General features: G+C 41.0%; 5 protein-coding genes, 4 long non-coding RNA genes and 2 pseudogenes across 16 annotated transcripts; 6 read left to right on the top strand and 5 right to left on the bottom strand.

The window, feature by feature from the left end:
* The first annotated feature begins 41052 nt into the window (after positions 1-41052).
* On the top strand, positions 41053-123555 carry UBE2E1 (ubiquitin conjugating enzyme E2 E1). 3 transcript variants are annotated; one of them, XM_043595520.1, is made up of 6 exons: positions 41053-41518; positions 42654-42838; positions 46939-46989; positions 120087-120219; positions 121272-121419; positions 122770-123555. In XM_043595520.1, exons 2-6 carry the CDS (start codon positions 42687-42689, stop codon positions 122865-122867), a joined length of 582 nt encoding a protein of 193 aa, XP_043451455.1. In that variant the 5' UTR covers positions 41053-41518; positions 42654-42686; the 3' UTR covers positions 122868-123555. The 3 variants fall into 3 exon arrangements, with proteins under 3 accessions (XP_043451455.1, XP_043451456.1, XP_043451457.1); XM_043595521.1 differs by lacking the exon at positions 46939-46989 and having other exon boundaries at positions 41349-41518; XM_043595522.1 differs by lacking the exons at positions 41053-41518; positions 42654-42838 and adding an exon at positions 46512-46743.
* Positions 59069-65780, bottom strand: LOC122492236 (annotated as a pseudogene).
* LOC122492054 lies at positions 112642-119006 on the top strand. Its single transcript, XR_006299524.1, has 3 exons — positions 112642-114387; positions 118581-118586; positions 118996-119006. It is a non-coding gene; the product is annotated as an uncharacterized LOC122492054 (long non-coding RNA).
* NKIRAS1 (NFKB inhibitor interacting Ras like 1) lies at positions 116635-164004 on the bottom strand. Of its 5 annotated transcripts, XM_043595524.1 has the most exons (5): positions 163806-163906; positions 156886-156985; positions 156647-156757; positions 133457-133698; positions 125175-125870 (listed from the first exon to the last, which is right to left on the bottom strand). In XM_043595524.1, exons 3-5 carry the CDS (start codon positions 156738-156740, stop codon positions 125628-125630), a joined length of 579 nt encoding a protein of 192 aa, XP_043451459.1. In that variant the 5' UTR covers positions 156741-156757; positions 156886-156985; positions 163806-163906; the 3' UTR covers positions 125175-125627. The 5 variants fall into 5 exon arrangements, with proteins under 5 accessions (XP_043451462.1, XP_043451459.1, XP_043451460.1 ...); XM_043595527.1 differs by lacking the exons at positions 125175-125870; positions 156886-156985 and adding an exon at positions 116635-119141 and having other exon boundaries at positions 163806-163919; XM_043595525.1 differs by lacking the exon at positions 156886-156985 and having other exon boundaries at positions 163898-164004.
* On the bottom strand, positions 120271-122770 carry LOC122492052. Its single transcript, XR_006299523.1, has 2 exons — positions 122321-122770; positions 120271-120795 (listed from the first exon to the last, which is right to left on the bottom strand). It is a non-coding gene; the product is annotated as an uncharacterized LOC122492052 (long non-coding RNA).
* An 80-nt stretch (positions 164005-164084) lies between the features above and the next one.
* Positions 164085-167060, top strand: RPL15 (ribosomal protein L15). Of its 2 annotated transcripts, none has more exons than XM_043595517.1 (4): positions 164085-164193; positions 164868-165056; positions 165533-165669; positions 166454-167060. In XM_043595517.1, the coding sequence occupies exons 2-4, from the start codon at positions 164885-164887 to the stop codon at positions 166757-166759; spliced, it is 615 nt and encodes a 204-aa protein (XP_043451452.1). In that variant the 5' UTR covers positions 164085-164193; positions 164868-164884; the 3' UTR covers positions 166760-167060. The 2 variants fall into 2 exon arrangements, with proteins under 2 accessions (XP_043451452.1, XP_043451453.1); XM_043595518.1 differs by having other exon boundaries at positions 164185-164707.
* Positions 167061-200306: 33246 nt separating this feature from the next.
* On the top strand, positions 200307-229683 carry NR1D2 (nuclear receptor subfamily 1 group D member 2). Its single transcript, XM_043595528.1, has 8 exons — positions 200307-200413; positions 208268-208534; positions 209637-209725; positions 211586-211730; positions 213514-214133; positions 217299-217484; positions 219924-220134; positions 226284-229683. The coding sequence occupies exons 1-8, from the start codon at positions 200398-200400 to the stop codon at positions 226478-226480; spliced, it is 1731 nt and encodes a 576-aa protein (XP_043451463.1). The 5' UTR covers positions 200307-200397; the 3' UTR covers positions 226481-229683.
* A 1321-nt stretch (positions 229684-231004) lies between these two features.
* On the bottom strand, positions 231005-233518 carry LOC122492056. Its single transcript, XR_006299525.1, has 3 exons — positions 233124-233518; positions 232442-232600; positions 231005-231233 (listed from the first exon to the last, which is right to left on the bottom strand). It is a non-coding gene; the product is annotated as an uncharacterized LOC122492056 (long non-coding RNA).
* A 642-nt stretch (positions 233519-234160) lies between these two features.
* Positions 234161-240340, top strand: LOC122492057. The gene is made up of 2 exons (XR_006299526.1): positions 234161-234772; positions 239948-240340. It is a non-coding gene; the product is annotated as an uncharacterized LOC122492057 (long non-coding RNA).
* A 17208-nt stretch (positions 240341-257548) lies between these two features.
* On the top strand, positions 257549-257932 carry LOC122492058 (annotated as a pseudogene).
* A 4330-nt stretch (positions 257933-262262) lies between these two features.
* Positions 262263-262652, bottom strand: LOC122492059 (protein transport protein Sec61 subunit gamma-like). Its single transcript, XM_043595530.1, has one exon. The coding sequence runs from the start codon at positions 262627-262629 to the stop codon at positions 262423-262425; it is 207 nt and encodes a 68-aa protein (XP_043451465.1). The 5' UTR covers positions 262630-262652; the 3' UTR covers positions 262263-262422.
* Between the last annotated feature and the right edge of the window lie 25706 nt (positions 262653-288358).

Consider the following 288358-nt stretch of genomic DNA (forward strand, 5'->3'; position numbering starts at 1 on the left):
GCAAAAATCCCCCCAGACACCCGAGTGTCTTCCCAGTCTAGACTTCTGGTGGGAGGGCAGGCCACTGGGGAGGGTCCTCTTGTCCTACACGTGAGGAAGCTGAGACCCAAAAAAGCGTCAGGACTAGAGTAAGTCTGCCCAGATGGTAAAGGACAGAGCTGGTCATCAAACCATGTCTGGACTCTTCCGCTCCCGCACACCCTCCACGAGGAAACATCACACAAACCATGTGAATAAACATTAACCTGTAAAACAGCTAATGCATATGCGCTTGTGCGGAAGCCTTAGCTTAAGCATATCAGGCAAGAAAACTTGGGACGATGGGTCTCTTAAGATGATTTGGGGTGGGTGTCCGGGACATCTGCCGGTTTCGCCCACCACCAGTGCCACTTACTTACAGTTGTTCAGGTGTCACACTGCATAAGAGCATCCTGCCAAGGGGGAGAGCGGGCTAATATCCAACTTTAGCTCTACTCGCTCAACCGTGTGTCTTGAGTGTGGGGCTACTTTTGCCCCACAGAGGCTGGAAGGTAGGTGCCATCCACTCCCCAAGCAGTGGGCACACAAGGCTGCATCAGCCAGGAGGGGATGCCTGTGTCCAACTCACAAAGGTCCCATATGGGCGAACTACCACTTTCTGCATCCATTGCCCCTTTTTCTGAAGCTAAAACGCAATTTTCTTTTGTGGAGCCAATCCTGACCTGAGTCCTGTGTTTTGTGGAGCTGGCCCCACTCGCGTCTTCAGGTGGACCAGTGACTCAAGCCATAATCAGTTTAAGGATGAGCACCTTACTCAGTGAGAATTCACTTCGAAATTATTACTGCAACTATTAGTTATGAAGGCAACACTTTCCCTGGGGTTGTCAATCTTGGGAGAGGGAGAAGGAGAGGACAAGAGGATGACATTGTTTGAAGCTTTGGAATCTGCCGTGTGACCTGATTCACCCCCACCCCCCCCCACCCCCAGCACCTACTTACTTACAGGAACCAGTTCTCCTTTTTGCTTGGGCTGGGTTGTGTTGAGTTCTGTCCCTTGTGACCGAAAGAATCCTGACCACCACAGGGAGAAAGTCAGAGCTTCATCGTTTACATGAAAGCAACTTTACCAGACTGGTCAACAGAACTTGCTGTATCTGAGCCAGTTCTAATCGTTGGTCCCCACCCCACCCAGGGCTTGTTAGAAAGACTGGGGGGGGGGGGGGGGATATTAACACACACCTGTAATACCTACCCCTTCTCTTCTCCTGGTTCTGGAAGAGCTGAAGCACTTATCCCTCAGGTCACTAATAGTACTGTCAAGCAAAGACCTGCATTTTAAATTCCATTTAAGCTCTTTCTGCAGAGCTGGGTAACCAAATGAGACAGCCATGGAAAATATATGACTTTCATTATTATGACATGGAAAGCAGAGCTGTCTAATTGCTTTTGTCCACTGGTGTATAAAGATTGAGACCAGATGTGTTTAAAAAAAAAAAAAAGGAAAAGAAAGAAAGAAGAAAAGGCTTATGTTGGCCGTTGCTTTGAACAAAGCAGTCTGATTTCCTCTCTCCCTCTCTAAGGGGAGGAGGACATAAAAGTGTTTTAACTGCTTGTAAGTTTTCATAGCCTCGTTGATTTTGCTTTTCACAGAAGATAAAATTGTGAAATTGGCCTTGAAAACTTTATTTTCGCTTTCCTCAATTCAAAGGGACAATCGTGGTGCTAAAGAACGGAGCTGCGGGTCGGACCCGCGAGCTCCTTTCTCTCCCCGCAGCTGCCGCAGCCCCGGCGCAGGGGGTCGGGGGAGGAGTGGGTCCTGATCCAGATGAGACCCCACCCCCGCCCTCAGCTGGCTCAGTAGGGGAATAAAGTCTCCACATGGAAATCCACGGGAAGGGATGAGATGGTGATCATCTTTAAATAGAACCACCCAGGGCCCAGCTTCTGTGTTTCATTTTCCACAAGAGCCCCTAAATCTGCTTCAACATTTTTTTTTAACCTACCCGGTTATTTTTAGCACACCCAGCCAACAGCGCCCAGCAGGCCCATGGAGGTCTTAATGACGTCCCAGAGTTGGGCGGGTGGAGTTAGAATCTCCTTCCGCAAAGGTGTATTTGAAGCATGCAAAAAAAAAAAAAAAAAAAAAAAAAAAAAGGAAGAAAGAAAGAGAAAAAAAAAAAAATAGTGCAGACCCAAAGAAGATAGTGATACAGAAGCCAGGCTGCGTGGTCCTGAGCCTTCTGGATGGAGCCGGGGTTGCCCACTGGAAATACACTTCATTTAAAGATTATCTCGTTATTTTCAAAATTAATTTTTTTCCTTGAAAAGCAAGAGTGGATATGGTGAACTGGGAAAAGAGAAGGTTCCCGGAGCGGCCGTTTCTGGAAGGCCCGGGTGCCGTGAATCATGGTGTTGAGCCAAACCTGGGAAATGGGAATGGGCGGAAGGCAGGCTCTTCTGTAAAAACTCAAAGCGGCTCCTTCAGCCCCAGCTCCTGGTAGCCAGCTCATCACTTTCTCATCTCCTGGGGAAAAGGAGGTTGGTGGTTCACTGCTCCCCTAGCGCGGGGATTCTCCTTCCCCTTCCTGGCTCTGAAGCTGTGTAATTGCATTTCCCGTTATTTACAGGGATCCCATAACTCCCTGGGGTTCTTTCCCACTCCCTGCTGGAGCCCCCCACAGTTAATCCTCAGTTGGGGAAGATAAATAACATTAATGAATGTCCTTCATATGTTGTATAGGCAACAAGCCCTCAGTGATAATACCCGAAGAGAGAAAAAAAAAATGATTGAATGAATATGAGATATTTTTGCTGGAGTGGGCAACATTCCCCAGCACTTATTATATTCACACATCCATCTCTCCTTCCTTACATTTATTCTCATTCCAAATCAGAGCTGCTCTCTTTTCTAATATGGTGTCCTTGGCTTTAAATTAATTCCAACCTGATTTCCAAAGGGAGTGACTAATGTGTGGCATTAATGAAAACAGCCATTACGGAGAAATTGCAGTAAAGAAGGCTGTGGACTCATTCTGGTGCTGTACTTAGAAGCCAGGTGACCTTGGGCGAGTAATTTAGCTGCTATCAGCCTTGATTTCCTCCTCCATGGCAGGCTGGCAGAGCTAAGGACTCCTTGCCTCGTTGTTACAAAGATTAATGAGAAATGCAAGTGGTGCCCAATGAATGGGACTGCTATTATGATTATATCATCACCAGAGCCTCCCTTATAACACAACCCCAGGATTCATGCTGTACGTCTCCCCAGAAATGTGGCTGCCTTATAAAAAGGAGCAGGACACTTCGATAAATGGAGCAGAATCTCAGGTACAGCATGGAACCTGAGATTCCACCACATTCTTCTCCAAGGGCTCGCCCAAGAGATGTCTGCTCAGATATCCTCCTTCTAAGACAAGCTTCTCTTCTCCTCTGGATCCACTGGAGAGGACCGAAGGAGTAGACGTGGGAGGCTGTGTTCTGACTCATGTGGCTGTGCTGTGCCCCTTCCCCACCGCCTCAAGATCTCCAGTGACTGTACCGGAGAAAGACACCTAACCTGAGATCAGCCTACGCCCAGACTGGCCAACAACCTTTCATTACTTGGAAATTTGATTGGGAAACCTGGAAGGACCTAGGCCATGGTAATGGGATCGTGAGGGCGTGAAGTTGGGAGAAGGGAGACCATGAAAAGCAGGGGCACCTTGAACAAGGAACACGGAGCTGACCTGTCCTCTGGTTCCCTTTCCTGTCCACATGTCTCCTTACCACAAAGGACTTTTCTCCCAGGACAGAAGAAATGAGAGACACTCTATGCCTTGTGTAGTGGGCCGAACTGTGGCTCCGGAAGAAGACATGTACACATCTTGACCCCTGGAACCTGTGAATAGGACCTCATTTGGAAAAGGGTCTTTGCAGATGTAGTTAAGGATCTTAAGATGATATCATCTTAGATTATCTGGGAGGGGGGGGGCTACATCCAATGACAAGCATCCTTCTAAGAGACAGAAGAGGAGAAGACACAGAGAGACATGGGGAGGAAGGCATAGGAGGAGGAGGATGGTGGCAGAGATTGCAATTATGTGGCCTTGCGTCAAGGAATGCCCGGAGCCACCAGAAGCTGGAAGAGTCAAGGAAGGATGTTCCCCTAGAGCCTCTGCGGGGAGCACAGGCCCGCCCCCACTTCAGTTGTGGACTTGGGGCTTCTAGAGCTGCGAGTCAATTAATTCCTGTTGTTTTAAGTCACCAGGTTTGTGGCAATTTGTAACAGAAGCTACAGGAAATGAATACATCTTGCAAACCAAAACTGCCTGACGACAGACATATCAAAATTACGGGCAAGTTTCTCTTTGAGGGATGACGCCTACTCTAAACAAGTCAGTACCACAGGCTAATAGCTGCTTAGTTCTCATCTTTAAATTTTTTTTTTTTTTTTTACTTCTGCCCCTACAATAAAATAATAACAGAAATAGCTACCACCAAGTGAGCGCGTACTATGTGCCGGGAAATTTATTGTGCTTTATACTTGAACCCTCACAGTCTTTTCTTTAATCCTCACAGAACATCCTTTCCTTTAAGACTGCCCTAAAATCGTTCCCATTTTGCAGTGAAGGAAACTCAAGTTCAGCAAAGGGAGATAGCCGGGACAGGGAGCCAGACCAAGCCCTCCAGCCCAGAACAGCAGGAATGTTCTCTGCTTCCACGTCCCCAGTGGCAGAGGCAGAAGAGAAGGGTGGAAGGAAGCCGGGTGGGAGAGGTCTCGGCAGGCTCAGGCTGAATTAGGTATATACATGAAGGGTCCAGGCCGCGTGGCATCATGGCAGGCCGAAAGAAACTGGCCTGAATTCCAGTCCTAAAACTAGTTCCTAGCTGAGGGACACTGGGCCGCTATTTACCCTCTCAGAGCCTCAGTTTCCTTTCCCCAGCCATAGAGATTAGTATGGTCCTTTCTAGCATTAGGATTAAAGTAGAAGAACATTGCGTTCAGCAGGCGGCAGAGTCTCAGGAAAGCTTTAGCTTCGCTTTAGAGAAAGTGTCAGGCCCTGAGGCTGATAGTCCTTCCTGAAGCCCCCAGGCGTTTTGGAATTCCTTGAGCTAATACTCAGTCCTCCTAAAAGATGCTTACAATCTCTGTCTCTCTCCAGCGGATCCAGTTCCCCCTTTGTCTGTAAAACTATGCCTTTAAAGTATTGCATTCGACAGTTATCTGACCAGGAGACTCACCTGGAGGCTTGTTAAAAATTCACATTCCAGGGTCTCACCCTAGACTCACTGAATTAATCTTTACTGTGGGGGGCAGGGGAAAGTGGATTCTTTAATAACCAGCCACAGATGGTTGTTCAAATTAGAAAAGTTTAGGGGCACCTGGGTGGCTCAGTCGGTTAAGCATCCAACTTCAGCTCAGGTCATGATCCCACGGTTCGTGAGTTCAAGCCCCATGTCGGGCTCTGTGCTGACAGTTCAGAGCCTGGAACCTGCTTCGGATTCTGTGTCTCCCTCTCTCTCTGCCCCTCCCCCACTCATGCTCCATCTGTCTCTCTTAAAAATGAATAAACTTTAAAAACATTTTTAAAAAATTAGAAAAGTTTAGGAGAGTGCATTAAAGCAGCTCTTCTTACACTTTAATGGTCATGCCAGGCACGCCAAGGTGGCTCAGTGGATTAAGCATCCAACTCTTGGTTTCAGCTCGGGTCATCATCTCACTGCTGCGTCGGGCTCCGCGCAGACAGCGTGGGGCCCGCTTGGGATTCTCTTTCCCTCTCTCTGCCCCTCCCCTGTGCATGCATGCACACACATCCTCTGTATGTATCTCTGGCTCAAAATAAACACACACACACACACACACACACACACACACACACTTTAATGGGCATGCCATATACCTGGGGATCTTGTTGAAATACAAGACTCTGGTCCAGCCAGTGCTTGGGCTGGACAGTCTGCATTTCTCACAGTCTCCCAGGGGGGCCCTGAGTGGCCGGTTGGGGAGCCAGCTCTGAGCAGTGGAAGTAACCAACAAGGCTGATGTGAACTGAATTTAGAGGCCTTCGTTATGATCCTCAAGGTCTGTCTGTGCTTTACAGTCTTTGGTAGACTTTTGCCACATTTGTGTTCTTTCACCATCAGAACAATCATATGAGATGGGTCATATCCTCTTTTTACTTATGAGGGTCCCAGTAGCATGGTAGTCAGGCACATTTCTGTAAGGGTTTCCCATGGATGACCATTTACAAAAGCCAGGTTCCAAGAGCATGCTCACACATGCATTCAAAGCCATTGTGCCCACATAGAGCTGCTAATGACGCCCCAAAGGAGGAGAGAGAGTCTGGGCACACTGTGGTTTTCTCCACCTGCCTATGGCTGGGTTTCTGGCCATGGAAGTGCTTTGGATGCACTTTTAAACTGTGTCATCCCTTAAAGAAATTTCCACACTGGCATCTCCCCTCAAGTGGCCCCTATCACCTGAACCAGTCCATAGGCACATCTGCCTGGTTGGATGAATCTGTCACCACTCCCCCACTTTTGTGATTTTATGTTTCCTTTCCCTTCTGCCTGGCTACACACACACACACACACACACACACACTCTTTTTTTTTTAAGCTTTTTCCTTTGAAATAGTTTCAAACTGTGAGAAGAGTTCTAAGAACAATATAAACAGTAAAATGATGCAGACACTTTGAAAAACAATTTGGCAGTTTCTTAAAAAGTTAGACGTGAATTTACCATATGACCTAGCAATTCCACTCCTAGGTACGTGCCCAGAAGAACTGAAGAATTCACAAGAGCCAAAAGGGGGAAACAACCCAAACATCCATCAATGGGTACGTGGATAAGCAAAGTGTGGTACATACATCTACTGGAATGTTATTCAGACATAAAATGGAACGAAGTTCTGATACATGCGACAATGTGGATGAACTTCAAAAACACTATGCTTAGTAAAAGAAGCCAAACATAAAAGACCACATGGTAGGGGTGCCTGGGTGGCTCCCTGGTTGAGCATCTGACTTCAGCTCAGATCCTGATCTCATGGTTCATGGATTTGAGCCCCTCATCAGGTTCTGTGCTCACAGCTCAGAGCCTGGAGACTGCTTGAGATTCTGTGTTTCCCTCTCTCTCTCTGCCCCCCTCCCACTCACGCTCTGTCTCTCTCAAAAATAAATAAATATTAAAAAAAAATTTTTTTTCATTTTTTTTAAGGGGTGCCTGGGAGCTCAGTCAGTTAAGTGTCTGACTTTAGCTCTGGTCATGATCTCACAATTTGTGAGTTTGAGCCCCGTGTCGGGCTGTCTTCTGTCAGCACAGAGCCCCTCTTGGATCTTCTGTCTCCATCTCTCTCTCTGCCCCTCCCCCATGCGCTCTCTCTCTCTCAAAACAAAACAAAACAAAAAAATGTTTTTAAGTCACGTGACATATGATTCCATTTACATGAAATATTCACAATAGGTAAATCTGTAGATACAGAAAGAAAATTGGTACTTGCCAGGGACTCAGGGGAGAATGGAAATGAGATGTAATGCTTAATGGGTATGAGGTTTTCTTTTGAGATGATGAAAATGTTTTGGAGCTAGATGGAGGTAGGAGTCGCACAACATTGTGAATGTATTACACGTCACTGCATTGTACACTTTTAAATGGTTAATTTTATGTTACGTGAATTTTACCTCAATTCTTAAAAATTGCACTAAGGCTTATGGAAATCTATATTTAAATACATCTATATACTTCTTTTTCTGAACCATTTATGCCAACCAAATATCTCAGCATGTGTCCCCTCAGAACAAAGACATCTTACATAACTCTGGTAAAATTATCAAATTGAGGAAATTTAACGTTAATGCAATACTATTATCTAAGCTACAGTCCACATTCAATTTTTGCCAATTTGCCAACAATGTCATTTACAGCAATTTTCCTCTCAATTGAAGATCTAGGATTGTGCAATGCATTTAGTTGTTAAGTCTCTTTATTCTCCTTTAATCTGGAACCATCTTTCAGCCTTTACATTTCTTTTCCTTTTTCTTTTCTTTTTTCTTTTTTCTTTTCTTCTTGGTCTTTCCTGACATTGCCATTTTCGAAGAGTATAGGCCTGCTGTTTTTTAGACTGTCTCTCAGTTTGGATCTGTCTGATGTTTCCTCGTGATTCAGGTTATGCATTTCTGGCAGGAATAGCCCACGAGTGATGCTGTCCTTCCAGATGCATCATATCAATTTGTCCCATTACTGATGATGTCCACATTAATCACCTGGTTCAGGCATCGTCTGCCAGGTTTCTCCACTGTTAAACTACCATTTTTCTCTTTGTATTTAATAATAGCATATGGTGTTTTTAAGGTCTAGCAAAACTAATTCATAAAATCATTTTTTGGTGCCCGATGCTATTTTTGTCACCCATTCATTCAATCTCTACTTAGCCCAGGGAGGATGGAGATATGTATATATTTTAATACATTAATATATATATATTATATATATATAATTTATGGTATCATATATATATATATACATATATATAATTTATGGTATTTTTTCCCAAAGAGCTCATTGCTTTTTTGGGGTGACAGGTTTCAATGTCCCCAAATTCTGGAATGCTGATTCTGTCCATTATATTAGCTATTTCTTTCATCAGTTTTGTAAGCTAAATGCAAGAGAGAGCGATATGAGAATCAAGGATAAAATATGATCATTTTGACTATGGAAACCAAGCAGTTGTTAAACTCTTACAAACAGTGGAGCTAATGAATCTAGAATATTCAACTGTAGAGAACTAAGAACTAAAATGATATACAGGCTAATGCACAGGGTTTTGTTAGAAAATCTGTTTCAATATTTTGTGCTTTTAAAATGATAATTGTGTGGCACCTGGGTGGCTCAGTCGGTTAAGCGTCCAACTCTTGGTTTCGGCTCAGGCCATGATCTCACAGTCTATGAGTTCGAGCCCCGAGTCCAGCTCTGCACTGACAATGGCAGAGCCTGCTTCGGATTCTCTCTCCCTCTATCTCTGCCCCTCCCTCACGTGTGTGTGCGTGTTCTCTTTCTCTCAAACAAACTTAAAAGAGAGAGGGATAAAATAATAATTGCTTTTTCTTTAGTTGAATATTTTTAAATGGACTGATTCTTTGGATTGTCGGAATAAAACTTGAATTAAAGGGAACTGAGAGAGGGTGCCTGGGTGGCTCAGTTGGTTAAGCGTCTGATTTCGGCTCATATCATGATCTCGAGGTTCATGGGTTCCAACCCCGAATTGGGCTCTGTGCTGACAGCTCAGAGCCTGGAGCCTGCTTCGAATTCTGTGTGTCTCCTTCTCTCTCTGCCCATCCCCTGCTCACACTCTGTCTCTCTCTCTCTCTCAATCAATCAATGTTTTAAAAACTTTTTTTTTTTTTTAAAGAAACTGGGAGAGTAATGACAAGTAAGTACCCATCCTGGAGGCATAGTTAAACTGTGCTATGTGGCTGTGAACTTACTTGTTTCCACTCATTCGCTTTCCCTTATGTGATTAATCTTTATTGTCCCCAGTGTGAATTGCCAAAAAGAGGGGGGAAAAAAGACACCCAGACAAAAATATATTTCTTGTGTAGCGTCCAAGTATTTATCACACTGTCACTTTATTAATTTTGAGTGCTAGAAAAATGATAAAATATACAGTTAAAGAATAACATGTTTATGGCTCAGATATTTGAAAGGATCATTTCCGTTCCATTATTTATTTGATTTTCATAATTTCGGATTGATTTCACTATTAAAATTACCTATTTTACTATCAGAAAAAAATTTTTAATTACCCAACAGAATGTAGGCTCAGTTTCTCACAGGTTCACAACAGCTTGGAATAAGTGCACTGACCCAATCATGTTTTCAGTGCCCTTTTCTAGAAAAGACAGGCCACCATGTACCTGACAAAAACACATGAGTAGGCAGCCTGAGAAGCGTGGTCAAGGGGTGTTTTAGGTCATTGCTTTGCAAATTAAAAAAGAAATAAAGCGTATTTGCTCTCAACCTGCCTTCTCTTAGGTCTGGTTACATTTCTAGATCTGCCTGCTGTGATGTAGTTTTAAAAACAGTTATTATTTTATACTATTTAAGTCATACATGTTCACCCTAAAGAAGGTAGAATATAGCACAGTAAAAGCAAAATCCGATGCAGAAATAATTATATATAAATAATTGTGTGTATGAAATTTTAAGGCATGTTGAGTTCCCTTTTATATGGTGAAATTTATATATATGTAAATTATAAATATATATGTATATATATGTGTGTATATATGTGTGTATATATGTATATATGTGTGTATACATATGTGTGTATACATATATACATGTATATACACACACATATATACATATAAACACACACACATATATACATACACACATATACATACATATACATATATACATATACATACATATACATATATACATATATGTATATATATATATATATAAAATACATACACACAGTTGATATTTAAGCCAAGGTTTTGTAACTGTGCTGTGAAGAAACTAGTGATACCGGGGCACCTGCGTGGCTCAGTCAGTTGAGTCTTCAACTTCGCCTCTGGTCATGATCTCGTGGTTCATGAGTTCAAGCCCATATATGGCTAACTGCTGTCAGCGAAGAGTCCACTTCTGATCCTCTATCCCCCACTCTCTGCCCCTCCCCTGCTTGCTCTCTCTCAAAATTAAGAAACATTTAAAAGAAAGAAAGAAAGAAAGAAAGAAAGACAATAGTGATACACAGAGCAAAGTAAAGCCCACCTCTACCCTGCTTCTCCCCTTTCCCTGGCCAAACCCCTGTGTGGGTTCTCTAAGGCCAAACCAATGACACGGTCTGTTGTTGGGAAGCAAGGAAACTTTTCCACCCTTTGATTTCCCAGTACGTGGGCTGTTCCCACTGGCCTGTTAGCAGCACCTCCCCCATCTCGAACCCTGGGCAGGCAGAAGGCTGTCAGGCAGAAGCCACCGCTTGCTGGTCACTACCTGGATTTTTGACTTGCTGCATCTCAATTCAACAAGGCGACAGCGATATCTTTAAACTTGGGGACAAATAAAAACAAGGTGCAAGGTTCTTCCCTTTAGACCTGCGTATTTGTGCTGAGGTACAAAGCCTCGGGGACTCCCAAGGAAATAAAAGAAATGATAGAACTGTAAACAGAATCCTAGGGTGAAAACTGCTAAGCTGAGTGGCCCCAATAAAAACGGCCAACATTTCACAAGTGCTGCTACAGGATGCTCGCTCTACTAGCGACCCAACATTTTATGTCATCCATCCTTTCAAGATAAAAGCTATGATTACACTCACTTTTCAAAATAAAACACGGTGCTCAGAGGGTGCAGCAAATGCTGCCGTTGCGCCGCCCATATCCCCTGAACATTTTGGTGCACCCCAGACTGGCTCCCAAAGGCCAGTATCTTCGTATCTTTGTGAGCCTTCGGGTGCGAAAATCTACTTTGCCCGTCGACATGACGGGCCAGAGACACCTGAGAGTCAACTGCCCCTTGGGAGGCTCTTAACATGTGCCTGACATGTGTGGGTTATAAATCACGCAGCTCCCTCCACCTCTTGGCCAGGATGATTTTGAGCTGTGTGCACTATACCGCTTTCTGGACTTTCCCTGCAGGTTGGAGCTTCAGTTGCCTACTGTGGTAGCTGGATTAATAATGCACCTTTAGGGGCACCTGGGTGGCTCAGTCAGCGGAGCACTGACTTCGGCTCAGGTCATGAGTGCACAGCTCGTGGGTTCGAGCCCTGCATTGGGCTCTCTGCTGTCAGTGCAGAGCCCGCTTTGGATCCTAAGTCTCCCTCTCTCTCTGTACCTCCCCTGCTCGTGCTCTCTGAAACATAAATAAACATTAAAAACGTAATATTAATGCACCTTTATTGGCTGCTGCCACAGACTAAATAGTGGTGCCCCTTCCCCCCAAATTTATATGTTGAAACCTCATGCCCAATGTGATGATATTTTGAGGTGGGGCCTTTGGAGGCATTAGGTCATGAGGATGAAGCCCTCATGAATGGGATCAGTGTCCGTATAAAAGAGGACATAGATACAAACGTCCAGGGATAAGACAAATCAGTCCTAGGCATGTAGTGTGTGGCACGGTTAACAATATAGTCAACAATACTGTGTTGTATATTCACGGTTAACAATATAGTCAACAATACTGTGTTGTATATTTAAGAGTTGCTAACAGAGTAGACTTAAAAGTTCTCACCACAAGAAAAAAAAATTTGTTACTGTGTATGGTGATGGATGTTAACTAAAATGATTGTGGTAATCATTTTTGCAATACTTATCAAATCTTATCAGGGACGCCTACATGGCTCAGTTGGTTAAGTGTCCAGCTCTTGATTTTGGCTCAGGTCCTGATTCCAGGGTCATGGGATAGAGCCCCTTGCTTGGCTCTGCACTGACCGTGGAGCCTCCTTAAGATTCTCTCTCTCCCCTCTACCCCTCTCTCCCACTCGCATTCTTCCTCTCTTAAAAAAAAAAAAATCATGCTCTACAACTAAAAGTAACAGAACGTTATATACCATTTATGTCTCAGTTTAAAAAAAAAAAAAAGCTCCAAAGAACTTCTTCACCCCTTCTGCCATGTGAGTCCACAGTGAGAAGACAGCCAGCCATCTATGAGCCAAAAGCAGGCTCTCACCAGACACTGAATCTTCAAGCACCTTGATCTGAGACTTTTCAGCCTCCAGAAACTGTGAAAAATAAGTTTCTGTTGTGTATAAGCCACCGAAAAAAATGGTATCCTGTGATAGCAGCCTGAATGGACCAAGAAAGCTGCCTGCCCTCCCCTTTCTCAGGCCTGTCCCTGTACCTCTCCAAAGCCCTAACTGCCCTGACTCTTCCCCTGAGGGTAGGCTTCTGTGGGGGCAGAAAGAAAAGAAAGTTTGAGCAACTTGCCGGAGGCTACGTGGCGTAGTAACAGAGCCAAGATTGGAAATGCAAGTCTCACCAGAGCCAACTCTCGTCACTTTTAGATGAACCGCCCGCGGACGGAGCTTGGGGATGCCCACGGGGATCGTCAGCTTTGGGCCAGTGGGGATCAAAGAGGTGCAGGGAGGAGGTAGCTTTCTCAGGCACCGTTACAAAGGCCCCACGGCTCAGCCCACGGATTTGCTACCATGTCCCGGCCACCCCAGCAAAGAAGGCACTCCTTATCGGCCCCAGGTCCTGCTGGTCAGACCTCACATGGGTTTAACCTCATTCTACTGTACCGGAATGCCCGGAGTCAGGCAGTCAGAGGGCGTTTGGTGACCTGAGGCGCACGCCTAGGCAGCGCACTGGCTGCTTGAGACAGGCGCAATGGCTCGTCTTTGTTCGTGAACAGCGTTCTGTTGCCTTAGGCCGGCAGAAGCCGGGGCTTTGCCCTCCGCGCGGCAGATGGGCAGAAAGTTTGGGCAGTCTGCACGCCTGGCACAAAGCCCCAAAGGACACACAAATGTCTTTGTGGTGGATGCCAGGGCTGAACCGTGCCACAGAGAGCCGTGTGATGTCCTTTTAGAAAGGACAAGGCATCTTTCCTTTCAAAGGAAAACCCATGTTTCGGAACCACTAGGGAGTAAGTAGCCAGACAACATGAAACCATTATCCTTTGTCCCTCTGGGACTGAGTGTGAGGTTGCATATTTCCCAAGGAAAGCATGTGATTCCTCTCTGCAGAGCATGATTCATTCCAGAAAAGTCCACTTTGTTCTCCCGGTGACAGACAATTAGAATCAGTATCTTGAACATACAAACCGAGGAACATCCTCTATGCTCACACAACAAAAAGAATTCAATTTTGTAAGGCTGCAAAGTAGGAGGAATGATGGCGTTCAGGATTTTCTGAACATTACAACCTCAGATTCTGGGAAGAACAATTTTATGTAAACATCTCTGTTTTATGTTAATATCTACCGTAGCCCTCATCCGGAACCCACGGACCATTACCTGGACTCTTGTGGCAGCCAGGAGGCTGATGCGAACAGACATTGGCTTCATCTCTTTTTCACGGGGGCTCATCTGGATTTGCGGGAAGGACCCAGGTCTGCATGGGGCATCAGCCCCCTCAGAGCCCACGTGCTGCCTGGGAGGTCCTGACCCCGACCCTCTTCAGGATAACCTCTAGGGGAAAGGTACCCAGGCCTTCCTCCTGCAAAGAGGCCTTGTCTCCTTTACTTTGTCCTCAGGGCCCAGCACCTGGACACTTTCCTTTCCTTCCAGCACCCTAGTCTCCACTCCCTGCCTCTCAAGCCTGGAACTGTCTTCTCAGCTCCCCTTTCCTTATCGCTCTTATATTTTAATTAATTAATTAATTTAGTAAACTCTACCCCCAAAGTGGGGCTCAGATTCATGACCCCAAGGTCAAGAGTCACATGCTCTACTGACTGAGCCCGCCAGATGCCCCTCCTTATTGCTCATGTATTGTATTGTATTCTAATTCTATTCTATTCTATTCTATTCTATTCTATTCTATTCTATTCTATTCTAATTCTATTCTATTCTATTCTATTCTAATTCTATTCTATTCTATTCTATTCTATTCTATTCTATTCTATTCTATTCATGTATTTATTTAGTGAACTCTACCCCCAACATGGGGCTCAAACTCACCACCACAAGATTTAGAGTTGCATGCTCCACCTACTGAGTCAGCCAGGTGACCCTCCCTATTGTTCTTGTAGACAAGCCCACGCACCCTTTTCACAGATCGCTTTTACCACTCATAGCAGGGAGACTGTCTAGAAGAAAGCATATCAACAAATATGGGAAAGAAGTCTTTTTTGACAATCACAACTTTGCTGAATGGCTATTGTGTGGATTAAATGAGGTCCTATAGAAAAAGTATCCATGGGGCGCCTGGGTGGCTCAGTCGGTTAGGCGTCCGACTTCGGCTCAGGTCATGATCTCGCGGTCCGTGGGTTCGGGCCCCGCGTCGGGCTCTGTGCTGACAGCTCAGAGCCTAGAGCCTGTTTCAGGTTCTGTGTCTCCCTCTTTCTCTGACCCTCCCATGTTCATGCTCTCTCTCTGTCTCAAAAATAAATAAATGTTAAAAAAAAAATTTTTTTTTAAATAAAAAAAAAAGAAAAAGTATCCAGCCCAAGGAAGAGAAAGAAATAGTAGACTTACAAACATGGGACATGCTAAGCTGAGCTGTCTCAGTAATAACAGCAACCCCTTAATGTTCTCACACTAAGGGTCTAACTCAGACCTGTCCAGTGGAAATGCAATGCAAACCGTATGTGTAATAATAAAATTTCTAGCAGTCGTAATTTTAAAAAAGTAAAAGGGGCGCCTGGGTGGTTCGGTCGGTACGACTGCGGCTCAAGTCATGATCTCGCAGTTTGTGAGTTTGAGCCCCGCATCAGGCTCTGTGCTATCAGCTTGGAGCCTGGAACCTGCTTCAGATCCTGTGTCTCCCTCTCTCTCTCTCTGCCCCTCCCCAGCTTGCTCTCTCTGCCTCTCAAAAAATAAAAATAAAATAAAAATAAATTTTAAAAAAAGGAAAAGGGAAGAGGTGAGCTTCATCTTAATAACATTTTTAAACCACATTATCATTTCAGCATGTAATCAATGTAAAAAGCTAATGAGATGGTTTGCAATCTTTTTTTTTTTTTTGTAAAGGAACTCTGTGAGGGAAGTCTGGGTGGTTCAGTCATTTAAGCGACTCTTGATTTCAGCTCAGGTCATGATCCCAGGGGGCTGTGGGATCGAATTCCGGCATTGGTTAGCAATGAATAGAGGTTTCATTATTTTTTTTTCAATGTTTTTATTTATTTTTGGGACAGAGAGAGACAGAGCATGAACGGGGGAGGGGCAGAGAGAGAGGGAGACACAGAATCGGAAACAGGCTCCAGGCTCTGAGCCATCAGCCCAGAGCCTGACGCTCGAACTCCCAGACCGCGAGATCGTGACCTGGCTGAAGTCGGAGGCTTAACCGACTGCGCCCCCCAGGCGCCCCTAGAGGTTTCATTATTAAACAGAATCCAATTTGAATCCTGGCTTTTCCACTTCCAACTTCCAGGACCTCTGGCAGCCTGCTTAAAGTCTCCCAGCCTCAATTTCCCCATAACTAGAATAAAAGATAAAATCATACCTACTATTAGAGTGGCTGGAAGGATTAGAGATCAGGTATGTGGAGGCCTACCAAGTGGCTAGCACATGAAAAAAGCTTAATAAATACTGGTTATTCTGGTACAAAGGACTAGGCAGATGTCTCTGCTCAGGAGAAGTGATCACTGCTTCCTTGGGTCTGTGAGCCGAAAATGGGCACTTCCTCCTCTTACCAGTCTTTCCCCTGCACCTTGCACCCTCATGCATCCGGTTGGCTGTCACAGACCCAGACTGCCCAGCCCACCACATTCCTCCCTCTGGAGCCAGGAATCTCTCTCCCCTCCCTGTCTTTTTCCCTGTGAGTTTTGCTTTCTCCTGGGTGATCCTTAAGCTGATGGAATCTCCATAGGTCTGTGCTAGCTATCTATTCCTGCACAAAAATGACCGTGAAACACAGGGGCTTATCACAACATTTCTTTTGCTCACAAATCTACAACTTGGGCATAAATTAAACCGCCAGATTTGAGAGGCGTTTTGTGTGCCTACTGGGTGCCAGGCGCTACGCAGATTCTGAGGACACAGAAATGAATGTGATTGAGTCCCTGCCTCTCAGGGAGCCAAGAATCTGGTAGAGTCGTAGAGAGGCGCCTGCCTACTCTTCCTCTATCAGCCATTCTACTCCTCAGGGAGATCATGCCTCGGGAGTTCCGTGTGGAGTGTAATTTTTAATCCAGGTAGCATGAGCATCTTCACTTTTAGGGGCTTTCAAACCCCTTCACCTTTAGGGGCTTTCCCTTTCCCTTCCTAAGGCAGGGAAGACTATAATGTAGATAAGGGTTTGGGTGGGACATCTGTTTTGGAAATGGCCAAAAGGAATTCCCACTACGTAATTTCATTTCAATTCTGAAGGTGGATTTTTTTTTTTTAACTTAGAAAAACTTCACTGTGGTTATTTTTCTCTAAAATTGTACTTAAAAAAAAAAGTTTACTTATTTATTTTGAGAGAGAGCATGAGCAGGGGAGGGGCTGAGAGAGAGGGAGGGAGAGAGAATCCCAAGCAGGCTCTGGGCTGTCATCACAGAGCCCCACGTGGGGCTCCATCTCATGAACTGTGAGATTATGACCTGAGCTGAAACCAAGAGTCAGAAGCTTAATGGACTGAGCCACCCAGGCGCCCCTGTAATTGTACTTTTAAATATTCTGTATTCCACTTTAAGGAAAAACAGTTAAATTTGCAAAGTCCAACATCCTTTAGGGGCTTTTGGTTCATGATTGATGACTAAACATGTGTTTATATCTCACCCCTACCTAAATCCCACTTAAGTGGCGGAAGACATGTAACAGTCGTATGAACCTTGTGCAGTGTTGGGAGCTGGATGGGGTGCCACCAAGAGATGAGAGCAGAGAGGAATCTTGAGATGAGATGAATCGCAAAATCCTACAAAACTGAAGGACTCAACCCTATATAACCCAAACAAAGTGTCTTCCCCAAAAGTGAAATTTCCCAAAAGAATCATGGACAATCCCCAAGGAAAGAAGGCAGCAAGAGCCAGGGCAAGGACTGAGCAGTGGGTGATCAACTTGATCCTTTATTAAAAGGCAGAAAAACTAGGCTTTGCTTGTCAGAGGCTGACTCTGGTTTTCCCCTCAGGAAAGCCTGTCGGAACCTGGGTGTAAAAAGCAAGGTTCCCTGCGGGAAACTACCTGAGAAGGTACAGGACCCACTGCTTCTTGGGTAATGCCCCAGGTAAGCTCTGTTTCCACGAGGAACAGGGAACTCCATGTCCAGGAGACATTGGAAAGAAAAGGCCACCTGGCTGCATGTGCTACCTCCTGCCCCTCTCACGATGACTGGAGCGAGAACTCACCTTGTCGGAACGTGCACTGGCTGGCAGGGATACGGGGAGCGTCCTGTCCAATCTAGGCCACCATCTACAAATATAAACAAAATGCCAAACATTGCCAGATGCTTGAGGAAAATGACAAGCATGAGAGAAAAGAATCTAAATTGATACAAGAAGCAGAAGAAAGCCTTAATTATGTATTGTGAGTCTCCTCAGAGAGTCAAAGTTCGCAGACCAATAACAGACAAGGAGAAAATATTTGAAAGTCATGTAATGAAAGGCTTATTTTCCGTGATATGCAATAAGATTCTATAAACCGATAAATGAAAAAACAAACATCCCGATACAAAAATAGACAAAGGATAATAATGGGCCGTTCATTGAAAAATTACAAGTAGTCTCTAAATGGAAATGCTCAGTTTCATTGTTAACTAAGGAAAGACAAATTAAATGAGATATATTTTTGTTTACCAAAGTGGCAAATTTAGAAGGTTGGTCACATACGTTTTTGGTGGAGATGTGCAAAAGCAGGAACTCACATGATGTGGGCGGCAAAGCTCTCTTTGGAAGGCAATTTGGCAATACCTATGAAAACTTTAAATGCGCCTGGCCTCTGACCTAGCAATTCTACCTTAAGTAATCCAACCTGCAGAAATATTTGCATGTATGCACAGAGGTACACGTAGAAGAAAGTTTCTGGTCTCAGTCTTTTCAGGAGTAAAAAACAAAAGAATAGAAACCCGAATGTCCTACAAGACAGGCGCGTTTAAGCGGACACAATGGTAGACACAATGCTGTCATATTCTTTTTTGAGTGGCTAGTCTATATGTTCTGACACAGAAAGATTTCTAAACTGTATGTATGTAGTAGAAAACAAAAACGTCACAACTAAATATATCTAGTGTGGCCACATTTCTTTCATTCATTCAGCAAATGTGTTTAGCAATGTCTATGTGATGGGCCCTGGAATAGACGCTGGGGATTCCACATAGAAGGTAAGCTTCTAGTGGGCATGCTAGACAATAAATACATACATACATACGTAACAAGACAATTCAGATTGTGATGAGCCCCATGAAAGAATAAAGTGGGGGATGAAAGAGTGGTTGGGGAAGAGGTTTCTCAGAAGAGGTGACATTTTTAAAAAATGTTTATTTATTTATTTTGAGACAGAGGATAAGAGAGATGGAGTAAACGGGAGCAGAGAGAGAGAGAGAGAGAGAGAGAGAGAGTCCTGAAGGTGTACTTGAAGAAATAATAGCTGAGAACTTCCCTGAACTGGGGAAGGAAAAAGGCATTGAAATCCAAGAGGCGCAGAGAACTCCCTTCAGACGTAACTTGAATCCATCTTCTGCACGACATATCATAGTGAAACTGGCAAAATACAAGGATAAAGAGAAAATTCTGAAAGCAGCGAGGGATAAACGTGCTCTAACATATAAAGGGAGACCTATAAGACTTGTGACCAATCTCTCTTCTGAAACTTGGCAGGCCAGAAAGGAATGGCAGGAGATCTTCAATGTGATGGAGAGAGAGAGAGACAGAGAGAGAGAGAAAGAGAGAGAGAGAATCCAAGCAGGTTCTGTGCTGTCAGGGCAGAGCCTGAGGTGGGGCTCTATCTCACGAACTGTGAGATCATGACCGGAGTTGAAATCAAGAGTCGGACGCTTAACCCACTGAGTCACCCGGGCGCCCTGAAGAGGTGACATTAAGAGACACTGAAGGATGCAAATGACCCAGCTCAGTTAGAGGACCTCCTCTTGGGCAGAGGGGAAAATAAGTGTAAAGACCTGGCAGAGGGGAAGGGCTTAGTATATTCAAGCAGGAGACAGAAGTTGCAGAGGGAAAGGAATCATGGTGTGAAAGAGAGGAGGTTGGAGAGGATGTGAGACACTGGTCCAAGAGCAGAGGGTTTGGAATCAGCCTTCGGAGCAGTGATGGTGCTGTCAGCTGAAAGCCGCAAGCAGGGGAGTGGATGGCGGGGAGGGGTGACAAGTCGCTGATGAGCTGGGGTACTGAAAGACCCCTGAGGCGCGTGCTTCCAGTAGCAAGAAAGAGAACAGGAGTCAAATGGAGAGGAAGACAGTAAGTGGGGAGATTAAATCCTCAATGAATAAAGTGCAGCAAGAAGGCAGCTAGTTGATGGCTGCATGGAGCGATGCCAAGGGGTAGAGAGAGCTGTCAAGACCTTCCAAAGTCATTTAGGTCTTTGAGAGAGAAGGAAGGTAGAATAGTTTGGCAAGAGCTCTGGCAGGCAAAGTGGACCTCCAGTCCCCTTCCCGCCCTCATGGACATGTTTTGGGATGCCTAGAGAATGGTCTGGAATGATATCCACCGACCTAGAAATGTGGCTGCTTTGGGGGTGGAACTTTCTCTTTTGACTCATGCGCTTCTGTTTAGTTGGTTGGTTGGTTTTTAATAATGAGTGTCTATGCACACAAAAATTCATTTGTGGGTGTTTTCGGGGTGCCTGGGTGCCTCAGTGGGTTAAGCATCCGTCTCCTGACTTCGGCTCAGGTCACGATATCACAGTTCATGAGTTCGAGCCCTGCTTAGGATTCTGTCTCCCAATTGCTCTGCCCCTCTCCTCCTTGCTCTCTATCTCCCTCTCAAAATAAATAAAAGTAAACCTTCAAAAATGCATTTGTGAGGTTTTTAAGTAGTGAAAATGAAGGGTGGGATTAATGGTGGGGGGGAGGGGGAGCCAACATAAACATTATACAATCCCCAGCACAGCTATTAACAGAATAATTTTCACAGACAATGTGTCTTGGGGTATACAGGTTGGCATTACAGGGCTCCCCCAGATCCCATAAAATCAGCCACTAGACTTCTCTGATGGAGGAGTTATGCTCACCTTCCTATCACTGTTCTAATACCAGAAATGAGCAATAAGAAACCATAATGGGTCCAGAGGGGCCATTATAATTGATTGGATAGTCCAAGATATTCTCAAATTTTAAAAGGAGGTGTCATTATGAATTTATCATCCTAAAACTTATCTTGACAAGAGTAAAAAGAATGATCTCTTAAAGCTGATCATCAAAAACAGGAGAGTTTGTGAAATGTTGGGTTCTTCCCAGTCAGTCTCTATTTAAATTTCTTTGGGGGGCACCTGGGTGGCTCAGCTGGTTAAGTGTCCAACTTCGGCTCAGGTCATGGTCTTGCGGTTTGTGAGTTCAAGCCCCGTGTCGGGCTCTGTGCTTCCGATTCTGTGTCTCCCCCTCTCTCTCCCCCTCCCCTGTTCACGCTCTGTCTCTTAACAATAAACAAACATTAAAAAAATTTTTTTTTAAAGTGCAATTTCTTTGGGTGTTTGCTCCTCCTCAATCCCCTATCTGCCCTCCTTTCTGGTGAGATTTCTTTCTTGCTTCCCAGAACATTCTAAGAAATGTCTGAAGGCACAGTCTTTGAGGAGATGCTGTGTCATGGCAGCATTTGTGGGTTTTAAATGGGGATGGTTCTTGCCTGCAGGTGGTTTACAGTCTAGCAATGTCCCTCAGGAGGAGGCTAACTCACCTGCTTCCAGAGTGGCTTTACAAGGCCACTCTCAGCTTCTCCCCAAATGTAATGAATTAGGATCTTTGGGGGTGGGGCCTGGAAATCTGCAGACTTTTAACAAGATTCTCCAGGTGATTTTTTTTTTTTTAAGTAGGTTTTATGTCCAGTGTGGAACCCAACACAAGGCTTAAACTCATGACCCTGAGATCAAGACCTGAGCTGAAATCAAAAGTCAGGGGCCAACCGACTGAGCCATCCAGGCACCCCCCCCCCCACCAAGGTGTTTCTTTTCTGCTTAGTGAAGGTTGACAAATATTGATGTAGGGGCTTGACCGAAGTAATGAAGTGTCATTCCAGAGGCATAACCATCAACACACTTGCAGGTCATGAAATACCTTCCCTCCTTCTTCTTGGTCATGTAGCCTGACACACGCCATTCATGAAATTGAGTTATGCAGTTAATAAGTATAAAGATGTAAAAGAAACTGTCAAGCCAAACTTGTTGCATTGTCATCGAAGTTACACTTTTTTTTTAAGTAAGCTAAACTGAAACACGGCATATCTATTATGTTGAGTTTTACACGAAATAATGGATTTTCAATTCTTCTTTGAAGTCGAGAAGAGTCATCTCTCAAATCTTTGAATGTTCTGAACTCTGGCATTTAATCTTTATACCCTGTAACCTGTCTCGAAGTCCAGTTGAAACCTGAAAAAACAATGCCAGATGTTCTCCGGTATACTCACTTACGATATTTGTCCCTCCTTAAAATAAGCCAAGAAACTTGAGGCACACGAGGCAGAATCAGATCTCAGCAATTACACAGCCTTGTTTGTGGAGCAAATGAAAAAAATCATTACATGTTTTATTGCACCTCAGAATCTATTTACAACTGCCTAGTCATTCTGAGTTTAGATTTTTCTTTGAAATGAAAGGCCCTGTAATAAAAAATAATAGAGAGGGATACTATATTGGAAAACTAGTAATGGAACTGTAAAAAAGAAAAATAAATTATACCATTGCTGTTCTTTAAGATTCACTCAATAGTCACTAAAAAACAAAATTTAGGATCCAGCCAACGTTCTAGACACTCAACAACAAGTAGTGAATGAAACCAAACAGGCATGTTTGTTCTTGTGGAGTTTTTATTCTGGTTGGGAAGGAGACAAATAAATAAATATAGAGAGCATCTTGTGGTGAGAGATGCTGTGAAGACGATTAAGGCAGGGCTAGAAGGTACAAAGTGGGAGAGGGTTTTGGGTTTTTTTTTTTCACAGGGAGAGGGTATAACTAATTTAGATGCAGTCAAGGGAGGCCAAGGTGACGTTTAAGCAGAAACCTGAAGAGAGAGAATAAGACAAGCAGCTAGACAGGGAGCAGGGCGGGGAGGCTGGAGGTGTGAGCATGTGGATATGTTCTGGCAGAGAGAACAGCAAGAGCAAAGGCCCTGAGGCAGAAGTGTGCTGGGTACATTTAAGGAACAGCGAGGAGGCCAGTGTGGCCAGAGTAGAGGAAGCGAGGGGAAAAGTAACACGGGATGAAATCAGAAAGGTGACTGGGAATGTCAGCTCATATAGGACCTTGTAGATTTATTTTGATTTAGATTTTGATCAGAGCTGGAAAGCCATTGGAGGGTTTGAAGCAGAGAAGTGACCTGATCTGATTTATGATTTGTAGATGCAGAATGCTAAGAGGTCACAGGTGGAAGCAGAGAGGCTAATTAGGAGGCCACAGCAGGAATCCAGGTGAGAGGTGAGGACAGTTGACTGGGAAGGTAGCTGTGAAGGCGGTGAGACGTGCTTCCTCTTGGTTGTCAACAGAAGAGCTGACTGGGAAAAGATTTCTCTGTAAACACATGACCTGGAGCAAGCCCATGTTTACTGAGCCCCCTTCTGGTCAGGTGTGCCCTCTGCCCTGTCCGATTTAGCTCTTCACTAGTCCTTCCAAAAGAAGTCTCTGGGTAGTGAGAATCCTGCTCATTCCCAACCATTCTTGCCAAGGGAAACAATGTCACCTCCAAAGACCTTTCACTGGGAAGATTCCATTGACTCTTCTATTCTCTATTCCTTGGGCTTGTAAAGGCAAAATCTCCTTGAGAAAAGAGCCTTGATGAAGACATGATATTTGAATATATGAAAGGACAGAGAACTCAGCTCAGACAGCTGATTTACCTAGAATATTATTGACTGTGGCAAACTGTAGGAAAACTCTTTCCTAAAATCCCAGCGTCAGCATATTTGCAAAGGCTGTTAAATGAAACAGGTAGTCCTCCCAGGGATGCTTGTTTTAGCAAATACATCCCCTGGGGCACCTGGGTGGCTCAGTCTGTTCAGTGTTTGACTCTTGATTCTGGCTCAGGTCATGATCCCACGGTTCGTGAGTTTGAGCCCTGCTCTGTGCTCTGTGCTGGCAAAGCAGAGCCTGCTTGAGATTCTCTCTCTTCCTCTCTCTGCCCCTTCCCCCCTCTCTGAATGAATGAATGAATGAATGAATAAATAAATAAATGCAAAAAAAAAAATACACCCTCTGAAGACTGCTGTAAAGAAATAATCTCATGGTAGAACCTGAAGCATAGAGAGGACATGTTTGGGGCCAAGGTGGGAGTGAAAGGAGATATTCGATTTATATCATTAGGCAGCCGTCCACCTTCTCCGCTGATTCATTTATTCATTCGTTAACTCATTAATTGATCCATTCATTCATCCATCAGGTTTACTGGATACCTACTATGTGCCAGGCATAGTTCTGAGCACCGGGGTACAGAGACTTAAAAAAAAAAAAGCAAAACAAAACCAGATAATTCCAACTGTGAAGGAGTTTGCACAGCTGGGATGTCACCTGTTATTCTGTGTCCCAGCATGGATGTGCATCCTCTGCAGGGCCCCAAAGCCACTGAACCCTGGCGGTCTCCTTCATCTGTCTTCACCCCCCCAACAAGGCTTTCTCTCCAACACATGGGTCTACCACTGAAATCAGCTTCAGTGCACAGGGCATAGTGCACAGTGCACAGTGTGAAGCTTCAGCTTCACAGGGCAGTTTTAATCTTAATTCTTAAGTTCCAGTGGAAGGAATCAAAACTAGATGGAAAGAACTTTCTGATCCAGAGACTGAGCCCTGGAAAGCAGCTTGTGTATTCACTGGTTTAAAGTATTTTAAACAGGCCCACCATGTAAATATGAAGAGAAAAAATTCAGCATGCAAATACATACAGATAGAATGATCCCTATTTGGTAAAAAAAAAAAAAAAGTATATTTATACATACACACACATGTGAAGAGAAAATACGGAAAGGAAACACAACTGAATGTTTCTTGGGTTACCTCAGGATAGTGGATTCACGGGAGAATTTTTGTGTTTCTTTTACCTTTTCTTCATTTCCCAAATTTCCCACACTGAGTATTATTATTCAAAAGGAACTTTTTGTAAATTAGTTTTTAATTATTGCTACCGCTGATGGAGTGTCGTTTACTCAAACTTCAAAAAGCCTCTAGAGACCTTTGTAAAGCGGCTGGTAAAGTTCCTTGAATGCTCAGCGATGATCTTCAGCCCATCTTCATTTTACTGATGAGCAACTGAGCCTCAGGAAGGTAAACATCAGGTCCCAGGAGGCTCAGAATGAGAACGCACGCTCGGGGCAGCAGTATCAGTGGTAAATCCTGAGCAGGACTAGAATGCACGCACCCATCACCCTTGCTAAGGTGCAGATTAGCACACGTGCCTGGTGCTGCTGGTCCACAGGCCACACAGGAGGAGGCAGGGTCTGGAGTCCGAGGCCTGTGTTAGGTTCCTGGCTCTATGACTGATTAGCTGGGAGGTGCCTTACCTCTCAGGGTCTCCGTTTCCTCATCTGTCAGTGAGTCGCGAACGCTAGCGTCTACTTTGACAGGTGGTTATGAAAGTAAAATGAAAAGACGTTATCTGTGGAGCATTTAGCACGGTGCCTGGTCCACACGAGTGCTGAGTAAATGTTAGACATTTTTCACAAACCCAGTCCTCGTTCCCCGAGTTACACCATCCTTACTTAGTCTTCAATATCCGCCAGCCTTACTGGAATCTATCAATGCCTCTCTTATTCCAACTGCCCCAAGCACAGTCTCAACTCACCCACACATAGATGTAAATATTGTCTAAGGGGCCTCTGTTTGCAAGAAGGCCCAAGAAAATACTAGGTCTTTCTTTGCTACAGAAATTTACTTTGCACTTTTTTTTTTTAAAAGGTAAGGGATCTTTGGTTGAAATGTTTGCTTGGGGGCTGAGTATTAAAATTTATGTTCCTGAACCCACCAAAACAATTTTCTGTGAAAATTTCAGTTTTAAAAATTAGTGCAAAGAACCTTGAAGGAAGAAAAGGGGGGGGGTCGGTTTGTTTGTTTCACAGATACTTCAAACGGTTTCCTCTTAACACAGATGGAAGGAGAGGGTGGTGACAGGGAGCAAAGAGCAAAGGGGGAGGAGAGAGTAGGGGGAAGTAAAGAAGACCCACGGAAGAAGCCCTGTTCATTGACGCACTTTCTGCCTCATTACGTTAATTCTCTGAGATCCCCCAGCGTCAGAGGAGCAGAGCTTCCTAGGCGAATGCTGATTGTCTCACTTGCTCAGGTAAAGATCAACAAAGAGGAAGAGACTAATTAGGGTGGATCAGAGACAAGTCACCTGAATTTTGTTTTCCTCTTCTTTGCCCCCATAAAGGATGGATGAGGAGGGAAAGGTGGGACACTGCCTCGTGATGGTTACTGGAACGTGCCCACCTGGCCACGTGCTCAAGCCCAGCTCTTTTGTAAGTGATGACTGTCTCCAGGGTGACTGAATGGCTTAATTCTATTATCTGGCTGTTGGTTGTCAGTCTAGACAGAGTCTTGGCCAAAGCGTGGCAATGGCTGCGATGGAGATAAAGAAGAGCAAGGAGATTCCCAAGGTTTCCGGGGGCTTCCAGGGGCCTTTTCTTGGATTCCCTGAGGGTGGGATGTGGCTGCTGGCCTTCCTTGCTCCATAGGTCCACCCATGGGAGCCTGGCTTCAGGAAAGTCCTTCTCTGGCTATAGTTTGTTTTGTTCTGGTGGGGGGGCACCAGGGACCCCTGAATTCTTTCCACAACACCACCCTTCTCGTACAGCACATTTAGGTCCCCCCACCGACTAGATGAACACAATAAATAGCAGGGGCCCATAAATGCCCCATGATGACAGCACCAGAAAGCACTGTACAGTTCACAGAGCCCCACCCCACGTGACCTTGTTTGATCCTTAGGACAACCCGTGAGGTATGACTTAAGAGCATCATTTTATAATTGAGAAAACAAGGATCAAAGATTAGGTGACTGGACCCAATCCCACAGAATGTGAAGTGTTGACTAATAGTGAGGCAACCAAGTACGAAATGGGAAGTAAATAATATATATCTAACACAGAATACATAAATGTTCCCCAGCTGAACGGTGAAGTTTGGTGAGATTTACCTTCTGGTCAAGCTGAGGCTATTTTGGGCAAACAGCTTACTATTTATGCACCTCTGTGTACTTTTCCATCTGTGACTGGTTTGACAGCTGTTTGTTCATTCACTCATTCATTCATTTATTCATTCGACAAATATTTATTGATTGGCTGCTGGGTGAAACCCCAGAGGATGGGAAAGAAGACGCACTGACCACCAGAGCTTTGAAGGGGAGGCAGGAAGGGGAGGGATGCCAGAGCGGCTGTGAGAGTCTTTGAGAAGAATGTCCACAGGCTGTTCAGGAGGGTGGGGAGGAGAGCCTTCCCCCCACCCTCCCCCCACCGGGGAGTGGTGAGAATCTTCTGCTGCTGCTGGTGAGGACATGTGACTCTGGGTCCCCACTTCGAAAGCTGCGTTTTGCGATCCCGTTTCTCTTGTTGGATTGTTCGAGGTTCAGCGCAAAGCATTCTACTCGGTTACGAGTTTGCAGGTTCTTAGGGCTTGAAATTCAGCTGAGGAAAATTGCAGTCATTATTTCTTGTCATCTAGGGATAGCGGGGGAGGTTGGGCTCTGGAGTCAGTCCTGAGTTTAAATTCTGGCTCGGCCACCTAACATCTGTGTAACTGCTCACAGTTACTTACCTCTTTGTAAGACTACATTTTCTCATCTGTAAGTAGGTGATAATGCAGCTACCTTAAAGAGCTGTTGCAGATATTAAATGGAATCATGCAAGTAAAGCGCTTAAGACATAGTAAGCAATCCATACGTTCCCCACCCGCCCCAAAAAAGATCATCTTTAGGAACTTTGGAGTGGAAATAGGTTATGTGAGGTTTTTGAGAGATCACCTTTTTCTTTTTAAATTTTTAAAAATATTTATTTATTTCTGAGACAGAGAGAGAGCATGAGTAGGGGAGGGGCAGAGAGAGAGGGAGACACAGAATTCGAAGCAGTCTCCAGGCTCTGAGCTGTCAGCACAAAGCCCGACTCGGGGCTCGAACTCACAGACCGCAAGATCATGACCTGAGCCGAGGTCAGACGCTCAACTGACTGAGGCGCCCCGAAATCATCTTTTTCTTTTTAGTACCATCCAGGTATGTTAAAAGACAATTATACCTTTTTGATTTTTTGTTATAGTTACCTTACCATTGTTTGCTATAATTTTGGTGTCCCTCCCCCACATTGGGTTCATGTATATATTTTTAAATCTATTTCAAAGATCTTACTGGCTTTTATGTAAATATAATAAATATTTGCAGGGTGAGAATTATCGCAGCTACCAAATTAAACATTTTGTATCTCTGGGGTGCCTGACTGGCTCAGTCAGAGGAGTGTGTGACTCTTGATCTTGGCGTTGTGGGTTTGAGCCCCATGTTGGGTGTAGAGATTACTAAAAATAAATAAACTTTAAAAAAAATAAACATTTTGTTATATCTGATATTTGAAGCAGAATGGAAAGGCAGGGGAAAAACCTCCTAGTGACTTGAGTGGCAAAGATGTTTTGAGGAGTACACGCAGTTTACACAGCTATCTTTATTGTGTGCAGACATAAAACATGATGGGTCTCGTGTTGAGCGTTCTGGAGGTTAGAAGGCTGTTTGCCAAATGTGATTTCACACCTTGGAGAGGACAGATGCTCATCTGAAAGGTTTCACTCAGAGGACTCATTGATGGCCATGCCTCTTAAAGGTAGCCTTAATCATAGCCTTTAAAAAAGAAATCATATGGTCATTATGTTTGGGTATGTTTGGGTATATTTGGGACCAACTAACTCTCTTGATTCAAAAACGCTGAGAAAACCAAAACATTTCTTTTCTTTTCCTTTTTTTCTTTTCTTTTTTTTTTTTTTTTTTTACAGAAACAGCAGAACAGATCCTTCCGGAAGCTACATGGTCTGTTAATATTGTTTTAGGACCAAGTAAGTGAAGCTATTTGGAAATCAATATTTAAACATTCTTATGAAGTGAGCCATATGTCAAGTAAAATGGGACAAAAGGAGTAGAATCGTAAAAAAGAAAATACAGAATATCTGCTTATGGTGTTACTTCATATGTCTATTTCCCTCTAGGCAAAGTTTTTTATTATTGTTGATGTGATTCCTTTTATTCTGTTGTCAGTACCACCAGAGCAGGTAAGTAATAAATGATTCTGATTGTTGTTTTATATCCATATTGTACATCTTCCCCTGTAAATGCCTATTCATTTCGTGGATATGAAAGTGACAGAATAACATCAGTGAAAGTCTGAAAAAAGAAAAAGAAAAAAACAAAACCAGAAAACATCCTCTCAGTCTCCTAACACAACGACTGGTATTTCTGTGTTGATACTTCTGTGTAGTACTCACGGTGATTTCCTGCCCAGGCTCTGCGGTCAGGGGGGTGGAGCTTGCATCCCTCCTCTCCTCGTAACAGTGGTTTGACCTGTGCCAAATCGCTTCACTCTCTGTGCTCAGTCTCCTCACCTGCACAGTAGAAATGCTAATAATAATGCCTACCTCTTGTGGTTAGCATGAGGATTAACCGGAACAGTAAATGGAAAACTCTTGCATGGGGCTTGGCGTAGTGATTGCTCAATAAATGGTAGTTATTCGTGCTGTTACCATTATTTTCTCCTGTGGTCCTTACCATAACCCTGTGAAGTTAGAGAGTCAGTATTGGTGTTATCTCTCATAAAAGAACTGAGGATCTGAGAGGGTAAATGACATTCACAGTTCTGGTCCAGTGGTGTTTTTTAAGACAAATGTGAAATGGTACATGTTTCTGCTTCTCAAGAGATTCCTTTTAAGGGACGAGTTCACTGCCTCCTGATGTGATGCAACGGGAGGTACAGTGTCACCTGTGACTTCCTTGACTATCTTGCCAAAAAGGTTTAACTGGAATGAATCACACCTTTCTATGACACCTCAAATTTACCAGGCATAGAAAGGGTAGAGGGGTTATATTAAATGGTATTATGAAGAAAAACAGTCAAGCAAATGCATAATGTGGAACATTCTACAATACAAACTGGCATGTCTTTTCAATGACTCAATGAAAATGCCACAAGGAAAAAAAAGGGAAAAGAGGTGAAACAGTTGGGGGATTGTTCTAAATTAAAAAGAGACAGAACAGGGGTGCCTGGGTGGCTCAGTCAGTTAAGCCTCTGACTTCAGCTCAGGTCGTAATCTCACGGTCCATGAGTTCGAGCCCCGCATGGGACTCTCTGCTCTCAGCACAGAGCCTGGTTCAGATCCTCTGTACTCCTCCTCTTTCTCTGCCCCTCCCCTGCTTGCATGTTTTCTCTCTCTTTCTCAAAAATAAATAAACATTAAAAAAATGAAATGAAATCTATAAAAATAAAATAAAATAAATAAATAAGAGACAGAAGAAACAAAAGCAATTTAATGGTCTTTAATAGAATACTGATTTGAACCTAAAAGGAAATTAGAGGATTGAATATGTATGGAATATTTAGACAATAGCGGGGAACTATTGCTAGTTTTGTCAGGTGTGATAGTGGCATATGGTTATTTTTTGAAGAAGCATGTTGAAGGATTTAGGGGCAAATTGTCTTGCTGTCTGTCATTGTAAATGATATAGCAAAAAAAAAAGATAAAGTAAATATGACAAATATTATCAATTCTTGAATGTGAGTGGTATGGTGGGTATATGGGGATCTTTGCACTATTCTTTCTCTTTTTATGAATGTTTGAAATTTTTCCTAATAAAAAGTAAACAAATAAAACAAAAGGAGACTTTTTAGAAAGCAGAAGCTGTAGGGGCGCCTGAGAGGCTCAGTCAGTTGAGCTTCCACCTCTTGATTTGGGCTCAGGTCATGATCTCACGGTTTGTGGGTTCCAGCCCCATGGTGGGTTCCATGCTGACAGCATGGAGTCTGCTTGGGATTCTCTCCCTCTGTCTCTCTGCCTCTTCTCAGCCCCTCTCCCACACACACTCTCTCTCTCTTTCTCAAAATAAATAACTAAACGTAAAAAAAAAAAAAAAGCAGAAGTATTAAAGTATTAAAGTTGTTCTGGAGTGCCTGGCTGGCTCAGTGGACAGAGCATGTAACTCTTGGTTTGTGGTGGTGACTTCAAGCCCCACATCAGGGGTGGAGTTAAACAAACAATCAAAGTTGTTTCAGAGACAGCACAGTACCACATCCAAATGTCCTCTCAGGGACAGTAACATATGGCACAGCTTTGCCTTCACATCTTACACAACTGGGAATTTCATGTATGTTTCGTAAGGAAACATCCAAAAATCCTCTATTAAAAACAAAACAAAACAAAACAAAACAAAACAAAAACACCTTACACTCGTAAGGAAATCCTTGCTAGCCATTCCTATAGAGGGCCAAACCTGAATTATCTAGTTTGGGCCCTATAAAACATTTAGATGTGCAATAAATAAACAATGGGATGCCTTCAATAATAGTGTGTTTATAATATACACACTGGAGCTGTATGCAGATTTTCTTTTTAAGAAGAGGACGGTTGGTGATTTGGGGAAAGATCAATCCATACACAGGGACAGAGCTAAGAAAAACCTATAGAATTGGAATTCCGTATTCTGGGCTCTGGGCTTTCTAAGTCACTCATTTACAAATGAGACAGTGTGAGGAGAGTAAATGTATTCACCTCCAAGTTCATAAAATCTGTATTTTATTTTCAAACCAAGTTCAAAGGAATATCACAAGTTTTCATTTCATTCTCTAGCAGTTTCCAAAAATAACATCTTAAATATATACCTCTTAGACCAACCCACTAACCCAAGGATTTATTTTAAGCTAAGACACAACTGGAACAGAATAAACTCTAAATATTGGAATGTAAAACTCCTAATCTCCCCACCTATATTGCTCAAGGACACAGTGGTGCCAAGGAGTGACCCAGAGCTGTGCATAAGTGGCAATATTCGAGGGTTTCTGACTATAAATCTTTATGTAATTATATGAAAAAATTGTTTTCATAGACAAGTTGTGGCTCTCAATCCCTGAATATAATAAAAATTTAGATCTCTAAGAAAAGGACAAATATCCCCTCAAATCGTGCAGTTCTAAATCTTGCCCCTAGAATGGACCTAAAAACCTGAGCCGATGTTGCAGAAAATGACTTATTCAAACAAGAAGTGATTGCGATAGTTTTATTGCTTCTGGGAGTCCAGTGTGCAAATATTATAGGGGAAAATAATCATGTTAAGGAGCCTAAACATTTTCACCAACATTTTCCACACTTGCCCACACTGTGATTGACAGATTTCCCAGAGAGGTTCTTCGTGTTTTAAACTTCTTTGGAAATCCCAACCTGTCCACAGCCCGTTTTCTTTTAGATCTCTTCATTTAACACTTTTAAGAGGTTGGACTAACCATCCATCTAAAGAGAAAGGGAATTCCGTGTAATAGACACAAATCCTCTGAAACGACCCTTCACCTGACAGTTTTCCAAACAATTTAAGTGAAAGTGTCACAAACTTGGGCCATTCTGACTCACTCATTTCGAGAGGAACATTTCTGGGCAAAACCCAGATGTTTTCTGACTTACTTGTTTGTTCATGCTCTTTCGGAGGCTCTTGCCACGGTAACGATCAATCAACAGGTGGTTACTCAGCTCCAAGAGCTTGGCATTGGGCTGGAGCTGGAATAGGGCAAGGGTCCTCCCCTCCCTTTGCTTACGGTTTCTTAACTGAAAGAAAACAATACAAAATAGCATATAACTGAGGTTTATCTGCATCTACTCTTCTAGTTTATTTATTTATTTTTTCTTCTAGTTTATTAACTCTGGAACAGCCAAAGAAAGTCTGCGGTCGCTGAATTGAGCCTCGAAAAATACATTAGATTCAACTGATGATAGCTACCATTTATTGGGCACTTGGGCCATGCCAGGCACCTGGACTAAGCATTTTACAGACATTTCTCACTTAACCTTCAAAAGATCCTATGAAGTGAGCTTTATTATTTCAGTTTTACATATGCAACAACAAAGGTTCAGCAGATTGAGGAACTTTCCAGAGGTCATGCTAGTAAGTGGCAGTGCAGGTATAGAAACAGGTCTTTTCAATCTCTTAACTGCCCTGAACCATGCTCGTCCCTTAGATGGGGAAGTAGGGAAGAATGAAGCAGTGGGAAAATGGGGCAAGGATGTTCTCCAACTTTCAGCCCAGGTTGGGAGACAACCTGTGGGAACCCAGTGCTGATGGGTGTAACCTCAGCCACAAAGCCAAAGTGGTCATGCCCCACCATTTTCCCGTTTTTCCTCTTCACCAAGATCTAAAAAGACTTCTCAAGGTGAGTAAAGTCAGGGATAAAGAAGGGGATATAGGAATCTCCACTTCTATTCTTACAATCACACTGGGCAAATATCTGTCACCATTGCACTGTAAGATTCAGGATTGCTTTCAATTCAGTGAGTAATTTAGGAAGCAAGAGGGGTGTGTGTGTGTATGTATGTGTGTGTGTGTGTGTTTGAGTAGTAAATCTGGGTCCAGTCTAATATACAATGTGGAATGGATATCAAAGATTCTGACACAGCCCAGAGCCACAGAAAGCAGTGCTGTGTAGACACAACATGAGCATGCTTGCCTTCATAGGCGTTACCTCTGGCTTCTGTTGGCCTCTGTCAGTTGCTCCATGTTTGAGGGGTAGACATGTAGATTCTATAAGTTTCCACAGTCCACTTGGATTCTTCCAAGGAAAAGGGCTTCATTCTGCTGCTAATTAGTTGCCTGATTTCCAAAAACTCATCTTGCATCTCTGGTGTTCAGTTGCCTCATCTGTCAATAGAACAGGGCACATCTCATGATCTCAGAGCTCTTCCAATTTGGAACTCTGTAACTCTGATGTCAACACTGTATTCCTTTCCACCCTTGGGGCCTGGGAGTCACTTTAGGCCTCACCCTCGGGTCACTTCCCCTGGGAACAGCCACACAGACTCCACATGTCCCAATAGACCGCTGGGTAGTGTAATCATACATATGTGAATGATGGAACATCACAGGAAGTGGGAAAAGGGAAAATAGTACTATTAGAGACAAGGATGGTTTTCTTTCCATACCTCAGTTAATTTTTTATTGTGTGTCTACTAAGTGCTAAGCATTGTACTACATAGTTCTAAGCAGACATAGTTTCTGCTATCACGGGACTTACATTCACAGAGTTTTAAACAGTGATTAATTAAAGTAAGTTCAGAGAATTAGGAATTTGGAGCTGCTTCCTTACGCCTGTACTCTTCAATAGCTTCCTCCCGGTTTCCCTGACTCCTTTCTCTCCTTTCTGGCTTTTCTATCAAACTAATCTTCTTAAAATACCCCTTAGGCTAAAATGTCCCTAATGTCTTTCCCTGGTACCTTTTTATCCTGTAATGAAATCCAGGCTTCTAAGCTCCCCATGAAGCCCCTCTGCAAAGTCAAGGTACCCACTTTTCATTCTTCTGTCATCCAATCAACTTTCCTGAGTCCTTCAACCAAACTAGCTTATTTGTGGGCTCCCCAATCACTTCTTGGGGTTTTCTGCTTCCCCATATATTTTTGTTCTTTTAAAGATTTAGTGGGTAGGCGTGCCTGGGTGGCTCAGTCAGTTAAGCGTCCAGCTTCAGCTCAGGTCATGAGTTCGCTGCTCATGAGTTCGAGCCCCGTGTCAGGCTCTGTGCTGACAGCTCAGAGCCTGGAGCCTGCTTCTGATTCTGTGTCTCCCTCTCTCTCTCTGCCCCTCTCCCGCTCACACTCTGTCTCTTTCTCTCAAAAATAAATAAATATTTAAAAAATTTTTTAAAGATTTAGTGGTTAGATTTAAAATGTACTTGGGGCGCCTGGGTGGCTCAGTTGGTTAAGCATCCGACTTCAGCTCAGGTCACGATCTCACGGTCCGTGAGTTCGAGCCCCGTGTCAAGCTCTGGGCTGATGGCTCAGAGCCTGGAGCCTGCTTCTGATTCTGTGTCTCCCTCTCTCTCTGACTCTCCCCCGTTCATGCTCTGTCTCTCTCTGTCTCAAAAATAAATAAACGTTAAAAAAATTTTTTTTTAAATGTACTAAAATAATGCACACTTATTTTAAGAAATAAAACAATACAGATATGAAATGCATTAGTGATTTCTTCATCCCCCTCCATTTCATTCCCTCTGACAGAAGCACATTATTGTTTCTCTAAATTTAAAGAAAATCATACAAGTAATAAAGAAAACATCCATACACCCTTTACCCAGATTCACTAATTTGTAACATTTTGGCACATTGGTTCTGTTCCCTCCCTCCCTCTCTCTCTCCACCTCCACCCCAACACACATTGTTAATTTTTTTCTGAGTTATTTAAATAGTTTACACACATCATGCCTCTTTACCCCTTAATGTCCCAGTGTGTGTTTCCTAAAAACAAAAATATCCTCAGTATAATTATCAGTTTCAGGAAATTTAACGTTGATACAACACTTTTATCTAAATTCCATACTCTATTTTTTTCAATGGATTCAGTTCTGTCTTTCACAAATTTTTTTGCCCCATCCTGTACAGGATCTGGTCCAGGATCACATATTACATTTAGCTCTCATGCTTCTTTAGTCTCCTTTAATCTGGAATCTGTTTTTCTTTGTCCTTCATGCCAGTGACATTTCTGAAGAATGAAGTCCAGTTTCATTATTTTATAAGTTTTTAATAATAAAATATTTTCTACTCTATGATTTATATATATATTTTAATAATAAAGTATTTGGAGTCTGGTGTTTTCTCTCTCATTTTATTTTTATTATTTTTTTAAAGTTTATTTATTTTTGAGACAGAGAGAGAGCATGGGTGCAACAGAGGGAGGGGGAGGGGCAGAGAGAGGGGGACAGCGGATCCATGGAGGGCTGGGACTCATGAACCCTAAGATCATGACATGAGCCAAAGTCTGACCTGGCTTAACCAACGGAACCACCCAGGGGCCCCTCTCTCTAACTTTTTAAATGTCATTTCCATCCCTGTGAATGCCTCTTTATCCACCCAAGTCCTACTTGTCCTTCAAGGCTTAGTTATAATCCCTTTTCCCCTGGCCCTTGCTGGAGGCCAGAGAGTACCTCTTAGACTTCTTTACATCTGCCAAGACACCCAGCACTGTGCTTAGTACACACAGGGCAATTAATAAATATTTGTTGATTAATTGATTTGTGGCTGAGACATGAGTACTGTCCTCTGCAAAGACAGACTTTTCATGTAGGCTTAGCAAGTCAAGATTGGTATCTTTGCTGCCTCTTGCTTCTGGGGTTTTGCAATTATTGAGGTAAGTTTTGGATTCAAAACTGGATGCTTGGCTATAGATTTGGCTACACCATGGAACTGCGGGGGGGAAATGATGTTTAAAAAGTTTCTCAATAGATAATTAACAGCATGAAATAAAAGTAATTTTCCCTACTATTTCATTCCTCCCAAATTTTAGTAAACTGAAAAAGGTTAAGTTAAAAAATGTTTTTGTTATTTATTTTTGAGAGAGTGCGCGCGCGTGCGCGCACGCGCATGGGGGAGGGGCAGAGAGAGAGGGAGACACGGAATCCAAAGCAGGCTCCAGGCTCTGAGCTGTCAGCATAGAGCCTGATGAGGGACTCAAACCCACGAACTGTGAGATCATGACCTGAGCCGAAGTTGGATGCTTAACTGACTGAGCCATGCCCCATGAAAAAGTGGTAAGTTTTAAAAAAGGTTTCATAGATCAATGAACCAAAACTGGTTGAATTGCAATCCAGTATATTTCAATATAGTCTGTCCTTATGGTATCAATGTATAGGAGGTTGAAGAAGGCTGGTTTATTTAGAGAATAGGCTGTACAGAGGAGATTATAAATTATAAATTGAGAGAATGCTTTCCTACTAAGCGCTATCTATTTGTCAACATCATACAAACCTTTTTGCCCTTGCCTGAGAAAGCACTAGACTCTTATCAAGTCTTGGTAAGTTTTGAAAATCACATGGTTGTTCAATGCCTCCATGTAGTAGAAAAAAATAATTTAGCTCTTTCCAGCTTCCTGTGATAGCAACCTTTAAGACCAGTAAAGTCTAACAATGCTTAGGGTCCTTCAAAGGGATCAGTGTTTTTTTAAAAAAAAGGCCTGCAGAAAAATGGCCCAAATTGAACATAAAAGCCCCAGATCTCATTAGGCTTCATGGAATTGACCCTTCTTTTCGAACCTTCCTTATCTTTCTGTATAAGAAATGGCATTTTTCAGGCAAAGGAGCATCATAAAAGAAAACAAGTGGCCTGAAATCTGCAGTGAGTCCATCTTTTCAGAAAGTCTTTATAGAAATTCTTTTTAAATTCCAAACATAAGATTTTTTTTTCTTTTGACAGAAAAAGGAAATCCTTTCTATCCAGCCACAAGGTAAGTTGAAAACCCCTTATTAACAAGCGTTAATTTGTTTGACGATTCTTTAGATATGAAATTGGCCAAAGAGAATGGTCAGCTTTATGAAAGACTTGAAGTTCAATTTAAGCAACAAGCCAAAAATAGGAGTGCTCAAAAGTTAGACAGGGTCTCTTTCTTTTGAATCAATGATATCATTTCACCTACTAGGGATCAGTCAGCACCTTGATCTTCAAGTGCTTCTACTTAAAAGTACTTAATACTCTAAAGATGGCTTGAAGAAGAGAGTTGGATTATTCTGAGAATCAGGAATAGGCATTAGTAAAAACTGAAGCCTACTTTCTCAAAGCTCGGGGATATCACGGTGTTGCACCACTTGGGCTTCGGTAACTGGATGCATCTTTTAAATGTAAATTGAGCATTCCTATCAAAGCATCCAATGTATATGTATGCATTTGCTTGTGTTAGCATAGCCAACCACAGAGCTGGGGGGGGGGGGGGAAGGGAGGGCAGAGGGATATTTTCCAGGTGTACCTTTTGATTTCTTTAGAATAATATAGCATAAGAATGCATTACCTGTTTAAGATGCATCCATAAATAAGAAATAAACAAACAAGAAGGATTTTTCTCAGAATGGGGAGATGGGAACTTTGGTGGTGGTCATTATTTGGCTTAAGTAAATGTTCTAAAAGCAGTGATTCTTTAACTTGTTCCCATTTTTTCGCTTTCCCAATTGTCTTGATTGTTAATATGGTCTTGAAAATATTATCTGACTTTTCTTAAGATTTTATTTTTAAGTAATCTCTACTCCCAACGTGGGGCTTAAACCTACAACCCTGAGATCAGGAGTCACATACTCCACCGACTGAGCCAGCCAGGAGCCCATAGAGTTCTTTTATATTTAATACATACATTGTATATTAATATATATATTAATATATAATGTATACATTATATTTAATACATATGTTAATATATACCTTAATGTTTGTTTAAAATTTTTTTAATGTTTATTTATTTTTGAAAGAGAGAATGAGAGACAGGGCACAAGTAGGGGAGGGGCAGAGAGAGAGAGGGAGACACAGAATCCAAAGCAGGCTCCAGGCTCTGAGCTTTCAGCACAGAGCCCAACAGGAGGCTCGAACTCCCGAACCGGTGAGGTCATGACCTGAGACGAAGTTGGATGCTTAACCAACTGAGCCACCCAGGTGCCCCAATACACATTTTTTAACTGAGGCTTCCCCCTCTACCGCCGCCCACCACCCCCCCCCCGCCCCCAAATTGCCAAAAGTGACAAAATCATCTGCAGTCAGCATGAGCCGTAAACCACAATTTTGCCACCAACTTGCTGCATGACCTTGAACAAGACCTACAGGCTTTGTCTTAATTTCTTCACCTAGAACATGAGGAATTTGAACTTGATTATATCTTAGGCCCCTTCTAGTAAACAAAATTCTATTATTCCTTGACTCTTTCTTTCTCTTAGGAGGTTTTTTATATTTGTCATCAATTCTAAGTCCTAAAGACTCAATGTCCTAACAAATTCCTGAGAATTAGTATCAGGGTGGGATTATTAATAATTTACTTTGCATAACAGCTAACAAACCATCCTTATTTTAAATACACATTGTTTTTTCTAACAACTCTGCCAGTGGGTACAGCACAGGTAGTCTTTCTCTTTATAGATGATGTAACTGAGGCTCACAGAGGTCAATTTAACTCCTTAGGCCTTGTAGTTAATATGTAAAACTGGAAGGTTGCAAATGAACTTTTAGTTTTTTTATGATTCAGACAACTGTATATTTAAAATGAACTGATGTAATGATTAGTCTTTGAGAGCAGTGAATTCTTTTCTAAACATTTTGGGGTTTTTAATTCCCCCTCAGTAGGTCATTCTCAAACCATAAAGCACTAGCCAGGGTTAGAGATAAGGACTAGTAACACAAAAGAGGGCTAGTATCCCTCTAGACTGGTGGTTGGGAAAACACTTATAGAGAAGGAGCCCTTCAATTACATGATTTATTTCCCCAGGGTCCAACCCAAGCATCAACAGTGAAACACCAACTATCGTTTTCAGGTTTTTTGTTTTTTTTCTTTAAATATTATTATATTTAGTATCCAAGTATATGATATATGCAAACAAAAAATAAAGAAAAAAATCACCCACTGTCCTAGCCATATCAATGAATCAAACATTTTATTTTCCTGTCTTCTCTGCCAGCTCTCTTCTTTAAAAAAATTTTTTTTAATGTTTATTTTTGAGAAAGAGACACAGCACACGCGGGGAAGGAGCAAGAGAGAGAGGGAGACACAGAATCGGAAGCAGGCTCCAGGCTCTGAGCTGTCAGCACAGAGCCGGATGAGGGGCTCGAACTCACAAACCCTGAGATCATGACCTGAGCCAAAGCCGGACGCTCAACTGACTGAGCCACCCAGGTGCCCCTCTCTTCTTTATACATATATGATTTTTTACTGGTTGTACTCATAGTGTGTACATGGATTTTAAAGTATCGGAAACTCAATTGTAAGAGGAAGTCTCAATTTTAATAACTGTTTTTAGATGATTTCCTCCATCCCAACTCGGTTGGGATGAAAATTTCACATTTGCTTATTGTTTTCCTCTGAATTTATGTATTTTTCATCAGAAGTACAAAATATATACAACCTGGTTTTAGAAAGATTTTTTTGGTTGCTGCTTTCAAATAACATAGAACAGGGAATGTCATTTCAAAAACTGTATCTATTCTACCAGGACTCCTGAAACCAAACACATGTGTGGGGATCTTTCAAAATTTCTATGTATTTGAGTGACTGAAGGATAGCTCTGTCTGAAGATAGGAGGCTGGAGGCTGAAATGATGACTTACAAATTTTTCCCACATTTTGGACTTCTTGATTCTATGACCATTCCTGGTAGATACAGGTTTCCTGGTAAGGGTTAAGAAGCATGCACATATTGCTTTATGAATCATGATAAAGTTGGAGTTTTAAAGTTGAGGACTAGAAAGGCTTTAGGTGGGTGGTAAGAAGGCTTGTTTTCCAGGTTAGTGGATATGCCATAAGCTTTATCACCTTGCTGTGTTTCCCTGTGGTAACTGAAGTCACTGTTGCCATGATAAAGGACAGCAATTTGAATGAGATCATTTACAATGGCTCCTGGAAATCTGACATGGTGGTCTCCTTAATGTACCAGACCTTATATACGTGGCATTGCATATCCATCTTCAGTTTCCTTCAACTGAAATGACAGTGAGAAACGAATCATAATGTGAGGGGTTAATCTTTTTTTTGGAGGGGTGGCTTAATCTTAAAAAAATTAATCTTGGTAAAAATACTAAACAGGAATAGTTAAGAATTACTGAGTGCTTATTCTAAAGATACAAAGATTAGCTGAATAGCATTTGTATTGTTGAAGCAGGTACTGGAGTCCCAGAACTTTTGATTTAAAATTTCCAAAAAATCAAACTTTCTATTTAAAGTAAGCTGACACCAAAAATTCTAAATCCAGTTTAATTCAGTAGTAAAGGGTTTATTCCCAGTGATTTCTCACATTTGTAAGCCTGTTACACGTTGGTTTTCCCTGTCATGAATCCTTTCCATCACTTTTATAAAACACCACCACTTTTTATAAAAAGTGACCAGAAGAATATAAAATTGTAAAATTGCACGTGCCTGAGCAGAAAACTCCTACTTTTGAGATTTTTTTCACAGGCGTGCCTAAACCGACCTGTGCTCTCAGCAGGTAAATTGCCAGAGGGAGAAGCCAGTGTCAGCTCAAAGGAAAACCCTGTTGTGGGATTTCTTTTTTCCCCTTAAACCGATCACTTTTTAGGGGGCGTTTCCACTGCATTCTCTAGTCCAAAGTCCTTCCCACCAAATTACTACTTTCCCCACCAATTTGTCACCCCCCCCCCTTTCCCAAAGCCCTTATTGGAAAGAACTTCCTCTCGTGGCCACCCTATTCCATACAGTTCCCAGCGCCCCTCATCTCGGAACGGCTTCCCCTCTCCAACCCAGGATCCAGGTCCCCAAGCCACTTGAGAGAAAATTCCCACCTCTCGCCCCCTTCCTTGGCGTCCCGAGGCGGCGGCGGTGTGGGGGAGTGGGTGGGGAGGGGCAGGGTTTCCCGGGGTCCCCTGTGTCCTCCTCGCGCCCCCCCGGAGGTGTGCAGGGGGAGGGGAGCGCGGGTGGGTGGGACCGGGCCGGGTGGGGGAGGGGTAAGGGCGAGGAGGAGGAGGAGGAGAAGGAGGAGGAGGAGGAGTGTGTGCGAGCGTGTGTGGCTGGGGGAAGCCATTGCCTGTTTAATAGTTGCTGTTGCTGCACTTCCGCTTCTCTCCCAGCGAGAGAGAGACACGAGTGGCCAGGCCCAGCCGCAGCCGCAGCAGCAGCCGCCGCGGCGGCACGGAGGAGCCAGACACAAAGAGAGGTACGGGGATCCCCCCCGCCTCCCGCCGCCCCCCGGCCGCGTCGCCGGGCCTCGGGGACACCCCTCGCCGCCTCCCCGGACCCGCTCCGCCCGGACCGCCGGGCACGGGGCCGAGGGGGGGCGGAGAGGGGCCGAGGAGCCCCAGGGGTCCGGGGCCCGCCCGCGGGGGATGGGTAGGGACCCCGGGCCGCGTGGGGTGCGGGGGCCGCCCGCGTCGGGGGTGGGGGGGGGCATTGTGGCTCGAACTGTCAGCGCTGCCCTGGGAGCCCCCCACTGGCCGCTGAGGGGGCCGGGAGCGGGGGAGGGGGAGGCGGGGGAGCCCCGTTTTCCCCAGGGGCGGGGGCCCGCGGGGATTAACCCCTCCGGGGCGGAAGGGCTCATTGTTATTCCTCCGCTGTGGAGGCCGAGCCCCCCCCCCCTCGCACCCTCGCCCCACCCCCACCAGGGGTGGCAGTCGGGCGTGTGCTCGGGACCCCCGCCCCAGCCCCTCAGCCCGAGCCGGGCGGCCGAGACACCGGCCTTCGGGGAGAGGCGTCGGGGCGCGGCGCCGGGGGGCCTCGGGCCTCGTCGTCCCTGCCCCCCCGCCGGCCTCTCCCTTCCCCCACCGGGCACCCGCTCCCCGCCTCCGTCCCCCCGTTTCGGCTTCCTCTCTTACTCTTCTCCGCCCCTCCTCTCTTCCCGATCTCGCCGAACTCCACTCCCGGCCCCCGCTGTCTCGCTTTGGCCACCCGCCCTCCGCGACCCCCGAAAAGCCGACAGAAACAGCCCCGAGGCCGGCACACCGCCGGGACCTTCCCTCCTTGCCCCGCCGAGGCTCTCCGCGCCCCCGCCCTGCCCTCCTCCGGCTGCTCGGCATCTCCCCTCCCAGCCCCGAGGGGAGCCCCGGGGGGCGCGGGAGGGGCCGCTCGCCTTGCTCCGGACCGTTTTCCCACCGCGTCCCCCACTTGGGGCCAAAAATAAACAAGCCGCGTCCGATTTGCAAAAGCCTTAATGGGCCTGTAGACTTTGAGAAACGAGTGGAGGGCGGTGGGCAGCCGGGTGCACCCCTGGCCGAAGCCCTCCTGACAGCACCCGATTTCCTTATTTATACTGACTGCATGGTTTGTGTGTTTGTTTTGTTTCCCTCCCCTTGCAGGGGCTGTTTGCGGGGTGGGGTGGGGGGTTCGCTATGTCGGATGACGATTCGAGGGCCAGCACCAGCTCCTCCTCATCTTCGTCCTCTAACCAGCAAACCGAGAAAGAAACAAACACCCCCAAGAAGAAGGAGAGTAAAGTCAGCATGAGCAAAAACTCCAAACTCCTCTCTACCAGCGCCAAGAGGTACCGTACTCCACCCCCATCCCCCTAGGCTTCCCATTTTCCGAACTGCCTCTTGCTGCAATTGGTCTGTCTCCCAATGAGGGGTCGCTTGAATGCTCCTCATGGTTTGTGTGTTCTTAAAAATGAAAAAAGGGTCTTGGAAGTTTTAATTATTTTACTCTATTGCTTCTGTTTTTTTTGTTTTTTTTTTTCTTTTAATCGTTGTCCACGTGCAGCTGTTGTGGCTTGCCTCTCCCATTTCTGGCTGAAGTTTGTAAGAATCCTTGTTACTTTTATTAGTGACCCCCAAATCTGATTTCAGATTACTTGTCCTGTTAATCACTAGCTTGTGACCCTTGTCAAGGCTGTCATCCTACTTAATTACTAATACCTGCCCGGACGATTCTATCAAAATGAATTCTATTACCATCTTGTCTCCTCACCTGTTGCACGTATGATCTTTTTTTGAGTAGAGCTTTCTTCACAAACTGCATAAGGAATAAATAATTCCTATTAATGGAGTAAAAAATTTAATAGGTGGAGACAGATGTTTTCAGATGGAATTTAAAGAGGTTCTTCTGATTGGGAGAGTTGAGGCGATAAATAATATAAAATGGGTATTCTAGGTTATTTGGGGGATTTTTTTTTTCTCTTCTAAAACTTCCAATTTGCGAGATTTTAGGGAGACTCATTTTTTTCCATGCTATTTCCTCTCTTATGCTGTAAAAATCTTTGGTTCTTTTTCCAAGCTGAAGCCAACCAGTGACTCTTCTTTACTCTTTTCCTCTTATGTCTCTAGAAGAAGCTACTTTTTTTTACCTCGAGCATCCTTCAATAATATTCTCTGATCCCCTGACCCTTAAAATAATCTATAGCATATTCCTGGGAACCCGTGTGCCCTTTCATAAATCCTGCTGCTCTCAGGTGGACAGTCATTAAACTTTAAAGTGGCAAACCAGAAAGATAGTAAGGAATACAAATGGTGGGTTAAATAGGGGTATCCTTCTTAAAGGAATGTAAAATAAAATGGAATATGAGTCTTTAGATCTCTCCACTGAGTAGTGAGCCTGTGGAACTCAGAGTTTGAAAGTTTGTTCTTTCTCCCAGAAATCTGAAAAGTTGGTGAAGTGCTTTGGTGACCTAATCATGGGGGGGAGGGTGAAAGAGTGATTTTAGCTTAAATAGTGTAGAGGTCTAGGGTTAAATGGCAAAATTGCCTTAGCAAGATTGTTCTTACTTTCAGAGTGGTGGTTTGAGTACAGGTCAGCTTCCCAGGAGTCCTAACTGGCCCTCACTGATGAGCCCGTGCTGGTTCTCCCAGAACCTGTCATCTACCCTGCCCACTTTAGATGGGGCTTTCCTTAATCTCCCCAACTTCCTACCCCTTTCCACCCCCATCTGCAGTAGCTGTGCTCCCTCATCCATGCTGGAGCAGCTTTTGACCTGACCTAAGGCAGGATATTTGCTTTAGGTCATTAGTATTTTTTGTGCACCAGGATATCCCCGGCACACATGAATATATTTGGGGGTAAAAGCACAGGTGTCAAATAAAAAATAGCCTCCTTTGTGTCAGCAAATTACTGAGGTGTATTTTTCATTAGACACAACTTGTCCATTTATTCTGAGTAAGTTAAGTTTTTTGGAATTGCCTGGGAAAGAGATAGTAGGTGTTAAAAAAAAAAAAAAAGGTGAAAAGCTACAAAGGGTTATTTTACCTGTAAAGTTAACATCAATTTTGGCTCCCTGGACGTCTTGCTGAGGGAGTGTTAAAGCAGAGCTAAGATTAATAGTAGAGGCAAAAAATGGAGAGGAACAGTGTATTCAGGAAAAAATAAGGGGGAAATTAATGTTAGTAGGACCCTATAGAAGCTGCTCTGTGAAATACATTGACTTGGAAGGTGAGTGTTGCCCGTGGACTTGGAAGGGGCACTATAGCAGGAGAGAGAATAAAAAAGAAGCCTGAATTGGCAGACGTAAAGTTACTTAACTACATATTTGATGGAAAGTGGTTTCGTTTCTAGTCCACAGGTAGAGGAAATGCCCCCACTGAGAGTGGTCTGGACAAGAATTATTCTGTGGAACATATATATGAGTTACTTCACAAATCTTGTGCCAGTAATTCTGGAAATGGTGCAGATGTTTGTTGCGGGGGTGAATTGGTAAAGCTGTTGGTATTATGCTTTTTAGGTATTAAAGAATTAACTATTCAGTAAATATTTTATGGTAGAGTTGGTATTGACAAGGAGAAGTGAGGTCAGTAGGTATTTTTATACAAGTTGTGCTCAGGTGGAGGTTATTTTTGCCTATATACCTAGGTCTTAACATACAGTCATTTCAATAGACACAGATAAAGAATCAGGAAACTGGAATTTCAGAGTTTTAGTCTAACATACAACGAGTCAAACAGTAGGGGTGTTTGGGAAGGTCTCAGAACTGAAATGCTTATTGGTAGCAAAAGAACTTAGCAGGACGCAGATAAGTAGATGTCCCTAAAGACAGTGAGCAAACAGCTTCCTAAAACTGACCAGATTTGTAGGGGACAGGAAATGTCCTCCAATAGGAAGGTTTAAAGAACTTCCCCAATCACCACCCTTAATTTCTCTTTACTCACACTTGGAAAAAACACTACCTTCTAAAACCTATTCTCCATTGCATCTAGCCAGCTCAGAAAACCTTTGGAAAGAGAAAAGTTATTCATTGTGATTTCTGATCGCCTTTAGAATGTGTGTTTAGTTTTTTATTACTGTGCTGCCTCCGTGTGATTCTTAAGTTGTAACATAGCTCTTTAGGGTTTTATGTGATAGGAGCAAGAAAGGTTATAAAAATAGAAGGCACCATTTAGGAGATGGAAGACACTTAAAGGCCTCAAACTTTGTCGTATTAATTGATGCTCTAAGCACCTAGGTAAGCAGAAGACAAAGGCCAGGGCTTGGTGTGAACTGCCTGGTGGCGTCGGCCTAAGAGTGGGGGATGGGGCTCTTTGTGAAGTCGTGGGTTGGTGAGGAGCTAGAAGGGGGGGGGGGGGCGGGGGCGGAGGGGTCCCGGGTTCCGTGTCCGTGGTGGGATGGAGAAGGTAGGGGACAGACCTAAGGAAAATTAGAGGATGTCCGGGAAAAAGCAGGTCCGGAAAGGGGGAGCCGAGAGTGCGAGCGGTGTGCGGGACAGAGGCCGGGTGCACCTGTGCGGGCCGGCTGCTGGTGTCTGGCCTAGCTGGAAGGGTCGGCGGGGGTGTTAGCGCCCTAGGCTGCGCGCGCGGCGTCGGGGCTGGAGATCCCGGGACGCGGTGGAGGCGAGCCAGGGAGTCGCGGAGAGCCCCGGCGCGGGCTCTCCCCACCCCTGGCCCGCAACTTCACCCGCTGGGCTGGGGTGCGCCGCCCGAGTCGTCGGGCGCGCGGGGACTAGGGGCGGGAAGCCCGGCGGGCGGCGGCCCGGGGCGGCCCAGAGGAGAGGGCGGCCTTGTGGCGCACGGCCTGCGCCGCGCCGGCACCCCCGCGACGCGGGGCAGGTCAGTCAGGGCCCGAGGGGCCTCGCGGGGAGCGGCCATGTTGGCTTCGTCACTGAGAACGCGGGGCGGCCTGGCGGGGGCGCCCTGCCAGGGCGGGCCGGAGGGCGCTCGAGGTGCCCGGGTGACCCGGGCAGAGACCGGGGAGGGGGGGTGGGGGGAGACGGGCGGGCGGGGGCGAGCCCTTCCCACCCGCGCGGCGGCTGCGTCTGTCGGTCCAGGGGAGAAGACGTGCAGCGCAGAAGTGAATGTGTCCCGGCACATTCTAATGCAACTTAGAAAACGAGTCGGCGAGTGAGAAGCTTTACAATTATTTCCTAAATGGAAAACCCCGAGAAAAATAACTGCTTTAGTGTGCGAGGCAAGACTGGAACCGAAACATGTTAGATGATCACAAGAGACCCCGGACCGCCAGCTCACTGCGGTGGGAAAAAAGTTTTTTCTAAACTACGGACCTGAAGCTTTTGATGTGTACTTTCCTCCTCCCTCAGTAGAACCCAGTTATCATGGCAGGCAGTTAGAACACAACCCAGTTATCTGCCAGACCTGTGCATTACCGGTGGGAGGCTACCAACGCCTTCATGTTTCTTGTGTTTCTCTCTCACTTCCCTGACTCCAGGATTCAGAAGGAACTGGCAGACATCACTTTAGACCCTCCACCTAACTGCAGGTGAGCTTCCTTTCACATTTTTTCTTTTTAAAATTCCTTCTAATCTTTATCTTGGGAGTTTTCTTTTTGTTATTAAAAATTTCTGCTTTTATTTTTTGGTTAATGCTTATTTTGGTGCTACCATCAAGTAACCGCTGAAATTGATTAACCTGAGAGTAATGTTTTGATGAGTCTCTGACAGTTTCAGTGCTATGCTGAAGAGAAGTAATGGATTTATCTGGCGTGAACGCTTTTACGTATATAAAACAGAACTGTAAAATGAATTTAAAGATGTACATTTGCCTAATGGTGGATTTTGGATATGTCATTAAGGATGATGTAAAACCTTTTTAGATACTCAGGTACATTTTGTTTTAGAAAATTGCTTTGCTGTCGCAATCTGTTATTCAAGCTCTCTATTAAGCTAATATAGCATAGAGTTAAATCTCACAGTGAATCCTCAAACTTATTTCATTGTATATACAAATTTTGTGTTGGACTTTGGCAGGCCAGGAAATAATTTGCGGCTTTGATTAAAAAGGTTTTTTTAAAAATTTGATAGATTTAACTCTTTGGTAGGGGTGTTTTTTCTCAAAATTGCTTCAGACTGTATACATATGTGTGTTTCAGTTTCAAAACAATTTGATATCAGCTTTTCAGCGCCTTGTTAGTCACTTCATGTTATTTAGAATAGCCGTTGTGATACTGTTGAGGTAAGGTGGAAGACTTGAATTTTATTAAATCAACAGTGACTTGAGGAAGGACTTACTATATGTTGTAGTAGAGTCATGTATGTAAGGGGGATTAATTCAATTCTGTTACTCCCGTAGTTTAAAAAATTAAGTATAACAATCTAATTCTCAGCTCTCAGGATTAGTACTGGAATAGGATGTGACATTTCAGTAGTGTTCTCAACTTAAAGGTAGAAGTAGAAGTTACCAACAAGAAAATATTCAGTGGCCACAGAGATTAAAAGAAGTATGTGGAGATATTCAAGTTGAAAAACTAAATGGAATATTTTGCTTATTAATGCTGAACTTTCTAATGTATGGTTAATGGAAACTTTAATATTGGCATTTTGGTTGTTTATGTTCTTAATGTTGGTCAGGTGTGGGATATTTGGTAAAATTTTGTCCTGTTAGTAAAGAAAGTCATGACTCTTAAACTGTTTGTAACTGAACTACTTAATTATTCTTAACACTTTCTCTCACGGCTTTTAAGAATCTTTTCACACTGTTGAGAAAGTGGAGAAATGGGTAAGGGTTAGGGCTGTGACATCTTTTTATCTTAGTGGAACCATTGTTCAGATTGAAACCTAAAGTTCCCTTTGGTTGGTTGTGTTGAATCCTTGGGCATTCCGCATGGTAGATGTGTGCTGTTGTGGTTACTGCTCCTGTTTGGTATCATGTCTCTTCCAAGTGTGTGTGTTTCTTGTGAGTTCAGACGACTTTAGCTGATGAAATTACAAGGTTTTTAAAGCATGATTTCAAAACTAATAACATTTATCAGAACATAATGGATTTCTGGGGCGCCTGGGTGGCTTAGTCGGTTAAGCTGAGACCCAGGTCGTGATCTCACGGTTCGTGGGTTCGAGAGTCGTGTCGGGCTCTGTGCTGACAGCTTGGAGCCTGGAGACTGCTTCGGATTCTGTGTGTCCCTCTCTTTCTGTTCCTCCCCTGCTAGTGGCCTGTCTCTCTCTCAAAAATAAAGATTAAAATTGTTTAAAAACAAACAAACATAATGGCTTTGTAAGCAATTTGAGGGTTTTCGTGGGATTAATAACTTTTAAAACATAAGATAGATATACTTTAATTTCACGCCATTTTAGCTGAGTTCCTGTGTGATTTGTGCTGCTGAACATGTAGAACTTTTATCCTTAGAAATCCATCCGAATTACCCCTTTAGGGTGAAACCTGTGAGTGTTGCGGGTACTCTGGTGAAGCACCAAACAGGATGACTGTTTTATGAAAAAAAATTTGCTGAATTTCATAGAAAACAACTTTAATTTGTGAGAGAATGTATATTATGTTGACTTTTAAGAATAAAGGTGGCTTTATTTCCTGAAAAACTTTTTTAGAGTGGCTGCTTCTGTTATATGAATTACAGTATTTCCTTTGTCTTGGCTTACTAGAGTTAGTGACTAAATGTTACACAGTAGTCTCAATATTCAGCTACTTGAAATGAATTTGGTTTTGTTTTTGTGTTGGTACCTTATGGGATTGAAGTATTTAATATTTTAATGTACATTATTTGAGATGGAAAATGATAATTTAGTTTGGGGATACTTTTTGAAGTTAAAAATATGTGAATTAAATGACCTTGAATGCATGTGTTTATTTTTAATAAATTTTTCCAATAATTACTCTCAGCGTGAGAGCTCAATAGCTTGGTTCTTCTGAAATTGTGGTTTCATCAACTATAAATTATATTTTGAGTGAGTTAAACAATTGACTTTCAATTAATGTGTGAGTGAGGGGCAGAGAAGACAGAGGGGCGGAGGATCCGAAGCAGGCTTTGTGCTGACAGCAGAGCCTGATGCGGGGCTGGAACTCACAAACTGTGAGATCGTGATCTGAGCCGAAATCAAGAGTCAGATCTTAACCAGATGCTTAACTGACCGAGCCACCCAGGTGCTCCTCAATTGATGTATCTTGTATATTAATCCTTTATAGGACTCCCTTTCTTCAGTCAGTATTCAGCCTGTGGTTTTAAATTTAAACCATATTTATTAAAATATAGCAGTGGCGGAAAGTAATCTCTGCAATAATCAACTGTGTATTGAGATCAGTGGAAGAATTGCTTCCCTTGAAGGTGCACTGCTTGCATTCCAGTAATTTTTAGCACTTTACTTGGCAAACTTCAAAGTTACTGAACTTAAACTTGTGTGAAATGCAATTGCTAAATATGTTGTAATGTGTGAGCACATAAAGTTAAATCCTCAATGTTGTATATTGTGTTGAGTAGATTTTTTTTTTTTAGAACACTGCAGATTATATTCAGTGTCCAGGTGAGAAGTATTTTAACTGAATATTTTAAAATTTCTCTATGTTGGTGTATAAATCAAATTCTTTCGTAGTTCTGAACTATTTGGTTATTTTTATATATACAGATGAAGTAATGGTCTCCGAACTCATGTATTGTGCATTTGGTTGGATTTTTTTTCCCTGCAGTTTGTCTGTTTGTTTAGGAAAAAAATACTGTCTTAAGTACTGTAATGATTTCTTAAAGCATGCCCTATTTTGGATTGTAAAATTATGCCTTTTATTTTTTTGAGTTTTAAATGAAATTATGCCTTTCAGATAGCTGGTGAACTCTGGGCCACTAGAGTCAGTTTTGCACCTGCTGTTCCTAGCCTAGGGCTCAAGCTTTGCTGAATTGACTAGTTACAGCTATATAATCTGTAGACATTAATGTCTGTAAACAGTATGGTTACATATAATAAATGAAATTTTGTCCAAGTCCTTTAAACTTCAGATTTTATTTTAAGAAAATACTGGTGTTTTGAGTAAACTATTCATACAGCGACTTGAAACTTAAAAATTCAGATTGTTTTAGAGCCATTATGTTAAGATAAAATGTCTTCAAGAAGTCATTAAGCATTTCAAGCATGGTGAAGAATTAAAAAATAGGTTTTTGTTTTATATAACTTTATTGCATTTTGATGATTATTTTTGTGTTTCTTAAATATGTAAGCCCAACTAAGTAGATACTTTTTATTTTTGAGAGAACTATGTAATCAGATACAGTTGATTTTATTTTATTTTTAAATTTTTTTTAATGTTTATTTTTGAGAGAGGGAGGGAGGGAGGGAGAGGGGCAGAGAGAGAGAGAGAGAGAGAGAGAGAGGGAGACACAGAACCTGAAGCAGGCTCCAGGCTCTGGGCTGTCAGTACAGGGCGGGGCCCATCGAGGGGCTCTCGAACTCTGGAAAGGTGAGATCATGACCTGAGCCGAAGTCTGATGCTTAACTGGCTGAGCCACTTAGGGGCCCCCAGATACAGTTGATTTTGAAGTTTTACAGCTAAACCTTACCTTTTAAAAGATAATTTTAAAGCTAAAGTGAAGAGCATGTAAAAAATACAATGCAGTTGTTGGAAGAGGTTAACATTTTTTTAACCTTTTTTCTCATTTACTAAAACGGCCGACCATCTGACTTGCCTAACTCCTAGTATTGTAAAGTTCAAATGAGATTAGAGTTTTCTGTATGTATTGTTAGAGTTGCCCATTTAGCTCCTTTTAATAGCTCATATTTTTCTCTTTACTAACATTGCCTTTTATTGCTTGCATTTTAAGTACAGATTTAAGCCATTATACAACAACATAAGAGTGAATGTTTTTGAAAAGTTGAGATGTAGAAGTTGTGTAGTAAAACGTGAAAAATTCCCCTCATGATCTGTTCTGATGCTACCCCTTTGCACAGAGATGCTCCGTACTCCAAGCTAGCTTGCACTTTGTGTGTATCCCTCTGGATAGTTTCAGAGAATTTACTGAATATTGTGGTATTTCTCTGGTTTTACAAAATCTGGATTTGGTGGTAATAATGAGATGTCAGTTTAGAAATCCCAGGCTGCTAACCTTGGAATGAAGAGATCTTTTCCTTGCAATAGTCAAGGCCTCTACATCTTGTCCAAGTTCAGCATGCTTTAAATGGTTGTTTGGGTGTAAGAAATGGTTTCAGCAGAAGTCATCCTTTACAAAATCCTGTATCTCACCTGAAAAAACTCTTTTTATGTATCTTTCATTCATTTGGTGTTACTAAATGCATTAAAGCTAAATGTGACCAGCATCTGAACAAGTTTTCATTTGGAGAGTTACCCGTTAAGTGTGCTTGCCTTTAAGTGCATAAAGGCAGTATTGAAAAATAGTGAGAACCAGGAGACTGGAGTGTCAGGACAATCAAAATAGCCTCTGAACCAGGGTCAGGTTCCTGGAAATTAAAATCATTAGCTGGGGCCTTGAGAAGGTAGGAAGGAAGGAAGTCTATCCAGAAGTGAATTGCTTACTAAGGGAGTAGGAACTTTTGTGGCTGTTGTGTTTACCAAAAGACCCTGTGTCTGGATTGTAAAACTATACTGCTGTTGTTCCTCAGAAAGCTAACCAGAATTATCATATGACCCAGCAGTTACACTCCTAGGTATATACCTGATTGAAACAGGATTGAAAACAGGGAGTCACGCAGATTCTTGTCAGTCAGTGTTTATAGCTGTTCATAATAGCCTCAAAGGGGAAACAACCCAAGTATCCATCAATAGATGAATACATAAACAGAATGGGGCATTTACAATGGAATATTATTCAGCCATAAAAGAGAATGAAGTTCTGCTATGTGCTACAGTATGAATGAACCTTGAAAATGTTACACTAAATAAAATAAGCCAGACACAAAAGGACAAATACTGTGATTGCAGTTACATAAAATACCTAGAATAGATAACTTCATAGAGACAGAAGATGAGAGGTTTCCAGGGCTGGTGTGGGGGAAGGGGAAAATGAGGAATTATTTCTTAATTGGCATAGAATTTCTTTTTGGGGTGATGAAAATTTTGGAAATAGTGGTGATGATTGTACCACATTGTGAATATAATTAATGGCCTCGAGTCTTACCCTTAAAAATGGTTAAAATGGCATAGTTTTTTAAAGTGTTTATTTTTGAGAGGGAGAGAGAGAGAGAGAGCAAGCAGAAGAGCGGCAGAGAGAGGGAGATAGAGGGTCTGAAGCAGGTTCTGGGCTGATGGCAGAGAGCCCAGTGTGGACTCAAACTCACAAACTGAGATCATTACCTGGGCTCAAGTTGGATGCTTAACCAACTGAGCCAGCCAGGCACCCCTAAGATGGCAAATTTTACACATTTTACCACAAAAGCGTTAGGAAAACCCCTGTACCAGTGTTAAAATGTATCTTGAGTGTTAAAAATGCTTATAGCTTACAAGGCACATTTCACTTCTTAGGGATTCTTGTGAAAGATACTAGTATTAAATACTTGTCACTTACCTTGAGTCTCTGTTACACATGAAAGCTGCCTTCAAGGAGTTCCTTGTCTAGTAACGGTGGTAAGAAATGCATGTACAGATTTTGGATAGTACTTGGAAACATGAATATTATTTGGGAAGTAGTAAATGCACAGTATGTGTTATGAAGGTTCAGAGCAGCGAGAGATTGCTTTGACCTGGGTGTGAGAAATAGTGTCTGCAGCACTTCGAGATCTGGGAAGGCTTCATGGAGGAAATGAGAAGTGGGGTAGAAGAGTAAGAGGCATCTGTAGCAGAGGAAAGGCCAAGAGGGCGCCGTTGGGCAATAGTGAAACCTACGACTAGAGAGGAAAGAGTGGGAGAATAAGCAGCAGTAAGAGATAAAGTTTATGTTCCTCAGTGTCAGGCTGAGGCTTTGAATATCATTATACAGTTACTGGAGAATCTTTGAAACTCTTGAGCTGGAAGTATAATCCAGTTAGAGCTGAGTGTCTGGAAAGACACAAAGCAAGGATTGAGTGGAGTTGGTGGGAACCGAAAGACTTGGGAGAGCTGCAGTAGTCCATGAGGGAGACCAGGTTAGCAGGGAGGCAGGCAGCAGCATCGAAGTGGAGAGGAAAGAGAGATGCAAAGCAGTAGGATCTGGAGAACTCCGTCACTGATTTTAGAGATGCAGGACTTGAAAGGAGTCAGAGCTTCTCTGGGTATTGGGGGAAATTGTGGTGCCATTAACAGAAATCAGTAAGGCTGAAGATGAACTAGTTTGAGAAAACAGAGGGATTAGATAGATCCTCCTTCCAAGGTTTAAATATTTGTCTCATTGACCGAATACAATGCTCAGTGTATTGCTGCCACTTAGTAGGCTCGGTAAATATTTGCAATTTGATCATATATTTATTATTAATTGGTCTTTGAACTCTCACATCTTCCTGGTCTAAGATTAGATTAGATTAGACAAATGGATTATAAACTTCTTAAAAGGCAGGAAGCATGATTTTTCTCTTTGATTCTGATCTTATGTGTTTTTTCCCCCAACCTTTTTAGTTTACAGAATTTCAAAGCTTATAGAAAAGCTGAAAGAGGGGCGCCTGGGTGGCGCAGTCGGTTAAGCGTCCGACTTCAGCCAGGTCACGATATCGCGGTCCGTGAGTTCGAGCCCCGCGTCGGGCTCTGGGCTGATGGCTCAGAGCCTGGAGCCTGTTTCCGATTCTGTGTCTCCCTCTCTCTCTGCCCCTCCCCCGTTCATGCTCTGTCTCTCTCTCTCCCAAAAATAAAATAAACGTTGAAAAAAAAAATTTTTAAAAAAAAAAAAATAAAAAAATAAAAAAAAAAAAGCTGAAAGAATAATATAGGAACACCCATCTAAGTCATCAGCTGTTAAAATTTCACCACATTTGCTTTGTCTCTCTTTTAAAAATGTCTAAATATTTATTTTGCAGAACCTTCTGGAAGTGTGCTGCAGGCATCATGACACATCCATGTGTTTAGGGTACATGCATTGAACCTGAGGTGGGCTGGCAGGGATGCTGAGGCTGGAACTGGCTTTGGGGGAGTACACGTTAGATTTGAAAATTTGGATGATGGTTGAAGTATGCCTGATGGCCAAGGGGAAGAGAATTGAGAATTGTGCCGTGTGGGATGTCTACAAAGGAAGGATGAGAGGAAATAACAAGGACCTGGAGAAAAAAGAAACAATGTAGGAAGTGAGCTGCAAGCTCTAGGGGAGGTCAAGGAAATTTTTTCATTAGCCTTTAAAGTGTAGAGTTAAGGGGCGCCTGGGTGGCGCAGTCGGTTAAGCGTCCGACTTCAGCCAGGTCACGATCTTGCGGTCCGTGAGTTCGAGCCCCGCGTCAGGCTCTGGGCTGATGGCTCAGAGTCTGGAGCCTGTTTCCGATTCTGTGTCTCCCTCTCTCTCTGACCCTCCCCCGTTCATGCTCTGTCTCTGTCCCAAAAATAAATAAACATTGAAAAAAAAAATTAAAAAAAATAAAGTGTAGAGTTAAGAGTGTGCTCTCTAGGCTGAGAAGAAGTAGAAAAAAAAAATGAAAATGGCAAGGAGGGAGATACTGTAATGTTTTTAAAACATGATTGTAGAGAAGGTGATAGAATATAGAACTGAGATCATAAGTGGAAAACATATATTTAGAAAGGTCGGAAGCCTGGAACTTTATGATAGAGTGACAGTTTCTAGAGGATTGGAAGCATTTTTTCGTCCTTGAATAACACTCCAGCTACTTGCATAGAACAGAAAGAAGTAACGTCTGTCCCCAGTGTTCTTTGGTTCTTTCTGGATAGACTTTAAGTTCCTTGAGAGCAGGAATTCTGTCTTTGTCATCCCTACCTTGTCCAAGAAAGAGTAGATAAACAGTACATATTTGTTAAATTAAAACACCGACACAAAAACCTAATTTGAGTCTGAAGGCTTAATGGAATGTCTTCATTACCCTCTTCAGAAAATAATGGAAAGAGCTGTGGAAATTGCTGTCACATTTTACAGCTGTCTGTTGCTGGCAGTCTTTCTGAGTTGGCACTCGAGCAGTTTTGGCAATTTTCACCTTCTCGGAATCACGGAGGAGCTCTGGACCACAGTGTTCTACAAAAGACAGGATCAGTGCTGTGGACTAGATTGAGAAGACGTATAAAGAAAATACCAGTACCTTCGATTACCATGTTTTGACTTGATAAGATTAGTGTTTGCCAACAAGTGAGCGTGGGTTTAGGGGTGCTAAGTAAATTGGACTTCCTAGTGATGTTCCCCCAAATCCTTCCTAAAGCTATTCCAGATAGTTACGTTAGAGATGCTGGCACCCGCCTGAGACATCTGACACATTCCCCATCATCAGTGGAGTGAAACAGGGTTTCATAATAAGCCCATTCTTATTCAGCCTCTCTTAATGCAGCCATGCTGTAAAGTGAAACAAAAGACCTAGTAACTAGTGTCAGAATATGGCTCTAATCCTCTGGGAAACTTCCTATTCTATGGGCTGAGAAGCTCATCAAAGCTCTTTGCTTGAAAATTGTAATCCAGGAATTGCTGTATGCTCGTGTTTTTTTTTCTTGTAACATACATGCAAGTGATTATGGATTACTTTGTAGAGTCTGTGCTGCGCTGCACTGCATAGATGATAAACCTGTGGAAGGCAAGGTGGTGTCAGCCCAGTCAGCAAAGGCTTAGGAAGCCAATAGTTTTCGTATGCAGAACGTAATTGAAAGTTGTCACTGGGTTTTGTTACTTGGGGTAGCATACTATTCACTAATATGTCAATTAACAAAGTAGTCAGAAACAATTCTGTCTGCTTTCTTCTTTTTTTTCCTGTCTGCTTTCTAAAGAACCTGAATAGGACAGAGGGAAATGCCAGGCCACAATAAAGGGACTGTATTATGAAGTTCTTAAATAGCACTCAACATTGCATTTGCTACAGGTGTCACATCTGACTTATCTCTAGTACTGACTTGTGTCAGCATTAAATTTTATTTTTTATTATTTTTTTATTAAAAGTTTTTAACATGTTTTAGAGAGAGAGTACGCGCGCAAGCAAGCAAGGGTGACGCAGAGAGAGAAGGAGACACAGAATCGGAAGCAGGCTCTAGTCTCTGAGCCGTCAGCCCAGAGCCCGATGTGGAGCTCGAACTCCAGAACAGTGAGATCATGACCTGAGCCGAAGTCAGGTGCTCAACTGACTGGGCCACCCAGGTGCCCTTTTTATTTTTTAAGTTTATTTATTTTTGAGAGAGAAAGCATGGGTGGGGGAGGGGCAGAGAGAGAAAATCCCAAGCAGGCTCCTTACTGTCAGCATGGAGCCCAATGCAAGGCTCGAATCCACGAACCATAGAGATCATGACCTGAGCCGAAGCTGGACGCTTAACCAAATGAGCCACCCAGGCGCCCCTAAGTTTTAAATAGTAATAATTGATGGCGGCTCAGTAGGGTTTACCAGTATTGAAATGATGATCATTATGTGTAATACCAGGACACTGGGTATTTGTATCTATTTTAATTGATGGAAAATTGATGTGGGATAGATCTTAATAAGTTCTGTAAGAAAAGACATAGAAGCACATTTTCAGATAGGAACAGAGCAGTTTAGAATGATTTTACTTAGAAGTTTTAGATAGGATACAGGTCAAAAGGTCAGGATTGGGGTGCCAGGGTGGCTTAGTTGGTAGAGTGTCTGACTCTGGATTTTGGCTCAGGTCGTGATCCCAGGGTTGTGGGATCGAACCCTACATTGAGTTCCTCACTGAGTGTGGAGCCTGCTTAAGTTTCTTTATCTCTCCCTCTGTCCCTCTCCCCTGCTTACGTTCTCTCTCCCTCAAATAAAAAAAAGTCAAGATTATAATCAGGAAGCAGTGTTGTACAAGAGTGACAACAGCCTGAGTAAATCAAGTCATATTCATTTAAGATATTAGAGTCCTCTGTGCTATGTAGGTGACTAAAACACACCTGGCCTCTGATTTGTGGAATTTGAGTTTCATTTTATTTTATTTACTTATTTTTATTTTTATTTATTTATTTTTCTTGTATACGTCAAAAAAATTTTTTTTTAATTTACATCCAAGTTAGCATATACCGCAACCATGATTTCTGGAGTAGATTCCTTAATGCCCCTTACCCATTTAGCCCATCCCCCCCCCCCCACAACCCCTCCAGTAATCCTCTGTTTGTTCTCCATATTTATGAGTTTCTTATGTTTTGTCCCCCTCCCTGTTTTTATATTATTTTTGCTTCCCGTCCCTTGTGTTCATCTGTCCTGTGTCTTCAAGTCCTCATATGAGTGAAGTCGTATGATATTTGTCGTTCTCTGACTAATTTCACTTAGCATAATGCCCTCTAGTTTCATCCACATAGTTGCAAATGGCAACATTTCATTCTTTTTGATTGCCAAGTAATATCCATTGTGTGTGTGGAATATGTGTGTGTGTGGAAGATGTGAAGACCACATTTTTATCCATTCATCCATCGATGGACATTTGGGCTCTTTCCATACTTTGGCTATGGTTGATAGTGCTGCTATAAACATTGGGGTGCATGTGCCCCTTCAAAACAGCACACCTGTATCCCTTGGATAAATACCTAGTAGTGCAGTTGCTGAGTCGTAGGGTAGTTCTATTTTTAATTTTTTGAGGAACCTCCATACTGTTGTTACAGAGTGGCTGCACCAGTTTGCGTTCCCACCAGCAGTGCGAAAGAGATCCTCTTTCTCCGCATCCTTGCCAACATCTGAGGATGTTGCCTGAGTTGTTAATGTTAGCCATTCTGACAGGTGTGAGGTGGTATCTCATTGTGGTTTTGATTTGTATTTCCTGGATGATGAGTGATATTGAATATTTTTTCATGTGTCGGTTGGCCATCTGGATGTCTTCTTTGGAGAAGTGTCTATTCATGTCTTTTGCTCATTTCTTCACTGTATTTGTTTTTTGGGTATTGAGTTTGATAACTTCTTTATAGATTTTGGATACTAACCCTTTATCTGATATGTCGTTTGCAAATATCTTCTCCCATTCTGTCGGTTGCCTTTTAGTTTTGCTGATCGTTTCCTTCACTGTGCAGAAGCTTCTTATTTTGATGAGGTCCCAATAGTTCATGTTCGCTTTTGTTTCCCTTGCCTCTGGAGACGTGTTGAGTAAGAAGTTGCTGCGGCCAAGATCAAAGAGGTTTTTGCCTGCTTTCTCCTCGAGCATTTTGATGGCTTCCTGTCTTACATTTAGGTCCTTCATCCATTTTGAATTTATTTTTGTGTATGGTGTAAGAAAGTGGTCCAGGTTCATTCTTCTGCATGTCGCTGTCCAGTTTTCCTAGCACCACTTGCTGAAGAGACTGTATTCCATTGGATATTCTTTCCTGCTTTGTCAAAGATTAGTTGGGGATACATTTGTGGGTCCATTTCTGGGTTCTCTATTCTGTTCCATTGATCTGAGTGTTTTTGTGCCAGTACCATATTGTCTTGATGATTACAGCTTGAAGTCCGGTATTACTGTTTTTATTTAGTGGTTTTTTTGAGGGGGGGAGGGTGGAGAGAATGAGTGGGGGAGGGGCAGAGAGAGAGGGAGACCCAGAGTGTGAAGCAGGCTCCAGGCTCTGAGCTGTCCGCACAGAGCCTGATGTGCGGCTCAAACCCATGAACTGTGAGATCGTGACCTGAGCTGAAATCGGAGGCTCAACTGACTGAGACACCCAGGCACCCCTACTTACTTATTTTTAAAATCACTTTCTGTAATATGTCAATACGTATGTAAATACATGAGACTCGAAAGCAAGAAAGCACTCAGTCCCCGAGTTGGTAGTTTAGGGGAAATTCATGACAACGAGCCTTTCCAGTCTCCCAGGAAAAGAAGGGGTTGAGAGGACACAATATCACTAGGCCTCTGGTGAACTCAGTGCTGGGGCCACACATGGCCTAGTTCTCCACCAAGTTTGGAAAGTACTAATTGTCCTGGTCCTGCTCCTACTCCTACACGTGGCCTCCAGCTTCCAGAATGGCCTCTTCCTTTAGTTCTGTGGCATTTTCACTCGGGAGAAGACCGCTTACCCTGTTGTGGTGTCAGAGTTCTGGAGGACTTGTCATCTAATAGGATGATGAAGGGAGATCTCGTTAGTACCTTGCCATTTGCTTTCCATCTGTGGTACTTAGAACCTCAAGATCGGGGCACCTGGGTGGCTCAGTTGGTTGAGTATCCATCTCTTGATTTTGGCTTAGGTCATGATCTCGCAGTTCATGAGATATAATCCTTTTTTGGGCTTCCTACTGACCTGTGAAGCCTCCTTGGTATTCTTTCTCCCGCTCTCTGCCCTTCCCTGACTTGTGCTCGCGCATGCGCATGCATGTGTGAGTGCGCACGCTCTCTCTCTCTCTCTCTCTAAGTAAATAAACATTAGAAAGAAAAAAAAAAAAAAAACTAATGGTCGAGGAGTCTCAGGGTCTCTCAAGGGCTCGTCTGAGCCCTGGCTGGCCATGGGGATTTCTGAGGGCTGTCCTGCTTCCTCCTTGGAGCACACCTCCTCTCCCTCTGGCTCTAGGATGGCATCTGGTTCTCAAGGGAAAACTGGGTACCCAGAGGCATGTCCAATTCAGAAGATGAAATTGCCTCTAAGGGCAGAACAGGCTCTGGGGGAAGATTTGATTTGGGGGCTTCAGTCTCAAATAGTTCACTCAGCTGTTTCACCACTGGGCTTGGGGTCTCTCTGCTGCTGGTCTTCAAGGTGTCTGCAAGGCTGAGGATAGGAGAGCAGGGATCTGATCAGAACCTTCCAACTGCTCCCCTGTTGGTAGGTTTGGCTGTGGAGAACTCTCTGCCTGGATGGGAGTGTGTAGGATGCTGACACTAGGTAAATGGGAATCTGCCTCCAGGGCCAGAAGCTTGTGCAGTGGAGGTCGTGCTGGAGTGACTGGGGTGCTCTTTGCAGAGCCCCGCCTGGGGCAAGGAGGGGATGCTGGGCCCCTACCCCTCTTTTGGGTGCCCAGCAGCTGGAGCCTCATCTGAAACAGCCCATGCTGTTTCAAACTTCCCTGAAACTTGAATTTTAGTAGGCAGTACAGACAGTAACCGGTAGAAGGATAGATAACTACAAGTTGAGTCAGCTTGTAAGAGAAATTAACAGTGCATTGATGGAGAATAATTGGGGTAGGGAGGTTACTTGGAGAAGGTTTTAAAAACACATGTAGGCAAAGACCTGAAAAATGAGAAGGAAGGAGGAGTCCTTGTGAAAAGTACAGGAAGAACATCCCAGACTGAAACACAAACACGGAGGCCCTGAGATGGGGAGAACCATGTGATGCAGGATCATGTAGACCAAGATAGAGAGTTTGGATTTTCATTCTAAGAGTGGGAAGCCATTCAAGGTTGTGAAGCAAGAAAGTGACATTATTTCAGTAGTGATTTTCCTACCCTACTTGCTGTGTGGAAGATCACTGGGGAGGAAGGCATAAGAGGAAGAAAGGAGACCAGAAAGGAGGGTATTGGTGTATTCTAGGCAACTGGTGATGGCAGTTCGTATTAAGATGGTGGCAGTGAAGATGGGATTAGATCACCTGGACCTGTTGATGGATGGATTGCATGGGGAGATGAGAGAAAGGACCAAGAATGGCTCCAAGTTTCTGTGGTCTTCGATGATGGCCTCATTTTACTGAGAGGAACAAGACTGGAATAGGATCTTTATGTGTTTGGGGATGAGGACAGCATAGAAAATGAGTCTTTGGGGCGCCTAGGTGGCTCGGTCAGTTAAATGTCTGACTCTTGATCTCCACTCAGGTCATGATCTCACAGTTTGTGGGCTCGAGCCCCACGTTGGGCTCTGATCTGACAACACAGAGCCTGCTTGGGATTCTGTCTCTCCCTCTCCGCCCCTTCCCCACTCAACTTCTCTCTGTCTCTTTCTCTCAAAATAAGTAAATAAACCTAAAAAAAAAATGTGTTCTAACATTTCTGGGGGGGGGGGGAAGAAAAAATGAATCCTTCTTTGTGGGTATGTTAGGTTTCAGGTAGATACTAATGAGGCATCCAAATGAAGGTGTCAAATAGAAGTTAGATATAAGAGGGGCGCCTGGATGGCTCAGTTGGTTGAGCGACTGACTTCGGTTCAGGTCATGATCTGCGGTCTGTGAGTTCGAGCCCCACATCGGGCTCTCTGCTGGCAGCTCAGAGCCTGGAACCTGCTTAGGATTCTGTGTCTCCCTCTCTCTCTGCCCCTCCCCTGCTCATGCTCTGTCTCTCTCTCTGTGTCTCTCTCTCTCTGTCAAAAATAAATAAACGTTAAAAATTTTTTTTAAAGTTAGATATAAGTAATTGGAACTTAGAGGAATATTTTGAACTCAAGATAGACACATAAGCTTGAGCTACATGTACATTTGGGAGACGTTCAATATATAGAAGCTCTTATCTGGGGAATGCCTCAAGCTCACCTAGAGAAGAAAGGTGTAGTGGGAAGAGGGCCCGGGATGCAGACTTAAACCTGTAGCATTTAGAGGTTGTATGGCCTGAAGGAGAAGCGAGCAAAGGGGACTGAGAGCAGGAAAATCGAGAGCGTAGTGAGTGGAAAGCATTTTGAGGTAGAGTGGTCATCAGCTCTGAAATAACACTGTGAGGTCAGGAAAGATGAGCAAGTAACCTGGATTTCACAATTTCAAATTTTTGGTGACCTTTACAAGACAGATCTAATGTAAGAGATGTGACACAAAAGAGGGGATGATTTTCAAGAAGGAAAAGATGTTTGTGTTTTTCTTTCCAGTTAGAAGATTTCATGGTGTTTATTCAGGGGAGGTACATTAGTATTATCAGATTTTTATACTTTAGGGCAGAACATCATGTAATTATTTTCCTTGGGAGAGTGCTTCTCATTTTTGGTGTATTCTCAAAGGATTTTTGAGGTTTGGGGCGGGGAAGGTTCCTCTCCCCACCCCACTAGAAAAAAGTTAACTTCCTATTTTAGTAGATTCAAGTTCTTTGTGATCTTTATGGCTTCCATTGTAGTATGGATATCATATGTAAGTAGTGCTGGGTCCGTATATCACATGTTGATGAATACCTTTGGCAGGGCTTATTTTGAAAATACTAGGGAGTGGATTAATTGGAAAATCAGTAAATTGCTGCTGCCATCCTTAAATTTTTTTTACACGCTTTGATTTGTGTCGACCTTTTGTATACTTGTGGATGCATGAGAATGAGTGGGTACATGTGTATACTTTTAACAGTGTAAATTGTTCATCATACTCAATTTTTTCATCCTTTTAAGATTGGCTGTTTTGTTCAAGCTTTACATTGAACTTACCTGGAATTCTTAAAGCATCATTGTATAAGCATCCTCATTCCAATCATTTACCAACCTCATTTTATTTATTATTTTGTTTTATATTATCCAGGTAGTCTTGGTCCTGTGTAACATGATAATTAAAGTTGTCCCTTTTTCTGAGAGTGGTCTTCTAAGACACATACTTGTAAAGTACACATAGGAAGCCAGGGAACAGTAGGACCACTAGAGTCATTGTTAAATGTGGGTGGTAATAGTTTCATGTAAGAAAATGTCATGATGGAAATGTTTATCTTAGGACTTCTCATTAGAACAGTATGTGTACAAAGTAGCTTGTGTGTAAAAATTCAGATGCCAGATTCCCATTCAAATTTGGGTGTGAGGGGTTTGGGGGAAGTGATAACGGTAGACATTCTAAGTGGTCTAGTTGTGGTGTCCTTTTACTCATGTCATCACAAAAATTACCAGTCAAGTACTTTACTACACTTTTAGTCTTAAAAACATAGTATATCTCATTGACGTTAGCTTTGTTTAAAAGTGGGTTCTTAGCGTTATGATTGATACTTTTCACATTTTCTAACCATTAGAGGTTCTCTTCTAGTGTGCTTGTACAGTAAATGAGTATTTGGAGGAGAAATTATTTGTGGTGTGTCTTATTCAGATAACTTTGACAAATTCTAAATTAAAATCGATGACCTAGAGAAATGGTTTTTATTTGTATAACATGAAGCTTCAGGCTCAAATCCTGGTACTGGAGGTCGCTGGGCAAGATGAAGGCAGCCTGATTGTGCTGCTTGGTGAGGTCAGTGACTCGGACTGTCTTACAGAGGGATACAGAGTTCTGGGAGCATTGAGGGTAGACTTCAGAAGTTTTCGGGATTGGAAGACATTCTTACAGTTCAGATTGTTAGTTGGGATCACGCAAGCGTTAGTAGGCACTGCCAGAGGGAATCGGATGATAACGTGTGGAGCCACAAGTGTTTGGCTACATAGGGAGTTTGTTCCGCCAAAAACGTAAGTTTCTCCTTCCTCCTCTATGGGAATACATCTCAGCTTTTCAAGGTAACTTATTGGAATTGGCTTTATAAAATTTTATTTCTTAGTAGACTTTGCTGGAGCACATTTATCCTAAAGAAAGAGATGTTGAATTGGTATACATCAAAGACTGTAAAAGAAAACATTTGTTTTATAACAAGCACCCAGGAGGATATTCTTCTAAACATGAAAGATAACTTTCCTCTAACCTAAGTAAATATTTCAAACCAAATGTATGTTAAGTGATTATAGTAATGTGTGAGCAGAGACTAGCAGTAAAGATAGCAATATCGTACATTACTTAATAGTACGTGATACTTCTTTGGCTTTGGTCCTTTTTCTGAGCGATCGTTTCTATGAGAGTCCTCAGGATGCATGGATTCATTTTTCAGCTAGACTGGTAGCCTTCCCAGAAAATGTTTCTTCTCTGTAGTTCAGTATCCTGAGATGTTTTCACATCTGAAGTGTTTATTACATAGTAAACACTGTCAAGTGAGATGGACCAGTCCTAAAATAAACCATATGCTGAGGACACAATTCTTGTTAGAACTGAAATTTGAAATTGGTTTCTGTTTTCTCTGGCAATACTGCTAGATTCTATGTAGATACAGGGGGTTTTACTACTACTTTTACTGCAGCAATTTTACATTTATGTATATTGGGAGGAAATTCTATATTGTACTACCTGCAAGTTAAAACACTATGACTGTCGGGGGGGGGGGGGAAGCTATTAAGATCTTGGAGTCCAAATTAATGTTTGTGATGGAAATTTTATAGCTAAATGGATTGGCTGCTCCCTTCTCTCTACTCTTCTCTTGTGTCCTAATTATTACGTGGTGTGTATTGATAAACAAATTTTTATCCATTCTCCATTCTGTTGCTAGATTACTGCTATGTTCTTCTTTTTCCAGAGCCGTTCTTGAAACCTTTCTACATGGGTGTTTGTTACAGTTCAACTCTCACTGCTTTCCAAAGACTTAGACTCCCCAGCCTTTTCAGTAAGCCCCTCCAAAACCGTTGTCTTCAGTTCTGAAGCTTCTCTGATCTCTGGCAAGCCTCTATCTACTGTAGTGTGTGGTTTGAGGATGATAACATATACACATTGTCTTTGACCTGGAGATTCATAAAAAGAAATCCTATCTTGAGGCGCTTGGGTGGCTTAGTCGGTTGGATGTCTGACGTCAGCTCAGGTCGTGATCTCACGGTCCGTGAGTTTGAGACCCCCGTCGGGCTCTGTGCTGACAGCTCAGAGCCTGGAGCCTGTTTCAGATTCTGTGTCTCCCTCTCTCTCTGCCCCCCCCCACCCCCCACGCTCTGTCTCTGTCTCTCTCAAAAATAAATAAACATTAAAAATTAAAAAACAAAAAAGATGCTATCTTGTTTAAGGGAGTAAGTCAAATCTCAGGATACCTAATGACATTACTGCAGGCTTAATTTGCATTTTCCTTTCTGGATAAAATCTTTGTCAGTTCACTCTTGCGTTTTTGGCTTTCTTACACCCAGGTGTGCCCCCTTCCCTTACTGCCCTTTCTAGAAAAAAAGGATTAACCACTTGGATGAAGTCTTCTCAGAAATTTCTTCTGGACATACTCACTTGAGTCAAAAAAAAAAAAAAACAGTTTATAGACACTTGACTTTTTGAGGGAGAGATACAATTGGGTACATCCAGACTGTATCTATGAATTGTTACTGGCCTAACTTTGAAGGTATGATTCATTCCGTAACAGGTATTTATATGGAGTCTAGTAGGGCACTAATTATGTTCCTCGAATGAGTTTTTAAAATATATAACCTACTGAACACACATTATTTGCATCATGAGAATTGTCTGTACTTATTAATAACAACAGATTTTTGTTTGTTCCAGCTAAGTCTTCGTACTAGTTTTGCAAGTGTATTGAGGCCTGGCAGCGTTATCTGTGACTCAGCCGGGGTGGGCGGGGCAGTCTCCTACCTGCTCCATCTGTGTTCTCTGCCTGTTTAACTGTGAGCCAGGCTGAGTAGTACGCATCATTGAGCGGACTGCCAATACGTAGGTCTCTGCCTGACCTGGCCTGTTCCATCGTAAAGCCCTTTGACTTAAGATATAGCTGTAACCAGCTGCTCCTCACCGTATTCAGTTCATTCTAACATTTACTGAGCATTTCCGGTTGTGCCAGGTCCTGAAGATAGAGCAGTAAAAAAGACAATGTCCCTTTCCTAATGGGCCTTACATTCATATGGAGGGAGGGACGATTTAAAAATGTACGAAAGTAATTTCAGTACTAAGGAATTAAAACAGGGTAATGGCATAGTGAGTGACTAAGCTGACTGGGTCACTGTTTTAGGGAGATGGCCATGAGTGATGACCAGGACGTAGGCATGAGAAAAACATTTTAGGCAGAAAGACAGAAAATAGGTGCTGCATGGGGGAAGGCCAGCGTGGCTGGATGTTGTGCATAAGGATGAAAGTGGTAGGAGATGAGGTAGGCAAGAGTCAGATGATATTAATTTCAGTAGAAAGCCATTGGAGAGTTTTAAGTAAAGGAATGATATACCACCACACTTAGCCTGTACTTGAATATTTCACATAAAACTTCCAACTTGTAAAAAGCTTTTGGAGATATACTTTGTAAATATCTTTTTTTCTTTTTAACGTTTATTTATTTTTGAGACAGAGAGAGACAGAGCATGAATGGGGGAGGGTCAGAGAGAGGGAGACACAGAATCTGAAACAGGCTCCGAGCTCTGAGCTGTCAGCACAGAGCCCGACGCGGGGCTTGAACTCAAGGACCACGAGATCATCCCCTGAGCTGAAGTCGGCCGCTTAACCGACTGAGCCACCCAGGCGCCCCCGTAAATGTCTTTTTTTAATGGACAGATTTACTGACATTTTCTTACGTAGAGTTTCTTTTACGTCTGGATATAATTGATATGTCTTCATACACATTATGTCTAGATATCTGTATCTGTTATATCTAGAAATTGTATAAAATTTAGAGACCTGCTACCCCAAATTTGTGTCTAAACCAGTGAAGGGAAGTAGAACAGTACTTAGCGCGTCCTGACGTAATGGATGGGTGAAAGTATGAATGCTCTGTAATGCACACATAGCGTTCAGAGCCAACAAAAGCAGCTTGTCAGTCGTCTTTGTAATCTCTCCACCTGGCTTCCTCATTGTCCGTTTGATGTGCAGATAGCCTCAGTAGGCCAGTGTGGAAGCATCAAGAGTTAGGCCTTGTATCTCTTTAAAAGCAGGAACAGCAAATGAGAGCTTGAGGAAGCAATGAAGAACCCTCAGTAGTCTGGGAGGCAGCTTGCCAGATTTCTTCTAGTCCCCACATGGTTATCTGTGATACTGAAAAGCTTTATCTGTGCATTGGGAAGTCCCAAATCTTTGTGATATGACCATATAGAGAGAATGCTTTCCAGTTTCTTTGATTTGGTAAATGCTTTTATGGAATAATAATTTTGTCATAATTTTTAGTTACAGTAGCCGAGATATTTGGAGTAAAGGGGACATGTAGGCCAGACACAGGTTAAGGCTATAAAACAGATTGATAGTGATATAAACATTTTTAGATGTGTATTTGAAATTTCAGTTAGAAAAAAACAAAACAAAAAACAAATTCTGTTACTGCAACTCTTTTGATTAGTTTTTATGCTATAAAATGACTTATAAAATGAAATGTAATTCCAGGGTATCTTAATAAACAATTACAGGGGGTTTGGGGTTACAATGATAAGAAATTCAATCATTTCATGATGAAGGTAATTTTTCTTACTGAAAGACCCGTTTTTTTGTGATTATTTTTTCCCCTGAGCTAATAATAAACAGCTAAGAGAGAGGCCCCTAGGAAAATTGTTTTTCACTTATCCATTATAGAAAAAAATTACACATGTCATTCTCAGAATTCTTGAGGGGACGAAATTTCAGTGCAAACATGATGTAGGAGTTTACTTAAAGGGAAACAGCACCAATAATACAAAATAATCAAAATGCAAAAAAACTTTAATTTGAATTAGACTTTGAAATGAATTTTGGTAATTATATTGTAAAATGATATGAATATGTTCAGTACTCTGGGTATTCACTTTATAAAAAATACTGAATAATGGAAAGCCTGATTTGTGATATTTTGGACAACTCTTTAGACTTACAGTACAAATCTTAGCTTCTTTTTGCTTCATATTCTATGTTGTAGAGATTCTAAAAATAGAATAAAACTTTAATAAAAATGATAGCAGCTAACCTTATGTGAATATGATTGTTCTCATTTTACAGATAAGGAACAGAGAAGCTTAAAATGGTTAATTAAGTAGCTTGCCTAAGGGCACTCTGCTCTTGAGTGGTGAAGCTGGTACTTAGATCCTGGCCTTCAAAGCCTTTATGCCTAACCATGATACTCTACTGCCTCTTATAGTAGCTCTGAATTGTAGGCCCTACATCGGGTTGTTTATTGCTTGTTAAATTTTATTCAGCAGAAATGTATGTAAATTTTAAAAAGTAAGGGGCACCTAGGTGGCTCAGTCGGTTGAACAGGCAACTTTTGATTTTGGCTCAGGTCCGTAATCCCAGGATTGTGGGATTGAGCCCTGTCAGGCTCCTCACTGAGCATGGAGCCTGTTTAAGATATTCATTCATTCTTTCTCCCCCTCTTTCCCTCCCTCCCTCCCTCTCTCTTCCTCTCCCTTTCCCTCCCTCTGCTCCTCTCCCCAGCTCGAGAGCACGCTCTCTACAAAAAAACAAAACAAAACAAACAAAAAAACTCTTTAAAAAGGTAGGCTTGGGGCGCCTGGGTGGCGCAGTCGGTTAAGCGTCCGACTTCAGCCAGGTCACGATCTCGCGGTCCGTGAGTTCGAGCCCCGCGTCAGGCTCTGGGCTGATGGCTCAGAGCCTGGAGCCTGTTTCCGATTCTGTGTCTCCCTCTCTCTCTGCCCCTCCCCCGTTCATGCTCTGTCTCTCTCTGTCCCAAGAATAAATAAATAAACGTTGAAAAAAAAAATTTTTTTTTAAAAAAAGGTAGGCTTATTTCACAACGTAGCTACTGAGTTGCTGATGCTGTTTCATCAGGCTGACCATTTACTTCTACATGTTCTCCGGCGTAGGTTTGATCATCATGGTATTCCTCTTTAAAAAATTTCAGGCCTCCAGTTGCCTTTAGAATGAAGTGTCTGGGGGCGCCTGGGTGGCGCAGTCGGTTAAGCGTCCGACTTCAGCCAGGTCACGATCTCGCGGTCCGGGAGTTCGAGCCCCGCGTCGGGCTCTGGGCTGATGGCTCAGAGCCTGGAGCCTGTTTCCGATTCTGTGTTTCCCTCTCTCTCTGCCCCTCCCCCGTTCATGCTTTGTCTCTCTCTGTCCCAAAAATAAATAAACGTTGAGAAAAATTTTAGAATGAAGTGTCTGAAATTTCCTTTTATGAGGTAGAAACTTCTTAACAACCTGATTCTAGTCTACTGTATTCCTATCTTATTGTTTAACCTCCCATTATTTACTGTATTCCATCTACTCCTTGGAATATTCCGTCTCCCAGTTTCTATCCTTATTATTCTTCAAGACTCAGATGATGGGGCGCCTGGGTGGCGCAGTCGGTTAAGCGTCCGACTTCAGCCAGGTCACGATCTCGCGGTCCGTGAGTTCGAGCCCCGCGTCAGGCTCTGGGCTGATGGCTCAGAGCCTGGAGCCTGTTTCCGATTCTGTGTCTCCCTCTCTCTCTGCCCCTCCCCCGTTCATGCTCTGTCTCTCTCTGTCCCAAAAATAAATAAATGTTGAAAAAAAAAAAATTTTAAAAAAGACTCAGATGAAACTGATTCACTCCAAACTGTCTCTCATCTGTGTCTCATGACATGTACTTCTTTATAACATTTACCTATTCATTTATAGTCATTTGTGTCTGTCACTGCAACAGATTAAGTTCTTTAAAATGTGATTGTTCTATTTCTTGCACCCAACATCAGGAGATAACCTAAAAAATTTGAAGGATTACTGAAACAAATTACAGTATTTGATTAGTACAGTAGTTGTGTAAATGTTATCAGGGCAGTTCTTTACATGTTAACGTCAGTCACTGAGAAGGTATAGTCAAGTTGAAGTGACTAAACCATAGAGTCAATTTTAATTTCTTGTTGGTAAAAAAAACCCAAAACCATTTCTGTTCTTGTATGTTAAATATAATATTTATCCTTAAGATTTTAAATATAGGTTTAATTTTTAAGAAAATACAGTATGTATACCTAGTGATTTAAAATTTAGATCAGCTTTACAAAATGAGAAAATGGGATCTTTATTTAGATATTTGCTTATGTTAGTTGAAACATTTGCTAGTAAAGGCAATGGAATTGCTGTGTTACAGATAGACATAAGTTACTTTTGCAATAAAATGTTAGAGTAATAGCTACCATCAGGAAAAAAGACTTGAAAATTTTTGACCGAACTTATAAGTTGAACATTTATGTATCTGCGTGCATAGTACTGAATTAGAATGTGTGGAGGTAGAAAAGTGTCATAGATGCTCTCAACATAGAATGACAAAGAGTGAACAAGACACTGTACATTAAAGCTTATTAGTGACTAAGATATAAATTTACGATTTTTATTATTTTCTTTCATCTAAACTTTATGTCATGTGATTGCTATGACTTCCAGTCCTGTCCCTGTCCCAGCACTCATGTGAAGAGAGAAAAGCCCACTTATAACTGGGGTTTACAAGTGGTTGGAGGGAGGGGAAGAGAGGTTAGTGAATTTGCCTGGGGGTGTGTTGGGCGGGAGAATAAAAACCGTCCAGCAATTATGGCAAGCCCAAGAAAGGGGTTGGGAGTAGCAGCCCCTGCCTCTGTTCCTTGAGGTGAAATGTGGGAAAGAAGTAAAACGGGGGAGGGTTTATACAGATTGAGGGAGCAAAAGGGAAAGGTTAGAGGCCTTTGGAAGATCTGAACTGAGCTAATGAGAGAAGGCAAAGGAAAAAGAACTCTTCAGAGGAAAAGGGTCTAGAGAGAGCTTACATATTTCTTGAGGTTAGAAATGGGGTTGTGTGTGTGTTTCTCCCCCCAGGCTTAATTTGGTACCTTGTACAGATAAGAAGTATCTGAAAGAGAAACAGAAAAGGAAAGGAGATACCTCTCCTCCAGAGAGTTTGAGACCGTTAGCATGGATTGGTTGGCTCTGCTGGTCCTGGGTTCCTAAGACAGCAGCCCCCCCAGAGTTTGCCATTGTTTCAAAATGTCTGTAGAGAGGCCCTGGCGTTTGTTAGAATATTAACATGCTACATGTTCTCCTTCTTTCTCATTTCCTTTTTATTACTTAGCTTGCTACACACCTGGAATTTTGGCTCCAGAATAATTTAAAAGATAATTTTGCCAAGAAAATATCTTTGGAAAAAAATCATGCCTGTAAATTCTTTTAAAACTACTCCCTGGACCTTTGGAGGACCCTCTGTTTCTTCTTTTTAAATTTTTTTTTAATTATTATTTTTTTTAATGTTTATTTTTGAGAGAGAGGGAGACACCAAGTCTGAAGCAGGCTTCAGGCTCTGAGCTATCAGCACAGAGCCTGATGAGGGGCTCAAACTTGCGAACCAGGAGATCATGACCTGAGCCAAAGTCAGATGCTCAACTGACTGAGCCACCCAGGTACCCTTCTTTTTTTTTTTAGTGTTTATTTATTTTGAGAGGGAGTGCGTGCGCATGTGAGGAGGGGCGGGGGGGGGGGGGTTGGAGAGAGAGAATGAGAATGAATCCCAAGCAGGCTCCATCCATGCTGTCAGATCAGGGCCTGACTTGGGGCTTGGTCTCACAAACCGTGAGATTGTGATCTGAGCCAAAATCAAGAGTTGGACACTCAACTGACTGAGCCACGCAGGCACCCCTCTTTTTTTTTTTTTTAATTGAGGTGTAATTGGTATATTCTATTAGTCAGGTGTACAACATAGTGATTCAGCGTTCATGTAGTTGACCCTTGAAAAACACAGGTCTGAACTGTTGTGGGTCCACTCAAGTGTGTGTGTGTGTGTGTGTGTGTGTGTGTGTGTGTGTGTGTGTGTGTGTTTACTGTACTGGTAAATGTATTTTCTTGTTCTTATGATACTCTTTTATGTTTACTTTTGAGAGAGACAGCATGAGTGGGGGACAGGCAGAGAGAGGGAGACAGAGACCGAAGCAGGCTCGAGGCTCTGAGCCGTCAGCACAGTCTAACACAAGGCTTGAACCCATGAACAGTGAGATGATGACCTGAGCCGAAGTCAGACACTTAACTGACTGAGTCACCCAGGCGCCCCTTCCTTATGAGATTCTTAATAACATGTTCTTTTCTCTAGATTACTTTATTTGTGAGACTACAGTATATACTACATGGAAATGTACAAAATAGGTGTTAAGCAACTGTTGAGGTTATCAGTAAGGCTTCCAGTTAACAGTAGGCTATTAGTAGTTAAGTTTTGGGAAAGTGAAAATTTATATGTGGATTTTCAGTTGTGTGTGGGAGTGGGGAGGTAGATATCCCTCACCCTGATGTTTAAGGGTCAACTCTGTTAAATGATCACCACCGTAGGTAGTTACCATCTGCCCACCATGACAGAATTCATTACAGAATTTTTTTTTCAGGTACCTCTTTGAGGGCTACGTTCAAAACTTGCTCACCTACTATTTGTTAGTTTATCTGTTTGGTAGCCATAAAAATACCTACATTGACTACCCTACTGGGAAGTCAGCAGAACCAAAAAAACTCTTTGCTCCAAGGAGACGTCATCTCTACTTTATTCACGGTTTCTATTACACCTAGTACCGCTGGGCTCGACAGACAGCACCTCAAGCATATGTTGACAGTGCTTTTATGCTGTTCTACAATCTACAAAGATATGAGATATAACGAAATCACCTTACATCTGATCCTTTAATTGCTCTTGCATCTTTCTTTACCCTTTCCTATTCTCAATTGTCCTAAATTCATCTCAGTTGCTATTTCATGGAAAGATGTTAAGTTAGTGTGTTTAAGAATTGCCTGAGAACTTTCAGAAAGCATAAATTACAATGAAACATCCACCTGTAAGGGAATTAATAAATTACTGAATCTTCATACACTCATTTTAGTTGTGTGTGTGTGTTAGTATACTTTGCATATACTTTGAATGATACAATGACTATATTTTAAGAAATGTTTATTTTTACAATATCTTTATGTGTGTGTGTGTGTGTGTGTGTGTTTATATATATTATTGTCTCTTGGTGTCACTGTCTTTAACCCCTTTAAGAACAGAACCCATAGAGATGGACACATATCCCAGTCCTCTGTGCAGTGGATGTTGTTACATGACTAAGTTTGAGTTAAAAAGATGTGAAGAGAAATGATGCATGTAACTTCCAGGTCATGTCCTTCAAAAGGAAGCTCTGTATACTGAAATTTCCTTTCCCACTGCTGAGAATTTGTGACAGTGTGAACAGAGGTAGAGGCCATATGATGAAAATTGAGGACCACCTTGGCAGAGCATCTCTGGATGTCCTCCCTGTTCTGAGCCACGTGCCTTCCTGGAGATAAACATAGATCTTTATCAAGCAGCTGAATTTATAGGGTTTTTGTTTTAGAACATCTTAGCCCATTACCTCAGAATACAACATGATATCTATAATTTCTTATGGAACAGAAAATCATTAAATTAGCACCTACAAGAAATGCCATTCCTTGAATAATAAAAACAGCAATCAATATTCCTCTCTACCCCATGCCTGGTCCCAAGGTAGGTGGTGGAGATGCTGTTGAAGTGAGAAAAATTGCTCTCTTGAAGCTCCAGACATTTTTTTTTTAATAATGAGATATAATTGATGTAACATTAGTTTCAGCTGTATAGCATAATGATTCAATATTTGTATTACATTGTGGAATGATCACATAAATCTAGTAGCATCCATCACCACTTGGTTATAAATATTTTTGTGTGTGATTGGAACTTCTAAGATCTGCTTTTTTTAGCAACTTTTGTTTACATAACGTGGTATTGTTAACTGAGTCACCTTGCTATTACATTACCAGGGCTGACTTATTTTATAACTGAAGTTTGTACCTTTTAACTTCCCACCCCCTGCCTCTGGCAACCACTAGTGAGTTCAATTTTGTTTTTTTTAATTCCACATGTAAGTAAGATCAAATGGTACTTGTTTTTCTCTTAGTTCTCTCAGTATATAATGCCCTTAAGGTCCACTAATTGTTGTTGCCTATGGCAAGATTTCATTCTTTATTATAGTTGAATAATATTTCTTTTTTTTTTTTTTAACATTTATTTAATTTGAGAGAGAGCTTGCCAGACAGGGACAGAGAGAGAATTCAAAGCAGGCTCTGTGCTGTTAGCACAGAGCTCAGCACGGGGCTTGATCCCACGAACGGTGAGACCTGAGCTGAAATCAAAAGTGGGATGCTTAACCGACTGAGCCATCTAGGCCCCCCGGATAATACTTCATTGTACACACACACACACACACACACACACACCGTTTTCTTTATCCGTTCGTCCTGTGATGGACACCGTGTTTCTGTGTCTCGGCTGTTACAAATAGCACTGCAGTGAACACGTGGTACAGATACCTTTTTTGAGGTAGTGTTTCCGTTTTCTTTGCATAATTCTTCCATGTGTTGGCTATTGTAAACAATGCTATGGTGAACATACGTCTTTTCAGAGTGGTGTTTTCATTTTCTTTGGATAAATACGCAGAAGTGGAATTCCTGGATCATATGATACTTTAATTTTAATATTTTAAGAAACCTCCATACTGTTTTCCACGGTGGCTGCACCAGTTTGCATTCCCACCCACAGTGTACAAGGTAGAAGCCTCTATTTCTTAAATGCTTGATCTTAAGTGCTGGATCTCTGGGCCACGCTTGGTCCTCATTCAGTAATAAGCCTTTCAGGATGATGTTCAAATCTCTTCTAAATCCTTTATATGAAGTCTTCTAATATCTCCTTGATAGGACCATTGATAGGTATAGAGAGTCTTGGTCATTATCATATAAATAGGTTTAGGATTGGGTGCCTGGGTGGTTCAGTGGGTTAAGTGTCCGACTTTGGCTCAGGTCATGATCTCGTGGTTTGTGAGTTCAAGTGCCACGTCGGGCTCTGTGCTGACAGCTCAGAGCCTGGATCCCGCTTCGGATTCTCTGTCTCCCTCTCTGCCTGTTCCTCCCCCACTCGCACTCTGTCTCACTGTCTCTCTCCAAAAAGTAAGAAAAAAAATGTTTTTAATAAGTTTAGGATTCGCAAATGTCGGCCTTCTTTGTCCAATCCCCATTATACATAAAAATCAAAATCACAAATAATGGAGAATTGTAATGTTTATAACAGCAGTTTTTCTTGACAAGCTGAAATCTGTTGAATCTAAAAACATGCAAAAATCTTTCGGTTTAGAAAAGCAGAACAGAGTAAGGAGCACTGTGAGTGAATTTTGGAGTGGGGCAGCTTTGGGGTTTTGGACATACGGAAGCTCTTCCTGAGAGACCAGCACAGTGCTTGGAGCAATGGGTTAGCTGCTGCTTTTTCTCGTGCCCTTGCCTGTGACCTCTTCTCCATTCACCGAGATATGGAACCTCTCGCTGCCTGCGAGTGATGGTTGCTCTCTCTCCCTGTGTCCTGCAGTAGGGAATGGGTGGAGCCAGATGACTGCTCACAGTTGGAGCACCTAAGTCCCAGCGTTAGATCCCCCGCGGAGGTGTTGGTCATGGAATCACAAAAGCAGTAATAGCGAACTCCCAACTTCTGGGCTGTTCCTGTGGGTCAGGCTTTGTTATAAGGGCTTTAAATGTAGAAACTGATGTAAAATTTAAACCATTCCTATTAGTGGGTAGTACTCTCACCATTTTACGGTGATGAAATCCGGTCATAGGTGAGATATATAGCTAGTAAATGGAAGAATTCAGAGAGGATCCCAGCCAGTCTTGCTCTTCTAGGGCCTGTGGCTCTCAACCCCCTGCTTTGGGGAGAGTTAGGGAGTTTATAGTCTGATAGCACTTTTGTTATTAAGTAAGACGATGTTGCAAGTAACAGAACTGTAATTCTAACTCATTTAAATAAGAAGAGGAGATCATTATAAGGGTATCCAAGGATGTGACTGATCACTCAGAACTGAAATGTTCTGGGTACCAGAAACAGCAGAAGCCAGGGATTTCTCTTTCCTGTTTCTGTCTGCAAGTATGTATTATTCTTCTCACAATGCAGACTGCTGCTAGCTGTGCCCTACAGCCTGACTGGAGGAAAAGGCAGTTATCGGAGAGGGACAACCAACTTTTTTTTTTTTTTTTGCCAGTTCTAAAATTTCTGGGTATGGGGCCAGTTAGTAAGTTAGTACACCTTGATAGATTTCTAGACCAACCCCAGCTAGTTTGGTAACTAAAGTAAAAAGGTCCAAATGATAGTTACTTTAACAAAATAGATACTGGTTTCTGATAGAAGAAACCTATTCACTTAGCTTTTAATTACTGGCCGTTTGATTTTCTTCAGTACTTTAAGCTGTGTGAGAGTATACACCATGCCAGCCACCTAGCACAGTGCTTGGAAAATGGCAGCTGCTCAAATGTTTACCGAATAAATGAAGGAATAAATGAATAATTTTCCTCAAGAAGGAATACTTAGAAAAGTAGAATTCAGTTTTCTGGTCATTGTCCAAGAAATAGCATAGATACAAATAGTCTGTTGGAATAAAACCTACATTTTTTAGCAAGGAGAAGGGACTGTATTTTTCCTGTGGTGTGGAAACCTATAAGGGAAAATATAAAATATTAAAGTTAACTTTAACCATATAGTACGACATCTCCTTTTGTTGTTTTGCTTTTTTTTCCTCCCCTTTTTCCTCAATGTCTTATGTTTGTCTTTCAGAACTTCCTTTATGTATAACTCCTTTATCAGCAGAGTATAAAATGTAGGTTTTTTTTTTTAAGTTTTTTTTTTTTTTTTAAGTTTATTTATTTTGAGAGAGAGTGAGAGAGAAGAGAGCAAGCGGGGTAGGGGCATTGAACTCATGAACCATGAGATCATGACCTGAGCCAAAGTTGGATGGACACTCAGCTGACTGAGCCACCCAGGTGCCCCTATTTTGTATTTTTAAAATATAAGTTCTGTGCTTCTTGTTCCTAACCTAGAAAAATGAGTGGTATATGGTGTGTGCCTTCCTTGAATGTGAACCATTCAATAGTCATATATAAGAAAGTGAGAATTTAATAGACTATCCCACTGGGGAAGATTTGTTTCCTAGACACCTTTGGAAGCAGCTACATTAATGAATTTAATTTGGTTTATTATTTTAGATAATAAATTGTTTTCCCCCATTTTTAGAATATTAATATAGAGTTAGGTTGGAAGATACAAATAAACAGTGATTCAGAAAGCCACATGAGGTCTGAAAGCCATCCTGAAGCAGTACTTAACAAAGGATTAAATTTAATGCATTAGAGAGTATGTTGGAAAGCAATGACAACATTAGCAAAGCAGGAGGGAGAGTAATTTATTGTATTTTCAGCAGATTTTCTTGTCTGTATAAAGAAAATTATAGGCATGACAAGAAGAAAGAAGTTGTTTAAGATGCCAGAAGTTTTATATCCAAAAACAACTTTTGATAGATGACTTAACAAATTAACTCTTGGTCCACATGCAGACATTTTTTGAAATGTCCTAGGGTAAGGCCTTTACAACTTCTTCATGAGCCCCACAACCTTCATTATTACATAGTTGTGCAGTTATCTTTGCTATAATAAAAGTTTGATTTTGAGTATCACAAATGTGAATTCAGATCTTAACTCTCATTCTGACTCCTACTGCTACTGTGGCTGCTCCTGCTGCAACCTTGGGCAGATCCCTTCACCACTCCCTGTATTTCCTCATCTGATTAGGGATAATAACCCTCATCAGATTCTTCCAGCAGTCCAGTATTTGTCACCATTTAGGGCAATTTTTCTGAAACACAATTAAATTATTGTTTCTCACCCCCATTTCTTCCTGTCTATGTCCAGATCCTCTGCAGCAGGTCCCATCTTCCCATAGCTCTTCTTTTTTATTTTATTTTATTTTTTAATTTTTTAATTTTTTAATTTTTATTTTTTTAAAATATGAAATTTATTGTCAAATTGGTTTCCACACAACACCCAGTGCTCATTCCAACAGGTGCCCTCCTCAATGCCCATCACCCACCCTCCCCATAGCTCTTCTTTGTTTACCACAGTGTCCTGTTCCCTTTGAGATTAGAAATTGGATCTTTGTTTTCCTACAGGTTTACTCTGTAAATGTTTTTTAGATTAAAATATATAATGGAGCTTCCACTTAGGGGACGATTTCTTTAAATATGATAAACTCAGTTTGGAGCAGGTAATAATGTTTAGATACAGTTATTGGTTTTACATTTCTTTATAAAGTCATCTTTGCTGCCCAGTCTCTTAAAGTCTTTAAAAAAGTAATGTACGGTCCCTTTTCTCTTCTCTTAAGTTAATGGAATTTCTTTTTAAAATTAAAAGGACTTTATATTGAATTTTAAGACTTGGGGTATTCCCTGTAATGTATACAAATCAGAGTGAGGAATCATTGCACCAACTGATCATAATTAAAATTCAGAAAAAGAACAGAAGACTGGACTAGTTGTACAGTATTTTAGCCTTTTTAAGGTTTTGCATATTGAGTTATTTAGTTGAAATAATCACTTACAGCAGTCTTGCAATACGTGTTTTATGTTTAGTGCAGTGGTTCTAGACCTTGATTGCTGTTTCAATTATATGTAGTTTAAAAAAAAATAACAGATGCCAGAGCCCACCCCATTGAATCATCTGCAGGGGAATCTCAGTCATCTGCATTAAAATAAAATGCAGAGGCCAGGGAAGTAATGCGTGTTTTGCATATTGTATACTTCTGGTCAATTGCTGTTTTTTATGACATCATCATAAATTATTAAAGAAGACAAAACAGTCATTCAATTTTAGAAACTTTAATTTTCCAGATTTTTAGAAGGAAAATCTCAGGGTCAAAATAAGTATAGTTTTGAAGAACTTTGGTGAATTGCGACTGCATTAAATTTCAGTGTGTTCTGTGCATAATCTTCAGAAATCCTCAAAATAAAAGATTCATTTCAACATGTAATGGCTTTATACTTAAAGGCATTAGGAAGAAAGGGAGGGAAGGGCTCAGCATCTGTTTCTTCTGAGTTTTAAGCTATTTCTAATACCTCTTTTCAGCTGCTGCTTTTATGATTTAGTTGTGTAGGAAATACCAGATAGATATCTCAGAAAAAACTTTTGAGCTTTTACTACAGATGGTGAGGTTACTTTTTACGTTACATGGGCCTTCTGGAATAAGAGCTATTTAGGATATAGGTGAAATAGGTGGAAACAGTCAAGAACTAAAGCATTTCAAAGTCTTGTGAATTCACAAGTGTTTCAAGCACAATTTTTATACCTAAAGTAAATAGGAATATCCAAAATGAATATTCAGGTAATAAAATTAGCAATTCATTCATGGAATTTAGGCAACAGCTGATTTAGAGTACTACATAAAAAATAGGTTCTCGTTTCACTTATTGCTTACAAGTTTTCAACTATAATGCATTCACTTGTTTAACATCAGATATCTTTCACATGTCAGGAACTGTACTGGGGGATATGTGTAAACAAGACAGACTAGGGGCGCCTGGATGGCTCAGTCGGTTAAGCATCCGACTTCGGCTCAGGTCATGATCTCACGGTTCATGGGTCCAGCCCCCATGTCGAGCCTGGAGCCTGTTGTGGATTCTGTCTCCCTTTCTGCCTCACCCCCACCTGCGTGCACGTGTTCTCCCTCCCCCCCCCCCGCTCAAAAATGAATAAATGTTAAAAACAAAACAAACTCCAAAAACAAGGCAGACTATGTCCAGTCCTTATTGGAGCTCTTAGTCTGGGAGAGCAAGAGATTTTAAACAAATAAAGGGACTCTACATGTTACTCTGAAAACTACAAAGTGCTTCTGTTCTGGTCAAAGGCAGTTCTCTGGTTCTTTCTCCAAAAGAGCAATATTGGCTTTTCTTGGAAATTTTAGAGCTGAAAGGGAACTTAGATTTACTTCACTTCTTCATTTTATAGATGAGAACACTCAGATCTAGGGAGGTGATGTGACTTTCGTAAAATGGCACAGCTGAAGACTGGTATGGTTGGGGATAGAACACCAGTCTTCTGATTACTGCCCATGCAAGAGTAAGTGACATGTGACAAGATCATGCACAGAATCTATTCATTGATCTGCTTTATGTTGTCTTTGCGCTAGATTGCTGAGATTACTCAAAATGAAGAAGATAAAGTTTTATAATTAAGTAGTTCACATTCTAGAGTAAAAGGCAGTTTTGGAAAGAAAAACATCTGTGAGGGAGTTACTTGTTTGTTACTTGTTTAGTGTATGGATTAAGATGACAGGTCCTGGGGACGCCTAGGGTGACTCAGTCAGTTGAGCATCTGACTTCAGGTCATGATCTCCTGGTTAGTGAGTTTGAGCCCCACGTTGGGCTCGTTGCTGTCAGTGCAGAGCCTGCTTCACATCCTCTGTCGGTCCCCTTCCCCATCTCATGCTCTCTCTCTTTCTCAACAATAAATAAACATAAAAAAAAGTGATAACACGTCCTGGAATCAGATGGAGTTAAGAGGCATAGCTCTCTCCTTAATAGATAAGTAAATTTGAGAGGACCACAAATCTTTACCTCAGTTTTCTTATCTGTAAAACGGGGTTAAGAATGCTTACCTTGGGGTGCCTGAGTGGTTCAGTTGGTTAAGCCTCCAGCTCTTGATTTCAGCTCAGGTCATGATCTCACAGTTTGTGGGTTTGAACCCCATGTTCGAACTCTTACAGTGCAGAGTTTGCTTGGGATTCTCTCCCTCCCCATCCACCCCTCTATTTATGTGCATGCTCTCTCTGTCTCAAGTACATAAGCTTAAAAAAAAAGTGTCATTATAAAATATGTGTGTGTGTGTGTGTATACATATATAAATAAAATAACTTGGAGGAACAATGCCCTCATCGTTGTAAGTACTCCATACCTAATAACTGTTATTACTGTAAAAAGCATTCTTCAAAAAAAATTACACTATTATTTTCTCCTTCTGTTTTACATATGAGGAGGTTGAAGCATGAAGAAGTAAATTAATTTGTCCATGATCACACAGCTAGAAAGTTTGGGAGCCAGGATTTAAAAGCAGGTGCTCTGTTTAGATTTAGGGGGCTGAGCCAGAGAGTGTATTTCAAACCTACTACCAGTTCTAGGAAAGCTCTCAAAATTCTAAGCATCCCAAGATATTGGTGTCAGACAGATAGTAAAATGTTAATTATAAAATATTTGTTGGTATATTGCTTTCTTCTCAAGAAAGGAGGGACTAAATTTTGGAATGTTGCCCACTACATCCAAGGCCAGCTTACTCTGTATTTTTGTTTTTAGCATTGGCTGACCCTACCTTGAAATTTAAAGCTTAAATATGATTTGAGTGAAAATTGTTTGATAAGCACCATTTTTATCAACCTTAATCTTTTGAAGAACTTTGAGCATAGAGGGAATTAAGCAATATGTGATGTATACTGTCTTTTTTTCTTTTTTTTAACATTTATTTATCATTGAGAGACAGAGAGACACAGAGCATGAGCAGGGGAGGGGCAGAGAGACAGGGAGACGGGGAGACACAGAATCTGAAGCAGGCTCCAGGCTCCGAGCTGTCAGCACAGAGCCTGATGTGGGGCTCGAACTCACAAACCATGAGATCATGACCTGAGCCAAAGTCAGTCGCCTAACCAACTGAGCCACCCAGGTGCCCCTTTTTTTTCTTTTTTTATGAAAGAGAGAGAGAGAGAGAGTGTGAGCAAGCAGGGGAGGGGCAGAGGGAAAGAGAGAGAGGATCTTATGCAAGCTCCAACGTGGGACTTGATCCCAGGACCAGACTGTGAGATCAGTGCCTGAGCTGACATCAGGAGTTGGATGCTTAACCAGCTGAGCCACCCAGGCACTCCACTATATACTTTAAAGAGAAGATAGACTCTGGCAATTTTGAGAATTGAAAATCTTTATGATTTTGTTGGAAATTTCCCCTTCTGGGGCACCTTGGTGGCTCAGTCAGTTAAATGTCTGACTTCAGCTCAGGTCACGATCTCACAGTTCATGAGTTCAAGCCCTGAGTTGGGCTGTCTACTGACAGCTCAGAGCCTGGAGCTTGCTTTGAATTCTGTCTGTCTGTCTCTCTCTCTCTCTCTCTCTCTCTCTCTCTCTCTCTCTCGGCCCCTCCCCTGCTCATTCATTCTCTCCCTCTCCCCTTCCCTCTCCCTCTCCCAAAAATAAATAAAACATTTAAAAAAATTTTTTAAGTTGCCCTTTCCTTGTTATTTATTCTATAAGTTGATAGCTTTTGTTTTGTTTTTATTTTTTTTTAAGTTTATTTATTTTGAGAGAGAGAGAGAGACAGCACGAGCAGGGAAGGGGCAGAGAGAGAGGGGGAGAATCCCAAGCAGGCTCACGGGGCTCAAGCTCACGAACTGTGAGATCATGACCGGAGCTGAAACCAGGACTTGGACGATTAACCGAATGAGTCACCCAGGTGCCCCTCAAGTTGATAGTTTTAAGTTCCTGTAGGAGAAGCTTTTCATACTGATTAGTGATTTGTTAAGTGATAGCTGGTACGTGCCTTTTTAAATATTTAATATGGGTTTTGTTGTTGTTTTTTTAAGCAGCGTGTAGTTGGGACTTGCTCTTTTCCAATCTGGCAGTCTGTCTTTAAACTGGAATGTTTCAGTCATTTACATTTAATGTTACTGTTGATGTGATTAGATTTAAATTTTCTGTCTCTACTATTTGTTTCTGTCTGTTCCATCTGTTCTTTATACCGTTTCCTTTTTTCACACTTTTTTTTGGGTTCAGGTTTGTTTGTATAGTCCTTTTTGTTTTATTGGATTAGTAACTATAACTTTTGTTTTTTTAGTAGTTGGTATAGAGTTTATAGAATACATCTTTGGCCTATCGTACCTTCAAGTGATATTATGCCCCTTCCTTATAGTACAGGATCCTTCAACATTTCTTTCTCTCAGCCAAGGTGCTTTTGTTGTCATAAATTTTATTTCTGTGTTTTAAACACTACAGTATTTTGTTACTGTTTTTGTTTTAAACACTTATTCTTTTTTTTTTTTTTTAAGTTTTATTTATTTAAGAGAGCGAGTGAGCACAAGTGGGGCAGGGGCAGAGGGAGAGAGAGAGAACCCCAAGTTGGCCCCTCGCAGAGCCCAGTGCAGGGCTCAACCTTGCCAACCAGCAGATCATGACCTGAACCTAAATCAAGACTCTGATGCTTAACTGACTGAGCCACCCACCCCTTAAACATTTATCTTTTAAAGAGATTTAAGAAATAAATAAAAATTTATGTTTCTTTAAATTTAATACTACTTCTGGTGTTCTTTATTCTTTTATGTAATTCCATATATGTGTACACCTCAGTTTGTTCCACTTGAGAGACTGCCTTGGATATTTCTTATAATCAGGTTTGGTGATGAATTCTTTCAGTTTTGTATGCCTGAAAATTTTTTTTTATTTTACTTTTGGTTTTGAAACATTTTTGCTGGGTATAAAATTCTAGGATGACAATTTTTTTCTTTCAGTACTTAAAGATGTTGCTTAACTGTCCTCTGGCTTAGATTATTTGCTGGGAGAAGACGTGTGTGTGTGTGTGTGTGTGTGTGTGTGTGTGAGAGAGAGAGAGAGAGAGAGAGAGAGAGAGACAGAGAGAGACAGAGACAGAGAGAGGGGGAGGGAGGGAGGAAGACAGAGGGGGCAAGTGAGTGAAGGGCAGAGAGGGAGGGAGAAGGAGGGCTCGTGTTTTACTTGTGCTCACCTGTTGTGGCACTTGAACTCACAAACTGTGTGTGTGAGAAAGAGAGAGAAGCGGGGCTTATGTTTTACTCATGTTCACCTGATGTGGGATTTGAACTCTAAAACTGTGAGATCATGACCTGAACCAAAGTCGCACACTTAACCATCTGGGCCACCCAGGCGCCTCCTTCATGTATTTTTTCTGTCCTTCTCCCTTTGTATGTTTAGGCTGTTTGAAGTTGTTCCACAGCTCACTGATGCTCAGTTCCAACATTTTTTTTTTTTGTCTATTTTGAGTAATTTCTGTTCTGTATTTCATGTATATTCATCTTTTTTTTTGCAGTGTGTAACATACTGTTAGTCCCATCCGATGTATTTTTCACCTCAGATGTTGTATCTTTCATCTAAAGGTTTGATTTGGGTGTTTTTATAATACCCGTGACTATACCTAACACATTCAGGCGTTTGTCTATTATTTTGAACTTAACTAATAGTTACAACAGCAGTTTACTGTCTTATTGTTTCTGGATCTTTTTATGGTGATCGGTTTTTCTCCTCACATTTTTAAATTCCTTTCTATATCTGGGAATTTTTTATTGAATACCATACCTTGTGAATCTTGGTGTGACTAATGTTTGAATTTTTATTTTACGGGTTTTTTTTTTTTAGAGGAATTTAGCTGATTTTTTAAAAAAAGTATTCTGAAAGAGCGAGCAGTGGAGGGGCAGAGAGAGAGAGAGGGAGAGAGAGAATCCCAAGCAGGCTCTGTGCTGTCAGCATGGAGCCTGACACAAGGCCCGAACCCATGAACTGTGAAACCCGTGACCTGAGCCAAAACCAAGAGTTGGAAGCTTAAGCAACTGAGCTGCCCAGGTGCCCCTGTATTTTTACATATATTCTTGAGCTTTGCAGTTAAGTTCAGATGGATTTAAGTTACTTGGAAATAGTCTGATTCTTTTGAGACCTGCTTTTAAGCTTTGTTAAGAGTGATCAGAACAGTAATGAAAGCTAACTTTTCATGTCTCCTGAGGCAGTACCAATCTGAGTATTTTACCCCATGCCCTGGGAATAGTGAAATTTTTCTTCTCTAACAAGTAAGAACACAAACTATTCTTAACCCTGAGGTAGCCCTGGAACTTGTTCTCTCTATTCCTGCTGGGTATTCTTTCCCTGGCATTGGATAGTGTTGTGTCTTCTCATGCATGTACTGATCAGTACTTAGCCAGATACTTTAGTGGGGGGACCCTTTAAGATCTCTGGAGTCCTCTTGTGTCGCCATTTTAATTTTATTTATTTATTTGTTTGTTTGTTTATTTATTTATTTATTTTAAAAATTTATTTATTTTTTTAAGCAGACTTCATGCCCAGTGCAGAGCCCACCAGTGGGCTTGATCTCACGGCCCTGAGCTCAAGACCTGAGCGTGAGTGGGAGCAGCTGCACAACTGACTGTGCCACCCAGGCACCCTTATGCAACTCTTGCTTTTCCAGTACTTGTGAGCTCTAGGCACTGTGGTTGCCCTTCCCTGTACTGCAGGGGCAATTGTAGGTCTCCCTGTGTTTGGTTTTCTTTCTCAGTAATCACTGGCCTGAGTTGAGCTTCTTCATGGCCACTGTCTACAAACTATTGTTTTATGTATTTTGGGTTTTTAAACTTTTTTTTTAACGTTTATTTATCCTTGACAGAGAGAGAGAGACAGAGCATGAGGGGGGGAGGGGCAGAGAGAGAGGGAGACACAGAATCCGAAGCAGGTTCCGGGCTCTGAGCTGCCAGCACAGAGCCCGATGTGGGGCTCGAACTCACAGGCCGCGAGATCATGACCTGAGCCAAAGTCGGACGCTCAACCGACTGAGCCACCCAGGCGCCCCTACGTTTTGAGTTTTTATGGTTTCTTTTTATTTTGTTGTTTTAAGGTAGTAAGGTAAATTTGTTCCCTGTTACTCCATCTTGGCCAGAAGCTGAAATAACTAAAAAGACCCATGACATTTTTTTGTAAATAAAAATCAGTCATTAGAAAACAGTATTTTTGTGTTATTCTAGCTTTTATACATTTATAATGATAGGGGCGCCTGGGTGGCGCAGTCGGTTAAGCGTCCGACTTCAGCCAGGTCACGATCTCGCGGTCTGTGAGTTCGAGCCCCGCGTCAGGCTCTGGGCTGATGGCTCAGAGCCTGGAGCCTGCTTCCGATTCTGTGTCTCCCTCTCTCTCTGCCCCTCCCCCGTTCATGCTCTCTCTCTCTCTCTCTCTGTCACAAAAATAAATAAAAGTTGAAAAAAAAAATTTATAATGATAATATTTACTTTTAGAAATGTTGGCAAACTGAAAAGATTGAAAGGACATAAGGAGTTACTGGATTCTTGCTATAATGAGTGTGGGCAGGAATTAAACTCAAATGTTTATGTTTCACATTTTATGTGCTATAAATGAGTAAGATTTTATTTAAAATTCATGTTGACATTTGGTGACTGATAACTATTTGTGGCCATATCAACTGCACTTTGTAGTTAGAATTTTTAATTGTTTTAGTCTTGATTTTTTTTAATCCCTCTACTCATACTGGTTTAGGATTAGGTGTGTGTTGAGTACATATTCTAATATGATAGAGGTCAAGCCACATTAAAAGAATATATTGTGTTTGTTGATTATAGTAGGGTTTAAATGGCTACATTGCTACAGATTACGTTTCTACTTCAAATTTCTGTTGGATTTGCAAATCTATTTTAAATCTAATAATTTTTTCATTTCTAAAAATTGCTTTTTCTAAACCAATGCCGTTCAGTTCTGGGATTCTGGAGCCACCATTTGTAGTCACCATTAACCAAAAAAGCCATATGACTGAGACTTTTGAACACAGTGTTGCCCTGTACCATTCTGACACAAATTTGAAATCTTACGGGTTGGTGAGTGAAAATACCACGTGCAGCTGCAAGTCCCAGTTTTCTGTCATTGTCCTGGATCTTTTTGGTTTGTGAAAATGTGTTTGGGTGATAGTGGTTTGGAGTTCTGGTAGGAGAGGAATGAGGTGGGTGGTGAGGGGGTGCTGTTGGAAAGTAAAAACACAATGTAACTTTTAGTTTGACTTAGTTAAATGGGTGGTAAATCTCACATTTCATAGGCTTTATGTTAGGATCAGGTAAGAAGGTACATTTGAACTGTTTCATGGGCCACTGAGGTTTTTTTGGTCTTGCGGTGCTTTTTTAGAATAGATCTTTCCATTTCAATTATCTTATATCTCCTTTAAATATTCCCAAATTCTTTTATAATAATTTGAGACGGGCAAATGATGTTTTAGGCCACCTTTTGTTACATAAACTGAATTCAGAGCTTGAGGAAATAAATGTGAGTCTATTCTTATATATAGTTCTCTATCAAAATCTAATAGCAGATTTGTGATATGAAATCTCCTTACCATGAGTTACAATTGTATTTTTAGATTTTTAAAATTCTGACCTTTTAGGTTATACATAAGATGTTACACTTTTTGAGAGAATGGAAATTCCTCATTTTAGAGCACTAAATGGGATAGACGTTTTATAACTTCGATTCTTCTGGAATAGATACTCACATGCTCATATTTCCTTATTTGATATCTAACTTTGACCTCTGAGGAGAGCAGTGCCTTATTTTATTTAAGTGAGAACCATATAAAAGTATAGTTATGGTATAAGTTTACCATCTACTATTATTGTATTGTTTATATACTGTTCATACAAAAGTACGTATATATAGGGGCACCTGGGTGGCTCAGTTGGTTAAACATCTAACTTTGGCTCAGGTCATGATCTCACGGTTCATGAGTTCGAGCCCTGTGTTGGGGCTGTGCTGACAGCTCAGAGCCTGGAGACTGCTTCAAATTCTGTGACTCCCTCTCTGTCCCTCCCCTGCTCACGTACTCTCTCTCTCTCTCTCAAAAATAAACATTAAAAAAAAATTTTAAATAGCATATATAATACCATTTACTAGCGTAATATACCACAGTATATACACTATATATTCTATATAAATGAATATTTAGAAATATCTTATAGTAGTATATAGTATGATCTAAAGCCGTTTTTCTGGCAAGAACATAGTTTGAAGACAACTTCCTTCAGATTTCTAAGATTAAAAAATTTTTTTTAACGTTTTATTTATTTTTGAGACAGGGAGAGACAGAGCATGAACAGGCAGGGGAGGGTCAGAGAGAGGGCGACACAGAATCTGAAACAGGCTCCAGGCTCTGAGCCGTCAGCACAGAGCCCAACGTGGGGCTTGAACTCACGGACCGCGAGATCATGACCTGAGCCGAAGTCGGCCACTTAACCGACTGAGCCACCCAGGCGCCCCCAGATTTCTAAGATTAAAATTGACTTTGGGAAGCCATCTATCGCGTCAGACTAGGTTTTGTTTGGGGGTAAAGAGAGGGACAGGGGAGGTTACCATAATACCTTGATTTGGTCTGTGTAATTATGAGGTTGATACCTGTCTTGTTAACTACAGGATATGCAATTTTGCTAAATATTTATTTATGGACATTCTGAACTGTGCACAGCATTGTGCTGTTAATAAAAAATGAGAGGGCCACTGAATTGCACAACTCTCTGGAGCACCATTCACATAATGACCCTATAAATTTTCTCAGGTTTTTTTTTTTTTTTTTAAGTTTATTTATTTTGAGAGAAAGAAAGTGAGCCGGGGAGGGACAGAGAGAGGGGGAGAGAGAATCCCAAGCAGGCTCTACACTCTCAGCACGGAGCCTGATGCGGATCCCGAACTCACGAACCTGAGAACATGACCTGAGCTGAAGTTGGACGCTTAACCGACTGAGCCACCAGGCACCCCAACGCATAGTCTCCTTTCAATAAATGAGAGCTATAATGATTTACTGCCTATCTTCTCCGCTCTTCCCTTCCACAGTCATTTTTACCTCTGCTTCCTGTTAGGTTATTTGGTCTTAAATCAGCATCTTTCCACTTTCCTTAGAGCATTCATGTCATTAGCACCTCGTACATCTTCCATGCCACAGTCACCTTTAATAAATATGTGGCATTTACAACGGTGGACAATCTGGATGACTCTCCTATCTATCTCCAACCATCCTCCGCTGCTCTCTGGAGTCAGTGTTGTCAACCAAACACTGGAACTTAACAACAAAACATGTCTAAAGCCTAGTTCCCTCACCCAAATGCTTTTCTTGTGTTTATCTCTTTAATGGTTATCATAATGCCATCTTTATCATGCTTTCTGGTTGTACCAATTCAAGATGTCTTCTTGATATTTCTTTCACTGTTTATAATTTTTTTATGCTTAGGGCTCTTTTAATGTTAGATGTAAAACTGGAGTATATAAAAATAATCAGTGGTAGAGCTGTGTGTGTGTGTGTGTGTGTGTGTGTGTGTGTGTGTGTGTGTGGCACTGAAAGGAGGGGGGGGTCTCTCCAAGGCTACAGTGGCTAGTTTGGAGTTTGTTAGTGGTACCTCTACCAAAAAATAAAAATTGAGACTTTGTGTAAACCAGCTTCCTTTTTCTCCTTTTTCCTACTTATTCCATTTTATCCTCATTTTCCATTCCAATTAACCCCCAAAGCACTCATTCTAATGTGTTTCTATACGTTATTTATATGTGTTCTTTCCAGTGTGTTTAGTGTATTTGTATTTTTAACTTCTAGAAGTGATGTTATCTCATTTTGTTTCCCACTTTTTTACTCAACACTGTGTTTTAAGCTCTCCCTGTTGCTCTGCAAAAGTCTAATTCATTGCTGTGAACTGCTACACAATATTCCATGAGGTATACATCCATTCTGTCTGCAGAAGTCTGGGCTGCTTCCAGCTCTCCATCACCACTGGCAAAGCAACAGGGAGTATTCTAGCATATATTCTTTTATGGACCTCTAAGAATTTAGCCGGATTTTAGGGAGTCATAGAGTGCACCTAAGTTTAATTTTATTTAAGTGGTGCCACATACTTCTCCAGAATGGTTGTATTCTTCTCTGTGCCTACTAGTTGCAGGGCATGAGGGTTCTTGTATCCCTCTATCTCCTTAGCACGGTCTCATGTTCAACTTTTTATCATTCTGTAGGTATAAGGTGGTATCTTATAATTTGATTTGTATTTCTTGGATTATACCACTTGTTATGGTAGTCTCTTACACTTGTTAGATTCTTATGTATCCTATTCTGTATATTGCCTAATCAGATCATTTGCCTACTGTTTCTACCAAAGTTCTATTTGGATATGTTACATACTTGTTTTAGATTTTGCATATATCTTCTCCCTCTCTGACCACTATCTGCTAAGCTTATAGTGTATAGGTAGATGGTATTAATTCTTTGTTATAAATTTAATTCAATTCCAATCTAAATTCCAGTTGGGTTTTATTTTTTGAGGCAACTCTATAAACCATTTCCAAATCTAGGTCTGGAGAATGTGTTCGGGAACGGCTAGGTCAGTCTTAAAAAAAGAAGAGTAAGTTAAGAGGGACTGATTGTTGCATTACCAGATGAGAAGTTGTGCCCCAGTAGTACACTTTTTATTGCCCTGGCCTTGTAGTGAGATAGACAAATGAGGTAGATTTCAAGTGCTCAGAGATACACACATGTTAATTTGGATTTTAATATATTACCATGGTACCAGTAAAACAGTGGGGGAAAGGATACATTGTTTAATAGATGGTGTAGGGAAACTGACTCACTAATGTGGAGGTATTCCTACCCTATGTGGAGGATTCCTACTCTAATGACCATATATGAAGAAAGTTCTAGATAGATTAAAGGTCTCCATGTGAAAGGTAAACTACAAAGTTAAAAAAGAAAACGGTGTCTTTTTGGTAGGGGGGGTTTGATGGTAAAAAAGAAAATGTGACCCATAGGCTAGGAAGGACTTTTTAAGCGTATCTTCAAAAACACAAATCTTAAGGTAAAATGAAATTAATTTATCACATGAAATTAAAGTGTTCTGCGGTGCCTGGGTGGCTCAGTTGGTTAAGTGTCTGACTTAGGCTCAGGTCATGATCTCGCGGTCTGTGAGTTCGAGCCCCGCGTCGGGCTCTGTGCTGACCGCTCAGAGCCTTGAGCCTGCTTCAGATTCTGTGTCTCCCTCTCTCTCTGCCCCTCCCCCACTTACCCTCTGTCTCTCTCTCTCAAAAATAAACATTAAAACAAAAAAAAAAGAAAATACTATTTTCTTTCAACTTTACCAGTTACTGAAGAAATGTAAAATTTGCCATCCTTAGCTTGTTGCCTGAACAAAAGCAGTGGGCCTGATTTGCCCCATGTGAGTCATAGTTTACCAGCCCTGCTCCAGAATGTCCCTTAGTTAAGTGAAGTTTGAAAATCAGTGCTCCAGATTATCTGATATAATTGTCTCTGTGTAATTTTGGGAAATTTCTTGATTTATAATAAAAAACTTCCAGTACTTACAAGAGAAAGTAGTTCTCGATGATCAAGAAGGAATGATTAAATAAATGTCTTACGGTCTAATGTAACATTTGACTTTTTAATTGCTTAAATATGTTCAAGAATGGATAATGAAAAGGGAAGCTGGAGTATTTAAGTTATATTTACTATATCCTGAAAAATACCACTGAAGATGGAATTGTTAGAGTTGAAAGAAAGAAGTGGCCTTTTTTTTTTTTTCTATTTAAGGTAACAGTAGTGCAGTGTCTGCTTGTTGCTGCTGCTGTTGTTTTGTTTTTTTCTTTTACATTGATTTATCAGGATGAACAAATTAACTACCAATTTGAAATACTCTGAGGGCAGGGGCCAGGTGTGCTGTGTGAGGTCAAAATGTTAGTCATGTTTTATACCCTTCTTGGTACTTCCAAAGGAGGAATTTGCTATAAAAGATTGTCATACTTTTTTTCCCTAAGTTGATGGAATGGTTCTCCTGATTGATGTTCCAAGAAGCCTAAAGTTCTTTTCCCTTTGGTCCATTAGTAGAGGGACCATATAATTATCATTGGTAATTATGCCAGGACCGTAGGCATAAAGCAGGATTTTGAGGAGACCAGGATGTGTAGTCACTTCGTTCACCAAGCACATACAATACTAATTAACATAAAGGTTGGTGAGTCTTTTAATTTCCTACATGAAAAGAAGACATCCAGTAAATTAGTGTCATGTTTCAGTAGAACATGATGTCAAAATAAGCACTTTCAAAGAAAGTAAGGGTGGTGATAAATATTAGTAGGATGATTACAACTGAAATGAAGTTTGTTTTTACCTTAATATTTTATTTATTTAAAAAAAATTTTTTTTAATGTTTTATTTTTGAGACAGAGAGAGACAGAGCATGAATGGGGGAGGGGCAGAGAGAGAGGGAGACACAGAATCGGAAGCAGGCTCCAGGCTCTGAGCCATCAGCCCAGAGCCCGACGCGGGGCTCGAACTCACGAACCGTGAGATCGTGACCTGAGCTGAAGTCGGACGCTCAACCAACTGAGCCACCCAGGCGCCCCTACCTTAATATTTTAAAAATGTATTTCATACATCTGTATGTGTTTGGGTATGTGTACATGTAATTTTTTAAAGTTTTATTTTGGGGGCACCCAGGTGGCTCAGTCAGTTGAGCATCCTCTTGATTTTGTCTCAGGTCATGAGCCCTGTGTTGGGCTCCTTGCTGAGTGAGTGTGGAACCTGCTTAAGATTCTCCCCTCTTCCCCTCTCCCCTGCTCACACACTCTCTCTCTCTCTCTCTCTAAAATAAAAACTAAAGGGGCTCCTGGGTGGCTCAGTCAGTTAAGCATCTGACTTGGGCTTGGGTCATGGTGTTCTTATTGGTGAGTTTGAGCCCCACATCAGGCTCAGTGCTGACAGCTCAGAGCCTGGACCTTACTTCGGATTCTATGTCTCCTTCTCTCTCTTCCCATTTCCTGCTTGTGCGCCCTCTCTCTCTCTCTCGCTCTCTCTCTCGCTCTCAAAAATAAAAATAAACGCTAAAAAAATAAAAATTAAAAAAAATAAATTTTTAGAACTAGTGATGGCACATGATAGACAATTCAAACAGTAGAAAAGGGTAAAGAGAAAAATAAGTTTTCCTGTTTCCAGCCTGAAAGGCAATTGCTGTTGTCAATTTGCTGTGCAAGTTACTTTAGGTATATTTAATCTGTAGAAACACAGACACACACCCCATCCTCCCCTACCTCCATTTTTCTATCAACACAGTTTGTAATATGTTAGAGACACTGTTCCACACCTTGCTTTTTTAACTTAAGGTATCTTGAACTTTTCCTTCTGTTTTTACAACAGGCCTTTATAGTAGTATCATGATTTATACGTGAAGAAACTCAAGCTCAGACTTTAAAACTTGTTTTAAGGGGCACCTGGGTGGCTCAGTCAGTTAAAGTATCTGACTTCGGCTCAGCCATGATCTCACGGTTTGTGAGTTCAAGCCCTGCATCAGGATCTGTGTTGACAGCTCAGAGTCTGGAGCCTGTTTCGGATTCTGTGTGTGTCTCTCTCTCTCTCTCTCTCTCTCTCTCTCTCTCTCTGTGCCCCTCCCCAGCTCGTGCTCTCTCTCTCAATAATAAATAAACTTAAAAAAATTATTTTAAAAAAACTTGTTTTAAGATAATGTATATTAAGTATTTAGCCAAGCAGATACTTAATAAAATGTTAGGTCTCATCATGTTCTCTTGCCCAAGTATATCGTTATCCTTACAGAGCTCAGAGGAGGGTAATCACAACACATCTTCAAGAAAAATAACAGGACAGTTCATTAAATGCCCAAATATGTGATAAGAACACTAACTGCCCTGGCAGGTCACACATGAGAGAAATAAAAGTGCAGTCAGAGAAAATTTTATAGACCTTTAGGAAGATTGGGGAAGGATTTAAACGGAAGGCCAAAAGGGGATGACATTTTGAGGAATTGCAAAACTGTTTTCCATAGTGGATACACTATTTTGTGTTTCCATCTAGCCAACACTTGTTATTATCTGTGTTTGATTATAGCCAGCTAGTGGGTGCAAAGTGGTGTCTCATTGTAGCTTTGATTTGCGTTTTTCTAATAGCTATGATGTTGAGCATCTTTTTATGTGCTTATTAGCTATTGTATATCTTCTTGGGAGGAATGTCTGTATCCTTTGCCCATTTGAAAATTTGCTTTGGGTTTTTATGACTGAGATTGAAAAATTCTTTATGTTCCATATAAAAGTCCCTTTCAGGAATATGATTTGCAAATATTTTCTACCATTCTGTGTGTTGTCATCTAAAAAAAAATTTTTTTTAATGTTTATTTTTGAAAGAGAGAGACAGAATGTGAGTGGGGGAAGGGCAGAGAGAGAGGGAGACACAGAATCTGAAGCAGGCTCCAGGCTCTGTGCTGTCCGTACGGAGCCCGACACGGGACTTGAACTCACGAACCGTGAGGTCATGACCTGAGCCAAAGTCAGTCATGTAACTGACTGAGCCACCCAGGCGCCCCTGTCTCTTCATTTTTTTTTGACGGTATTGTTTGCAGCCCAAAAGTTTGTGATTTTGATGAAGTCCCAATTTATCTATTTTTTCTTCTGTTGCATGTGATTTTTTGGAGTTGTAGCTGAGATACCATTATCTGACCCCAAATCACAAATATTTGCTCCTGTTTTCTTCTAAGAGTTTTATACTTTTAGTTCTTACCTTTAAGTCAGCGATCTACTTTGAGTTAGTTTTTGTGCGTGGTATGAGGAATGGATCCAGCTTCCCTTCATTCTTTAACATGTGGCTTCCTGGGCCAGCACCATTTGGTAAAAAGACTGTCGTTTCCCCACTCAGTTGCCTTGGCAGTCTTGTTGACAGTCAGTTTACCCTAAGTGTGGGGGTTTATCAAAAGCAAAAATGAACTACTGGGACCTCATCAAAATAAGAAGCTTCTGCACAGTGAAGGAAACAGCAAAACTAAAAGGCAACCGACAGAATGGGAGAAGATATTTGGAATGGACATATCAGATAAAGGGTTAGTGTCCAAAGTCTATGAAGAACTTATCAAACTCAACACCCAAAAAACAATCTAGTGAAGAAATGGGCAAAAGACATGAATAGACACTTCTCCAAAGACATCCAGATGGCCAACCGACACATGAAAACATGCTTAACATCACGCATCATCAGGGAAATACAAATCAAACCCACAATGAGATACCACCTTACATCTGTCAGAATGGCTAACATTAACAACTCAGGCAACATCCTCAGATGTTGGCGAGGATGCAGAGAAAGAGGATCTCTTTTGCATTGTTGGTGAGAATGCAAGCTGGTGCAGCCACTCTGGAAAACAGTATGGAGGTTCCTCAAAAAATTAAAAATACAAGGCCGCCTGGGTGGCTCAGTCAGTTAGGCGTCCGACTTTGGCTCAGGTCATGATCTCACAGTCCATGAGTTCGAACCCCGCGTCAGGCTCTGTGCTGACAGCTCAGAGCCTGGAGCCTGTTTCAGATTCTGTGTCTCCCTCTCTCTCTGACCCTCCCCCGTTCATGTTCTGTCTCTATCTCAGAAACGAATAAACGTTAAAAAAAAAAAAAATTAAAAAATTAAAAATAGAATTACCGTATGACCCAGTAATTGCACTACTAGGTATGTATCCAAGGGATACAGGTGCGCTGTTTTGAAGGGACATATACACCCCAGTGTTTATAGCAGCACTATAAATAGCCAAAGTATGCAAAGAGCCCAAATTTCCATCAATGGGTGAATGGATAAAGAAGATGTGATATATATATATACAATGGAGTTTTACTTGGCAATCAAAAAGAATGAAATCTTGCCATTTGCAACTATGTGGATGGAACCAGAGGGTATTATGCTAAGTGAAATTAGAGAAAGACAAATATCATATGACTTAACTCATATGAGGACTTTAAGTTACAAAACAGATGAACATAAGGGAAGGGAAACAAAAATAATATAAAAACAGGGAGGGGGACAAAACATAAGAGACTCTTAAATATGGAGAACAAACAGGCTGTGGGAGGGGGGCATGGGCTAAATGGGTAAGGGGCACTAAGGAATCTACTCCTGAAATCACTGTTGCACTGTATGCTAGCTAATTTGGATGTAAATTAAAAAAAAAAATAAAAATAAAAAAAAGTAAGTAAATGAGTGTGGGGGTTTATTTCTCTCAGTTCTCATTGAACTGTATGTATAGCCTTAGGCTGGTACCACACTGCCTTAGTGTCTGTAGCTTTGTAGTAAGTTTTGAAACTGAGACATATGAGTCTTCAAACTTAACTCTTTTTTGAGATCGTTTTGGCAATTCTGGGTCCCTGCATTTTCATATAAATTTTAGCATCTGCTCATCAATTTCTGTTAAAAAAAAAAAAATCCAGCTGGAATTTTTATAGGGATTGCATTGAGTCTGTGGAACAATTTGGGAGATACTTCTATCTTAATACTGAATTTTGATCTGAAAACCTGAGATGTCATTTCAGTTCTATTTAGATCTTGTTTAATTTCTTTCAATGCTGTTTTGTAGTTTCCAGTGTACACATTTTGCACTTCTTTTGTTCTTTCTTTGTGATGGAATTATAAATGGAATTAAAATTTTTTTATTTTGCCATTATTCATTGGTAAAATGGTAAATGTGGTAAAATCAGCCTTTTTCTTTTCTAATGTTTATTCGTTTTTGAAAGAGAGAAAGAATGCGAGTTGGTGAGGGGCAGAGAGGGAGACCAGTAATGCCAAGAAGCCTACATGCTGTTAGCACAGGGCCTGACACAAGGCTTGAACTCATGAATTCATGAGATCATGACCTGAGCCAAAACCAAGAGTCAGAGGCTTAGCCAACTGAGCCATCCAGGTGCCTCTATAGTCAGCTTTTATATATTTTGATTTTGTACCCTAAAACCTTTCTCAGCTCCTTTATTAGTCTAATAGGTTTTTAGTGGGTCACTTAGGATTTTCTCTCTACAAGATCATGTTATCTGTAAATAGAGATGGCTTTACTTCTTTTCCAATCTGAATGCTTTTTACTTCGTTTTCTTGTCTAATTGTATTGGCTAGAACTTCCAGTACAGTTTTGAAGAGAAGTAGCAACAGTGGACATGTTCGTCTTGATCTTGGGGGGAGAGCACTCAGTGTCTCACCCATAACATACGATGTCAGATGTGGGTTTCTCAATACTGTCTTTTTAAGAGCTAATCTAATTTTTTTAATATTTATTCTTTTTTTGAGAGAGAGAGACTGAATGCAAGCAGGGGAGGGGCAGAGAAAGACGGAGATGCAGGATCTAGAGTGGGCTTCAGGCTCCAAGCTGTCCGCACAGAGCCCGAGACGGGGCTTGAACTCACAAACTGTGAGATCATGACCTGAGCCGAAGTTGGCCACTTAACCTACTGAGCCACCCAGGTGCCCCTAAACTTTTCCATTTTTATGAAGTTCAGTTTGTTGGCTTTTTTCTTGTATAGTTCATACTTTTCTTGTCCTAGGAATTCTTTTCCTACCCCATGATTATAAAGATTTTCCCCTGTGCTTTCTTCTTGAAGTTTTACAATGTTAACTATTAAATTTCAGTCTGTTACACATTTGTGTTCATGATTCTGCTTTTAAGATTAAATGGGTAGAGTAGAGTTGGCAGGGGAAAGGAAGCATTTGTCAGTGTAACTACTTGTTTCTTGATAAGGAGTAAGTTATTGAGAAAAACTGCATGTAAACCTGTAGTAGTCCTGCTTTGTATAAGTTTTGCATTTGATAGTCTGTCAGTGCTCCTCAGAAATCCCTGGTGGTAGTTTTTGAGGAACACTACCCCATGGCCAACATAGTTACTTGTTCACCTAACATCCCATTAGGGTACCAACACCCCTCATTTTATAATGACCCTTTCATTCCATCAAGAGTCTCCCCTGGGGTGCCTGGGTGGCTCAGTCAGTTGAGCGTCCACCTCTTGATTTCAGCTCAGGTCATGATCCCAGCATTGTGAGTTCGAGCCCCATGTCAGGCTCTGCACCGAGCATGGAGCTTGCTTGAGATTCTCTCTCTTTTTGCCTCCGTCTTTCCCCCACCCCCACTCAATGTGCCTCTCTCTAAAAAAAAAAAAAAAGTCTCTCCTGACTCCAAGAGTGGTACATGACTCAAGCCCAGCCCACCAGAGCTTCTAACAACAGTGATCATTTTCAAGCAATGTATTTAACCTAATGGCAGTAGTATTGAGGGAGGGCTCTTCAAAAAGGGAAGGAAAAGCTACCCTTTTCCTGAGGTAGCTGTGCGTTGTGTATGAGTCTTAAATTCCTCATGTCTGTCTTTTCTAAGCCATCATGTATGGATAGCCAACCCATAGTTGAGATGGTGAGCTCTTAATGACACTATTTATTCCTTTTGGCCCTCCCTTGGTGTTTTTTAAATTATGTGGGCCAATAAATCCTTCTTTGGGCTCAGGCTTATTTATGGTAGGTATCTGTGCTTCTAACTGAAAAGATCCTAACTAATAAGTTATTAACCTTCTCAATTAAAGGTCTACATAGGAATTTCAAGTAAGTTAGGATCTATTTCATTAATAGCTAGTAGAAGAATAATAACTTTTATGTGTGTTCTGTGGAAGGAAGCAGCACCTTGTGGCTTTTACAAAAGCTAGGAAATTCTGTTAAATACCTAGGATCATGATACTGCTTTTAAATGAGATTTGCTAAGAAGCAAATTTTTAAATGCCTCCTTTTAATGAATATGTGGATTAATTACTCCTCTAACTTCTTGGTGTTATTTTATGGGAGAGTTAAATGCATGATAGGCTTCACATTTATGAAAGCAAATTGTTCTCTGAACAGGTTAGGATTTTCAAGTATAATTTTTATTACTTTAGAGTAATTATTTGTGAGACTATAGCTGTGAAATTAAATTGAGGAGTATTTTTTCAACTCACAGATTCACAGAGCAGGTATGTATCTAATACAGAAATACAGAATTCACTGTGTAGTGGTGAAATTAAAGCATTCTTAAAACAGTCTGGGCTTAAAAAGGTAGATCTCTAAAATGTCTCTTAGTAAGGGTTACAAATTTGCAGTCTTCTGTAGGAAGCACTTCCACCATCCTTACAAGTTTATGTTTTTAAATTTTAAATTTTATTAAATCAGTACATACCTAAGTAATTGATATGATTTTAATGTTTTTATTTGATGTCAGTATAATACCTTCGTTAGCTTTCTGGAATTTTGCCATATTAATTTGATCTTTAAAATGAAAAGATTAACTTGATTATTAGAAAGCCAAAATGTAGCTTTAGATTTCTGTGATAGCTGTTATTAATACTCAAATAAGCCATCATTACTCCTCTGGAACATTTAGCACTTATTGCTTTAAAAATAATTGCGTGCGTTAAATAGTGCTGTAGGGCTCAAAGCCACTTTACTTGCTTTGCTTTTTCACAGTTCAGTGAGGTGGTGTGAGGATATTACTGGCTACACTTTGCACATGAGGAAACTGAGGGCTGAACTGGAATTTATTTGTACGCTGTTCTTATTTTCAGGTTCCTTGTGTGTTTAGTTTTATCATACTATTAAGTGTACTTTGAAAGGTTTTGAAAGCATTATGACCCTTTCTTAAAACAGATTTCAGGGAAATGAAGCATTTAAAACATCACAGCCTTATTCCTCCATCTGGAGTATGGTTTGAAAGTCACTGCTTTGTAGCAGACATTATTTTTCTAGTGCATTGTCAAGGTCTAATAACTGTTTAGATGGTAAGCTAAGATTACCTACTAAACTTGTATCAGATTCTGACTTTGCCTTCTCCCTTTCTCCTTCCATTGTCCCTTAAGGCCACTCTGGACCTCACACATATCCAAACCCTCCCATGAAATGCAGCTCTCTCTTTTTATTAATTAATTTTTTTTTTTTTTTTAAAGCAAGGGAGAGAAAACGGGAGAAGGGGAAGCGCAGTGAGAGAGGGAAAGAATCCCAAACAGGCTTTGTGCTGTCAGCGCAGAGCTCGATGCAGGACTCGATCCCACAAACCGTGAGATCATGGCCTGAGCAGAAGGGGCAGGGATTTGTCCCTGTGCTCTGACAGATTAATAGGGAGAGGCTTTAAAAAGGGGAGAGGGAAGTTCAGAGGTACAAGGGGAATTAAGCTGAAAATCAGAGAATTAAGGTCATGATTGGCAAGTTTTAGGAAGTGTTCTTGATAAAAAGGCTGAGAAGGAAGTCAGAAGTGCCATTTGATTTTGAGATTGGAAGGTCATTGGTACCTTTAAGAGAACAGTTGATTGGGATATTGAGGTAAAGCAGGATTGAATCTCAGGTGCAAGGGTTTGTATGTAGATAGAAGCAGAAAGTTACCTCTAAAAGTCAGGAGAAAGCTGGACTGGCAGCTTGAAGGGGTAGAGGTATTTGGGAGTGTATTTAGGAGGAGACTCTGTTTAGTTGTGTTTCTCTTTGCATGGCAGAGTTTGAACTTTTTATAACCAAATGTTTGATTCATTGATAAAGTGGGAGAGGACTTTGGTGGACCACATTTGTCTTGGAAAGATGTACATCTAAAATGAAGGGGGGAAAGAAGGAAAAAGGAATTGAAGATAGAAATTTTCATGTGGGAGAATTGAAGTTTGAGGGAGGAAGGGATGCCAAGGTAAATAAAATGACACATTCTGTGTTTTAAGACGTTCTTTCCAAAACGTGTACCTTGTTGGTTGCCCATCAGACTGGAGATGTGTACCAGCCAAGACAAAGTTACACCGGATTTATTTAGGAAATAGTTTGGCACAAAGGGGTTTCACTGCACCTGCCACTTGGGAGGAACTTGTCTCTCATCAGTGCGGTGTCTGGTGAGTCGGGACCCGCTTGTGGTTTGGAAGCAACTTGTGACCCTTCTCTGCACATGGAAGCTGCCGCCAGTGTGTGTTCCTCTCAGGGACGGGTCTGCGTGCTAGAGGGGCCAGTGGGATGTGGGAGGGTGGCAGCAGCCTTGCCTGGGTTCTCTGGAGAGAGGCTGGGAGCCTGAGGACACTTGAGAGGTGCTGGGCTAGCTGAGCCCCAGACTTGGGACCAGTCCTTTTCTCTGTGGAAATGCTGGGGCAGATACCACCCAGGGCTACAGGCAAAAGCTGTTAGTACAGTAATAAATTTGGAATCTCAACCCACAGGGGGCTGATACAGGGTTGCTAATTTTATTTTGTCTTGCAAGGACGTTGAAAACAAAATCACCATCTACTGTCATCAGCAGTTCACAAAAGGAAGGATAATTTTATCACAAAATAGGAAGAACTTGATCATCAAAACAGACAGGACTTTTTATTAAATTAAAGTTTATGAAAAGCAAATACTGTACCCTTTTCCCCTGATTCTTTACATTTTGGTGGAAGCTTGGTTTTGGACTTGTAAGAATCACTGACCTACTTCACTGAGGCTGTTCATTTTGGGAAATGTGTTCTAAATACTTGTCCTCTTTTCTCCCACTTCACCTCACAAGTGAAAGAAAGGGAGCTCTTGTGGTTGAAAGCTGGCATGTTTGCACGCGTGTGCAAGAGGGAAGGGAAGAAAGAGGATTTCCCATATGTTCATTTTGGCCCATTTTGAAGCCACCCTCACTGGAGTTCACACCTGTTCCACTTCCCTTTTATCCTTCTAACAATCCGCCTTGTATTCTAATCATTTGTTGTTGACCCTCATCTTAGAGGGGAGTTTTAGGAGGATAGTTAGTAACTTGTACCGTGTTTGTGAATCTTGTAAGAATTTCCTATACATAGCGTAATGTTGAACAGAAGTGTAAGTGGATTTTTTTAATTGGCTTATTGTAGTATCATAAAACACGTGTAGATTTATTTTATATGCTACTTTCACTCTTCCGTGTCCATCAGCCACAACCGCCAGAGCCACTGAAATTTTCCTTTACTTTCCTTCGAGGAGGTGATTCTTCTCCAGAACCATGTCCTGTGTGTACATTTTGTACAAAGCAGATGTGTAAGTGTCCCTTGAAGTGAAGGATGGCTCTGATTAACTTTATTCTTGCTGACGGATGAAGGCTTTTTGCGCTACCAGACTGGAACTCAGGCGCATTCCTGTGTCAGCCTGCCCGCTCTAGCAGCTGTCTGCTCCTTGGCTTCCGGGTGCTTTCACCTTGGCCGCGCGGATGAACGTTCTGTCCTCTGATCAGGTTTCTGGGGGGTTGGTGCTGCAGCTGCTCCTCCTCCGTGCTGGTGACTGCCTCACTGACAGTGTTGTTTTGCTAAACAAATCTTGACCGCTCTGATTTTGTTTTATCACTTTGGCCCTGTCTTAGTTAGTACGCCTCCTCGTGGCTCTGTGTGGTGCACAGTGTAAGCGCACGTTAACAAAACACTAAAATGGCTAAATATTGACAATGCTTTTAGTTAACTAAATTCTGGTAGAGGTGTAATTAGTGGTTAAAAATCCACTGGATTTTAGTGGCTTGCCTGAGTTTATGTTGGAATTCATTTTACCTCATGCTTATGTGTCGTTGAATGTGCTTGTTTGTGAGTCTTTGTAAACTGTGAGCCCTGGTTCTTTTTTTTTCTCTTTCCTCTTCTCTTCTCTTCTTCTCTCTTCTCTCTTCTCTCTTCTCTCTTCTCTCGTCTCTTCTCTTTTCCTTTTCAGCCCTGGTTCTTAAAAGAAGCACAATCCCAGGGGCACCTGGGTGGCTCAGGAGGTTAAGCATCTGACTTCGGCTTACTTCATGATTCCACAGTTCATGGGTTTGAGCCCCGCTTCAGATTTTGTGTCTCCCTCTCTCTTTGCCCCTCCCCCACTCATGTGCGCACACTCTCTCTCAAAAATAAACAACAAAAAAAAAAAAAGAAAGAAAGAAACAGCACCACTCAACCAAGCTGCCAGATAAACCGATTGGGAGATATGTTTCTTTCTAAAATACTTCCATCTTTATTTGCTATAAGGCCTAAATCCATTTAAATAAAGCCATAAACCTATTTAAATGGTGTTTTTCAAAAGAATATTAAGCCTAATATTTTTAACTTCTTAAAGAAACCTAGACAGTACCGAAAATAGCATGTACATTGTATTTTTTAACTACTGCATATAACAACAAATACCAGTTAAGCATATAACTAATGATAAATATTTTCTGAACTAAAATCAGGGTAGTCAGTTTGATAGTTTTTTGTAATGTTAATACTATGTTAAACGTGCAAGATTATGTACATAAGCTCACATTTTGTTTATTTAGCAAGTGAAAACTAAGTGCTACATTTATGGTGCTGTTTGGCATATCTGGTTGACGATACTGCTGGGAGATTAGCCAGGCCACGGAGAGACCCCTCTGGTCTCTTCCTGCGCATCGAAAATTGGATGTAGGCATCTTATTTGTGTATGTATTGATGTCAGAAGATCTTTATTGATAACCCTGGAGGATTGTTACTGTGAAGTACTTATGATTTCCTCCTGGATAATTTTGTTTTTACTGTCCCCGCTCTAATAATCCAGGTTGTTGGATTTCTATAGTACCCTAATTAGGCTCTCTGCCTCAGGCATTGAAGATTGTGTTTGTAGTTTCCTATTTCTGAATAGGTTGATGTTTTTGGTGTTTAGAGTTGTCTACTTTTTTTTTTTTTACATTTATTTTTGAGAGGCATAGAGTGTGAGCAGGGGAAGGGGCAGAGGGAGAGGGAGACACAGTATCCGAAGCAGGCTCCATCCTCTGAGCTGTCAGCACAGAGCTGCCCGACATAGGGCTCAAACCCACGTACTGTGAGATCATGATCTGAGCTGGTCGGATGCTTAACTGACTGAGCCACTCAGGCGCCCCTAAAGTTGTCTACTTCTTAAAACAGTGACTGTTTCTTCGCTTCACTCCTGTAGGTGCAAAGCTGCTAAAATCTAAATGGTTTGGTAGGCATTTAAGGCCCTTTGTGATTTATCCCCATTTAGTCTTTCCAGTTCCATTTTCAGCTACATTCCGGCAGAAGACACCCATATCCGTAACAGAAAAATTGTGTGTTTTCTCTATTTTTTTTAACCTTTTTTCTACGTTTTGGGGGAGATTTCAACTTTACCCTTCATTGTATTTTTGAAAAATTTTTTGTTCATGGTGTAATTGAGGTATTGTTGATAAAATGTTAATTGCAGATGTAGATTAGTGATTCCAGTTCTATACATTATGTAGTGTTTACTGTAAATGTAGTTACCATATGACGTTATTAAAATATTATTGAATATATTCCCTTTGCTGCACTTATCTCTGTTACTTATAACTGGAAGTTTGTACCTTTTAATCCCCTTTGCCTATTTTGCCTATCCTCTACTCCCCTCCCTGTGGCAACTACCGTTTTTTTTTTTTATTTTCTTCTGTATCTATGAGTCTGTTTTCTCTTGGTTCACTCATTTGCTTTGTTTTTAAAGATTTCACATATAAGTAAAATCATACAATAATTGTCTTTCTCAGTCTGACTTATTTCACTTGGTGTAATACCCCCTAGGTCCATCTGTGTTGTCACAGATGGCAAGATTGCATTCTTTTTTATGGCCGAGTAATATTCCGTGTGTGTGTGTGTGTGTGTGTGTGTGTGTGTGTGTACACATACACACACTTTTATATATATACCACTTCTTTATCCGTTCATCTGTCAGTGGACACTTAGGTTCTTTCTGTGTCTTGACTGTTGTAAATAATGCTTCAGTAAACATTGGGGTGCATGTATCTTTTCAAATTAGTGCTTTCTTTTTCTCTGGTAAATACCCAGAAGGGGAATTACTGGATCATTGAGTATTTCTAATTTTTGAGGAACCTCCATACTGTTTTCCACAGTGGTCACACCAGTGTACATTCTCACTTACAGTGCAGAAGAGTTTCCTTTTCTACATCCTTGCCAACACTTGTTATTTCTTGTCTTTTTGATGATAGACATTTGACTGGGGTGAGGTTGTATCTCATTGTGCTTTTGATTTGCATTTCCCTGATGATGAGTGATACTGAGCAGGTTAGCCCATCTCCCTGTCTTTGGAGAAATATCTATTCAGGTCCTCTGCTCATTTTCAAATCAGATTATTAATTTTTTTGGTATTGATTTGTATGCATTCATAAGTAATTTGGATATTAACCCCTTTGGATAATCATTTGCAAATGTTTTCTCATTCTGTAGTTTGCCTTTTCATTTTGATAGTTTCCTTCGTTGTGTAGAAGCTTTGTATTTTGGTGTAGTTATATATATATATATACACATATATATACATATATATGTATATATATGTGTGTGTATATATATATTTTTTTATTATTATTTATTCTTATTAATTTTTGCGTTTGTTTCCTTTGCCTGGGGAGACATATCCAGAAAAATGTTGCTAAGGCTGACGTCCAAGAGATTACTGCCTATGTTTTCTTTGAGGAGTTTTATGGTTTGTTTCTGATCCTTACAGTTAGGTCTTTAATCCATTTTGAGTTCATTTTTGTGTATGGTGTAAGAAAGTGGTCCGGTTTCATTCTTTTGCATGTAGCTGTCCAGTTTTCCCAACACCATTTATTGACAAGACTTTCTTTCCCCATTGTATATGCTTGCTTCCTTTGTTGTAGATTAATTCACCCGTGGGTTTATTTCGGGGTTCTCTATTCTGTTCCATTGATCTATGTGTATATTTTTGTCCCAGTACCATATTGTTTTTGTTACTACAGCTTTGGAATATAGTTTGAAATCTGGGACTATGATACCTCCAGCTTTGTTCTTCTTTCTCAAGGTTGCTTTGGCTATCCACAGTCTTTTGTGTTTCCGTACAAATTTTAGGATTATTTGTTCTAGCTCTGTGAAAAATACTCTTGATATGTTGATAGGGATTGCATTGAATCTGTATATTGCTTTGGGTAGTATGGGCATTTTAGCAGTATTCTTCCAGCCCAGGAGCATTGTGTGTTTTTCTATTTGTGTCATCTTCAATTTCTTTCATCAGTGTCTTATAGTTTTCAGAGTATAGGTCTTTTCACCTCATCGGTTAAATTTATTCCTGATATTTCATTATTTTTGGTATAATTGTAAAAGAGATTTTTTCCTAAGTTCTTTTTCTGCTACTTCATTATTAGTGTATAGACGTGCAATAGATTTTTATGTATTTACTAATTTTGTATCCTGCAGCTTTACTAAATTCATTTATTCTGTGACGGTTTTTTGGTGGAGTCCATAGGGTATTGTATATATAGTATTATGCCATCTGTGGGTAGTCTGTTTTACTTCTTTCTTAACAATTGGATTCTTTTTATTTCTTTTTCTTCTCTAATTTCTGTGGCGAGGACTTTAGTACTATGTTGAATAAAATGGTGAGAGTGGATATCGAGACCCTCATCTTTTTCCTGATCTTAGAGAAAAAGCTTTCAGTTGTTCACCATTCAGTATGATGTTAGCTGTAGGTTTGTCACGCGTGGCCTTTATTATGTTGAAATATGTTTGCTTTCATTTTTAGTTGCTAAAAGTTCCTCTCCCCCCCCCATTCTATTGAGATATAATTATAACATTGTATTCGTTTAAGGTGTAGAACATAATGATTTATGTATATATTGCATAATGACTCTACCACAATAAATTTAGTTAACATCTATCACCAGACATTGAATTTTTGTGTGTGTGAAGAGAACTTTTAAGATCTACTCTCGTAGCAGCTTTCAAATATGTGATACAGTGTTAACTGTTGCCACCATGCTGTGTATTACGTCCCCGGAACTTATTTATCTTACACCTGGAAGTTTGTACCTTTTGGCCACCTTCACCCACCCCCCTTCATCCCACTTCACCCCCACCTCCTCTTCTTTTCTGAATACTGTTTTGTTTTGGCCATATTCTTGTTTCATTGGTGCAGTATCTTCTGTCTCTCTGGATATTAGTAATTCAGTTTATTTTAAAATCTTCTTTGTAATTTGTTTTGTCTAATTGACTGTCTTGTAGTTTGTTTTGATCTTTGCTGTTTTAGAGAAGAACCATGTTTCTTGGTTATCTGTTACATAGGGGGCCTTTAATATAAGTTTATTGAGATCTTTCCTCTGAGCTGTTAACATTCCCCAAAGGAGACTGACTACCTAGAGGGTGAAGGCCAGGCTTTGTTCTGGGCGCTGAGGAAGAAAACTGGGGATCTTATTGTTGGGCATGCGTAAGCTCATTGTCAGTACGGCACCTCTGCCCTCATCCATATTAATGTCCCCTGGTTCAGAGACCCCAGTTTTAAACCTCTCCAGAAAATAAACCCCAGTCTGGCAGGATTTCTATTGCTGTGTAACAACCCGCCACAACTTTAGCAGTTCAAAACAATACCCACATTTAGAATGTACAGTTCACATGGGCTGGGAGTTGGGGTACAGCTTAGACCTCTGTTCAGCATCTTTTCAGGGCCAAAGTGAAGGAACCAGCTAGCCTGTGTGCTCATCTGTCGCTCAGGGTTCTCTTCTGAGCTAATGTAGTTGTGACATAGAGTTCCTTTCCCTGCAGCTGTAGGACTGAAGTCAGTTGCTCTTAGGGGCCCTGGCAGTTCTCTGGCCCTCTCCACGGGCAATGTGTATCATAGCTGCTTGCTCCCTTCTCTCTCTCTCTGTGGTCAGCTACGACTGAGTCTTCTAGAACATAACATTTTACAGAAAACGTAACCTGATTCAGGGAGTGGGGCCCTATCAACTTTGCCTTTATCTGTTGGTGAGAAGCAAGTTACAGCTTCCGCCCACGCTCACGTGGAGATGATTTAGCGGGGAGATCATCATGCTGCCCATCCAAAAATTCTGCCTGTCACACAGGGTCTTGGAATTGGACTTTTCACCAGTCCTTATTTTAGAACCTTCCCCTTCCTGATTCTCAACTTCCACAGCACCATAAATTGCTGTCTTTGGGAGGGTTATGTGGTGTATCTGGCTTGATTTTGGCTTTCTTCACAACCAGTTTATGACTCGGTGTCTTCAGTGTGTTGGATGTTGTGTCCTTTAACCATTTGCTCATTTGCCTCCTAGCTTCTGAACTCGTGTTGATATTGTCTCCTTTCCTTTTCTTCTCATCTTTGTAGGTTTATGCCTTAAAGAAAATATCTTCAATGTCATGTCAGAGTTTGCAGAAGGAGTAAAAAAAAAAAGTTGGCATATGTATTCAATCTGTCATGTTTATGTATGTGTTTGGAGATAGTTGTCTTTCCCCTCTGGTCCAATACTTAAATCAGGGTTGGGTTTTGTTGTTGTTGTTGTTGTTCTAAGAAGGGGGAAAAATCAGAGATTAAAGTTTCCCCACTTACTTCATTATTCGTATCCTCTTTTTAAACCTTATTTTCCAAGCATGTCTGTGGGCTGTTAGCCACATTTTGTACCCCTCAGCCAGACTCCTCACCTGAGGCTTGGAACAACTGCCCCCTCCTCTCTTCATCAGAACTTTTCTTGCCTTTTGGCTTTTCCCATAAAACTTACCCTGAATAGGTGTATACCTTAGCTGTTCTTGGCGAGCGTTTTTCATGTTTTACAAGCCAGAATGATAGCTGGTCAGTGGCCACTGGAGAAGGTCATGTGTGTCTGCTTACCAGTGCTAGGAGTAGACTTGTTAGACTTGGGCAGCTGGGAGATGTCACATGGGAGTGTTCCACCTTGGGCCTCTTTAGCAGCTGCTGCAGCACCTAGCTTTGTCAAAACCGCTGTCTCCACTCCTCAGCTAGAAGGGTGTGTGTAGACAGCAGGACGGAGATTTGGTGAGGGGATTTAGCAGGGAACAAGGAGCCAGAGCAGACCCTCCCCTCCAAGCGTAGCCTGCATTTGACACACAGGGCATAGCCTCCCTCATTCACACTCTCAGCCCTTTGCAAATATAAACAGCCTTCTCTTTTCTCTCCTGGCCAGCTGGGGCCAAGAAAGAAGGCAGTGACTCTCCAAGTGCAGTAAATAGCTCTCCTCACCTCCTGACCCTGTGATTTCCTGGTGGTTCTGAGCTGTAGATCCTGCGATGGAGAGGGAGGGAACCAAGAGGTTGCAGAGGCCTCGGCTTCACAGAGCATTGAGCAGTGGGTGATATTGTATCCTCAGGCAGGGGTTGACCTCCATTTCAGTGCAGGTCATTCCAGTGATGGCTGGACCTCCCAGTGCCACTGTGGGCTAGAACCGAATGGAGTGGAGTGGACCACCGTGACTTATTAGCTGGGGAAGTTGGTGTTCTGTTTTATACCTCCTTTTTAGCCTGTTTTTTTTCTCTTAGCAAACACTTGGTATTCGGTGGATATGTCTGCCGAGTAGGCTATCAGATCCCTCTGCCTTGTTTTGAAAAATATTTGTATGCTGTTGTTGGAGTAAACGAGCCTCTTTTTTAAAAAGTTTGTTCTTTTTTTAATCGTGTTTCTTGTTCTTTTTGCAGTTTAAGAGCATAACATTTGGGCTCTTATTCAGTTGAACTGATGCTTGTTTCCCAAAACCCATCTTTGGTTTTCATTAAGCTTGGGGTTCTCATCATTTTTGCAGTTATCACATTATAATTAAATCCCCTCTCTTCCACACTAAGTCGTACTCTGTGTGGTATGTATTTTCAGTTAATTCATTTCTACAAAAAAAAACTGAATCAATTTTTAAGAAGTTTTAATAACACCTCTTAGCGGGTCACAAGATTTTCTTGTTCCTGTTTAATCCCAGCTTCCATCCAAATGTAAAAGAGAAATGGAATAATGAGGTGGGAAAGGTGGAATAGTAAATGTGATTAAACAAAATTGGTGGGGAGTCCAAAGGCAGATAATATTATTGGAAGCTCTGTGGATGTATTGGAAAAAAATCTCACTATAGGAAAGCCTGGATTGTATTGGCTAGAAGTGTGATTTCCTAGCTTTAGGACTTTGTACAAACATATCACAACCTCCTGAATGTTTCCTCATCTTTAAAATTGAAATACTGTTTGTTACCTCTGCTGATATAAAGGATTTGGGTAAAGATTAAAAAATTCATTTGTTTAAAAAAAATTGTTTTTTTGATGTTTATCTATCTTTGAGACAGAGGGAGACAGCACGAGTGGGGGAGGGGCAGAGAGAGAGGGAGACACAGAATCCGAAGCCGGCTCCAGGCTCTGAGCTGTCAGCACAGAGCCTGATGTGGGGCTTGAACCCACGAACCGTGAGATCATGACCTGAGCCAGACGCTCAACTAACTGAGCCACCCAGGCACCCCTAAAAAATTCATTTATGAAACAACTATTAAAAACGATTTATTTCTCTGGGGTGCCTCAGTGGCTCAGTTGGTTAAGCATCCAACTTCAGTTCAGGGACATGATCTCGCCGTTCACAAGTTTGAGCCCCGTGCAGGACTCTGCTGACAACTCAGAGCCTGGAGCTTGCTTCGGATTCTCTGTCTCCCTCTCTCTGCCCTTCCCCCACTCACACTCTGTCTCTCTCTGTCTCTCAAAAATGAATAAATGTTATATATAAAAAAAAGATTGATTTCTCTGCAAATTTCTCTGCTTTATCTACTTTTTTAAAAAGTTTATTTTGAGGGGCACCTGGGTGGCTCAGTCGGTTGGGCGGCTGACTTTGCCTCAGGTCATGATCTCGCGGTCCGTGAGTTCGAGCCCCGCATCGGGCTCTGTGCTGACCGCTCAGAGCCTGGAGCCTGTTTCCGATTCTGTGTCTCCCTCTCTCTGGCCTTCCCCCGTTCATGCTCTGTCTCTCTCTGTCTCAAAAATAAATAAACGTTAAAAAAAAAAAAGTTTATTTTGAGAGAGAGAGGAGGTGAGTGTGCGCACAAGTGGAGGAAGAGTAGAGAGAGAGGAAATCCTAAGCAGACTCCATGCTGTCATCATGGGGCTGGAACTCACGAACCATGAGATCATGACCTGAGCTGAAATCAAGAGTTGGATGCTTAAACTGACGTGAGTCACCCAGGCACCCCTGCTTTATCTACTTTTAAGGCACAATTTACCTACAGTTAAATTCACCCACTTCAAATCTTTTCATGTTTTAACTATTAGATAAATTGACAATTAGATATCTAGACTCTTTAGATACATTGAACAGATCATCTTAGCAAACAGTTGGTATTCTGTCTGCTGAGTAGGCTTTCAGATCCCTCTGCCTTGTTTGTATGCTGTCGTTGGAGTAAACTTGAGCCCCCTTGATTTACACTGTTGGAGGATTTGCAGTCTCTTCCTGGATTCAGTCTGTCTCTCAGCACCATATCTGGGAGCATGGTAGAAAAGGAGGTTAGGAAAGAGAATCTGAATTGAAGAGAGACGGGAGGAAGTGGCAGGACAGGGCCATAATCAGTAGAAGCTTTTATATGGTAGTAGGGCCCAAACTGTCCTTTAATGTGGCCACAGGACACCTTAAACCCCATATAGTTACTAGTGGCTTTCACAGGGCTGTAAGTTGGGGACGGGAGCAGTATTGCATTGTATACTATTGTATGGTTGTACCACAGTTTAACCTATCTCCTATTGATAATTTAGCTCATTGCAGAGATTTTTGCATTATACGTAAGGTTCTTATAAATATCCTTATAGCCTTGTGCAAGTGTCTACTTACTTCTTTGGAGTAAGTTTTGAGAAGCAGAATTTCTGTGTCAAAGGGTATTTATATTTATATGTTTTATATTTGAATACATTATACCTAATCACAATCTAGGATTACTAATTTACTCTCCCACCAGCAGTGGAAGAGAATGCCTATTTCATCACACAGTTAGACACCAAAGATTTTCAGTCTTTTACATTTTTGCCAGTCTGATAGGTAAATGTGCCTCTGTGTTTAATTTGCATTTCTTTGAGTCTGAGTAAGATTGAGAATTTGCTAACTGGCCATACAAGTTTCTTTTGAGGAATGCCCAAGTCCTTTATCTATTATTGTTAGTCTGTTTCAAGTTTTTTCATAGTCAAGATATTAACCTTTAATCATGTACTGCAGTTGTCTTTTCTCTACCCTTTTGTAATCTCTTTGTCTTCCTCCTACAGATTTTCAGTTTTTATGTAATCATATCTGTTCATCTTTTCCTTTGTGTGTGTTTCACTTCAGTGGTGTCTCAGCTTTGCTTTTCCCAGAGGAGACCCTTAAGTTGAGAATTCTAATACAAGTAGGTTTTTAGTGGTATAAGGAACAGGAGTGGTGATGGGAAATAAAACAAGGTAGGAAAGACTGTCAGTAAAGGATGCCGTTTATTAAGCCAGGTTCCCACAGTGAAAGTTGCCTAAGGTGAACTCTGGGGAACTGGATAAAGCCCTTGCCTCAGAATTGTCCCACCCCACCATCAGCTGTTGGTTGAAGGCTCTTCTTGGGGAGTGTTCCCATTCTTTATTGCTGCCTTACAGAACGCCCTAAACTAAGTGGTGTAAAATAGCAACCACCATTTATCATAACCTCTGGTATATTTGAGGGCTGACTAGGGCTGGGCTCTCATGCATTTACACAGGCTGGGCCTGGAATTATCTGAAAGCTTCTTTACTCACATTTCTGGTACCTTGGGTGGAGAAGACTTAAATGACTAAGGGCTAGAACACCTGGGGCTTCTCATTCATCTCTCACTTTTCATTTAGTCTTTCCACATGGTCTCTCCTATATAGGTAGTCTTCAGGGTAGTCCGACTTCTTACATGGTATTTAGGGTTTCCAAGGTGTGGGGACTTGGGGGAACAGGGTGATGAATAGCTTCTAGTTCCTGTTTAAAACTTTTTGTTTTTTAATATCTGATGGGAATAAGAGTAGAACACTTTTTAAAATCGTTGGCTAGTTATGCTAATATTGTTTTAAAATAACCTGCCCAGCCATTCGCAAGCCTTTTTTGTTTCAGGACCCCATCGTGTACTCTTAAAAATGATGGGCGCCTAAGAGCTTTTGTTGATACTGTTAATTATTATGGATTTTTACTGTATTCAAAATGAAAGCTGAAACATTAAAAAGATTTATAATTTGGGGCACCTGGGTGGCTCAGTTGGTCGAGCGTCCGACTCGATTTTGACTCTGGTCATGATTCAGGGTCGTGGGATTGAGCCCCACATCGGGCTATGCACTGAGCGTGGAGCCTGCTTGGGATTCTCTCTCCCCACCCCGCCCCTCTCCCCCGCTAGCAGGCTCTCTCTAAAATATATATATTTCATTTTAAAATAACAAAAACAAGGGCGCCTGGGTGGTTCAGTCGATTAAGCGTCCAACTCTTGATTTTGGCTCAGGTCATGATCTCACACTTAGTGGGTTCCAGCATCAGGCTCTGCACAAACAGCACCAAGCCTGCTTGGGATATTTATTCATTCATTCATTCTCTCTCTCTCTCTCTCTCTCTCTCTCCCCCCTCCCTCCCTCCCTCCCTCCCTGCCCCTTGCACACGGCACTCACTGGCTCTCTCAAAATAAAGAAACTTAAAAAAAAATAAGCATGTTAACATATTTTTTAATGAAAATAGCTTGTTTTCCAAAACTAAAACACTTAGAAGAGTGGCACTATTTCACATATTTGCAAATTGCTCTAATGTCTGACTTAAGACAGCTGGATTTTCTTATCTGCTTCTGCACTATCTGCTCTCATATCTCATATAGTCTCAAGAAAACTTCACAGTACAAATGTGAGAGAAAGAGTTAAAAAGGCAAGTACTGTTTAGAATTATGAAAATAGTTTTGACCTATGGGCTTGCTGAAAGGGTCTTAGAATTGCTGATCTCACCTTTCCTGGATGTGAATACCAGCTCTAGCACAAAACGTCTTTATCCTCCAAATCCATGTGAGTTCTGTACTGAGGGAAGTTGTAGGGAGCTGAACCTAGGATGAGAGACCCTTGCTTGGGGTGTCTACTCAAATCCCTGGAAGGACGATGCAGCTTGAGGACGAAGAATCTGTAAAATTGCTAGAATTGAGAGATTGGCAGGGAGGTTCCAAGCTGATTGGGCAGTGCAAGAAGGTGTTCTGAGATGCCCTCATAAACAGGTTAACCATATAACATCCAAATTGGAATATTTTTAGGAGCAAAATGGGGCAGTAAAAAAACCTTAATTTTTTGTATTAAAAGCTTTATCAAATAACAAAATAGGGAATTTGTACCACATATTAAATGACCCCAAAAATCACCGCAACAAGGTAGTGCAAGCAGCTTTCTCTGCTCTATGGCAAGATGTTGAACCTCTGTTTCTTGTGCATTTACATTTGTCACTTCTCACCTTTCTGCCTAACCACACACACCACCCTGTGCTTGCCTCACCTGCAGTCTGAGATTGGTAGCAGTTGCAGTATGGAGGCTGTGCAGGTGAGTGTGAGTGACTAGGAAACCTTCAATGGTCATTTCATGGTCAAAGACACGTTCTAGAATCATCTTAGAATTGAGTTAAAACCTGATGAATTCATTTTTGAGAATTTTGGTATCCCTTAAATAGCTTTCCTTGGGACACTGTTGCTTTTGAGAATCAGCACTAAATGTGTGCAGTGTTTATTTAAGTGTTACCACCTGTACCATATTCCCTCCAAAAGTCTACACAAGAGATCCTGTTTTCCCCCATTACTCACTTACCACAGTACAACCAACGATCATTCCAATAGAAGAGTTGGTTGTGCTTTGTAGGCCCTGTGAACTGATTAGTGTAAGAACCAGACACTAATAATTGATTTCTATTTACTCATTTAGATACCAGTTTTATATTCACTAATATAAGCATTGTGCTAAAAAAATCAGGACTCTACCGCTTGACTCTAAGGCAGATAACCTGCTCTGGATTATTTTAGTGGCAGTAGAGGAGTAATCACCGTAGCCTTACACTTGACTCTATTCCGACCCTGTTTTTCTAACTTCTCTGGGGAAAGAGCAAATTAGAATTGTTCTCAGGGGGATGCCTGGGTGGCTCAGTCAGTTAAGCATCCAACTCTTGATCTCAGCTCAGGTCTTAATTCCAGGGGCATGAGTTCAAGCCTCATATTGGGCTCCGTGCTGGGTGTGAAGCCTACTTTTAAAAAAAAAAAAAAAAAAAAGGAATTGTTCTTAAGCTTGTGTAGCTTCTATATAACCTAATATAGGAAAAATAATTTTTGAGACAAAAGAGATACCGATCTCTTGGTTAATTCTCTCTAATCATTTCTATGCCCCTGTTTCTTTTAGGCCCTTGACATTTGACTAGTTTGCATTTCACTTGCTTGGTACCTTACCCCCCACTTGTATATCTTGTATATCAATAGTCCAGAAGTTAAAGTGGGATTCTTAGCTTAGTTACCAAACACTCTCATTACTCAGCCATCCCTCCTTACTAGTAAGGACCCATTGATGTCCAGTTTTCTAGGCCTGCTGTTTCACTATCCCTATTGTTGTCTCTTGAAAGTAGTTTTCATTTTAAAATTGTGTCCTTACTCTGTGCACATCTAATTTTTTTTTTTAAAGATTGGATTGTAGATTTCCAGAAGGCTGGATTATTTTCTAAAGCAACAACATATAAGGTAAAACTACAATTGAATGGCTAGCTGAGTAAGAGCTTTTGTGGTGTTTTGTTATTTTACCTAATTGGAAACACTGTTGTGTAATTCTAAACAGTGGTACATATTTTGGCCAGCTAATTAAATAATGTTAATTACTGGGGCGCTTGAGTGGCTCAGTCGGTTAAGCATCTGACGTTGGCTCAGGTCATGATCTCACGGTTTGTGAGTTCGAGCCCCATGTCAGGCTCTGGGCTGACTGCTCAGAGCCTAGAGCCCGCTTCAGATTCTGTGTGTCTCCTTCTGTCTCCTTCTCCACTGATTGCACTCTGTCTCTCGCATTGTCTCAAAAATAAACATTAAAGGGGCGCCTGGGTGGCGCAGTCGGTTGAGCGTCCGACTTCAGCCAGGTCACGATCTCGCGGTCCCTGAGTTCGAGCCCCGCGTCGGGCTCTGGGCTGGTGGCTCAGAGCCTGGAGCCTGTTTCTGATTCTGTGTCTCCCTCTCTCTCTGCCCCTCCTCCGTTCATGCTCTGTCTCTCTCTGTCCCAAAAATAAATAAACGTTGAAAAAAAAAAATAAATAAACATTAAAAACAAATTTAAAAAATAAAAAAAATAGTCCCATATAGTATGTGTAGAAAATTACCGTTCTCTAGAGACTTAAAATCTGATCTAAGAGAGATGATATATCCACATGGCTGTAGCAGTTTGTGTAAAATACCTACAACTGGTTGGGAACACATTTCAAAAATGCACTCTAGGTCTTCCATAGGCCGAAAATCAGCCTTGTGTTTCTTGAAAAGTTGCATCAAATCCCTTTGAAGGTATATCCCCTTTCTTCTGGAGGAAGACAGCACACACCATTTCCTTAATGTTGTTATAATACGATTTGGGGGGACTTTGTGGGAATGCCACTGTTTGTGAACACGGATCATGTTGTTTTAGGTCTAGAGTGTCTGAGCCAGTTTTCCTCCCATTTGTAGGGAAATGTCACCCCCTAATTTGGGCCCACTCTGTTCCAAAGTAACTGTTTAGATACACTGGATACCACTGATGTGAATTCTTATGTAGGCACCAGCTGTTTTGGGGGGTCCTTTAGGTTGGTCCTTGAACTGTAAGTCCTTTCCACAGAATGGTGACCTGAATGGTACCTCCCTAGCAGTACCACCTTGTGGGAGGAGGCCTCTCTTTGTTATTAGAGTGGCTGACTCACTTTTCAGTAGCCATGTCACTTCACCAAGCCATGTAACTAATCTGTTAGTCACCTTACTGAGGTTTTCTGATTTTTCAAGTTGCTCCTGCTACTCACTTCTAGGTGACAGATGGCTACCGTTTTCTGAAGGGATGGGAGGACAAGAAGCTTTTTACTTTTTATAAAATGTCCTCTCTATGTGCTATGTAGACAGCTTTCGTTCCCTGGAGAGTGTGTCTGTTGGGTGATGATTGTGGGAGAGGAGGATTCCTTCAGGTAGATTGCAGCATTCATAGTATTTTCTCATATTCTCTTTGAATTTATTAGTAGAATAAATTAAGAATGGATTTTGAATAGTATGTTGTAGGGAATATAGATTTGATTGTGGATCTCTTCCTATAAGCATTTCCTAAGTTCTCTGGTTATTGTTTTTATAGTCTTAACACAACTAAGCATTACCAGCGTTGATACTTGTATCTTACTGCAAAGAATTATAGGCAGTGAAGGAGAGAGCTAGATAATGTAAATGGTAATTTAAATCTAGAAGTTTAAAAGGTAGAGTTGGTATTCATCTGCCACTTAATGTCTTCTATAGCTAGCTTTGCAAATTCTGATGTATTAGGTGTGGGGGAGAGTCTAAGTCTACTTTTCTAACAAACTTCCAGAGGATGCTGATGTTATTTTTATTCTGTCCAGGGACCATACTTTGAGTAACAAGAGTATAGAACAGTTAGGGCATATGCAAATGTAACTTTTAATAACAATAACCCTGTATATTGAATGTTTTTTCTGTACCAGGCACAGAGCAGTAAAAGAAAGATAAGAGGATTGGCACTAGATAGAGTCTGACAACAGGGATTCAAACTGTGAAGCTCTCTTACCTTTACTAGCTCAACCAACCTTGAGCCAATTTCTCTAAGGCAGAATTCTCATCCTTGGAATTAATGACATTTTGGGGTTGAGGGAATTCTTTGGTGTAGAAGGCTGTCTGGTACTTTGGGTAATGTTTACTTAGCAGCATTCCTGGCCTCGACCCCCTAGGTACCAGTAGCACACTCCCTCCGAGTTGTGACATCTAAAAAGATCTCCAGACATTGCCAAATGTCTCACTGGGGGACAAAATCATCCTCTATTGAGAACTGCTCTAAGGCTACAATTATAATGTGTGAATTGCGGGGATTTTAGGCTATTAATACACCTTCTATAAGCAACGGGTTTGCTTTATTGTGAAGCTTCTACAAAGACAAGACACGGACTAGACAATCAACTGTATTTGCCAGTGCTTTATTTTTAGGAAGCATTAGTCATTGTACCGTGGGAAACTATCAGAGATGACTTGGGATTTTTAGGTGGGTAGAATGAGCTTCTAACTGAATTCATCATGAGTTCCTACTTTTTTTGAAATATGCTGGCACGTTTGCTAACTTGTCCCATTTTCACTTACTTCATGCTGTTGCTATTCAAATGTTTGTAGTATACTTCTTATCTTTTCATCTTCCCAACCTCTTACTCTCAACGTTTCCCCTAGGATATGAGAGCAGATAACCAAGGTTTTTAGAATTAAGCCTAAAATAAGACCTGAATTATGGCTTCTGTGTTTGTAAACAAGGGTCATCTCTCCCAATAATAATGTGAAAAACTGATCAGATAGAAATATAATCTTTAAAAGCACTGATTATAATTTCACCTTGCTTCCAGGATGTTCTTTAAAAATTGAAATGCATCTTCAGTTGCTGTTGAAATGGAAGAGCAGTAGTCTATATAGTAAGTTAGTATTGAGGATGGGAATGGGGGAGGACTTAAAAAACATGATTTTAAAACAAAACAAGGGGAGCTTGAGTGGCTCAGTTAGTTAAGCGTCTGACTCTTGATTTCAGGTCAGGTCATAATTTCATGGTCTTGAGATTGAGCCCCGCCATTAGGCTTTGCCTTCGGTGTGGAGTCTGCTTGGGATTCTGTCCTTGCCTCTTCCCCACTCTCTCTCTCAAAATAAATACACATCAAAGAAAAAAAAAATGAAGCTTAAACATTAGCTTATGTGATTGTCTTAAGTCAGTCCAGAGAGCACATCAAATTATACGTAAGACTGCTCTAATGACATTTTTTTCTAATTGGGTTTATTTTTTAAGGTTAAATGGCTTGTATTGATTGATTCCATTTTATGCTGTTCAAATTCTGTTAAATTACCAATTTAGTCTTTATAAGGCACAAGAACTATGATCTGTAGCTGCCTTGTCCCATGGTCACTAGAGGGAACATGGGTTTCAAGGATCAAGGGAAAGGCCAGTGGAGATGAGAGTCCTTGTCATTGAGTTACTTACTCAAGGGGTATGGTGCCCATCAGTCAGCAGGCACCTGTACTGTCACAAGAGTGTCATGATTCATGACAATCCCTGCCACTAACGTGAATGTGTCTGACGTCAAACCATTACAGAAATAAGAAAATACTGTGTCAAGAGTAGAAATGACTATTTTTCTTTTTTTAAAGTAAGCTCTATACCCAATATGGAGCTTGAACTCACAACCCTGAGATCAAGGGTCGTGAGCTCTACCGACTGAGCCAGCCAGGCACCCCGATTATATTCCTCAAAATGTTTGCAACAGCTCTATTTATTTTGACTAGAAGGAAAAAAGACTGAATCAAGGGCAGAATTTTTTTTTCTTTTTGCCTCATATAAGAGTTCTCTGTATTATACATTTATTTTGAAAAGTGTTTTTGTTACAAATGAACATTAATTTTCTAACAATCTGAAAGGCATGGTCCCCTTTCACCTTCTCAGTCTCAGCCTCATGCCAAGATTCTAATCACAGTTATGTTGCAACATGTTCAGACAGGGACTTGTATTTTTTGTTTCCCTCTCACCTTAATTTCAACTCCGTCTCCCATACTTTCTAATTACTTAAATTGATTAATTAAATCATGTGCCATTCTCAAGGGCAGTTCAACCAGTGTTAGAAACTGAAGTCCTATTTCTTATTGTGGAACTAAATAGTATCTTATAAGGGTGGGGACACAAGGTTGATAAAAGAATATACTGACCTGAGGGTAAAGCTAGTTAGTCATTTTATAGAGAAAAGGGTGGGGTGCTGGAACAGACCTTTCCCTGTACACGTGTCTCACGCATTCTCTTGCTCCCAGTTCTCCTTCACAGTGGCCCTCTGAGAGTTGTAAACCACTCTCTCTACTGTAGGTCTCTCTACCCACCTTCCAGACCAGCAGGCCTAACTTTTCAAGTGAGAACCTGGAAGGGAAAAAAAAAAGGCAAAGGACTTGCAGGCCCCTGTAATTTTTGTTTCATTCTATGGTTAATAAAATGCTTATGACAAAAAGTTACATGAATGCCTCCAGTAACAGCTTTAAAGTAAGTATCTAAGGTGTTTATTAGGCAGCAATGCTTCGTCCTTCCAGTGGATGCTCAGATCCTTCACTAGACCCACCAAGTCCCCTGGTTGAGAACCTAGAGGTTAGGGATCCATACTTGTTTAGTCTTCTCCAGGGTTCCTGTTGCATGCTTTACCATTTTATGGTATAAGTAAATATGGGGAAAGCGATAAATTAACATCTCAACTGTAATATTTAGAGAACCTGATTATAGAATTTTGTATATTGAAATGCAAATTGAGTAACTTGTCATTGGATACATTGTCATTCTTGTGCTCCTCCCACTCAACATGGTTTATAATGTAAAAAGTACTGCAATCCATCGGACTCCTTTTAGGGTAAGATTATGGAAATAGAGCAAGGAACAAGAACCCCCGTCAGTGGGTCAGAAATGAAACTTTGCGCTTAAAATGGTCATCAGAAATTACTAGCTATGAACAAAAACAACTAATATTTCACTAATTTAATTCTGTGTGCTGAAAAGTGTTTCTTTTTAAAGTATCATTTACATTTTTTATGATGTATTGAGGAGAGGGTTGAGAATTGAGGAATTTCTTGTTTATCCACAGCCTAAGTAGGCTTAGAATGGTTTAAACATTCTTTATCATTCCATTTACTTGACCTAAGGCTGATGGGTTTGTGGCAGTCCAGAATCAGACTGTCTGAAAGACACTTCTGTTTAGTGGAGGGAATCCACACATTAAAACAAAAAGGAAGAGAAGAGGTCATCTTTTTTCCTTAAATATCCTCTAAAATTTGGATGGTGCCATACTATCTGCTTACCTTTTGATGTATTATTTCACAGTGCTGGTCCCAAAGGCGATAACATCTATGAATGGAGATCAACCATTCTAGGGCCTCCAGGATCCGTGTATGAGGGGGGTGTATTCTTCCTTGATATCACTTTTACACCTGAATACCCCTTCAAGCCTCCAAAGGTAAGAATTTCCTGATTTATATTCAGGTTTACATATTCCCATGAGAAACTATTGAAGTGTTTAAAATTGAGTTTTAATCACAAAAGAGATTTCTGTTGTATCTTAATGGATCTCTAAGTACATTAGGATGGACACAAAACACTGCAGGGGTGGGGGGCCAGCTTCGCCACTTGGCAGAGACCATTTCTAGAAGTATGTGCTTTGTTTTGATGGTGCTTAAAATCCTGCTGTTTATAGTGACATAGCAACTCAGAATTAATCCCGTTTTCCACTCAACAGAAAAGAAGTTACTGTCAAAGTATCCATGTTTCTTGTCCTTTTTTGGTCTCGTCACATTCTTAATCTCCAGGCTTCAGTTTTCTCATCTAGGATCCTATCTCCCGTGACACTCTATAATCTATGATTCTCATTTCTAAATGATAATTTTTACTTTGGAATTAGGAAACCAAAAAAAAGCAATCCAGGCTCCCATGGCTTGTGTTGATTTGTCTACTGCTGTGATCCTTGCCCAGTTCTGGCTCCTCACCTGTTGAGACTCCATTATAGTGAATTCTGTGACCTAGGTAGACAGGCTATCTGCAGGATATAATGTAAAAGTCAGAAAAAGCAGAAGTAAATCTCATCTTCAGTTTTCTTAACAGCCTTTACAGCTAAGAATTTTATGTTCATGTTCCCACTATGTTGTCCCTCAGTTTGAATTTCTTATACAGAGCTTACTTTGAGGCCATGTAGTACTAGCAGCTAACACAAGAGGTCAGCAAACAGCTATTTCAAACTTGAAAAGTTAGGAAAATATTTAAAACACTGAAACTGCTAAAGATGAATTTGAAAAATACTGAAATTACCTTTTTGTTGATTAACTTTTGACCTGACTGTGATTGTATCAATGAACACTCTAATCTTAGATTTATTAAACTCTTTATTCATCTTTTTAAAAACTAAATGTCTGTTTCTTTAAAAATTTTTTAATTAGGGCCACTCAACTGAAAAAGTAATTTAGTAAAAATTTTCATTCTTTGCTGTTTAAATTTTAACACGGTTTTATTTTTTAGGTCACATTTCGGACAAGAATCTATCACTGTAATATTAACAGCCAAGGAGTTATTTGCTTGGACATATTAAAAGATAATTGGAGTCCAGCACTAACCATTTCTAAAGTTCTTCTTTCTATCTGCTCCCTTCTTACAGACTGTAATCCTGGTAAGGTTAATAATTATTTTTTTATTGCTTTTCTTCCTCACCTGAAAAATACTTGTTTTTGATAAAGTTTAAAGAGCTTTCAAGGGACAAAAACTGATCTTTTTTCAAAAAAATGTTTAATGTTTATTTATTTTTGAGAGAGACAGCATGAGCAGGGGAGGGGCAGAGAGAGAGGGAGACACTGAATCCAAAGTAGGCTGTCAGCATATAACCCCATGCGGGGCTCGAACTCACAAACTGTTAGAGCCCAAGCCAAAATCAAAAGCTTAACCTGCTGAGCCACTCAGGCGCCCCTGGTTTGTTTTTTCAAAGAAAGTTTTAGTCAAGAGAAGTTCAGTCTAGGGGCGCCTGGGTGGTTCAGTTGGTTAGGCCACCGACTTCAGCTCAGGTCACGATCTCACAGTTTGAGTTCGAGCCCCGTGTCAGGTTCTGTGCTTACAGCTCAGAGCCTGGAGCCTGCTTTGGATTCTGTGTGTCTCCCTCTCTCTGTCCCCTCCCCTGCTCACACTCTGTGCGTCTCCTGTCTCTCAATAATAAATAAACGTTAAAAAAAAATTTTTTTTTTTAAAGTTCAGTCTAATAATAGTGGAAAAAGGCAACCCTTCTATGCTGTAGGAATGAGGCATTTTAAAATTAAGATTTATATGTTTGCCCTTGGTTTTCACATTTTTCATACAATTCTCTTAAACTACATACTTTTAAATGTTGAGTCACCTGCCTCACCTCTCCTGTGCCTTTTGGTTCACTGAGTTCACTTGCTCCATAGCTGGTGTTGAATTTTGAAAGTGATACTTTGCTTAAATAATTCTTATCAGACTGATTTGGGTGGGTGGGGGGAGGGGCTTAATTTCCTTTTATTATTAAAGATTCTATTTAGGTTTCAGAGCAACATTACACTTACTTGTTGAGGTCCAGGTTGTGACCTGGCACCCTGGTTTTTTCTGGGTAACTAGTGTTACACTGCAACAGCCCAGAGGACCACAGTATTGCCCTGAAGGAATAGTCATGTGAACACAGCTGGATGTTCGTCTTAGCCTTGAACTTTCCAGTTTTTATTGACCTTCCCCTAACACATAAGAGCAAAAGCACTTCCAATTAGGTGGTGGTTGTTGGGAGAAAAATACAATGAACTAAGAAGGTAAAGCCACACTGGTACTAAAAGCCTGAGCATTCTGTTTTGTTAAGAAGTCTGCTCCACCCCCTCAATAACGGCTTTTAGAAGAAGTACCCAGGATGATGGAATGGCATTTCAAAACTGTGTATTTGTTTCCAAGCTGTCACTAATTTATTTGCTAAATTTTAAAACTTTCTTTCCCTTTCTCCAAAGTAATCTACATTCTTTTCTTCCAGCTGACCCTTTGGTGGGAAGTATTGCCACTCAGTATATGACCAACAGAGCAGAACATGACAGAATGGCCAGACAGTGGACCAAGAGATACGCTACATAAATTGGGTCTTCACAATTCTTACATTATTTGTCTGTCACAGAGAGAGCTGCTTATGATTTTGAAGGGGTGGGGGAGGGTGGGAGTTGGTAAAGAGTAGGGTATTTCTATAACAGATATTATTCAGTCTTATTTCCTAAGATTTTGTTGTAACTTAAGGTATCTTGCTACAGTAGACAGAATTGGTAATAGCAACTTCTAAAACTGTCATTAGTTCTGCAATATTAGCTGAAATGTAGTACAGAGAATAGACATTTGGGTTCAGTTGCTTGTAGTCTGTAAATTTAAAATAGCTTAATTTTGTACAGGTTATACACATAGCCATTTATGTAAAGTCCTTCCAAGACTACACATTTTTTGTTCAAAAAAATTGGAATTTGTTTTTCCTTCTTGGGAGGGAACATCGATATTTAACAGTTTTTAGAGACTGTCATCTCATATATATAAAATGGATATGTGGCTATAAGACACCATATAGGAAATGAGTAGTTATGTATTTTATTTTATATACCAATCTACTTTATTGTGACAAGATGAGAGGTTTGAATCACGACTTGTGAAAACCTGTAGTAAAATACCTTAAGCTGTTAACTGTAAGGTGTGGAATAGGAGTTGCTCAGTGGATTGGTTATATGTTGTGGACTGCTTAAGTCTGCATTTGTTACTGTGCTAATAAACAATATTAAAACCACCACCTAACACTGCTGTATTCATTTACTTTATCTCTTCTGTCTGTGGTTTGCAGACTTTTAAGTTTGTTTATCTCGAAGAGGGGTAGGAGAGAGAATCCCAAGCAGGCTCCATGTTGTCAGAGCAGCACCCAAAGTGGTGCTTGATCTCAAGGACTGTGAGATCACGATTTGAGCCAAGATCAAGAGTCGGACGCTTAACCAACTGAGCTACTCAGGCACCCCACGCAGATTCAAGAGCTTTGCTACTAAACAACCTACAAGGAACGCAGACTGCATCATTACCAAGGACCTAGGTTAGGATTGGTATGCTGTCAGCCTTGCGAGATAGATTTTTGCGTGGGCAGGGGGGAAGGGGGGGTGGTGTTTTAGAAAAGGTTAATTGAACCCCCCATCTTTTGAAGATGGATCCTCATGGCTAACTTAATGCAGCTCCCTTAGAGGGCAGTTTGGTACCGAAGTGTACATACATCCAGCAGTTGTTTCTCTGCATCTACTGCAGAGAAATGCTATTTTTAAGTCATTGTAAAAGTACCCATCTATGTAAAAATACATAGGAAAAAGGCGAGAAAATCAGCCTTACTGGGAAAGAAAACAGGCAATGACTAAACCATTATCTGAATAATTTTTTGGCAAAAAAAAAACAACAAAAAACCACATTTGTGATAAGGAATTTTAACTAAGTAGTAGCAACACTAGCTGATTTACAAGTTTTGTATCTTTTATATGCAGTTCTTGGCTTGAACTCACAGAAATGAACCAACTGACTTTAAATTCACTGAGCCCAGCCTTAGAAGTATTCCACTTAAGAAGTTACAGTTCATGGGTATCTGGCTGGCTGTCAGTAGAGCATGAGACTTGATCTTGGGGTCTTCGGCTTGTGAGTTCAAGCCCCACAGTGGGGATAGAGTTTATTTTTTTTAAGTTACAGTTTACTAGATGTGTTAATGCTGAACAGCTTATTTCATATTTTACATTTTTTTTGTTTTTGTTTTTTAAGTTTACTTAGAAGAACAAGGGAGCATGGGAGGGGCAGAAAGAGAAAGGGAATTCCAAGCAGGCTCTGCGCTGCCAGGGTGGAACCCCACGCAGGGCTTGAACTCAAAAACCATGACATCATGACCTGAGCCAAAATCAAGAGTTGGACCCTCAACCCACTGAACCACTCAGGTGCCCCTCATATTTTACATTGAAATCAAATAGCTGCTTTCCCAGTCAAAACAATAGCTTGCTTCCTACTTTTAAAATTAGTTACAATATTGCCAACTTGCAAAATACAGTTAGTCCCAATGCTCGGATATTGCCAGAATTTTCAAAGAATAACACAGCACACATTCAGCTATCTAACCAGAAGACTACCTGCAGCCCAATATTTTTATGATACATTCTATTCCACATGACTAAGTATCCAGGGCATGACTGCAGAAGGCACAGCATTACTTGTGGAAAATGGAAGCCTGAGTGTCCTTAAGTGCTTATTAGCAGTTTTCTAAAGAAAGAGCAAACACTTTAAACATACTTACACCACCCCCTACCTCAAGTCATGCTAAACATATAATTTGAACAGAGCTAAATCACAGGTAGGTTTTGTTCCATTTAGCAAAGTCTCCACAAGATAAGATTTAGTTTAACACCCAAGTTTACTGTTTGATCTAAAAATGTCATTTTATATTTCTAGACATTAGAAGATTGATGACCTTAAAAACAAAGTTCTGTTTGAGCTAAGAAGTGTGCATAAAGTTACACAGAAAAATGGCTTCTGAAACAAGTTAGGGGTAGCAGAGCTACTCCTATCTGCATACTACCCAAACTTTATTTTTCTACTGGTTTGACAAGTGCAACAAAAATATAAATACAAAGGTGCTAATTTCAGGGACAAGTTTCAAGCAATGGCAATGCAAATATTTCCTATCAGACAATAAACAGTCCAAATGATTTAATTATAACCTAAAGTGCATTAAATGAATTCCTTAAAGGTTGCCTAAGAGCCAAAGGTAGATAAATGGCCTATTTTAAATATGTTCACAAACACTTAAAGGCAATCACTATCCAACAATTGTAGCGTTATTGATTTTTAGTTCTCAGAGCTAGAGTTCCCTTTGTTTTTCCTCCCAGGCAAAGGAAAGCTTGATTTGCTCTGGGGCTGGGAAAGTTTGCTGGCTAACAGAGTGAATGGTTCAATCAGAGTTTTCCGATCCGTAACCGTTACCTCCCACAGTCGCACTTTCTCACTTCTTGCCCATTGCTGTGCCACCTCAGCATCTACTTGTCTCTGCTCAGAAAGGTCGATTTTGTTTCCTAACACAACAATCGCTACCTGAAAGGAAAATATTAAGATTACACTTTGCCAACATGTGTTGCCAGACAAAAGAGAGAAATCAAGAAAACTCCCACTGAACAGAATGCTTCTTCAAAACATCCTCAGATGTGACTTGAATCATCAAGTTAGTCGGGTATTAACCTCACTCTGCCTTAATGCATTTTGGTTAAAAATGCAGATGCTCTACAGCCTGCCAACTACGAAACATCTTAAAGGAACAGTGGGTGAAAGTTACTCAAGTCAGGTATGAATGGAACCTAGACTTGGGGATATTACTATCTAAAATCCAGGGGCACCTCGGTGGATCAGTCCGTTGAGTGTCTGACTTCAGCTCAGGTCATGATCTCACAGTTGGTGAGTTCAAGCCCCTCATCAGGCTCTCTGCTGTCCATGTAGAGCCCACTTCGGATCCTCTGACCTCTCTCTCCGCCCCTCACCCATGTTGTCTCTCTCCCTCTCTCAAAAGTAAACATTAAAAATAAATTTTAAAAATACAGGTAATAATTTGAAATGTGTCTGCATTTCAGTGGTTATACCTGCTGTTTAGGAAATCAGCATTACATGTTTTAAAAACTATGGACTCTTGGAGCTGTGAGAGTTCACCCCTAGAACCTAAATTCCATGAGAACAGGAACTGTTATTCTGTTCATATTCCTGATCTTAGACAAGTGCCTGATGCAAGCACTAAATAATCTGTTGAATATATGGACCAATGGGAGCATTTTACACTAAATGTAAGGCAATCAATCATGCACTTAAGCTTTAAATGCTTAATGCACACCATGCAATTTCAGACCACCAGTACACAGCAGTCGCAAGGCAGTCAAAGCACAGTGGGGAGGGGAAGGGAGATGATACCCAATTTTCAGACCCTTGACTGTAAAGACAATAAAACAAGATAATGAAAGGTAGAAGAGGAGCAGTAAGAATTGTTAGAGAAGGTACCTCTAAGGAACAGCTTTGAACTAGGACATTTAAGCCACTGCTGTGTTTCTGCCTCAAAGCTGAGTGGGCTCCCTGCGCTCCAGTTAGACTATGCCTTCCTCGTAGGATGGAACAGCAGGCCCTAGAGCTTTGGGGTTTTGGTAAGTCTCCTACTCTTTCATTTCTCAACAGGATCTGTCCCTTCAGGCCCTCCTGTCATTCTTCATCACCCAGATTTTCATCTTCACATGTATCTCCTAGTCTGACCTCCCATCTCCCTCTCCTGTCCAGTTGTAGAAACTGTTGCATGTCGCCCCGGATTTTAACGAAGTCTCCCTCCTCCATTCCCATCTCTGCTTTCAATGTTCCCGTCACCCTGCCTACTTGAAACAGTACTCTCACCACCATGGGGGGCACAGGGGATGTAAAGGGTATCCTCCTTATCCCTCACTGCTGTCTCCAATAAAGTCCTTCCCGAAGAACCCTGAAAGTGAAGGCTGGTGTTACTAGTCTGTACTATCGACTGCCTGTTTCCCACCCCCACCTTGTTGCTACTCATTACAGAACTGGCCCACTGTCACTCCCACACTACTTTTATTGTAATTCCTAGTGACTCACTAGCCACATGGATGACCCTTCCAGTAGCCTTCTCTCTCCATTCCTTGAGTTCTCCAAATAGCCTAACCATCCTCCTGACTTTGGCCATCCACTCCTCTACACATCCTAGCTCTTGCCATTATAATCACTCCCCTTCGTGGTCTTTAATTCCAGGAATCCCAATCTCACTCTACCTTTCTAGTTCGTGCCTTACACCCTAACTGCAACAATCCTAAACACCAGAAGGATCTACAGTCCACTGGCTCTCCCACCTTTATCACTGTTCTTCAACCCTTCTCCTGTCCTCAGTTCCCGGCCCAGCTTACATCATCATCCCATTGTATTCTCTTGGTCAACAACCCCCATCCTAAATGTAACTTTTTTAAAGTTTTTTTTTTTTAATGTTTTATTTATTTTTGGGAGAAACAGAGAGTGAGAGAAGGGGAGGGGCAGAGAAAAAGGGAGACAGAGCATGAGCAGGGGAGGGGCAGAGAGAGGGGGAGACACAGAATCCAAAACAGGCTCCAGGCTCTGAACTGTCAGCACAGAGCCCAATGCGAGGCTCAAACTCACAAGCCATGAGATCATGACCTGAGCCGAAGTCAGATGCTCAACCGACTGAGCCACCCAGACGCCCCTAAATGTAACTCTTAACTGAACTGTGCCTATACCACATGGAGAGAAAAAGCAGCTCTGCTGACTGGTCCCAATTCATAACCACTGACTTCAAGTGAGCTGGTGTTCTCTTGTAAATATATTAATATTCCATCCATATATTCGGCAACTAGACAACAGCTCCTACCTTGGCTCTCTTCTCCAGCCTCCAACATCTCTGCCTTCCCACACCTTACTCTCAGCTGATGTCTATACTATTTCAGTAAGAAGACAGAAGCAATTAAAGGAACTTTCACTTGCATCCACCAACACATCTAATAACCTACCATCTAGACTCCATCCTCTTTACCCTGGACAAGATGTCACTACAGCAATTAACCCCCTCTCCTATATCATCCATTTTCTCCTCTCTATTGAAGCATTCCATTGGCATATGAACACTAGCTCTCATCTGGGGAGGGGGGAAGAAGCCCTCTTTTACACATACTTCTCCAGCTCCTCTGTTCCCCTTTATAGGACAAGATATTTACCCTTGACTAAAAATTCTCAAAGAGCTATCTTTGCTGTGTCCAGTTCTTAATATCCAGTCCAATCAAATTTCATCTGTTTTGCTGTAACTGTTAATAAGACGTCCCAAGTTAACTAAAGGCTGGCCACTTCTGTGTCTTCAGCTTTTCTGACCTATCTGCACCATGACATGACATGGTTTGATCACTCCCTACTTTTTGTTTTATTTATTTTGTTTACTACTTATTTTGAGAGAGGGAGAGCGTGAACTGGGGAGGGGCAGAGAGACGGAGACAGAATCACAAGCAGAGTTCCAAGCAGGCTCTGCGCTGTCAGTGCAGAGCCTGAAGCAGGGCCTGAACTCCTGACGATGAGTTCATGACCTGAGCCGAGATCAAGAGTTGGACACTTAACTGACTGAGACACCCAGGCAACCCTCCCTACTTTTTAAAGTGCTGACGTTCCCTTGCCTTCTGAGACATCATATCTCTTGGTTTTTCTATCTCACTGGCCACTTCTTAGACTCCTTTGTTGGTTTCTTCTCAACTCTCCAACTGGTAACTGTTTTAAGTGCTCCAGAACAATTACATTTCACAAAACTTGCTTCTCACCTTGTCCCCTATGTCGTCTACTGTCAACACAGCAGCCAAAGTGAATATTTTAAAACAAGTCAAAAGATGCTTAGCCTTCCTTATTCATATTAAGGAAAATGAAATAAAGTACCATCTTCACCCAGAAGTTTTTTTTTTAAGTTTATTTATTTTGAGAGAGAGAAAGAGAAAGCAAATAGCCCAAGCAGGATCTGCACTGTCAGTGGCACAGGGCTCAAACTCATGAACAGTGAGATCATGACTTGAGCTGAAATCAAGAGTTAGATGCTTAACTAACTGACTGAGCCACCCAGTGTCTCTCACCCAGAAGATTCACAGGATCCACAAGCACACACTGTTGTCAAGACTGCAAAACCGGCATTTTCATACCATTGATATGGAAAGTCATTTAGCAATGTATCTTTTGATTCAAGAGCTCCATTTCAGCTGATCTTACAACTATACCCTAAAGCGTACAAACTAATAAGCGTGAGACATTGTTCACTGTACCATAGTTCATAATAGCAAATGATTATAAAATAGCCCCAAGTGTCCACCAATTTCGAACTGGTTAAATAAGTATGATCTATCACACAATGAGTATCCATCAGTTTAAAAAAAAAAAAAAAGGAATCTTGAGTACTGAGATGGAAAGGACTCCAAGATACATTACATGAAAAATGCAAGGTGCAGAACATTATGCTATCTTTGGTGTAAGAAGGTCGGGGAGGGGATTATATGTATGTTCCTATTTACTTGTATTTATATAAAGAAACGTTGAGGGGCACCTGGGTGGCTCAGTGGGTTAAGCATCTGACTTCAGCTCAGGCCTGCTCTCATGGTCTGTGAGTTTAAGCCCTGCATGAGGCTCTGTGCTGACAACTCAGAGCCTGGAGCCTGCTTCAGATTTGTGTCTCCCTCTCTCTCTCTCTGTCCCTCCCCTGCTCACACTCTGTTTCTCTCTCTCTCAAAAATAAACAATGAAACATTTAAAAAAGAAAGAAAAAAGAAATGCTAGAAGGAAGCCCCAAAACAAGTGGTAAAATACTTAAAAAGCATACTTGAGGGATGCCTGGCTGGTTCAGTGGAGCATGCGACTCTTGATCTCGGGGTCATGAGTTCAAGCCACACATTGGGCATAGAGTTTACAATGAATGAATGAATGAATGAATGAAGAGCATGCTTGAGATAAAGGAACTTGATGATTGAGGACAGAAGTGGGAAACTAGAGCTCACAATGGCCCTTTTTATAGATCATTTTTATTTCTGAACCATGAGCAAACGTGACCTATTCAACTTTTTAAATCAAACATGAAAATAAATAAATGCAACCTGAGCGAGATAGGTCTTTCCTTTGCTCAAAACCAATGGCTTGTGATGCAAAGTGTTGCCCTCATCTCCTCCCCTACTCCTCCTAGCCCACTCTGGCCTCACAGCTGTTCCTGAACATAACATGCAAACTTCTCCAGACCCTAGCACCAGCTAGTGCCTCCACCTGGAGCACTCCTCCTCCAGATGGGCTTGGCTTCCTCTCTCACTTCCTCCAAATCTCTGCTAAAAGTCACCTTATCAGGGAGGCCTTCCCAGATCACCTTACAGAAAATAGTACCCTTGCATCCCACTCATTGTCTTTCTCCCACTCCCAAATCAGAAGTTTTATGGGAACAGGAACTCTGTTTTGCTGCCTATTGTATTCCCTGCGCCTTACCTAAAACAATGGCAGGCACACAGTAGTTGTTCAATAAGCATTCACTGAATGAATGTCTTTTGTTTTAAGTTTATTTATTTGAGACAGAGGTAGTGCCAGTGGGGGAGGGGCAGAGAGAGAGGAAGACAGAGAATCCCAGGCAGGCTCACACTGTCAGCCAGGGCAGAGGCCAAGCCAGAGCCCAAAAGGCAGGGGGCTCAAACTCACAAAACCCTGAGATCATGACCTGAGCTGAAACCAAGAGTCAGATCTTTAACCGACTATACCATGCAGGTGCCCCTGTATGTGTTTCTTAAAGCTCCCTAACAACCATCTGAGAAAGGTACTATTATTATCCCTATTTTATGGTTAAGGAAACTGAGGCAGTAAGTTGAGAAGCAGAGCCAAGATTCAAGTATCAAATAGGAGTGCACATTGAGCCACTCTTTCAACTTCCGGAGGGCAGGGAGGAGAATATGAAGGATACCGCAGAAAAAAAGTAACAATTTATCTGTTTAGATGGGAAAAATGGGAAACAGGTGTGAGGACAGCATTCCTTAGATGCCTCTATGTCTTTTGAAAACTGAACCTAGTGATTATGATCTATTCACAAAGCAAGTAAGTATTCAAAACAATAAAATAATCAACCCAGATGTCCTTCAACAAGTGAATGGTTAAACAAACTTTGGTACATAAACATCCTGGAACATCACTCAGCAATAAGAAGGAATGAACTACTTACTGATACATGCAATAACTTGGACGACCCTCCAAGAGAACTATGCTGAGTGAAAAAGGCTGATACCAAAAAGTTACATACATATCATTCCATCTATGTTAACACTCTTAAAATGACAAGGTTATAGAAATGGAAAACAGATTAGTCAGGGATTAAGAGGGGGTGGGGATGGGAAGAAAGTGGGTGTGACAAAAAAGGATAACAGGAGGGATCCTTGCAGTGATGCAAACGTTCTGTATCTTGACTGCATAAACGGTAACTAGTTTTTGGGAATGCGAGCTGGTGCAGCCACTCTGGAAAATAGTATGGAGGTTCCTCAAAAAACTAAAAGTAGAACAACCCTACGACCCAGCAATTGCACTACAAGGTATTTATCCAAGGGATACAGGTGTGCTGTTTCGAAGGGACACATGCACCCCCATGTTTATAGCAGCACTATCAGCAATAGCCACAGTATGGAAAGAGCCCATATGTCCGTCAACAGATGAATGGATAAAGGTGTGGTATATACACATACAATGGAGTACTACTCAGTAATCAAAAAGAATGAAATCTTGCCATTCACAACTACGTGAATGGAACTGGAGGGTATTATGCTAAGTGCAAATAGTCAGAGAAAGACAAAAATCGTATGACTTCACTCATATCAGGACTTTAAGAGACAAAACAGATGAACATAAGGGAAGGGAAACAAAAATAATATAAGAACAGGGAGGGGAACAAAACAGAAGAGACTCATAAATAGGAGAACAAACAGGGTTACTGGAGGGGGTGTGGGAGGGGGGATGGGCTAAATGGGTAAGGGGCACTAAAGAATCTACTCCTGAAATCACTGTTGCACTATATGCTAACTAATTTGGATGTAAATTTTAAAACATAAATAAATGAAATTAAAATTAAATAAATAAATGCTAACTAGTTTTATACAACATTAGCATTAGGGGAACTGTGTCAGGGATCTCTATGATTTTGGGGTTTTTTGTTTTCAATTTTTTTTTAATGTGTATTTATTTTTGAGAGAGAGAGCACAAACGGGGGAGAGGCAGAGAGAGAGAGGGAGACACAGAATCTGAAGGAGGCTCTAGGCTCTGAGTTGTCAGCACAGAGCTTGACATGGGGCTCGAACTCACGGACCACGATCATGACCTGAGCTGAAGTTGGATGCTCAGCTGACTAAGCCACCCAGATGCCCTGGATCTCTATTATTTCTTAAAATTTCTAGGTTAAGAACATCTGGCCAGTGCTGCTAACATTATATGGTTCCTTAGATGATAAGGAGTCAGCTAAGTGAAGATACGGAGAAAAATCTACCTGCAGATAAGAGTTCCAGGGAGGGGAACCAGCAACTGATTAACAAGGACTTAACAGAGAAACAAAATCATCATGTTGAAAAAAACAAAAAGTAGACCAGTGTCCCCGGAGTGCAGTAACAGGAACAAAATGATAAAGACGAAAAGGATACACGTAAGCCAGACCTTGGTAAGGATCTTATTCTAAACGGTAAATGAGTAGAATCCAATCTTTTTTTTCCATTTCTTTCTTCTTCCTCTTTTTTTTGTTTTGTTTTGTTTTAGTGTTTTTTTCTTTTTGTAAGGCAGAAAACAAGAATCCTATTTAGCCAATGAGACAAAGAGAGCCCTAGGAAACAGTGATTCCAAACAATATGAACTATGTAGTACTTGAGATATAGTGTCACTAAAATTCAGCCTGCACACAGTAACATGCAAAAGCAGAAAGTCAAATGCAGGTCCTGAATGAACTCATTTAATCCCGTATTTTCTGGGCTAAGAAAAAATATTATGACGATTACAGATACTATGAATACAATTTTATGCTATTAGAATATTTTAACTGCCCAAATGTCCAAGCTACAATTTAAATAGTACTGCAATTCATAGTTAACATTTTTAACAAAACTACTTACCTCTTTTTTGTCTTTAAACTTATCAATTTCTTTCTTCAGAAGCTCCACTCTTTGAAAGGATTCAAGGTTATTCACACTGTACACAAGAACAAAGCCATCAGCAAATGAAAAATAATGCTTTGGTAGCTCCACACCTTCCTGTAAGCCTCTGGTATCATAAAGATGTAACTGTTCCTTTACTCCCCGATCCGTTTCCACTGAAGCCATATATACATCTTCCATCGTTTCACAATCTTCCATTCCTAGGAGTAAAAGAAATTACTCTTTTATTGAACCATTATACTGCATACCTGAAATTAACAAAACATGAAGTCCAATATACCTCAATAAAAAATTATTCTTTTTGGATAACTCAGTACCAATTGTTGGGTATTTTCTTATACTTTTATTAGTTGGCTTTCTAGAAGTTTCCCTATTTACTATATGTAAGAATCATATTTCCATTTACTAACTTCTTTAAAAGTAAAAGGTAGTTGTTATACTGAATGGACAAAGAGGTATTAAAAAATATTTCTTCTGTATAGAAATATAAGTAGAAATAAAAATTTGGCAATGACATTATTCTATATTTTATTTTTTTTAATTTAAATTTAAATTTATTTTTTTAATTATTTTTTTTAAATTTACATCCAAATTAGTTAGCATATAGTGTGACAATGATTTCAGGATCAGATTCCTTAGTGTCTCTTACCCATTTAACCCATCCCCCCTCCCACACCCCCTCCAGTAACCATTTGTTCTCCTATTTATGAGTCTCTTCTGTTTTGTCCCCCTCCCTGTTTTTATTTTTGTTTTCCTTCCCTTATGTCCATCTGTTTTGTCTCTTCAAGTCCTCCTATCAGTGAAGTCATATGCCTTTTGTCTTTCTCTAATTTCACTTAGCATAATACCCTCCAGTTCCATCCATGTAGTTGCAAATGGCAACATTTCATTCTTTTTGATTGCCAAGTAATACTCCATGTATATATATACCACACCTTCTTTATCCATTCATCCATCGATGGACATATGGGCTCTTTCCATACTTTGGCTATTGCTGATAGTGCTGCTATAAACATGGGGGCATATGTGTCCCTTCAAAACAGCACACCTGTATCCCTTGGATAAATACCTCGTAGTGCAATTGCTGGGTCGTAGGGTAGTTCTATTTTTAGTTTTTTGAGGAACCTCCATACTATTTTCCAGAGTGGCTGCACCAGCTAGCATTCCCATATATTTATTTTTAACTTTTATTTATTTTAGAGAAAGAGAATGTAGGTGGGGGGGTGGGCAGAGAGAGAGAGAGAGAGAGAGAGAGAGAGAGAGACAACCCCAGGCAGGCTCCACACTCAGTATGGAGCCTGATATGGAGCTCAATTCCACAACCCTGGGATCATGACCTGAGCCAAAATCAAGAGTTGGATGCTCAACAGACTGAACCACCCAGGTGCCCCACAATTATGTACTTTTTTCTTTTTAATGTTTATTTATTTTTGAGAGAGAGACAGAGCACCAACAGGGGAGGGGCAGAGAAAGAAGAAACATAGAATCTGAAGCAGGCTCCAGGCTCCAAGCTGTCAGCACAGAGCCTGACGCAGGGATCAAACCCATAAACCTCAAGATTATGACCTGAGCCAAAGTCGGATGCTTAACCAACTGAGCCACCCAGGTGCCCCCACAATTACATATTTTTAAAAAGTAACTGTTACCAAAGAACTTAGTACCAAAATTGGAGAATTTAAATGATGATTTTATTTATTTAAAAAATATTTTTTTAATGTTTCTTTTTGAGAGCGAGAGAGACAAAGCATGAGCAGGGATACAGAGAGGGAGACACAGAATCCGAAGCAGGCTCCAGGCTCTGAGCCATCAGCACGAACTCACGAACTGCAAGATCATGACCTAAGCCAAAGTCAGTTGCTTAACCGACTGAGCCACCCAGGTGCCCCTAAATGCTGATTTTAAAAGTAGCTTGAACAACTAAGTAGTTCCATTTTCTTCCCCATCAGAGCCAAAGACTGGACCTGGGGTAACTGTGCTGCCTTTTTTCTGTAAAACTTCCAGTATTTCCAGGGTCTGTTTAAGGGACTCAAAAATTGACATGTCCAGTCTAGGCCTGAGCACCAGGCTTTAGTTCCCAAATACAGAGTGGGCATTTATATATGAATGTTATGCAAGTACTTCAAGCTAACAAAACTTCTCTTTCCTCCCCATACCTGTTCCTCCTCCTTGCTTTCTTCCCTTGATCCCCATCCACCTGGGGAGTCTTCAGAGTTCTCACTGACCAAGGAAAGTGGGTGAAAGTTATTAAAAAAAAATTAGCCACTCTCTGCCTAAACACCTGCTTAATCCGTTGCCTCCTTCATTCCCATTGGTTTATCTTCACCTGAACTACTAAGCTCAATAAACACCTGGTAAAAGACCTTGTATCCTTCCTAGACTTCACTGAAATGTCTAATCTGTGGATCTTTTCCTGATTATCCCCTTCCCAACTTCCTGCTTCTGCTGGGCCTTGTGATTTTATACTTAAATCTTTCCTTATCTGTCTCCTCAAAAGCTTAGAGAGTGTAAACTCTTTGAAAGCCAGGACTGGGGCTAATCTGTCTTTATAGCTCTGAGGACGAACAAAATTGACTTATAGAAAGCCCTTAGTAAATGCTTGCTGAATGAATGAATTAACTCATTTCATAACTGATGTCCTACTTTCTGTTCTCTTCTGGCCTGAGTGATCCATTCATTCATTCATTTTTTAAATGTTTTATTTTTTGTGAGAGAGAGAGAGGGAGAGAGCAAGAGCGCACATGCATAAGTGGGGGAAGGGCAGAGAGAGGGGGACAGAGGATCTGAAGCGGACTCTGCACTGACAGGCTGACAGCAACGAGCCCAATGCAGGCTCGAACTCATGAACCATGAGATCATGATCTGAGCTGAAGTTGGATGCTCAACGTACTGGGCCATCCAGGTGCCCTAATCATTTATTTTTAAGTAGGCTTCACACCCAACATGAACCTTGAACTCCCAACCCTGAAATCAAGAGTCCAATGCTCTACTGAATGAGCCAGTACCTCTGGCCTGAGTGATCCTTTTAAAATGCAATTTCCCTCACTCCATTTGTGCAAGTTTTGTCTCTTCCAGTAGCCTAGGACATCCTTGAGAGAAACGAACCATTCTGTGTACACAGTGAGTATTCAAGAATCATTTGTTGATAAGGGAATTAAGGGAAGATTAATACTTTGTATGTTAATGAATAGTAGAAAGGCTTATAGGGTAGGTATGGTAGGGTCCCAGGAACTATCTTCATATTTAAATATGAATTATATCCATAAATAAAATCATGTAGATAACATCCTATACCAATAAAACATACATACATTACAGACATATCCTGGAAATACTGCTGGTTCCATTCCAGACCAATAAATAAAGTTGGTATCACAGTGGTGCCTGGGTGGCTCAGTTGGTTAAGCTCAGTCTTGGTTTCAGCTTAGGTCAATGATGTCACGGTTTCAGGAGTTCTGCCCTGCATCAGGCTCTGTGATGACACCATGGAGCCTGCTTGGGATTCTCAGTCTCTCTCTCTGCCCCTCCCCAACTCTCTCTCAAAATAAATAAATCAACTTAAAATAAAAATTTGAAGGGAAGGGCACCTGGGTGGCTCAGTCAGTTACACGTCTGACTTCGGCTCAGGTCATGATCTCGCGGTTCATGGGTTCAAGCCCCACATCAGGCTCTGTGCTGACAGCTCAGAGCCTGGAGACTGTTTCAGATTATGTGTCTCCCTCTCTCTCTGCCCCTCCCCTGCTAGCGCTCTCTGTCTCATAAATAAATAAACATTAAAAAAATTTGAAGGGAAAAAAATAAAGTGAGTATCACAATAAAGTCAGTCTCATTAATTTTTTGGATTCCCCAGGGCATATAAAAGTTATGTTACATTATTGTGTGAACCAGACTAATGCCATCTTGGACAAATCTACCATGACCATTCTGTGATCTGAAGCCTTCTAGAGCAGTCTCCCTACCTCATTCTTTCTTTTTGCTGAGCCACACGCTTCACACCTAAGTACACCCTTGGGTCATAACAACCTGGGTCTGCTCTGGAGACATAATTCTCAAAACATTTCTTCCCAGGTGGTCTCCCAGCCTGTACTCCTCAGCCTTTAGGACTATAAAAGCAGATCTTATGGAAGGTGGAGATGCAGAAATCTATTTGTCTTAGAGCCACCCAAGAGGGACTACTCTTCAGAAGTCCCTTTAATAAACCATTTTTTGTCAAGCTGGACTTGTTGGCCTTTTTCTTTGGTCTTATGGCTCCTCTAGCCTTTGGAAATCATTTTGCATATACTTCCCTTTCATAGAACAATTGGCAAGCCAGCCAGGAGCAGCCCAGAGACTGAAAAATGGGCAAGGAATGAAGTTTTTGTTGGGGGAAACCCTGGGGTGGGCAACCACATCGACGTGGGAAGGCATAATTGGTTTGCTTGATGCCTGTGGACTGTTGCAGGAGTACAGGGACACCCTGAAAACGCCAAATGGATTAGAGCTATTAGAAAGTCACATGACCCACTGAGGTAAGGAAGGCCACCAAGCAGTGGCTGTGGTGGGTTGGCCACTCCTCTGGGTCCTTCGGGGTGGCCAACAATGCCTAGCTAGTGGCAGAAAGGAAATAAGGCAGTTGGAAAAAGAATTACAATTGGAAAAGGAAAGGAGACTATCCACATCCCTTTTGGCTTCTAACTTGGTAGATAATATCTAAACCCAGGATACACAAATCAAGACTTCACTGTTATCACTTTGTGTGTCTTATGGGGCATAAAATGCAGTGACCTAAGATTATAGCCATCATTTGAAGCCAGACTGGGATGCTAAACCACGGAACTCATGGGAAACATTTTTTTATGCCAGTAACATAGGATGTGTTTTCAGTAGAAGGTATGAGAAATGGAGACGCTTTTTTGTTGGGGAATAAAAAAGTAATTTTGTCCTAAAAAGCATCTAATGGTCTCAAGAGAAAGAAATGACAAAATCAGAATGTAGAAAGTTGTAGAAGGTTTGTGGAAAAGAATATTTGACAAGGAATTGTGTGGTCAAGCTAAGACTAAAATGAATGTACTTTAATATCAAAAGCTGGTGCAAGATTAGAATTTGGTTTTCTCGCTGTTAAAAGGACATACAAATCTTGCGGCACCTGGGTGGCTTGGTCGGTTAAGTGTCCAGCTCTTGATCTCTGCTCAGGTCTTGATCTCAGATTTGTGAGTTCAAGTCCCAAATTGGGCTTCATGCTCAGCCCATGAAGCTGAATGAACAAATAAATAGACATACAAATCTTAAGTGTCTTCTCCAAATATAAGTGGAAAAAGCTTAAGCCATCTAGACAGGTTACCTTACCTTATTCTATCTACCAAAAAATAAATTTAGCTCCTACATTTATGAGTGAGTTTTGTACCTATTTCATGACAGTCATTTTAAAACAGAAGCTATAAAGTCTCTGTGTGTGTTCGCATGTATCTGTATGTATGTGTTATGTGCTATTTTCCACCTCTGGATAGTATTGCTAAAATTTGTTTTTAAAAAAAGTTTTAAGTTAGTTGGCTTAATTACAACAGGCATAGGGGCGCCTGGGTGGCGCAGTCGGTTAAGTGTCCGACTTCAGCCAGGTCACGATCTTGCGGTCCGTGAGTTCGAGCCCCGCGTCAGGCTCTGGGCTGATGGCTCAGAGCCTGGAACCTGTTTCCGATTCTGTGTCTCCCTCTCTCTCTGCCCCTCCCCCGTTCATGCTCTGTCTCTCTCTGTCCCAAAAATAAATAAACGTTGAAAAAAAAATTAAAAAAAAAAAAAAAATTACAACAGGCATATCCTTAGAGTTTTCAACATCAAACAATTTAAATAATCAAATTTACTAGTTAAGTTCATGTTTATCTACTGTAGTTTGTCAGCAAAAATGACTTAGAATGATGGTTGATTTTGTCTGATGTCTCATGAAATTTTCACAGGTAATCTAGACATAATTGGTAAGAACAGATAGACTGAGTAGATAAAAAAAATTTTAGGTAGGGGTGCCAGGGTGGTTCAGTTGGTCAAGTATCCAACTTTTGATCTCGGCTCTCATGATCTCACAGTTCGTGGGTTTGAGCCCTGTGTTGGGCTCTGCACTGACAACAGGGAGCCTGCTTGGGATTTTGTCTCTCACTCTCTCTGACCCTCCCCCGCTTGCTCGCTCTCTCAAAATAAATGAATAAACTTAAGAAAAAAAAAGTTTTAGGTAAACTTTTTAATTAGTTTCCCAAATCCACTTGGTACCTTGAAACCTTAAAGTTTTGCTAAGTGATGAATTAAGTTAATTTCATCAAATATCTAGATCATTTGCTAATAAAATAATGAAACATTACTAAACACAGGTTTACCTACTTCTGGCTTATTCCAGAGGAACTAAAAGATGTGTTAATGCTATATTGAAAAGCTTAAAAGGCACAAGCTTCCAGAAATTATAAAATCATAAATTTAAATTTATATCATAAATTTAAAGAATGCTGGTATAACAGCTCACAATTGCTTACTTCTTAAGTTTTTATTAGAAATTAAGGTTTCTGAGGGTTAAAAATTCTAAATAATATATGTAATTAAAGTTATCAGAAATAAGAAGGTAGGGGCACCTGGGTGGCTCAGTCGGCTAAGCATCTGACTTCAGCTCAGGTCATGATCTCACAATTTGCGAGTTCGAGTTCCCCATCAGGCTCTGCTGACAGCTTGGAGCCTGCTTCAGATTCTGTGTCTCCCTCTCTCTCTCTGCCCCTCCGCTGCTCACACTGTCTCTCCCTCCCTCCCTCTCTCTCTCTCTCTAAAACAAATAAACATTAAAAAATAAACAAAAAAAAAATAAGGTTAATCTAAAACAAAGGCACCATTAGGGTAACCCAAAAGCAAACGTGGCATGACCTACAGGCAGTGGGCATAAACTGAGAAAAGACTGCCAACCAAATGACGTTCTAGTGGCTTTATGGAAGAAATTTACTCCTGCTGAGCAATTTAGGCCACTGCCCTCCATGCCACCTCTGGAAGAAAAAAAAAAACAAAACCTAAGCCATAGATGACTTTTTAAAATTTATTTATTTACTTATTTTGAGAAAGAGAGCATACCCATGCACTCACTCCCAGGAGAGGGGCACAAAGAGAGAATCCCAAGCAAGCTCCACACTGTCAGTGTGGAGCCTGATGCAAGGCTCAAACTCACAACTGTGAGATCATGACCTGGGCCAAAATCAAGAGTCGGATGGCCAAATTACTGAGCCACCCAGGTGTCCGGCCACAGGTGACTTCTTACAGGGGCTGGGAACACCCCTGCCTGAGAGACCAGGGTTGGGACCAAGATTGCTTCCATGTGAGAGCCTAGGGGGCAACCAGAGGCCCCAAGTATAGTTCACAACTTCGTGGACACCAAAAAATAAGCAAAAAGCCATGGCCTCAGTGGATATCAGAGCAGAATGCACCCTAATTTGTGGCAATCCAGAATGTCACTCGGGAACCTAGGCAGTCACTGATAATTATAGAGGGAAAAGTGTAAGGGTGATGGGCACAAGAGTGCGCTTGAGAATAAAAGCACAACTGCTCCGTATGAGGTTTTCAATTTTGCAATCAATACTGGAGACCAGATTCGGCATAGATATTCTCCTGGGAAAAAACACTACAAAACTCCGTAGGAGAATTTCACTTTCAAATTAGGGTAATTGAAACTGTCTTAAAGGGAAATTCAAATTGGGATCCTGTGTTACCCCCTCCCCAAGTTGTCAGTGTAAAGCAATACTGGTTGTTAGGAGGATTTGAGGATATATCTACCACTAAATAATCAAGCCAGCACGAAATCCCTATTATAGGGCTGTATGGCTTGTGAAGTAACCAGATGGCACCTAGAGAATGACCACTGATTATAAAGAACTAAATACATGCTGCTATCCCTAATATTTCCCAAATCGCTGAATGGTATATGGTGTAGGCTCTTACCATATGGCTTTGGATTCAGCCAACACTTTTTTTTAGTTGTTTATTTTTAAATGTTGTATTTGAGAGAGAGACAGACAGACAGACAGACAGCACAAGTGGGGGAGGGGCAGACAGAGACAGGGAGACACAAGAATCGTAAGCAGGCTCTAGGTTCTGAGCTGTCAGTACAGAGCCCGACAAGGGGCTTGAACCCATGAACTGTGAGATCATGACCTAAGCCAAAGTCAGATGCTTAATCAGACTGAGCCACTCAGGCACCCCTATTTATTTTTTAGACAGACAGAGAGAGAGAGAGAGAGAGAGAGATCACACAAGTGAGGGAGAGGCAGAGAGAAGGAGAGACAGAATCCTAAGCAGGCTCCACACATCAGCGCAGAGCCCGATGTAGGGGTCCAACTCACAAACCACGAGATCACGACCTGAGCCGAGATCAAGAGTCAGATACTTAACCAAATGCAGCAGTCAGGTGCCCTAGCCAACACTTTTAGTATTCCTTCACATCCCGAGTCACATGGGATGGTTGACGATGGGCATTCTGGGTATTGCCACAAGGATATTTGCACAGCCCCACTATCTCTCATGGTAGGACTACTCATATTTTGTCTTTATATCGACCACTATTCACAGTTAAAAGGTTTCATTGTATCAATGATGTCACTCTAACTTCTGAAAACTTCTCTTACAGTCTTACTGAACAATCTCTACACTCATGTGAACAAGCAAGGATGTGCCATCAATCCACAGAAAAAGTATAAGGCCCTGGACCAGCAGTAAAGTTCTGGCAGGTTACTTGGTCAGGTTAAGGCTTCTTATACTGGGCTCTGTGACTGACAAGATTCAGTAATTTCCCATCTCTAAGACATTAAGCAACTGCAAGTGTTCCCAGTGGGGTACTGGAGGGCCTCTAGCCCAATTTAGCAAAATGCCTGCACTCTCTATACCATCTGGCAAAAAAGGAAGCCCACTGGCATCGGGTAGAACATCAAGCTGGCTTTGACCAAGCTCTTAGTTGTTCAAGCACAGGCCACAAGAAATTACTTTACTAGTATTTCCATGACCCTAAATGTGACCACTAAATGGGATGAGTTGGGCATTTTGGCAGCATGGGAAGTTAACCGTTGAATTTTGGGTCACAGCTCTGCAAGGGAATAAAGATACAATATTTTCCTATTGAACAACAAGTATGGGGGGGTCTATAAGGCCCTTCAGCAAGTGGAGCCCTTAACTGCCACTCTTCCAGTAACTGTCCAACTGGGTTGCCTATAAAGGGAGGCTAGATGGTACATTCACAAGAATGAAACTGCCATAACACAAGCCCCTACATTGCAAAAATGGCATGCTTACCTACAACAACAGAGTGTCCACCCCACTGGTCCCCTAGGAGCTGAATTACATGGTATCTTGGAGCCAGTAGAATATGAAACCTTTAATGATCCCCCAAGAGCCTCCTACAGAGAGACTGCCAGACAAGTAAAGGAAAGCACAAAACTTATTCCTGAAGCTGTTTGGTGTATGGGTGGCTCCCCTACAAGGAATCCCAGTCACTGAGCTACGGTAGCAATCCAACCCGACTGATACTATCCTGTTTGAGACTGGAGATAATAAAGGCAGCCAAAGGGCTGAACTGAGAGCTGCCTGGATGGTATGTATGCGTGAATCTTGACCCCTTACCCTCTGCATGGATAGCCGGGCTGTCTATAAAGGCCCAATGAGCTCGGGATGAATGGAAAATTTTATAGAAACCATTATAGGGGGGGTTATGGAAGGATATGTGGAATATAGGACCCTGCTGCCTCCCAAACTATTTTCCATGTCTCAGCACATAGGCCTGTCTCACCCACTAGGAATGCTGAGGCAGACACCTCAGCAAAAACCATGGGCCTTACCTCCATACAAAGTTCAGAATTGGCCCTATGTATTTATAAACACACTGGGCATTGCAGTGCTAAGGTGGGTTGGAACCTAGCAAAGGGAGCTGGCATGCCCCTTTGCTATATTGACATACTAGCAGCCATCAGTAACTGACTGATATGCTCCCATGAGACCTAGGACAGTTCCACACACAGGACACATACATTATGTGATCCAAGTGGTTTTAGACTGCCAAATTGGTTATATTAGCCGTCTACCCATGAATCAAGGGAAAAACAACACTCTAACTTGTGTGGATACAGCCACTGGACTCAGGTAAGCCCTTCCCTATAAAAGGGCCAATCAAAATGCCACCATCGGGGCGCCTGGGTGGCTTAGTCGGTTGAGTGTCTGAACTCAGCTCAGGTCATGATCTCACTGTGAGTTAGAGCCCCCACATTAGGCTCACTGCTGTCAGCAGAGAGCCCACTTTGGATCCCTCCCTCTCTCTGCCCCTCCCATGCTCACACTCGCTCTCAAAAATAAAAAATAAACATTTTTTTTAATGCCACCATCAATGCCCTAGAACTCAGTGTCATGTACAGATATCCTCGAAGGATAGATTGTGATAGGGGAACACATTTCACTGGACAGGATATGTAGGACTGGGCTCATGAAAATATACATTGAAAAGATGCTCAACATCATTCCTCATCAGGGAAATTCAAATCAAAACCACACTGAGATACCACCTCACGCCAGTCAGAGTGGCTAAAATGAACAAATCAGGAGACTATAGATGCTGGAGAGGATGTGGAGAAACAAGAACCCTCTTGCACTGTTGGTGGGAATACTGGTGCAGCCGCTCTGGAAAACAGTGTGGAGGTTCCTCAAAAAATTAAGAATACACCTACCCTTTGACCCAGCAATAGCACTACTACGAATTTACCCAAGGGATACAGGAATAGTGATGCACAGGGGCACATGTACCCCAATGTTTATAGCAACACTTTCAACAATAGCCAACTTATGGAAAGAGCCTAAATGTCCATCAACTGATGAATGGATAAGAAGTTGTGGTTTATATACACAATGGAATACTACTTGGCAATGAGAAAGAATGAAATATGGCCTCTTGTAGCAACGTGGATGGAACTGCAGAGTGTTATGCTAAGTGAAATAAGTCATACAGAGAAAGACAGATACCTTATGTTTTCACTCTTATGTGGATCATGAGAAACTTAACAGAAGACCATGGGAGAGGGGAAGGGGGGGGATAAAGAGAGGGAGGGAGGCAAACCATAAGAGACTCTTAAAATCTGATACTGAGAGTTGATGGGGGGTGGGAGGGCGGGGAGGGTGGGTGATGGGTATTGAGGAGGGTACCTGTTGGAATGAGCACTGGGTGTTGTATGCAAACCAATTTGACAATAAATTTCATATTTAAAAATAAATAAATAAATTAGGTTAAAAAAAATATATATACATTGGTGGTTTCATTTACCCTACAATCCACATACCACCAGGCTAACTGAAAGAAGAATGGCTTTTTTTTTAAGTAGGCTCCATGCCTGGCACAGAGCCTAACGCAAGGCTTAAACTCACAACCCCTTAGATCAAGACCTGGCCGAAGTCGAGAGTCAGACGGTCAGATGCTTAAGTGACTGAGCCCCCCAGGCACCCCTCGAATGGCCTTCTTAAAGCTCAACTCAGAACTCTCTTACAGATACCACAGTTGCATGGATGGACAAGCCTTGCCAGAAGCCACACACTTGTTAAATTTGACAGAGACTAGCTGTAGCACCACCCCATACTCATGGTTAGGTACCAAAACGAGCATGCCTAGGGCTAGTGCCATCCAGAAAATGAGGCCTGAGAGGCTGGTTGCTGAGTTCACAGCAGCCCAGAGACAACTGTGGCTCCAGACTGCTCAGCCCATCCTCCTGGGCAAAGAGACACTTGAACGGGGTTAGAATGACAACGTTCCCCAGAATGGATAGGCTATTTCTTATTAGAGTGTGAGAAATGTCTCAGACAGCTGAAGCGGTCCCTGTTGATCCTACTGGAGCTGGGGCCAAAACAGTCAATATAACAAATTCCAGACAGGCACTGTTACCGAAAGGCACTCTAGTTAGTTACCTAACATGGTTGTTTGCAGCACCTTGAATTTTACATGTACAGATAGACTCTTTGGCCCTTGGGCAACATGTCTGATAGGTCCCTCCTGTTCATGCACCTCAGGCCACCTCTGTGCTCCTGACAAAGGGCAAAGGTACTAGAATCTTCTCAATAGAGGGAGAGGATCTCCCCAGACAAGTACCTACTAAACATTTATTCTTTTATCCTTAGCCTGCTGCTTCTCTTGTCCTGGTGAAGGAAACCCTTTTCTACAATGGACATGGACATACATGGACAGTTTACAATGGGATTCATGCTATATATGTGGTTTGCTCCCCTTTCATAGGTCTCTTCTGTTGCTGTTTGCTGCTGTGGTTTAGGTCTTCAACTTGAACACAGTCTGGTAAAGAAACCTACTGCCAAGAGCCCCTCTCTGATGGCTCAGGGAATACTGCAAAAGAGGTGGGCATGGGAGATTATAAGAGCCAGACTGGAGAGGCGCAAGGTGTGAACCAAATTAACACCATCTTGGACAAATCTGCCATGATGACTGCTCTGTGATCTGAAGCCTTCTTAAGCACAGTCCTCCCCACCCCCCACGCACACTTTTTCTGTTTAACCATATCCTTGGGGCTAACGTCCTTGATCTACTCTGGAGATACTACTATGATTCTCAAACATTTCTTCCCAGGTGGTCTCCCAGCCTGTACTCCTCAGCCGCTAGGGCTATAAAAGCAGGTCTTACGGGAGGTGGGGTTGCAGAGACCTACTTGTAGCTACCCAAGACACATTTCTGTCTGTTAGTCCCTTTAGTAAACAATTTCTTGTCAAGCTGAACTTGTTGGCCTTTTTCTTCAGTCTTCTGTCTCCTTTGGCCTTTGGAGATCATTGTGCATATACAGTTCTCTCCCTTTCAGAGAACTGTACAATGGTCAATTAAGCGTGCAATAGCATTATGTCTTAAAAAAATTTGCACTTTAAAAAATACTTTCTTGCTAAAAAATGCTAACGATCACCATTACAGCTCAGGGGGCTGTAATCTTTTTGCTGGTGGAGTGTTTTGCCTCAATGTTTATGGCTGCTGACTGATCAGTGTGCTAAAGGCTGGGGTGGCTGTGACAATTTCTTGAAATAAGACAACAATGAAGTATACCACATCAAATGACTCTTCCTTTCACAAAGAGTTTTTCTGTAGCATGCAATGCTGTTTGATAGCATTTTACCCACAGCAGAACTTCTTACAAAAATTGGAGTCAGTCTGGGGCACCTGGCTGGCCCAGTTGGTAGAGCATGCGACTCTTGATTGCAGGATTGTAGGTTCGAGCCCCATGTTGGGTATAGAGATTACATAAAAATAAAATCTTAAAAAAAAAAGAGAGAAAGACAGACACACACGAATTGGAATCATTCCCCTCAAACCTTGTTTTTAAGCTGTGTTTTGTTTTTAAAATTTTAACATTTATTTTTGAAGGGGAGAGACAGACAGACAGACAGACAGATAGTACATGAGCGGGGGAGGGACAGAGAGAGAGGGAGATACAGAATCCAAAGCAGGCTCCAAGCTGTCCGCATGGAGCCTGACACAGGACTCGAACTCACGAGCTGTGAGATCATGACCTGAGCCGAAGTGGGACACACAACCGACTGAGCTACCCAGGCGCCCCTGTTTTTGTTTGTTTAGTAATCTCTACACCCAATGTGGGGCTAAACCCACAATGCTCAGATCAAAAGTCACACACTCTTCCAAATGAGCCAGCCAGGTGCCCCCTTGCTGCTGCTTGTATCAGCTCAGTTTATGTGATACTCTTAAATCCTTTGTTGTTATTTCAACAATCTTCACAGCACATTCACAGAAGTAGATTCTATCTCAAGAAACCACTTTCTTTGCTCATTCAGAAGAAGCAAATTCTCATCAGCAAAGTTTTACCATGAGATTGCAACAATTCAGCCCCATCTTCAGGTTCCACTTCTAATTCTAGTTCTCTTGCTCTATCACATCCAGAGTTACTTCTCCTACTGAAGTCTTAAACCCCTCAAAGGCATTCTTGAGGGTTGGAATCAACTTCTTCCAAACTCCTGTTAAAGTTGGTATTTTGACCTCTTCCCATGAATCATAAATGTTCTTAATGGCATTTAGAATGGTAAATCCTTTCCAGAAAGTTTCAACCTATACTCTGCCCAGATCCATCAGAGGAATTATAACCTTACGAAATAGATATATTTCTTTTTTTTTTTTTAATTTTTTTTTTTCAACGTTTATTTATTTTTGGGACAGAGAGAGACAGAGCATGAATGGGGGAGGGGCAGAGAGAGAGGGAGACACAGAATCGGAAACAGGCTCCAGGCTCTGAGCCATCAGCCCAGAGCCTGACGTGGGGCTCGAACTCACGGACTGCGAGATCATGACCTGGCTGAAGTCGGACGTTTAACCGACTGCGCCACCCAGGCGCCCCTTAAATAGTAAGACTTAAAAGTCAAAATGACTCCTTGATCCATGGGCTACAGGATGAATGTTGTATTAGCAGGTATAAAAGCATTAATCTTGTTGTACATTTCCATCAGATCTCTTGGGTGACTAGTCAATGAATAGTCAATGAATAATATTTTAAAAGGAGTCTTTATTTTCTGAGCAGTAGGTCTCAACAGTGAACTTAAAATATTCAGTAAACCATGTTGTAAACAGATATGCTCTCATCTAGGCTTTGTTTTTCCATTTATAGATTACAAGCAGAGTAGATTTAGCCTAATTCTTAAGGGCCCTAGGATTTTCAGAATGGTCAATGAACATTGGCTTCAACATAAAGGCCCCAGCCACATTAGTCCCTAATGAGAGTCAACCTGTCCTTTGAAACTTTGAAGTCAGGCATTGACTTCTTCTCTCTAGCTATGAAACTCCTAGACGGCATCTTCTCCCAACATAGGGCTGTTTCATCTACACTGAAAATATATTGTTTTTTTTTTATTTTTTTTCATGTTTATTTATTTTTGACAGAGAGAGAGAGACAGAGCATGAGTGGGGGAGGGGCAGACAGAGAGGGAGACACAGAATCCGAAGCAGGCTCCAGGCTCTGGGCTGTCAGCACAGAGCCCTACACGGGGCTCAGACTCACAAACCGTGAGATCATGACCTGAGCCGAAGTCAGACGCTCAACTGACTGAGCCACCTAGGTGCCCCTGAAAATCTATTGTTTAGTGGAGCCACCTTCATTAGTTACCTTAGCAAGATCTTCTGGATAATTTGCTACAGCTTCTACAACCACACTTGATACTTCACTTTACACTTTTATGTTATAAAGATGGCTTCTTTAACTTCTTGAACCAACAACCTCTGCTAGCTTCAAACTTTTCTTCTGCAACCCCCTCACCTTTTCTCTGTCTTCACAGAATTGAAGAGTTAGGGCTTTGCTCTGTATTAGGCTTTGGCTTAAGGGAATGCTGTACAGCTACTTTGATCTTCTATCCAGACCACTAAAACTTTCCCCATATCAGCACTAAGGCAATCAGTGTGTTCACTGAAGCAGCCAGGTTTTTGTTTTTTTTTTCACGTTTACTTTTGAGAGAGACAGAGTATGAACACGAGAGGGGGAGGTGAAAAGGGGGAGTCAGAATCTGAAGCAGCCTCCAGATTCTGAGCTGTCAGCACAGAGCCTGATGCGGGGATAGAACTCACAAGCTGTGAGATCATGACCTGAGCTGAAGTTGGACACTCAACCAACTGAGCCACCCAAGCACCCCAGCACTTTTTTTAAAAGTTTACTTATTTTGAGAAGAAAGAGAGTGCAGAGGAGGGGCAGAGAGAGAGACAGGGAGAGAGAGAGAGAGAGAGAGAGAGAGAGGGAGGAAGAAGAAGAAGAGGAGGAGGAGGAGGAGGAGGAGAGAAAATCCCAAGCAGGCTCCACCCTCTCAGTGCAAAGCCCAACACAGAGCTCAGTCCCAAGAACCTTTGAGATTATTACCTGAACCGGGATCAAGACTTGGGACGCTTAACCAACTGAGGCATCAAGGCGCCCCTGGAGCAGCACTTTTAATTTTCTTCAAGAACTTTCCCTTGCATTCATAATCTGACTAACTAGTGCAAGAGGTCTAACTTTCAGCCTATCTTACCTACCGCATGCCTTCCTCACTCAGCTTCATCATTTCTAGCTTTTAATTTAAAGTGACAGATGTGCAACTCTTCCTTTCATATGAACACTTGGAGACCACTGTAGGGTTACTAAGTGGCCTAATTTCAATGGTGTTGTGTCTCAGAGAATAGGGAAGTCTGAGGAGAGGGCGAGAGATGGGGTAACAGCCCATTTGGTGGAACAGTCAGACCACACACAACATTTATCTATTTAGTTCACTGTCTTATATGGGCACCGTTCATGATGCACCAAAACAATTATAATAGTAACATCAAACACCACTGATCGTACATCAAGATAGCAAAAATAATAATAATGAAAAAGTTTGAACTATTGTGAGAATTACCAAAATGTGACACACAGACACAAAGAGAGAAAATGCTGTTGGAAAAAATGGCACCGATGGACTTGCTCAGGGTCACTACAAACCTTAAATTTGTAAACAACACAGTATCAGCAGAACATGCCATCATAAAATGAGGTATGCTTGTATAGGTTTTTGAAAACTCTTGCTATAGTTTTCCTAAACAACCTAAATACTGTTGAATGATTTGTTAAAGGTTCCTTACATAAAATATCTGTAAGTATTAAATAAAAAATCCATCAAGTATTAGATTGAAAGGAATATCAAATAATGATAAACGGATTGGAACAGGAGAAACCAAATACTTTTATCGCTATCACTATTTTTTTCTTAGTTTATTTATTTATTTTGGGAGAGAGAGAAAGCTCAAGGGGAAAGGGGCAAAGAGAGAGAGAGAGGGAGACACAGAATCCTAAGCAGGTTCCACACCACCCGTGCAGAGCCTGATGCGGGGCTGGAACTCACAAACTGAGAGCATGACCTGAGCCAAAGTCGGACGCTTACCTAAGCCACCCAGGCATCCCACTATAATTCTTTATATAAAGGAATGTGTTTAAAGTTTAATAAGGAAAAATTATTCATAGCTTAGAGTATATGTACAATCCTGTGATAAATTAAGCTACCTTAGGGAAATTAAAGTTATTCTATTAAGACACAAACTTATTGGGCTTTGATTAGAAAAAAATTTAACGGCAAACTTACCCAGACTTTTGTCATGGTGGATGTTTTATCCACCAAAAGTCAGGCTGGTCCTCCTCCCCCACCCTCCACCTTCAAATTTAAGCCTTTTAATATTTTTTACTTTATAAATCAACTGAAGCCATAGCTCTTCCATCCACTCGATCTCCTCTCCCACTCTATGCTACTGAGCAACTACCCCTCCCCCCACACCAGCAGAAGACTAAGGGAGCAATCTCTGGAGAAAGTGAAACAGTATGCCTGGACTGTAGGATAGAGGGTATTAGTTCCATAGTGAAAACGGGGCAGTTGAGTAACATGCTCCCTTTACTCCCAAAATATTGGCAGCCAGGTCTTTACTCTTTAGGTACAAGAATATGGCCAGTAAAAAAGGAAAATACCTAAATATACTAATATCCAGGGTTCCCCGAGCAAATGCGCCACCCAGATCACCTTATAGTGAAGCTCCAAGTCATAAACCCTATCCACACACTTAGAGCTTTCATTTAGCTTTTTAGTTCTCCATTCTTAATTAAGAGCAGATAACCAAGAATTACCAGACACTCCAGGAAAAAAAGACCAAAAATCAGAAAAGAGCGCCCTAGGGGTGCCTGGGTGGCTCAGGCAGTTGGGTGTCTGACTGTGGCTTAATTAGGTCATGATCTCGGTTTGTGGGTTCAAGCCCTGTGTTGGGCTCTGTGCTGACAGCTGGGAACCTAGAGCCTGCTTCAGATTCTGTGTTTCCCTCTCTCTCTGCCACTCCCCAACTTTTGAGTGTTTTCTTTCTCTTTCTCAAAAGTAAACATAAAGAAAGAAAGAAAGAAAGAAAGAAAGAAAGAAAGAAAGCAAGCAAGCAAGCAAGCAAGGAAGCAAGCAAGCAGAACACCTTAGAGGGAAAAGACTATGCAAAGAAAACAAAAACACTGCCCAGTATTTACTAAAACGGATAAGACAGGGCATCCATGAAATAAGAACAGGATTCTAAGAAGTGCAAATTCAACAGAAGGGCTGCAATATAAAGATGAGGAATATTCAAAAAGTGAAACAAAATATTGAGAGATGGAAGACAGAAGAGAAACTTAAAAGTTAGAGAACTAGTCCGGAAAATCCAGCATCCAAAAGAGAGTTCCAGAAAAGGAACAAATACATAGAGGAGGGAAAGCCTCCAAAAATAATTCAGAACTTAAGAACATTCATTTCCATGTTGCAAGTACCCACTGAGTGCCCAGTACCATTAGTGAAAGGTAATTTGATACACCACTGTGAATTTCACAACACAAAAAAAGGGCCACAAAAGCTTCCACATCCAAAGCGTCAAGAATCACAATGGCTCCCAGCTTCTCAAAAGCAACACTGGAAGCAAGAAGAGAATCTGGTAAAATTGAAAACACACATCCTCTATGAACCAGCAATTTCACTCCTACATATATAAGCCAGGAACTGTCTATATAATAGCTGGGATAAGTGTACCAGACTGTTTATAATAGCCCCAAACTAGAATTAATCAAAATGTTCACTAAAATAGAAGAGATAAATTTAGGGATACTCATATAATAAAATACCGTAATTTATGAAGTTTAAACTACAGCTACCTACAACAGTACAGATGTATCTTACAAATATAACGTTGAGCAAAAGAAGACAAAAACTGAAGAATTGTATACAGTATGATTCCACTGACAAAGTAAACAACTGGCAAAAATAAACTGTATCATTTAGTGATACATATATAGATGGAAAAACTATAAAGAAAATAAGGGAATGATTAACCAAAAGTCAAGGGAAGGGCTGAGTTGTGACTGGAGAGAGAAACATGGGCAGCTACTGAAGTGCCTCAATATTCTACTTTTTGACCTGCATGGAGATTACAAAGATTTGTTTTATAATTATTAAGCCATACATATGTTTTATGAATTGTTCTATGCATATGATGAATTTTATAATAAAAGAAGAAAGATGATAATGGAGCAATGCTTGCAAAATTCTGAATGGAAATTATTCTCAGTTTGGAATTCTACATCCATCAAAATTATAATTTTGAGAGTAAAAGGCATTTTCAAACATATGAAGACTAAAAAAATGTATCATGTATGTTTCCTCAGGTAACTATTTGAAGAAGCTTTCCATCAACATTAGCGCATAATCATAAAGAGGAAGACATCAGATCTAGAAAACAGACCCTAACACAGAGGTACAGGAAATCACACGGACAACAGTAAATATCATTATTCAGAAGCCCCAGGATTACTACCATGTACCAGGCATAGAGGGCAGTTTAAGGGCTGTCATGACCTGATGCTCCGTTCCTTTGTACAACCTCTAAAACCCATAAAAAGTCCTGAAAGATATGCCTCACCAAAACGGCATAACCCCAAAGAAGATGACAAGATACCTAAGAAACAGGAACTCAAACCCAGGAAGAAAGAAAGGTAAAGAAAAGCTCCACAGTGATAGCTGTGTAATAGGCCTGGATAAGAGGATCACTAGCTCCTGGAAGGATATGGCCAAGGGGAAAAAAAGAGAATATCTGGTATAGCTGACTTTGTAAAAACTGAGAAATATGTATACATGTAGAAGAATTAGCAAAAAGTATAAACAAAACTAAAGAAATAACAAAGCAAATATTAGCCTCCAGAATAACAAAAACAAAGAAAAGAAACAATCATAGTACAGAACATTGCTCAGCTAAGAATATTTACATGTGCCAGCAGCTCTTGAACTATGGTCTAAAGATCACTTGATGTCTCCTTTCAGGGAATCCATGTGGGCAAAACTATTTTCATAATGATCTAAGACATTTTTCTTTTCCACTGTGTTGACATTTGCACTGATGATGCAAAAGCAACGGTAGATAAAACTGCTGGCACCTTAATACAAATCAAGGAAGAGCACCAACTGGATTAGTTGTATTTTTCACCACATTTGCACTTTGGGGAAAAAAAGCCAATTTCACTTACGAATGCCCTTCATGAAGCATTAAAATTACTGACTTTATTAAATCTCAATCCTTGACTATACATACTTACATTTTTTAATATTCCATGGGATTCATGGGAGTGTGCATAAAGTATTTCTGCATAATGAATTGTGGTAATTGTCTGGAGGAAAACTCTTGGGTTTGAGCTGCAAACTGAAGTAGCCACCTTTTTTTTTTTTTTTTTAAAGACGAAATGACAGGGGCACCAGGGTGGCTCAGTTAGTTAAGCAACTGACTCTTGATTTTGGCTAAGGTCATGATCCCAGGGTCCTGAGACTGAGCCCTGCATCAGGCTCTGTGCATGGAGCCTGCTTAAGATTCTTGTGCTCTCTCTCTCTGCCCCTCTCCCCTGCTCGTGTGCTCTCTCTCTTAAATAAAAAAAAGAAGAAGAAGAAGAAGAACAAGAACAAGAAGAACAAGAAGAATAAGAGAAAAGAAGAAGAAAGAAGAAGAAGGAATGACAGGAAAACTATGTTATTTGGGGGTACTTAATAGACATTTTCTCAAAAATAAAGGAAGGGGCACCTGGGTGGCTCAGGTTGAGTGACTGACTCTTGATTTCAGCTCGGGTTCAAGCCCCAAGTCAGGCTCTGCACTGACAGGAAGGAGCCTGCTTGGGATTCTCTCTCTCTCTCCCTCTCTCTCTCTCTCTCTCTCTCTCTACCCCTGCCCCCCAAAATAAAGTTTTTTTAATAATTAAAAAAATGAATTAAGGGAGCCTATGGTTTTCAAGGAAAATAACTGACATTATTTATTGTCAATGATGAAATGTGAGCTTTCAAGAAAGTGAAAATAAGAACTGTATCTATCCCCATGAACTCAGTAGCTTCCCAGTACTGATAAGACTGGTGATGATATTAATAAATGTTACCTGGAAGATCCGCTTATCTCAGTCAGCCAGCATTTTTCAAATGGCCCATTTACGATGTTAAAAAACCACTGTTGGGTAAAAATCCCATTCGTTGGGGTGCCTGGGTGGCTCAGTCGGTTAACTGTCCGACTTCAGCTCAGGTCATGATCTCACAGTCTGTGAGCCCCCACGGCAGGCCCTGTGCTGCTGGAGCCTGCTTCTGATTGTGTGTCTCCCTCTCTCTCTGCCCCTCCCCCACTCATGCTCGCTGTCTCAAAAATAATAAAAACATTAAAAAAAATTTTTTTTTAATTCCATTCATAGTCCAAGATAGATCAATGAGATTTTTTTTTTTTAATTTTTTTTTTCAACGTTTTTTATTTATTTTTGGGACAGAGAGAGACAGAGCATGAGCAGGGGAGGGGCAGAGAGAGAGGGAGACACAGAATCAGAAACAGGCTCCAGGCTCTGAGCCATCAGCCCAGAGCCTGACGCGGGGCTCGAACTCACGGGCCGCGAGATCGTGACCTGGCTGAAGTCGGACGCTTAACCGACTGCGCCACCCAGGCGCCCAATCAATGAGATTTTAATGTAAGAGTGGGGATAGTTCACTGACGTGGTTTCGGATTCCATATCGCAATAACCTTTGAGTAACCACAACATGTTGAGTTTTAGTGAAATACCAAAAAAGAATATCCATGACAATCTGGAAAGGCTATTAACATACTACCTCTTCCAATGATTTATCTGTATGAGGCCAGGTTTTCTTCATATATTTCAACTAAAAAAAACACACCACAACTGATTAAATACAAAAGCTAGTAGACATAATCCAGCTGCCTTCTAGTAAGCTGGACATTAGATTTTCAAAAAATGTAAATCAGGGGCGACTGGGTGGCTCAGTCGGTTAAGCGTCCGACTTCCGCTCAGGTCGTGATCTCGTGGTCCGTGAGTTCGAGCCCTGTGTCAGGCTCTGTGCTGACAGCTCGGAACCTGGAGCCTGCTTCTGATTCTGTGTCTCCCTCTCTCTCTGACCCTCCCCCCATTCATGCTCTGTCTCTCTCTGTGTCAAAAATAAATAAACGTTAAAAAAAATGTAAATCAATGCTCATCCTCACACCAAATTTTTTGAAATATAATTTTTCATAAAAATGTTATCTTAGCATGTAATAAATGTATTATCTAAGAAATTTTAAACTTTCTCAGTTTTATTTCTAACACAGTAAAAATACTGAACAATAAAACCTAAACAAATCCTGTTTGGGTTTTTTTTTTTTTAAATGTTTATTTATTCTTGAGACAGAGACAGGGTGTGAACAGGGGAGGGGCAGAGAGAGAGGGAGACACGAATCTGAAACAGGCTCCAGGCTCTGAGCTGTCAGCACAGAGCCTGACACGGGGCTGGAACTCACGAACTGTAAGATCATGACCTGAGCCGAAGTCGGACGCTCAACCGAGTCACCCAGACGCCCCCTGTTTGGGGTTTTAAGAGGGTCAAGGGATTTTCTCCACCAGACATAATTTATTTTGGCACAGGCATAAATTAGAATCAGGAGGTAAAATATTAAGACTCAATAGTGCAGCATTTGTGGCAGGAGAGATTCTGAAACCAAAGGGTTTCAGAACTGCTGGCACCAGCATCATAACAAAACCAAAATTGTTAAATATTATTTTGGGAAGGTAGAAGAGAAGTAGAGCTCATCAAAATGGTTAATAAAAGTACGATAGAAATGTGCTCTGGGGCACCTGGGGGGGCTCAGTTGGTTGAGTGTCCAACTCTCAATTTCAACTCAGGTCATGATCCCAGGGTTGTGGAATTGAGCCCCACATCAGGCTCTGAGTGTGGAGCCTGCTTAAGATTCTCCTCCTTTCTCTCTCTCTCTGCCCCCCCTCCCCCCGTTTGCATGTGCTTGCTGTCTAAATTAAAAAAAAGTTTTTTTAATTAAAATAAAAAATGAAATAAAAAAAGCCAGGGATACTGTCCTTTTCACCTCTGTACCCTCACAAAGCCTCATCACAGCCGTATTTAGTAATCATTTAACTCAATGAATGCATAAATGAATGACATAACCCAATTCACAAAATTAGGTCATATTAGAGCAAACAGCTATTTCTCCCATTTTTTTTTTTATTTTTTTATCTGGATTACACCTCACTTTCGTGTACCATCATGCACCTTTAGGTTAGCATGACCAACAAAAGACACCGAGCAGTTCCAAGAACCTACAGAGAAACCAGACAAAAAAAGTCTTACCAATTGTATGATTCCCATAAAGGAGCTGCTCCAAAATTGCTGTTTTCCCCACAGACAACAAGCCACAAACCACAACCTTGCAGCCCTTTCCCATCTTCTCTCAGGATGTCACTGTGAAGAGAAGAGACGATCTGTGAAACTGTATACTGTTCAAATCCTTTTTCTTTCTATGTTTAAATAAGTCATACATACAGAGGGGGGAATTTCAAAAATAAAAATATATATATATATATATATATATACAGTAAAGCATATGCTTCCAAACCCCACTCCTAGTCTGCCATTTGCTCCTTTAGAACAATCAGTTACCAGTTTCTTAAATATTTTTGCAGAGTTAATCTAGATAAGCACAAGAATACATATAGATATAAATACATGTTCATTTTTTTAAAAACCCACATTTTATACAAAGAATACTTCAACATTGATTATATCTACAGGAATCTGAGTCAAATCCTAGATGAAACCAGTTCTTGAAAGATACTTCCTGCTCATCAAGATTTACCTGGAAAAATCAACATTTAAGCAAAACTTTAAGGAGACAGGAAGACAAAAATTTGGATAGAGAATGATCCTAATTTTTTAGAGAAACATTAATGCTATTAAGTTCACCAATTTTTATAAAGAGAGTGAGAAACTGGATTTTGGTAGCCACTTGGTCATACTACTTTTTGAGTCACACTTCTTAATGCTAGAAAAATTGCTCAGGCACTTTAAACCAGAAAGAAAGTGAAAACTCCTTTCTCCTAGCTTCTTAACATATCCAAGGAACGGCAAGACCAGGTAATATTTTCTTCATTCTCTTCAAAGCTTTGATTTCCCAGAAGTCAAGGCATCAGAAGCCAGGGCAGAAAGGGAAAAAAAAAAGTTCACTGAATACAACAGAGTAACTTGAGAAAGGAATTAAAATTTCCACACTGCCTTCTGCCATCTCCACCACCTTATTTCCCCCAATTCTCTTCTTAAGAAGTACAGAACATGCAGTAACTCAGACTAAAAGGGATGCCACGACTCCTTCAAGGCAGAAACAACTACGCCAAGAAAGTACAGGTGAGCATTCAAAGGGTTGCCAGGTACCTTTCTGCGTGTGCATGTGTGTTGTGCATCACTATCGTGTGTGTGTGTGTTGTTGTTGTTGTTGTTGTGTTTTACCGACACAATATTAAGCAACAAATATTAAGCAACAAATGAACTTCCTATAACTCTTCTCTATTTTCTCAAGTCTATAATACTTTATGACCCAAATCAGCCACGACACTAATCTGCTGACAGGAACAATTTTAATGCTACGATTATTGTAGCACTGTAATAACACAGCACTCATTTCCAGAGCAGTCCATTACATTTTACTGGCAGAGAAATAATCATCACTTATGTAATGCAACCGTTATTTCCTAGGTGGCATGCTTGGGATCCTTCCAAATCTTCCCAAGAATATTTATCACTTGTTTCCACAAGAACTATGTCTCTTAAGGGACTTTTTTTTTTTTAATGTTTATTTATTGGGAGATGAGAGGGGGAGGGACAAAGAGAGAAGGACACAGAGAATCCCAAGCAGGCTCCGTGCTGTCAGTGCAGAGTCTGACGTGGGGCTTGAATTTAACAGCCCACGACCAAGAACTGCGTGCTCTACCAAGGTAGTCAGCCAGACGCCCCTCTTTTTTATAAATATATTTTCAACAAAACTGCAATAGAAAAATTCTCAGCCTTTATTTGTAATTGGAGAGCTTTGTGTAATATAGATCATCTACGGTAGGTATCTCCTATGTCAGCAACTATGGCCTATTGTAAAACATTTTTTACACATACCTCTAAATTTATGATTAATCTAATATCATCTCATTTATCATAGGATTCTACACTTTCTGTATATTGTGGTCTCCTCTAAGTTATGATGCCACTGAATCTTTAACGTTTTTTAAAAAAGGTTTTTAGTGATAATAGTGAAAATTTAAAGGGAGTTGCCACTTGACCACATGTCACCAAAAGTTTAAAAAATAAATCTGACAGAGGATAAGAAAAATGATGGCAGTATCTCTACAACAATTCTGTTGTCAGAAAAGGTTGCTGTTGGAATCTAAATTCTAATTTTTCTATTATTATTTCTCTTCCTCTAAAAATGTCTCAGCCCAGCAGAATTTCTAAATACCAATACTTACCTTCTCTCCTCTTCCTGTTCAATATGAAAATGTCCCTTTACCACACATTATATCAATCTTCAAACAAATACAAGTTGTTTAAAAGGGCAGGTACATACTGTAGTTAAGTGAACCAGGCAGTTAAAAGGAAAAAAAAATTATTAATAGCAACAGACTTCCCCACCCATCCCCCCCACAACACACACACTCCGTAAAATGGAGGCTAATCCAAGTTCTGGGGACTGTATCAAACTGGGAAAATGCTGAAACCAACAGAATTCTGAGAAATTCAGAAATTAAATATATCAGTCTTTGGAAGTGGTTTTAATATATCTGCTTTAATTTTTTTTAATGTTTATTTTTGAGAGAGAAAAAGAGCATTAGCGAGGGAGGGGCAGAAAGAGAGAGGGAGACACAGAATCTGAAGGAGACTCCAGACTCTGAGCTGTCAGCACAGAGCCCCACGAGGTGCTCAAACTCAAGAACCAGGAGATCATGACCTGAGCCAAATTCAGACACTTAAGTGACTGAGCCACCCAGGTGCCCCAATATATCTGCTTTAAAAGTGGCATACTACAATTGTACTTCGATCATTCACTGATATTAGGATTAATGGATGAAGTGTGTTAAAAATACCCATTAGTTTGAATTTCTGTGTGTGTGTGTGTGTGTGTGTGTGTGTGTGTGTGTGTAAATAAACTGGGGAAGTTGTTTAGGTATATCAGAGAATCTCCATCAAGGGCAAACAGTACAAATAACTGAATAGAGGTTACTCAAACACTAGGTATGGATTTTAAGATACTTTACAAGGAAGGAAACAAGATAAAACAGAGTAAACCATGTTAAATATATCGTACCATGAGAAACAAAACAAAGATGAAAGAATAGATGTCATTAAAGCATAGCTGAAACATTCTAAGTTCTTCAAGTGACCTGCTACCATCAAGTATGAACTTATAAAACAAAATAACATTAGTATTTAATGTAAGGCTTTGAACAAATAACATTAAACATTCACACAAAAACGATTTTCTATATATGATCATGATGGTGGAGACTTACATTACATGTATGGAAGTGGTTCTCACACTTTTATATACTCAGATTTACAAATTAAAAACTACTAGCAGCTTAGTTCTTTAAGTATTATAATGTATCACAATTCCCAAACATAATAAATATGCACCATTTCCTTCCAACACAAAAAGGAGGTCATCTGTAGTACCCTGAATGGGCAGTAAATCACATGAATAGATCCTGGGGGTGGCCAAGCCTCCTTTGTAAATATAGCTTTCAAGTGTTTGAAAGGCTCCAGAGTAGATGGATGACCATTAAGGTTCCTTTCAACACTCTGAAGCTATGACAGCAGAAATTGCTTACCCAGAAACTGCATCTGAGATTATTAATACTGAGATTAGTACAAAAGCACTAGTTAGAACTACTTGGTACAGTCCACACCCTAAGTAACTGCTGGACAATAAAATTCAGTCTGTGACCTATTCATCTTCATCTGATACAAACGACTGGAGAGAACATGCTTAACAGGGAAAATTCAATGCAGTCTTAACTACATATTGCTTTGCTCTCCAGGCTAATCAATAATGTTGCTAGAGAATAAAAACATGACCTGATCCATTCCTGTGTAAAACACTGAGCTTGGTCAATATTCCCTTTAAAGAGCTGTCAGAAACCACCGCCCCAAACTGTCAGTACTTGCGTTTTTCTAGGGAAATCATTCTACTTTTATAAGTAAAACACAAGTTTTTTCATGCTACCAAAATAATATTAATACTGGAACAAGATCATAGATGTTATAGATCATATTATGAAGCTTCATGTAGGGAAAGCATCTACACTGTGTATTTATTTATCTATGCAAACATCATGTACTGTGTACAACACTTTTACTTACCCACATATGAAAGCATTTCACATAAACATACATTAAAGTTTTGTAAACAATATTGCAAATAAAATATAATAAGCAGATTCCAGCCTTCCATTCTTTTATTCATTCAGTAAATATTTACTGAAGTCTTACCAAAATGCCAGGCATGAGGGACAAACTAGGGGGGCAAAACCAGAAATGATACCTGCCCTCAGGAATCTCAAAATCAATTGGAAAATACCAGTCCAAATCTTGCAAAACTGCTAGGCAACAAATTAAGAAACAAAACTGCAAAAGCTAATTAAGAAATTAGCGATTACTCGCATTGCCAGAATTTCTTTCCAAATGATTCAACCAACTTTGTAGTCTAACACAGTGCTCAAATTCATGACCAGGAGATCAAGGGTCACATGCTCTACAGACTGAGCCCTTTTTTAATTAAAATTTTTTATAATCAGCCATTCTTTTTTTTTAAGTTTATTTATTTATTTTGAGAGAGAGAGAGAGAGAGAGAGAGAGAGAGAGAGAGAGAGAGAAAGTACATGTCATTAAGGGGCAGAGAGATGGGGGGAAAGAGAGAGAAAAAGAGAATCCCAAGCCGGCTCCTCACTCTCAGCAGAGAGCCTAAAGCTGGGCTCAAACCCAGCAACCGTGAGATCACGACCTGAGCCAAGGTCAGATGCTTAACTAATGAGCCACCCAGGCCCTTATAATCAGTCATTCTTGACTCATTTTTCTCACACCCCACATCTGCTCCATCAGTAAATCCTCTACCTTTGAAACACATCCAGCGCTGGACTACTTACCACCTCCACCACTCATCAGTGGTCAGAGGCACTATCTTCCCTTACCTGGTCTCTCAATGATGCCTAGGTCATAATCCTCAACACCTGCGAGTATTTTATTTTACACAGTAGAAGGTACTTTGTGGCTGTGATTAAATTAAGAACCTCAAACCGGAGATTATCCTGGATTATCTAGGTGGACCCAGTATAATCACATGTGTCTTTTAACAGGGAGAGAAGTTTGTCAGACAGAAACAAAGATATGAAGATTCTAGGAGCACCTGGGTGGCTCAGTCGGTTAAGCGGCCGACTTCGGCTCAGGTCATGATCTTCCGGTCCGTGAGTTCCAGCCCCAAGTCGGGCTCTGTGCTGACAGCTCAGAGCCTGGAGCCTGTTTCAGATTCCATGTCTCCCTCTCTCCGACCCTCCCCTGTTCATGCTCTGTCTCTCCCTGTCTCAAAAATAAATAAAACGTTTTAAAAAATTAAAAAAAAAAAAGATATGAAGATTCTATCCTGCTGGCTTTGAAAATGAAGGGGTCAGGAGCCAAAGAATGCAGGTGGCCTCTAAAACCTGGAAAGCTTAGGCAAATGGATTCTCCCCTAGTTTCTCTAAAAGGAACACAGCAGGGCACCTGGGTGGCTCAGTCCCTTAAACCCTGACTCTTGATCTCAGCTCAGGTCATAATCTCATGGGGTTGTGAGACAGGGCCCCGGCCGACTGAGCCCCTGCATTGGCTCTGTGCCAACAGTGTAGAGCCTGCCTGGGATTCTCTTTTGTCCTCACTCTCTGACCCTCCCCCATTCATGCACGCCCTCTCAAAATAAATAAACGAACTTTAAAAAAAAAATACATAAAAGGAATGCAGCAATCTGATTTTAGCCTACGGAGATATCTGACCTGTGTAAGAGAACAAATTTGTGTTGTCTTAGCCAGTATATTTTCTGTAATCAGCACAAGGAAACTAATACAACCTCCTAGTCTCTCTGCTTCAACTTTTTCCCCTCTTTTGGCCTCAGAGCTGCAATCCAAAGAATCCTTTAAAAAATGTAAATCACAAGAAGTCACCCGTCTGCTTGAAATCTTCCAATACTTTTTGGGTGCCTGGCTGGCTCAGTCAAAAGAACATGTGACTCTTCATCTTCAGCTCCTGAGTTCCAGCCCCATGTTGGGTGTAGAGATGAATAAACTCAAAATCTTCCAATAGTTTTTGAATTCAGACAGTGTGAAAACCCAAAGTCCTCCTAAGAACCTTCACCTCATATCATAGGCTAGTTTTCCTTGCGGCAGATTGCTGTTTTTGTATGAATCCAGGCATACTCTAGCCTCCAGCACTTTCCCATTTGACTAAAATCAGTCCCTACATCTCTTACATCCTTCAGATCTTTTTTCCCAAATGTTATTTCTCAGGAAGACTCATCCTGAATATTCCTTCCAAAAATTTTGACGCCCACACTCACTATCCCTTCCCTCCCTTAAATGTTTCTTTAGTACTTATCACCAAATATAATACATATCTGATTTACGTTTATTGCCCATTTCCAAGAAAGCTAGAATTTTCACGTTGACTACTGCTGCATCCCCAGAAGCTGGGACACTACCTGGCACGTATTAACCATTTCATCAATATTTGCTGACTGAGTCAATGATCCATGTGAGGATTCTTGGAATGGTAAAGCTACGATTAATAAACAAACAAACAAAAAGGTAATAAGGGGGGGAAATAACCCAAACAGGTATTAAAAGGTAAACTACGTGACTGCATCAAAAATGAAAATATTCTGGAGACGCAAAAAACTGGTAAACAATTTTTCAACAAAGAACGCAGCAAAACGCATTTTCTCGGCATTTCCTCCCGAAACGCTCGCACCTGCCAAGCAGGTCATGATATTTTAGGCAAAAATAAACATTTTGCCTTCCTATAAAAACTATGATTCTGACGTAGCAAATCTGGGAGAAAGTCGGTACAGAGGAAAGGCACGGTCATGGAAAGGCGCCCGGCCGCCCGTGCTCCCCTCCCTAGCCCCCCAGTTCCCCACCCTCCCACCGTCTTTAGGGCAAAATCCCTCCGAACCGGGGCCTGCGGAGGCTGAAGCCCGAAGGCGAGGCGCGCGCCCCCACCCGCGAAGCCCTGACACCCCGAACGTCTTATTTGGTGGCTGGGGCAGCGTCGTGGGGGGGTCTGCCACAGAGCCTCGGGCAGCGTCGCGAGGGTCTGTCACACAGCCTCGGGGCTCAGGCTAGAGGGAAAAGGGGCACGGACAGCGCCGCACCGGGGAATTCGCCCCGGATCTCAAGTGGAAAGCCTACGGTGCGTGAGGCGGTCCCTCTGACCTCAAGGCACAGACCTGTACACCTCCGCAGACTCCAAAAGCAGCGGCGCTCCGACAGCGCGGCTCCACCACTGGCTTCGGCCACCAGAGCCCCGCCCCCAACTTGCCTCCTCCCGGCTGCAGCACGGTCACGGACGCTCGCCGGCAGAGGCCCAGCCACCCACTCTCGCCCTTTGAGCTGCCCCTGCCTCTCAAACTCAAACCCTGAGGAACAGGGGGCGGGACAATAGGGGAGGCTGCGCCCAATCCCGACCGAACTCCGCCCACTAGGCTCGCTGCCGGAACTACATGTCCCATAAGGCCACAGCCTTTCACCGGAAAGAGGCTCGCCGATGTGGGGGAGGAGCCCAAAAAGCACTGTGGGAGAAAGGCTCTTTCCTTTCCGTCTGGCGGCAGCCATCAGGTAGGCTGTGTTGGTGGTATTCGCTGTTTCATCCGCCGCTGATCTCCTTTCGACTCGGCCATCCAGACTCGGGGACCCTGCGTCCTCGGAGCTCCTCCTGTCTTCTGTGTGGCGCGAGTTCGATCAGGATGCGGGGCTGCGCGGGCGTGGAGAGGCGGCCCCCGGAATGGGCTGGGGCGATGTGATGGCGGCGCGAATTCGAGCGGGGCCTGGAGGGTGAAGGGAAAGGAAGCATGGGGCTGAGGGATGGGAGGCCGGGCCTAGAGGGTCTTAAAGCGAGGCCTGCGGGTTGGGTGGAGTAAGGGCTTTTTCCTCAAGAGTTAACCTTGGAGGCAGCGGCTGTAGCACTTTTTTCCCTGTCGTGTCTGCGAGCTTTCTTTGCAGGCCAAGTCCTCGGGGACGCCGCCTGCCGCAGCCCTCAGCCCCCATCAATGCCCAAGTCTAATGCCATTCATGTGTCCAACAAAAATGTACCGATTGCCTCTCTGCGCTGCTCCGTACTGGGGTCGCAGGGGTGACAGCGCTGCTTTCCTTGGGCACGGAAGTGGGGGTTGGGCTGGCTAGCCTTTGCATTTCTTGCATAGCCATTTTCAGCCTCCGTGGTTCCCTTCTGGCCGGTGGGGAACTAAGATGGACGCAATCTTGCCATATTTTAAATGCATGATGTTTTTTAGTTCAAAGGTAAGCCAAGATGGGCGCTTACAAGTACATCCAGGAGCTATGGAGGAAGAAGCAGTCCGACGTAATGCGCTTTCTTCTCAGGGTGCGCTGCTGGCAGTATCGCCAGCTTTCTGCGCTCCACAGGGCCCCCCGCCCAACCCGGCCCGATAAAGCGCGCAGACTGGGTTACAAGGCCAAGCAAGGTGAGCGGACTCTGCGTGGATGCTTAAATAAAGTTTGTTCTTGGGGAAATTCTAGAAACCGGTAATTAGAGGTATATGCCCCAGTGCCTTCCATCACTTAAGGCTTTGTTGGTAACTGCTTTCGGCTTGGCAAAAAGCCCGGAAGTTGCTGACGGGTAAACCCTGGACAGAGTCGTCTAAAGTAGCGAGAGTGTCTTAGATTACAAATCTGTAGGAGTCTGGACTGAAGCAAAACAACAGCATAAAGTGGGAATGAGAAGTTAATCTCCCTGTGTGATCAACGTAGAGTACTTTGAAAAACCCAGGAATGTGTTCATTTTTAGAATAAGTCTTAGATGGGTATTTGTTTTACTTTCATCAGATACATATGCGGCTTATGATCTGAAATATATTTGATGTTGCAGCATTTAGTGGCAAGTCATGGAGTCTTCCATTCTTACGTCTTTTACAAGGCCACTGTAAATTTGTTTGTACAGGTTATGTCATATATCGGATTCGTGTGCGACGTGGTGGCCGCAAACGCCCAGTTCCTAAGGGTGCTACCTATGGCAAGCCTGTCCATCACGGTGTCAACCAGCTGAAGTTTGCCCGAAGCCTCCAGTCTGTTGCAGAGGTAAGTGATCTTTTAGTAGCAGTTGTATCGATCACCTGGAGATGGTGGAGGACTCTGATAACTTGAGCCCCGTTGTGTTTACTTCAGTCTTGGTAAAGTGTTGCTGTCCCAAGAGTCTTCGTTACTAACCTGTCTTTGTGTATAACGGAAAGTGTTTTATGATTAGCGTGAACCTTGGAACCTGAGCTTTTGAAGGGCGGTAAACTTTTGTCTTAAAGAGCACATTTCCCAGATGCGTATAAGCTGTGCATTTATTGATATGGCTAATTTTCTATGTTCCGGTCATAAGTTGTCTTTCTCGGTTAGTAAATGAAGCTGTACTCTGTCCCAGAGGTTGACCACACAAGGGCCTCGTTGCCCTCTGTAAGCTAAAAATGTTTTTGTTTTTAAAAGAAAAGGCAAAAACGACTTACACTCAAGAGACCATTGTGGCCTGCAAAGCCTAAAATAATAGGCTAAATGTTACCTTTCACATGAAAGGTTTGCTGATCCCTCAGTTGTGTTAGGAAAAGATAAGGTTCCTCAATTTTGTTGGCCATATATCAGAGAGGGGGATAATAGACAATGGTTTCAAATCAATCTTAAGAATGTTTACATGGGTTATTTTAGTAAGTCTTCCTTATATTTTGGGTCCTAGCCTCTGGGGAGATGCTTAGTAAAATACTTGAGTGCTTAAGTGAACGGCCTATGTCTTTGTCTAGTGTGTAAATTAAAGAGACTTCTTCCTCATTTCCTACTATGGGAAATGGAAGGCTGACCTTGGGGTCTTTTTTTCCTATTCTAGGAGCGAGCTGGACGCCACTGTGGGGCTCTGAGAGTCCTGAATTCTTACTGGGTTGGCGAAGATTCCACATACAAATTCTTTGAGGTTATCCTTATCGATCCATTCCATAAAGCTATCAGAAGAAATCCTGACACCCAGTGGATCACCAAACCAGTCCACAAGCACAGGGAGATGCGAGGGCTGACATCTGCAGGCCGCAAGAGCCGTGGCCTCGGAAAGGGTCACAAGTTCCACCACACTATTGGTGGTTCTCGCCGTGCGGCTTGGAGAAGACGCAATACTCTCCAGCTCCACCGTTACCGTTAATACAAGTAATGTTTGTAAAATTCTTACCTAATAAACAATTTAGGACAGTCATGTCTGCTTAAAAGTGTTCTTTAATTTGTCTGTTAAAATTAGTTGTCTGCAGATTGTTCCATGAATGCATTGTCAAATTATGAAAGTTAAAGTGCAATAATGTTTAAGACTATAAGTGATGGTGTATCTTGTTTCTAATAAGATAAACACTTGTGTCTTTTGCTTTATCTTATTAGGGAGTTTATATGTCAGTGTTTAAATGCTGTTTGGTATAATAGGTGTAAAATAAATTCTGTAAAAGTGGAATGCAGAAGCTAGCCATGTAGATTTGTTGGTGCATGTAATGAAACCTACAGCTTCATTGGGGTGATGTTATGCTCTGCTGGTTTACTCTCAAATGTTTGTTCTTAGGGGGTGGTAAGAACAAGCTTTTTAAATTGGATTTTGCTTGGAAACGTGAAGAATATCCTAATCTTTTATCATGATGATATGCAGAAAAATGTTAACTAGGAACCACATTTTTAGGTTGAGTCCAATATCCGATTCATGTAACTGCTGCTTCTGAAAGAATAGTTAAAAATGCCACCATTTTTAGGTGAATTGAATAAACCTGTTGCAAGAGGATTTTCTTAGAAATGAAAATAAATCCTGCTTAACCAAAGCAAAATTGCCTTGGTCTACACAGTACCATTGAGTGAGTATCACATAAAAGGTGGAGGCTCCTGGTTCTATTCCATGATTCCATGGGATCTGTTAGAATACCGACTTTCCTACAAAGCAGTCAGTAATGGTATTTACACTGATTTACGTTAAAACTGGTGGAAATTGAACATTGGGTAAATGAGAACACTTTACCTTGAGATTTGTAAGCTAGTAACCCATCTAATGCTGGGATTGGGAAACTGGTGGCCATCATAACCTTTTAAGTGTGAGGGTAAAAAAGTTGGCTTAGATCAGTTTTAAATGCTTTATCATTTAAATGGTGTTAATTGGTGTTCATGACCATTTTGAACCCATGAGCAAAGTATGTTCTCTTGGGTTAACCCATCTTACCCACTCCCACAGGCTACTGAGAAAAGTCCTGTAGTTGGTGTCAGTACAAGTTTATAGTTTACAATCTCATCCTTAATGTGTTTTCCACGGTCCCTTCTCATCTTTGCTCTAACCCCTCAAAATCCTTGTCATTCCATAAACTCGCCAAGCCATCATTTATGCTCAGCTTGATGTTAAGCATACCACCACATTCTTGTCTTCCAGTAGATGAAGTTTGTTTCCCAGGGTGAGCTTGAGTGTGTAGCAAATAAAGAGGAATTGCCCCAGTTCTAAGTTTGCTGATGTAATCTAGTATGATTTCAAAATCTAACTGCTGGTTGTCTTCGAACCAGTTTTTTTTTTTTTTCAAGGGTTTAAGGCTGAGGTGATTTCCAGAAAACCGGCTTAAAACCCCTTTAGATCTGAATTTTTTTCACTCAGAAAGAGATCCTAAACCATACCTAACTTTATGTGTAGAGGTGGTTCAACTAAAGGAATAAATGTTTATTAAACTAACAAATGGACCTGTTATCTTTTGTCACCTAATAATAAAAGGAAGCCAAGTACCGTAACCTACCAAAAATTGTAATGGCAGAAACAGTCAATTTGAGAGGAAATAAAATGTATAGTATTTAGTCTTGAGAATTTTTTTCTCTTGGTTCTTTGGTCCTTGCATGAATTAGAAAAACATTTTTAAAAATGTTTTTTAAACTCGATGCTAATTTAGGAAGGAGAGGGAGGGTTCAAGCTAAATATTGGTGTGACAATCTCTAAAAAGGGCTGGCTTCTATTTTGCTATGCTACAGTTTTCTTGTTAAGTGTCGTTCCAGTGCTGGAAGCTGAATTCCTTGTAGAAAGTTTCCATGATCTTCCTACTCTTCGCACTACTGGACTGCTGTGCAACTGCTGTCTTCCTTTGGTATTGCAGCTTCCGTGTTCTGTAGAGAAGCCAAGCACTCTCCTAAAGCCTTTATGATGAGAAAACTCCCAGGTACTAAATGTCACCTTAGAGGCTTTCCCTGACCAACAAGCTGTTCCTGTTGGCTTTAATATTTCTAGATCAGTGTGATTAAAACATACCCAAATCAATTACAATTTCCTTTAGAAATGGAGCAATTGGTTTCTCAACCCTGCAAGTGCAGGCACTAATAACTCCCTTTTGCTAATGGACACATTGAGACTGAAAGCTGAAGCAACTTGTCAAGGTCACACAGTGGCAGTCTGAATTCATACCCTCCCAATAAACTTAAAATTTTGAATAGGTAATATATTGACATGACTAAAAATTCAAAACGTACAAGAGGGTCTGCAGTAAAATTTTCCCCCCTCAGTTCCCCTTTTGGAGGCAATGCGATCGGTTTTGTTGGTTTGTTTTATCAGGAGATTCTTTCATATGTGTGCAAGCAATACATATTTTTTTTATCAAAATATTAAAATGTTCTACATATTGGGGATTTTTTTCATTTAGTTGTGTATCACAGAGCCTATTCTATATCACTTTATGAAAAGCTTCCTTATACTTTTTTATGACTGCATGGTATTCCATTGTATGGATACATCATAATTTGATGCAGCCCCTTCTGATGGACATTCAAGATTTCCAGTCCACCCCTTTTACAAAAAATGTTTGCGTATATCTTAGTTCATCTATAGGATAAATTCCTATAAGTGGAATTGGCAGAGATTCTGCTCTGATAGGCAAAATAGTATTGTTATCTAGCTTCATTTGTGAACTTATGAGTGTGGCAGAGGCAACACCATGGCCTTTTTTATTTTCCCCTGGACACACACCTAGATTGTGTTTTCCTGATCCTTTATACATTTAGGTAGGAGCCTAACGACTTATTCTTTTTTTTTTTTTTTTTAATTTTTTTTTTTCAACGTTTATTTATTTTTGGGACAGAGAGAGACAGAGCATGAACGGGGGAGGGGCAGAGGCAGAGGGAGACACAGAATCGGAAACAGGTTCCAGGCTCCGAGCCATCAGCCCAGAGCCTGACGCGGGGCTCGAACTCATGGACCGGGAGATAGTGACCTGGCTGAAGTCGGACGCTTAACCGACTGCGCCACCCAGGCGCCCCACTTTTTTTTTTTTTTTTAAGTTTTTTATTTATTATTTTTGAGAAAGGGTGCGAGCAGGGGAGGGGCTGAGAGAGAGGGAGAATCTCAAGTAGGCTCCATGCTGTCAGCGTGGAGCCCAACGTCAGGTTCAAACTCACTAAATTAAGAGCATGACATGAGCCAAAATCAAGAATCAGATGCGCTCAACTGACTGAGCCACCCAGGCACCCCTTAGTTGTATTCATTTGTATGGCAGCCTAGCTTGACCTTAACTAATTCAGTAAGTAACGTCAAACTATTATTTGTATGTCTAAGAGTCTCATGTTTGCTTTACAGTGACCTTTCATTATAATCCTTTGTCCATTTTTCTATCAGAATCCATACACTCTAAGTACCATGCTGTATTAAATGGAGGGTGGCTACTACCTCATTTTTACTAACCATAACTTTTCTGCTCTTAAGATTCTTATACCTGGACCACTTTCTTACACTGTACACAAAAGCAAACTCAAAATGGATTAAAGACCTATATGTAAGACCTGAAACCATGAAAATTGTGGAAGAGAGCACAGGCAGTGATTTCTCTGACATTGGCCATAGCAATATTTATCTACTCAGGCAAGGGAGACAAAGGCAAAAATAAACTGGTACTACAGCAAAAGAAAAACAAAAACTGCACAGCAAAAGAAATAATCAGCAAAACTAAAAGACAACCTGTGGAATGGAAGAAGTTATTTCCAAATGATATATTGAATAAGGAGTTAGTATCTAACATATATAAAGAATTTATACAACTCTACATCAAAAAGCAAAATAATCCAATTAAAAATGGGCAGAAGACATGAACAAACATTTCTCCAAAGGACACAGACATATGGCCAAAAGACACATGAAAAGATGCTCAGCATCACTCATTATCAAGTAAATGCAAATCGAAACCACAATGAGATACCTCCTCATATCTATCAGAATGGCTAAAATAAAAAACAGAAAGCAAGAAGGGTTGAGGAGGATGTGGAAAAAAGGGAACCCTCATGCACTGCCGGTGGGAATGCAAACTGATGCAGCAAACTGGTGGAAAATAGTATAGAGGTCCTCAAACACTTAAAATAAAAAATGCAATTACCATATGATCCAGAAATTCCACTCCTGAGTATTTACCTAAAGAAAAACGAAAATGCTAATTTTCGTATACGCACTGCTATGTTTATTGCAGCATTATTTACAATAGCCAAGTTAGGGAAGCAACCCAAGTGTCCATTGATGGATAAAGAAGGGGTGGTGTATGAATAAACACAATAGAATATTATTAGGCCATAAAAAAAGAATGAAATCTTTCCATTTGCAACCACACGGATAGAGCTAGAGGGTATAATGCTAAGTGAAATAAGTCAGAGAAAGACAAATACCGTGTGATTTTACTCATATGTAGAATTTAAGACATAAAACAAATGAAATAAGAAAAAAGAGAGAGAGAGGCAAACCAAGAAACAGACTCTTAACTATAGAGAACAAATTTGTGGTTACCAGAGGGAATGGGTGAAATAGATGAAGGGAATTAAGAGTATACTTCTCATGATGAGTACTGAGTAATGTATAGAATTGTTGAATCACTATGTTGTACATCTGAAACTCATATAGCACTGCATGTTAACTATACTGGAATTAACATAAAAAAACAAAAACAAAAGCCACTGACTGTTTTATTTATTTTTTTCTTAAAAAACTTTTTTTAATGTTTATTTATTTTTGAGAGAGAGAGACAGAATGCAAGCAGGAGAGGGACAGAGAGAGAGAGGGAGACACAGAATCCGAAGTAGGCTCTAGGCTCCGAAGTGTCAGCACAGAGCCAGACGCAAGGCTTGAACTCAAGAGCCTTGAGATCATGACCTGAGCTGAAGTAGGATGCTTAACCGACTGAGCCCCCCAGGCACCCTGCCACTGACTTTTTTAATAAAATAAAAGTTTAATCTCAAGGGCTTGTAGATTTGGAACAATTTCTTCTTTTTTTCGTTTTTAATATTTATTTATTTTCGAGAGAGAGAGCATGTGAGGGGGCGGGGGGGGCAGCGAGAGAGGGGGACAGAGGATCTGAAGCAGGCCCTGTGCTGGCAGCAGCGAGCCTGACATGGGGCTTGAACTCATAAACCTTGAGATCATGACCTGAGCTGAAGTCAGACACTTAACCAACCGAGCAACCTAGATGCCCCAGATTTGGAACAATTTCCAAGTGGGATTGGGTTAGCTAGACTATTCAGAATTCCCTTGGCCTCGTAGTGGTCACCACTGCCACCACCATGACCTCCCCTTAATACTCTGTAGTGTAGCTGGGACCAGGGGAAACTATTTAAAGAGGATTTTAGAAGAATTGAGAAGGTAACAGGAAGAAAAAAACTAGGCACACATCCAGCTAGATAATCTAGTTTTGGGGGTGCCTGGTTGGCTCAGTTGGAAGAGCATGCTACTCTTGATCTCAACGTTGTGAGTCTGAGCCTCACAGTGGATGTAGAGATTACTAAAAATAAGTAAATAAATAAACAAAAAAAATTACGTAATGTTTAAAAAAAATAGGTAATCTAGTTTTTACTGTTTGGGACTCACTCTGATGCCTCAGGCAAGCTTCTTAGTCTCTCTTGTGCTTGTATCTCCTATTATAAACATGAGAGAGGATGCTGTGCGTTAGTGGAGTAATAGTTAAAGACAAGGATGCTGGAGTACGATTGCTGGAGTTCAAACTCCTGTACTCCCATCTCCTGGCAGAAATCATTTGGAGCAAGACAGTGGCTTCAAGTTCATATGTAAAATGGGTAAAACAATAAATCCAGACTTCTGTCAGTATTTTTCCTATTCTACCTGGGTGAAGGAGTACTCTGAGAGTCTTGATGTCTAGTTCAGACTTTTTAGAGAGAAATATTTCTGTAGTGGAACACAGGGATCTACCAGCTCATGATGGTTTGAGTGACATTTCTCTTAAGAGCCAATTTCCTGCTCTCTAATTCTCCATTTCCCCCAAGCAACCGCTTAATCAATAATTTGGTGTTCCAACTGGGCCAGGAATAGCTCTTTCTCTGCAGACCCTAGGTCCAGATTGTCAGTTTATATATCACTCCTATAAATGGTCTTAATTGAATACTATTAGTGTTCATTAACCCTTAGGTCCCTAATAATTCTTTAGTGAACTAATATTAAGTTTCTGAATATATAAACTATATTTAATTCCAATGTATGTCATATTTGATTTGTATATAAAAATAAATCCTGTTGCTTCCTGACATGATGCAGGAAAAAAAATTTTTTTTTTTTTAAATTTTAGAGAAAGAGAGCGAGCGGGGGAGAGAAGCAGAGGGAGAGAGAGAGAGAGAGAGAGAGAGAGAGAGAATCCCAAGCGTGGAGCCCAATGTAGGGCTCAATCCCATGATCCCAGGATCATGACCTGATCAGAAATCAAGAGTGAGATACTCAACCTAATGAACCATACAGGTGCCCCTAGAAAAAAAATTTTTTTTAATTAAAAAAAATTAGTGTTTATTTATTTTTGAGAGAGAGAGCGAGCGTGAGCACTAGTGGGGGAGGGGCAGAGATAGAGGGAGACACAGAATCCAAAGCAGACTCCAGGCTTTGAACTGTCAGCACAGAGCCCGACGTGGGGCTCAAACTCACTAACCATGAGATCATTACCTGAGTCAAAGTCAGATGTGTAAACACCTGAGCCATCCAGGTGCTCCTAGAAAAAAATTTTATACTATTTTTTTTTTTCCGAGAGATGTTGTAATTTGAGATAATGATACGTATAGAAACCGACTCCAAATCAGGGATTCCTGTGCTGGTGGTTTATCGCAGAAGTCCTTTTAGGGGAATACTGGCGAGTATTCAGAGTTTGTTCCAACTCCCGGCAAAGAAACGGGACTTTCACATTCCTTGTATTAGTTGGGCTTCAGGTCACCTGAGGAGAGTGTGAACTCCCAGGCACTGGAATGTAAACTAGCAGGCAAGTGGCACCTGTAGTTCAAGGACACAGGTGCAGGCCCTTAGACACAAAAGCACTCAGCGGAGGAGGGCGGGCGACATAGAAGAAGTGAAAACATCTGAAGTGTTCTGGCTGAGCACTGACAACGTCTGTCTCACAAAATTAAAGCGATTTCATGATCTTCTCTCTAGTTTTTTTTTTTCTCCTGAACGCATTTTCATTACCAATAATTTCTTCAGCCAACATTTCAAGTATAATAAAATCAAGGAACAATTTTGCATGAGTTACTTAGCCCTCAATGTTTTGGAACTGTTCTTAAAACGTAACCAGTTTTAGATAAATATTTAAATGTGGTGTTCCAAAATACATTTGTGCTTTTAGGGGAGGCATAATTATTTAATTATATGTAGTGTCTTCTATATACAATGATTTTCTTTATATATATATGTGTATATATATAAACGTTCATTCATTTTTTGAGAGATGGAGAGAGACACAAAGTGAGCGGGGGAGGGGCAGAGAAAGGGAGACACAGAATCCAAAGCAGGCTCCAGGCTCTGAGCTGTCAGCACAGAGCCTGAAGCGGGGCTCAAACTCACAAACCTGTGAGAACATGACCTGAGCTGAAATTGGCCGCTTAACTGACTGAGCCACCCAGGCGCCCCTGATATTCTTTTTTTTTTTTTAAGTTTTATTTATTTAAGTAATCTCTACACCCAGTGTGGGGCTCAAACTCATGACCCTGAGATCAAGCATTTCATGCTCTTCTAACTGAGCGTGGCAGGTGCCCCCAATGATTTTCTAATAACTAAATGTTGTAATTTCTAGACCAAGGATGTTTCAAAATTTTAACATATCTTAAAAAATAAATGAGAGCGTTCTTAACAAGCTTACCCTAAATCACTTTTAATTTTAATTAGTAAACATGTGTTTGACTTATTGGCTATTCAGGTGTTCAGAGTATTGCAAGGAATAGCAACTTCAACTTTTTCACATCATTTAAAGGCATGTTTAAAAAGTACATTAAAATTAACTCTAAAAATCACCTTCTAGACTATCTATACATATTATTTCTATTTTTTAAGTGTTTTTTTTTAATTTTTTTTAATGTTTATTTATTTTTGAGACAGAGAGAGACACAGCATGAGCAGGGAAGGGGCAGGGGGAGAGGGAGACACAGAATGTGAAGCAGGCTCCAGGCTCTGAGCTGTCAGCACAGAGCCCGACGCGGGGCTCGAACTCACGAACTGTGAGATCATGACCTGAGCCGAAGTCAGACGCTTAACCGACTGAGCCACCCAGGTGCCCCTCTATTTTTTTTAAGTTTATTTATTTTGAGAGAGTGCAAATGAGGAAGGGGCAGAGAGAATCTCAAGCAGCCTCTGCAACCTGGTGTGGGGTTTGAACTCACAAACTGTGAGATCATGACCTGAGCTGAAGTCAGTTGCTTAACTGACTGAGCTATCCAGGTGCCCCAAATTATTTCTATTTTTAAGCATGCTTAGAATGTGTGGGTCTCTCTCTCCCTCTTTTAAAAAAAAAATTTTTTTTTTAACGTTTCTTATTTATTTTTGAGACAGAGAGAGACAGAGCATGAATGGGGCAGGGGCAGAGAGAGAGGGAGACACAGAATCGGAAGCAGGCTCCAGGCTCTGAGCCATCAGCCCAGAGCCTGACGCGGGGCTCGAACTCACGGACCTCGAGATCGTGACCTGAGCTGAAGTCGGAGGCTTAACCGACTGAGCCACCCAGGCGCCCCACCCTCTTTTTTTTTTTAATGTTTATTTATTTTGAGAGAGAGAGAGAGCACGAGCAGGGGAGGGGCAGAGAGAAAGGGAGAGAGAATCCCAAGCAGGGAGGGCAGAACTCGACGTGGGGCTCGAGCCCACAGACTGTGAGATCATGACCAAACTGAACTCAAGAGTCAGATGCTTAATCAGCTGAGCCACCCAGGCCCCCCCACTGTGGGACTCTTTTTCTTTAAAGTAATCACAGGGTGATTTGGTGGCTCAATCAGTTAAGCCTCTGACTCCTGATTTTGGCTCATGTCATGATCTCACGGATTGTGAGTCTGAGCCCCTCATTGGGCTCTTCACTGACAGTGTGGAGACTGCTTGGGATTTTCTCTCTCCCTCACTCTCTGCCTCTCCCCAGCTCTCAGTCTCTCTCTCTCTCTGTCAAAATAAATTAATAAACTTAAAAAAAATAATCTCTTCACCCAACGTGGGGCTCAAACTCACAACCCCAAGATCAAGGGTCATATGCTCTACTTACTGAGCCAGCCAGGTGCCCTGTACTTTCAAACTTCTTTAAACATAATGCTAACAAGCAAAAAGTCTTTTTTTTTTTTTTTGTAATTACAGAAAATTGGAAAACACAAAACATTAAAAAAAATTTTTTTAATGTTTATTTTTGAGAGAGACAGAGACAGAACGAGAGTGGGTTAGGGGCAGAGAGAGAGGGAGACACAGAATCCGAAACAGGCTCCAGGCTCCGAGCTGTCAGCACAGAGCCTGATGCGGGGTTCGAACTCACAAGCTATGAGATCATGACTTGAGCGGAAGTCAGACGCTCAACCCACTGAGCCACCCAGGCACCCCGAAAACATTTTTTTTGTGTGTAATTACAGAAAATTTGAAAACACAAAACATTTAAAAAATTACCTGAATTCCACCACTTAGAACCATGTTATCATTTTGGTTTCTTATTTTTGAGTTTTGTTTTGTTTCATTAAAAAATCATAGAGGGGGGCGCCTGGGTGGCTCAGTCGGTTAAGCATCCGGCTTCAACTCAGGTCACGATCTCGCGGTCCATGGGTTCGAGCCTCGCATTGGGCTCTGTGCTGACAGCTTGGAGCCCGGAGCCTGTTTCAGATTCTGTGTCTCCCTCTCTCTCTGACCCTCCCCTGTTCATGCTCTGTCTCTCTCTGTCTCAAAAATAAATAAACATTGGGGCGCCTGGGCGGCTCAGTAGGTTAAGCGGCCGACTTAGGCTCATATCATGATCTCGGGGTCTGTGAGTTTGAGCCCCGCGTCGGGCTCTGTGCTGACAGCTCAGAGCCTGGAGCCTGTTTCGGATTCTGTGTCTCCCTCTCTCTCTCTGCCCCTCCCCTGCTCATGCTCTGTCTCTCTCTGTCTCAAAAATAGATAAATGTTAAAAAAAAAAAAAAAAAGTCATAGAGGGGCACCTGACTGGCTCAGTCCATTGAGTATCTGACGTCAGCTCAGGGCATGACCTCACGGTTCATGAGTTTGAGTGCCGCCTCGGGCTCGCTGTTGTCAGTTTGAAGCCCACTTTGGATCCTCTGTCCCCTTTGCTCCTCCACTGCTCATGCTCTCTCAGAAATAAATAAATTTTTTTTTAAAAAGTGCCTGCATTCAGATTCATGAATTTAGGGTGTAGTTATAAACATGCCACTGCTCTTTGAGTTATAGAGTCATTAAAAAAAATTAAAACGTCATAGAAAGTCCACCTTTAATAATGGTGGGATCTATAATTGGTGGACAAGGCAATCTGGACAAACTCTCCCTCCGAGGACAGCTAGAAAAGTATTTTATATATAATTATATATACATATACATGTAAAGTGAATAAGTATATAAAGTATATATATACACATATACATACAAGAATATAAAGTATATGCATTATATACATACACACACACACACACATATTCACCATATATACACAGATGTATATATGGGTATTGGAGCTAACAAGCAGCAAAAACTTATAGAACCTAGATCTAGGAGAACATGGGGAGTCTGGGGAAGGTGTGGCATTCAAGGGTGCTTCTGGAAGGGGTAACTGAGATGCAGAGAAGCTGAGCAGCACTCTGACAGCCTTGGTGGGCTACAGGGATAAAAATGTAGGGATCTAGGTCCACCAAGCAGTATAGGAGGAGGGTTCTGATAAACCTTCTACACTTGGGTTGGGATTCCCTAAAATCTATTCTCCACAAAGCAGCAAGTGTAACATTTCTGAAACTTGTCAGATCATGCTACTCTTTTGTTCAAAACTCCCCAATGACTTTCAATCTCAGAGTAAAAGACAAAAAAAAAAAAAAGACAAAAGGCCTACAAGACTCCTACACTAGGGCTTTCCACCCTATTTTGAGGTTGAAAGGACTCAATACCCTCTTTTTTAAAATTTAAATTCCAGTTAGTTAACACACAGTGTAATATTAGTTTCAGATGCACAATTTAGTGATTCTACACTTCCATACAACACCCAGTGCTCCTCACAAGTGCTTCCTTGATCCCCATCACCTGTATAACCGATCCCCCCACCCTTCCTTCCCTCTGGTAAACATCACATTATTCTCTATAGTTAAGAGTCTATTTCCTCGTTTGCCTCTTTCTGTCTTCCTTCCTTCCTTTATTTCTTTACTTTTGCTCATTTCTTTCTTTCTTTTTTCTTTTTCAATGTTTATTTTTGAGAGAGAGAGAGAGAGAGAGAGAGCAGTGGAGTGGCAGAGAGAGAGGGAGACACAGAAAATGAAGCCCGTTCCAGGCTCCAGGCTCTGAGCCGTCAGCACAGAGCCCAACGTGAGGCTCAAACTCATGAACTGTGAGATCATGACCTAAGTGGAAGTCGAATGCTTAACCTACTGAGCCACTGAGGCACCCCTGCTTGTTTGTTTCTTGAATTCCACATATGAATGAAATCATATGGTATTTGTCTTTCTCTGACTATTTATTTCACTTACAAAATACTCTCTAGCTCCATCCATGTCCTTGCACACGGCAAGATTGCATTCTTTTTTATGTCTGAGTAATATATTCATATTATTCATTCTCTTTGTTCATCAGTCAATGGACAGTTGAGCTGTTTCCATAATTTGGCTACTGTAAATAATGCTGCTATAAACATTGGGGTACATGTATCCCTTTGATTTAGGATTGTATTCTTTGGGTAAATATCTAGTAGTGCAGTTGTCGGATCATAGGGTAATTCTATTTTTAACTCTTTGAGGGACCTCTATACTGTTTTCCATAGTGGCTGTACCAGTTTGCATTCCCGCCAGCAGTGCAAGAGGGTTCCCTTTTTCCACATCTTCGCCAACACCTGTTGTTTCTTGTGTTGTTGATTTTAGCCATTCTGACAGGTGTGAGGTAATATCTCCTTGTACTTTTGATTTGCATTTCCCTGATGCATCTTTTCATGTATCTATTGGCCATCTGTATGTCTTCTGAATAGAAATGTCTATTCATGTCTTCTACCCATTTTTTAATTGGATTATTTGTTTTTTGGGTCAACACGCTGTTTTTATAATAGGAATTTATTTATTATTTTTGAAGTTTATTTATTTATTTAGAGAGAGACCGAGAGAGAGCGCAAATGGGGGAGGAAGAGAGGGAAGGGGGTGACAGAGGATCTGAAGCAGGCTCTGTGCTGACAGCAGACAGCCTGACGTGGGGCTCGAACTCACAAACCGTGAGATCATGATCTGAGCTGAAGGCAAATGCTTAACTGACTGAGCCCCTCAAGCACCCCTATAATGAGAATTTATAATGTCCTCTTTACTACCATAATATGAAGTATATATATAAAAAATCTATAAATACAGTTTCAGAAAAATCAATATAGTGCCCAAACTATAATTAATATAAATGAAAAATAAAAGTAATCTCTACTAAAACAGCATGTATTTCAATATGTATATTTCTGCATGTAACTAGATCAGAGGATATAATGAGGTCGTAAGATGGTGTTTATACCTGTATGTAGAATGACTGTGAATACAGCATGATACAGGTCTATGCTGTCAGCATCTCAAATACCATAAACAGTGTTGCCGTCAATGATCTGATATCCAAACGGTTCAAAAAATCTTGGTAAAGTTTCAAACGACACAAGCGACAACCTTCCCTTCATTCACGAGGTAGTTACACTCCTAGAAAATATGGTATATACATTAAAGCTGTGCAAAAGGTAGTTGGTGTTTTTATGTGAAATGAAATTCTAGGCTCATGAAATAAATTTTTCTTCCTCCTCTGTTATGGTGGGAAGATGTTTGAAAGCTGTGTTAAACCCAGGACAGTTCCTTCTTGAGTGGGAGTGTCCCACACATTTGTAGAATTCCTGGCAGTCCTAGTCCCCACCCCTGAAGTGCAGGTAGCATCCCTGCCATTATTGTGACAATCAAAAACACCCCACCAATTTTCAAAATGCCCCCTGAGACAGAAAAGCCCACTCACTGCCTTTGAGTATCACTCTTACCCAGGACCTGGGGCGTAATTACCTCCCTGATATCATTTCTCACTGGTTTTCCTTGTTGCTGCCTCTGCATTTACATTGGCCTCCTTGCTGTCCTCAAATACACTTATGCGTGCTCCAGCATTACAATTACTCCCTGCACCTTGCAGTGGCTGTTCTCTCTACCTGGAATGCTCTTCTTCCAAAGACATGACTCATTCCCTCACCTTCTTCAGGTCTTTGCTCAGACTTCACCCTCTCAGGGGGAACTTCCTGGACCCTCTATTTAAAATGTAAAAGTCCCTCATTCCTGCCCTTGGCATTCTCTCTTCTCCCGTTCTCCATTTACTTTATCCCCATAGAAGCACCATCTGACATTCTCCATGTTTTACTTATTTATTTATTGTTTATCTTGGTCACCTTCCACCTCCAGAAATCTTTTTTTTTTCTCATTTTTATTTGAGAGAGAGAGATTGAGAGCGAGCAGAGGAGAGGAAAGGAGAGAGAGAATCTTAAGCAGGTTCCATGCTCAGCACTGAGCCCGACCTGGGGGTTGGTCCCATGACCCTGGGATCATGACCTGAGCCAAAATCAAGAGTCAGATGCTCAACTGAGCCACCCAGGTGCCCCACCCCCAAAATCTTAAGTCAGTCAGGTTTCTGTCTGTTTTGTGTACTGCAATTTTCAGTAAATAGCAATGAAAGGGAGGGAAAAGTAAGGGGAAAAGGAAAACAAAGGTAAACGAAGGAGAGGGAGAGGGTGAGGGAGGGAAATAGGGAACCAGAGTGGGATTCCAAAAGTTGCAAAGGGGTATGAGACTCAGATCTGTCTTCTTGCCCTCTACTAACCAGTGAGTTCAGAAATGCATTGGCTGTTGCTCTCCTGCCCCAAAGACTGTCTCAATTTTCCTTCTTCTGAGCTGGGCAGACACAGAGTTTTCTATCTGGTCTTTATCTGGTGCTATGATACTAGTTATTACTCAGTGCAGCCTACCCGTGTTTTTTAAAGTTTTTGTAAATTGAGAGGTTAATTTTGAGGTGAGAGTTGGTAAGAACCTCTATAAGCCATATTACTCTGAAGCCAATAGACTATACAGATGGTTGGAAACGAACATGGCTTGGAGCCTGTGATCTCTTTATAATGTGGTACATTTTTGAAACCCCCAAAAACTCACAACTAAATGGAAACATCAAAAGTGATTATGGATACAGAAGACTTTTCGAGGGATTTTTTAGTCACAGGAAGTAGGCTTTAATAACAGCTATTGTGAGCATGCCTATAAAATAGGGCTAAATAAACAGATGTTCAATAAACCATGATAACACACCGTGAAATTCTAGTCATTTGTATAAATGGCTATACCAACTGATATCTGGAGGTCTCTGTCTTCACCAGTGATTTCATGAGCTGACGTATACACGTTTAACAAAACAATCCCACATAAGGACTATATATTATTACTTACCACAAAATAACTTCCATCGTTTAGAAAAAAACAGGGAAGATTGCAGGTGCCTCTCCTTGGAAACAGAAGGAACTGGTAGTATGTTCCACTTTTGTTGTTCTGAAACAGGTTTTGTTTCATTTTTTTTCCCTATGGTACAAGTCAGTAATACGAACATTAACGGGATCATTCCATATGTATTTGTAGTAGGCATAATAATGGCCCCTCCAAAGATGGCCATGTCCTTATACCTGAATTCTGTGGATGTGGTAAGTTACAAACCAAAGGGGAAATAAGGTTGCAGGTGGATTTAAGCAGCCGACCTTGAAATGGGGAGATTATCTGGCGGGCCCAGTGTAATCACCAGGGTTGTTTAAATATGAGAGGGAGGCAGGAGAACATGAGTATCAGAGAGATGGCCACATGAGGAGGATTTACGTTGACATTATTGGCTTTGAAAACGGAAGGGGAGGACAATCCAAAGAATGTGGGCAGCCTCCTAATGCTTTCAGCAAAGGCAAGAAAGCTGATTCTCCCCAAGAGCCTCCAGAGAGGAACACAGCCCTGTTAACACCTTACTTTTAGTCTAGTGAGACCTGTAGAACTATTAGATAATAAGTGTGTCTTGTGTTAAAGCACTACATTTGTGGTAATTTGTTACAGCAGCCGTAAGAAACTAATACAGTATTCTGCTGTCTGCATTTGTCATTTAACCTCACACACAGAAGTTACTCTCTTCTACCCCACAACTCCAGAGTTATAGTTCTTCTTCCTATTTTCAGTTTTAAATCACTCTATGCTAGTGGTTCTCAATGGGGGCAATTTTGCAACCCCACCCCTGGGGACATTTGGTAATGTCTGGAGACAGTTTTGGTTGTCACAACGGGGGGGGTGGGAGGTTTGGTACAGGCATCCAGTGGCTAGAAGCCAGGGATGCTGCTAAACATGTCCTGTAATGCACAGGACAGCCCTCCCAACAGACGATTATCCAGCCCCAAATGTCAATTGCACCACTCTTGGGAAAGCACTGCTCTACACACATATCAACTTATACAATATATGGGGTTGAGGGACAATTGCCTATATTCAATCAGTTCTTATATCCCCCCTTCCCACTTTTCCTCCCTTCTCCTTTACTCTTTTCCCAGGCACCCCAGCCCTCACTTTTCTTGATCTTGCTTTCTTTCCACCATGAATTCTCAAAAGGATGCCCCCTGAGATGTGAAAATTGGTTTTTTTTTGTTTTTTTTTTAAATTTTTTTTTTTTTTAAATTTTTTTTTCAACATTTATTTATTTTTGGGACAGAGAGAGACAGAGCATGAACGGGGGAGGGGCAGAGAGAGAGGGAGACACAGAATCAGAAACAGGCTCCAGGCTCTGAGCCATCAGCCCAGAGCCCGATGCGGGGCTCGAACTCACGGACTGCGAGATCGTGACCTGGCTGAAGTCGGACGCTTAACCGACTGCACCACCCAGGTGCCCCTGAAAATTGTTTTTTAAGGGGCAAAAATACAGATATTACAATAGTTTGTGGCCCTTAAAAACTCAACCCCACCTGAACGAATCCAATGAACAAATGTTTTTGGAAGCTCATAAAATAATTTTTAAGTTTGCATCCTTGTGAATTTTTAAAAATGTACTTTATAATGATGTACAAAATTATGGTTCAACTGCTACCACCTGCTTTAGGATGTTTTGCTCTGTTTGCTTCATTTTTCCTAGAACAGATCATTAATTTGAAGAAGGAAAATCTAGTTGTGTGCCACAGTCATGAATATATAACCACAAGTAATAGAAATTCTAAAATAGAATATGTTCAGGGCTCCTGGGTGGCTCAGTCGGTTAAGCGTCCGACTTAGGCTCAGGTCATGATCTCACAGGTTCATGAGTTCAAGCCTCGCATGGGGCTTGGGGCTGATAGCACAGAGCCTGCTTGGGATTTTCTCTCTCTCTCTCTCTCTCTCTCTCTCTGTCTCTCAAAAAAAAAAAGGAATGTTTAGTTTCACACTAATGTAATGCTTTTTAGGTTTTTTTTTTTTTCAACGTTTATTTTTTGGGGGACAGAGAGAGACAGAGCATGAACGGGGGAGGGGCAGAGAGAGGGAGACACAGAATCGGAAACAGGCTCCAGGCTCTGAGCCATCAGCCCAGAGCCCGACGCGGGGCTCGAACTCACGGACCGCGAGATCGTGACCTGGCTGAAGTCGGATGCTCAACCGACTGCGCCACCCAGGCGCCCCGCTTTTTAGGTTTTGTTAAGCAATACTTCCAAGTGGTTAATAAGGTGTATACTAGAAGCCTAACATTTGTATGAGAGTGCCATTTTTTGCCTTTTGAAATTTACTTATTTATATTATGAATATTAACAATGTTTATGAGAGATTTCTAGATCTAGCTCATCCAAGAATGGCAAAGTAAAGACCTGACTTTGATATTCATCCCAAAGAAATGGGGAGCGTTTGTGCATGTGTTTATCATTGGCTCCTTCCTTCCTTCCATCATTTATGCGCAGAAATTTTTTTTCCACAAAGAGAAACTAAACATCTTCTCACCTTTCCTCACCCCCAAACAAAGCACTCCAATAAACCCAAACCAAACACCAAATGTAATTGTATCCTTATGTTTTGTCCTGGGTGTAAAGTAAGAAGGAAACATCCATCCTAGGCAGCTGTGGGTCATGCTGTCATAATGACATGTCTTTTAGGATATTGGCTCTTTGAGTGATTAAACGATTATTCGGTTATTTGAATGATGTCATTCTGTTGCAGTTCCTCTGGCTATTTTGCTTTCATACTGCAAATGTGTTAAAAATTTAAGTCCCAGCTTGAACTTTTATTTATGCTGAGATCAGCCCTGTGGATTGCCTCATTATACAGTGCCTCCAGGGTGGCTCTTCTGGGCGGGCAGCCAGCACTCTCGGGTCAGCAGGAACTATTTCGGCTCAATTTATAAAGCAAAAGAAAGGGATCTTGTTGACCTATAAGGATCAACTCCACGAGAATTAACGCTAACCACAATGGTGATTATTCACAGCTTGCCCATCTTCCTGAGAAAATAAAACATTATTCAGAGATTTTTTCTCTCTCCTTTAAATGAAAGCATCCATTCTTTCTCTCTAGTTTGGAAAAAAAAAATCCAGAGAAAAGCGGAAGACTTATTATCTAATAGGTTTTTTAGAATCTATAAAAGATTGCTTAAGGGCCCCATGTAATGAATGATTTCTAATTCCTGAAAGGAGGACAAGGTAAAACAGTGGTGATTACTCAGCAGGCTCCTTTCCAATCGCTTTCACCCACTCTTTCTCTTTGTACTTTGAAGGTGATCTTAAAGATGTCTCTGGTGTTCAGGTTATTTTCACATGTTATGCAAACACAGATGAACTGTGTGAATTCAGCATTCCAAGAGTGGAATTCAGCCTCTCCACTTTTACCAAACTTTTCCATCCACCGGTCTGTAAACTCAAACTACCTGGGAGCTTTGTTTTTCCTTTACGCATTTTACCTGAGTGACTTTTGTGGTGTCTATATTTGTGCTCAACTGCTTCAAGTTACCACAGATATAGTGTCCTATCACAACCTTTATTAACTTACAGGTCTGGAGGTCAGAAGTCCAAACTGGGTCCCTCTGGGTTAAAATCCGGGTACCAGTAGGGCTGGATTCTTCTAGAGTTTGCCCACATTCCCTGTCCTGTGGCCACCCTCCCATCTTCAAAGCCAGCAAAGGCCTTCATGGTTTTTCTCAGCCTGCATCACGCTGACGCTGACTTTCTGCCCTGCTTTTTTACATTTAGAGGACCATTGTGATTACATTGAGCCCACCTGGCTAATCTCTTTATTTTAAGGTCAGCTAAATAACAACCTTAACCATCTGCACCTCAATTCTCCCTTGTCACGTAATGTAAGATGACCTCAGGTTCTGGGGAATCACGTCACAGAATGCGGACATCTTTGGGGGCATTATTTTGCTTATCATAGTGTCTTTGTCAGGCGGTAATGAAATAACTCAGGTTTCAACCATATTGATCTCTTCCTTAGGAGGAGATCCTTTCTTCCTTCCTTCCTTTCTCTCTCTCTCTCTCTCTCTCTCTTTCTCTCTCTCTCTCTCTCTCTCTTTCTCTCTCTCTTTCTCTCTTTCTTTCTCTCTTTCTTTCTCTCTTTCTTTCTTTCTTTCTTTCTTTCTTTCTTTCTTTCTTTCTTTCTTTCTTTCTTTCTTTCTCTCTTTCTTTCTCTCTTTCTTTCTTTCTTTTCTTTCTGTCACCTCTGCACAGACTTCATCTTTTAGGATCTCTTGTGCCTTCATTTCATCTCCATTCTTCCACTTGGCCCCCTTCTCAACTGCCTGCTCTCTACCATCTGAATTTCTACTTGTCTTCCAGACAAAACCTACCTCTGTAGTGATGGCATTTCTGAACCTTCCAAGACACATGTATTCTAGCTCTTCCTACACATCATTCATTCATTTCACAAATATTTATTGAGGAACAGCCATGTGTCAGGCAAATGGAAGACACCACTGAACGTAATGGATAGGGTCTCTGCTTCCATGTATTCCATATTTTAGCAGAGGGGACAGCAGACAAGTAAATGAATAAAATTATTTCAGAGAGTGACATGAAATTGTGGGGCAACGATAGAAAGGCATTAATGGGGATCAGGGAAATCTCCAGAAGGAAATAGAGATAACATGTGGATAAAATGTGGCTCCATGTGATGATCTGAGGGGAAAGCATCCCAGGGAAGAAGGAACAGCAAATGTAAAGGCTCTGAGCTGGGAGGCTGGAGGAAAAGGAAGGAGGCCGGTGAAGCAGGAGTGGAAGTTTAGGCAGGGAGAGAATGGAGGGAGATTAGGTTGGAGACAGAGGCAGGGACCGGGTCAGGTGGGATCCTCTAAGCCATGGGGAAGGCCTTGGGTTTTATTCTATATGAAATGAACAGGTATTAGAGAGCTTTAAGCAGAGAGGTGACATAATTTTAGATTTTAAAAAAGATCATTTAGAATGGATTGTTGAGGGGCCAGATTGGAGGCTTGATGTCAGGATGGAGAAAAACAAGGTGGACCAGGGAAGTGGTTAGAGGTGATGCAGCATTGTAGTTATCTGCTTAGTGGCCAAGTCTTAAATATCTACTATGGCAAAAGATTAAATATATCCAATTTAGCCAATGCATTAAGTATATCCAGTTTAAGGAGCATATTATGAAGACTATAATAGTCCTTCTCCTTCATTAGATGCCCTGGAGTTTTTAGGGGTAGAGACTAGCATTTTTTCATCCCCAGGACTTACTACAGTGCTTGATATATGGTAAGTATTTAGAAAATTTTTTTAAAAAAATTTTCAATATTTATTTATTCTTGAGAGAAAGAAAGACAGAACGTGAGTGAAGGAAGAGGCAGAGAGAGAGGGAGACACAGAATTCAAAGCAGGCTCCAGGCTCTGAGCTGTCAGCACAGAGCCTGATGCAGGGCTCCAACTCAGGAACAGTGAGATCATGACGTGAGCCTAAGTCGGACGTCCAACTGGTTGAGCCACCCAGGCACTCCTAAAATAGGTATTTAAAAGTGATGATGATAAATATTATCTTGTCATTTCTAGTTATTTGATTTTTATGAAGCAGGACATTTTCACTGGGCATTTACTTTTTTGCTTGATCAGCAGCTTGGAGACTAGGTTCAAAATGAGAATAACGATTAGGACATTTGTTCAAGATTGGAGTGGCCCAGTCATGAGCTTTGTACCAACACTGAAATATCTGAGGAGAATGTATGACATTCTTTCATGAGTTAGATTTTTTTAAAAAATCAGAAACCACCAGGTTTAAAAAAATCAAATTCATAATGAATACTCTAGTAAAACTAAAACTGACAATGGCTAACACTAAACATGGTAAGATTTGTTGTTGACTCAAAAATAATAGGATTAAATCCTGGCAAATTGAAAATCTGCGAAATTTGATAAGGCAGATGGACTTGGAAGAAATAAGTTCTTGGAATAAAGCCTAATGGTTGAAGCTCTGAGTGGCAAAAGAAAAAAAGAAAAAAGAAAAAGAGAAAAGGAAAGAAAGAAAGAAAGAGAGAAAGAAAGAAAGAAAATTGATAAACAAATCAGCTCTTTTCTATAAAAATTTGAGGGAAAAGTTTGATATTTGTGAAAATAATTCCAACAAACCAAAATAAAAATGGGAACTACTTGAAATAGTTTAACTTTACTGTGTAAAAAAATCAATCATTTATTGATCTGTTCAACAATAAATTATTCAAGTCAAGTTGGCCTAATGGTTTTCCTAGTTAACATTTTTTTTTTTTTTGCTGAAAATTTATCACTGTTGGGATAGTTATGGCTAAAAGGTTTGTGTTCATAAACTTGTCAGAGTCAACTATCTACAGATTTGAAATCACTGGCATTAAAAATTTCACTGAGTAAAAACAATACGGCCAAGTTGGCAGCATCAAAATGGTAAAGTCCAAAAACATTTTAACATAAATATTAATTTTAATTCATATTTTCAGGTATTTTCATTACAATATTAATGCAAAAATATTAAAATCTTTTTGGTAATCCACAAAGTAAAAGAAAAAATATCATCTATAATATCATCACTGAGACAAAACCATTGTAAAACCTTTTCATGTATTCTTCCAATCTTTTTTCCCTAATGCATAGAATTAAAAAAATAATTGTAATATTACTTCATATGCAATTTTCCATACTGATTTTTTTACTTAACATTAGATTATCAACATTTTCATATAATTGCTTCTTCCTCATAAATATTCTTCTTGTTTTTAAAAATTTTTTTTGGTAATGTTTATTTATTTTTGAGGGAGACAGAGGGTGAGCGGGGGAGGGGCAGAGAGAGAAGGAGACACAGAATCGGAAGCAGGCTCCAGGCTCTGAGCTGTCAGCACAGAACCTGCTGTGGGGCTCAAACCCACAGACCACGAGATTGCTACCTGAGCTAATGTCGGATGCTTAACCCACTGAGCCACCCAGGTGCCCAGAATGCTTTTTTGCTTTTAAAGTAATTTTTATTCTCATCAAACTGATAAATTCACACAATTTAAGAAGTCAAATAGTACTGTAAGTTTTATGATGAGTAATAATGGTTCCCAGCTCTGTCTTTCCCCATCCTTCATGAGATCCTTAAAATGCTATTTCTTTTATTCATAAGTTTTGGGCATTATCTATTGACTTTCCATTATGGAAAATGAGAATTAATTAATTAAGTAATTTTTAAAAGTTTTTAAAATTTATTTTGAGAGAAAGAGCACACAGGCACCTGTGTGGGAGCAGCAGGTTGTCAGCACAGAGCCTGCTTAGGATTCTTTCTTTTCCTCTTTCTGCTCCTCGCCACCCCTCCCCCATGCTCTCTGTCTCTCAAAATAAATAAATTTTTTTTTTAAAGAAAAAAACCCCAATCACTTCTAATGTCCATCTTTTCGTTCTGCTTAATGGTGATTTCTTTGACTTCTAATGCTTTTTTTTTAAGGTTTATTTATTTATTTATTTATTTTGAGAGGGAAAGAGCTCAATGGGGGAAGGGGCAGAGAGAGAGAGAGAGAGAGAGAGAGAGAGAGAGAGAATTGCAAGCAGGCTCTATGCTATCAGTGCAGAGCCCAACATGGGGCTCTATCCCATGAACTACAAGATCATGACCTGAACCAAAACCAAGAGTCAGAGGCTCAACTGCCTGAGCCCCACAGGTGCCCCAACTTCTAGCTTTTCTAATACTTTTAAAATTTTGTATACAGCCTTTAATTTTCAAAAACTCTTCCATGTTCTATGTTCCTTTTTTGTAGCATCCTGCTTTCATGGGTGCTATGTCTTCTCTTATCTTTCCAATAATAAAGAGTATTTTTCTTGCTTCTTGTATTGTTTCTTAGTTACTATTTTCTTTCCATTGTGGTAGAATCTTCCCTCAAAAGTCTAGTGATCCATTGCTATCTGTTTATATTAGAGTGAAGCATTAAAAAAGCTGAATAGAGGGGCACCTGGGTTGTTCAGTCAGTTGAGCGTTAGACTCTTGATTTCAGCTCAGGTCATGATCCCAGGATCATGAGATCAAGCCCCGTGTCTGGCTCTGTGTTGAGTGTGGAGCCTGCTTGAGATTCTCTGTCTGTATCCCTCTCCCCAGCTTGTCCTCTCTGTCTCTAAAAAAAAAAAAAAAAAGCTGATTAGATACTGTGTGTGTGTGTGTGTGTGTGTGTGTGTGTGTGTGTGTGTTGGGGAGCTCTGGGGAGCCCCTTAACTTCAAAGTTTCACTGTTGCTGGGTGGGACCTGCTGTTTCACTTATGCCAATTTTCAATCAGTCCCACTGTTTTCAGTCTCACTGTTCATCTTGGACTCAAAGAAAATCTCTTTTCCTAGGTGTTTACTCTGCCTAGGTAGTGTTTACCTAACCGTCTGTTAGGTCCCTGTGACTTCAGGGGAGGCTGGATGATATTGAATTTTTGATGTTACTGATCTGCTGTTTCCCACTTGTTATTAGTCATTCGTTGCCGAATAACAAACTATCCTAAAACCTAATGACTTAAAACAACGTTTGTTACTTCACAGTTCCGTCTGTGGGTCAGAAATCTGCATGCAGTTTAGATGGGTTCTCTTCTTCAGTGTCTCTCAACCAAGGTGTTGGGTGTGGCTGAAGTTGTCTCAAGGCTCAGCCGGGGAAAGATCCACTTCCAGGTTCATGCATGTGCTTATTGGCAGGATCCTGTTCCTTGCAGGCTGCTGCAGTTCTTCAGGGCAGCTAAACCACACCGCAGCTTGCTTGATCAAAGTAAGCAGGTAAGAAGAGCCAGAGAGTATGAGCAAGATATGTGGCAGTCTTTTATAACATAATCTCAAAAGTGACATCCCATCACTTTTGCCGTATTCTATTTTGAGAGGTAATTCATAGGCCCAGTTCACCCTCAAGGAGAGGGGATTCTACAAGGGAGTGAATACCAGGAGACAAGCGGGGACGTCTTGACAAGGCCGTCTACCACATTCCTCCAGAGAACACTCCTGTTGCAAAGCCTCTGTCTCCCTCATACAGGAGAGCTGGGCTTCTCAACCTTCCTTGTGCAGATAGGTCACCTGGAGCTCTTGTTCCATGCGGATTTTGATTCACTAGGGTGGGGTTTGTGATTCTGGCTCCCAGGTAACCCTAATGCTACTGGTCCAGGACCACACTTTTGAGTAGTGAGGCAGTAAAACACCAATGTGCCTCTTGGCTTCATCTTTAAAAAAATTACATGTGGCTTCTCTTCTAAGACTGAGAGAAGACCCATACATAAAAGATCATCATTAGTTCAAAAGTCTAATATGTCAGTCACAAATTCTAAAGTCTCTGGACCTCCCAACACATTGCCTTAAAACAATGGAATCCAGACATAATGAAAAATCAGTATGCAGTCTGTTGGTTATGCTATAAGCGGTAAGGTATTCCTTCTCCAGTTTTCTTTAAAAAAAATTTTTTTTTTAAACATTTATTCATCTTTGAGAGATGGAGAGAGACAGAGCATGAGTAGGGGAGGAGCAGAGAGAGAGAGGGAGACACAGACTCTGAAGCAGGCCCCAGGCTGTCAGCCGAGCCCGACGTGGGGCTCAAACTCATGGACCGTGAGATCATGACCTGAGCCAAAGTTGGAAGCCCAACCAACTGAGCCACCCAGGCGCCCCTCCAATTTTCTTTCACAGAACTGCATCAAGGGGAGGAGGAATGAGTTTTTATATGAATTTAGAAGGTAAGAGATGGTCCTGGATGTTCACTAAGGTTTAAATGGCAATCTTACTGTTATCATTATTAAAACATTTTGTTTTTTCTGCACAGCCAGAAAGAAGGGTGTACGCTTTAGGAATATATTTATTTTCTAGAATATAGATAAGTAAATTTATAGGTAATTAGTAAGGACTTGCTAGCAATAAGCATACCAATTGATGAGAAGAGCAGCTTACTCCTAGAGTCTGTGGGCAGAAATTCACCCAGGCCTGCAGGAAGAACTGAAATCCAAAGCCCAGGCAATGTGGGCTTTGTGTTTAGAATCCTACCCTGCCGTATTACATCCTGTCATATTATATACATATTACAGGATACAAATCCTGCTCGCTTGGAAGCATGGTGCAGAAAATCTGGAAAGAGGCAGGCGCTAGCCTCATACACTTAGTCACAGGGTCCTATAGCCCTGAAATACAGGACTAACCAACTCTCTGGCGGTGGCTGATACTGGCTTTGTAGGCAGTGTTTTCAAACTTGAGAGCATCAAAATCACTGGCATCACCTGCAGTGTTTCTGATTCATTAGGTCTGAGATGGAGCTCGAGAAATTGCATTCTAACAAGTTCCTAGGTGCTACTGCTGCTGCTGCTGATCTAGTGACCACACTGAGAATCACTGGTCTGGGTTAAAGGGAGACACCTGAGTCTCTAAGGTCCCTTTGCGTGTTGGTGACAACTTGGGATAGAGAACCTAGAGGAGATTGTTCAGTTAATGGGGCTCACACTAGGACAGATTCCATTGCTGGGAGGGATTCTCAATTAGATGAGTTTTCAAAAGTAGGAAGATTCAATGGGAAGATTAGTGAGAAAGTCAGCAATATGTATTATTCCTTTAGTGAGATAACATGCCCTGTTGTTAGGGCTAGCTTTTTTTTTTTTTTTTAAGTTTACTTGTTTTTGAGAGAAAAAACACACGAGTGGGGGAGGGGCAGGGAGGGAGGGAGAGAAAATCCCAAGCAGGCCCCACACTGTCAGCGCAGAGCCGGATGAGGGGCTCGAACTCACGCAACTAACTACGAGATCAAGATCTGAGCTGAAGTCAGACACTTAACGGACCCAGCCACCCAGGCACCCCTGGGCTAGCTTTTTAAATTTATTTTTTATTTTTTTTTAACGTTTATTTATTTTTGAGACAGAGAGAAACAGAGCATGAACGGGGGAGGGTCAGAGAGAGGGAGACACAGGATCTGAAACAGGCTCCAGGCTCTGAGCTGTCAGCACAGAGCCCGACGCGGGGCTCGAACCCACGAACTGTGAGATCATGACCTGAGCTGAAGTCAGCCCCTTAACCAACTGAGCCACCCAGGCGCCCCTGGGCTAGCTTTTTGTATTTGACGTTTTTGTCTTCTTATTCCCCCCCCGGAGGAAGAAGTATTGTAGATTTTTTTTTCAAGCTGTGATGAAGAGTACTGAAGATAATCAAGCATTTCTTACAGCATTTTAATTTATTGAAGAGCCAAGCAACTTGTTCTTCTTTATTTCCATTCTTAGCCCCCCCCCCCCCCCATTTCTGTTTAGTGTGTTAAGTGGAGCAATGAAATTCAACCAGGGCTTCCAACTTGCATTAGATATTTTCCCACTCTGTTCAATGAGGCATCTTGGCTAGATGGTTTCTGTTGTGGATTGTCCTGGATTTTTGTGTCATGTTGTATGGATTGTACTCATTACTTGTAGACATAACCCTTTTCCCTACTAGATTCTCCGCTGAGGGAGCGGTCCCATTCCAGTGCCATAAGATATTATTGATGTTGGAAAATAAAGGGCTAAGAACAGACAAGAGACTGGGTCTGTATTTGAAATGTCATTCTATCGACCTTCAGCTGCACAGGGAATAAACTAATACAATGGAGTGGAACCATTCTGTGGAGTGCGGGCCCTTCTGTACCCGCTTGTTAGCTGACTCATTCCTTCCTCTAGAGCATCCTTTCTCCTTACACCAACACTTAGAAGATGCTACCAGGCAGAGGGGATGAAAATGTTTACCTTGAGAAGTACATCTTAAATCTTTGATACTATCACACGGTATTCAGAGTAAGGTGGATTGTGTATGTGTGTTATTCTTGAAAACGGTTCTGTGTCCAAACAATCGTAGCTGAAACAATATAGTCCATCTTACATGCTATTCAAAATATGATCTTGATACTCTTCTTATGAAGAGATGAGGTCTATGTGCCCTATATTCCAATCTGGGGATGCTTGTTTAACTCCCTGGCTGCAAACCAATAATGCAGCGAAATTGATGCTGCCTGACTTCGGAAGCTTGGTCAAAGAAAAAGTGATGCAACTTTTGCCTTAGTCCCTGGAACGCTTGCACTGGAGTCCTGGCCTACTCTAATAAGCAGTCTGACTGCCCTGAGGTCAACGTGCTGTGTGGCACCCCAGAGTAGCCTATCTCCAGAGACGACATGGAAAAGCTCTGTAACTACTGAAGAGAGAGAAAGGCTGGGCTGGCCCCTCGCTGCTCCAGCCCCTGCTGTTCTCGCTCTGCCCACTGTCTAATTGCCAGTGTTGAGAGACTCTGAGCCAGAAATGCCTAGCCAGGGGCTCCCCAAATTCCCGACCCATAGAAACCACCAGAGATAACAAAATGATTGCTGCTATTTTTTTTCTAAGTTTATTTATTTATTTTGAGAGAGAGTGCATGTGTGTGAACAGGGGAGGGGCAGAAAGAGAGAGAGAGAGGGAGAGAGAGAGAATCTCAAGCAGGCTCCTGTGCTGTCAGTGAAGAGCCCAATGCAGGGATTGAACTAATTGTGAGTTTATGACCTGAGCTGAAGTCAAGATTTGGATGCTTAACCCACTGAGCCACCCACGTGCCCCTATTTCATTTGATTTTTAAGTAATCTCTTCACCCAACGTGGGGCTCGAACTCACAACCCCAAGATCAAGAGTTGGATGCTCCACCAGCTGAGCCAGCCAGGTGCCCCATGATTGCTGCTCTTTTCAATCACAAAGTTTTGGGGTAACTCGTTACACTGCAGTAGTAACTGGAATATTCCCTATAATAGGTCAGTAAGAGTAAAATCAGTTGTACCAATGATGTTTCTTTTTTTTTTTTTTTCAACGTTTTATTTATTTTTGGAACCGAGAGAGACAGAGCATGAACGGGGGAGGGGCAGAGAGAGAGGGAGACACAGAATCGGAAACAGGCTCCAGTCTCCGAGCCATCAGCCCAGAGCCTGACTCGGGGCTCAAACTCATGGACTGCGAGATCGTGACCTGGCTGAAGTCGGACGCTTAACCGACTGCACCACCCAGGCGCCCCAATGATGTTTCTTTAGTTATAAGAGAAACTGGCTCTGGCCAGCTGAAAGCACAATTGATGTGATAAATGTCCAAACTGAGAAGTTAGAAAAATCACATTAAAAGTGAATGGAAGAAGGGAGATCAAGATAAAGAGTAGAAATTTGTGAAGTTGGAAACAAAAATAATGCATCAATAAAGCCAAAAATTCAATCTTTGAGGAAGCTAATAGATACAACTCTAGTAGGACTAATTAAAGAAAAGTGCAAGTAAAATTAAGAATGAGAAACTATAGAATTGACAGAGATTAAAGAGATAATAAGTGAATACGAACACTTCTGCTTCAAAACATTTAAAAACTTATGCAACATGGACAGACTCCTAGAATGGTAATTAATCACAGTGACTCAGAAAGAGGAAGAAAGGCTCTAAATCTGTAAAGATCCAATATGGTTACTGTTAGTTACATGTGACTTTTGACACTTGAAACATGGCTAGTGCAACTGAGGGGATAAATTTAAATTTTATGTCAAATTTGTATCTAATTTTAACTAATTTAAATTTTAAAACTGGAATAGTGTTAAAATATTTTTCTGTTAAAACAAAGCTGACTCTTGGTAGGACTATATTTCACTTTAACCATTGTATCTTGTAAGATATTGTTATTGTATCCTAGTGCGTACTGGATGTGTGCATTGTCTCTATATTGCACATAAACACATCCCTGCTCTTGACATTTTTTCTATGCACAGATAGAATATTTATTTGAATATTTTATGAAGACATAAAATGAGAAGATATGATTCACCTAGTGATACATATGCAAGGCATAATTGGCATTTAAGTTGAATGTTTATTATTTAGTTATAATGCAATTAAGTTATTTTTCTAGTTAAAAAATAAGTATAGACAAATTTTTGAATTTAGAGTAAATGCACACTTTGATACAGAATTGAGGGACGATACAGAAGCTTTGACCGGAACGGTAAAGAAAAAAAGAGCCTGGAAGAAAGTACATCACAAATATCACGATCCCTAGCAATCGCAATTTGCTGTGGCAGAGGAAACTGCCAAAGTTGTTGACATGTGATGATGCCACTGCTCTGTGACATATATGCTGTGTATGCTCGTGTTTTAAGCATTTGTTTTGATTTCTAATAGGTGAATATGGATAAATGTACCCCTACAAAAAAGCCCTTTGTGGTCTTCAGTCATTGTAAGAGTGTAAATCAAATGTTTGAGAACTCCTGAACCAGGGCATAGAGGAGGTGAAGTGGAATGTTATTATGGTTTGGGAATTTGCAGTATTCTTTAGAACATTTTATTTATTTATTTATTTATTTATTTATTTATTTATTTATATAAAGTTTATTTATTTTCGAGAGAGGGTGAGCACAGGAGAGAGAGAGAGAGAGAGAGAGAGAGCGAGCACATGAGGAAGGGGCAGAGTGAGAGAGACAGAGAATCCCAAATAGGTTCCACTGTGTCAGCACAGAGCCCCAGACGGGGGGGGGGGGGGCTCAAACTCGCAAGCTGCTGTGAGATCATGACCTGAGCCTAAAACAAGAGTCGGATGCTTAACTGACAGAGACATCCAGGTGCCCCATCATTAGGACATTTTAGAATTAGGAATGACCTTAAACATTTTTAACCGGCTTTAACTTAGGGCGCCTGGGTGGCTCAATCCAGTCACTTGATGGTCCAACTCTTGATTTCGGTTTAGGTCATGATCTCAAGGTTGTGGGATAGAGCCCTGAGTCAGGTTGCTTGCACACGTGCGCACTCTCTCGCTCTAAAACTAATTAGTTTATTAACTGGCCTTAACTTAAAAAAATTCCATCTGTTTTTTCCTCATAACTCTCCTTCATCAAGGTCCTCATACTGTAGTACTTCACTTGGTCTGTTTTACTGGATCTTGGGACTAGAGGATTCTAATATTTAGGCTTTTCTCTTCCCTCTCCACGTCCAGATTGACCTATCCTGTGTTTAGTCTCCTAGGACCCTGGTGATAGTGGACTATAAGGATTAATGAGGAAGCTTTCACAGGAAATAACTTGCATTTTTAAAAAAGAGTCTATATTTTAAATTTTTTAATGTTTTTATTTATTTTTGAAACAGAGAGAGACAGAGCATGAGCAGGGGAGGGGCAGAGAGAGAGGGAGACACAGAATCCACAGCAGGCTCCAGGTTCTGAGCTGTCAGCACAGAGCCTGACGCAGGGCTCGAACTCACAGGCCGTGAGATCATGACCTGAGCCGAATTGGACGCTCAGACTGAGCCACCCAGGTGCCCCAAAGATTTTATTTTTTTAAGTAATCTCTCTCCCCAACATGGGAATCTACAACCCTGAGATCAAGAGTTGCATGCTCCATTGACTGAGCCGGCCAGGTGCCCCCCAGTTTGCATTTTTAATACAATTTTGAAGACACAGTTACTTCATTCAGCAGAATTATTATTTTGGTCAGAGGAATGAGGAAGGTGAAGTAGGTAGAAATCTTCTAGGAATAGCTTGAGAATCCCTACAGACTGAGTCACAGACTCCACAGGGTTAATAAGTAAGTTTCCTTGGAATGACAGTAGCTAAGGCAATTTCCACTGCAGCTACAGCACTCTGGGGACTGCCCAACCCGGATGCTGTTCAGCATCCTCCTCTGGCACTGACGAACCTAATGTTTCCCGTGGCCAGTGGTGTGGCTGGTGACTGACCAGGGTTATAGCTTTATAACCTCTGATAGTTACCCACAGTGCCTCACAGGAAAGAGGTAGCCTTTTGAAAACATGAGACTCATACACAAAGATTTTATCTCATAGACATTATGGAAGACAGGGTCTTATTTCCTTTGCAATAGCTTATTTTCAATTCCATTCTTCTCCTTTTCAAATTTAAATGGTAGTTTTCTCTCTCTCTCTTTTAAAATAGGCTTTATTTAAAAAATTTTTTTTTTCTTTTTTTTTCAACGTTTTATTTTTGGGACAGAGAGACAGAGCATGAACGGGGGAGGGGCAGAGAGAGAGGGAGACACAGAATCGGAAACAGGCTCCAGGCTCTGAGCCATCAGCTCAGAGCCCGACGCGGGGCTCGAACTCACGGACCGCGAGATCGTGACCTGGCTGAAGTCGGACGCTTAACCGATTGCGCCACCCAGGCGCCCCTAAAATAGGCTTTATTTTTTAGAGCAGTTTTACATTCACAGCAAAAGTAAACACAAAGTACAGAGAGTTTTCATATATATTCTGTCTTCATGAACACACACAGCCCCCACTAGTAATATCCCACACCACAGGGGTACATTTGTTACCACTGATGAACATATATTGACACCTCATAATCATCCAAAGTCCATAGCTTATATCAGTGTTTACTCTTGGTTGTACATTTAACATGTATCCACCACTGTAGTATCATACAGAACAGTTTCACTGCCCTAAAAATCCCTCTGTGCTCTGCCTTTTCATCCCTCTGCCTCCCCAACCCCTGGCAATGAATGATATTTTCACTCTCTCCATTGCTTTGCCTTCTCCAGAATGTCATATAGTTGGAACCATACAGTATGTAGCCTTTTCAGAGAGAGAGAGATCCTCTTTTATGATTTCTTTTCTTCCTTCTAGATTGCTCATATTGGCCACAGAAACAGATGGTGGTTGATAAATAAAACGAAAAAGCAAGCTACAAAGTGTAGCCTGGGGAACTCTTGCATCAGCATCACATACAGTGATAAAGCCCTGAGGTAGGGAAGAAAATAGACCTTTGTGGTTAGAAAACAGCATTTAGAAGCTGGCAGGCGAGCCTTCCAAAGAGAAGCAGGGCCTACAGTTTGTGCAGGGCTTTGCAAGTCAGGCTAAGGCAATGGAGTTTCTTCAAAGTGCAATAGGAAGCTTTTAGGGGGGTTTTGAGCAGAAAATGATCTCATTTCCTTTTTTTCTAAATTAAAAAATTCTTTTTAATGTTTATTTCCGAGAGAGATGGGGTGTGGGGGGGAGGAGGGGCAGAGAGAGAGGGAGACACAGAATCTGAAGCTGCCTCTAGGCTTTGAGCTGTCAGCACAGAGCCTAACACCAGCCTCGAACCCATGAACCATGAGATCATGACATGAGCCAAAGTCGAATGCTTAACTGACTGAGCCACCCAGGCACCGGGATCTCATGCTCATTTAAAAAATAACACTTTGAGAGGCAGAAGTGACTGTAGGTGGATACAAGAAACAGTCCCGCTCCCTGGCAGGGAATTATTACAGTGGCCCAGGCAAGAGATGATGGTGGTTCGGTCTAGAGTAATGCTATTAGTAATGCTGCTGGTGAGAAGCATAGAAATTGAAGACATATTATGAAGGTAGAATAGCTCAGATTTATTAAAGGATTGAACAGGGTATAGAAGGCAGAGTTGGGGGGGGTGGGGAGAGTATGGAAGAAATGCAATTTGCTGGTTTCAGAAACTGGAAGATTTACCAAAATAGTAAAGACTGAGATGGGGGAAGAAACAAGCATGTGTGAGTATGCAGTGGATGAGGGGGAAGAAGGAGTGCTGCACACGTAAAAATGTTTTACACATTACATTTCCCCCAACATTTTATACTGAGCATTTTTTTTTTTAATTTGAGAGAGAGAGAGAAAGGGGCAGAGGGAGAGAGAGCAAGAGAGAATCTCAAGCAGGCTCCATGCAGGTTTTAACCCCCCCCCCCATGCCGGCATCATGACCTGAACCCAAACCAGGAGTTGGACGCTCAACCCACTGAGCCATCCAGGCGCCCTTTACTGAACATTTTCAAACAGCAAATTGGAAAACAATTTTACAGGGATTACCCATATAGAACATCTACAATTAACATCTTAATATACTTCTATACATTTGTCTATGCCTCCATCCGTCAGCCCATCTTACTGTTGTAATACATTTCAATTGCAGACATCAATGCGCCTCCCTCTGCATACTTCAGCACACATGTCATCTATTTCCAGTTTCTTCTTTTGACATAAAATTTACATAAGGTGAAAGGCACAAATCATAAGTGTGCATTCATTGAGTTCTGACACATGCATACACCTGTCCACACCTTAAATTGAAGATGCTTAAGGAACATCAAGCTGGCATAATCAAATGGGCTGCTGAAAGTAGAAATCTGGAGCTCAGAGAGGTCTCGGTTTGAAGTGTAAATCTGGCAATCCTCAGAACACAGGTCCATTTAAGCCATGCGATTGGAAGAAATAACCCAGGGGGTGCAGAGTGAAGAAAAATGGGATCTACCCTCAAAGACTCCAGCGTTTCACGGGCTGTCGGGTGAGAGAGCGGGACCTGTAGGGAGGTGAGGCCCCGGGTCCGGAAAGGCCGGTCTGTTCCGCGCCTCGGGGCGGTCCTTGGTAGCAATCAGAGGTGACCCGAGGTGTCATGTGGGGGGTTAGGAGGGGGACGTGACGGGGGGTGCTCCCAATCCGTGGCGGGAAGGTCAGCCTGGAGGAGAGGGAAGAGGGGAAAGAAGAGAAAGGATTTGGGGGGGGGGAATGGGGAAGGGGGGGTAGGGGGACGAAGGAAAGAAGCGAGAAACGAGGGAAGGCGAGAGCAGGCGGCAGCGAGGGGGCGGAGTCGCCGCTGCGGCCGGCAGAGGGGCGGGCGGAGGGAGGGGGTGTGTGCGCGGGTCACATGGTCGCAGCTGCCCTCCCCGTCAGCCGCCCTCGCCGCCGCGGTGCGCTGGCTGCAGGAAGCCGCCGCGCCGCCGCTTTTGTTGTCAGGGACTCCGCGAGGAGCGCCGCTCGCCGGCCGCCGCCGCCCTTTCTCACTGCAGCCCGCTCTCCGGCCGCGGGGCCCGGGTTCCGGGCGTCCCGACCGCCCTGCCCATGAGGGGGCTCCGCGACCACCGCTGCCTCCAGCCCGGGGCGGCGCGGCGCTGAGGCGGAGGCGGCGCTGCCACCTCTGCGGGAAGCGGGCAGCTTCTGTCCCCTCCCGGAGGGCACCATGGAGGTGAATGCGGGTAAGAGCAGGACTGCGGAGGTTGGGGGCACGGCGGAAGGGGCGATCGGAGCCCGCTGGGGCACTTCGCGGGGCGGCGGCAGGGGGTGGCCCCAGGGCTGGTAGGGTGGGCTGCTGCGCGGTGCGTACTGGCTCGCGCCCGGTTCCCGCGTCGCCCCCGGGGCCGCTCCACGGCCGCCCTCCTAGCTCCCTGCAACGCCGCAGCGCGGCCCGGCGGCGCCGGCCCGGCCCCCCCCTCACATGGCCCGGCCGCGCGAGCCACGTGCGCGCTGTGTTTACGTTCGGCGGCGCGCGGGCGCCGGTTGGCTGGGCGGGCGCGTGACGCGGCATTACATAATGGGCGCTGAGGCGGCGGCGGCGGGCGGGGACACGTGAGGCCGCTCGGCTCGGTGACCCACATTCCCCGGGGCCGCAGGGACACGTGGGGGCGGGTGCGCGCGCGCGCCGGCGGGGAGTGCCGCAGCCTTCCGGGAGGCCCCGCCCCCTTGGAACCCTCCGGGCTGTGACGTAGCCGCGATTCCCTCCTCCCCCGCGGGGTTGCACACTGCGGAGGAGGCCGCGCGTGCGCGTGCGGTGAACCTCGCGCCCGGGCGGTCCCGAGGCGGGCGCGGACGCCGCAGTGCCCCCGCTGCCGCTTTCGCGTCGGGGAGGTGACCCCGACGCGCGGAGCCGGGGCCGGGCAGACGCACCCGCAGCAGACCTTGCGGATGCTGAGGAAGAAGTGCGGGGTCAGGGCGCACCGTTGGCCGAGAAAGGTTCCTCGGGGAAGGCTTCGTGCTTCCCAACGCGAGACGCCTTAAAAGAGCTCTGAGGTGCTTCGATGTCGAGCAACGCCGTGCACTTGGAACGGCACTCGCCCTTGTGGTGCTGCTTCACTATTTCCAAGAAAAATGGTTTGCTCTAGGACGTGACCTATCTTACACACCCTAAGTCATAAAAATGTCTCGAAGATCCCCTAGGGCTGGGAGCCTATAGATCACACCCATAGCTAATCATTCAGATCACGTAGGGTCAGGATGACTCAGGTGATAACCCTAAGTGAGTCCCAGACTTTATGAAAGGCTGGTCATTGTTTATTTCAGTTAATTTTTTTAAACGCATTGGTTGCCGACCTTTCTTGAACCTGAGAAACAGAATTTGGCTTTATCAGTATTTTGGTTACATTTCCTGTTACAGCGCCAGAGAACAATACCGTATTCCCTTCTGGCCTTCTGTCTGCCCTCAATGATGACCCTCACACCTGAAGCCGGTGAGGTTACAGAAGAAGCCAGTTTATATTTTTTAAGTTATTATGTGCGCTAAAACCCCTGCCTCGAAGACCAACGTGTTTTGAGTTTTCCACCAACAGTAAAAATAAAGTGTTTTAATTACCTCTGAGTCTGCTTACCTTTTGAGGATATTTTTTAAAAATTGGGTAACTCTCATGGAATTCAGCTTTTGCTTGATAAGAATTTAGAAATTACCAGATTGAACTTCTTTTAAGCCAGCCTTTAGCCTGAATGAATTTTTCCAGCTTTGCAGCCTCGTAAAGGTGGGCTAGCTCAGGTGACTAGAAAGTTTTTGTCTGGTTTGAACCTTCCTGGAACAGTATCACTGATTTTAATCTTGCCTTGCAGAGCTACAAATAATAAAACTTCCTTTGGGTGACTGTTGAACATACCAACCACCCCAGTCAACATACCACCCCACTCGTTCCGTTTTCAGTTCTCATTATTTGGTCCTTGCTCTGTGTTTTGATCATCACCCTTGTTGCCCTTTGGGCTGTAGCACCCAGTAGTGAATAGCCTCCTGCGGAAACGGTTGGAACGTTACCAAGTTCCGAGTTTTGGATTCTGCTGCAAATGAATTCTCTGGCAGGCTGAGCTTTTGTGGCTTATTCGCTTTGCTGACTCACAGTAACCTTGCAGTAAACTAGAACCTTTTCACGCGAACTGTTTTGAAGCTAGGTTTCCTCCGTTGTGCAGATAATTGACCTGAAGTTGAGGAATTTGCAGTGACCTTATTTTCTCTTGTTCCTTTTGGCTTCATGTTCAACCTTTCTCAAGGTATTATCCAGTATACTAACAATTTCTGCCATGTATCTGTTAGAGGGAGAATTGATAAGCTTTCCCTTTAACTCCCTTCAGGTTGTAAATGTTGACCAGGGCTGAGCCAAATCGAGTGCTGTGTGGCACACCTCTGACCCATCCCTTTTTGACATGATCGTATGAGTACAATACACATTCAACTAGTGACCATTTCATCTAACTGTCCTATAATTCATAACATACTGTGTCTCTGTCTTATCCATGACTAATGTAGATGTGAAATAGTGAAGTGGCAGAAATTGACTCCATACGTTTTTGTCACAGATCCTGAGTTGAGTATACCAGGTTCTTTAAATAACTCACTGCACAAACTTCATAACCTTGGCTGTAACTCACATTTTAAGAATTAGGAAAACATTCCCACATGGTTCATTCTTGTTTTTACAAATCTGTATTTCTCCTAAGTTAGAAAGAAAATGTCAGAGAGAGGTAATGGGAAAGAAGTCACTTGGAGAGAGAAAAATCAAGATCATGGGAAGACTCGGAAGTAGGAGGTTGCTTGACTAGTCAACGGAGTTAAGGGATTCTGAAGGCAGTGTAGAAATAACCTACAGGGAAACCACTGGGTCCATATACCACATTCAGAATTAAAGAAGAAAGGATAGGGAGGGTTAGTTTTCTTTGAACACTTCTGATTGAACTCTTCAGTATGATGGTAAAATAATAATCACCAGTAATGTCAAGTACATACTATGTGCCAGGTCCTTTACAGATGTTACTACTTTGACACCTCATGTTAATTTTATGAAGGTACTGTTGTCACCATTTGAAGATGAAGGGCTAAGTCGATTGTATCCAGGCAAGTGATGGAGCCAGATTTTGAATCCAGAAAGTCCACTTGGGGAGCACAAGCTACTTTATGCCTTATTAGCTTTACGTCCACATAGCATTTGATGGTATATGCACAACTTGGTGGTCCTGTCCTCTTGGGGGTGAAGGAGATGGATCCACTTGGTTTGTAATGGTAGAGGGTCATCGCTGGTGGAAAAGGATGGGTGGCAGTAGAGCCTCCTAATTTCATCATTCCTGTCTTTTAATCTTTTTGTTGGTCAATCTGTTTTTTCGCCAGACACTAGATTACACTAGTGCCCCCCACCCTAGCAATTTGCATGGAGACCAAAATACAGTTTTGCAAAATAAGATCCAATTTTTCAGTCACCCATTTTTTGTTTTCTTAAATCTCTTTACATGGTACGTCATTTAATAATTTGCATGTGTTTCAAGACCCTACTTATTGTCCCCTAGCTTTGTTTGCCCCTCTTGATCTTTGCCTTCTGTAGTACTCTTGTGTGATCCTCAGTGGTTCACAGTAATTTATATGAAACAGTGCTCTCGCATTGCACTGGAATGAATGGTTAACACAGCTCTTTCTTCAGTTGGTCTACAGGGCTTTTTAGGGAAGGGACCATGCTGTTCTCTGGAGCCCTGACACTCAGGACACAATGGGAAGTTTAGTGCTTCAATTAGATCTATTTTACCATCCTGTGAGTAGAAATTGTTAGTAACCTACTTTTAAAATGAGAAAACCAAAACTTCTTGATGGTTTCATTCTAAGTCACAAGGCACAGTCATGAGTTGAACTCAAGCATACTTTCCAGGATGGTGGGCAGTGGGAGTGGGAGGGTTTTGGTGATGGGCAAGCCTAGAATTGGGGTAAGAAAACCCCAATATATGGCCAACAGTAAGTGCTTCCCAGCAGTATAAAATTAGATATTGACTTCTAGCTTGTCTGAAGTTGACCACTGGGTAAGCCCTTGCCTGGGAACCTGGCTCAGCTCCAGGGATTTTTTTTTTTTTTTTTCCCCAGCTAAAAATAGAGAAGACTGTCTCAGCTAATTTTAGCTTGAGGCATCTAAGAAGTACATTCTGCCTGTTTCTGGAAGTGTTGGGACTTGCTGGTTCGGGGATTTTACCTTTCTTGCATTATCATCAAAAACCTTATGTGTAAAAACCACTTTAATAATCACCTTGTATGAACACTACACTTCATTTTAATCTTGTAATAAAGCTGGCAGATATGCCCATTTATATAGAAGGTAACTCAGATTTAGAGAGAACGAAAGTGACTTGCTTGCCCAGGTCTTTACAGTAAGACATGATAGTCTGTATTCTGGCCTGGGTCTCTACTCCTGGCTCTGCCACTTAGCAGCTGTATTTATATTAAACCTCTCTGAGTTCTAAGTTCCGCATGTGAAAAATGGGATGATGGAAGTTAATTCTTGTGAGGTTGAAATGTGACATGAAATTGTGTCATTTTATTCTTGGCATTTGGTAGGTACTTTGTGACTTGTAGTTTTCACTTCCCTTCATTAGGCTGAGGAAGTATTAGATTAGTATTACTCTCTTGGAAATTAAAATGTAACCCATTTGGGTTGCTAACCATCTGGACAGTAGGTTGGTGTCTGGTAGCAAGAGTAGATGCTAAGACAGCTAAATCAGTGTCGAGGGTCTTGCTAGGAGAATGTAGCTGCTTCTAGATGGGTCATCTTTGATACCATGGTGCCTGGCACAAATGCTTGTCATAAATGATTGTTAAACTCCCTAAAGATAGGAATTGGATATTAACTGGACTGATACTAGCTCAGTAATTTTTCTTAGGTTTGATTTTGGAGGTTTTGAAAGGAAGGTGCATTTTGTGTAGTTAATACCTTCCCAGTCAGTGCTTTAATTCCTTCCATTGCCCAGCCATTAGGGATAGCTCTGATTTCTGCAAATTTATTTCTAAGGTGAGGTAGTCAGAAGACCTTGTGAACATACATGGCTCTCTCAAATGCTGGTCCCAAGAAAGTCTTACTTTAAGGAAAACTATTAGTTTCTCATCTTGCGTCATCTTTAGATGTGAGGAAGTGAATTTACCACCTAAAGTGGTAGTACTTTAAATGAGACAAATAGCTGTGAGACCTTCCTCTGGGAATTTATTGAAGACGAATATTTTCCTTTGGATTCAATTCTGGGTGTACACACGTGAAAAAAGTAGCAGTTTGCTAACACTTGGAATTTCGGATATGAACTTCTAAAGTTTTATGAAAACATGGTTTTACCCAGTAATACGACATTTGCTAGCTTTCCAAGTTAAAATTGTTTCTCTCTGGATTCACAATGTATTAAGGGTATTTAGGCAGTTATGTCAATGAAAACATCAACTTTAAAAACTATGAACCAATTTGTGCTTTAATTCAGTGATTGTAGCTATTCCTAAACTTCAACATTGAAACAAATTACCTAGGGAACTTGTTAAAAATTAAAAATGCTCATTCCTGAGGGGTCTTCTCTAGTTTCTGCAGGGCCTTGGAAACATGTATTTTGAAAAAGCACCAGGTTGTTCTGATGATACATACTTTACATATGAGTTTATGAGAATAAACTCAGAGTTAGGAAGCCTTCCTCCTTTATATTTGGTTTCTTAGGAGCTTTCAAAATTAGCAGTAGATGAAATTTCTCTTACTAAGATTACCCTTGGTTGTATTTTCTTCCATTGAGCACAGGTAAAGACATTGGCTTGTGACAGTCCCAGTTTTACTGTGTAACAGCTTTATTGTGTATCAGTATCACCAAGAGGGTGATTAAAGTTTCTGATCGAGTAGATCTGGAGTGGGACATGAGAACTTGGATTTCTAACAGATTTGTAGGTGATGCTGAAGCCCTTCATCCAGGGATCACACTTTGAGAATGACTGGTTTATAGGTGGGGAACACATTGCAGCTCTAATAGTAATCATAAAGCTCTGGGTTCGCTCTGGAAAGATAAGCACATGCCAAGAGAACATCTGGGAGGTGGGTTAGTCTAGAAAGAACAGTCACTCCTCCAGCTTCAAGACTCATGGCAGGCATGTGCTTAGTGAATGGAAAAGTGGATGGAATTCTCCACATTATTTATATTTTTGTCTTTAAAATTCAAGTACATTTAGTTGCATTTGTGTATAGTAAACTCTTCTGTTTTTCCTGGCATAGTAGGTGCCATTTTAACTTCTCTTTTGGGTTGTGACCAAAATCCCTAAGAGTAATGGTTTTGCTTTACTTCTCAGGAGCTTCCCATTCTGGGTATGTTTAATTGGTACTTAACTACACGTCTGGTACCTTATTTCAACACTACAGACTAAAAGTGACTCAATATTCCTCTGCCCATTTTTAAATTTTCTGTAGATGGAAATGTCTTTGTCTTTGGAATTGGTTTGGCCTCAGCATATTGTGTGTGTGTGTGTGTGTGTGTGTGTGTGTGTGTGTGTGTGTGTGTGTGTTTTGACTTATAAAGTGTGGCTGTTATCTAAAAATAAAAAGATCGGGGAATCACATCTCAGAGAAGGTTTTTATTTCAGAGTGAGTACTTAAATTGCAGTTGTTACTTAGGTAATATGTAGAACTCTCCACTTATTACTCTGTATAGTTAGATTGTTGTCAGAAATGCCTTGTTTTGCTTATGATTCCTAGTAATGCTTTATGCTGTTTGGGATCTGTCCATGTTATTAAATGTGGGCTTCAGAAAGGCAGAGAAGTAGGTCTTAAAAATATCTATGGCAGGCTTATTACCTGTAAAGCATGTATAGAGAATTAAGAGACACTGTATACCTGCACCTAGGTGCTTATGGTCTAGGTGAGAAAGAGATGGAAACAGGTAAACAGTAGGTTTGTTTAAGAGTTCAAGACAGTGATAGAAGAGATAATTTTACCTTTATATCACAATGAAAAAGCCCACAAATGTTTGTTGATGATAGAGGAAAGAGGAAAAGAAACCACAGATCTTGGCAGAAGAGATAAGAATTAGTTGTTTGGCCTGCAACTTGGAAAAATAATATATTTGGCTATGAGATTACTTTTGCAGCACTTTGCATCTTTGAAGGAAGATGTTTGAAATTATACCCTAAAAAGAATTTTAAATCTTATTTCTTAACGTGGGAGGTTTACAGTCTCTAAGCGGGCAAGGCCAGTTTTCACAGGGGTTGTGGAGGTTATATTGGTGAAGTTGTGAATGGTATTTTGAGAGTAGCTCTGTGGAGAGAGAATTAGCATCAGCCTTAATGTTATTCTCTTATAGCATGCATTCTTTCAGCCTCTTTAACATTTGTTGTAAGTAGCGAGTCAGAAGAACAAGTGGCGAGTCTGGATTCCTTAAGAGCTGTTTACAGGTAAGTGTGTCTGCAAATCTAGTAGCAGAAACAGGTGGAGAAGGGAGAGCGTGGAACTGGTGATCAGTGGATAGTGGTAGAAGTCTTCAGCATCAAAACAAAGATTCTGGTAGCAAAAGTATGAAAAGTTTCCCATTTTGACATAAATTATCTGGAGTTCCAAGTATTACATCTGTTTTTGGTTAACCTATGTTTTAGCCAAGTGCTGGGGGAGGCAAATGCTGGGGTTGTGTCACATAAAGGTATAATGAAGGAGGCAAAGAGAGGACCAGAAATAGATTTCTTCATGGATGAAACAGATTGTTCACCTCACCTGTGTAGTCACTCAGGAAGGTTTTTCATTCCTTTTAGAAAAAAAACTGGAAAATGAAAAGCTTTAGGTTCAGATCTTTCTGTGTTCAGAATAACTAAGCCAGTGAGAGCCTTTCCATTTTTTGAACCCGTGGAAGTGATATGTTCTTTGAACTTTGTGGAAACAGGAAGAATTAATAGTAGGTAATAAGGAAATAAGTTACTTTCTCCTTTTTGGGTCAACTGACATTTAGTCAGCAACCTGTTTCTAAGGTTAGTGATTTTACTGTTCAGATTTCAAAAAGGAGAAAACATTGTGTATCTAATTAATCTGAATTCTCCCATCTTTTTCTAGGAGGTGTGATTGCCTATATCAGTTCTTCCAGCTCAGCCTCTAGCCCTGCCTCTTGTCACAGTGAGGGTTCTGAGAACAGTTTCCAGTCCTCCTCCTCTTCTGTCCCATCTTCTCCGAATAGCTCTAATTCTGATAACAACGGAAATCCCAAAAATGGTGATCTCTCCAGTATTGAAGGCATCCTGAAGAATGATCGAATAGATTGTTCTATGAAAACAACCAAGTCGAGTGCACCGGGGATGACAAAGAGTCACAGTGGAGTGACAAGTAAGTGACTTTAGTTTTCAAGGGTTGGTGCCATTAATTGCAGGTTGGGCTTATTTGATCAGTTTTTCATTTGAGTGTAATTTCACCCTCTTTTAGGTAATCATAGTTTAGTAGTTAGAGAAGAAATCAGTGATGATTTTAAATGTTACAGCCTAGGGCTGTCATAATTTGTTCTTGACACAGAACAAGGTACGTGGTTATGCACTCTGCCTGTGTTTCCTCGAGGGTAGCTCCTTTTACCACATTTTCACAGTTGCCTTTCTTCTGGACTCTTGGTACTGAATCCGGTTTCTAGAACAGAGTACTTACTTGTTGTAGGAAGGGGTTTGCTTTCATGAAGTTGGAGCTAGGAACATTTGGAATTAGAAAACAAAGCAGCATTGGGATAACCAAATGAGTGGTGGAATTTGGACCCCTGAGTGAGTGTGGAGGTAAGACTGGCTGATATAGGGGAGGAATGGTGCCTGTAAGGTGAATCGAACTTAGTATTGTACAGCAGCCTGTGGAGACATCTGTTTGCGCCTTCTGCTAATTGACTTTTTTGTATGACTTTTTAATTCTTACTGAGGAGAATTGTTTTTAGTTCTGGTTGCATATATGGTGTAAAAGTAACTCTACCCTTAACAAAATTTCAGTGTATGCTTAAAATCATCAGGAAAGGAAAAAGCCAGCTCTCAGATATTTCTGGCAGTCCCATAAATTGTGTTTTATTTAAATTTTATTTATTTATTTTGAGACAGAGCAAGTGGGGGAGAGGCAGAGAGGGGAGGAGAGAGAATCCTAAGCAGGCTCCACACTATCAGAGGCAGAAGCTGACACGGGGCTCCATCTCATGAACTGTGAGATCATGACCTGAGCTGAAACCAAGAGCGGGATGCTTAACCGACTGAGCTAGGTGCCCCCTGTAAACTGTGATTTAAAAGAACACTAAGATTTCTTTTGGTAATTTAGTGTAAAGATATTTTTGCATTATAAAAGTAGATTTTGTATCTTTTTAAAGTACTTACAAATTGAATAAAATAAACTGGAATCAGTTGGAAAGAAAGCAAACGGTTGAAGTTTTTCTTCCAGCTTTATACTTTTATATCTGTTTGTGTCTTAGAATTTAGTGGCATGGTTCTACTGTGTAAAGTCTGTGGGGATGTGGCATCAGGATTCCACTATGGAGTTCATGCTTGTGAAGGCTGTAAGGTAAGCTACTGATTCTGGGAATAAAGAAATTGGAGTTAGGTTTGTCAGTTTCCACAGTTGATAACCTGGGATGATGAGAAGTCAGCAGCTACTCTTACAGTTTTAAGCATTTTAGGTAGTATATGAACATAACCTGTTTTGAAAAATATATTCAGCAGTAAAAGTATTTCTTTTTTCTTTAGGATTTTGATCAAAATAAATTTGCTCTTTCCCTTAGGGTATGAAACCGAGTGCACAAATTGTGTATTCTCTAATGCATCAGGCACTGTTCCAGGTGGTGGGGAAATAGGGAGCAAAACAGACAAGGCACTGCTTGTTGCAACTGAGTTTAAACCAAGCTTTGAATAGGTCTCCTCAAATATGATGACATTCTGATAGGTCAGATATTAGCGGTTGGGAATAACTCCTACAATACTTGTAAAAATGTGGTATCTTGAGAAGTAATGCCAAATGACTAAAAGAATCTTGAATATAAATTGATTACTTGGGGAACCTCATTTTTAAGTTCAAGTGAATATTTCTTGGTTAGAGTGTCAGCTAATTCCAAGTGAGATAGTTTATACCTCCTACTTATATCCAGGGAATCTTTCCCTCTTTTTTGAAAATCTGGCCCAGTTCTTTCTCCTGAGTATCAAAAATTAGTATGACCAAGACATTTGCTCTTGCCAGAAGCAAGAATCCAATTTGGCAAGATATGATGGGTGAGCAAGATAATGAATATACGTGATGGAAGAAGATATATTTTCTAGGGTGGCTCTGAATGAATTGTGAGTTTGGTAGCCCTTAATGGCTGGGTCATTTCATAAGACTAGTCAGTATTTTATATAGAAGTAGCATTTTTCCACTGTTTTAAACATTCTGTAAATACTGTTTTACTGTTTTAAAAATTTTTATAACAATGTGAAGTAATTGTAGAGCAGTCATTGTTCTCACTTTACGGCTAGAGAAACAAAAAGTACAAGCAAATGAGTCTGTGTATCTTTGATAAATACACATAATTGTTCCACACCCTTTTAGAGATTTGTCTAGTTCAGATATTCTGGTATCCAAGTATAATATTGAAGTAATAAAGTGTAAAAATGTTGTGTTTCAAAATTACTAACAGATTCATGAAATGTGTGGTTAATTATGATACTCAAGGAAACTGCAATTTAAAATCTTGGTAATTGTGTTCCTGACTTTTCTGTTCTTCCTGGGAACATGAAGCTGGAGATCTTGGAAGCCCTATCACAGAGCATGTGCTTAAACTGTTTGTGTAGTAAAGATAGTTATTTGTAGCCATAGAGCTGGGAACGGTCTTTCCTTGGATCATTAGTTGCTCTGTGGGTGGTGTGGTGTCACACTTACCTATTGCTACCAAGTTGCCAGAAATATCCGGCACTTATAAGTAGACTTTGCTGGTGTCATCAGGTAATGATCCAGGAAAGACCCAGCTCTACTAATGTAATCCTTGGTTCTAGTGAGGGAATTACACCTGTGGAACACGTTTCTCTGTCAACTCTTTAAAAATCAGTCATTCATGTTTTAAGAGTTTTGGGATTTGTATGTAATTGAAGTTTGGGCTGGAAAATGTGGTTTGTGGCAGGGGCTGGTAACAGCATGAAGAGGTGCTTGGCAAGCTCCAAGGTTCTCCAAAGGGAAGGAGCAGAAGAGTTTTATTGGGCTAGTAGGCATAGGTGCTTACTAATACCAGTAAGAATCCAGTTAAATTCTGTGTGTCAGTGTTCTATACCCCTGTGTTCTAAGCGCAAATTATTTCCCAGGTAGCTAGTGAAATGCTTGTTAGTTGTGAGGGGGTGTGCTTACAAGGAGCCCATCTGGATGTTTTTAAATGAATGAATACATCTCCTTTGTTCTTAGGGTTTCTTTCGGAGAAGCATTCAGCAAAACATCCAGTACAAGAAGTGCCTGAAGAATGAAAACTGTTCTATAATGAGAATGAATAGAAACAGATGTCAGCAGTGTCGCTTCAAGAAGTGTCTGTCTGTTGGAATGTCGAGAGATGGTATGTTCCCACTTTAATGAGTGCTCTTCTTAAAACATATGGAGCTAGGCTTTTTACTCCTCAGCATAAACCAGACCTGTAGGCCAGTTACCAGTGCCCTTCTTGTGCTTAGAGTGAAGCAGATTTTAGAAAAACACATTTTGATACCTTGTAAGATGCCAAATTCATTAAAGTCAAATTTTAGCATTATCACCCTGGAAACAGCTTTTGGCTCTCTTTTTGGGGCTTCTTATAAAAGACTTTTTTGTATACAGTTTGAATACTTTTTTCCTAAAAAAGAATTCGTTTTTCTTGGTATAGGAATCCTTGGCTCTTTCTCCTTGATTTTTTAGCATTTCTGAGGAACCCATTTTTTCTATGTGAATTATCTCTATGACTTTCTCAGCCCTAAGATGATAATGTGCTTTTAGGGACAGGTCTGAATATATTGAAAGGAGATGCAAAATTGAAAGAAACAGTAGGGTCTGGAGTGGAGGTGGTTGCTAAATTCTGGCATGATCCATTCCCGTAAAAAATAAAAGTTAATTTTCAGGATTATTAGTATTTTCTGTGGATGACATCACTGGGAAATTTGACTCTTATGCTTAGGGAAATCACGTTTGGATAGTCTCATTCAGTTCTAAGTAACATAACAGAAGAGTATGAGGTTTTCCGAGGGACTAGTTTAGTAGGATTAATTAAGAATTGCAAAGAATGAACCTGATATTTATCTAGGGAAGGGTCACTTAAGCAATCCCTTAGGTTACTCTAATACATTACACAAATACTGTTTGTAATAAAGAGCTTCGTGAGTAATGGATTTCAGCAATTGATGTTTTGGATTTAATTTGCCTAAAATATTTTTTTATATTACTGGAAATATTAATGCAAAGTTGGTGGATATTGTGATTTCCTCAAAAGAATAAAAATGGCAATCATTTGTGAAGGAGGGAGTAGAGGTAGAGCGTTGAACACGATAAAACTGTCCACTATAGCAATAATGTCAGAGGCTACAATTAGATTAGGAAGGCTTTCTTGCCGGGTGGATATATTGGATTTTTATTATCTCTGTATAAATATTAGACTAGAAAGCTTTTATGTTCTACTCCTCAGGGATAGGAATGTTGGAGACACGACACATTTTAAGACTCACCTCTAAAATAATGGAGGATGCATTATTTAATTTTTATTTATTTTATTGATTTCAATTAAAGTCCAAGTTTTCAATAACTGCCTTTCTCTTGATTGTGTTTTTTTAATTAAAAAAATTTTTTTTTAAAGATTTTCTTTTTTAAGAAGCTGGAAAAGGAGAACAAACCATTTAATAGTTGGGTCTTGAGAATAGGGTTACAGAATGAATTGACAAAGGTCAGGTGTTCAAGGAATGCTTGTACCTACTAGGTTTCATTAACATTAATGTCTGTGGGTAGCTGAATCCCATGTGCCTTCTTAAAAACCGAGCCTTCAGCCTTATTAATAGGTGCTGTATAGTAATGCTGACTGCTTCAATGTGATTTTCATTAGTTAATTTCAGATTTCTTAGATTGCTTATAAAATACCCAGGACCTAATAGATCTTCTCTTAGCTTTGTTTTGGGAGAAAAACGGACAAAATTTCCCTTCTATTTCTTATGGTGTATCAAAAACATAACCAGCAAGTTTAGAATGATTTGGGCCAGAGACATACAGATACTCTTTACTTGTATCACTAGAGGCCATAGCTATTAGAGACAGTTTTGTGCTATTCTTTTGTATAAACAGGTCTTATTTAGAATATAGACCTTAAACATTTTTTTCTTCAATAGCTGTTCGGTTTGGTCGTATTCCTAAGCGCGAAAAACAGAGGATGCTAATTGAAATGCAAAGTGCGATGAAGACCATGATGAACAGCCAGTTCAGTGGTCATTTGCAGAATGATACATTAGAACATCATGAACAGACAGCCTTACCAGCCCAGGAACAGCTGCGACCCAAGCCCCAGCTGGAACAAGAAAACATCAAAAGCTCTTCTCCCTCTTCTGATTTTGCAAAGGATGAAGTGATTGGCATGGTGACCAGAGCGCACAAGGATACCTTTATGTATAATCAAGAGCAGCGAGAAAACTCAGCAGACACCATGCAGCCTCAGAGAGAACGGATTCCCAAGAGCATGGAGCAATATAATTTAAATCATGACCATTGTGGCAGTGGGCTTAGCAGTCATTTTCCATGTAGTGAGAGCCAACAGCACCTCAATGGACAGTACAAAGGGAGGAACATAATGCATTACCCAAATGGGCATGCCATTTGTATTGCAAATGGACATTGTATGAACTTCTCCAATGCTTATACTCAACGAGTATGTGATAGAGTTTCGATAGATGGATTTTCTCAGAATGAGAACAAGAATAGTTACCTGTGCAACACTGGAGGGAGAATGCATCTGGTATAGTGAACTCTGTTTGTTTGTTTGTTTGTTTTTTTGCCCTATTTGCATCAAGGGAAGCTTTGAAGGTTTTCTTTTGGGGGGAATATATCAACTTGAGGGGCAGGGGTGGTGTCAGAGAACCTGAGATTTATACAATCAATTTTGTGTAGTATTTTAGTTCAAATAGTTCTAATAAACATCATTTGTTGAATGACCTAATTTCACACAGAGCTAGGTACAGGCATGTGATTTGATTGATACGAGGATTGGGATTAGGATTTTATGTAAAATGTGGGTCATGTAGAATTGGCCCTTTTTTTTTTTAAATTTTTAATGTTTATTTATTTTTGAGAGAGAGAGAGAGAGAGAGAGAGAGTGAGTAGGGGTGGGGCAGAGAGAGAGGGAGACACAGAATCCAAAGCAGGCTTCAGGCTCCGAGCTGTCGGCACAGAGCCTAACTCCAGGCTTGAACTCCCGGATCTCAAGATCATGACCTGAGCCAAAGTCAGAAGCTCAACCGACTGAGCCACCCAGGTGCCCTTAGAATTTTTCCTTTAATTCTTAGAAATACCTTTCAAAATTTAAGTATTCTGATTAATCACTACCCTACTAGCTTTGGGATTTTCTCAAAGGGCAGATCAATTTAGCTTGCTAAAGTTAGTAATCCTTTGATTTCATTTTTTTTTTTATTATTCAAAAAAATTTTTTTCTTCTAAGTTTATTCATTTTTGAGAGGGAGAGAGAGACAGAGCATGAGCAGGGGAGGGGTGGAAAGAGAGAGAAGGAGACAAAGAATTCAAAGCAGGCTCCAGGCTCTGAGCTGCACGGAGCCCGATGTGGGGCTCAAACTCACAAACTGCGAGATCATGACCTGAGCTGAAGTCGGACACTTAACCGACTGAGCCATCTAGGTGCCCCAGTAATCCTTTGATTTTTAGGGAAGAAGTTTTCTTTAACCATTATAGTGCAAAAAGTTTTGAGTATAGGACATGGATAGGTGTTTTACTGTTTGAAAATTTAGGAATATTTTAATTTAATACACTGGTTTCTATGGATTTTCTCAGACTTTATCTTAGGAAATGAGTTAGTGTTATTTAGGAGATGATTTAATGTTATTTATAAAATTCAAGTTTTTTTTTAATAAAATACAACAGTTTACATGAAAGTACAGTATTTATATTCAGCCAAAATTTCATCAAAAACAGAAGTACCACACCATTTCCAGTTTAAACCATTAGGTCCTTTGATATAGGCTTGGTATTTTCTATCCAGGTAATTAAAGTCTTCTTTTTTCATTTTCAAAATAGCTGACTCTACCCCAATTCTTTTGGTAGAATTTTCTTGTCACTTGCAAGTATTTGATTCCATGGATCTTAAAAGTGACCTTATATTTTATTAGACTTACGGGCTGCCTTACGAGGGAAACATCTGTAAGCATTTAGGTTCTAATTTTGTGGTGTTCTCCATGGTTATAGAATCATCCCATTCCTGTATTGCCTATGGATTTAGCAAAAAATTTAAAGGCCGATGTTACTAATAGAGTATGCAGTGAATTTCATAATCTTTTTATTTTATTTATTTTTTCCTATGTTTTAAATTTTACCTCGTTTTATTTTTTTTAAATTTACATCCAAATTAGTTACCATATAGTGCAACAATGATTTCAGTAGATTCCTTAGTGCCTTTTACCTGTTTAGCCCATCCCCCCTCCCACAATCCCTCCCGTAACCCTCAGTTTGTTCTCTATGAGTCTCTTCTGTTTTGTCCCCCTCCCTGTTTTTATATTATTTTTGTTTCCCTTCCCTTATGTTCATCTGTTTTGTCTCTTAAAGTCCTCATATGAGTGAAGTCATATGATTTTTGTCTTTCTCGGACTAACTTCACTTAGCATAATACCCTCCAGTTCCATCCACGTAGTTGCAAATGGCAAGATTTTATTCTTTTTGATTGCAGAGTAATACTCCGTTGTATATATATACCACATCTTCTTTATCCATTCATCCATCAGTGGACATTTGGGCTCTTTGCATACTTTGGCTATTGTTGATAGTGCTGCTATAAACATGGGGGTGCATGTGTCCCTTCGAAACAGCACACCTGTATCCCTTGGATAAACGCCTAGTAGTGCAATTGCTGGGTCGTAGGGTAGTTCTATTTTTAGGTTTTTTTTTTTTTTTTTAATTTTTTTTTTTTTCAACGTTTATTTATTTTTGGGACAGAGAGAGACAGAGCATGAACGGGGGAGGGGCAGAGAGAGAGGGAGACACAGAATCGGAAACAGGCTCCAGGCTCTGAGCCATCAGCCCAGAGCCCGACGCGGGGCTCGAACTCACGGACCGCGAGATCGTGACCTGGCTGAAGTCGGACGCTTAACCGACTGAGCCACCCAGGCGCCCCCTATTTTTAGTTTTTTGAGGAATCTCCATACTGTTTTCCAGAATGGCTGCACTAGCTTGCATTCCCATCATAATCTTTTTAGTGTTCTTCTCTTTGGCTTCCCAGTTTTTCCTCACCAATCCTTATTTAGAAGGTACCCTTTGTATCTCTCATCATTGTTTTCTAGTTGAACAAGTGGGGGCCAGTAGTCATACCAGTGTTTATGAAATAAATGGTCAATGACCTTTTTAAAAAAGTGAAGCATCTCATTATTTTCCCTTCTTGGAAATTGTAACATTGTAATTGTGTGATTTAGAAAAAAGTGAGTTTGAAATATTAAGTAAATGTTGGGCTTGGGTTCTAGGCCTGTGACTTCTAGCTGTATTCGGATAAATCATTAAACCGCTTAGAGTCTCATTTCCTCATCTAAGAAATGGTAATTATATTATCTGCTATCACTAATGAATAGGATTGACAATCAAGTATGTGTGAATTTGTTTGAAAATCATAAAACCAGCATAAGGTGGCAGCAGTGTTACAAAATAAAGTTTTAAACCTGTGCAACAGGTTTTTTGAAATAGCTTAGGCTGCCTCTTTTATGATAAGTTAATTGGTACTTAAACCAGGTTGCCATGAGGCTTTCTCACATAAGGCAAGTAGCAAGAAGAGAAAATGTTAATATTCGTAGATAGCACCTGTGTCTGAGAGTTCTTTTCAAATTGGGGTTTCCAAAGATTGAGATGCTACTTTTGAAGTTTCTTTACCACCTCTCACAATTGAAGAAGTTTTCTGTTTTGTGCATACTAGGTTTGTCCAATGAGTAAGTCTCCATATGTGGATCCTCATAAATCTGGGCATGAAATCTGGGAGGAATTTTCAATGAGCTTCACCCCAGCAGTGAAAGAAGTTGTGGAGTTCGCAAAGCGTATTCCTGGATTCAGAGATCTCTCTCAGCATGACCAGGTCAACCTTTTAAAGGCTGGGACTTTTGAGGTAGGTTTATTTATCTGGAATATCGATGCAGGGGGTAGGTGGTATTTTATTCTCACGGACATTTTCATTCTTCTCTAAATAAGTATTTATAGTGTAGAGGCTGAAGTTGCCAACAAAAGAATAACAATCTCAGGATCTTGGGAAGAGATGAGATAAATACAGTTTCTTAGGACTTGAGATAAAACTGCTCTGTATTCCCGGAATACAGACTTCATCCAGTATTACTTTCAAGCGTGGACTGCAGGCAGGTTCTGCAGAGTGTTACTAGATACCTACTCCGAGCCTAGCCCGGTGTTTTAGCACAGAATACAAGGAGTAAATAGGATGTGGTTTTTCTCTTTTAGGAGACCGTAGAATATTTGGGGGATAGGTGAAACATGTCTTACGTGCTATTTCATACCCTCTCCGCCTCATCCAGAATCTGTGGCTACTTTTTCTACTCCAGTTTCTCTTGCTGTGATGTATTCTGCCCAGGTGCGGGGCAGCCACTGTTGCCAACCGGAGTAGGACAGAGTGCCTTTCTTTGTGCTGAGTTAGATGCCTCTGACCTGTCTTCCTCAGGGCTTTCCCGGTGCTGCCGAGGTGTGAAGAGCCTCAGGACTTCCTCAGAGCTTCCCTAAGCATTATTCCAAAATGTAGAGTGGTGGGTGGGAAGGTGGTGTCTAGTGGGCTGAATCTAATTAGTGGGTAAGAGACCCAGGGGATATATTTTGTCTCTTCCCTGCTGGTCCCATAAGACTGAGCTATCAGTTGTTAACGATATTGAGTGGTGGCCAGCTCAGTAATACATCCTCTGATATTTTCTTTTTTTCCTTCCTAGTCTTACTTCCTTTTTCCTCAGTTCTCTTTTCACATGGGGTAGTGCACACCCCACATAAACTTTTGCCTTAGGTCCTGTTTTCTGGGGCACCTGGACTGGAATGGAGGAGCCATACTCATTAATAAAATAGCTATGGTATAGTTTAAAAGTAAAACCATTAGGTTAGGATTTTTGGAAAACATTAGAGTTAAGATTTAAACTCTGAATCTTAGAAGGATGTCAGTGATGAAGTTCAGTTTACTCATTTTTGAGGTTAGGTGACTGTGGCTCAGAGAGGTGAAGTGATTTTTCTTGGATTACCAATAAATTCCTAACATAGACCAGAACACAGATCCCAGACTCCAAGACTAGTGTTCTTTCCACCTTGTGATTTGTTTTGGGATTGCTGTATTCTAGAGTTAGAGCTGTCTTGGGGCACTTGGGTGGCTTAGTGGCTTAAACACCAGTCTCTTGGTTTTGGCTCAGGTCATGATCTCACGGTTCGTGGGTTTGAGCCCCACCACGGTGGTCTCCGTGCTGATGGTGCAAAGCCTGCTTAGGATTCTCTCTCTCCCCCTTTCCCTCTGCCCCTCCCCTGCTTGTTTGCTCTCTCTTTCAAAGTAAATAAATAAAAACTTAAAAAAATAGAATTAGAGCCATCTTCATAAAAGGTTCATTCTCTTTTGGATTGTCTTGAGTAAAACAGGTCTTTGGGGGATTTGCAAAGGGGAGGTATTTGTTCAGTATTCCTCTGGTTTTGAGAGAAGTATGTGGCATAGATGCCACCATTTACTATAGGGGAGGGGAGGGAGTGCTGTAGGTAAGCAGTTGTTGACTGATTTGTTTTGGGTTTGAATTACGACTTGGTGTCTGGAACACTTCTGTTATAGTTTTGTGTATTGTCTCTTTGGGTTATGGTTTCTTGAAATAGTCTAATTAGAGTGTATCTGCTACATTTGCCTTGGCTGCATTTGGTGTTTTGATGTCCCCAAGTGTTGCATTAAAATATTGTTCTTTTTACTTATGATTTAGGTACCGTGTGATATACTTGGTAGTTTAAAAAGTTTAATGCCTTTGGCCAAGGCCCAGTTTCAGATTGCTTGGCATTATTGCCTACTTTAATTTTGTATTTGCATTTCAGAATTTTTACTAATAGAGTTTCAGAGTATCACAGGACTGAAGTGTTTTGCCACTAGTGGCTGGAATTTTTTTGATGTGCTTCTTCGGATATTTATTGCTTTGGTAGAGAATTTGCCTTAAGGAAATGGTTTTGGGTAAAAATAAGCTAGGTTTTTCTTTTACAACCTTCTTTTATATGTAGACTGTTTTTTTAATTAAAAATTATTTTTTAACGTTTGTTTATTTCTGAGAGAGAGAGAGACAGAGTGCGAGCTGGGGAGGGGCAGAGAGAGAGGGAGACACAGAATCCAAAGCAGGCTCCAGGCTCTGAGCTGTCAGCACAGGGCCCGATGTGGGCTTCGAACCCACGAACTGTGAGATCATGACCTGAGCCGAAGATGGATGCTTAACCAACTGAGCCACCCGGGCACCCCATATGTAGGATGTTTCTTAACTGACTTGAATACTGAATTACTTCTTAGTACTCCTTCAAATACACTTAAGTCTTTTTCTTTTTCCAGGTTTTAATGGTACGGTTTGCATCATTATTTGATGCAAAGGAGCGTACTGTCACCTTTTTAAGTGGAAAGAAATATAGTGTCGATGATTTACACTCAATGGGAGCAGGGGATCTGCTAAACTCTATGTTTGAATTTAGTGAGAAGCTAAATGCCCTCCAACTTAGTGATGAAGAGATGAGTTTGTTTACAGCTGTTGTCCTGGTATCTGCAGGTAAGCAAGCTGGTTCAAAATTGTGCCACACCTAGAATACAGTGACTTAGTGGGGACAAGGTGGAACTACGTTCCAGCAAGCTATATAGAAGGCAGGAGGGACTTAAGACGTTACACTGTGTGAATCTGTTATTTTTGCATAATTAATTTTTTAATCATGACATTAGAAGTCAAAAGTGCTATATAGTAATAAAATGATGTTTAGATCGAGGCCTCACATTTACCACAAGTCTTAGTCTTTAGCTTTTTGTAACTGTTTTGCAAGTCTAAACTGTTATTTTTGTGGATTTAATTTTTAGATTAGTAGGTTTTTCTGATATGAATCTATGTTTTAATCAAAATATGTGTTACTTGAAAATGTTAAAATTAGCAAGATATATTAGTGTGGTTTGTAACAAAAACTGATGAATTATGAGTAGGCTTTTACCCTGCTTTGCCACTGAATTTTCTCTGTGATTGCATAAATAATTCTATTCTTTTGGGTCTTGGTTTCCTTATCCTGTGAAAGCAAGGGATGGTACCATGTGAACCAGCCTGGAGTCTGGCACAGAATAGGTACTTAGTTACTATTTGAATGAGTGATCAAGATTTTTGAGTTCCTAACATTTAATGTTTGTTTGTATGAGTCATTGATGATTTCCAATTTCCCTGCAACCCTGCATTTATATTATAGTTATTTCTGACCGAAGTATTTCAATTTCGATAATAGCTATTAAGATAATAGCAAATGGGAAATTGATACACAATGACTTTCCTGGAGATGTGTAAGTACCAGCCATTTTTTGGTATCCACTGACTATTTTAAAACATTTGTTGAGAATTTTAAAGTATTTTGATAGGAGTTAACTGTAAGTTTCCCATTTGCTTCCTACTGTGTAAAAGCCATTCTGTCAGGCACTATGAGGGTTATGATCCCTGTTTAGGAAGCTAAACTGTATATCAGTAACTCCTAAGGAGAGTAAGTTCTTTGTAGATCTTAAAGGGCCTATACATCAGTGGTATAAATAAAGATTTATGCCATTTGGAAGCATAACGTGGCTACCTTTTCTGATCAGCTCTACCTGGGTAGCTAAAAATGCATTTATGATATGGGATAGTATGAAAGTACCATGTTAATAAGGGATACCTATTTTCTTAGTAACCTTGTTATTAATGTCTCTTGCACTTTACCTACCATTTCACAGTCTCTTGAGAAGTAATTATTAATGGTTTGAGTTGACATCAGATTAATAAACCTATTATTGTGAAACTAAAGTAATCCATGCTTGTTTCTTTATCTGATAAATATGCCTTATGTGCTAGGGGAGACAGAACAAGCATTAAGACACAAGCTTGCTTTCTAAGCATTTATGTTCCATTTGGAGAGATAAGACTGACACAAAAAGCTTATGGTACTAAGCTGTGTGGTTCTGACTGAGGTAAGTAGGAGTTATAGGAAGAAAGATGAAATTACCTGAGCAAACTTTGTGGGGAAGATGGAAGTGGAGCTGAAGTTTGAAAGATGGGTTATTAGGTTTTCCCAGCAAAAAAGTGATGGAGCAGTTTGGGAGAGCACAAGATAGGGCAGGGGCAGGTGGCTGAAGCCTGATATGTTATGTACATCAAGGAGGAAAGGGACCGAAGGCTTGTGAGTTAAAGGAACACCAGGTTATGGAATGACCACCATGAGAAGAAATATGGGACAGTGGAAAGTGAGTGTAGGGGAGTGATCAGGCATGAACAAAGTGATGGTTTAACATTAGGTCTACATTTTTATCTTGGGTAGATTAGATAAGTGAGTCATTAGAGCTGGAGCGTCAGGTTGAGAGGCTGTTGAAATCACTTCAGGTATGAGGCACTGGAGTGAACTCTCCTGAAGTAGGTGTGGTAGTGGAGGTGGAGAAGGAGGGACTGTGTCCCAGAGATGGTTCAAAGGAGGAAATGATGTGAGGGGAATGAGGGGAGCTCTATGCCAGGAATTGTGCTACTTCATTTATATTTTCTACCAAGAACATGATTCTTTTTAATTAAGTTTTTTTTTTTTTAATTTTTAAAATTTATTTATTTGGGAGAGACAGCACACAGGGGAAAGGCAGAGAGAAAGGAGAGAGGGAATCCCAAGCACGCTTGATGCTGTTAGCTCAGTTCTTTGCAAAAGTAGACAATATTAAGATGAAAATAAAGATAATATCATTACCAAAAAATTCACTATCACCATGGGGGGGTTCTCTATTCAATTGTCCATCCATTTACCATTTCCTGCTTATTGATTTATGGTACATAAAAAAATGTTTGACATATTAAGTCAAAAAGACTGATTATAGAAGAATATAATGCATTCTTATTTTTGTTATGTCTATATATATGAAGAAGGTACACAAACAACACATATACATACGTACTTTCATATATTTTTTAAAAGTATGTTGCTTTCACTTAAACATATGATAGTGTTCATGGAAGACTTCTATCTTTACCACCTAAAAAAGGACTATTGTTATTTTTAAAGCAGTATTTAGACCAGAAAATAAACAGTCTTCCTTCTCCTAGCCTGCTCTCCAGAGAACTCTCCAGAGATTTCTAACCGTCTTTCTTTTTAATTTTTCTGATAGCTGCCCACCCAACTCTAAATACTGTGTAGAGTTGGATTTTTTATTGAGTGGATACAACTGATTAAAGTATCTTCTTACTTTTTATAAGTTTTATTCTTATAGTTTGATTTAAAATTTTAATATGCTCACATTCTTTGATCTTTCCGTTTTACATAAATCTCTCAGATAGTTTAGATAGAATCTTTTCCTTAGACAGGGACACAGTATCCTTTTACTCTATATCCTGGCTTCTTTTGCTATACCGTTTCTTTTACATTGTCAAGAATGAAAATATTTACATTCTGTTCTATAGGTGTGATTAGTTTCTGTCCTTTATCAGATAATTCTAAATATTGAAAAGCAAAAATTCTGCATTTACAGTATTATGATTATATAAATAGTGCTCACAGTACTCACACAGTGGGGTTGAAATTGTAGACAAGGCAATGTAAATCTTGCCCTAAACCTGTGCCACCCAAGGGGAGAATGTTCCAAGTATCAGATAACAAATGGATTATATATATTCATTATTAAGTTGCTTAGAATTAAGCAACATTATAGTTTGCATTATATTTAAAATCACTTTTTGTTTGTTTTTCTTGGAACCTACACTTGCCATCTGGGTTTTGTTTTGGTTGTCAGAAGAAATGCTAGTTAGTTTCTAGATCTCATTATATAATTTTATCCTCACAACAGACCTCTGATGTGAGCCAGGACACAGAGAGGTTAAATGATTTGCCCAAGGTTGTGCATTTTTAAAAATTGGCTGAGCATGCATTTGAACTCCTATTAGTCTCTGAAGCTTCAAAGCCTTTCTGTTGTATTACTTGTTAACAGAATAGCTCTAGCTGCTAAGGGAGAGAGAAATCTCAAACATGATACTTGCCTGTGAGGTTGGAAAACTCTTGATACCACGGAGAAAAAGGGAATTATAACTGAAAGGTAAAATTTTCTTGAGATTGTGTGAAATGGCAGCAGTCACTTGCAGTTGAAGATGAGGGATGGGCATATAACTGTGAGACCAAAGCTCATCTAGAAATAGATTTCAGTTGTCTGTGAAAGGAATTTAACTTCCATCTTGTAGGAAGTGAATATGAAGAGAAATTAGGTGAGGAGCACAGGCTTCGGAGAGGGATGAAGAACCAGCTAAGAAAGTAGAGGACAGATGTAGCATGAATTAAACTATACAAGTAGTGTAGCATTTAGTAAATCATTTAGAAGAGAAATTTCCATTTCAGTCTGTACATTCTATTGTTACAGTTTCTAGAGCATTATTGTTTATGATCCAGCTAGATTTGTAGATAGGTTATTTGGCCTTGAAATCATGAAACCATGGTTTTAGAAATTGAGATTTTAGAAAAATTTAATACACTTTACATTTTTAGTTATAGGAATCCCTTCCCTGAAGCTCTGAGTTGTGTAGAAGTGCGTAGGTCATCCCAACACAAAATACTCATTGAAGGACTTCTAATGCAAATATCTTCATTACCTGTGTGTTTCTTTCTTTGCCTATTTAGATTATTTTGTTTGTGGGGCTCACTGTCATTCTTAACTGGTTGTTGGTATTGTAAATTACTAATGATAATGATGCAAACCAGGTATTCTGCTTATAATAAGGGCTCTCTAAAGGAGGGAATTTTGGTTTATGTTCACTGCTAATTACCTAGCACCTATTACAGTAGCCACACACATTCAGTAAGTGTTTGGTGAGGGAATTAATAAATTGCAAGGATGCTGAAGAAAACAATTACTTGAATATTAAAGGCAAGGGAGATTCTTGGAAGCGTTACTGAAGGCTTTAAGTAGTTTTGCAAAGATGGCCCGTATGATTTTATGACCAAAGTCAAATGTTCACAGGTCTTTTTCCATAAGAATTGGCACACAGTTGAATAATAATCCAAATTTTCTTAAATGTAAGATAAACAAACCTATTTTCATCATTTTTTCTGCATTTAGAGTTAATCAAACATTTTTCCCCCTTACTATGAAATTTTAGTCTTTGTTCCAAGTGTTTGCATTGCAGGTGGCTTTTTTAACTCCCAGTTACAATGCAAAGCTTCAATCTCCTTATAAAAAAATGAATAAAAGGGTGTGAATGGCCAGAGAATTTTGCTTCCTTGGCAGTGTCTTATTAATTACAACTTCCTGTACTGGGGGCCATTGAATATTTCTTGTGCATTACTGCCTCCTATTGTAAAGGGAAGAAATAGCCCTTGATGATGAAAAAAAAGCCTATGGGCAAACAACATAGGTTTGGCTAATTTTAAGATACTTTCCTTTATTTTTGGTTTATACTAAATCATTAATTAACACTTTCTATGATGAGCTTAATAAATACAGTATACTAAGCGGTGCCTGGGTGGTTAAGTGTCCGACTTCAGCTCAGGTCATGATCTCACAGTCTGTGAGTTTGAGCCCCGTGTTGGGCTCTGTGCTGACAGCTCAGAGCCTGGAGCCTGGTTCAGATACTGTGTCTCCCTCTCTCTCTGCCCCTCCCCACCTCCCGCTCTGTCTCTGTCTCTGAAAAATGAATAAACCTTAAAAAAAAAATACAGTATGCTAAATGAAAGTGAATGCTTAGGTTATAATTAGGTAATAAAGTTGCATAGTATATTAGTTATCTATTACCACTAACAAATTACCTTAAAACTTAGTGGCTTTTTATCTCACAGTTTCTGAGGGTTAGGAATATGGTGCGGCTTTGATGGGTGCCTCTGGCTCAAGGTTTCTTAGGAGATTGTAGTCAAACTTGGAGCAGGGCTGTGGTCAACTATGAAGGCTCAACTAGGTAAGGATCTGCTGCTTCTAGGCTTATTCATGTGGTTGTTGGCAGGATACATTTCCTTGCAAGATGTTGGACTGAGTGCCTCAGTTCTTTGCTGGCTGTTGGCTAGAGACCACCGTCAGTTCCTTAGCACCTGGGCCACTTCCATAGGCAGTTCACAACGTGGCATCTGGCTTTTCTCAGAGTAAGTGAGCAAAAGTATGCTAAAGATGGAAGTCAAGTGTTTTTTTTTGTTTTTTTGTTTTTGTAATCGAATATTTCATTCGTTAGTAGTGAATCAGTAAATCTAGCCCACTCAAGGGGAAAGGGATACGCAAGGGCACGGATACCAGGATGAGGAAATCATTGGTGGCTGTTTTAGAGGTTGCTTGGCACACATGGCAACATACAAATGTGGATATATTCCAAATGAAGTAAAATTATATTTGTAAACTACATTATTCATTTTATTTTCTCATTGAGAAGCAGTTGAAATTAGCAGATGGCATCTAATTGTAAAAATCAGAACCTTTAGTTTTGTGAACAAAATACTAAGCACTAAAGAGTTTTGATTTATCAAGTATACTGTGTGATATACATCTTTATAATATAATCAACAGATACAAAAATTTGCCATTGGGATTTATAAAATTTTGTCAAATATTTTTTGCCTTTGTTCCAATGTATAAAACCTTGTTTTAAATTCATTAATGAGATTGATGAGCAAGAATTATATTTCTAGTTAATGTTTTCTCTTAATTGATAATGTTAATAACATGTCCTCTCATTCATGTCTCTCTGTTCCTTACTATTAGATCGATCTGGAATAGAAAATGTCAACTCTGTTGAGGCTTTGCAGGAAACTCTCATCCGTGCACTAAGGACCTTAATAATGAAAAACCATCCAAACGAGGCCTCTATTTTTACAAAACTTCTTCTAAAGTTGCCAGATCTTCGATCTTTAAACAACATGCACTCTGAGGAGCTCTTGGCCTTTAAAGTTCACCCCTAAGGCCTTTGTTAATTTAAACATGAACTGACTTATGCTAACTGTACATTTTGTGCTAATATGCTTATTTATATGTGTATACCATATGTGGAGATAGAAAAGACCTTTAAGACAATACAAGATTGTAGGCTGTCTCTGTAATCATGCGGTAGCTGTTTGGATTGAGGTTTCTCCAGCCATGGTTAGACATTGACCGCATTTCCCCTATAGACCAATCAGCTGTGTCGCACTTAAACTGGAGAAGTTACACTGAATTATAGTCACACTGAATGTTAGACTTTTCATCTGCCAAAACCAAAAACCATTTTGATCTCCCTGTGGTATAAATATAACGCACAATCACAAGTATATGAGGACTTAAAAATTAACCTTTTGTGGTAGAAATTTTGTTCTATGACGAAAACTTGATTTCACCACGAGCCATTGGATCTGGTAATTGGAGACACTGCAAGTTGGGTGATCTCCACGTGTGTATTTTGCTCTACTACCACTGTTAAAGTGTATGATCCTGGGCAGGTTTGTTGGTTGTGGAAAATGAAAATTGATAGTGCTCTCAGTGTCCCACCTCACAGATACTAAAAAATGTCTATAAAGCATATTTACCTCTTGGGAGATAGGCACTATGTAAATAAGGTAACATTTTTGTTATTATAATTTTCATAATAATACTCTTTTCTTATTTCTAAGCATTTCTGAGAAATCATTTCACAGTCCACGCCAACCTATTATTCAGGGTTCCTGCATATGTGTGGGTATCCTCTTGGCGCACACATATTCAAAGTTTATGGGTACATCAGATACATAATATGTGTACATAATATCTCTGTGAACATAGTTAAACACACTTCTTCACAATATTTTAAACTGTGAAGAACTTTATCATTCAATAAACTTAAAACAAGAGGTGTCAAAGACTCAAGTTAGGTGCGTTTTACCTGTTGATGACATAACCATTGCTTTAAATGTTTAGACAGTAGAATATTGAATTTATGCTCTATTTTTATTTAAGCAGCATTTAATGTAAAAGTACAATAGGCAAGGGAGTCCAAATTTCAAAAAATATGTGTTTTAGAGTTCATCTTTGGTAAGATCTTTAGTTCAGGGTACTAGTTGTTTAAAAGTTCATTCAGATTCTTACCTTGTACTAAAAAAGGTTACAATGCCCCTTAAACACATGCTGCAGCTTGATGAAAAATATTTTGATCCTTTTTGGAGAACCAATCAATGTTTAAGAAAACTGTTTAATATGTTGGCTGTGCGTGTGTGTGTATGCATGTGTGCGCAAGTGTGTTCTGAGTCCACTATTTTTTTTTTTTTTCCTAAGTAACACTACAGGGATTTTGTCAGATTAGATTAGATTTAATCTAGAATTTGAAAAAAAAAATCATTTAGTGTGTGTGACCTACAGGCTTAGAAATGGTACAGAGACATTTCATCCACATTTCTAATATTGGGCTTTATTAAATAGAGAAAATCAGCCTCTGTTGATGGCAGTGGGAGAAATAGCCAAAGTTGAGGATTTTATGTGTCTTTCTGTTTCCCTGGAAAATTACAATTAATTGGAATTTTTTGGAAAAGATTGCCTTCTGTATAATTTTGGGATTATATAAAACTTCAAGAATGGAAAGAGCCTGCTTTACTATACTCAGCCTGTTACTTTAATGACATGTGAGCAGAATGCCTTATTTTGTAATCTTGTTTAACTTGTTGCTACTGGGACTTGAATTTCTGTGGCACTTGTTAAGTAAGTTAAAAAAAGTTAAATCCTCTCATTATTAAAGAGGAAAGGTGATGGTGATGTCTGTAATACAATATAAACCATAATTGTGATTTACCTTACATTGGTAAGACTTTTATGGGATATACAGTATAGTTTTTGTGAATTATTTACACGATAGCATTATCTTTTTATAATTTTTTTCCTATGATAAATGCATAGTTTTCTTCTATGGGGGATAGAAACGGCTTTTTGAAGTAATCCTGAAAACCTCAAAGATCATGTTTATTCTTAATTTTTGCCTTTTGCATAATCCTCTTTATATAACATGTTATCTTCAAAACAATTACTGTCTTTAGGAATGTGTAACGAGAAGTATGTTAGTATTGCTTATAAAACTTTAGTTAGGTTCAATATATACATGTATACATCTATATATAGGTATGTAGGTTTGCATTTTGTCTTGTAAAATTTTATTTGAACAAATTCTTCCTGTAGGTAATGGGAAACAAAATTAATAGTTCATATGCCACTTGTAGCATCTCTGTATTTGAAAATAGCCCAGTATTAAAACTTCTAAAATTAAACCAGCAGCCTATTATAAGCACATTCTTTGATTGAGTCATTGGTTATAAACTTACTAAATGTGGAGAAGACAACCAGTTCGGGGAACTTCTGAGTCGGTGGGACACTGGTGATTAATTGATAATGTACTGTATGAATTAAGTGATGCTTTAACTCTGATTTTACATTTTAAACTTCAAATGTGGGCATTATGTCAGCAAACTTAAGGGCATTATGTCAGCAAGCTAAAACGTTTTTTGTTTTTTTTTTCTCTGTGCTTTTAATGTATCTCTACATGATCTGAGAGAGGATTCAAGCTTTTCAGAGAGAAATAGCTGAGGGAAAGGGGAAACATCTTCTTGAGTTGAAGCTTCTCCTTAATGGCGATGGTTTAATTACAGATAAAACTAGAAGGCAATTTCAGTGGATTAAGTGTATAGCTTTTGTATCTACATTTCAAGAAATTACCATTGTAACTTGATAAGAAATGATTTATTTTATGTAAACATCATTGCAAAGCAAGGTGTAGAAGCTCAGCTAGATTTATTACTGTGCACGAGAGTAAATACCTATCTCAATTATTCTTTTTCTTTTTCCAATATAAAGTTTGCTGAATGTACAAGAAGAGTTTATCACTTAGGATATAGAATTTTTTTTTAGGGGTTGGGGGGATGGGATCTGTCAGGAAATCACCTATAAACAAAGATTGTCTTGATTTGATTCAAAATGTAAAACTTGAAGCTATTCTTGAACTAACGTGGAAAAATGGCTATTGTTTTAAAAATGATAGAAATATATTGTCAAGATATGAATTACGTTTATTTTCTACAAACTGTTATTGATGAGGACATGGGTAATATCTTCATGTTTCTGAAAAGTAATCTGTACATGGGGGGAGGGGATAATAAATATTATTTCTAACCAACTGTGGTTTTGGTATCTTTCTGTCTTGATGTTTTTGTAAGACTCTAATTTAACTTTACTACTTTCCCCTGAGCACAGCAGGATGTCTTACCTAAATCTCTGACTCAGCATAGGGGAACATATATATGCAGGGCTCTTTTTAAAAGATTTTAGGGGTGCCTAGGTGGCTCAGTCAGTTAAGAGTCTGACTCTTGATTTTGGCTCAGGTCAGGATGTCACGGTTCATGGGTTCAAGCCCTGCATTGGGCTCTGTGCTGACAGTAGAGAGCCTGCTTGGGATTCTCTCCCTCTCTCTCTGCTCCTCCCCCCCCACAAAAAATAAACATTAAAAAAAAATAATAAAAGATTTTAGTTTGTTTAGAGAGTCCAGCAAAGATTGTTGCTGTTTTCTATAATGCCAGATGAATAGTAGTTTGCTGTATCTGGTAAGGTAATCTTTCTTAGACAGAGACGGTAGAGAGGAAAGGGGTGCTTGATCTAGCCAAGACTCAGCCTTGGCCGTGAACGGGATAGAGTGCCTCAGCAAGACCACTACCCCTTTCTTAGGTTGCGTAGCCATGCTGGCAAAGTTGAGGCAGTTACTGAAATCACTCCCTGCAGTTGTTTTCCAGACCAGCAATATCCACTACTTTTCTATGGATGTTAATTGATATTAGGTGGGAGAAATGGGCTCATTGATTAAATAAACTTGGAAATGCTGGGTTAACAAGGTTACTGAGATGTCTTTGTGTCAGTCCTGTTCTCTAATGAGCAAGTGTGTATCGTGAGTTTTTTGAGGAAGTCTTGGTGTGGGATGCAGTTTTTCCCAAACTTCCTCTGCCAAGTAGGCTCTCCCTGACCTTTTTTTATGTGTTGAACACTTGGGACTCCTTGGAAGGTGTGATTTCAGGAGGAAAAACCTTGTTAACCCACTTTGGGTGTTGATAAGGATATTGATCACATTCGGTGGATTATTGTACAGATTTGTAATTTGCCCTCTTTTTTGCACAGTACAAGAAACAGCTCTAAATAAATGTGTGGCTGGGGGCGCCTGGGTGGCTCAGTCGGTTAAGTGCCTGACTTCAGCTCAGGTCACGATCTCACGGTCCTTGAGTTCGAGCCCCGCGTCGGGCTCTGGGCTGATGGCTCAGAGCCTGGAGCCTGCTTCCAATTCTGTGTCTCCCTCTCTCTCTGCCCCTCCCCTGTTCATGCTCTGTCTCTCTCTGTCTCAAAAATAAATTAAAAAAATAATAAATAAATGTGTGGCTGATGGAAAACAATAGATTAAATTCCTTTTGAATGTTGGAAGTGTTGCATGTGAGTAAATGAGTAAAGACAGCCAATTCATGGATCTGGTTTTAGTTTTCACGTTCACTTGGGCCCGTTAAAATTTGTCACATTTGCTTTTCTTAATTCTTGGTCTGTCTAAATAAAGGTTTAGCAACAACTATGGCCTCTGTTCCAGTAGCCACATCAGAGTTGCTCTTCACAATGTCAAAGTTGGTGGAGGAATCATAAGGGCTGTCTCAGAGGAACTCACCTCTCCAGAATGTTTTCTACAGGGGCACGGTCCTAAGAACGGAAAGATGGTCTCAAAATTAGCATTTCCCCTACATTTTAATATAAATTACTAAAGAGGATGAGATCAGTGGTTTAAATAAGACTCAAATACCTGGGACAAAAATGGTGTTTTTAAATGTTTTTTTTCCTGTTTTCCTACTGGTGTCCAGAGAATTGAATATGATTTTCTAAAAAGTCTCTAAGGTAAGTTCTGTGTTTTTCTTTTCTACAGTTTCATTTTTCTCTCGATTCTCCTTATCCTTAGTCCTCCTGCCCCAGTGCTTTGTTGCTTTGCTTGTAAATTTTCATTTATTTCCCCCGCCCCCAATAGCCATTTCATTTCCTGTTCAGGTTCTGCAGTTAAATGCAACTCAGGTAGTTTCCAGAGTGGAAAGCACCTACCCTTTCATGCTCCCTTGATCATCTTTTTGTTCTCTACAGTTAGGCTGCTCTCTTTCTAAGCTGTTTTATCCAACAAGACTTTTGAGGAATAAACTGATGGTGTAGTTATTCATTAACTTAAACACATTTACTGAACATGTATGTTTCAGGAATTTTTAAAAAATCCAAATGCAAAATGAGTTTCTTGAAAATCCAGGGCACTAATCCAGACAGTGTTGTGGAAATTGTGCACACATGCAGCAAATGGCCACCGATCATAGCATCTTAAGTAGTAATTGCCAGCAAATGCTGTTCCAGCCATGGTGTGCTGGGGTCAGCTTATAAGGTCCCTTGAGGTCTCCCTGTTACACTTCCAGGAATTTACAGAGCTGGTTGTTAGAAACAGCCATTATATAAGCTTGCAATTGAATTTTATTGGAGGAGATAATACTCAGAACTCTTCACTTCCTAATTATTTTACGTTTTACTGTTATTTATGCTTTTGAGGCTCAGTACCTTTATTTTTATGGATATGGCGGCAATACTTTATAATGGCATGTGCCTTTATATATCTCTATATATATCTCTACCCAACTGCCTAAGTGATGGCACATTGGTAGCTCAAAATTGGCCGTGGTAGGATTATTTATACGATGGAAAGCTCCAAATGCTATGCATCAGAGCTTGATTTATTGTTTTTTTTTTTTTTGATTGTCCAGATTTAGGAAAGTGGTGGAGAAAGTGAATACAAATTACACTTACAAGTGCCCCATGCCTGTAGCCATTAAACATTGCAAATAGAAAATTGACAAAATGGTCCAGTATTTGAAAACTATTACCTGATTCAGCAAAGAAGTTGTTCGCATCATTGGTAAACCAATCAAGTTCTGACATAATTTTTGTTTCATTTTTGTTTCACGAATACACTTAAAATCTCACCATTCATGTCAGAACTGTACTTGTCAGTTGCACCTTCAGCAAAAATAATGGAATGCATTCTGTGAAAGATTAATTGGTTATATGGAACTTAGGGTAAAGAGTTGTACATTTTATGTTGTAAAATTAATACTACATACGTACAGACGGCATTCATAATACATTCAGTAAAAATAATACATACAGACACACACCTTCATAAGGTATTTTCCCCCAGAGTGGTAGTTAAATGTTTACCACTATTAGCCCCCAAGAAGTATTTCTGTTTCCTAGATAAAGGAAACCACGGCTCAGAGAGTGTAAGTAATTTGCTCGAGGTCACACCGCTACCGAGTGAAGAGTTGGAATGTAAAACCCAGATGTCTGGGCAGAGGGTTTGTTCCACGCGTAACAGAGGAGCACTGGGCTTGGGGTCGGTCTCCTTGGCAGAGCGGTTTTAGTAAGTCTACTCTGATCTGTATACATATGCAGCGCTTCCGTTCACGGGTTTGGGGGTGGGTGGAGGGGAAGCTCTTGAATCAAGGATTCAATGCAGAATATGAGTTTACTGTTATCCTCCAGCCCCTACATGAATTTTTCTCTTACGTGTAAGAAGCATAAACTACTTCAAGTGGTTGCAAGACTAAATGAGCTGTCAACAGTGAGCTGCAAACAGTGAAGTCCTCTGCAGACGCGAGGTCATTGTTTTTCCTTAGGAACTGCAGGAAGTCGTCTCGTGGGGGGTAGCGAGTGTGGAAAGCTGAGCCCTGGACGAGGTTCTCCCTGGGTCAGTGTCTGTGGAGCTGTCCCTCACAGGCCACTCAGGGCTGTGAGGTGGCAGTTTCCAATGTAGGCCTGTCTCCGCGGAGGACTGCTCTGACAGTGAAGACCGTGGTGACCTCGACCTTCAGACACCGATTTCCAGTAACTTCCTCAGGAGAGGCTACACAAGCGACAAACGATGACCACGTCGGCATCCCATTTCCAAGCCCCCAGATGAGAATACGGTCGTTCTCCCTTACCCGCAGTTTAGCTTCCCGTGATTTCAATTACCCGCCCTCAGCCGCCCCCGGAAGCCAGGGATCCTCCTGAAGGAGGTAGGAGCCCAATGCTACGTCACAAGGCCCGCCCACCACGTTCGCCCCACGTCACCACGTGGGCTTTTTGTGTGTCGGTCCTCGCGGGGAGAAGGGTGAGTACGGTGCAGGGAGGTGTTTTCAGAGAGCACGTTCACATACCTTTTATTATAGGATATTGTTGTATTGTTCTTTGTTATTAATCTCTCCGCCTAATTTATAAATTAAGCTCTGTCATCGGTTTGTATGTCCAGGAAAAGTCACGGTATATATCTAGGGTTCCGTTCTTCCACGCCTTCAAGCATCCACTGGGGATCTTGGAATGTTTCTCCCTATAGCTAAGGGACACTGCTATATATAAGGAAGGTCTTTAGTATTCTGGTGGATATTATCAACGTTTAAGGTGTACATCTATCACAAAGGACAGGAATAATCGGGTCAATGTCCCTTCATAGTAAAAATAACATAACAAGGAATTCCATGTCTTTGAGTTTTGAATATTCTCACCCTTTATTCTGGATTGAGGATACCTTTGTGGTTGCGGTTCTGCTCTTTCTTCAGTGATCTTGAGAAGATCCCTTCACCTTCTGAGTTCAGCTCCCCTCTGTAAAGTGAGGGAATTTAGCTATGTGCCCTCCCAGGGCTAACATACAATGTGACACAGTGATCTATAAACAACAGAATTAAAAAAGAAAAGAAAGCCAGAGGGTGAAAAATTTCTTGCGTGTGGGGGGAGGGGAGGGGAGAGGGGAGACACAGAAACATGGTTCCTGTAGCTGAAGATTGACAGATCACACTTGTCTTAACCTGATGTGACATTGCACCCTGCTGGCCATCTGTCCATGGTCCTTGTGTGACTCCTTGCTCCCTCATGCCTTCCTCAGTGCTCAGTGGTCACAATACCCTTAGCTCAGAGTCATCTCTCAATGTCAGGAACAGGAAGTGTGCTGGGGGAAGGGGGGGTGAGTGTCGAGGAGTTTCATATCCCCTAGGGTTCCCAATGCCCAGTGGAGGGGGCAACTGAAACTGGAGAAAAGCACAAAGCACAAGGAACGTCAGAAACCCCCTGGCCCAGTGGCCGCACTCTAGTAGGTCCTGAGTTTTTAGGTGAAAGTTTCTATTCAAGCTGAGACCTTTCCTGCATCGCAGCACTTCCCAGTTTTTGATCATAACGAAAATGTAAGTTTTTGTAGTTCAAATCTGAAAGAGTATCAAGTTTTTTTTTGTAGTTGATGATTCTGTCTCTTCCCCTAGATCCTCTTAATTTTATTCCAGCCCTCAAGGTAGTCAGGAAAATGTTCACCATATAAAACCAGAACTTCTACTTATTGTCACTTTCCAACACTCTTAGCTGGAAAAATCAAAAGAATTTTATAGTGAACACCCAAACACCTGCCACCTATATTTCACCTTTCACATTTTATTGTACTTGTGAATTACAGAGCTATCTATCCTTCCATCCATCAATCCATCTTGGGATTTCTTAAAATGCATTTCAAAGTAAATTGAAGTCCTCAATAAACTTCCCCCTAAATTTTTCATCTTGTATATTATTTACTAGAATTAAATATTGACTTATAGTTTTTTTTTGATATACAATTTATGGACAATGAAATGCACAAGTCTTTAGGGTATATCTGCCACTTTATTTGCACAAATGCATTCTCACTGTGTAACCCAAAACCTCTCTGGAGATACAGAAAATTAGCATCATCTAAGAAGGTTCTCCCATGCCCCTTTCTAGGCAGTTCCCACCCCTCAGAGACAACAGCTATTGTTTTGATTTTTTTCCACTGTAGGTTAGATTAACCTATTCTATAACTTTTTTAAATGTTTATTTTTATTTTTGAGAGAGAGAGAGAGAGTGAGAGAGAGTGAGCGAGCATGAGTGGGGGAGGGGCAGAGAGAGAGGGAGACACAGAATCAGAAGCTGTCAGCACAGAGCCCGACGTGGGGCTCGAACTCAGGGACTGCGAGATCGTGACCTGAGCTGAAGTCGGATGCTCAACCCACTGAGCCACCCAGGCACCCCTAACATATTCTATAACTTTATATAAATGATGTCATTGCCATATGTACTCTTATATAATAAGGCTTCATCACTCAGCATAGTGTGTTTGAGATTTATCCGTCATGATTTTATCCTTTTTATTGCTGAATAGTATTCCTTTGTATGGATGTACCACAGTTTATCCTATCAGTGGGTATCTGGGTTCTTTCCAGTGTTGGGTTATTATGAGTAAAGCTGTTAGGAATACTCCTTTGTATTTGCTCTTGCACTATATAGCATGACTTGACCCTGGGGTAGAATTTGTGTTGGGTTCCAAGAGCTGAAGAAGCAGAGTATAATGCAAAGGATGAGAAACAGAGAATTAATACTTAATCCTTTCTGCTTGAGGTGTTACAGAAAAAGCAGCTCATCAGTTGGAAGAAGCTTAAGAGCTAGTTAAAAGGGAGTTTAACAATAAGAATACTTATTACTTATTTCCTGCATACAACCTCTGGGAGCAGGGCAATTCCAGGCTCGTTCCGTAGCTCCGAATGCCATGAAGAACCCAGGAGCTCACCTCATACCCATTAGATTGGCCATTATTGAATGAACCACAAAAGAAAGTAACAAGTGTTGGTGAAGATGTGGAAAAATTGAGATAATTGTGCACTCGTGGTGGGAATGTGAAATGGTACAGTTTTGTGGAAAACAGTATGGTGCCTCCTTAAAAAAATTAAAATTCAAATTACCATATAATCCAGCAATTCCACTTCTGGGTATATACCCAAAAGAATTGAAAGCAGGGTCTTGAAGAGAAATCTGTACATGCATGTTATAGCAGTATTTTCATAATAGCCAAATGTTGGAAGCAACATTTGGAGTCCACTGATGGATGCAAAGCATGTGGTTGATACATACAATGGGATATTATTCAAACTTAAAAAGGAAGGAACTTCTGACACCTGCTACAACATGGATGAACCTTGTGCTAAGTGAAATAAGCCAGTCACAAAAAGGCAAATACTGTATGTACCTAGAATAGTCACATTCATTGAAAATAGAGTGGTACTTTCTTGGGGATGGCAGGGGAGTGGGGGGGGGTTGTGTTTCAGAGTTTTAGTTTTGCAAGATGAAAAAGTTCTGGAGATTTGTTGCACAATAATGTGATTGTACTTAAACACTACTGAACTTGGTACACTTAATAGTTAAGGTGGTAAATCCTATGTTATATGTATTTTACCACAATTAATAAAAAAAAAAACAAACCAACCCAGTCACTTCTGATCCTTCTTTGTCATCTTGTGCATAATGTTTTCTCTTATGGTTGCAAGGTGGTGCCACTGTTACGCATCATAGAAGGACCGTGTCCAGAGAAGAAGACAGACCTTCCTTTTGTTTATTAGGGAGAAACCTTTCTCTGGTGGCCCTAACAAACTTCACCTCTGAGCTCCCATTGGCCAGATTATGTCTCATGCTACAAGGGAGCTTGGAAAGCGAGTATATACCATTTTCCAGCCTTTGTAGAGAGCAGCAGGCTCTTCCAGAAAGAACAAGTGGTTGGGGAATGGCTTTTGGGTAGGCAACCAACAACATTATCTTCTGAATGGAATATGTTAGGGAGAATGGGTCCTTCTTTGTGAGCTCAGCATTGATGGCCACTCTCAGTGGTGATCAGAGCAAATCTTGGTTGATACAGGGATTGGCTTACCTTCAATATATACAGGGCCAGGGCAAGAATACAAACGAAGACCACCAGCTTGCCCTTGTTCTTTTCCCACTCCTGCTTTTGTCCCATAGTATGAAGGACTTCCCTCACCCCCCCCCCCCCCGCCCCCCCGCCCAGGAATTTTGTGAGCCAGTTGACTTCAGATTGGTATCTTGAAGTTGGCCACAGTGGGAATATTAATACTACGGAACTCAGTAAATGCCACAGACTAGGGTTCTTTCCACCCCAAGTATCAGTGCCCTGCTGAACCTTTCACACAAGCTCATGGACACTCCAGCTCCTTGGTCCAAGCTCTGTTCATCCCTTCTCTTTTACCATCCCTTGGGGCACATTCTGTGCATGCTGGCAATGTGGTCTGGCAGTGGGAGAACCGAGGAAAGAGCCTTGTGCAGGCATGGAAGCAGGCCCAGGGTCATTGGGCAGGGAGTTCAGGTACTGGAGCAATGTCTGGAACAGGGTATAGATTCTGGGCATATTTGGCCTGAGGAGAGGGCCGCAGCTTTAGGTTTGGAACTTCTAAAGTGTGACTTTAGGGCAGGGGGCCAATAGTGTAGGGTGGGGAAGAGAGGGAAATACTTTTGTCCACTCTCCCCAATCTTCTGCCTTTGCCCGGATGGGAGAGAATCCCCCTATCCTTTATATACCTGTCTAACTTCTCAGTGAAGGGAGAATTGGATATCTAATTTTTCGCAGCCCAGTACTCATTCATGGGCTATGTTTTAGTAGTGGACGGGGCTTCTGTGTCTTGAAGTTCAGGATTTTCATAAGACGCAACTTTTGTCATTTTGTAACCGCTGGGCACCTCACCTGTGATGCACCTGAGTGTGAAGCTCAGGTTGGAATCCTTTCCATTTTAGATTCAGGAAGGAAGGAGAAAGGCCTCTTCACTTGAGTCTGTTAGGGTCAGATATGCAGCCTCTATCTTCCATTTGTACCTCCTAGAACAGTATTTCTCAAGAGGTAGTGCTCAGACCAGCAGCAACAACATCACCTGAGAACTTACTAGAAACGCAGATTCTAGGGTCCCTCCCCACACCTCCTGGATCAGAAATTCTGGAGGTGGGGCCCAGTAGTGTTTTAATAAGTCCTCCAGTTGACTGTGATGCAGCTGAAAGATCGAGAACCACTACTCTAGAAGAATAGAGCTTCGGGTAATCATTTGCCAGGGCTATCAGAACAAAGTACCACAGACTAGGTGGCAGACAACAGAAATTTACTTCTCACAGTTTTGGAGGCTGGAAGTCTGAGATCAAAGTGTTGGCAGGGTTGCGTCCTTCTGAGGGCCACGACAGAAAGCTCTGTTCCGGGCTTCTCTCCTTGACTTGTAGATGGCTGTATTCTCTCTGTGTCTTCTCATCATGTTCCCTCTGTACATGTCTGTGTCCAAATTTCCTCCTCTTATAAGGACACCGGTCTGATTGGATTAGGGCTGACCGTAATGACCTTGGTTTAATTTAGTGACCTCTTTAAAGACCATATCTCCAAATATGGTTACATTCTGAGGTACTGCGTGTTAGGACTAAAACATGGATTCTTTGGAGGATACAATTCAGTCTGTAACACTTGGGAAAACTGGCCATATAATTTATGTGTCTTTCTCCCCATTCCCCAATTGTGAGCTTATAGAGGTCAGAGACTGGGTCTTCCTTGTTTTTGTAGCTTTAGTGTCTTACAAGATGCCCAACAATCTTTCAATAAATTTAAATTAATTGGCTGTGGATGGAAGAGCTTTTTGATGTTTTATTGGGGTGATAATCTTAAAACACTTTTTTTGTGTGTGTATCTGCAAAGCACACATCTCCATGCTTATGGTCTCAGGCCTTTTTTCAAGGAAGTCTGATGTAAGACTGGCTGAGGTTTTACTACCTCATGTTGCTGTAGATTTTTGAGTTGCTTAATCCTGCTTTCTCCTTTTGTATGTGTGTATGCATAGTGGAAGCATTCCTCTGGGCCCATAGATGAGGCTGACATCTAAACTCTCTCAGAAACTTGTTTGTTTGTTTTCTTCTCTTCTGCCTGAGAGCTTTTGAAAAGAAAAGAAAATATTAGCCCCGCTTCAATCAAATATAGCAGAGGATTCTAGGTGTTTGTAGTTTTAAGAACTCAAAACCAGACTGTGATAAACAGATAATTATCATTGAGAGGTATCCCACTTTATTTGCTAGGGATTTTCTATTGTTGCTTTTCAATTTAGTAGACAGTAGAATTACAAGTTGCTATGACAACCTACCCATTGCCCAAGTTGCCTGGGCCTTAAAGACACAGAAACCACGTTTGGTTTTATTCCATAGAGCTGACATTGTTGTAAAACAGAGCACAGCAGAATGAATACGGAATTAGAGCAGACATCCTGCCCCCACTTCTTTTCCCTTCCCTCCGCTCTTGTGGTTTCTGTGTTTACCAGGCCCCTGAATAGCCCAGTGTTAGAAATTGTATAATTTGGTCTCTGGAGTCTTTTCAAGAAAACAACCGCATTGCTGTGTCCCATGCAGTTTTGCTACCTTTGTTGGTGACAGACTATGGGAGTTAAGGAGGTTTGGGGATGGTTGGCATATATGTAGCTAAACTCCCACTTTAATACAGTGTTTGACAAATGATAGACTTCTGTCATTTCTGGGACTACCCTTCTTTCATTCAGGTGGGACATCCAAAGACCACTCCAAAGAAACTGAAGACTGGTTCTCGAGGCATTTCCAACTTGAAGAAAAAGCCTGGCAGATCTGGGGACCCATTCTTGGTTACGCCCAGAAGTAGAATTAACTGGCTAAGCTTGAGAAAACACTGGAACTCTGGCAACTGTTCTAAATGAGTTTTCTCATTCCTCTGAGCTTTGCCCATAGCCACTGTATGCATATGTTGCAAAACTAATTATAAAAGATCTTGAGAGCCAAGGGAAGACTGATTCATCTGATAAGCTAATTTGAGAGCACACCTTGGGCCTGGGTTGTAGTAGACTTCCAGGAGGCATGATTGAGAAGTTAAAGAATAAAGGAAAACTCCTCAATAAAATAAAACTTCCCCTTGCCTACAGGAATTGCAATTACCCGAAGTTTGCTAGCTATGAAAGTTTAGATTTTACTGGGATGTATTTATTTTCAGTCTTGTTTAATTTCTTTTCAGGCCGTAAGCCATCATTCAGTACTGATTTTTACAGCTACTTTTAAGGGACCAAGGAGGGACCTCCTTTTTTGCTATAGGAAGTACTTTATTTGGAAAATAGGATTCACTTACGAAAGTTACCCACCCAGGCACTGGGGCAGTTATGGCTTTACCCTACGACTTCTTTGAGCACTCAGGGCAATCGTAGACCTTGCCAGTTACCCACGCTTATGAAATGGTTGATCACGATAGCAGGAATTTAGACTGGGGAGGTCATCTGCTGCAACAGTTCTCAACTTTTCTCTCATCAGGACACATATAATGGGTGTTTTAGTTTGGGTGCTCCCAAAAGCAGACTGGAGGACAGTAAGTTGGGTGCTGGACACGAGGAAGCAGAGGTGAGGGAGGAAGAGCTGGAGAGAGAAGGGAGAAAAACCAGTACTGGAGGTGTTAATGAGCTGGCTGCTGCTGAGGCCAAGTGGCGCTTTGTCATGTTGGGCACCACTCTGACACGCCTCAGAACTGTCCTGCCAAGGGCTGAGGAGGTTGAGTATTATCCACTGATTCTATTATTGGTTGCCTGAGGGCCTAGCTCTTCCCGAATTACAGAGAAAGCCCTCAGGCTGAGAAACAGAGGCCTGGGCCCCTGAAGTGAGTTGTTGTCGGCAATCACAGGAACTGTCCTCGGCAGTTATAGGTGAACTCGGACACGGGCAGGGCAGCAATAGTGTCTGCTGCTCTCTGTGTGAGTATCCGTCGTTGTGGTGGTGGTTTTAGAATCTCATCCTCAAATTCTTGACACGCTTCCCATTCAGAGATGGGGGTCTATGGCTTTTTTTTTTTTTCCTTGAATATAGGCCAGCTTGGGACTGCTTTGACCAGCAGGGTATGATAAAAGTGATCTTATGTGACTTCCAAAGTTAGGTCATAAAAAGCCACGCAGATTCGACCTTTGTTGCTGGGGTACTTGCATTTATTTGGAGCTTTGACCTGCTATGTAAGAAGTACAGTTACCGTGAGACTGCCACAATGCAGAGGCCGTGTGTGGTCAGCAGCCCCCGCTGAGCTCCCAAGCCACGGCTAGTGTCAGCTAGCTAGCCCTGGCTAGTGAACTAGCCCCGTTGAACTTCCAGGTCTCTGCAGCCTCAGTCGCTATCTGACTGCCACCCCGCAGTGAGAACTGTCCAGTCAAGCCCTGCCCGAATGCCTGACCTTCAGAATCTATGAAAAAGAAAAAATGATTGTTCTACACTTTTACACTTGGAGAATTTTGTTATGCAGTCATAGTAACTGCAACACTTACCCTGGGGAAACTGGTGGTGTTGAGGAAATGCTCACAGAACACCTTTTGGGGTAGGGGTAGCCTGCCATTTTCCAGAGAAGTCACTGGAAGCCCAGGGAGGTAAAAATACTCACCTGAGTTCACATTAGTATTTCCCCCCCCCCCCCCCCCCCGCCCCAGCTGTGGCATTATCAGTTCCTCATCTGCTGTCTGAGGATGCGGTATTACTGGAAGATGATATTTTGAAAAGGGCTTTGTGAAGAGTCTGGGAGCACCTTGCACTCAGACTGTGTGCCTTTTCTTTCCTTACTTTGGAATTCAGCAGTAAGATTGCGCTGACTGCTGCTTCATAAAGAAACCATCTCATCCTCTTTATCCAAAGCAGTTAGAATCAAGGACAAAGGAAGGAAGGAGAATGACTTGTTTAACTAATCTAGAAATCTTTCCATGGTGTGAATATTTTAAATTTGGACAAAAACTCTTAAAAACTTGGTGTTCCAGTGAGGAGTCATGAGTGTGGTTTACACATGCTGGGACTCTTTGAGGGCTGGGAGAAGAAAGTTCTCTGAAATTTTAGCCTCAGAATCATATGAACTTGGAAGTCACTCCTACAAAAGGGAATGTCAGTGTTATACAGTGTCATTGCACCGTAATGAATGGAGTGTAAATGCCTTCAACAGCACATGGATTCCATTTTCCTTGATGATACACTTGGATTTAGAAATGAAGGAGAAAAGACTTCAGAAAATAGGTTTTTGGTTTTTAAAATATGTAATATTAAAAAGAATTTCAAAGCACCAAACTGTTCTTGACACCAGATGAACCCAAACCTCTGTCATATTTATGCATTTCTAGTTCAAACCCCCAAAGCTGATTTATTACCAGCCTCTTAGAGAAGTTGATCATAATCCTTCTTTATGTCAATGAGAATAGAAAATTTGAGATAAAAAATGGCCCTTCTGGTGGCTTTCCCTGACTCTGTGTGAGTTATAGAGACTGTATGGCTGGGTTTCAGAGACTGACTGTTAAAATGGTTCTAAAAAATTTTAACTGAAAAGTAATCAATTCACAGACTGCATATAGATAAATCTTCATCACAGCTGCTTTTTTTTTCTTTAATGTTTTTTTTTATTTTGAGAGAGAGAGAGAGCACGAGCTGGGAGAGGGGCAGAGAGAGAGGAGAGAGAGAATCCCAAGCAGGCTCCACTCTGTCAGCCCGAGCCCGACTTGAGGCTCAATCCTACGAACAATGAGATTGTGAGATCATGACCTGAGCTGAAATCGAGTTGGATGCTTAACCGACTGAGCCACCCAGTTGCCCCTCTTCAGCATAGATTCTAAAGTGGCTAGACTTCAGCATTCCTCAGGATCCCTGAAATGCAACCTTATGTCTTCTGTTTACAGAACACAGAACATTGCTGGGACAATGATTTGATTTCTTTTTTTTTTTTTTTTTTTTTAAAGACTGATTTAGGTTTTAGGCACAGTAAGGAGAACTGCTGGGAAAATGTGTACCCAAGGTTCTCAGGGCATTCTCCAACTTAAAACACTAAAATAACAGTGTAAATTAATATGTGTGTAGAGTAAGCATATGTGTATGCTTATTTGTTTATACCTGCCTCATCACCAAACAGAAGTCAGCTTGTTTTTTTTTTTTTAATCCCGTCTATTTCCTGTAAACTGGAAATTATTTCTAAAGACTTGATTAGATTCAAGTTAATTATTTATGGCTATAGTGCACTATAGGTGATGTTGTGGTTTCATATAGCATCATAGCTATTTATTTAGCTCATGCTTCTGTAGGTTATTCTTTAATTTGGGCGAGCTCAGCTGGGAAGAGCTAGTCTAGGGTGGGCTTGGTTAGTCTTGGCTGGGTTTACTCTTGCATCTGGTCAGCTGGTGGTTTGGCTGGGTTGACTGGCTTATGTAGGCACACCTCGTTTTATTGTACTTTGCAAATACTGTGTTTTTTACAAATTGAAGGTTTGTGTCACCCCTCGATCGAGCAGGTCTCTTGGTGCCATTTGTCTAACAGCATTTGCTCCCTTTGTGTCTCTCTGTCACATTTTGGGAATCCTTGCAATATTTCAAATTTTTTTCATCATTATGCTTGTTATGGTGATCTGTGATCAGTGATCTTTGATGTTACTATTGTAATTGTTTTGGGGTGCCATGAACCACACCCATATAATAAGGATGAACCTAATTGATAAAATATTGTCTGTGTTCTAACTGCTTCACCAACAAGACATTCCCCTGTCTCTCTCCCTCTTCATGGGCCTCCCTGTTTCCTGAGACACAATATTGAAATTAAGCCAATTAATAACTCTACAATGGCAATGAAGTGTTCAAGTGAAAGGAAGAGTCAATTGATGTGGCACACTTCATTGTTCTCTTATTTTAAGAAATTGCCACAGCCACCCCAAACTTTGGCAGTCCTCACCCTGATCAGTCAGCAGCCATTAACATGGAGGAAAGACCACCAGCAAAAAGATTACAACTTGCTGAAAGCTCAGATGATGGTTAGCATATTTGAGCAATAAAGCATTTTTTTAAACTTTATTTATTTATTTTGAGAGAGAGAGAGAGAGCATAAGTGAGGGAGGGGCGGAGAGACAGGGAGAGAAAATTCCAAGCAGGCTCCACATTGTCAGTGTGGAGCCCGATGTGGGGCTCAAACTCATGAACTGTGAGGTCATGACCCAAGCCAAAACCAAGAGTTGGACGCTTAACTGACTGAGCCACCCATGCACCCTGCAATATTTTTAAATTAAGGTGTGTCCATTGTTTTTTAGACATAATGCTATTGCAGACTTATTAGACTATAGTGTAGGGTAAATGTAACTTTTATACACATCGAGACACCAAAAAAACCTATTTAATTTGCTTTATTGTGCTATTCACTTTATTGAGGTGGTCTGGAACCAAACCTGCAATATCTTTGAGTTTTGCCTGTAATGGATTCAGCTTGGATGGCTCAGATGAACGAGACCTTTCTCCAGGTGCTCACTTGTCCTTTTCCTTTAGCATAATATTTTGGACTTAGTCACATGGCAACTCAGGGTTCCAAGAGTGAAATCAAGAACACACAAAGCCTCCTGAGGCATGGGTTCTGACCTTGTACAGTATCATTTCCGTAAGAGAAAATCTCAACGCCAGCCCACAAGTGGAGAAAAAGACTACTTGATGGAAGAAACTACAGCATGACATTGCTAGGGCATAGATACAAGGAGAAAAAGAATTTATGGTCATTTTTTCAATCTACCACACAGGGTTTGTGTTTTTCACAAATGGGCCAACTAGTGGGAAAATTTCCCAGGCTACTGTTGAAAATGTAAGTTTCTAAGAAACCGGGTATTATGAATATGTCAGAGTAACAGAGAAACCCTGAAAATGAGAATTTTGATTTCAGTGTAGACGGCAGATCAGCAGTTGGTGAGGAGTTTTTTCTAAAAACTATTGTGGCAAAAACTTGCTGTGGCATATATGTGTATATATGTGTATGTGTGTATATGTGTGTATGTGTATATATATATATATATATATATATATATATAGTCTGTGTGTGTGTGTGTAAAATTTTGCCTCAGTGTCTCAACTGTAGAATAGGGACATCCAGTTAGCTCACTTGAAAGTGTAACTACCAGGAAATAAAACCTGTAGGGTATAGAATATACTATGGACGGTTGCAAGACATAATAGTGCTGTGTAGAGAGTAGGATCACTTTAGAACAAAGTACCATAGACTGAGTTGCTTAGGCAACAGAAATTTATTTCTTGCAGTCTAGAGGCAGTAAGTCTGAGGTCAAGGTGCAGCAGCATTGGATTTGTGGTGAAGGCTCTCTTCATGGCTTGCAGACTCTGCCTTCTTGCTGGAGAGGGGGAAGATTGAGAGAAAGCTCTCTTACCTCTTCTTAAAAGGGCACTGATCCCATCATGAGGACTCCACCCTTATGACCTCATCTAAACCTAATTACCTCCCAAAGGCCCCCCCACCCCCAAATATCATCATCTTGGGGGGCACAACTTCAACATAGAATTTTGAGTGACGCATTTAGTCCATAGCAAGTTGCACACACAATCACATTTTCCTGGGTTATATTTAATGGAAAGCAAGCAGCAGTTTGAATGTTTAGGTAGATATGGTAGGATATTTCCAATATTTAAAGGGCTCACGTGTGGAAAAGTAATTAAATCTTGTGGTGTCTCAGAAGTAGGATTGGGAATTGCAGATAAAAGCTATGAGGATTATAGAAAGCTGACTTCGGTTTATTATAAGAAAGTCCATTGGAATCATGTGGGCTCTCTGTAATGGGGGAAATAGCCTGCCATATGAGGTCACGGGTTCTATATCTTTGGTTCAGAGAAAGGTCCTGCTTCACTTCACTGGTTGTCAGTTCTATTCCACACGGGGCGTTTTGTTAAGTATTTGGTAGATGGTGGATTTTATTTTACTGTGGTGTAGTTTTGTTAGGGATAAGTATAGGGACTTCTGCAGGGTATTGAGAAGAGGGACTCTCAAGAATATGACACTTGTTGTTCCTGAAGAATCTGTACATCGGATGAGAAAATGGCCTCTCCAATCCAGTAATTTTATCCTTTGCTGAACCAAAGGCTGCGTGACCTGCTAATCCTCATTTTCTCAGCAGGCGGCGCTCTAGCACCAGGGATTGCATAAAAAGTATCACTTGAGCGAAACAAGGACTTTTTTGGTTAATGTTTGTTTTTCAGGCAAAAAAGGAAAGCTGTTAGGAAAAATAAACAGTTTATCAGGCATTCCGACAAAGACACTTCAGAGGGAAGACAAGCTGTCGCTTCAAGGACAGGAAGAAAAATCCCTGCGTTTGTAGAAGCATCAGACGCTGAGTGCCTTGCAAGGAAAAAAAAATCATGAAATGAGGAAGAAAAAACAGCAGAGATAATAGAGAAGATTAAGAAAATAGAAAACAATTGAAATCATCTGCAAGCAAGCATGGAAGAGTAGAGCCTTGGGAGAGAGATATGGAGGAGTAGCATAGCCATTGGAAAAAATGAAAACTACTTTAATATAATTGAGAATCATTCTAAGTATTCAGATGTACCATTTACTTTAGATGCCATAGCTCCCGCATGATTGGTTTCAGCTGCCCAGCCCACATCCCTTTCTTGTTTTAAAGCTTTCAGTGTTTTGAGGTCTTCAAGCACATACATTTTTGCACCTAATGACAAGTGCGTGATTTCTGGATCGAAGTCATTTCACTGTTTTCCAGATTTTCAAGCTGGGAAAAGAGTAGATGAGTTAGGAACCCAGATTTAATGAAAGGGATTGGGGCAGGAAGAGTTAAATTAAAAGGAAATTGTGAAATTGGTTGGATTTCTGAAGTGCCATCTATGCTTACCTCTTCCTGGGATTAGGGAAGATGCTCCCAATTTAGTCTTCACTTCCTCCAGTTGGCCACTTAAGTGAATTTTTTCAAGAAGAACTTCTTGACATTTATCTTTTTGTATCAAATCAATAGCTTAGAGAATCTCTTTTTGTAAGGTGTTTAATGCAACATCATTTCACTTGGTTTACTCTTTCGCATAGCGAGGTTTAATCAGCAGAGTACATTACAGTAACCTGAAAATAATGCATAAAACCAAAGGATAGCCATTGTGAGATTGTTATTGTGATCTACCCATGGTCTCTGTAATATTTGAGTGAAATTAATGTGATGGCAAAACTATTATATACATGGTTTTGAAACTTTGGTGTGCATCAAAATCACCTGAGGGCTCCTTAAAATAGAGACAGCTGGGCCCTACTCAGAGTTCCTCATTCAGTAGGTCTGGAGTGGAATCAGGAAATGTAAATTTCTAACAAATTTCGGCTGGTGTTGATTTGCTTAGTCCAGGGACCTCACTTTCGGAACCACTGACACATTTGCTGAAAGGTTCTATTTGATTTTGTTGTAACTTTGGTTCCCCACTCCCAACATGATATAAGCTCAGATCAGATATTTAATTAACAAAGAAGGAGAAGAACAGAGTGTGAGAGTGTGCCTTGTTGAATACCTCCTATGCTCCTACCCCTATTTTGAGTTCTTTACATTCTTTTTTTTAAAAAAAAAATTTTTTTTTTAACGTTTATTTATTTTGAGACAGAGACAGAGCATGAACGGGGGAGGGGCAGATAGAGAGGGAGATACAGAACCGGAAGCAGGCTCCAGGCTCTGAGCCATCATCCCAGAGCCCGACGGGGGGCTCGAACTCACGGACCGTGAGATCGTGACCTGAGCTGAAGTCGGACGCTCAACCGACTGAGCCACCCAGGCACCCCAGTTTACATTCTTAATCTTCTCAGTTGATCTTCCCTATGATCATAAAAAGAGGGATTTACTCTTCCCCCTGAACATATGTAGAATCTAAGTCTTGAAGAGCTGGGGAACTTTCCAAAGGCTGTCAGCTAGCAAGTAGCTGAACTGGAATTTGGACTCTGGTTGTGCTTGACTACAAAGGCTGCATTATGCAAGAGGACTTCAAAAGCATTCATCAAAGTTTGATTCATTGAATTTTTGCAGTTTGCAGTTCAAACTGTCTGTACATGATTGACCACAGACAAACTCCTTAATTTCTGGACCTAAGTGTTTCCATTTCTAAGGAGGTAAGTATCTCTCAGGCTAGTATGAGGATTAAGTGAAACAACATATGTCAGAGTGCCTAGTACAGTATCTGGCATACAGTAAGTGCTCCTTAAGGCTGAACTCCCTTTCCTTTCCTTAGAAATGCATGTATTTAATCCAAGTTCATCTTAGAAATGAGTGAGAAAGCTTTGACTAGAATAGAGACACTCAGATTCCACCTTGTCCCAGGGAACTTGAAGTGCCTTAGTGGGGACGGAAGGCAGCCATTCTTTTGACAGTAGGCAAGACCGACCTGGGTCTTCTAGATTTCTCCAGATGGAGCCTACCTCTACACTTGCTTCTGATGATAGTGGGTGTCTGTCACAAATACCCTGTTCTCACCAGTGCAACCAAAAGGAACTGGACACTCTCCAGGTGAGTTGTCCAGAAGCCCTGTGTATTCCACCCACTCTCTTGGTTTGGATTCCATCCCCTTCCCGCGTACCTTCACTTGGTAATCCCATTATCCTTGTTATTTCTGAGTCTGTTTCTTTTGACTAATCTTTCTCCTGGATGTGGATCATATTTTCCTGCTTCTTTCCATGTCTAGTAATTTTTTAGATGTTGACCTTATAAATGTTATTTTGTTGGGTGTTTAGTTTTTTTTGTCTAACTAGAATGTTGATGTTTATTTTGGTAGGCAATCAACTTACTTGCAGATCAGTTGATCCTTTCTATGCTTGTTTTTAAGTTTTGTTAGGACTGGTCTGGAGTACACTTCACTCTGCTACTAAGGCATGACAATTCTGGAATTGCTTTGAATTTCCTCTATTTAATGAGTTGTCTCCACTCTGGCTGGGGGGACCTAAACATCTCCTAGGCTCTGGGAATTGTTCAGCTGCTAGCAGTTGTCCTGTTTTTGGCTTTGTGGAGCTTTATCGAAGTCTTTACAGATTAGTATTCAGTTGAAGACTTGAGGAGACCCCGTGCAGATTTCTTGAAAACTTTTTCTACATATGAATTCCAGCTATTTTAGCCTCCCAAAGGGCCTATCTTTGTATCCTTAACTCAAGTGAGTCTGCCAGGTTCTGTCTGGGTTCCCTTCCCTGTACCAAAATCCAGAAATTACCTCTAGGCAGAAAACCAGGTCAATTGTAGGAAGGGTTCACCTTACTTACTTCCTTTCTCTCAGAGATTACAGTCCTTCTCTGCCTGATGTCAACCGTTTCATATATTTTGTCCAGTTTTCTAGTTGTTTACAGTGTGAAGGTATGTCCTGTACCTTACTACTCCACGAATGGATGTAACAATCTGTGCACCTTCACTTGGTGGATTCCTACTTGGCTCAGTTCTGAGGCTCAGTTCAGCCACCATCTCTCTTGGGAAACCTTCTGGATTCCTATCAGTTTGACTTAGGTGCTACATACTCACCTGCTGTTTATTTTTCCATCTGCCCCCACTCCGAAGGCTATGAGCTTCTTAGAGCATGGGTTGCAATATCTCAGCATCTTTAGCCCCGAGCATGGCACTTAGAACGTAGCAAGTGCTCAATAAATGCCCAATGGCTAAATGAATAAATTACATTGATTTGTATTTTTTGACTTTAAGGTTTGCTAAGAGTGCTCCTCATTCATCCTTTATTTCTAAGGCTCTTCTTCCCTGGTCTTTCAAACTCGAGAACATGTTGCTATAAACAACCCGTGTCCTGCACAGGAAATATGGGGGAAGTCTGCTCTAAGTCGTTTGTATCCTATGGCATAAATGACTAACTGTACATCAAAATGTGTGACCTCTGCGTAGATAGGTTAGATAGCACCCCTGGGATAGTGTTGCTAGGTTTAGCAAGGAAGCAAGCAAGCAATTGTGAAAAATAAGACACTAGTTACGTTTGACTTTCAGGTATAATATTTGGGACATACTTATACTAAAAAATGATTCTTTTTTTTTTTTCCCAAAATTCAACTTTAGCTATGCATCCTTTTTTATCTGGCAGCACTACTCTAGGAAGTAGGTGCTCAGTGGGGGCTCTATTCTCACCAGTGAAACATAGTGAGATGTGATGTGTAATTCATGGTGTGTGTCACTGCCTGGTTAAGGTTGTTGAGGTGTGTGTTCCCCACTCTGTTTCCCCTTCTGCCTGAATGCAGAGGCCTAGGATGCCTGAGGGGAGGAGCAGGCCACAAGTAGGGAGAAACCTGTGTGCCTGCATTGCATATGAACGGGAGCTTCTCACAACCTGCTTTCGACTGCTCCGTGAATGAGAAATGAACTTCAGTTGTGGTGAGTCAGTAAAGCCGTGGGGTTTGTTTGTTAGTAGCAGCTAATATGGTTCTACTTCATGTTCTGTAGAAGAAGTGACATGTGAATATTTTCCCTAAGGTTCTGTCTACACTGCCTACTTGGTAGCTGCAGTTGCATGTCTCAAGATACCTCGAACTCTGTATGTTTGTTCAGACCCGAGTTTGTGATTTCTCCAGCACCAAACTGGTCCTGTACTCTTTATCTTCTGTGAATGGTATAACCATCCACCCATTCTTTTTTTTTTTTAACTGTTTATTTTTGAGAGAGAGAGCGAAAGAGAGAGAGAGAGAGCAAGAGCGAGCCTGTGGGCAAGCGGGGGAGGGGCAGAGAGGAGAGGGGGACAGAGGACCCAAAGCAGGTTCTGTGCTGACAGCCTCAAGGCATGAACTTGCAAACTGTGAGATCAGGACCTGAGCTAAAGTTGGACGCTTTCTTGTGCCACCCAGGTGCCCTACCATCTACCTACCCTCGACGCCTCCTTTTCTCCCATCCTCAGTATCCAATCCACCATCAATCATGTACATTTTGCCTTTTAAATAGGTAATCAGCACACCTCTTTCTATTTTTGTTGCTACCACTCTAGTCCAAACAATTCATGTCTTTTGTATGGACTACTGCTGTCGCCTACATTTTGTGTATCGCCTGACCCAGTACAGCCTCTCAGCCAATCCATGTGTCTGCTTTGCAGCCAGACGTGATCTTTTCAAAACCCAAATCTCCTCTTGTCACTCCTCTGGCTAAAACTCTCAAGGTATTCCATTGCTCTTAGGACAGCACCTCTAATGTGACCTCCCAGGCCCTGCAGGGTCCGGCCTCATGCTCCCTTCTCTTCTCTAAATTCTAGTCATCATAGCCCACCCCTGCTTCTTTGAATGCTCTATACATTCTTCTCCACAGCCTTTGTACAGCTGTGCCCTTTGCTAGGTATGTTGCCTTCCAGCTTTTTGCTGAGCGAATCCTTAGTTTTTTCTTCAGATCTCAGGACTAAGTTCAGTCAGTTCCTGTCAGGGAAGCCTATCCTGACTTTCCTAAACTAATTACTTCTCTTCTGAGTTTTCATAACAGAAAGTAGCACTTAAAAAAATTTTTTTTTAATTTAATTAATTTATTTTTTTCAACGTTTATTTATTTTTGGGACAGAGAGAGACAGAGCATGAACGGGGGAGGGGCAGAGAGAGAGGGAGACACAGAATCGGAAACAGGCTCCAGGCTCTGAGCCATCAGCCCAGAGCCTGATGCGGGGCTCGAACTCACGGACCGCGAGATCGTGACCTGGCTGAAGTCGGACGCTTAACCGACTGCGCCACCCAGGCACCCCTAAATTTTATTTTAGAGAGAGAGAGAGAGCATGAGTGGGGAAAAGGGACAGAGAGAGAGAGAAAAAAAATTTCAAGCAGGCTTCCTGCTGAGTGTAGAGCCCGATGTGGGGCTCTATCCAATGACCCTGGGATCATGAGCTGAGCTGAAATCAAGAGACACTCAACTGACTGAGACGCCCAGGTGCCCCAGAAAGTAGCACCTTTTTCGTAGCCCTTACAACGATAGTGACTTTTATTTATATGCATTGTTCTTTGATATAATACCTGTTTTCTTACCCGTTAGCTCTGCCACAACAGAAAATATTTCTTTTTGTGCTTATCACTCGATCTTAAATAAATATTTGTGTTAGGTAGAGATCCAACTTAAATGTTTTCTAATTTAGTTTCCAGTTGTCCCTAAAACACTTCTTAAATAATCCTTCTTTTTCCTACTGGCTTTAAATATTATTTTTATCTAAATGTATTCTGACCCATAATGAGTCTCTTATAATTTCCTATTCTCTTTCATCTCTCTATTATTACACTAGTGACACCTTAAAAATCTTTTGATATTTGGTGGATTAAGTCCATGTATTGCTCTTATTTTTAAAGCATTGCTTGACCGTTCTTGAATATTTTCTCATTCAGAGGGTATTCATAATCAGTTTGTCAAATTTCACCAAGGAATCATATTGGGATTTTGGAGCATTTGCATTGAGAATTTATGGGTTGATGTAGGAAGGACATAATGAGTTTTACAATAATGAATGTTCATACCCAGGGGCATGGAATGTCTCTCCCTTTATTCAGATCACATTTTGTCATCTGGAGAAAATTTTTATAGTTTTATTCATGTATAAGTTTTGTACGTTTCTTTTCAAGTATATTCTTAGGCATTTTATAATTTTTTGTTGCTACAGTGAGTCGAATTTTGTTTCAGTATCAGTAAATTTTTATATATTCATTGTATTTTCCCAGGATAAGAGAAGGGAAAAGGTTAGCATGTGTGTTACAAAATGTTAGCAAATAGGAAAGGAAGTACCTGGCATAGCAATACCAACCATCAAATAAGCATGCCCCAGTGATGGGGTCTCTAAAGCCCAAGAGGGCTCAGTCTCCCGCGGTTCAGAAATGAGGGGAAGGGATCAGGGAAAGAGCAGAGAGGTACACACTTTTTTCTCCCCAGCAAATTCAAGATTTCACACAAAGCTTTGGTTTCGAGTGGTAAACATGCATGGAGCTACATTTATCTATCTCCTATTAAACAGTCTTGTGGCCACTTTGACATAAGTTTCTTGCACCCGTATAAAATCCCTAATTGACTTGGATATACATTCATCTTCCTTTCTTGGTCTGTCCCTGCTCTCTACATGGAAGTCCCCCTTATTGCTTCTACTTCTCTCTACTCCAGGTTTAGAAATTAAGGTAGGTTTGAGCCGTCCCGATACAAGTGTGTTAGTATGAATCACGTCAAAGAATAGTCTTGACACAGGAGATTGGGAACCAGGGATGAAATGTTCTTAGCTTCTTCAGGATTTTTGCATAAGTCATTTATGAGTCGTGGAGATACCCCACAAACTAACTTGTATGTGTGTGGGCTTTTTTTTGGGGGGGGGGAGAAAAAAGTGGGGATAGGGTGAGAGTCAAGTTTTTAGGGAGGAGATCTGGCCCAAAATGGGAAATAGGGGAAGGGGAACACAGAAGAAAGGATTGGGTAAGACTCCCACACTTTAAAAAGAGAGGTCATTGAGCTATGCTCCAGTTTCTTTTGCCTGGCACAGAAACTTTTGTCAAAGATGCTTTGGCTATTTTTTTCAATATAAAAAAAGAGGTGTGTAAACAACAAAACCCCAAAAGAACATGGAGAAGACCAACACATGATATTTACACAAACTAAGCTACCTAACAACCACCCAATCAGCTACTCATGAAGTCCTACAAATCCCAGACAAATATGATAACTAGAGGTTGGCAGAGATTAGGGAAGACAGGGACTCAGGATCAGACATACATCACCCAGTGTGTGCTATTGCATTTGCCCCATTTCATCACGTATGTAAATATTGTTTACATCTACATATCAATAATTTTTAAAAAATATTTATTTTTGAGAGAGACAGAACACAAGTAGGGGAGGGTCAGAGAGAGAAGGAGACTCAGAATCTGAAGCACGTTCCAGGGTCTGAGCGCTCAGCACTCAGGGGCTCAAACTCCTGAACCTTGAGATCATGACCTGAGCTGAAGCCGGATGCATAACCAACTGAACCACCCAGGTGTCCCCTACATGTACATATTGTTTAGTGCTGAACTGTAACTAAGGTTACAGTTCCTTTCTTTATTTCATTTTTTTAAATCACGATCCAGAATAGCATTTTATGAATTCTGCAATTATTTTACAAAATCTAGTGCCCCACTATAGAGAAACAGTTTTTGTTCCTATTGCATTGAAGTTATTGTTTATATTGCTAGGAAAGTATTTTAATACTCCTTATATAGATTATGTGCATTTCTTTCTTTTTTTTAAACTGACTTGTTTTATTTTTTTAAATTCACATCCAAATTAGTTAGCATATAGTGCAACAATGATTTCAGGAGTAGATTCCTTCGTGCCCCTTACCCATTTAGCTCATCCCTCCTCCAACAACCCCCCCTGTAACCCTCAGTTTGTTCTCCATATTTATGAGTCTCTTCTGTTTTGTCCCCCTCCCTGTTTTTATATTATTTTTGTTTCCCTTCCCTTATGTTCATCTGTTTTGTCTCTTAAAGTCCTCATATGAGTGAAGTCATATGATTTTTGTCTTTCTCTGACTGACTAATTTCACTTAGCATAATACCCTCCAGTTCCATCCATGTAGTTGCAAATGGCAAGATTTCATTCTTTTTGATTGCTGAGTAATACTCCATTGTATATATATACCACAACTTTATCCATTCATCCATCGACCGAAATTTGGGCTCTTTCCATACTTTGGCTATTGTTGATAGTTGCTATAAACATGGGGGTGCATGTGTCCCTTCGAAACAGCACACCTGGATCCCTTGGATAAATGCCTCATAGTGCAATTGCTGGGTTGTAGGGTACTTCTACTGTTAGTTTTTTGAGGAACCTCCATACTGTTTTCCAGAGTGGCTGCACCAGCTAGCATTCCCAGGTTACACTTCCTTTCATTTTACTTTTTCCAGAGTTGTTAATCACATCTATTTATTTTGCTTAGTTTTCTTCGTACCTCTTGCTAATTTATCCCACACCATCTGGCAGATAATTTACCAATCCCAACCTCCTGCCTTCCGGTATCTCCCTCCTGGAGTTCACCTTTCTGCTCAAGTCTGGACTCTGTGCTCCTGGGCCTGCTGTCCTCCTGGGACGTCTCCTCTTAGAAGTTTTCTGTCCTCTCTTCTCTGTTGGGTTCAGTTTCCTGGATTCTGTGCCTTCTTCTGCCTCGGTTATTTTCCTCCATTTCTCTCCGGGAGCTTTTAGAATCTCTTCTTTGTTCCTGGTGTTCTGAAATTCCACAATGATGTATTGTAGAGTGTGTCTTCAATTTTATTGTGGTGGGTTATAAATGGCTGATTTCTATCCAGAGAGTCACATGCTCCAGTTCTGAAAGTTTTCTTTTTTTTCTTTTTTAAAGTTCTTTTTCCCATCGCCTCCTCCCCCCCATCTTCATTTCTGGAACTCCCTATATTTGAATAGTGAATCTCGCAGATTGAACTTCTAATTATCTTACTCTTTTCTTTCCTCTTATTTTATGTTCTTTTATTTATCATCTGGGGGATCTCTTTTGTTGACTTTTCTAAACTTCCTATTGAATTTTCAATTGTGTCTATCACAGGTTTAGCTTCCAGGGGCTCTTTCTCTCTCTTGTTCTTCATGCTTTTTAAAAATAGCAGCCTGCATTTGGTTCGTGGATGTGACAGTGTCTCCTAGGACTCTGTGTGTATTCATTTTAAGTGGTTTTTTTCCCCTACAAGTTGCTTTTTTTAACGTCCTGCGTAGCTCAATTTCTTCCAGTTCCTTTTCCTATTTATTTGCTTTGCTCTCTGTTTTCTGTTGAAGGCTTCCTTTAAATGTCAGGTATTGCTGAGACATGGGTCTGTTAGAATGAAGAGTGAGGCACAGAAAACTGGCAGACGTGTGTGTGTGGGGGGGGGAGGGGGTGGGGGCAGGCTCTCTCACTGCTGGCCTCTATCCTAGGGTGGCCGAGTGGTGAACTGGCTTTTTCACTGGGAGATCCTGAGATGTTAGTATCTGTATGTCTTTTCTCTGGGGCTGTGCAGTTTCTCCAGAGAAGGATCTGCCTATCCTGTGCTTGGGGGTTTCCCCACCATGGTTATAGAAGTTCTGGGAGCAGAGGGAGGCTGGGAGCTTGGCTGGGAAAGGGAGGGAGGCAGAGCTCTCACCATTCAGGAGGCAGAATTTCACTAAGTCCACCACTTTTAATTCAGCACCTCACCTGAACTTCCCACTATTCCTGATGATCCAGAGTCTGGGGCTTCCCTGAGACATTTCTCCAGAGGGTAGAACATTCTTGTCCCGCAGTGGTCAGGGAGGGGTAGGACTGCGATTTGACTTTCAGTCAAAACCTGTCTTTCAGTCTGTGATGTACATGTTGAGGTGCCAGATCTCCCTTCAAGGAAGGACTTGCTGCCCCAGCTGCTGTCAGCAGGTAGCCTTCAGTTGTCATCCCCCTCGTGTGTTTGTGCTTCAGCTCAAGGTCATGCCCTTCTCTGGTGGCCCACATGCAATGATGGGTGGAGGTGAGACCTGAAGGCTGGGCCATGTTAGCTCCACATGGGACAACTCTGATGGGCCATCTTAGGTCCGGAGCTCCTCATGGGGTTGGCCAAGGTTATTTATTGGGCCTTCTTGACTTCTTCTTCTGCCTGATCCCTTCCATAGCTGTTGATCCCAAAGAGGCTTCCTAATGTACATCCTGCCCTCTCAACACCATCTCGGACTCTGTTCCTGGGGATGCAAACTGGTGACAACAGCCCAGACTTAATCTCTTCCTCCTCGATCCTCTGCAGGAGCTGTGGCAATCCCTGAAGGGGCTGGCAGCTTGAGGCATTCTCAGCAGCTGGGCAGTAGGTCCTCCTGTGGAGGGGCATCTGGAAGGCACGTCCTCATGTCCATGCTTCCACATTTGATTCTCTCTACCCAGTTCATTGGGCTGGGGGCTGTTTTGTTTGTTTTGTTTTTTAAATTAAAAAAAAATATATATATATTTTAATTTCCACACTGCCAGCACAGAGCCCGACGCAGGGCTCAGTGTGGGACTTGATGTGGGGCTCAAACCCACGAACCACAAGATCATGACCTGTGCTGAAATCAACAGTCAGACACCTAACCCACTGAGCCACTCAGGTGCCCCGGCTGGGGGCAGTTTAACTAAGGATCCTCATTCTCAGTGGTGGAACAGGGAGTGGCCTATTATAGGAGGAGTGGGATAGGTTTTGGAAACCAAAGGGCTGGATTTGTATAACTCCTGATGGGTCAACTGTGATTTTAGACAAGTTGCTTCACTTTTCTGGATTTTATTTTCTCTTGTGCAAAATGTGGAAAATAATGCCTATCTCTTAATAATGCCTACCTAGACCTGTTGTGAGGGTTAGAGTCAGTAACTCATGAAAAGTTCCTAGACCCTTTTGTTGCCGTCACTGAAGTGCCACGGGCCAAAATGAAGTTCAAGCCCTTTGTGACTTCTGACCGGAGCAAGAACCGTAAAAGGCATTTCAATGCACCTTCCCACATTTGCAAAGAGCTGAGACAGAAGTGCAACATTCGATCCGTGCCCATGTGAAAGGATGATAAAGTACAGGTTGTGCAAGGACACTACAAAGGTCAGCAAACTGGCAAAGTAGTCCAGGTTTACAGGAAGAAGTACATCATCTACATTGACTGAGTACAGTGAGAGAAGGCGCATGGCACAACTGTCCACATGGGCCTCCGCCCTAGGAAGGTGGCTGTCACTAGACTAAAACTGGACAGAGACCACAAAAGGATCCTTGAAGGAGAGGAAAAGGGCAAATATAAAGAAGAAGATGATATTGAGAAGATGTAGGAATAAAGTAATCTCATATACAGCTTTAAATAAAGGCTGTTTGGGAGTTCCTGGATGGCTCAGTCGGTTAAGGTTCTGACTTTGGTTCAGATCACGATCTCACGGTTCATGGGTTGGAGCCCTGCATTGGGTTCTGTGCTGACAGTGTGGAGCCTGCTTGGGATCCTCTCCTTCCGTCTCTCTCTGTTTCTCCCCCATTTGCATTTTCTCTCTCTCTCAAAATAAATAAATTTTTAAAAAAAGACTGTTAAAATGAAAAAAGAACAAAAAGAAAGAAAAGTTCCTAAGACAGTGCTTGGCACATAATGAAAAAATATATATTTTTTCCCTATCTGGATGGTCTTCCTTTACCAGTCTGTGATTCCAGAATCTTCCCAGGGAAAGTATGAAGACCAAAGGAATGGTGGCATATCTGGCTTAAGGTAGATATCAGTATAGGAAATGTTTATGGGCCAGTCTGTAGGAATGTTTCTGGCAGCATGTCACAGAGCTCTGTCTTTGTCCCCAAAACATTTTTATTATTTTTAAAAAAGTTCTTAAAAATTTTCACCAACTATAGAAGAAGATATTCTCATTATATATGTATGTATTTTGGCGGATAAAGCTAAAATTACTCCTGATCATCTCCCAGAGGTGATGACTGTTACCAGTTTGACATGCTGTTTAGTTGTTTATTGATTTCTTTCTTTATCCATCCACCCACCTCTTGATCTATTTTACCTCAGAATTTCTTTACTAAAGGACATGTTTCCCTGGTGGTGTGGGAGGTGATTTCAGGTGGTACATCAACCCAACATAAAATAACTTTGAATCACAGAGTGAGAGTTTTTCTCTTTTTTTTTAATTTTTTTTTTTTTTGGTACAACATTTAAGTTCTCTGGTAGCAAATTTCAATTATACAATACAGTGTTTTCAACTATAGTCACCATGTTTTACATTTGATGCTCAGATCCTATGTCTTATGGTTGAAAGTTTGTACCCTTTTACTAACCGTTTCCTATTTACTCTATCCCCTAGCCCCTGGCAACCATTTTTCAGATTCCACATGTAAGTGATATCACACAGTATTTGTCTTTTTTGGTCTAGCTTATTTCATTTAGCTTAATGTTCTCAAGGTCCATCCATATTGTAGCACGTGGTAGGATTTCTTTCTTTCTCATGGTTGAATAATATTCCATTATGTATGGCAGGTCTTCTTTATGGCTCTTTAAAAAATGCATTTATATAATATACAGATATATAGAAATACATAGTTTTTGCTTTTACAAATATGCTATCACGCTGTACATGTTCTGAAGATTGCTTTGTGCTCTTAAGTCAAGCTCATATTAAAGAAAAAAACCCGTCCCTCCCTTTCTCCTTTCTCCTTCCTCCTTTTCCTTCTCCTCTCTTCCCCTTCCCTCCCCTTTATTTCCCCCTTTTGCTTCTCTTAGGGGAGGCATTAGGGGAATCATGCCTGTTGTTTTCTCTACCACAAACAGAGCTCTGATGATTCTCTTTATTCCTGCCATCTTGTGGACACGGGCCAGTGCTTCTCTGGTGTGGGTCTTGAGTAATGGGATTGCTGGATCAAAGGATAAACTCATCTCAGGTGTCAGTACATTCTGCAAAATGGCCTCACCAACAGTCTGTAATCTCACTAGAGTGGCGAGTTTGCCCCATCCTCTCCAACATTCAATATTATAAAACTTTTCAAATTTTGCTAATCAGACAGACGGGCCTCAAATGGATTCTCATTGTTATTTAATCTGCATTTTCCTGATTACTAGTGAAATTCAATGCATTTTCATACGGCTATTTCTCATTTGTTGCTCTACTTCTGTGAATGGTCAGTTCATTTATCATTTTCCTGTTAAGTCATTCCTTTTATTTATCTGTAGAAATCCTTAGTATATTCTGGATATTACTCTTTTTTTATAAACGTTATAAATAGTTTCTATAATCAGTTTCTGTTTAAACTTAATTATGGTGTTTTTGTGGCATAGAAATGTAAAGTTTTTATGTAGTTAAATTTATTAATATTTTACTTTCCAGTTTTTATTTTTTATTTCAGTATAATCGATATGTAACATTGTATTAGTTTCGGGTGTACAACATAATGAGGTGATCTTTGTATATACTATGAAATGATCATCACAATAAATGTACCATCTGTCACCATACATAGTTACAAAAATCTTTTTTTGTGTGATAAGGACTTGTAAAATTTACCCAGCAACTTTCAAACATGCAATACAGTAGTATTAATTATAGTCACCATGTTGTACATTACATTGTCATAATTTATTCATTTTATAACTGGAAGTTTGTACCTTTTGGCACCCTTCACCCATTTCACTCACTCCCCAACCCCTATCTCTGGCAACAACCAATCTGTTCACTGTATTATGAACTTTTTTTCTGTTCCATTTCCATGTAAAAGTGAGATCACATGGTATTTGGCTTTCTCTGGCTTACTTCATTCCAAATTTTAGTATTTATCTAAGAATTTTGCTTAAAAGAGTCTTTTTGAATTTAAGATTATAAACACATTCTAAATTTTCTTCTTTTTCATGTTTTTTAACTTAAAACCTTTAATCCATGTGGAATTTATTTTTGTGAATGGCAGGAAATCTAATTACTTTCTTCCAAATTGGTAGTCATTTGTTCTAAAAATTATTTATTACAAACTTCATTTTTTATCCGATGATTCAATATACCACACCAATACAATCATATACCAAATCCCTATTATGTGTGTAGGTACGTTTAGGGTTTTTCTCTTTTTGTACCATTAATTTATTTGTCTATTTCTGCTCCAATGCCCCCTTTAAAAATTTTACTGAAAGCTTTGTAATATGTATTTGACAATTAGTATGGCAAATACCTTTTCAGTGCTCTTTTTCAAGATCGTCTAGGACATTTTCTTTCTTTCTTTCTTTCTTTTTTTTATAAATAAAGTTTATTTATTTCTTCTGAGAGAGAAAAAGAGAGAGTGCGGGAGGGACAGAGAGAGAGAGAAAGAGAAAATCCCAAGCATGCTCCTTGCTGTCAGCACAGGGCCTGATGTGGGGCTTGAACTCGTGAACTGTGAGATAATGACCTGAGCTGAAATCAAGAATCAGACGCTTAACCAACTGAGCCACCCACGCACCCCAAACATTTTTTATCCTAATAAAGAAAGAAAGAAACAAAGAAAGAAAGAAAGAAAAGAAAGGAAGAAAGATGTTTTTCCCTATAGAATTCTCTTGGGGATTTTAATTGCGATTTCTTTGAATTTGTAAATTAATTTGGGGAGATGTGTTAAGGACTGCTTTTATGCAATAAATTCAGTAAATTTTTAGAGGTTTCTTTATGGAGGTATTATATATTTCCTGTTTATTTATAGTGATAATGGTTTTCATTGCTATTGTATATGGGATATTTCTTTTTTTCCCAATTCATTATTATTGGTTTATAGTAGAGCTGTTAATTTTTGTATATTGATCTTGTATTCAGCTACCTTGTTGCAGCTTTCTGTCAATTAATTCTCAAGGTTTTTCCTGTTACATATTTATAATACCTATAGAGCTTTTTTCTTTTATATTACTTACTGAATTGGCTAGGTCCTCTACTATAGTTTTAAATAGTAGCAGTGATAGCAGGCATCCTTGAATTGTACCTGATTTGAATGGGAAAGATTCTAATTTTTGCCACTAAGTCTAATTTTTGCTTTGAGTTTTGATGTTTCCTTCTGTTCTAGCTTGCTGATTTTTTTTAATGCATTGGATATTAACTTTTATCACCAACTTTTCTATCATCTATTGAAATGTTTGTGTGTTTTCTTCTTTGATCTGTTAATGTAATTCAGTATATAAGATTTAAAAAAATGTAATCTAATATTGAATTCCTGGAATCAATAATATTTTTTCATTATTTAAATATTCTATGTAAACATTTTTCATATATGTTCATACATGCGATAGATAGGCCTATATATTTTTTCCTTGTGTATTCTTTTTCTGGTTTTGATATCAATATTATGCTAACTTCATAGTGTTAATTAAAAATCTTAAAAAGAATTTTTATTTTAGAGAGAAAGGGTATGTGAGTGGGGGAGAAGGGCAGAGGGAGAGAGAGAGAGAATCGTAAGCAGGCTCCATAATCAGGGCGGAGCCTGATGTGGGGCTTGATCCCATGACCCTCTGATCACGACCTGAGCCAGAATCAAGAGTTGGATGCTCAACCAACTGAGCCACCCAACAGGTGCCCTTAATTAAAATATTTTAAACCTTTTTCTGTGATCTGGGCTTGTTTATGTAACTTAGAAGTTAAAAAAAATTTTTTTAATGTTTATTTATTTATTTATTTATTATTTTGAAATTATTTTAATTTACAAATACACAACATCTTGGAAGACACAAAAAGAAAGAAAAACACAAAGCATATAGACAGATTTTTACTCCATGAGCTTCTCAAATCCTCACTTAATTCACCAATCCCCAAGATGAAAAACTCTTCTAAAAAGGTATTCAGCCACCAGCAATGATGTTATCAATAGGGATATGGATCAATTTCACAAAAAAGCCAATGAATCCCATTATAGCAAATCCTATTGCTGTTGCCATGGCAATCTTCTGGAATTCTTTCCTATCAGGTTTAGTGCACCTTTTGACCAGCCGAATTGAGTCCTTCACAAACTGCCGACTCGGCTCAACGAACTGCATTACCTGATCCATGATGCCTGCCCGCCAACCTCTCAGACGCCCTTAATGTTTATTTTTGAGAGTGAGAGAGAGAGAGAGAGTGAGTGGGGGAGGTGTAGAGAGAGAGGGAGATACAGAATCTGAAGTAGGTTCCAGGCTCTGAGCTGTCAGCACAGAGCCTGACACAGAGCTTGAACCTACAAACCATGAGATCATGGCCTAAGCTGAAGTCCAGCGCTTAACCAGCTGAGCCCCCCAGGTGCCCTGTGTAACTTGGAAAATTTAACCTTGAAAGCTTGACAGAAGCCACCTACAAAATCAAATAGACCTGATACAATTTCAGGAAGGAGACATTTGATTATCTTTTATATTTCTTTTATGGTTAGTGTTGTACTTAGGTTTATAATTTTCTTTTTTTTTTCTTTTACCCAGACGTTTGTTGAGTTCACATTCACATTGAGGTGTTGGGAGGAAGTGACTATCAATTGTTTTGTTTTGTGAATTTTAAATTATGTTACAATATGATCTGCATGATGTTTGCATTTTGAATAATTTCAGGTTTTCTTTGTGGCCTGAAACATAGTTTTTATAAATGTGATGTGTGTTTGCTTACAAATTATTGACTGCAAAATTCTCTTTTTGTATCTTTATTTCAAGTCTGATGGTTATTTTATTCAGATCTGCCATATTATTAATTATGTTATATCTATTTGTAGATTTCTAAGTAAGGTATCTAAAAGGCTTTTGTTGAATTGATTATGTTTTCCTTGTCTTCTTTCCCTGTAATGTCTTGGAACTTACCTGTCCTACTTCATTTCTTCTGGAGGTTATCTTTACGTTGAAAATAATTGATTTAATTTACTTTTTTAGAGCTACAGCCCACATGGTCCAGAACTATCTTTAGAGCCAGGTGCTCTGACCCTGTATACTCTGGATGATTGTGACAGGAATAATTGAGTTCCATAAACCTTTATTTTCATCTTTTATTTTTATTTATTTTTTATTTTTTTTATAAATTTTTTTTCAACATTTATTTATTTTTGGGACAGAGAGAGACAGAGCATGAACGGGGGAGGGGCAGAGAGAGAGGGAGACACAGAATCGGAAACAGGCTCCAGGCTCTGAGCCATCAGCCCAGAGCCCGACGCGGGGCTTGAACTCACGGACCGCGAGATCGTGACCTGGCTGAAGTCGGTCGCTTAACCGACTGCACCACCCAGGCGCCCCTCATCTTTTATTTTTAATGCTTATTTATTTATTTTGAGAGACAGAGAGACAGTGCAAATGGGGAAAGGGCAGAGAGAGAGGGAGAGACAGAGAATCCCAAGCGGGCTTCTGCCAGCACAGAGCCTGATGCAGGGCTCGAACTCACGAAACTGTGAGATCGACCTGAGCCGAAACCAAGAGTCGGACGCTCAACCAACTGAGCCTTGCAGGTGCCCCTCCACAAACCTTCAGTAAGAACCTGCTATGTGCTAGGACTTGAGCCAGGCACTGTGGCTATCAAAGATGAGTGAGTCGGTTCTTGCCCTCATGACATTCATAGTCTAGTGAGCAGGATGACAAGTAAACAAATTATAACATCATGTGACAAGTGATAATAGAGGCACAAACAGAATAATGGGGTGTATGGAGGGTGAATGTCACAATGATGCTCCCTGTGAGTCATCCCTTCCAGTTTTGTGTAGTCCCTTCCACCTTGAATCTGGGCTGGGTAACCAACCTGTGATTCATTTCTTACCAAGAGAATGCAGCAGAAATGACGCCTACTTTCATTTCATATTTTTAATCCCCTTGAAAAATTGGGCTGTATTCTGAATTTCTTGGCTTATTAACTGCTCCTCAGCTGCACCTGTTGTGCTCTTTATTTTTATTGTTTTCAAGATCTAACTGGTTCTTTTCCCAATACTTCTTTTAATGTTTCTACCTGTTGGTTCCATTAACTTTGTTTCCTTGGGTGTTAGTTCTGTTTGTTGAGTTTAATACCTCCTTTTCCTGCTGTTAGTTTCATACAAATATTAGAACATTATTGCTTTTGTACTCATCTGGATAGTTGAGATTTCCTGTTGTATGCCCTATTGCCTGTAATGGAGAGACAGTTGAGATGGTGCTGGCAGGATGCGAGTATCCAGTTATCTGATGGTGAGAATTCATGTTACGTCTGAGTTTCCCCAGCTACCCCAGGCACTGTATGGCCTCTTTCCTCCAAGCATCCATCCTTCTGCTTCATTCTGCTTGGCATAAATGGCATGGGACGAGCCACCTGGCTGCATTACCTGTTAATGTCACCACGCATGTGGTCGATTGCCTTTCCCCTCCCCTTTGTGTACCTTTTTTTGCCATTTCCAAGCTTGGGCCTCTTTTGGGGCAGCTCCCACCTTCACAGAAGCCCGGTCCCGTTCATGGATTGTGCTGGGGTTTTCTCCTTTGACCTGACTACATCTGCTTTCTGTCTTTGTTCCTGAGATGTTCATCTGTAAGAAAAATGACTTGGGATAAAAATATAACCTGGGATTGAGAGCTGGCATGACAGATAGGAAATTATGATTGTCCATTTCAGCCTAGAATTTAGACCTGTTAAGATCATTTTGAAATTTGAGTGTAATATAAATAAAGACTTGGAATTTAGCTTCAAAAGGGCAATTATACCAGGATAGAATGGAGAAAACCCAGTTTGGTATTAATTTGTGAAAAAAATTATAGGGCATTTGGTTTATTACAAGCATTAAAAGGTATGATACAAGGCTGTGGATGTGATTACTAAAAAAGCCAATGCAGGACGTCCTAAGATGGTGAAATAGAAAACCCTGCTTCTGTCCCCCAGCAAAGATCAACAGTTTAGGCAGCTCTCCATGAACAAATACAGTTTTAGGAGAGATCAGGATTCCACTTAAACTTCAGCAACACAGTGAAACCAAAAGCCTGAGAAACATGTATCTCAATAAAGCTGGAAAAAAAACATAAACAAAAATGGTAATGCAACTTTAGGTTTTATTTATTTATTTATTATTTATTTTATTTTATTAAAAAATTTTTTTAAAACATTTATTTATTTTTGAGAGACAGAGAGAGACAGAGAACAAACAGGGGAGGGGCAGAGAGAGAGGGAGATATGGAATCTGAAGCAAGTGCCAGGTTCTGAGCTGTCAGCACAGAGCCCGATGCCCGGCTTGAACTCATAAGCTGTGAGATCATGACCTGAGCTGAAGTCGGCTGCTCAACCGACTGAGCCACCCAGGCGCCCCAAGATTTTATTTTTAAATGTGAAACATTTTTAAAAGAGATGTTTCACAACATTGATATATAATTTTTTTTACAAAGAAATGTTTGTTTGTATCTTCTTCCCTTATTTTATTGGGATGTGATATTAAACTATTTTATGTTGATTTGTGAGGGCTTTATATGTATTGCCTCTTTGAAGTCACATATATCGTGTATGTTTTTCTAGTTGTGATTTCACATTTTGTGTATGATAACTTTTGCTTCTTTTTTTTAAATTTTTTTAAACGTTTATTTATTTTTGAGACAGAGAGAGACAGAGCATGAATGGGGGAGGGTCAGAGAGAGAGGGAGACACAGAATCTGAAACAAGCTCCAGGCTCTGAGCTGTTAGCACAGAGCCCGACGCGGGGCTCGAACTCACGGACCGCGAGATCATGACCTGAGCTGAAGTCGGATCCTTAACCGACTGAGCCACCCAGGTGCCCCAACTTTTGCCTCTTCAATGTTTAAAATTTTGATTAGTTTTTAAATCTGAATATTTTGCATCATGTTTAAAAGTGTCTTCCTCTAAGATTATAAAATATCCTTCTGTATTTTCTTCTAGTGTTTTTGTAGTTTTATTTTTATATTGAAAGCTTTGATCCACTTGAAATTTATTTTTGGTCATGTGCAATCTGAAGTCCTATCGTTATTCTTCTCTGAATTTTTATCTAATTGCTCCAATGTCATTAGGATTTTTGTGTCGATATTTGTAGTTGAGATTCTTTTGTATGCTACCTTTGTCAGGATTGTGCTAACCTTAAAAAATGAATGGAGAGGATTTTTATGGAAAATACAAAGGAAAATATACTCTGAAACCGAGTGACATGATATAAATCTCTCACAGTTCTCTACTTAAAATCAGTGGTATTCCCATGCCCTTAGGATAAGCCAGCATTTCCTGGCCAGGCTTCAAGGCCCTTTGTATCTGGCCCCTTTTTCCCTGAAGCCTCTTTGCTTCCTCTCTGCTCTGTCTTGCCCCCTTCCTTCCACCAAGGTAGTAAGCATCGTGAAGGTCAGGATTTTTGTGGTGTTTTGCTTTCTGCTGTACCTCCAGCACTCAGAAAAATGCCTGGCACACTGTAAATGCTGGTAATATTAGTTATAGGAAAAACTTGCAATTCCTGGAAAAAGCCACTGTATCCTCCAAACTTCCATGTGAACTCATCTCTCTTTTGGGTACCTTCTCCCCATACTTCGTGTTTAGATAAATGTGTCCTTTACGACTCAACTTAGATATTACCTACTCTGCAAAAACCATCTCGAGCCTGGGTTAGGTACCCATGGAGCATCAGTATTGTGGTGCTAATCATGCTGTATTTTAATAGGAATTTCCTATGTATGGGGAGGAGGCTGGGAGGGACTCCCTGTCTAAAACTATCAATAGGGTCCATTTGGGGGTTGAAAGTGATGCTAAGTCTCTCACAGTGTGAGGAGAGCTACCAATATTGGGTCTAATAGCCACTCCAGGGCCTTCTGAGGAAGAGCTGCCTTGGAAATGATACCATCAGGCACATCGTTCTAGGTGCCAAATGACTTGGAAGGCTAGAAGGGGTTCATTTTCAGAATCGCAGGTGGTCAGCCTGGCAGGAAATGCTGTGGCTCTTCCCACCCTTTCCCATGTTTGCTCTCTTTTTTCCCTAAGCCAAGTGAAGATGCAACTCGAAGAGACTTGAATTCAGGGGCTGCAGGCATCTGCAAGAATGGGAGTCTGGCATCCCATTCCTCAGATGGAATACTGCTGAGGCGGTGGATTGGGATCTGGTGGCGGGCCCTGGGCCTACCTGAGCAGGGCAAAGGAGAACTGGAGAGAGATGGTGGTGTGACCTGAAGCAACTAGCTGGTATCCAGGGCAAAAGGAGTGCCTGCTGGGCAGTGGGACTCCAGCCGGAAGCTGCTGTGGGAGCACTGTCAGGGGCAGGAGCTAAAGAGGGGACCTGAAAGAGGTTGACTAGGGCTGGACCTCCCCTCAGGAACCCTGTGGTGCAGACGCCTCCCAGGGCTCCTGAAGGATGTGCACCGTGTGCTACATGAGACACGGAGCATCAGTTATAGGCGATACTTTTTCTTCAACCTCCCCACCCCAGCACACAGGAGGGAGTAGAGCAAAGGTATTCCAGACTTCTACTCTACTCTTCCACTCGTGAGGTAGCCTGACCTGGGGGAGAAGAGGGAACATTTATGTCAGAGTTTAAACATGGAATTTTAATAGCTAAAAGTGACCAGAAAGCTACAAGATCTGCCTGAGATGTGAGGGGAAAGAGTGATATAACACAACCGGGGAGAGTATTTGGAAACAAAGAAAACCATTTTATCTTTGTACTCTACTTGGTTCACAGGATTCAGTGAACTGGTTATACTTGTTCTCACGCTTGTCCCTATCTTGCTTTGGTTTGTAAGCTCCTCGCAGGTGAGACTTTGTAGCCCGGTACCTGTTACATAGTAGGCATTTCATAAATATTTGTTGAATGAATGAATAAATAAATGAGTGGGTGAGTGAATATAGCAAGGTGGCTAAGGGAAGTGAGTCATCCCAGGTAAAGAATTATTTCACATACTGATGTACTAAAACTTATTGAGGGATAAATTGGTCTGGGTTCAGTAAAGGGAAAGAAACCATACAGCAATTTGAGCAGGGGAAGTTTAATATAGAGAATTATTAGCTATGACAGAGGATTGTGTAATGCAGCATTGGTAAGAAGTAGATCTCTAAATAATATAGGACCAGCAGGTATATGGAGCAGCTACCACCCCTAGGGCTGAGGTCAAGTGTCCAAGGAAGAATTCATCCCCTTCAGCGCTGAGCTCCAGACCTTGCTGGAGAGGCCCAGGCCGTGGCTCACTGAACAGTTGACAGGCTGCTATGAGCTCTTCTGGTGGAATTTGCTGGAAATCTGCCAGGGAAATATGTTCATGGGGAGGTGTCTCACAGAAGGTGCGCAGCTACAAAACTGCCTGGGGGTAAAAGGGGCAGCTGGCTGCCAGGAGTTGGGGAAACCATTTATACTCTAGGAGCTATATTTGTAGTGCTAGAAAAGTGGCTCCTGCTGTAGGCGCCAGGTGCTGGATCTTCAAGAGAACACACACCAGGATGCAAGCTCTTCCTGCAATCTTTCCAGTGCCCTCTACTGACAAAACTTAACATTTAGTCAGTAGATGAAGGAAAAATGTTTAAAGGGCCCAGATCCATTTTCATAGAGCAGGTAGGGAAGAGTAAATTTGGATCTGAAAGGCAACAGCTTGCTAAAAAATATGGGGGAATTTATATACATAAAGTGTGCTGGCCTGCTCTCTGAAGTAGAAGCTTGTGTACATAACTCTTTTCTTTTATATCCTCCCTTCCTTCCTCCCTTCCTTCCTTCCTTCCTTCCACCTTCCCTCCCTCCCTCCTTCCCTTCTTTCTTCCTTCCTTCCTTCTCCCCTCCCTTCCCTCCCTTCCCTCCCTTCCCTCCCTTCCTTCCTTCCTTCCTTCCTTCCTTCCTTCCTTCCTTCCTTCCTTGCAGTTGAGGTCATTGACAGTACTTTTCTGCAATTTCTGTACTTCCTAATTTCCTGAATTCTAGCGGCAGCTTTCCCTACCTTTACTCCCTCAATACTTCCAATATCTAGAATGATTTGTTTTCCTGAACAAAATCATGGCTGACAAATTCATAACTTTACTTTTGTTAATTACTTAAGAACATGGCTAAGGATGTACATTGCTGAGCAATAACGTTACATTTTAAGTTTTACATCTTTACTTTAACACCAGGTTATTAGTCATCTTTTCTCCTGCCTTGAAAAACACTTGTAGCCTTCTTCCTGTGGACTGAGAAAGCAAAGACAGTTCACTGAGCTCTTTTGAAAGGCACTTCCACATACCTTATCTCGTTTGATCCTCAAAATGGCCTTGTGACAGGCAGGAAGGCAATAATTTATGGATCTATCCATCTGTCTATGCATTCAATAAATACCTATTGAAACACTATGGATGTACCAACTCTAATGGGATTAGAGAATTAAAAGATAAACTGCTTGCCTCCAGGGATGTGCAGTCAAAAAAGAAACTTAGTATGATATGATAAGTGGTGAGATGTATTCGGGGAGCCCATATAGAAAAAAGAGACTAATTTTGTTTCCATCTTCAACCACAAGTGAATATTTGTAATACAATAGAAGGTCTGTATTTTGGTGCAGATATCTTAATTTTTCCCCTGGGTGTTCTTAGTCTCCCTCAAGTAAATTTTCAGTGGTGTTCCTAGAGTCTGACTTAGGCAAAGTTGAGCTTAGAGGAAATTGGGCTTTATTTATGAAGCTTTTGGTTTTTTTTTTTTTTTAATTTTTTTTTTTTCAACATTTATTTATTTTTGGGACAGAGAGAGACAGAGCACGAACGGGGGAGGGGCAGAGAGAGAGGGAGACACAGAATCGGAAACAGGCTCCAGGCTCTGAGCCATCAGCCCAGAGCCCGACGCGGGGCTCAAACTCACGGACTGGGAGATCGTGACCTGGCTGAAGTCGGACGCTTAACCGACTGCGCCACCCAGGCGCCCCGAAGCTTTTGGCTTTATATAAGCGAGAGATCTCCTGCAACTCTCACAATCACCCTGTGAGTTGAGCCTTGTGACCCTACTCCATCTTTTATGGTTGGACAAACTAAGGCTCCAGAGAGACTAAATTTGCTCAACTGGACACACAGCTAGGACTAAACGTCAGGGCTGGATAAGAACCTGACCTATTTCGGGGTGCCTTGGGTGGCTCAGCTGGTCAAGCGTCTGATTCGATTTCAGCTCAAGTAATGATCTTGCTCATGAGTTCAAGCCCTGCATGGAGCTCTGCACTGGCCGTGTAGAGCCTGCCTGGAGTTCCCTCTTTTTCCCTCTCTCTCTGCCCCTCCTCGCTTGTGTTCTCTCTCTCTCTCAAAATAAATAAACTTAAAAAAAAAAAAAAGAACCTAACCTGTTTCTACAGGCTTGAAGCATGTTTGATGATGCCACAGGATCTCTTAGATGCTGCAAAGCCTTTTTTTTTTTTTTTTTTTTAAGAAAGAAACTTTGAAACTTAGTTTAGGCAAATAAATGGCAAGTGATTTTGGATTGCTGATCTTACTTTTTTGCTTTACATTCTTTTTCTTATTTTTGGCATGATTGCTTTTCTCATCAAGAAGAGGTTATCCTGTTTTTAGGTTTGACTCTTGAGCTAAGCTGAGGTGCTTCTTTGTCAGGCTGTGGTGCCTGGCCTGATGGCCTGCTAAATAGCTTTCTACCTAGGATCCTCCTTACTACAGATCTAAGAAGGCCTGGATATGCCTAGAAAAAAAAAATATATATATATATATAAAAATATATAAATATAAATATATAAATATATATTTGCCTAGAAATATATATATATTTATGCATATATATGCATATATATGCATATATATTAAATATATTAGACATGTTAAAATATATCAAATATATTAAAATCTATAATAAAATATATTAAATACATATATTAAATAAATATAAATATATATATATGTAAATGCATGGAGATACTTGCTATGAGTGTGAAAAGGAATTGGACATTAATTAACTTTGGCTGGATTATGAGAACAGGAAACCACTTGAGAATAGAATAAGCCACTGTCAATCTGGTGAAACAGAAGAAGTGGCCCTGTGTTCCGAAGTAGGCATTTTCCTTGGTGTCAAGTAGATACTGAATATCTTCCTTTTCAAAAAAGTTGCTAAAGCAAGACAAGAACCCTCCCTTTTGCCCACTGCTCACTGAATATAAAGTCTGCAGAGTGGAATTCTGCCTAATCAGCCTTGCTTTCTAAGCTTTCACACAATCAGTAATGTTGGCTTGTTCTGAGGTTTCGTTTTAATCTTCATGGATTTTTGAAAACTGAAGCTTTGCCCAGACTGAGACAAGCAACCCTACCCTTTCAAACATTAATTTATTTCTTATTTTGGGTTGACTATTTCCAAACATAGACCACTTTCTGTACTGCTTGTCCTCGTAGAAGAGTTTATAATTCTCTCATAGAGGGTTTTACATGAAAATGCCCATATGTTATAGTTTTAGAAAAAAAATATTTTGAGCAGTGAAACAAGAATGGGTTATATCCAAATCCTGTCGCAGTCTGAGAATTCTAGTTTTAAAATGTGTATGAGAGTGGCTAAAAGTGTGGGGTCTTGTTAAGAAGACCCGAGTTTGGATCTCATTTTTGTTAATTCATTTTTTTATTAATCTTTACTAAGTTACTTTTCCTCCCTACGCCCAATTTTATTATGTGAAAAAGGGGGATGTAGCTGGTATCTCCTGTTGGTCTTGTTGATCTATGTTTTACCATAAGGTAAAAATTATTTTACAGCCTCAGTGGCTTTCAGCACCTTTCCCCCTCCCTGGGAAAAGTTGCCTTGGCTGGTTCCTATTTGCCTTGCTAGATGGATTCTTCATTCATCTCCTCCCTGCTGTGTGCTGTGGGGCCGAACCTTAAGGACTGTCTCCACCAGCAGGAGCAACACATGTTTTTGGGGATATGACATCGGCATATTAATACTCACTTTGCAGAGTGGTTGAATGAGATGATAAATGGAAAGCCCTTGGTTTCCACATGTTTACCATGGCCAGGAACCATGCTCTTAGGTCAGAATACGGTGACAAGTGTCAGATGTCAGAAGGTGACATTCCCCTCCTCCAATTTTCTCAATCTTTTTTGTTTTCCCCCATGATATACACTAGTCAGGGCATTTCTCTGTTCCCAGGAGTGGGTGATATATAGGTTTTCTCTCCTCCTCTTTCTCAATCCCAACATTTAGTCCACAACCTCCATCCTTGTCCCACCTTCCAAGACTCAAAAACATGTCTGCCAGAAACTAAATAAGACATCTGTCTGTGGTAGTGGGGGTACACATTTATCCTGCGGTCACTCATTGGTGCCTGCTTTCGCCTAGACACCGTGCTGGCACGCCTGATTTGCGTTTCATGATTGCACAATTTTATACATGTGAATTAAGCTGCCACAGACTGTACTATATTTCCAGCTTGTTACTTTAAGCTGGAAGGATATCCTAAAAAAGCTGGTGAAATATACTCAGAAGAGTATTAATAAGTTTAGGAGAGATCATGATTAGTTAATAAAAGAAGACAACAAAGGAGAGGAGAGGAAATTGATTTCAACCTGAGTTAGACAAGGGACAGAAAAAACACATTTTGAACCTTGTGTATGTTCATTTTTGGCTAGAATTTTTAATGTTGTTTTTATAGTGATTATTTTGTTGTTTTATTTCCTAGAAGTTTTTGGGTAGATTGGATGATACATTATGAATCAAGAAAATGGAACCCGAGTATTATTTGGACAGTTGATGCTTAAGAAGCTGATTTTTGTTGTTTTAAACTTTGTCTGAAGCACATTTTTACAACTGAATAAGGTACCTGTGGGGATTGATAGAAAACATTTGCAAAGTGTTTTGTTCTTAGAGCAAAGCCTTTTTATTTGTGGAGAAGTTGGCATTAATGCACCTTTGTGTAAGACCTTAGTTTGGACCCATTACCTTAATATCGACCTCAGAATCTGTCATGCTGGAATCTCCAGTAGCTTTTACACCAGGAATATTGGGCTTAATGAGATTTTAACAAACCAGGCAGCATTCAGAGATGAAGAAATGTCCCTTGGCCCTTTGACATTTTCCCCAGGAGTCCTGGGCAGCACTGAGTTCACCCATTCCTTAGCACTCAAAGCATTTCCAGCCTGCAGTAGCATTTTTAGTGCTTTGCTTTGAGCTCTAAATGACAGTGGCCCATGTGTGGACTTTGGAATTAACAGTCTTGGCTTTAAATGTTGGTTCTTCCGTTTACTAGCTGTGTGATCCTAAGAGGTTTCCTTAATCTCCTTGAGCTTTGGTTTACTCATTTGCAGTAAGAGGATAATAATGGCAACTTGGGAGCCTTGTTTTATTTTTATATTTAAGATTAAAATATATATACAAATAATAATTTTATAAATATAATATATATATTCGTTGTGTATATATATGTATATACATATATATGGAATATAATTTTAATTCAAAGATAGTTAACATACTGTGTTTATATTCATTTCAGGTACACAATGTAGTGATTTAGCAATTCCATATATTACTCAGCGCTCATCATGGATAAGTGTGCTCTTATTCCCCTTCACCTATTTTGCCCATCCCCCACCCACCTCCCCTTTGGTAACCACCAGTTTGTTCTCTATAGTTAGGAATCTGTTTTTGGTTAGCGTCTTTCCCTTTTTCATTTGTTTCGTAAATTCCACACGTGAGTGAAATCATATGATATTTGTCTTTCTCTGACTGACTTATTTCCCTTAGCATAATACTCTCTAGCTCCATCCATGTTGTTGCAAATGGCAAAATTTCATTCTTTTTGGTGGATGGCTGAGTAATATTTGATTGTGTATATGGATCATGTCTTCTTTATCCATTCATCAATTGATGGATTCTTGGGCTGCTTCCATAATCTGACTATTGTAAATAATCCTGGAATAAACATAGGGGTACATGTAACCCTTTGAATTAGTGTTTTTGTATTCTTTGGGTAAATACTCAGTAGTGCAGTTACTGGATCATATGGTAGTTCTGTTTTTAATTTTTGAGGAATTTTCCGTAGAGGCTGTACCAATTTGTATTCCCACCAACAATGCATAAGGAACCCTATTTCTCTACATCCTCACCAACACCTGTTTCTTGTGTTTTTGATTTTAGTCATTCTGACAGGTTCGAGGTAATTTCTCATCGTGGTTTTGATTTGCACTTCCCTGATGATGAGTGATGTTGAACATCCTTTCGTGTGTCTGTTGGCCATCTGGATGTCTTCTTTGGAGAAATGACTGTTCATGTGTTCTGCTCATTTTTAAATTGGATTATTTGGTTTTTGGGTGTTGAGTTGTATACTTTATTTATATGTTTTGAATACCCTTTAATTGTTTATCAGATGTGTCATTTGTGAATATCTTCTCCCATTCAGTAGGTTGTCTTTTAATTTTGTTGTTTCCTTTGCTACACGGAAGCTTTTTATTTTCATATAGTCACAATAGTTTGTTTTAGCTTTTGTTTCCCTTGCCTCAGGGACATATCTAGAAGGCATATCTAGAAAGGTGTTGTTATGGCCAGTATCAGATAAATTATTCCCTATGCTCTCTTCTAGGATTGTAATCGTTTCAGGTCTCATATTTAGGTCCTTAATCCATTAATTTTTTAAAAATATCTATTTATTTTTTGAGAGAGTGACAGAGCCTGAGTGGGGGAGGGGCAGAGAGGGAGAAGGAGACACAGAATGTGAAGCAGGCTCCAGGCTCTGAGCTGTCAGCACAGAGCCCAATGTGGGACCTGAACTCAATAACTGCGAGATCATGACCTGAGCTGAAGTTGGACACTTAACCGACTGAGCCTTGGATATGGTGTAAGAAAGTAGTCTGGTTTCACTCTTTTGATTGTAGCTGTCCAGTTTTCCCAGCACCATTTGTTGAAGAGACTTTTTGCCGTTGCATGTTCTTGTCTCCTTTGTCAAAGATTAATTGACCATATAATCATAGGTTTATTTCTGGGCTTTCTATTCTGTTCTGTTGATCTATGTGTCTGTTTTGTGCCAGTACCATACTGTGTTAATCACTACAGCTTTGTAGTATGTCTTGAAATCAGATTGTGATACCTCCAGTTTTGTTCTTTCTCAAGATTTGTTTGGCTACTTGGGGTTTTTGTAGTTCCAGACAAATTTTAGGATTGTTTGCTCTAGTTCTGTTTGAAAATGCTGCTTATATTTTGATAGGGATTGCATTAAATGTGTACGTTGCTTTGGGTGATATATAGATATTTTAACAATGTTTGTTCTTCCAATTCATGAGCACGGAATGCCTTTCCATTTCTTTGTGTTGTCTTTAATTTTTTTTTATCAATGTTTTATAGCTTTTAGAATATAGGTCTTTCACTTTGTATTTTTGTATTGTCTTCTACACATTTATAGTGTTGCTTTTATCATGGAAGTCTTTAATTGAACTAGAATTGATTTTTGTGTACATTGTGAAGTAGTAACCCAATTTCATTTTGTTCATTTGAATTTATTTCCAGCCACATTTATTAAAATAATTCATTCTTTACCCACTGACCTACATGGATCTATTCCTAGTCTTCATTCTGTTTCATTGATTTATTGGTCCAACCTGTTCCACCAGGGATAGAGGTGATACCCATTTTATATTATACTGACCTTAGGTAATACATAGTTGCTGTTATAAACCCTTATTAATTTGAACAGTTTAGATGTAGATGGATGTTGAATTTTACTGGATGATTTTGTATGATTTTTATGCATCTACTGAGACAAACATATGGGTTTTCTTCTTTTATATTACAGCATGGAAAATTCTATTAATTTAACTTTCTAGTATTAAACCAACTTTGCATCCTGGCATATATTCAGTTTGTACACTGTTGAATTTGAATTATTAATTTCATGCAGGATTGTAGTATCTAGTTAGATAATTTTTCCTTTTTTTATTGTCCTTATCAGATTTCTATGTCAAGGATACACAAGTCTCTAAAAAGTGAGTTGTGGGGAATTCCCTCCTTCTCCTTTCTGAAATAGTTTATGTAAGATTTCAATGATCTATTCTTTAAGATATAAAAGAACTTTTAAAAGAAGGTTTTTGGGCCTGATGTTTTCTTTACAGGAAATTAAAAAAATAGGTTTAGGGGCGCCTGGGTGGTTCAGTCAGTTAAGTGTCCGACTTCCGCTCAGGTCATGATCTCATGGTTTTTGAGTTCGAGCCCCACGTGGGGCTCTGTGCTGACAGCTCGGAGCCTGCAGCCTGCTTCAGATTCTGTGTCTCCTTCTCTCTCTGACCCTCCCCCACTTGTGCTCTGTCTCTCTCCATCAAAAATAAATAAATATAAAAAAAACATTAAAAAAATAGGTTTATAGGAGATCTTTTAGGGTTTCTAGTTCTTGTGGGTTAGTTTTTGTAAGTTTTATCATCTCAATTTTAAAATGTATTGGCATAGAATTGTTGACAATATCCTCTTAATCTGTTTAATTTCGGTAGCATCTGTAGTTAGGTGTTCTGTTTCATTCTTGACATTATTTATCTGTGCCTTCTTTCTTCTTGGCTAGGCTTGACAGACGTATGTTTAGTATCTTTTCAAAGAACTGATTTTTTTAGTTTTGTTGATTCTCTCTCTCTTTATGGGACAAAAGTAGAAAAAGTTATATATATATAGAGAGATATAAATATATATCTCTCTAAGATATAAATATATATCTCTCTATATATCTATAGATATATAAATATATATCTCTCTATCTATATCTATCTATCTACCTATCTGTCTATCTCACGTTTCCTTATTTCATTTCCCTCCCCGCTGTGTCAAAGTCCTGTATTTTTGTCTATTACTTTGGTGGCTACCATTTATATTTTAACATGCCTATTTAATGAGGTCTAAAGTTTATACATATGTTTGGCTTCCTTCCTAATAGCACATTGACCATAGAATATTATACTTCTGATCATCCTCTATTATTTTATGTTACTGTATTTTTGGTATTTTAGTTCTATCCTGACTTCCCTCCCATCATTCATTATTGTTTTAAACAATTAATATTTATTATTTATTTACTCTCACCACTGTTATAGTATTGGAAGCCCTAGCCCCAGCAGTCAGACAACACAAAGAAATAAAAGGCATCCAAATTGGCAAGGAGGAAGTCAAACTTGCACTGTTCACAGATGACATGGTACTCTATGTGGAAAAAAACAAAAGACTCCACCAAAAAACTGCTAGAACTGATACATGAATTCAGCAAAGTCATAGGATATAAAATCAATGTACAGAAATCAGTTGCATTTCTATACACCAATAATGAAGCAGCAGAAAGAGAAATCAAGGAATTGGTCCTATTCACAATTGCACCAAAACCCATAAAATACCTAGGAATAAACCAAACCAAAGAGGGAAAAATCTATACACTGGAAACTATAGAAAGCTTATGAAAGAAATTGAAGACAACACAAAAAAATGGAAACATTCCATGCTCATGGATTGGAAGAACAAATATCATTAAAATGTCGATACTACCCAAAGCAATCTACATATTCAATGCAATCCCTATCAAAAATAACACCATAGTCTTCACAGAACTAGAACAAATAATCCCAAAATTTGTATGGATCCAGAAAAGACCCCAAATGGCCAAAGCAATCCTGAAAAAGAAATCCAAAGCTGGAGGCATCACAATTCTGGACTTCAATCTGTATTACAAAGCTGTAATCATCAAGACAGTATGGTACTGGCACAAAAACAGACATATAGATCAATGGAACAGAATAGAGAACCCAGAAATGGACCCACAAATGTATGGCCAACTAATGTTTGACAAAGCAAGAAAGAGTATCCAAGGAAAAAAGACAGTCTCTTCATCAAATGGTGCTGGGAAAACTGGACAGTGACATGCAGAAGAATGAACCTGGACCACTTTCTTCTTCTTTTTTTTTTTCAATGTTTATTTATTTTTGGGACAGAGAGAGACAGAGCATGAACGGGGGAGGGGCAGAGAGAGAGGGAGACACAGAATCGGAAACAGGCTCCAGGCTCCGAGCCATCAGCCCAGAGCCCGACGCGGGGCTCGAACTCACCAACCGCGAGATCGTGACCTGGCTGAAGTCGGACGCTTAACCGACTGCACCACCCAGGCGCCCCTGGACCACTTTCTTATACCATACACAAAAGTAAACTCAAAATGGGTGAAAGACCTAAACATAAGACAGGAAGGCATCAAAATCCTAGGGGAGAAAACAGGCAACAACATTTTTGGCCTCAGCTGCAGCAACTTCTTACTTGACATGTCTCCAGAGGCAAGGGAAACAAAAGCAAAAATGAACTGTTGGGACCTCATCAAGATAAAAAGCTTCTGCACAGCAAAGGAAATAATAAGCAAAATTAAAAGGCAACCTACTGAATGGGAGAAGATATTTGCAAATGACATATCAGATAAAGGGTTAGTATCCAAAATCTGTAAAGAACTGATCAAACTCAACACCCAAAAAACAAATAATCCAGTGAAGAAATGGGCAAAAGCCATGAATAAGTACTTCTCCAAAGAAGACATCCAGATGGCCAACCGACACATGAAAAAATGCCCAACATCACTCATCATCAGGGAAATACAAATCAAAACCATAGTGAGATACCACCTCACGTCAGTCAGAATGGGTAAAATGAACAACTCAGGCAACAACAGATGTTGTTGAGGATGCGGAGAAAGGGGAACCCTTTTGCACTGCTGGTGGGAATGCAAACTGGTGGAGCCACTCTGGAAAGCAGTATGGAGGTTCCTCAAAAAATTAAAAATAGCACTAACCCTACGACCCAGCAATTGCACTGCTAGGTGTTTATCCAAAGGATACAAAGATGCTGATTTGAAGGGACACATGCACCCCAATGTTTCTAGCAGCACTATCAACAATAGCCAAAGTATGGAAAGAGCACAACTGCCCATCGACTGATGAATGGATAAAAAAGCTGTGGCATATATATTCAATGAAATACTACTTGATGACCAAAAAGAATGAAGTCTTGCCATTTGCAACAACATGGATGGATCTAGAGTGTATTATGCTAAGAGAAATAAGTTAGACAGAGAAAGACAAATATCATATGATTCCACTCATAAATAGAATTTAAGATGCAAAATAGATGAACATAAGGGAAGGGAAGCAAAAATAGTATAAAAACAGAGAGGAAGACAAACCATAAGAAACTTCTAAATACAGAGAACAAACTGAGGGTTGGTGGGGGGAAGGGCTAAAGGGGTGAGGGGCATTAAGGAGGACACTGGTTGGAATGAGCACTGTTACATGTAAGTGATGAATTACTAGATTCTATTCCTACAAAAGAGGAAAATTTAACTGGGCTTCATAGATACATTGATATTTATGGTACACAGAATTTGCAGAAACCACATACGTTCACACCCAGTAACGATTCCATGTTCTCTAGCTGCTTTTGTTTCTTCTTGTGTCATATGTATTTCCTATGGTTTTTGACCTTCTTTGTTTTCAAATAAAAATATTAACGCTATAAAAAATTAAACAGTTAATATTTGTTTAGATTTCCTCATATATTTGCTAATATCTTTGACCACTATCTTTCTTGAATGTCCGATTTTTCATCAGGGTTATTTTTCCTTAGTCCTGAAGTACATCCTTTAACATTCTCTATATCAAAGGTCTATTGGTGGTAAATTCATTCAGTTTTTGAGTTTAATTCTTTCAAGAAATTGACTTTAATTATTCCTTGTTCTTGTTAAACCTTGTTCCTGGTTTCTCAAAGAAACCCAAGTTTCTTTGGGTACACACATCTGAAATGACAGTTATTTTCTGTGTGCACATGAAAGATATCACTTCACTGTCTTTTGGCTTTCATTTTTTGCTTCTGTGAATTCAGCTCTAATTGCCATTCCTATGCAGATGATCTTGTTTCTCCCTTTTAATGATTTTCTCTTTTTCTTTAGTGTTCTGAAGATTCACTGATTTGTCTCAGGGAAACGAAACCACCTTGACATGAAGATTGCTATCTTTCACCAATTCCAGAAAATTCTCAGCCATGGTTTCCTTGAATAATGCCTCTTCCCCATTCTCTCTATTGTTTCCTTCTCAAATTCCAATTGGACACAACTTGGATGCTCTTAATGTTATTCTATATGCTTTCAAACTTCTATTTTACATTTCTATTTCTTTGTCTCTTTGGGATGCATTCTGGCTCACATTTTCAAAGTTGTCTTTTTCTTTAAACACATAGAATATTGTTATTTTTCATTTTGTACTGTACAATTCTGGTATCTGAAGTCTTTGTGGGATTGACTATATAGTCTATTGTTTTCCTAGCTCTCACTCACGGTACATTGTTTCTCTGTGTTTTGTACTTTTATATGTAAACTGTTGGTTGTCGTTGGAACTTCATCTGTGAGAGTTTTCTGAGGCTTGCGATGATGATATTACTCCAATGAGGATTTCTGTTTGCTTCTGCCATTTACCTTGGCATATTGCTAACACAGGCATAGCTTTAAATTAAATTCTGTACTTGAGGGTGTGAGTGTGTGTGTGTGTGTGTGTGTGTGTGTGTGTGTGTGTTTATTATGTAGCTATCATGAATTTGGACCACAAATTTATGTGAGAGCTGTTCTGTGGTAGTGAAATTAAAAAAAAAAAACAAAACACCAACAACTTTTTCCTTTCAGGCAGTGCTAAGGATGAAATAGGCAAGTTTACTTTATTCTCCTTGTTTATGTTTCATTTACCGTTCCTCTGAAGGGCGTAGTCAGACTTTTCAGCTTGGGTGGCCCTACAATTTTCCTCCCTTGTCTGTATCCCTATAGCCCTGAGTACCAAAAACTTCCTTTCCATTTAGGCCATTTTGCTTCAGTTCAAATATTTATTACCTTTTTCTGGCACTACTATAATAGCGACTTTGTTTCTTGGTCTCCAAGCCTTTCCCCCGTTTTTATTTTTATACTGCCATTTGAGTGATCTTTCTAAAAATGAAATGGAGAATAAGATATTCGTACAGACAGAGAAGAAACATCTGGCGTTCCAGGAGCTTCTAAATTGTTTGTAGACTGCAGGTGGAGTCTCACCTCATCCACAGCAAAATCCCCAGCCACTCTCCTTACCCTCTGTATTCTATACTTAAGCCATACTAGATTATTCATCATTTTCCGAATACTCTTTAGTGTCATCTTGTCTTTACACATGCTGTGAACCCTTCTAGGATACCTCTGGATCTCATGATTGGGACTAAGGTGAGGCAAGTGAAGTATCTAGGGTGCGGGATGTGAAGAGACTCCTGGGTTTATGTACGTGCTTTACTGCCTCTGCCTAGTGAACTGCCTAATGCAAATGTCAGAGCCAAGCTATTATTAGCTTACCTGTGTTCCTTCCTAAAAAAGGCATGTAGATTATGTTTGGTACCGTATCCACAAAGATGGGAACTATGTCTGTTTGGCACTGTATCACCAGTGTCTGGAATAGTACCTACCACATGGTCGGTACTCAATAAATATTTGGTGAATGAATGAATGAATGAATGAATAGTTCTGAGTTTCTTGATGGCAGAAAATAAGTCCTATTCTTCAGTTCCCTTCCATCTCATCATTTGTTCATACTAGATCTGAAAAGATGTTTGCTTGTTAATTGAATAACTAAAAGGGAGTTCTGTGTGGTCCTATCCAGGCCTGGGAAGTTTCTGGGTGAAGCTTACTCCTGTTACTCATGTGTTGCCTACTTCGTTACAGCCCCTGTCTTTTGATGCTTTATGGTGGGGTGTGGGTGCAGTTGGGCCGAGACTATCAAAGCTGGCTGGCCATCAAATCACCTGGAAGATTCTAATATACACATGAATTCTTGAATCCCTCTTACAGAGACTGTGGTTCCATTTTTTTGAGGCAAAATTCAGGAATCTGCATTTTTAAAGAATCCCTTGGGTTTTTTTTTTAATTTTTTGATGTTTATTTATTTTTGACAGAGGGAGAGAGACAGCATGAGCGGGGGAGGGGCAGAGAGAAAGGGAGACACAGAATCTAAAGCAGGCTCCAGGCTCTGAGCTGTCAGCACAGAGCCCGACGTGGGGCTCAAACTCACAGACCATGAGATCATGACCTGAGCCAAAGTTGGACGCTCAACCGACTGAGCCACCCAGGCGCCCCTCCATTGGTTGTTTTGATAATCAGTCAGGTTTGGGGACCAAGCCACCCGGGTACCACCAATATAATTTTAATTTTCTATATATTTACATGAATGTTAAGAGAGTAGTAATTGCCATAATGATTCCAGAATCCTGAGTGTTTTAAAAATACTTGCACATCCGCGAATATTTCTTTTTTTTAAAAAAAGTTTATTTTATTTTCTTTAGAGAGAGAGAGAGAGAGCATGAGCAGGGAAGGAGCAAAGAGAGTGGGAAACACAGAACCCAAAGCAGGCTCTAGGCTCTGAGCTGTCAGCACGGAGCCTGATGTGGGGCTTGAACTCACAAATTGCGAGATCTTGACCTGAACTGAAGTCGGACACTTAACCGACTGAGCCACCCAGGTGCCCCATTTGCAAATATTTCTTAAACGTGCCACAGGTCATTCTGAAAGCATGGAGTAGGAGGAGAAGATGCAGCCACAAAGGTAGTATTTATATGGCTCATATCTGATCTCCACTTATTTTCCATCTTCGGGAAGATTCTAACACCATCCCAGATGATACCCTCCTAAATGGGTGGACTGGAGAGTGTTGACCAGTGAAGAGGGCAGAAAGGAGGAAAAAGTCAAAATAATTCCAGTCTCTACAGAAAATCACTTTCTCATCAGAGAATGAATTCCATAAATAATTGAGATAGCTGATGGAACATTTTAAATAGCTGAAGGAAAAACATACACATTCAGTGTGAACCTCAAGCTGTTCCTCAATTCTTCAATGATATTTAGATCTGAGAAGTACATTGCAGGCACTTGGAAATAATGGATGTCATGGAGGCGTGATGTTCAAAGACATTAAAAATAATCCACTCCCTTAGAAATAAACACCTAACCGAAGCCATTAGGAATTCTCAGTGAGAGACAGAAATAGCTTCTGTAGTCCCCATTGCTCTCTAATTTCTATTTCTACCATTTCATTATTCATCATTCTGTGCAGTTCACTTTGTCTATTTATTTAAAATGTGATTCCAGACGACAGGCAACAGTCCCAGTGTTCTCTGTCTTACACAGCCCTTTCCGCCCCGAGAAACAGAAATTATATAACTTGTTTTCAATTGTGCAGCCCTGGGAGGATTCACATGTTCGGTTTGGTGAGCTTCCAGGAAATAATTTTAAAGTGTTTATCTGAAGTTTATCCAGACTTTCTTGATCTAGAAGTTAGACAGAAACCTAGCAGAGAATGGAAAGAAAGCAGGCTGTGAAGAGAGGGAACTCTAAGTGTAGCCAGAAGGACTGTGAGCTGTGACACCCCTTGGAATTCACACTTTGGAAGCAGGAGGCACCGTTCTAGGGCCTATGTGCTTGAGAAGCGGCATTAATATGAATATCTGCTGCCATTTACTATTGTTCATTGTTGTAGTTGCTATTGCTGTATAACAAGCTACCCCAATATGTCATGGTATAACTTTTATTTTGCTCCTGGTTTTGTGGTCCAGGAATCTGCAAAGGGCTCAGCCGGTGGCTCTTGTATAGGTTACAGTCACATGTTCATTATCTGGAGGTTTTACTGAACTCGATGTCCCAACTGTGGCTCGCTCATGTGGTTGGCAGTCTGTTAGCTGTCCAGGGGGGAGCTCAGCTGGGGCTGTTACCTGGAGCATCTGTATGTGGCCTCTCCATTATGGTGAGCTTAGGCTAGTCAGACTTCTTACATGGGAGCTGTTTCTCCCAGAGCAAGCATGCCAAGAGCACCAGACAGAACCTTTGTGGCTCTTCCTGACCTAGCCATGGAGATCTTGTCCACTGTACTCTATTGTTCGAAGCCGTCTAAAGTTCACCCAGACTCAGTGGGAGAGGACATGTACTTCACCTCTCATTGGGAGTAGTGGGAAGGAATTTGTGGCCATTAACAAACAAAAATATATATGGATTATTTGTGGATAATGTCCTAGACTCCAGAGATAAGAGTGATGAACTAGCAGGACATCGTTGCCTTCATGGAGTTTACAGCCTAGATTGCGGGGTGCGGTGGCGGGGAGGGGCGGGGGAAGCCGCTAAATTAATCACACAAATAATTACTTAATTATCACAGTGATTAGTTTGGGCAGAGATTTATAGTTGCCCCCACCCCATCCACTTTCCTTTTTTAGTAAGGGAATCTCCTGGAGTAGAAGCAGACATGGGGCTATAAACTACATTTCCCAGCCTCCCTTGCAATTAGGAGGAGCCATGGGAGTCAGTTCAGGCTAATAAAAGTGATGTGTGTCACTTCCTTGTCTCATCCTTAAAATGAAAATTAGTTACCCTATACCTTTTCCCCACCTCCTCCTGGCCCACTGACAGGTGAATAGTAACTGAGTAGTACCTTGGACCTAGACAGACATGGAGGTTATCCATTAAAGATAGCCTTGCCAGTTTTTACCCCCTGTTGTCATTAAGATAGGTTAACTTTTACCTTAAGATAATACAACAGGACTCATATGAAAAAGTATAATGTGAAACAACAAGGAGATACAACACACCTATTAGAATGGGCAAAATCCAGAACACTGACAACACCAAATGCTTGTGAGAATGTAGAGCAACAGGAATTCTTGTTCATTGCCGGTGGGAATGCAAAATGGTACAGCCACTTTGGAAGATAGTTTGGCGGTTTCTTACAAAACTAAATATATTTTACTGTATGATCCAGCAATCATATGTTGCTATTTATGAAAAGGAGTTGGAAACTTATGTCCACACACAAACCTGCTCACAGATGTTTATAGCAGCTTTATTCATAATTGCCAAAACTTGGAAGCAATGAAGAGGTCCTTCAGTAGGTAAATAGATAAATTGTGGCACATTCAGACAATGGAATAGTATTCATGTGCTAAAAAGAAATGAGTTATCAAGACATGAAAAGACATGGAGTAAACTTAAATGCATATTACTAAGTGAAAGAAGCCAACCTGAAAAAGGCTATGTACGGTATGATTCCAAGTATATGACATTCTGAAAAGACAAAACTGGAGACAGTGAAAACATTAGTGGAGGGAAACATAGATGGAGGATTTTTATTGTAGTGAAACTATTTTGTATGATACTATAATGATGGGTATATGTCATTATACATTTGTCCAAATCAATTCACCAAGAATGAACCATAATATATGCTGTGGACTTTGGGTGATAATGATGTGTCAGTAGAGGTCCGTAAGTTGTAACAAAGGTACAACTTTGGTGGAGGATGTTGATAATAGGGGAGACATACAGGTGGGGGCAGAAGGTATATGGGAAGTCTCTGTACCTTCTGTCAATTTTGCTGTGAACCTAAAAATGTTCTAAAAAGTAAAGTTTATTAAAAAAAGTGTAGTGTGCTATACAAACATATAACAAAGAAGGCTACCTGATTAAGGGTGAGAATGAACAAGTTTTGTCCTCTAATGGAAACAAAAAGAGTTGGCAGAATAGGCAAAGCATAGTTTTTAATTGTTTTTATTACTGCTTGCTTTAAAGATATCCTCTGGCTAAAGCCCTTTTCTTGCAGACCAAAAAGAGAGAGAGGGGGAGAGAGAAAACAAAACAAAACAAACAAAACAAACAAAACAAAACCTGGGATTAGTGTTGCCAGATAAAATACAGGATGCCCAGTTAAATTTGAATTTCAGACAAACAATGAATACTTTTTTAGTATAAATGTTCCATGCAATATTTGGGACATACCTATACTAAATTTTTTTCCTTTGTTTATCTGAGTTCAAATTTAACTCGGCATCCTGTATTTTTATTTGCTAAGCCTGGCAACTCCAGCCTAGATTCAAATCCCTGTGGGACTTGAGTAGCTAAATTCTTTCTTCTTAAGATTTATTCGTGTTTATATCCACAATTCCTGGCATATAGTAGGAGCTCAATAAATAATTAATTTTAGCCTCTGAGATGAACAGTTATAAATCACTAAAGATCATCTGAAATGTGAAACCAATAAAGGATCTGATTGTGCTTTCAAAGGTTTTAATTTGCCATGATCAAAGATACTTAGAGCTTTGGTTTGTCCACACTTTGTCTGAGATTGTCAGTTCAGATGATCTTAAAAAAATGGATTAAAATTCCAGTAAAGCTCATATCAACCAGTACTATCCAGGGAATGGAAGATTGCACAAATGTTAGTTTCACAGATGATGAAAGCTTAATCCTTTTTAATGCCTTCAATTTAAATGTATACATCTTAAAAAATAAAAATCTTAAAAAAATATGCTTCCTGATTTTCTGCCTTCTTAAAGTAGAATGAATGAAGCGTCAGGAAAATTGGTTGACTAGATCAAAGCTCATGATTGTTTGGGGAGGTCATCCTGAGGTTGTGACCGCCAGTTAACTTGTGAGCTAGACCTAGGCCATCAGAGGTTCCTCACCTCCTTACCTGTCCTTGGAATGTTCTGTCCACAGTTCCCACAGTGGGAGCTGTTTCAAGGATGCAGCCTTGAGACAGTAAGGTGTTGTTGAGACCATCTGGATGGTATACATGACTGAACCCAGTTAAGCCTTCTATATTAAACTTTTCAGATTCTGGTAGGCGGGTGTGGAGATCTACTTGTCTTGCAGCTGCCCAAGACAAGCCTTGTATGTAACTTCTCTTGCTTATTAAACCTGCCACCTACCAATCTGGAATGGCCTGCCTCTTTCTTCTGTCTCTCCTTGCTTTCCGATTATGGGGATCAGTTTATGAACCAACAATGATCTTTCTCCTTGACCAGCCTTCTGCCATAATCTTTTGGTGATTTTGGCATTCATTTTGGTGGCCCTTTTCACCATGAAGCCTCAACTCTATGTCTTATATCCTTATACTCTCAAGGGCAATCTCATCATCGCTTGAAATGGATTCATCCCTAGGATCTAAATCTTGACATTTTTCTCTTAATCATGGCTTACTTTTCACTTCCCTCACTTCTGCTGGCGTTTTTTTTTGCATCCTCATTGTGACTTCTTCATCTTTGGATCTTTCCTGCCTTATTAGCCCATGATCTTTCTACCACTGTACCAAGTCAGCCATTTCACTGATATCACCATGCCCAGGCCTAGCTCCCTCCATTGCTGGCTTTGTTGGAAAGAGATATGAGACACACAGATTGGTTGCACTGTAGATGGTTACTTTTTGTGTTCTGGGGAGTTTGCTGGTCCAGCATCTACCACAGATGTCTTCTTGATGTCATATTGTATTATCCCCAGTGGCTTTTACAGGCTTTTCCTAATTTCTGTGGTCATCCTTCAAAAATTTGTCTTGACCTCCTTCTCTCTACCTTCTCCCTTCAATACCTACAACTCTTCAACATCAACTACTACTTCTAAGCAAATGGCCCTTAAATTTTCTGTTATTGGCTTCAGTCTTTTTTCTGAGATGCCAGCTCATGTTCACCATCTTTTTTCCTTTTTCACCCCCAAAACCAGCTACTTCTCCTTACTTCCCAATTTGTTAACTAATGTGTTGAATGGGCAGCACTTGTGGAGTATAAACTTAAGGCTTATTTCATTACTTAATGTTCCTTTCAACCCCTTTTGAAGGGGTGGTCCATCTTCTGCCAGGGGGTAAGGGAGATTGATAAGTCTTCTATGCATTCTTAGATAGTAGAAAGCCCTAAGTTATAAAATAAAGTTTGCTTTGGATTTTAGAATATCTAGTTATGGACACATCAGTTTTCATTAAAGCATTTCTTCCCCAGTGAGGGCCAGCTATAGGAGGGCCATATGCCTTTGGGGTAGGGGTCACTATAAGCTTCTTTTCTCAGTTATCTCCATCTAGTCTCACTAGCTATGGTTTCTCAATCCACCAGAATTG

This window comes from Prionailurus bengalensis, chromosome C2 (genome assembly GCF_016509475.1).
Source record: "Prionailurus bengalensis isolate Pbe53 chromosome C2, Fcat_Pben_1.1_paternal_pri, whole genome shotgun sequence".
Taxonomy (NCBI): Eukaryota; Metazoa; Chordata; class Mammalia; order Carnivora; family Felidae; genus Prionailurus; species Prionailurus bengalensis.

Coding starts and splice junctions, on each gene's coding strand:
- UBE2E1 (XM_043595520.1), top strand. CDS start 42,687: ATGTCGGATGACGATTCGAGGGCCAGCACCAGCTCCTCCTCATCTTCG. Junction 46,990..120,086: donor GACCCTCCACCTAACTGCAG/GTGAGCTTCCTT, acceptor ATTATTTCACAG/TGCTGGTCCCAAAGGCGATA. Junction 121,420..122,769: donor TCTTACAGACTGTAATCCTG/GTAAGGTTAATA, acceptor CTTTTCTTCCAG/CTGACCCTTTGGTGGGAAGT.
- NKIRAS1 (XM_043595525.1), bottom strand. CDS start 156,740: ATGGGAAAGGGCTGCAAGGTTGTGGTTTGTGGCTTGTTGTCTGTGGGG. Junction 133,699..156,646: donor TTATGGGAATCATACAATTG/GTAAGACTTTTT, acceptor TTTTACTCCTAG/GAATGGAAGATTGTGAAACG. Junction 125,871..133,456: donor AGTTTAAAGACAAAAAAGAG/GTAAGTAGTTTT, acceptor TTTTCCTTTCAG/GTAGCGATTGTTGTGTTAGG.
- RPL15 (XM_043595517.1), top strand. CDS start 164,885: ATGGGCGCTTACAAGTACATCCAGGAGCTATGGAGGAAGAAGCAGTCC. Junction 165,057..165,532: donor GGGTTACAAGGCCAAGCAAG/GTGAGCGGACTC, acceptor TTGTTTGTACAG/GTTATGTCATATATCGGATT. Junction 165,670..166,453: donor GCCTCCAGTCTGTTGCAGAG/GTAAGTGATCTT, acceptor TTCCTATTCTAG/GAGCGAGCTGGACGCCACTG.
- NR1D2 (XM_043595528.1), top strand. Junction 209,726..211,585: donor ATGCTTGTGAAGGCTGTAAG/GTAAGCTACTGA, acceptor CTTTGTTCTTAG/GGTTTCTTTCGGAGAAGCAT. Junction 220,135..226,283: donor TGTTGTCCTGGTATCTGCAG/GTAAGCAAGCTG, acceptor CCTTACTATTAG/ATCGATCTGGAATAGAAAAT.
- LOC122492059 (XM_043595530.1), bottom strand. CDS start 262,629: ATGGATCAGGTAATGCAGTTCGTTGAGCCGAGTCGGCAGTTTGTGAAG.